General features: G+C 40.1%; 2 protein-coding genes and 1 long non-coding RNA gene across 11 annotated transcripts; all 3 read right to left on the bottom strand.

The window, feature by feature from the left end:
- Positions 1–24,803: 24,803 nt before the first annotated feature.
- C2H11orf87 (chromosome 2 C11orf87 homolog) lies at positions 24,804–52,208 on the bottom strand. Of its 8 annotated transcripts, none has more exons than XM_063148978.1 (4): positions 51,861–52,120; positions 50,981–51,105; positions 43,775–43,873; positions 24,804–30,633 (listed from the first exon to the last, which is right to left on the bottom strand). In XM_063148978.1, the coding sequence occupies exon 4, from the start codon at positions 30,483–30,485 to the stop codon at positions 30,009–30,011; it is 477 nt and encodes a 158-aa protein (XP_063005048.1). In that variant the 5' UTR covers positions 30,486–30,633; positions 43,775–43,873; positions 50,981–51,105; positions 51,861–52,120; the 3' UTR covers positions 24,804–30,008. The 8 variants fall into 8 exon arrangements, 3 of the variants coding, with proteins under 3 accessions (XP_063005048.1, XP_063005047.1, XP_063005046.1); XR_010026723.1 differs by lacking the exon at positions 24,804–30,633 and adding an exon at positions 38,909–43,118 and having other exon boundaries at positions 43,681–43,873; positions 51,861–52,208; XR_010026720.1 differs by lacking the exon at positions 24,804–30,633 and adding an exon at positions 38,909–43,118 and having other exon boundaries at positions 51,861–52,208.
- A 54,422-nt stretch (positions 52,209–106,630) lies between these two features.
- On the bottom strand, positions 106,631–131,330 carry LOC134415176 (uncharacterized). 2 transcript variants are annotated; one of them, XR_010026954.1, is made up of 3 exons: positions 131,181–131,330; positions 130,241–130,418; positions 106,631–106,997 (listed from the first exon to the last, which is right to left on the bottom strand). It is a non-coding gene; the product is annotated as an uncharacterized LOC134415176 (long non-coding RNA). The 2 variants fall into 2 exon arrangements; XR_010026953.1 differs by lacking the exon at positions 106,631–106,997 and adding an exon at positions 112,159–112,341.
- Positions 131,331–134,628: 3,298 nt separating this feature from the next.
- On the bottom strand, positions 134,629–287,983 carry DDX10 (DEAD-box helicase 10). Its single transcript, XM_063148975.1, has 18 exons — positions 287,798–287,983; positions 283,425–283,485; positions 283,059–283,189; positions 281,418–281,576; positions 280,842–280,962; positions 279,428–279,617; positions 277,278–277,404; positions 275,824–275,986; positions 274,485–274,569; positions 261,828–261,929; positions 255,048–255,135; positions 249,394–249,482; positions 241,038–241,503; positions 191,052–191,165; positions 188,666–188,827; positions 174,720–174,776; positions 145,442–145,575; positions 134,629–135,317 (listed from the first exon to the last, which is right to left on the bottom strand). Exons 1-18 carry the CDS (start codon positions 287,981–287,983, stop codon positions 135,128–135,130), a joined length of 2,625 nt encoding a protein of 874 aa, XP_063005045.1. The 3' UTR covers positions 134,629–135,127.
- Between the last annotated feature and the right edge of the window lie 375 nt (positions 287,984–288,358).

Below are 288,358 nucleotides of genomic sequence, written 5' to 3'. Positions count from 1 at the left end.
CATTCTGGGGATTTTGTATTTTGGTTTTTTTTCCTGCCTTCACTGAATCTTCTGAAAACCATTAAAAAATGCATGTACTTGTGTGCAGTGTGCTGTAAGTAATGTGAGCATTTTCTCTACACAAATTGAAAAAAACCCAGCCAGGGATGACATCTTTCTGGGATGTGCACTGCCACTCTCCATTCCAAGGACTTTGCAACAAACCTGCTGCTCAGAAAGGGGAATGGGTTTTTTTCAAGCCACTATACCACTTCCCTTTCATACCTGGCCCTACTGTGGGGCTAAGAATGATTCAAGAATGACCTTCACTTGTACCCAGCTGCTATGCAAAATTAATTGAACTACTTAAATTCAACTAGCTGTGCTTTCTCAAAGATCAGTAAAGTTCAAGAAACTGATAAAACCTCGGAAAAATATGCAATTATAATCTGGAATTAAACAGTGAACTCTAGACACAGAAATAAGAAAGAAGCAATTGAGATACTTATTCACTCTAAGAAGATATGCTGAAGACAGCAGCTGTTCATCTAAAGACAGTAAGGCCAGAATATCTTTTAATTCCTAAAGAGATTAAATAGGGAACTTGAATGTCTGAATATCAACTGAATAATTTGCATGTACTCACTCATGAAGTCACTGGTGCTGCCAGGTCAGTCTGGTGTGGAGCTCAGCATATGAAAATCTCATTAAATGCTGTTTGGGGATGGACAAGGCCTTCTGACCCAAAAGGTCCTGCTCCTTCATGAGGCTTGGTTATGTTCTCTACTATATTTGTTCTCCTCCTACTCTATCTTTTCCTTAGGAGACACAATGCACTTCAACACGGAGCTACCGAGTGCCAGAAGGCTTCTCCAGGAAGGTGCAGCATCCATTAGAAGCCTGTGCTAATTGCTACTCCCAGGCACCCTTTCCAGATCTGTAAAAGAAGCAAACTGGTCTCAAGACAATCCTGAGCATTTTACAGTCTCATGCAGTAAAGGGATAACAGAGAACAGTCATTGTGTTAAAACACAAATTCATCGTTTTGTAGGGTCAGTGGTATTTTATGGGACTTTTCATGCCAGGAACAATTTAAAGACAGCTACAGATTGCCATATTTATTCCTTACCATTTCCAAGTTTACGATCAATTGCCTCATCTTTTCAGACCAGCAGTGTTTGCCATATACATGAAAAAAAGGTGTACAGGGGCAGCCAGAACCCTTGATATGTATTTAGAGGCTGAGGGTGGGTCTGTTATAACTATGTGATGGAATTATTCATCACATAAAGTGAGTAAAGGTATACCTGACACGCAACCCTGATCTGCTGCCACATTTGTGCAAGGCAGTATAAACACACTGTAGCCATTGTCCTGACAATTTATATTAATAAGAGGAAATGTAGACCTTAAAAGCAAAGGGAGAATGAACACACAGAGCAATTGCTTTTTGGATATTTGGGCCTGATGCTTGCTGAATTAACTTCACCACTCCACAAGCTCTGCTATTTCCAGATGAATAAAGTCACTTCAGTGAGAGCAAAGAGATTTTAATTTCTGCTGAATAACTGTAATTTCTGGAGCTCACTTTGCAGACAATGTTTTGTGGCAAACAAAACTCACCTTTGCAAAAACATGTCTAGTCAAGTTGGGGGATGAGAAGCACAATCTGGGAGGCTTTCTCCATCCCTGTCTTCTTGCTGCCTCTCTGGGGAGACTCTGCCTCAATCCCTGCCATGTCTCAGTGTGGGTATCTTGGTGCAATGTTTTTGAGAGATAACGATACCAAGGTCGATTTTAGGAAGCCGAGAATCAAAACTATAGGATTTTGTGAATCCTGTGACATATTTCATCTCTGATTCAACTGTGTGGCTAATCCCAGTGAAGCCTCTGGAAGTCAGTATATACAGGCAGCTGTGATATACTGGGCACAGAGGTCCTGCATCTAACACACCCTCTAACAGAAATGCCCAGCTGAAATTTTGACAGGTGAGTCAAAATCTTGGAACTTCAGGCAAATAATGTGCATTAATCATGCATATTATTCATCTTTATCAATTGAATCAGCTAAAGGTGAGCTTGAAGCAGTCCTAAAATTAGTGGAGAAGGGAGGTAAAGTAAAGAAAATGTATTGATATTATTCTCCTGGTCATATAAATAAATAAAATAAGACTTGTGATCTTTTTTCTGTTTCTTAACATTCAGGCTGTACCCAAAATGCAGTTGCATCAAGGGTGGATTACCCTGACATGTTTTCCCAGCAGCATCACATGATAGAAAGAGAAGCTAGAAGGAATTGCAAAATGTTTGAGAGCAGGCTTAGAGGAAGAGCTGACTTTCCCAGACTGCTGATATCCAGCCATTCTAGAGCTGCTGACTACAAATTCCCCTGTTAAGCACAGCCCCTTGCGTTGTTACAGACTCCCCTGCTGACATTAGCAACTGTTATTTATTTATCTTTGCTGAGTTAACTTGTACATTTAAAAAGGAAAGGATCAACTAAAGTTAACTAATGAAGGCAGGATTTGCCCTAAATTAACAGATAAAAATTAGATCAACAAAACTTCACAAAAACAAACAAACAAACAAACAAAAACAAACAAACCAAAAAAAAAAAAAAAAAAAAAAAACCCCAAACACCTATTTTCCATGGAGATTTGGCTTTTAAGATTGTTACAGCTTAGTGTAGTGTCTGCTGCACAAACATCACAGCATTTTGTGTCGCATCATCCTTCAACACCAAGTGCAGCCTAAGGCTGCCATAAACTAGCATAAACTGGCATGACCAGCTATTCATTTCCTTGGTTCAATCATTTCAGTGGAGAATATAGGCTGTTCTGCTGGCATGAGGACCATTACCTTCAGTACAATCAAGGGTTACTTGGCTGTCCTCTGGGAGAACCCTGCTCCAGTGCTTATAGTAATTTAGAATCACATAAAGCAACCATTGTCATTGTCAGCCGAGCAGAGTGTTTTATAGGTCATTTTCCCAAAGTTAAGTGGCTTAAAATTGAAAAAAGAAAAAGTCCAAGATTGCCAAAATTAGTTGTTTGTACTGGGATGTAGCCCTGATGTCAAGAGTTACTAACAGGAGTGAGTTCCTGTTTCCTACTGGTGGAAATAAGGCTTTTCCATGACTCTGCTCTGGGATTGTACCAGACATTATCAGTAGGCCACCCACTGCTGAAAGTGGGGTTAATTCTTACTATTGAAAAGGCCTTAGGGAGTCCTTCTTTCATTGATTTCCTCTCTCTGGAAGTAAACCCCACTGCCTTTTATTCTGTTTAGAGAGAGAACACAAAAGGCAACACTCTGTCTTCTCCTCTACAACTGTATTTTCAATACTTGAAGACTGCTGTCATATCATCTCCTTGCATTTTCTTTTCTGGCATAAACTATAGCAATTCATTCATCTGTCATTCTTAGGCCATATCATTCAGAAGCCTTTTGCAATTCCTCCACATCTTTCTCAAAATACAGCTTCCCAAACTAAACACTATATCCATTCTGAATAGGAAGATTATTTCCAGGGTTCCCTTTTTATGTCCCAACCAAATGCTTGGTTTTCTTATAGTCATAGACCAAAAATATTGACTTGTGGTTATTTTATAAACCATGGTAAACCCCAAGTCCTTTTTTTTAGAAACAATCCATTTAATTTTTATGCAACAAATTAATCCTTTTTGAATAAAGACACTCCATCAGCTTTAAGAACTTTTCTCGGTTTTCTCCAAAAAATTCCAAATTCCACTTCCCATTTGCATGCACTTTCACAAGTCTTTGTCATAGGAGAGTTTAACAAGCACATTCTCCACCTCATCTTCCTATTAGTGTTTATCACAGATCTAGAACCCAGGACCAGTCTTCAAAGATCTTGCTCTCATCTTGGCAGCAAACCTCAGGTAGCAAAGTCTGAGAGCAATTGGCTGTAGCTCAGCTCTCCCTCTGGCTCTCCTCATTTATTTAACCCAAGTGCAAGGCCCTTGGGGAAAGGTTCATGACATGAACTTCTCAGTTTTGTGAATCTCCATGGTCACACTGTCTTCTTTTAAAAGGGTAACACTTCACACCATCCAAAACAACAAGGCCTCCATATAGTTGCACTCACACCAGGTTTATGGAACTATCCTTGCCATTTCTTTGTTGGTCCTACTCATATTTATTCCCACATTAATAGGCTGGCTTGAGCACAAGGCCTTCTATTTCATAAATGAACATAAAATCTATAGGACAGAGCCATGACAAAGAATAGCTCATTGCTGACATGCTCACTTTTTCAAACAGCAATTAAATCAGTTAGCTTATCTACCAAACCAATGATAAGCCTTGACACTTCCCCATGTGAGTGGCACCCTCACAGAATATTTAAATGTACACAGCTAGAATTATAACATCAGCATTAAGTTTGACTCAATATTATTAAACAGAATAAGGATAATCTCTGTGTCAGAAAATGTATAACTATGTATATACTAGACAGGATTCAATAAGAAATGTCAAATGAGAATAAGGAGATATTTTTCAATCCACGTCACTATCAAAATCACCTCACACTCCTATTTTCCTTCTCTCAGACACTGCCATGAACACAGGATGCTGCCCGAAGCCCAGGTGTTACCTGGGTGTCCAGGTGTGAATTTTCCATAAATGAATCTAGTTTTGGCTGTGTATTCCTGAAATACTTTTGGGAATAAAGCTGCACCAATATGGGTCATTTCCTGGCAGGGGAACTGGAGAAGAAGTTCAAGGAAACCAAAATGATCTGTGAGATGAGAGTTTGGTTTTCAGCACATGATGAACAGAAATGCCTTTGACCATTTCCCAAGATGGATCTCTCTCCAAACCACATGATCATTTTTATTGCTAAGAGTTCAGTGTATTAAACAGGAAACATCAACATTTTTTTTGTCAAGATCTGACAAATTCCCTCAGTTTGTTGGGGTTATTTTCTGTGCATTGCTTCCATACGAAATTAAAGAGTCATCTGCCTTGCCGCACTGGCTGTGGCACTCCAGCTGGACTTCAAGCTTTTTTATGCTATGTACCTATAAAACAAACTTGGCAGAGGGAACAGTGGGTTCTTCCAACACACACCTGCCTCAGGTCTCCTGAGCTGTGACATATGGCCTGTAGGTAATTGACTGCCTCACAAAATGATCCCATGCAAGCAACAACTTGGCCTTGAGTAGGCCCAAATTTTTTACCACTATTTCCAAAAGCTTGTGTAGGAAAATGGCATCTTTCCTATTTCAAAAAACAAACACGCCAGAGACACTTTCATCAGATGCTTTTAAATTTGCCATTCACAGTCAAACCCTGCTGCATTTGGGCAGAGGCTGGTTTTCCACATCAGGTGGCCATAAATGCTAGCTATAATTAAGAAAGATAGTGCAGGAACTCTGGCCTTGATTCATCACTTTGTGATCCATTTAATACCAGACAAATTTCATCAGCGTTCTACAATAACCTGCCAGGAATTAGTGATGGGTAATATTAATACTGCAAAGTGAAAACTGAGCCTTTTAAAATTAATCAGTAATCCATTCATGTGTTGCCAGAGCAGGGGGCAACCATAAAAATTTTAATAATAAGCCTAAATTTGAAAGATGCCCCATTGTTAAAATGCTAATGCAAGCACTGATTTTCCAAGTCCCCTTGGATTATTAAATTCCACAAGTTGATGACCAGGACAGAATCTGGTGGCAGGTTACAGCTCTGCTGGCTACTCCTACTGATGCATGTGCTGTGCAGTGGGCACACTCCCAAGGACCAGAGCAAAGACAATGTCCTGGTGGTGCATGGCCGAGCAGCCTCTGTGCAGCTTTTGCAGCGTGCTCAGCATGAGGTGCTGTGGGACATCACCCTGTGCCTCCACAGAACCACACTGTACCTCTGCTCTACACAGTTTGTTGCAAAACAAATATTTTCCAGCAGCTCAGTGCTAGGATTTGGTGTGTGACTTTGGGGTACTCTTCTCTAAGGTTATCTTTTTCTAACAGGAAACTGTTCATCTGCATCAGCTTCAGAACAAGTCTCATTCTTATTTTCAGAAGGTCTTGGGTTATTACTGTATGTATTACATGGACTACATGGCCTGTGGCAACACACAGATATTCTAAAGGGGGTGTAAGTTGAGGGCTTTGCTTAATAAACAAACCTTTACCCATAGCACAAAACTGATATGAAATGGCATAGTTCTCTTTTTCCTGGAACTATTTCATGTCTCCACAGCCCCAGCTGACACAGTGATGGGGAATGACCCTTCTTTACTCACTGCATCAATTTACTGTCACCACTTCTGTTGCTTTGTTATTTTCCCCTTAGCTGTTTGTCTTTCCTAGTCCTTTAGTTCACTCATGTGAAAGTACTGGGGCATTCATTCCAAAAGAGAAATGGAAAGCTGTAATCAAAATGAGTGGGATGTAATTTATCTATCACATAGATTGTCATCAGTGATTTTGTGCAAGGAATCCACAAAAAAAGAGCTTGTGCTGATACACACAGGTTTTTCAATTCTAAGACAGTAATGATTATTGGGTTTTGACCTCAATTTGGATTTTCATTTTCCTCTTGAGGAAAAAAGCCCTCTTCATTTTGTTTCCAACATACTCCCTGCCTTGTTCAAGAGGAGGATGGCTGAAAATGCAAATATGTTCAGTTTGCTTGTTCTTGAAGGTTTGATGTTAGAAAAAACTTGCTGATTAATGTTCTTCTTCTCCAAGTATTTTAGAAGAGTCTCACCTGCAATGCTAGAAAGCAGTGTCTGGAAAACTTTATAAGCCATAGAAAAGATTGGCTTCTAATGATGCAGAATGAGGCTTTTTTAGCTTTGTGAAGGACCACATGTGTTTGCCCTTCCTGAAACAAATTACTGCCTATGTCCTTTGATGCCACCTTTCTGGAAAAAAGATAGCTCAGCTGTGTAAGGAGGTCCTTGGTGTCAACAGAGATGGCTGATTGGCTTTCCCAAATGACCCTAATTTGCAGTTTTCTCCCCTCTTTCCACCTGAAAAATGCAACTGAGTGACAGGAATACTCACAAGCAAAACTGTGGCTCACATATATGGACATATAGATACATATATGGACGTCTATAAACATATACATATTTATTGCCAGGGGTTGATGAATCAAGGAGCTCAGTAGAGGTGAGGCTGCTGCAGCCCCATGTCCCCAGAATACACAGTCCCTGTATCAAGAAAATAGAAATAAGGAATGGAATTTAATGAGAAGTCAGGCCAGGCAGTGCTGACCAGGCGCAGGGCACAGCCAGACAAGAGTGCTGTCAGCCACTGTTCACACAGAAACAGCTACTTTTGCCTTCACCTTTGCACATTTGTTCCTGCCCAGACCACCTTGATCCTTGTCATTCCTCACCTCCCTGAACAGCCCATAAAAAGTCCTCTACCATCTCCTAATGTACTTCCTCAGCATCACACAGTGTGTGATACCCATCCCTCTGGCAGCGAGCCTGACAGTCTGAAGAGTGCTTTGGAGAGCCTCCTCCTTTGGCTGTTTATCAGCCCCTGGGGCTAAGAATTCCCTGTGGCAGCCTGGGAGGGCTCATAGCTCTCACTGGTTTACTGGGACTCCCTCCTCTGCCATTTTGCTCAAGGACACTCTAACACAGTGCACATCTATAGATTTACCTGCTTTTCCTGTAGGCTGCTGATGCCACTCAGATCATGGGCAGTACAGGAAGAGCAGTCAAGATCTTCCTAGTATCAGGAGAACTGAATAAAATTTGTAGTGAGAGAAGTCAACATTCTCTGGTTCTGCACCTCCTTTAGAAGCTTACCTAAACCAAATTTTCAGTTTTCAGTTAGTTATATGATAGCAAATAAACCTTAGCAACAGTAAGTTCACCTTCACTTTGCTTCACTTACCTTATGATGTGCTTATCTTCTTCTCTGAAATAAACTTTTAATTAGCAGAGTGACCTTGTCTAGGTCACTTCATCTCTCTGTGTTTCTCTTCTCTCTTTTGTTCAATTAAGACAATAAAACAATGCACCCACATGGGTATTGCAAAACTTAATTAACTGATGTGTGCGGGACGCTCAGAGCTTCTGCAAAGGCGAGCACTGTAAGCATAGAAAATTAATGTTAGGATGAGTGTTGCATAATAACCTGACACAGCATCTGTAAGTGAACAATTTTTAAAAAATCACTTCAGATTTTCTTATGCATTGAAATAAGTTCTGCTGCAGGGCCTTCAGTGTTAAGTGGCCAAAAGCATAAAAGAGGGGAGTAGCTCGCAGTCCCAGGTTAACTGCTCAATTAAACAGAATAGCTTGTAGTTGGACTTGGTCATCTTGAGGCTGTTTTCCATTCTAAATGAGTCTATGACAAGTTCCACTCAGTTTAATGCTTAGGATATGTATTCTCACCTAATATTCATCTAAACCTTCACATTCTTCTCAGCACTACTATTGGAACAGCAGGTGCAAATTGACCCTAAAATCTGAGCGAAACAGAGCATCAAACAACCTGGAAAGTTTTTTAAAACTGGTTTCTTTTACAAATCTGGTCAAGGTATAGGTGATGATCTAGGTACACCTATTAGATTTCCATTTCAGGAGTATCCCTGCCACAGCTTCTGTCAATGCACTTTGTTCTCAGTTCTTGTCTCATGCAAAGCTTGGGTGAAGCTCAGTAGGTGCAGACATAAGAAAGAAATTAAATACCACACCACTCAGAGAAAGAATGGAGTTCTACATAGTAAAATCAGAAAAATAGTGTGTGAAATTTCTGTGTTTTAAAATAAGTTCATTTTGTAGTTTACTAATGTGTTCTATATTATTTTTACAATATTTTAAATTATTTTAGCATGACTATCTAGCTGTGTAGTTGAGTAACTTCCTTGATTATGACCAAAAAATCACAACCAAGAAATGAAGTTCAGCTTTTCAACGTAAGGCATAGCAGATGCCAGGATTCTAGTGATGGTCCTTAGAAGCCAGGTGATGCACAGTTAATTTTTAGACAGTTACCAGGCAACAGTTGGGACTAACAGAAGGCCACGAACAACTCCTTAATTTTCTTTCCTGAATCTGAGCTGCTGGATTTATTTTTCAACTATTTTTCCAGCAGAGGTCTTAGCCATTGAAAAAAGATCATGCAGTACATTGGTTAGATTAGATAAGTGATTTTCTTTAGCAGGTCTAAGTACTCAATAAATCTGCTCCTTTGTAAGTATAATATAAAATTGCTCTTTCCATTTTCATGTGTTTAGAGCTAAGAAATTCTACCTGAAAGAAAGAAGTGAAGAAAAATCTCAGATCCATTCTGTGATATTGCAAAAAATATAAGCCTGCGATTTTGCTTTTTGTTTGGATTTTCTTTTACCTGTCATTTCTGTTTTGACAGGTTTCCCAAACTGCTGCTATCAACCTTTCTAATAATTAAACATTAAAAATTGAATGATGGTTTAACACACAATGAAACATTTAGCTATGCTACAGTTTTTCCTAATTCTCCCCCTTGCTTTCACCAACAAACAACTGAGTTTGATACGCTTACAAAAGAGAAAAAATTGCATGTTTGCCTGGAGTAGGAGAGAACTCAACTAGAGGATCAAGATGTACTTTCCTCTATTATTGTTCTATAGTAGCACTAATTTATCAAACTGTCTTTTACATGCCAAAAACCACACTTCACACTCCAAGTCATCCAGAGTCTGAGCCCAACATAGAGAAGAAAAAATTAAATAGGAACAAATGGAGTTTTCCTTCTATTTTTGCATTTCGTGATTTTAAAAAATGGTATTTCGTGCGACCTAATTGCTCTTGTGCTTTTAGTATATAATCATCATCACAATATCTGTCTCACAGCGCAGTCAACAACTGCAGCTCCTCACCTGACGAGGTTTCTATATCCAGCACTGTGATCTCATCTCTAAGAGGAACTGCACTAAACCACTGCCACAAAACAAGGTGAGCCCAGTGTTTCAGATGAAAGACAGGAAAATCTATATCATTTTTCCTCTTAAGGAAAATGGAAGATAGGAACAAGGAAAGGCTCTAACTTCCCTACGTCACATACTGTGTATTACCACTCTGCTACGTGCCACTGTCTGCAGGTCCTCAGTATTGTGAGTTTATTCCTACTATTATTTATGACTGTTACTGCACTGGCTTCTACACATAAGCTATCCTGTTCAATTGCAAACCCAGCGTGTTCAGCACTGCAGGAACACAAAATATCACGTTGTCAACTTGTGGGGTTGAGTCATTGCAAAGCACTTTGAGAGCCTGTACCTACCTCCCAGAGGTTCTTTTGAATGTTTCTGTCATTAGTGTCACTGTAAAGCATAACCCACTGTACGACGTGGGTTGCTTGAAAGGCTTGAGTGCTACAATGCACAGGAATTGGATGCTTTGCTAGGCATCTTATTCAAAGCTAAGCTGAGATGGTGCCTCTTACTCCAGTTTTCTGTAGCATCTGGCATTTTACAAACACTGATCAACTAGGCCTAACATTTCCCGTATATAGGGATGCATTAGTAAGCCCACAATGTGTGGGACAAAACTGAAATAAGCAGTGGTTGAAAAAACTATTTTACTGCCTGGAAGTCAACATCCATGAAGCTGATGGTGAGTCCTTGAAGATCAAGCTCTGGCTTGATAACTGGTTTGAGCTGACCTAAATCTGGGCTGTTATTTAAAGGGATAGCTCTACCTTCTGCTCTCTGGCCCCAGCCACATTTTCTCACTTGTGCCAACACAAGATCTTGTGTGGATGCGCAGAAGGTTGGTGCAGGTAATTTACCTAATTGAAAATACAGAAAAGAAACAACCGGGCAGATGGTTTAGTCACATCAAATGTACCATGGAACTGAACCCTCAGGTTCAATGCCCCTGCATTCTGCTTTGGAAGAGCTGCACTTGAGGTAGCTGGAGGAGAAAAAAAATGAAAGGACTCTTAGCTGTGCTGTGCCTGTTCAAAATGGGTTGGATGAGCAAAACCCTTTCTGTGCACAGAGTGCTTGGGCTATCCCTGCCGGAGTGGCCCAGAGCTCACACACAATCCACACTGGAGAGTTCCCTTGGGCACTCTCAGCAGGAGCACAGGCTCAAACTTGGCTAACAGCAGCAGTAAAGGGGGCACTGGTTGCATGTTGGAGTGGGGGACAGTGGGGGTAAGTAGCCCTCCATCTTGACTGGAATGGCAAAGAGACCCTTTTGTCTGCTCTGCTCTTCCTCCTGCTCTGTGAGATGGCAAAGTGCTCTCACTTCTGCTTCAGTCCATCAGCACTGAGGTGATATTCTGTCTTCCCTCCTCAAATAATCCATACTTCCTTTCACTCCCCACCTTCCTTTCTCTGGAACAAGTAATACAGGTGTTCACCTTTGCCACAAAGCTCCCCTAAGCTTCCACCACTTCACCCCTTCTTACCAAGGCCCCCCAAGCTTCTGTGCCTGGGGATGCTCAGCAGTCCCCAGCTCCAGACTGTATTTTTGAACTGCCAAACTCAGCCAGGGCAAATCCAGAGCATCTTCCAAATCCTTCTATCTGTGTTGACTTGAATGTGCTCAAAATGCTTGCCAACATTTTGTCTCAAACTCTGAATGGCCACCCAAGAATGGAAGGGCTTCAGCCCTCCCTACAAGTCACAAAGGAAAGATGACAACTTGAATAAAACTTCTGTGAAAAAAATTGCTTTGCCCTATTAAAGCAGATTTCAACTAATTGGAAACAATACACTGCAGGGTTTTTAAAATAGTTTAACCAAAATGTTCCCCTTTGGCTATGTTTATCATTGAAACACAGCCATTTTATGAAATAAAAAGACAGCACTTGCCCTGGTTTGCAGCCAATGTGCTGAAGGCTTCAGGAACAGTTTTATCATCATTTAAATAAAATGGCAATGCTGAACATTTTAAGAAAACAAAGGGGAACTATGTAGGACCCTTTTGGTAGATGAGTCCTCTGACCAGTTCACAAGATTTTTTATGCCCAAGCAGATCTGAACTAGTTGGTTGTTTCCTTTATTCTTATACTAGAAGGAAGGACAACAACTTGAGGGGGAAAAAATAGATGTCATCAATCTTCAAATTTTTTTCTTTTACTTGTATAGAATGGTAACAAATATATTTCATTTCTACCAGTCTTTTACACTCTATTGTGATAAGTATCTATTAGTTTTTGGAAGTGGTCATCTCTCTCTTCACAGTGCAGAGATGCAAAACGTCCTTCTTAGGACAGAGGCCAGATTCACCTTTCCTAAATTGTAACATTTACTTAAGTTGCCTCCCATCTGAGCCTGAATCATCCTTCTGATGGTTATCTCCTTCCAATAACTGCAAAGAAAACACAGGTCAAAAGCAATCAAAACAGGCATCTCACTGCAGCACTTCCTTAGGTAGGAGGCACCAATGTCTGTGGGTTCTCTCTTCAGGCTTTGTGCTCTTGTTTTTGTGTGCTTGTGTTAGGTAGACTAGACCTTGGAATCTGATGGCAAAATGGTAAAGTCTGAGTTGGGGAAATCATGAGAACCTAAGGGGTCTGGGAAATTATTTTCCAGCAGAAAAATGTTTTTTAAAATGTACTTGATGTTTATTCATCTTCAGAAGCCTTGGAAGGCATTCAGCATCACCTACACACTGGGAAAGGATCTTATTATTTTATTCTCAGTTTTAGCGCTGATCATTTGTGTGACCTTGGAGAGATAACTTCCCAATTCCATGTCCTGAGCCCCTGTTCACCTTTTAACTCTTCTGTCTGTTTAGATTATGAAGCTTCTGCTACAAGGATTACAGTGTTATATGATAATGAAATGTGACAAGACAAATCTGTGTCATGAAAACCAGGGTTCTTCAGAGGATATGCCCTTTGCCACGGCGCTTCCTCTAGAGAATGTAGACAGAGAGGGTTGGTTGGAAATGTTCTCAGCAGAAACAGAATAACAATTAGAAGGCATTCAAGAGTGAAAGCTCTCTGTGGCCCAAAGGTGACTTGGAGGCAAGGCAAGCTTTGGGTGAAGGTACTGCAGAGGATTAGGGGCATGTATTGCACAACATCTCATGTAGTCCCAATGGAACCTATGCTACAGGACTGGGAAGCAATGCATACCCACTGATTTGCAGAGAAAAAGTCAAAAAATAAGGACTTGTGAAGAGTGGCTCCATGAAGCCTTCAGATTCAGTTAATGCTTTTAGAGCCTACCCTGGGACACATTAAGAAACCACACACGCGCTCTGTGTGTGTCATGCACAGACTGAGGCAATACACCTGATCAGAGAAATTACATTTACATTAAGAGTCTCTACACCTGTAGCATTACCCATTAAAGCAACACAAATCTAACTTTCAGTCCAGTCCCCTGAAATCTGAATAGTCTTTGTGTCAATGATTTTGGAGACCTAAATGTCAGTCCCCACCCCTCATAATCTACAAAAGTGAGATGATGCCACCAGCTTTCCTTCCCCTCCAAAGCTGTGCAAAATCTATCACTTTTCTGGTGATCCAGACTTTGGAAATGCAGAAACTGAAATGAGAATTAATATTTAAACCCTTCCAGGCTACCAGGAGCTGTACTGATCCTAGACTACAATAGGAAAGTCTTACAGCTGTGTTGACCAGCTCTGACAAGAGCCTGTAACACTTTACCCTGAAATTGGTTTCAGTTCCCCAGGGACAATTCCGTAAAAGCTGAGTGCCGCTTGCAAACACGGACTGTTGCATTGTCCTTGAAAAAGTCCCATGGAAATACACCTCAAAACTTTATGAAGCACTACAGTTTGCTCACATTAATTTTTGAAAAATTTATGCATGGCATAAGCATGACCAAATGTGATGATATGTGATTGGTGATTAATGAACTGCTCACTAGTGAAAGACAGGTTCTTCATTCTGGTACAGCAGAAGTCAGGGACACAGGCTTGATGAGTTAATGATATTTCTTCCAGATGTATTTTCTATTACTGTTTGGTTATAATACTGTATCATATATGGAAAACTCATGCATACAGAAAAATTCCATGAGCATTCACCCTCATAACAGTTGTCCTTTTAAAACATTTTTTAAAGTGCCTGAACCAAGTTAACTTGTTTATCACTCAGATTTTAAATTTGGCAGTTAGTGTCATAATTTTACAGCTTGTCTACATGAATAAGTTAATTTCATAATCATCCAGAACAGTAGCTGCATTAACATTGCAGCACTGAAATTCAGCAACTTGAGTTCTTGTCTTTTAGATTAGGTTTCCTGTAAAAATGATCTAAAAATCTCCTTGAATATGTTTCCTCCATTAACTGCCCACAATTCAAAAAAGACAAGACAAAGTACTTGAATTTTAAACTGTCCAGTTAATTTAATAGAAAAGCATGCTATTTCCTATTAATATTCTACATGCCTACCTTCTCTAATAAGCAATCCAAAGCACTGCAGGGGCAGTTAGGAAGAAGAAACCTCGGTACAGTGGATCCTTTGAAATGAGCAGATTATTCTGACATGCTCAGATTTTACATGATGCACTTAAAAGCTTGTTTGTAAGAAGCTTTCGGCACAGTGCTCAGTGAAGCAGAAAAATTGTCATCAAAATTAGAGTAAAACAGTAGTATTTAGCATTACATAAGAAACCATTATTATTGCATCAGCTTCTGGTTTTAATTATAATGTCTTTGCTAGAAGAAGCTTGTTGGCCATTTGCTCAACCTACCTGCATTTCTTCCAATCCCCATCTCTACTGTAAGTACCTTCACCTCTCTCCCTCCCTCTTCTTTCAGGCACAGGATTTCATGGTGGCACAGATGCCACACGGCTAAAGCTTGCCCAAGTACTACAGCATGCAGCGATATGCAAGTCAAGGAGTGAACTTGAACTTTAACCTGTGAAAAGAGCAAGGTGTTCTCTGAAACTGTAATTATATAATTTTTTCCTAACATTGCTTGAATCACTAATTGCTGTGGATGACCAAATGAAGTAGTGAGGAACAAAGGAAACAGGATCAGGGTCAAAAAAAATATGGCCCTGACACACTGGGTCCCATCTCTTCAATCCCTTATAACCACACAGTAATTATCCAGGTCAAAAGCAAGTATCAAACTCCTCTCCATGGCACAGATCCCAGAGTACTCTCTACCACATAGTGAGCCTTAAACTGCAGTTACACAGAGGAGCAAGTATGTCACCAGTGACATAGAATAATTGGGGGTGGGGGGGAAGGGGAAAAATTTGCTTGTGGCTAAATAGAACTGCTAGTCAGGCTTTAACAGCTGTGCTGAGTAGAACAAGGACAAAGAACTCTGACAATGTGATGGTCTCACCTAGAAAAAAATTCCTCTCTGACCCCAATCTGGTAATCATTTTATTCACGAATGCAGGACACGGTATGCCAAAAGAATGCCACAGGAGATCAGTTCCCCTTGGACATAAATCCTGCTTATAGCTGTGATCAATGTCAAGTGCTTTAGAGAGAGACAAAAAGATTTTTTTAAAGCCCAAATATTCATCAAAGGAGAAACCTGGTGGTTCTTATGGAGTGCAGATAAGCATTAGAAGTTCTAACCTGGATTGATACAGCAGAAATGTATCACAAACACAGAGCCCACCAGCTCAGTTTCAGATCCCTCAGATGTCTCCAGAACCACTAGATCAGTAGAATATCTCCAGCAACCTCTCACAAACCTGAGAGTGTCCCTCATGTTTTACTTCATACCTGCCTTATGGGAACTGTGTTAATAATTAACATCTCTGTCTATGGTTACCAGCAGACACTTTGTAAGGGACAATCAATGCTTCACTTCAGCCCAGGTAAATAAAGCCCCCCACATTCTACCTACCTAGCATAACCCATTATCTCTCAGAAGAAGTTGCACTGAAAGGAGAGCAGGACTCATGCAAACAATAAAATACTCTGCTTGGATTTCCATTCCAGGTCAGAAAAGATGAAATTAATGCAAGCAAGATAAGGAACTATCAGTCAAAAAAAGCTGATAAAAAACCATCCCAGCACAGCATTAGACACAATAGTCATTTTTCTGGCTGGAGGGTTAATATTACAATAGACTGGGGAAGAATTTAAACTCAGCTGTCCAACATCTGAGGATTCTTTTCCACTGTTCAAGGCTGATGAATCTCTTCCAACATCTGAGGAGAATCCCATGTTTGTGAGTCCCAGGCACCAAAAAGTCATCAAGTCCCTGAGGATTTCTGCTTAGGCTAAATAGTTGATTTTACCTAGCTTTAAACTCGTCTTATTAACTGCAACTAAATAGCTTGGGAAATCTCTTCCAGCCCAACAGCTCTTACAGCACCCATTCTCCTGCCTGTCACCGTGCTGCCAGGTGACCAATGCTAAAACAAGAGTCCAAATAGAAAAGTACCAGAGCTCAAGGACTCAGTGGTGCTAGAGCTCCACAGCTGATTCAAGACCAGGGCAACAGTGGGTATAGAGGATTTGTAGGGAGGTGAATCTCAGAGATAAATGAGAAGTCTGGAAGCCCAAACTGGCCTTAAGCAGAATATCTGTACTTTTTCTTCACCCACACAAATGAGTCTTCTGGTACAGTACCAGATGTGCTGGCAGCTGGTTTCCAGCTAAAATATGCAGCAGCCAAAGTGAACTGACCAGAGACTTCAGTCCCCTGAGTTGTGAATGAACATCATCTGCATTCAGTTCACACTAAAATGTGCAGGTTTTTACATTTATTAGTGATTTACAGGCCAGTGTCACCATTACTCTGTGTCTTGGAGAACAACACATCATGTGTTTCTACATCCAAGTACAGAATAGTTTTGCCACTGTAGGTACCTCTGCAGCAGACATACAGCTTGTAAGCTGTGTCACTTGTGAGCAGTGACAAAATTGAGGTCACTCTCATTATAGAAAGGAATCTTTAAAAGAGCATATCACTGTCCCATGGATGATGACATTTACAAGTGTTTTGCTGTTTCTAGTGAGCAAAAATCATCACATATACTGGTAATATTGTAGTGGAAATACACTGCTGCTGGAAAAGCAAAATCCGAGACAACACAACCTCTTCCATGAGGCTAACAGCAATATGTCATCACACATGAGTTTCATGCCCAATAAATCCACTGGAAATTAAACACAGCTGACAGTATTTCAACAAGTGTTCTAATTCTCTCATAATCAAGCACATTAACAACACACCATATTCATTTTCTGTGGCTTCAGCTTCTCTGCCTTGCATATTAGAACAATTCAACACATCTGGGACGGAATTAATGTCACAAACAATTTCATACACTTAGAATGATCTTCTCACTTTGTGTTACATAGAAGACAGTTCTCAGAGCCAATGGTCAGTATCACAATAGCCAGGGGCTTGGCCACTTAGACCATGGGATTCACTTGGAGAAACCTGGTCCTGGGTGGGATCCATCTGTTGGAGAAGGGGAAGAGCCTCTTCAGTCATAGACTGGCCAAGTTGGTGAAGAAGGCTTTAAATCAAGGTTAGAGTTCCCTTGTAAACTAAGTTATTCTATGAATACTCTCTCCCTTGTTTCAGTCACCCTTAAAATTGAAAATAGTTTTTATTAATTATAGGCATATCCTCTGTGTTTATACAGCATCATTTTTGTGCCTGCTATATGTGAACATAATCACTACTCCATGGAGCTGATAGTTTAAATTGTGCAGATAGCAGACCACATCTTCATAAAATTATTATAGATATTAATAGGAAAAAAAGGCAGAGCAAGACAAAACCATGGGGAGTAAATACATCTGTTTTGCAATGGAATCTGGGATAGGATATGAGGCTATACAAGGCTAGAACTGCTCTTTTAATTAATAAATGTATCAGATGTAATACAGAATTGGGTGGGGGTGGAGTCAGTTTAACTAGATCAGATTCTGTGGAGATATATATAAAGCTACTTCCAGTAAAAGATCTGGACACTGCAACTTTTGAGCCTTGCCCCCTAGTGCATTAGTTAGGCTTCATCCGAGAAAGGATTTATGTGGGTAAAGCAGGAAATGTTTCCAAAGGCAGACCCAAATTCCCACACTGAGTTGCTGCTTAACCCTGGACAAACTGAGGAATCAAGGCGAGGCCTTATGTTTCCTAAGTACCCAGAGTTTGCTGCTCCTTCTTTCTTCCCATAGCCATGAGACACTATCAGTAGCTCAGAGTTTATCAGGAAAGCAAAGCCTGGAGGAAGTTTCCCCACCATTTTTGCTTCTATTGTTCATTTCACAACTTCCTTCCTACTTATCACTACACAAAGGCTTTGACTGCACAAAGGCTTTGACTCTCAGTAACTTCTACCTTTCCTCCAAAATGCAAGTGCTTTAGGAGTTTGAACCTGACCTGCACCCCTCAGGAGTTAGGAAGCAATTTCTGCATCCATCCATGAGGTTACCTGAGAGAGCAGATATTGCAAGAGTACTTAATGCCTTTCTTCAGGCTACTGAATTTCATTCCCATGAATTTATATATATTAACAAGTCACTTTTCTAGAGCAGGTGACCATTTTCCTCCAGTATGATGCTGGTTAATATATTTTTCTCTCTGTACAGCAAGCATGTAAATGAAGAATGCAGATTCCTTGGGCTCATACAATTGTCAGGACAATTGCATTTAAACGTCAGGCTGTACATGTACACATCCTGCTGCTCTGTGGCATTTCCAAGAGCACACAGAGAGTGCCACTAGAGGACTTTTTAGAACACTACTATCCTGTTTCTACCCAGTAATTTGTTAAGTTTGGTCTCTGATCTATTGAAATATTGTTTGTGAATCTCACAATATTTTTAGCTTATCACCAACCTTAATTGTAGTTTAAAACCCGGAGTTAATCCACTGATATTCTCTTTCCCGAAATTGCCTTCTTTGCACACTTCTTAACCTTTCAGCTGATCTCTTGAAATGAAGTATGCAGGTGAGGAGACTGAAGCACTTCTTGAGGCAGCCTGTGCCATTATGCAGCTAACAGCTCTTGTCAAGTGTATTGCAAGACTTCTGTCAGTCAAATGTGTGATGCAGTAGTGAAGGTGTGCTGTGAGAAAGCAAAGAGAAACCCTCACCTCTGGGAAATGCTAGGCTTATAACAAAAGTATGGAAATGGTTTTCTTTCAGTTGTCAGTTTCTGTGCAATATGTGTGCAAAATAAATATTTTCCTTCACAAAAAATATATATTTCATGGTGAAAAATTTATTTTGCAGATCAATAGATTGAAGCCTAAAGTGATAAAATCATCTTGTCCAATCTCCTGTAGAAATCCATCTCAGGAATGTCATTAACCAAAAATCTTTGCATCAACCTCATAACTTCTTTAAAAGTAATGACATTTCAGAGTAACAGCTTGAATGATAAGAATCTGCCACAGCTCAATTATCTCTGCTATCCATCTTATACAGCATCAGCTGCAGCACTGTCACATCAGGATATTCTATTCGATTCTGACCAATTAGCTCCCATGAAAAACATCTTTCCCATGAAGGATTGTGCACAAATCACCTGTCAGATTTTTCTTGGGTAAACAGAACAAATTGAGTTTTTTAGGTTCTCACTAGAAGGCATATTGTGTGCACTATCCTGTGGCTGTTTTGTGAATTATTTATCAACTGAAAAAAATATGCCAACTTGCTTCAGTACTTTGCCTTGTTACTATCTGCATAGCCTAGGAAACACTCATTGATAAGCATGAATGCTATTCTCTTTCTCTTAGGACAAATCAAAATGAAAATTCCTTCTGAGATGAGGCTTCAATTGTTTTGGTGCCACTTCCTTATACTCTTATAAATATCCACAAGTTTCAATAACAGAATATTTTCTTTTTACTAATACAAATGAAGCAGATAGGAAAGAACAAATAACCCCAAACTTTTATGAAAGCCTCATTAACTTGAAAGCTAAATGTTGGGCTTCAAGAAGAGTCATCAGACCAAAATCTGTATGAGAGAATTTGCATATGGATTATAAACATACATACACATACATCTATATCTAGCTATATCTTCATATAAACACAGAAAAAGGAGACCATATTTGCCCTCTGTCTTTGTATGCAGCTCTCTGAGGAGCTCTCTGATGGAGACATTTGAGCAGAGAAATATCTGGAGGCACAGCATAAGTTTTTTTTGTCGTTGTTTTTTCTTAAAGATATATTGGAGTAAGGGAGAAATGGTGAAGGGAGGGAAGGATAATACTGTAAAAATAGAGTGGGGGACTTTTTGTGAGGCAAAATTCGATAGTGACTACCAACATCTCATTTATTTCAGCTGACACCTTCTGAGTAGGTACATGGTTGCATATGTAACACTTCCTCATAGTTTCCCCCCAGGACACAGTTTTGTTTGCACTCCCAGTGCTGTGAATTTATAACTGAGGCATCATTTGGGTTATTGTATGTCATAGGAACTGTATTTTCACAGATGGCTCACCTTCCTTGCCAGATGTCTGTTTTTTACAGTGTCCTAATAACTACTGCATATGCTAACTTCATTCTGTATATTAGAAAATATTGCCTTTAAGGCACAAATCTTGCATTTTTCAGCTATTTTTGTTATTAATGAAAGAACTTACAAAAGCATGAACTGGATTCAGCACATGCAAGCTGGAAATTCCTGAAAAATGAATGCTTCTGAGCTACTGGACCAGAAGCACTAGAGGAGGCAGGCAGGAGACGTGAATTACTGGATTAAAATCCTGTTTATGACAGACTGTAGATAATTTTGCAGCTATATGCCTCCAGATCCCATTTTAGGCTTGGAAATCTATGATTCACCTTCTGAACAACTTTCACACAAACATCACAATTATCAAACAAACCCTTAATTTACTGCTTCAAAAGATTACAGTCTGGAAAACCAAAGGAAACAGACAATGCCTGGGGGGCTGAAGAAAGAGCATGTAAACAGCGCAGATGGGCTTCAGAGATATTGTTGAGCAGCACTGCCAAATCCAAACATTTCAAAACTCTGAGTCAGCCACCAAAAAAGTCTTGAAATTCACTTACAATTCACGAGATGTGAAAAATAACTTCTTTCACTAACGCCTGCATTACAGTGCAGGCATGCTCCCTGTCCAAGCGCTGTCAGCTGTCCTCCCCCAGCAGTTTTTGGGTCCATTGGCTAATATCAGCTGTGCTTGAGGGAGGAGCAGGGAGCTGAATGTTGGTGCCTCCTTAGAATATAGGTGGGCTGGGCTGGGGATCAAGGAGAGGAAGGCAAGGATAACTGGGCTTTGTTGGCACTGGCCACCTGTGCAGCTCAGTGCATCCCACCTGCAAGCCAGGCAGGTCAGGATGGGAGCTGTAGACCTTGTGTGGAACTGGACATACAGAGGAGCAAGGGGATATTTGGGGAAATATGAAGGGTCTCGTTCAAAAGGCAGAGGAAGAATGCAAGCCAATGCAGTTTTATACCACAGGGTATAAAGAAAGCTGAGGGCATTGTGGCAGTGAGGTGTGCCAGAGCCCAAGAGCCAGCTGGAGCTCCACGGCCACAGAAGGCTGTCAATATTTTAATCCCAGATGTCCATGACAGGGATCAAAGCACATGGTCTCATTAGCCCTTCCTCACACAACTGCTCTGAAAGGTTTAGTGCCCCTGCGCCCTTTTCAGGCTGTTGGGAGCCTCCTCCACAGCACACCCAGGGGCTGTTCCTGCCTTGTGGTTCACTAGCTCATTTGCCACACATTCCTGCAGCTGCACCAAAACTTGCTTCAGAATAGAATAAGTTAGTGAAGGTGAAGTGGCTTGGAAGATTGGTAGAAGAGGGCAGGGGACAGGGAGGCAAACGGAAACCTCCTCATGCTGAGATGTTATTGAGCCAAGGTACCATGACGTAAATCCTGGCAATATTCCTTAACAAATCTAACCAGCAAATTCTAACCCAGAAAAATCTTTGTTTCTGAAACTTGCGTTTTCCCCATGCCTTCTGTGATGGGAGGTGAGTGTTTTCTCTTCATTTTCCCAGTGACAGCTCATGCCATCACAAGTTCAGCAGCTCCATCAGCCTGAGGAAATCTGAATTCCTCCTCCTGGCCCCCCACTGCAACACTGGTGCACATCAGCAGAGAAGAAACACGGCTCTCTGGTAGTGAAGTCCCCAGGCTATGAGCACATAAAGATTTGTCAGCCTGGTGTCTTTCAGCAGCACACCTTTCTCACACAGATTACAGCATCCTGTTGCTTACTTTATTTTGACATATTTTGAGTTCCTGTTTTCCAGAGCATTCGAAACATTTTTTTTTTTTTAAGACAGAAAAGAGGCCTAATTGGAACATAGCAATCTCAAGAGCTTCTCTGGAAGCTGTAAAAAAATTTCACTTATAAAAGGCATTATGTACAGATCTGATACCAAGAGTTGTGTAATGCTGTTATGTTTTCTCACTTGCAAGCATAGGGGCTGAGGAATCTGCCCTTAGACCTGCAGTATGGCTACAGCGCTATGCAAACAGTCCTACTAACACCCGTCTGTCACACATCACCCACCTTTTCCACTCCTACACCAGGCTCATCCTCGTCCCTTTATCTCAGGGAGAACTGACCTCAGAGAAGCTCTGTCAGATAGGTAATGGCTCATAGTCAGCTCAGCTCCAGCAGCAGTACATAAATCTGAAATAACTCGAGCTGAGATGTTTGCTTCATTGTAGACAGGTAAAAAGTCGTGGCCATCTGAGGATTTAATAGGTATCTTGCCTTTAGTTTGGATGCAATCATGGTTTACAGATTTTTGCAGTGACCCCCTATGATCATCTGGACTGTTGTCCTCCTTTATACATCATGTTTATCAGATTGAACAAGCTCTGAGAAGTGTGCTGGATGTGAAGGCTCCCCTATGCTACTGCTGAGGCCTGTTCAAAGGATGATTTAATAGAAACTCTATTTCTGTAATGAAAACAAATAGACTTTAAAGGGTTTAACTGGAGTTCATAAACAAGTACGGGCTCACTGACAGCAGCAAAGTAAAAGGATATATCTAAAAGCATTCAAGACCACATGTAATAGGATGGTTTGTGATAATCTGATTTAGAAGAAGAAAATGTGGACTGAGTGGCTAGCCATTATTAGACATTCAGTTGATCTTGTCTGTCTCACAAGTTTTACATATGTTTGTATATTAATACTCATAATCATATCCTCTTCCTTATTTTGTCTCCTTTCTACAGTAACTGATGCTTTTCCTTACAGTAGTGGTCCTGTAAATGATAGAAAGATAGAAATTATAGATATAAAAGGATGATGATTTCTCAGCAGTTCCAGCCTGTGGAATTGGGTTGGCAGCTTAATCAGGAAATGTGATGCTGTTCCAATGCCAGTAGACTATGCTGGGAATTGTGCTGGTATTTCTCAGGCTATTTTGAAGTCTAGCATTTTCTCAAAAACTTTTGTCTTGCTGCAGAGTTGTTGGGCTGTGGGCAATCCAAATATGTGACAAGCTGGACCAAGATGACAGCAAAGTCCTACAGCATCTTTGCAGAAATCAAACCAGCTGATGACTTACAGTGAAGAACTTCCTAATGTCAGACATAGGCTAAGATTACCCATTAGGAGGAAGGCACAAGGTGGCCAACATAGCCTATCCCTAGTGGAAAGGGCAGACAGACAGTCTCTCTTGTGGAAAGTCAGAGAGCAAGAGGCAACAAAAGCAAAAGAAAAGTGATCAAAAGCGTGTCACATGTAGGTAATCCCATGTGATCCTTCACTGTATGGATGGTGAGTGAAAAAACAGGAGAAATTCATGTGACCTACAAATACTAAGTCAAGAGTCTGATGACACTGGCAAGGGACAGCCAGCCAGCAGAGACTGAGATCTGGTATTTTCTTGGGTGTAGTTGAGGCCCCACTGTATTCAAGGAGGTTGTGCCATGAATTCCATTAGTGATGGGTTCACTCCCAAGAATTATCTTTTCCTATATTCCTGTTACCTTAGTCAGCACTCTGTTTAAAACCATTCAAGGCTGCTTTCTGCAGTGAGAAGTGCCATGTGTGATGAAATGCTAAAATAAACATTAGTTTTCTTGGCTCTCCTCCACAATACGTATTCCACTTCAAATTAAAAATTAAATGGAGCCTCTCGGTGTGCCTGTTGGAGCATCTTGCCCAGCCATCCGTCCCCCAGCTGCGCAGCGTGCCACTAGCATCTCGCTGCCAAGTGTGAGCACTTGAACAATCCAAGCCAGGTGATTACAGCATAAAGACTCTTCTAATTTGTATTATGCTCTGAGTATTCTTTTATGTAGATGATGCTCAATTTATTCATTTCGGGGCTGTGTATTTGCAGGGTCCAACTCTGTTTAATAGATTAGTTACATTATTATATAAAGAGCTTGGAAGCCGAGAGCCTCACAATGTGAGTGACAGAGCCAGGAACAGAATTAAGGCACTCCTTTAGAATCCCAAATTCACCCCACAGCCCTTCCTGTTTTTACTGTATTATAGAGCTAATATTTTCACCTTAGAACCTACTATACTGGCTCCTTGTTTGCAGCACTCAAAATCCCCTGGGATACCGTTTGAAAAGTTTTAACCTGTACCTGGTCACTGAACTGTATAGTAAGGAAAGGTAAAACAATAAAACCAAAGCATGTGTTTTATGGAAGTTCTTTCTAAGATTTTAGATTAAAATTTTCCTTGATTGGAGGTGGTATGAGAAAGAGAGGTCAAAGAATTACTGTGAAACAACAACAAAAAGTCGACATGATTTCATTCTGCTATACAATGTCAAAATTCTTCCTGTTTATGTTATGTATTTTGCTGTATTTGCTTTAAAGTCTTTGTCCTCTTAGAAAAGTAAGATAATGAACAGATTATATTGCTCCATTTCAAGGAAGGAAACAACAAAGAAAAGCCAACTGGAACACCGGATTATATAAATAAAGGCAATCTTTACTGACAGGGTTCTGATCCAAATATTTATTTATTTCCTAACTCATACAAAATTGATGCTTGTAGAGGTATTAGGTTAAAAGGGTTGGAAAATTAATTCTTCTAATTATCCACCGAGAACATATAGTACTGATGAAGCAATGAAAACCTCTTTGACTTGAATAAGAAATACATTACACATAATTTACAGAAATAAGATCTAGTGTCATATAGAAAATGACATTTCAGAGCAACATTATCAGCAAGGACTTCGATACTTGTCTCTGCTGCGGCTGGAACAGGTCGCCCTTCACCCAGGTCCATCCAGTGGAAGGGGAGGCTTCCCTTCCACAATCCCGCACAGGAAAGCCAACTATTTCCATTGCCAGGCATTTCACCTGTTTGCTTGCCAGTCACCTCTCTCCTCAAGGCTCGTACACCATCCAGTTCTTGTAAGATCGTAGCACATTTTCTACACTAATGAGTTCAGCTGGATTCAGGCCAGAGACCTAGATGTAAAAGACTAAAACCAGAAGGAGGCTCTGTTCTACTAGAAATTTATTTTGCAATCAGATGGAAAACTTGGCTTAGGGGAAAAAATGTTGGATACCTGAAAGAGATGAGTAAGTCAATCCTGGATAAAAGTAGTACTAACTTTTATAATAAATGAAAGTGCTATGAAAGGTTTGTATATGTGTCATGCCAAATTCTACAGAGATGAGAAATGTAATTAAACAGTATCTAAGTTATTATAAATTTTGCTATTTACAGGAAAGAGGAAAAAGAATATTTCCTACATAATTTGTCATGGTTCCCTTCATATCTTGCATACTTATTAAAATGTAGGGTTTCAAGTACCCATAGAAAACATATGAACGTGCAGAGAGAATAACCACAAGAAAGGAAAAAAAGCAACCAAATTCTACAACTGGATTTAAAATAATTCAGTCCTGTATAAAGAGTCAAATCCTGTTCTTTTTTCCTCCCTATATTAAAGTTGCACTCATATTCATAACAACAGAAGAAAAAAAGCACAGTTGCTTCATAACACTGGACACGGCTTTCCAGAAACAAGATAGCAATTACTCAGAAATGCTATGGAAAACATTAATCACAGAGTAACTTGCTATTTACATTAAAGATGCAGCCTCTAAAATAAATTTTAAAATTAAAAAAAAGCGCTTTTTTTGTCATAGGACAGTTTTGTCAGTAACGTGAAGTCTCTGTTCTTTGCTTTCTGTCCAGCATTTCCTTTGAGATATATATCTATAAACTTACAGATATACATCTGAGAGAGATGTATCAAAAGTTAAAACATGTCTGGATGGAGAGCCCGGCAAATTTTATCTGAAGCTACATTTGCAGTAGACAAACCCCCAAAGAAAGAAATGCCGGAATGATATATTTGAATGAAATGACATTCCCTGTCCGCGATCCACGTAGGAACCGAAGCGCCTCGGTCCACAGAAGCAGAGCTAACAGGAGCAGTGCAGGTTCCCCAGTGCCACCAGGCAGTGGTTTCCATCCTGTGGAGACTGCTCAGGAGCAGAGCAGGGTCAGCAGTGGTGATGTGGAGAGCTGTCACCCTCCGTGTGGGCTACAGATGGGATCCCAGTCCCTCGGCAGTCGGCACAAGCCACTCCTGCTGATGCCAGCGGGAGCTGGATGAATCCCCAGGCAGCAGCGGGCTCTGAGGACAGGAGTGCAGCACGAGGCATCGCTGATGCTCCAATGCAGTCCCATCACGTTGCTCATCAGCTCTGCTCTCACGAGGCTCTACAAAAGGAGTCCCTGCTGTCGTGCTTCTTCCAGGGAACAACGGCTGAACTGGACAGGAACTATTGAGCCCCACAGCACTTCTTATTCTAACACATGCAGGATGCTAGTGGCCAACCAGCTCCAATTCAGAACCAGGAAAATCCAGCTGCAGGATTTGCCCCCTAACAGAGCAAAGACAGTCTGTGCTTCCATCAGTCGGCACTCAGCTGCCCAGTCGTCATTGTCACTCGTCGAAACCAGTGCAAATTCACAGGAAAAAGAACGTCCGCATTGAGAGGGTAAAAATCCTTCCTCATGTTCGAGAAAGGTACAAGCATTTACCCAGCATCTCTATCAAATATCGTAGAAAAGGTTACACAAAAATATTTAAATATATGGATACAGATACATAGATATTACACTTGCATAAAATATGTATATTCAAAACCCTTTGGGCAGTTTCACATTTAGCTGAAAATGTATGCTTTAGAAATATGAACAATTTTCTACTCTTTTCTAGTTTAAGTAGGAGGGGAAAGAAGCATCAGCCTTATTAATACTGAATGCTAAGTGCAGAAGTTTAGCTGTAGCTGTAGGGTTTTGAAGCAATTGATTTGACAGAACCTCCAAGCATAAACTCTGTTTTAAAAATCCACATCTATTCCCTAGATTGCTTATTGTTTCATGAAAATGAAAACCTACGTGTCCTGCTTGTATCAGCTAGATCTCCTGAGACCGTTCAATTAAACCTCATAAGCTTGCTATACCTCAAGATAGGGCTGTGTACTGGGAATATGCATGAACCTTATTGCAGTAATTCTGTGTGATAATAGGAATTTACAGCTTCTCATATCTTGTCTAATTTAACTTTAGAAATAAAAAACCTTAGATGACACCACAAGAAGCTCACAGTTCTGCAAAAATTAAAGTCAGTATGAAATTTTACTAATAGACCATATAATTTACACAGATTTACATAAATACAGAGATATTAAAATATTAAATCAAAGCTAATTAACAAAGGATAGAGTTTTACATGATAATATTTTAACTCTAGTCACACTTTCGCAACTACTTTCAGTGGCATGAGATTATATAAATAATACATACACCTGTATATCCATAATATATATATATATAAAGATATATATATCTATCTCTCCATCCTTCTTTTTTTCTTCAAAAATAGGGCAATTTTATAACTGCAATGAGATGTGACAAGCAGTACACTTCTGGGGAATTATTGCATGCCTTGAGTGCATAAGGCAGAAGGAAGAGTATCTGACTTCAGACACTAAAGAAGTGGAATCATCAACCAGAAACGCACTGGAGTGACTTGGAACATCTTATTGCTTTTATAAAACTCGAAATTATACACTGTTGGTTTGGGATGGGGCGGGGGGTGGTTTAAAGGCACAAAATAAAGGGGAAAGTAATACCTCTCTGTTTAGTGGAGATCAACGGTCAGGAAGCTCCATCAGAGCTCACTGAACACTCCTCATTGTCCTAAATCTATTCCCTGTGGTGCAATACTGTGCCGCAGTTGCATAAGGAGGTTAAACACAAAAGTTCACGCATCCTTTATTAGGGGGAAACAAAACAAAGCCAATTTCCTCGCCCAGCAACAACGAAGTAGCCATTATCAGCAAGAGCCAGCCGCAAACACCCCTCGCTCAGCGGCACACACGGCAGCTCTCCACACCAACCTCAGCAGGTGGAGCGGCTCCTTGGGCTCCCTGGTACAGCTCTTCCCTACAGCGATGGAGGCACGGATCCAAACTTAACAGCAATTTCCCATCACACCAGGAAAGATCAGGAAGCGAGAAAACTGGGTGACAGAAATACTGCCGTGAAATCTCTGCATTTTGGGGGTATTACAGGAGTATGGAGGACTTTTGCCATTCTCTTTCCCAGTTTTAAACTGGTTAACGACATTCACCCACAGATTACAGCTCCAGACCTCCTGGTCTACGTGTCTGGGATTTTTTCAGTCAGACATCCTGGCAGACAGAGCATGTCAGAGGAGAAATACAAAGAATACAGAATATTAAAAACTGTGGGCTATTACTATATCCTCAAATCACTTCAAATGATGGAACAGAAAGAAAAAAAAACAATAAATCCCTCGGGATCACTTTTTCTCTGCTGCAATTTTAAGATGTTAGTATGCACAGTAGAGGGCTGCCTCTGCTACCATATCACACTATATGTTACAAAGTTTGGATCTGGCATGCTGTTAAGGCACCTCCAAGTAATGGTCATTGATTTGATCACTAAGCAAAGACGCATTTTCTGTACACCACACTGCATCCTCCAACACACACAGCACCAGCAGCCACTCACACCCGCCAGCCAGAGACAACAAAACTCCCTATGCTTGCTAGGGATAAACTACACCACTTCACAGCAGCCACTTCAAAAATCTGCCAGGGTTTGGGAGTGGATGTTTTCAACTGCATTATTTGTTTCCCAAGAGAGGACATACGATAAAATTAAGTGTTGTCTGTCACTAATTGTCTACAAGATTAGGAGGGCTGAAAATACACATCAGCCTAAAAAACTAGAAGCAAGATCTGTACTGCTGCAGGATTCCTTGCTGGGAGACAAAGCTGTAAACGCAGGCATTCAGTGCAGGGTGCCTGGTGCAGAACTGGATTGTTTCAGGACCAACAGCAGGTACAAAGACAACCTCCCCCGGGAGGGCACAGGCAAGTTACTGCACCTTACCCCTCCCTCCCACACAGAACAGTACAGGGTTTGGGTTTCACGGGTCATGGCATGGGGAAGGGGATGCTTTTCAAGATGAAGGGAGCTGATGGGAGTGGAAAGCTCAGGCACCACTCTATGGAGACATCTGACTCCATCCTCCAGATTGTGAGCGGGTCACTCAGTGCTGCAGCTGGGGGCACAGGGCCGTGGGGTCGGAGGGTGCTTGCAGTTAAGCCCAACTAGGGGTGGCCATTTCTATATCAAGCAATATCCAGTTCTGGAAAGGAGTGAGAGGGGTGGGACAACGGCATAGAACCCAGCACAAAAGGAGAGACCACAGTGTACCATCAGTCTGCTCTGACAGAAGGGTCCCAAAGGCACCCACCAGACCTGCCTCTACCCCCACACCCCAACCCACACCATGTAACAATGACACAGGGCACAGTGGGAATCCCAAGCGCAGTGGGAAACCCAATTATCCCTGTACTTGGAGTAATAATGTCCAGAGAAAAGGGACCCCCTACCCCTGACCCTCTCGTGCAGGTGGATGACTTGATATTGAGTAGCTGTGTGCAGCTCCTTCTCCAGTAAAAAGATGCATCCTTTCCTCACACAGTCAATGAGAAATGCAATGTGATCTGTCATGCGCTTGGATCATGGGCTTGTTCATTCATCTGAATTAGCAATGTTTTCTTCTTCTTCGGGGACTAGAGTAATCACTCAGATATTTACAAACATCAATCAGAGGTTCGCGAGGTCTCCCCCAAACCATCATGACAAAATCACCGTCTGCAGGAGCCCCACGCCAGCTGTGTCCAAACAAGCCTGTGCTTGCTGAGAGCTGGGGGCTGCCGAGGGAGAGGAGCGCTGGATCTCTGAGTCCTGGGGGGCTCTTCCCAGTCGGCTGTCTCTTCCTTGGGGTGCCTCTCCCTGCACCACTGTCCCAGGGTGCTGGCTGCTGCTACTGCTGCTGCGGGCACAGTGGTCCCGTTCATACTCCTCCTGAGCCTTTTGCATTTTCCGCTTCTTCATCTTCCTCTTGTGGATGTGGAAGGTGGTGAGGGAGAGGAGGATCAGGCAGAAGATGAGGGTGACCAGGACAATTAAAACCACGGTGGATGAGAAGGACTGAAAGAGTTGACCCACTTGCGTGATGCAGGTGCTGCTGGTATTTAAGGTGGCAGATGTCCTGTTCAGAAGACAAGGCGGCAGCGACAGCCTCAACTCTTTGGAGAGCTTGGCACTCATTGAGGAGGCTACGGAAGATGAGGATCTTCCTCCCCACTCCGAAGACGTCTAAATCTCAGTCGGTGTCGGGCTGCTGGCGGGCGCTTGCTGGAAATGCCCGGGATGCTGCCGGCTCAGCCTCTCGCTCGCTCTGAAGTGCCCGAGCAGCCTGCAAGGGGAGCCGGACACATCAGCGCCCCGAGGCACCCACCCTGCGCAGCTCCCCCGCCCCAAACCCGGCTGCGGCAGCCTCCGCCCCGCTCCGAGCGGCCCCGGCTCCCAGCCGGGACGGGGCACCGCGCCGCCGCCCCGACCGCGCCGATCTTCGGCACCGCGGGCAGCTCCGCCCGGCCGCTCCCCCAACTAGTTGCGGCGGGAAAGGCAGCGAGGGAGCGGCGGCCGGGTGCCAGAGCCCCGCGCCGCGGCTGCTGCCGGAACCGAGCGGGTGCTGCCCCGCCGTGCCCGAGCCGCCGCCCGCCCCGGAGCCCGCCTTACCTGCGCGGCGAGGGAGCCGCGGGCGCTGGGGGCTGCGGCAGCGCGGAGTGAGCGCAGGAGCGGAGGCACCGCCGCTTCGGGGAGCGCCGCCCGCAGCCGCAGCCGCCCCGGCCGCTGACGTCAGGGCCCGGCCCGCCGGCCGCCGCCCCGCACGGCCCCTCACGGCGGCGGCACCGCCCGCGGCCACGGCCCGCCGCACCCCGCGGCCCCGGCCCGCCACCGCCGCCGCACCCCGCGCCCCGCACCGCCCGCAGCGCCCGCGGCCGCGCAACCCCCGCCCTCGCTGCCCACCTCCGCCGCCGCGCTGAGCGCGGCCCGCAGCCCCGTCCCCACAGCAGCCGGACGTACCGGTGCCAGCGGCACCGACTGCAGCCAGCCCCGCCGCCCCAGGCACGCAGACGCGCCGCGGCCAGAGCGCCCGCACCGAGGCACTCCCGGCGCCTTCAGCCCGCGGTGCCGTGTGCCCGGCCGCCAGCCACGCTCGCACCGCACCGCGCCCGGTGCCGAGCCCCCGCCCGTACCAACACCCCGTCCCTCCGCACCAGTCCTTGCTCGGGGAGGCTGGTGTCAATCTCTGGGAGCGAAGCTGTGCCAGGGACTCCTGGTGGGAATGTGTGTGAAAACTTGCCTTACCAAGGCTAAGTGCATCGCAGGCGCTTTAGTCAAGAACAAACAGGTATGGGCTGCCCGTTAATGCAGTTAAGCCAAAAAACAGATGATTTCTAAACATAAAAAATCTGTTATTTGAAAAGTTCTTTCAGAAGTGCTAACAGGGCAGAAAAAATAATTACCATTAGAATGGAGCTCTTCACATTTCCAAAAGGAATAAACTGATGTGGTAGTGTCTGGCAACATGGGACAAGATCTGATGGACAGGAGCTTCCATGTTATGTGCTCTGGACTAACCCCATGTGCTGGAAGGAGAGCTGCTATAAAGCTCTGGTGTAAGTTACAGCACTATAAGGAGAAACAGAAAACATCCATCCTTTCTAGTGGCTAAAAAGCCTGGAGGAAAATCTGTACAGGGTAAGCTGTGACATGAGTTGGAAAAATCTTCGGTAAAGAACAAAGATACGTTAGATCTGCTGACCCTGATAGCCAAGAACCTTTCACAAGGGTGGACAGAAGCTGACTAGCTGAGCATTTAAGCACTTTGCTGCTTCAAGGCAGATTTCTTTTGTACTGTCTTTTGTCTCTGATAAGTGAATGCACCACAGCTTGTGAAATTTGGGCAGGCCCAAATTAACTCTATTAACTCAGATTGTTCTGGAGAAAGATTTACACCACACAGAATTGACTACATTGAAGACGTACGCAGAAGAACTACATTGGAATTATCCCAACCACTTCCAACTTAATGCTTCCTCTAAAACCAGAGGAATAGGGGTTTCCATTACTCCTTCCCCTCCCCAGAATAGTACAGCTTGCTGCTGGAGAGGTGCTGCATGGAGAGGAAAGACATTCAGTCCAGTACTGAGAGACAAGCCCTTGCGCACTGCTTGTCTCACTCAGCTCCCTCAGGTGCACAGCTGGTGCCATTGCTAAAACTCCCCTGCCCATGCAGTGGGGTTGGACTCAGTGAGTGTTAAAAGTCCATTCCAGCCCAGATTATTATATGATTCTATGATTCTCAGCCCAGCATTCCTTGCACTGATGTTCAACCCCTCTCACACACACACATCCATACCCTCACTGGCTTTCTGCCTGTACTTTTTTTCTTCCTCCTTGCCTTCCTGCAATGTGCACATCTGAGGTCTGCATTGATCAGTGCTCTGTACTCGCTGCCTTACAGGAGAAAACAACCACCACAGGCTGAAACAGCACATCAATCCTCAGGCTATTCCCTCTTTCTTCCCACTATTCTTTCCAAAGCTGCAGCCGAATGGGGGACTGCAAAACAGGGTGAGGGGCATGGGAACCACTCATCATGGCCTGTGCCACTGGAGAATGCTTTGATCCTGCACAGAAGCAACCAAATTATAGAGCAGAAGTGCTGTGCTCCCTGACCAGGCTCCACTGAATACTTTAGCCTAAACTGAAAGTGGGAAAAGGATAGCATTTAATCTCAAAAACATGTGCAAGTTTGTTAAGGTGCAGTAGTTCATCTGAGACTGATGATTAGAAGTTGCTAGATGATAAGAAATAATTCATTTTTAAAAACCCAAACAACAGTATAAGAATGGCCTTTTGCTCAGAAAACAGTATTAGGAGATATAATAAATGTATGAAGATACCTTAGAATGTTAGCCCTGTTTATGGCAGAAATAACCAAATTAGGGATTGGATAAAGTTCAAAACCAAGAATTTACTAACTTGAGATGTGTTTATTGCAAAAGTGAATACCTAGGACTACTTATTTATTGCACTAGAATATATGACTATGTCTTCAGCATTTACATGGTGGGAGAGGCAACACAAAGCTACTGCAAGGTAAATTACCTTAAATAAATTAAAAATCCTTTGTGTATTCATTTTACCTGTTGTCCATTGCCTTCAATTATTCACATTATACCTTGCTCCTAGGATTAGAAAATAGTGAAAATATGTCTTGTGTATTAGTATCATAATTATTCCAAGGTTTTTCCTAAACTGTAGAGAGTGAAAAATGGATTCAGGGAGGGGACAGTAGTATAGACCTCAGCAAATGTTTAACTCCTTCCCTACTGTCCCAGCCCCTTCTTTGTGTGTTCATGTACAATTTTGCAATATTTATGCTTTAGATAAAATGAATGAAAAGCAGAGATTGTTCTTGCTCTTTCTGGCAACTAATTTTACAATGTTTAACAAGAGAGTCAGAAGAGAAGCATTGTAAACTAAAAGGGAAATAACACATACCTTGGTATTCTGGTTCACATTGGCTGTGAGCCAACCAAATGGAATACCCATGAGCAGAATACAGAAAGTTTCAGAAATTAGGGGGGAAAAATCTGTGTTGTTATTGTGCATTAGTCCTTTGCTCTGATTAACTATTATAATTATATTTAAATATATAAATAAAAATATAGATGATGCAGTCATGAAAAACCCTTACTTTATCTGGCATGAAAATAAAGGGCACAATATCTTCAAGAGTGCCCTCTTTCAAGAATAAATTGGTCATTAGTTATAGTGAATTCAAGCATACCTTATAAACAGTATGACATTTATGGGGATTAGGTTTCTGGCTCAAACAGGATTGGCCACTGTGTGATAGAGGACATTATATTAAGAGGATAGATTTTGAATTTTACAACAAGGTTTGTACTCATTAGAACCTTGATAACTCCCAGTTTTCTCTTGATTCCCATTGTTCAGAAGCAGACAGCATACATACTTCTAAATCCCACAAATGGACTTTCATACATGAATATTTTAGTCTATAATTAGAACAGTTGTTCTTGCAGATACTAATTCCTCAATCCCTGTATTACAAGGCCCTTTTTTCAGTAAGGCAGTTGCCTAATGAGATAACCTCTGTGAGCAGAGGCTGTTCATGTAAGTAAAGGTTTGATGGTTCAGGCCCTTGCCTATTAATGGCCCTTCTTGCAAAAAAATTTATTGTCCCACCAGTGTTTAAATTTAGCACTTGATTGCATGTAGAATAATGCATGATCCCCTTTTCACCAAGATTGATGTCATCATTTGCCTGCCAGACCGAGCACTCCATGAATGCCAATAACCCTGGCAATAATCTGCTATCTCCCCATGGGATTAAGGCCATCTGTGTGGAAGTCTTCCAGGACTTTACATACTCCCACTACAACAGGTGAAACCCAGTAATTTAAATATGGTTTGAAAACATAGGACTGTAGATAGAATGGATTTTACCACTGAAATAAAATAAATTTTTCTTTCATATGCACTGGTAGGTCAGTTAAGATCCTGCAAAGATGCTAGAGGTGTCCTTCAGAGATTCTGAGCTGGAATAGTTTTACTGTGGCTGACAATTCTGCTTCCCAGGCTACCCAGCCCAGAAACAGATATCCTTTTTCTTTCTTTCCCCCACACCTCTTGGAAGAAAGTAGTCTGGGTGATATGGGCTCACAATTTTTTCAGTTTCAGGAGATGATTCTTTATGAAGCTTAAGGAAAATTTTACATATTCATTTTCTATTCTTACTTTTGAAAAATATTCTTTTCTTGTTCTGGTAAAGAAGAAAACCTCCCACATGTGATGGTGAGAATTTAAAAAAGGGAAAAAAAAGAATGCATGTGATGCCGACCGAGGAATGTTACTGGGCTTTTGCAGAATTCACCAGGGTGTTAAATGGTTCTAGGAGTAGAACATAGATCCAGACTATGAAGAAATTAGTAGACAACCTTGAGCTTGCCTGACCAAATACACAGATCTAATTATAACATCAGAATTCTAGAGCTGCATGTGCGTACATCTACTAATGCAAAGTAGATCTGAGTAAATTTATTGCAAAGGGAGGAAAGAAGGACAATATTTTAACTGTAACTATGCACTAAAAATTCACTAAAATTTACTTTATTCATTAGCCAATAATTTTAGAACAGCAGGGTCAGAGTAATGACCTTCCACATTTAATATTTTTGCTTTTCTTAATAGTTCACAGAGTTTTCAGGGAATTTGGAGGAGCAGACTTTGAGTATATATTTAAATAGAGAGCATGGCTAGTGGTTGGTGAAACATCAGCTAACTGTAGCAGGTTATCCCATGGGCCAAAGGCAGAGCAGTCCTCACCGATGTTGGTGTGATCCATCTGTAAATGCACAGAGTGTGGAACAGCAACACCAAGAAAGGGACACTGAGGGTAACAGCCTGGCAGCTGCTGTCTGCAGACAGAAGGCTGGGAGTGAAGGGATTGAATTTGGGATTTTCAGCTCCAGGCAGCATGTCTCAGCCTGAGACAGGAGATTTTTCTTGTTCATTCCATGCACATAACAACCCTCCCTCTCCCCATAATATCCTGGCTTGGTTCCAGGGAGGAAATCTAAGAAAGCTGGGCCATTTACCTCTAGCTCTACTAGAAAAAAAATCCATCCTCAGTCAACTCCAGCTCACTGTGCTCTTCATCAGCAACACACATAGCTCAAATTTTGCCCAAGGCCTTTTATATATATATATATATATATATATAAATTTTTTTTGGTCAACTACTGTGTGATGAAGGAAGTTAGCAGCACTCATTATTATTCTGTTCTGCTGTTATCATCTCCTGGGCCCTGAACATCCAAGGGATCTTGGTTTTATCCCCACTTTTCCACTATTGCAATAGTAAAAAAATCTTGATACCAGCTGCTGGAAATGCATTTTTCTTGCATTTTCTTGCGTTGTTGCACAGCTGAAAGTCTTTGTGGATAGCCTTATTCTTTCAATTTTTCTGTCACCTTACTTGTAGCCCGGATTTTAACCACTTGTCTAACAAAATTTTGAATTAAGTTTAGAAATTTTATTTAAAAATAAAATTAATTTTTACTAGCTTTGTAGCACTTCAGCTTTTTTCTTCTGAGGCTGTAGTTTGAGGTGGGGAGTGAGAATATTAATTTTTTAATTAGAGTATCATCCCAAAACTTCATAAGCACAAAATTTCTTCATGTCCATACCTTCTAAACTAGGACCAGAAATGTGAAAGTCCTATTATATGAGGTGCTGTGCCCTGTAGTCAAATCCAGCCCAGGATACAAGCACCTGCTCATGGGAAGGGTAAAATTAAGTGTGTCATTAAGTGCCTGTTGGATTGGATGGAGCACCTTGCAGCAGCAGCCCCTCACAGGGACTTCTTTCCCTCCTTCCCAAAAACCCGTGTGTCAAACAGAGCTGCCCAAGCTGCAAGTGCCTCTCCCATGGCAGGAGCCCCCATCTCTGAGCTGCGTGATCACCTTGTGAAACAGAAAAGGCTCCGACACACAGATGAGCTCAAGGTTTCCCCTCCATTGTTCCTGGCATTTACCTGCTGCCATGCACAATGTGCTTGTGAATAATCCTTTTGTACAAAAATAGCATTGTTTCAGAAGTGCTTATTTTACCAGTGGTAATCAGCAAGAAAGCAGTTGTTTACTGAGATTTCATTTTAAACTTGCTTCCTTCACCACTGTGTTTATTAGACTCTGCTGGAGAACCATGTAATCTTTTATTACTGGGCTCTTCGGTTTTCTCTCTGTAGCTTTCTGCTAAGTTTTATTATACTCTTTGCCATGTCAAGTCTGAAATTAGACTGGAAACACATTGGGAAAGCAACTGAATGATCTGATTTTAATCAAGAGGTGCTCTGAGAGAACATAAAACTCTCTCCAAAATAAAATAAAGCCAACTGGAGCATCTGGAAATAAGGAGAAAATATCAATGCAATAAACACTCAACAAAGTTGGCCAGTTTTTTTAAAGCTCTACAGGAACATGTTTGGATGTAGTAATGTCCTTGCATGATAGCAGGAGGCTGATTAGCTGTTTTGTACTCCAAGAAAGTATTGAAACCATAACTTTTCTTTGTGTGCTTAGGTAAGACTATGCCAAGGAATCCTGTTTCCTACTTCTTCTGACCTTCACACTTCAGCAGTTAAAATTATGTCTCTAAATAATTGCTATGGTACAAATATTTTTCCTTGCCTTGAGGAGCCCAGGACCAAAACTTAGCTAATCTACCTCTCACCACCTTTGTGGGTCACACTGGAGAAGCATCAGTGTACAGAGGAAAAGCTTGGAAAGCAAAGGGAAAACTGAGTTGACAGATCAGGGAAGGCTGAATTTACAGGGTGGGCGAAATCTGGCAAAAATTAACGTTTTTATAGAAAAATGCGTTTTGTAGAACTAAGAAGTGCAGGTGGAACATAGGAGGCACAGCATAGAAGTGACAAGTATAAATAGCTATTATTTGAGGAGTAACGTATAAGTGAGAAGAGAGATTTCAAGAAATTGAAATTGCATAACTGAAAATTATACAACATAAAAATATAATTTGTCATTTCAGTCAGAGGCCTATGCAGACACAGTGCTATATGTGGTTTCAGCTGCTCTAGTTAGAGAAATATGTAATAATTCTTATAAGAATACACATTTGAAAATCCCATAAACTGTGATAGCATGAAAAAACAGAGAAATGTTAGAGTATTTCTCAGCTAGGCAGGTATCATCTGCCACTATCAATCCTATGTCTGTCATATTTACTCCACAAGTTTGAGGAAGAGGATATTTGCCACAAAGTGTGTTTTAAAGGGCATAAACTCTCAGGAACAGGCACCAGGAGAATGAGATGTCCTCCTAATGAGGGGAAATGTTGAGACACAGCAGAGATGGGATAAAAAGCTGTATTATGTGAAGTCCTTAGGGAAAGAATAAGAGGAGAAGGGAAGGGAAGGGAAGGGAAGGGAAGGGAAGGGAAGGGAAGGGAAGGGAAGGGAAGGGAAGGGAAGGGAAGGGAAGGGAAGGGAAGGGAAGGGAAGGGAAGGGAAGGGAAGGGAAGGGAAGGGAAGGGAAGGGAAGGGAAGGGAAGGGAAGGGAAGGGAAGGGAAGGGAAGGGAAGGGAAGGGAAGGGAAGGGAAGGGAAGGGAAGGGATAGGCTGTAACTTGTCTAATAAAGTGATTGGGAGACATGGAGATCTGCTTTATGAGCAAATGAATAGGTCATTAAAGAAGAATTAATAAAAGATCAGAGTGTAAAGTGCCGACATAGTGCAGAACAAATGCAGGGAATTGTAACCCTGTTAGTATAGAAAACTGTGAAACAAATTGCACAACTAGGTTCTCTTCTCTATGATTTTCAGTTGTATACAGACTGTGTACATGACTGCTGCATCCACAACACACAGCATTCAAATCACCTTGAAAGAGATCTTGTTTGCTGAAACCAACAGCATTTTTTGTTCCATAACTGGGACAAGTAGAATGGAGCAAAGTGGGCTTTGTACTTTTATTTGAGGGATCTATTCCCTTGGAAGGATATACCTTTAAGGCAGTATGTATTTCTATGATAATTCACCAAAACCAAGTTTTGCACCTGTAGACAAGCAGACCACTGACAGAAGATAAGACTTTTACAGTGTAGTTAAAGGAATGACAAAGATAGCCTGTTATTTAAAAGAAGAGGGAGGAGAAAAAGGAGAACAATAATGAACAAGGAAGAAAAAGGGCAATGCACTATTTCTAAACAATCATGTTGTAATATTGAGGGTCTTACACTTCTCTTAAGGGAGGACCGTGCTTTCACTTCTCAGAGTATCTTCAGTTTCTCACAGGACTGCACCTTGTGGTCTTCTGAATAACCACTCATGAAAATATTTAATTTTTTATTCTCTTTCTTAAGACATTTGATTACAGAGAAACAAAGGAGTGGGGTGCTGTCAGTGGGATGTTTTGAAGCTAAGCTATTGTTTGAGCCAATGCAATGATTAGATTGCATTTCCAGATTAAAACAGTTCTGGAAAAGGAGAAAATAAGGTTAACTGTCTAGTTTCAACTGAACACATTTGTGTATTTTATACCAACTAAAATGTTCTGACTAAAAAAAAATAGACAAGTGGCTTTAACTTAATTTAGTAATTGCATATGGTATTTTCACATTAGAAGAAAAGACTAATTAATAACAACTGTTGTTTAAAACCCAGCCACTTTACAAAAGTACATTTCTCCATAGATTTCCATCATGGTTTTTACTATGACTAGATTAGGACACAACATCAATACCTAAATACTTCATTGCTCAATAGACTAAGCTTCATTTGAGCTGTTCCAGTCTATTATTCAAATTGTATAATATTAAAATTTATTGATAGGTATTTAATTGGAAGATGACAGCATCTCTTATTAGCTACCTATACTGAGACCAACAGCTGAAAAATATCAGCATGAAAGCCATACAAACAAAAATCTTTGCTGAGATCTTACACTGAACAAAATCACTTCAACCCACAAATTACAATCATGTTAGTGAGTAATTAAAGCAAGGGACAAAGTCAGGACTACAATATTCTATTCCCAATTCAGCTACTGACTCACAGTGTGATTTGGCTCATTTACCACCTATAAAATGGAAGATGAGATAATGATAATGACAGGGATAATAATGCCTACATAAAAGAAGTGCTAGGAGTCTTAATGTTTGAAAAGAGTTTTGAGATAGGGCTGCTATATAAACAGAGATTATAATTAACAAGGGACTGCAAGCTTGCACGATTGGTACGTTCTTTGGGATTTCAGAAGCAAAGATAGGTGAACTCTGTATATCTGAGTCCTCTATTGTAGGAGCTTATTTGGGAAATTATGTTTCACAGCTGCCATTACACTGTATTGGAGCCAGGCTTTTAAGAGGTCCTAACTATTTGCCAGTCATTAACGCAAGAAACTTTAAAGGCAGTTCAAAATAATCTCATCACCGTGACTTCTGGCTCCAGCTTGTCGTATTGTATTCTCTTCTTAGTAGAGATGTGTTACAATGCATTTGTATGAAAGACAGGAGAACATGAGCAGATGAACCAGGAGAAAAGGTTCAGTGCCTTAGTGAATGCTGAGTGCCTGAGGCATAGGTGAGCTTGGAGGTTTTCTTATACTATAAATCCGTGCCACCAAAGTCCTGAAAATGGTCAAACACAACCCCAACAATCATTTTCCTGATCAGTTCAGACATCTGCTCTGGGCACAACAATATTCTTCTGTTGTTGAAAGCCTTTGAAAATAATGGGTTGCATTAGAGCAGAAACCTAGTAAAAATATGAAAAAGAAACTTCGGAAAGGTGAAGTCTCCCTTGCTGAAAGGCAAATCAAAAAATAGCTTTGGAAAGATAATATACTCAACAAAAGTTATAATAATAATGAGAAGCAGATGTATAGATTATAGAACTTTGTAGAGCACAGCACAGTATCACTCTGTAAAACAAGCCAAAGGCATCTGCAAAGGTACATTGGTCTCTTTTTCTTATATAATCAATTAGATGCTTTTAATAAACTAAATCAGCTAAGAAAAAGAACAGTCTGTAAGTAATCTTTGTGTGCAAACTAATTATTAGTGCAGAGGAGCAGCAAAAACGTCTTTTAATAGCTTGTTTTGTAGGAAAAAAATTGTACAGGACTAGATTTGTGTAAGGCTGGCAGACTGCAGGAACATGAAGAGATAATAAAGGGGTATTGTAGGTATACATTTTTCTGAAAGATATTCCAATGCATAACATTACCAATCCATTTCTATTTCACACCAAAACATGGAAATCTCTCAGACCTTCATGAAATTAAAAATCTTCTAAGTAAAGGCTATAAGAAAATGGTTTGGTTCTTCTCAGCTAGTTATGTTTTATTATCAATAATTGGGTTGCAATGTTAGAAGTCCCCATTGAGTCAATGTCATGATACTGAGGCATTAAAGAGGGATCATACTTTACGAGACCACAATCCTATTAAAGGTAACAACAAGGTAAAGTGATTTAGCTAAGGCCACAGAAAGGGTCAGTGGCAGAAGAAGAGCAGTCCCTGGACTCCAACATTTGCAATGTACATATGGAGCATAAAGACAATGCTTTCAGCTTAAATTGGTAGGCTACTGCAAACCTGAAGAGCTTAAAAAGCCGTAAATATCTTTCATTTAATCTAGCTGCCCTGCCATGTTAGCTTTCATTGCCCCACTTATCTCTGTTTGACCATGTCTCTAGTGCTGCATCATCCTTATTTCATATCTCCATTTTGTTATTTACCATTTCAGAGTTGAAGAACAGTTAGCTGGTGACAGGAATAACCACAGGGAAAACCCAAGAAAAGTTATGGGGAAGAAAGAACAGGATGGGCACAAAGCATGTCACTTAGTGTTGCAAGATTTCTTACTGCTGAAAGAGTTCACTTTGTGACAAAAAGTCCAAAAAATGCTCACATTTCTGTGGAAGCAGAAAAACATAGAATGCTGCAGTTTTCCTCTTAAAAAAGATTGAATAAATGATCATGTGTCACTGAGTAAGAAAGACTGGGAGGAAATTCATGAAGATTCTCTTCTGTAGCTGCCTTTTAGTCTTTTCTGAACATCTATCTGAAACACTCAGCACCATTTTCAGCAATAGCCTAGATACTGCTTGTGTGAGGGTTGTTTTTCTGTCCTTAATTGAGCAGAAAGTATGGTGCATCTCTGATTTGTTAGTCACATTACTGGGGAGCAGGATATTGGGAGAGAATTCTGAGGACAGCAAGCGGGATAAACCCAAACAGAACTGACATAAAACATGACATGTCAAACACAAACTTCTGTGGATGGAAAAGAGCCATTTGTGCTGTTGTACTAAACACAATGTTTACCAGGATTTTTGCCCATGGAACACTGAGAGGACCTCAAATCTACGTTGATAAAAGCTACAATTCCCTTATTTGTACCCTTATTTACAATGAGGGTTAACATCATTTGCTCCTCAGAACCCCTTTGAAGACTTTTGAAACACTTTTGTTTCTCTGCATTAAAATAACTTTGATGGGCATTGCTTGCAATAAGAAGGAAATTGTTTCTTCTCTTTCAGAAATGTTCCAAAACCACCAAGAAAAGCTGCAATGAAGGTTTTAGAGACTGTGGTTAGGCTGTGTCCAATGCTTGTTTCATGCTGTATTGATCCTGGCACTGCTCTTCTCAGCTTAGAAAATGGTAGATTTCCTATTTTTCAACCTCATTTTGCCATGACCCTCCTGAGGAAAGCTGAGTAGGAGGCACAGAAGTGTGTGTCAATGGAGAGTGTTCATTTGTGAGGGTGGCTGGGCAGCATCCAAATGAGCAATATTTTATGATATTTTATATATTTTACTTTAGATATTTTATAATATTTTAATTAAAAATAGTCAATATTTTATTTTTAAAAGCCTTACAGAAGATTCACTGCCTCTTCTTTCTCTCCAGACTGGTGCTCTCCTTTTGCCTTACCGCAGCTCAGTCATTAATACCTGTCTTGCTTTAAGCTTCATTCACTTTCTTCATATTTGTTTTCTTCAAGCTTCATTCACATTCTTTCTAGCATCCTCAGCAGGCAGCTGACCTGACTGCTTCCATTCTCTTTTTCAGTGTCAGTATCTCCAGGAGTTTCCAGGCCTTCTGTGATCCCAAGTCCCTGTAATGTGGATGGGAGAGCTTTGTAGGCTGGGTGTGTCATGTGTCCATCACTGGATCTCACACACACTTCAGTGGTAATCTCTCCATTCTGGAAATTTCGTATCTGAAGCCTAGGACACACTTCTTCAGATTTGGGCTGTAGAGAAATAAGGTCTGTGGTTTCAAGACAGTGGAGTCAGAAGGTGGGAAACACCAATCATGTAAATGGCATATATGCACTCAAGAGAATTTCTACAGCTGAACAATGCGTACATGGTATTTTATAATTGGTTTGGTGTAGGTGAAAGATGTCCTAAAGTTCAAGAAGAAGCACTGAAAGCATTGGCTACACAGCTTCAGATTCCCATGGTGACTGGCTGAAATACATTCTTGGCTGCTTGTCGGGTATCAATGCCAGCTGCCTGGGGGGCTGCTGAGCCTCCAGTGCTGCTCTTGCACTTTTAATTACCATTGCCACCACGGAAAAACTGTTTGGCATACTGCTGCCTAAGTGACTAAGGACTCCAAGAATGTTCACACATTTATTCTTCAAATCTAGCAACTTTCTTTATTGTGTGAAAACTAAAGCATTTCTCCTATTTTTATCTCTTTGCAAATGTGTCCTGGGGATCTATTCTGGCCTGGGTTTCTTCCCTCAGTGACCCCCTCTGGCTTCTGAGTCATTGCCCTGCAACAATATCAAGATTTCAAATGAGCAAATGAGCACAGTTCTCACCACCATATTCTGGTTTCTCCATCTTTGGTTTGCACTGCCTGCTCATCCCTCATATCCTACACATAAGGCAGATTTCTCAGCATCTTTGACTTACTTCCTTTATGGATGGCATTTCTCAGGTTGTCAGTTCCACATCGTCTCCAAATCTGCACATCTTGTTCTACATTTCCTTCTGTAGGATAACCGCTACCTCCTATAAATAGCAGAAACAGAGCAGCTCAACATATTGCCACTTGTCACTCTTATCCCACTGTCTCTCTCTACCCCTCTGTCCCATTTGCCATCTCTGGTTTCTGTTAGCAAACCAACTGAGCATTTCATCACCACCAGTGTTCCTTTGTTAACCTTACAGATTACTCTCTCAGTGGGCACTGAAAGCTATCCAGAAGTCCTTGTGAAGGATGCCCACATATTCACCCTGTTTCATTCCCATTTTCTTCGTTTGGGCAAGATGAGCCAACATGGCCAAATTTGAACTTCTTTTTTTCTGCCTATGCTGAAAGTCTCTAACTAAACTGTGCCTGTCTAAGTGTTCGATATTTGCCCCTCACCAGCTTTGCTGTGTCTTAGAACAAAAGCCAGAAAAAGGTTGTGCAGTTACCATTTCTTTTCTTTTGATCTTTTTTTTTTTTTTTTTTAGAAGCCAAAGTAGATATCTGTTCTCCAAGTGCAATAGGCTCAATCTTCAGCTGGCATCAGATCAATAGAGCTACACAGTTTTTAGCCCAGTAGAAGTTCTCTGTGTCTTCATCTTCTAGTACACCTATCACTGCATAATCTGAGATCTGTGAGCAGTTCATGTCACTTTAACAGGTACCACTTGTTACTGAGCACACACATGCTCACGGCTGAGCTGAAATCCAACAGGCACCAGCTTCAGTTCTGTGAAGGTGGTTTAAGTTAACACATTTTTCCTCTTACAGCCAGGAAGGGCTAAGAGCATGCACCCACACACTTGGGAAGCCTCAGCATATGAATGGTTATTTATTAAGAGGCAGGACCCAATCACTTTCAGTTAGTGCCTATATATAAGAAGCAAACTATTCTGTCTCTTCTATTTCCATTGGGAAGTTTAAGTGTACCAAAGTGCCCTCTTGGAGGTTTCTTTGACTCTGGCTGTGTTTCTTATCCTTCAGACTTTTACTACCCCAGGCTCCTTGAAGCACACATAGCAGACAGCATAAATCTTCTGTTCTGCTTTGCTTTAAATATGCTCCTCTCATAGTGCTTTCTCAGTAAAACCTTCTATTTTTGGGTACTGGAAGATACAAATGAACACCTCTCTCTGAAGTGTCAATGTCTATGCTTGACTGTGTTGCCGAGGTGACAGGAACAGGACAGGTTTGTTTCCTTTTCTGTCTGCAAATGTCAGAGATTCCACAGACAATTGTCTATAGTGGAACTGCACAACACCCCCACTGTGTGTCCATAAACACATCTACTTAGATTTTGTGGTTTCGCTTATTGTAGGTGAGCACTTTCTCTGTCCCAGTAAGAGAGAACAGGACAGCACAGAAGCCCTCCTTCTCTGCACCTGCTCCCCCAGCAAGTCTGGAGGAAACTGCTTGGGAAGCACTATGAGTGAACACATTTTGGATGCCCAGAGAATGTACTGGAAACAGGATCCTCCTCATGATGGAGAGGCAAGTCAGACCATACCCCACAGCAGAGTGAGGCAGGGGGACACTTTTTTTGGCCTCTCCAAATCTGACCTTGCGGGAGACAAGCTTGTTTTGATGCCTCTCACTGTGAGACCTGTCCACTCAGAGCAGAGCCTGGGCACCACCTCCAGACACAGCAGAGGGACAAATGGTTGAACAAGCAACGGCTCTGCTCAGCTCTGCATTTCCAGCAAGCTTAAGCTGTGGAGCACTTCATGTACACCCTGCTACAAGGATTTTCACCTTCCTTGTTCTGGTAGTAATGTTAACTCACCTGGTTAACTCTTGTCAATGTTCTGATAGTAATTTTACCAAAAACCTTTCATCCTTGTTCTAGTCACCAGCTAGAAAAAAATTCTCTATTAGATTTCAGAGGTTTTATGGGATTTACTAGGAAATACAATCATGTCAGGAGACCATGCTACCTTTCTTTCTCTAAAGATTTTTGGGATCTTCCCCTACACATGTACACATGTCATCTCAGTTATTTACATTTAAAACAACTTCTGGAGGCTCTGTATTAACTCACAGTCCTCTAGCTGTTTTCTTAATTGTTTGAATCAGTGTGGAGCCTGAAATATTTTTACCACTTTTGTTTTCACTTCTGAATACAATTTGGAAGTTATTTCCAAATGCTTGTTTTATAAGCTGCTGTTATACACTCATCTTAAAACATATCCTGTTTTATGCACTGTTGTTTATAACCTCTTTGGAAGCTGAAACTTCAATATATTTGCTGTATGTATTTCTTTGTGATGGTAAAATACATATTGTTTTATGATGCTAGGATTACTGACATCTGTTGGGCTCTAAGAAACTTAGCAAGATCAAAGGAAGAATCAGATTCTTATTTGCACAACAGGCATAGCCAGGGCTGCAGCAGTACATTAGCAGTATCTTAAATGTCATGTCTTAAAACAATCTAGCTTTCAGAGATTAGAATGATATCAAAAGTGTGGGCCACATAATCTGCCCACTGATAGCATTGATGTCTGAATCACACCTTCCCTGCTTTCGTGAGGATCCATCTAGTTTTCTCTCTGGAGAAAACAATACATGCAAAAGCACAGAAGTAGTGTGAGCAACTTCTGCTCTGGTTGCATTTGGCCCTCTACTTTGCAGCACAATCCACTTAGCTGCAAGTGGACAAATAGGGGCCAGAAAAAACTCCCAAGCAGACTTTCAGACTGAGGTAGGGTCTGGGTATGACTCTGTATTTCACCTGTAAGATTATTTTGCAAGGGTGTCTGTGGTTAATATGCACTATGGTAGCAAAGAGAGTTTATTTCTGATTTGGAAGGAGCCCTTAGAACTGCCAATTGATAATGCAAAGGAAATGTTATAGCCAGTTAGTTAACTTCCTCCTACCTTCGTTTCAACGCAGGGGAACATATCTGTGTTTGATCAGCCAAAAATTGCACACCCTGAGCTCAGATTCTGCTTTGATCTTCCTTTGATCATACACTTCCCAGGAAAAGAGAACTTGCTTGCATTTAGGGTTTGACTTCAGAACAAGGAAGCAGACACAATGAACAGGAGGCAGACAACACATTGTATTGATTCCAATTAGTAAGTAGTTCAGTTCAGATAAATATAAATATGCATGTATAAATGTGTGTATATATACACATGTATATATATATATATATGTGTATATATATACACAGATTTATGTGTAAGTGGAGATAAACATATATAATTGAAAGACCATGGACACAAAAAGGGATATTTTCTAATATTTTTGAAATCCAGTGTTCTACTGTGCTTTGGTTTACAGTCAGTGGTATATTTAGAGAATATTGTTGCAGTGTTTTCTTTCCTTGGTTGTATACCTCATCTTTCCCACATGAGGGTACAACTGAGCAAGATGTAAATTCACTTGTGGATGATCAACCATTATAATGTGAAGTAAAGCCATCCCCTTCTCCATCCTAAATGAAGCCACTGTTAAATGTGGCTTCTCAGCCTGGAGTTGTCAGAGAGCTCTGTAGTGGCCAACTGCATTTTTTGCAGTTATAGTTCTTATTTTATGGAGCACTCAAAAGAAAAAATAATTTAGGAATACAACAGTGTCTTCCTGGTTGGATGGTGAGGCAAATGAGAAGCCATGCTTCAGAGAACATCTGCCATGTCTAGAACCCAAACCAAAACACAATATATTCACAGGCACAGAGCCCCAGCAAAGCCCTTGTCCTTTCCCTGCTGCAGCTGGCACAGCTGTGGACGCCAATGCAAAGCTCTGCTTAGCACTGTGGAGCAAGAGCAGCAACACAATAGATCTCCAAGTTACTTATGCTGCAAGTCAGTGAATTTGTTAAAAACCTAGTGTTTCAAAGCAAACCTTGATTTTTCAGGTGAATACCCAGATGAGTCCATAACACCTCACACTAGGATTCTAGGACATGTAGCTCAGGATGAACTAGCTCTCCAGGCCTTCCAATATTTATTTCTCTTAGGAGAGGAGAAAGGTGTACTTCTTCATGCAATGAAGTTCAAACCAGTCGAGGGAGTCAACTGTGCCCCTTAGACAACTTCACCTCTCTACCTCAAGGCAACCTAACTTTACTTTCTTAAATGTCTGGCTAATATCTTACACCAGAAATGAGATTGTGTTTGCAGATACTTGGTAGTGGCCAAATGCACAGGACAGCACAGGGATGGAACGATGTGAGAATTGCTCTTGTGGAAATAAAACTCAAAGCATAATGTACCTTTCAAACTTAGACACAGCTGCAGAATTAGTCAAGAAGAGATTATGGGGCAATTCTAGCAGTGTTTAAATCATGTATACCCTGATCATCTTCTGATGCAGGCACATAGGCATAAGATAGTCACACTCTGGTAGCACATCCTTTGGGGACCTTTAATACTTCCTGACAAAAATCTATTGGCCATGTGAAACAGAAACAAAAAAAAATAAAACCCTAAGAAAACAAACATATGAAACAACTTATTCTTCCTGGATTCTCTTAAAGCTACTATAACATTCCTCATAAATTATCTTGCAAAATCTTGAGATTTAGAAGCAGCAGTGATGGCCACATTCCACCACATCTCCTGCACCATCAAGTGGTTAGAATCACACACCACAGGTGTGTGGAGGTGCTAAGAGGAGAAGGAGGCAGCTATGCCTTTATCTGTCCTCCTTCTGCCAATGCTGAACAGAAAAGCAAATGTGGCACTGTCTCAGCATTCATAAAAGAATGAAGAAAGTTCTTACTAATTACGATGATATACGTTTAGCTTCTAGTGCTGGAAAAAGACAAAAAAAACAATAGAAAAAGTCTTCTTAAGAAATAGTCACTTCATTTGCAGAGAATAATGCAATGATGAGCAATAAGACCCAGGATTTATAAAGAATAGATCTTGCCTGACAAAGACAATCCTTTTTTAAGGAATTACCAAATCGATGGGTGACTGGAAGACAATAAATGTAATACTCTTGGATTTAAGCCATTTTTTAAAACAATTGGTCTGATCATCCTCTGCCTCAAAGCCAGGCAGCTACACTGACATAAAACAGGAGAGCATGAGAATGGAAGATTGCCTCCAATGCTTCCCAAAATCATTCTTAAAAAGCTTGACTGAACTTGTATGTGAGAAAAAAATCTGATTTGGTCTGAAGTCTGAAAGGAAGGACCCAAACAAGGCTAACAGACAAAGAAAATAGCACCAGTTTATAGGGAGGGCATGTAAATGTTTAAGGATCGTGGTTTGGTTTTGCCTGGTGTAATACTTCCAGTAATCACAGAATTACAGAACAATCTGAGTTGGAATGAGGTAGAAAGAAGCATAAACAACATATTAATAATATTCATAGGTGTTATGCGAAATTGAGAAAAGACAAGAAAACCAGAGAGGCCAGCACCATGGGTCAGAGGGATTAATTAGTAACACAGGCCAAATTTAACAGAACGAGAATCACCTTGGAAAAATACCATAAAGGACAGGCACTAGAGAATGGAAAATTAGCTTGGAAGATGATTTCTATTAGAGGAAGGTTCTTTGATGATAGAAACATCATAAGGGCTAAGAGGATAAAACCCAGCAAGTTACTTTCAGGCGTCAGAGAAATACAGTAGTAGGAAAGGTCAGTGTAGCTTGTGCGTGTCTATGCAAAGATGCTGCAGCTGAGAGAAGCAAGAGTCATTCTCTGCAAGACTGAGGTGGAATGTGTGGGGAATATTGCTTCATTTCTAGGGAGATTTTCACAGACTACAGGGCTGTTTAAAGAACCACAGCACAAATAAGAGCATTGAGAGGAGCTGGTGCCCGAGGAGTGATTAAATTAGAAATGCATAGACTGAGCAGTGACCAGATATGTGACATTAACATTGAAAAGGTGCAATTAGCAAGCAAGAACAGAATAGAAATCGAGGCAGCAACAGGAACAAAAAGACAGCAAGAACAGGTTTGCAAGAGACCCAGAGGACTTTTCTCTCTTTACTGATTTTACAATAGGTGTAACAGACTTAACAGCTACACAGCCTGGGCTTGGCTAGAGATCCGTGCCAGGCTCAATGTGCTGAGTCTTCTTATTTCCCTCACTCTTTTAGTTGTACCTTGGGCTCAGTTCTCAGTGTCCTGCCTCTTGCTCTGATTGCCCTGGCTGTGTTCCCAATCAGGTCTCTCTTGGCATTGAACCAGATGTGCATATCCTTTGTTTGAGATACTATCCTATAACATGGAGGGCAGACACCTCACTCCCATCAGGACATATTTCCACAGGACCTGGTTCTTTCCTAGCAACATGGTACTTAGGATGGTTTCTGCATTGTTATTATTTTGAGATCTCAAGAGATTTGTCTGAATATTTCTCATGTAGTCCTAATTGAGATTGTCTCCAAGCCTATTCCCAGCACAAAAGAAGATGCAGAATTTGCAGGTAAAATTGTGTTCCTAATGAAATAAGGAATGAGAGTTTGGAGTGAGAAGAAAAGGGTGAAAGAGCAGAATTGTATTAAAATCTCTGAGAATATGCTGGGGTAAAGGAGGAATTGTCCATAAGGAGGCTGCCTATGGAGTGTTTGGCACAAGTCACTAAACATAAAGGCTGACACACTAGAGAACATGACCAAAGCATCTAGATGGAGCCAAGGTTAAAGCAGACATAGAGAATTTTCCAAAGGGTTAGGTCTATCATTGATAAGTCATGTAAAGAAAGATGAAGAAAATGCTTTCTGTTCATCCTAAAACACCCAAACATTGTCTTATCTTACTGCCTCTGTCTCAAGACACAACCTTTATGGTCACAGTACACATGAAAGGTCAAAGATTTCTGCTGCAAAACCACAAGAAGCTTCTCTTAAACATTTTTTCACTGGAAATAGCTCCCTACATCCACAATCCTCCTTTTATAGAATGAATTTTAATAGGTATCTTTTTTCTTTTGTTCCTCCTGACTGCTTCAGTTTTTTTGTGGCTTTGCCTCTGTTTTCATTTTCATGCTCTTTCCCTTCTACTGCATTATGAATTCTCATTTTACTTGCTGAAAGTTAGAGCTACTGTACATATATTTAGAATACATGGGGGTGTATGTGGATACAGATATTAATAGATACATAAGCATTACATAGCTCTCATTACTGTTCCAATATTATCAATTTTATTCACCATATGTCATGCTATGCAGTTCTCACCTTCACTAACTTTGTATGGCTGTTTGTACATGGTCCATTAAAAACACACACAAATATCCAGTATTTCAGTATTCAGGATACATTTTGGCTCATAGGCTTCTTGGCTCAAATGTGGTACAAAGAACCTGGTAATAAAAGAATATCAGACTAATGTGGCTGACATTTGCCCTGAAGAGGGAATTTTTTGATAACTAAAGCAGCATCAGCATAAAGCTGTTTTATCACATTTAAACAATGGGCAGAGACATCAGCATAGACAATCAGAAAACAGCTTACATCCTGTTCATCAAAGAGAATTCATGTTCATTTTCATTCCACAGCATTTGTCCTCATTTTTACATCATAAGGCCAAGGAAAAAAACCAGTCTAGTGCCATCCAGTACTTTATAAATCATAGCATTTGAATATTTTGTTCTATATGAATGGCTGATGTACCTAAAACTAGCACATCTTTTTGTATTTTAAAACTTCATTTTGCGTGAAGACACTGGACAGAACATGGCATACTGCCATAATAGGCAGGAACTGATGTTTTAAGAATTCAGCTCTGCAGGTAACAAGAAGTTAAAAAGCAGGAATAAATTCCCTTTTGATATCATTCAAAATCCCACAGCCAGATACTGTGTTTCATTTTGATCTCTATACACTGCACTTTCAGCTCCATTTTCTAAGGCATTATAATCATTCAGCCATTAATATTTCTCATCCCTTTCTAAACCTCACACCAGATAGAATCAGCCCCTGGGGAACATCTCCAGAAAGGGAGATGCTGTGGCAGCACAGAGCAAAGAGGTTTCCCCGGAGCACCATGCATGGTCCTGAAAGGAGGGAGGAACCAGCAGTTCCTAACCCACATCTTCCAGCAGCTGCATCCACGTACCTTGCTCTGCAGGATACAATCACAGCCATGTATCACCCCCATTAGGATCCAGACTGCATCTCTCTGATTGTCATGGAGACTGTTTCAAAGTCTTGCCGTGCTCCAGCAGCAGCAGCAGCAGCAGCAGCAGCAGAGGACAATAGCACTTGGTCTTAAATGGCTGAAAAGAAAGCAACAAAGCACAGTGTAAAAGGGAAGGACCTGTGGCTGAAATGGATGAGAGTACAGCAAGACACTCTTCTCACTGCTGCAGAGGGCTAGAGGTGTAGGTTAGGGCAACCTTCCAGGGGTGTATAGCTGTGCCTTCAAGATAAGCAGAGGAAGAGCATTCTCAAGGATAGCACATTTCTCCTCCTTCTTTCTCCCCCTCAAGCTAAGTTGCTGGGGTGTTTTAGATTAAATGTGCTAATTAGGAAACTATTTAGTTTACGAGGTCTTCTGCCTTTTCATTCCCGTGGGCACTGTAAACACACTGAGTTTTGGAGTAAGTGATATACAGTGTCTCGGAACGAGAGGCAGGCAGAGGCACAGGCAAGTGCAAGGAATTAATTGAGTTGGTAGTTTACCAGACCTGAGGCAAAGAAGTGATATTCAGAAGAGTGAGGCAGCAGTTTTGTGTCAAATAGCAAATTTGCTAAGAATTGCAATTTATGACCATCCATAAGCTATTTTTAAGTCAGGTCACTTCTCAGAAGAGACGGGAGTAAAAGGTACAACTGAGCAACATAAAATGCAAGCAAACATAAAATGCAAAATTCAAATGCAAAACCAACTGGGTTTAATCCCATCTCAGAAAAAAAAAATTTGTAAGATCAAACTGTCACTGTAAGTGTACTTAATAAAATAGAAGTATGAACCTCTGAGAAATTGTTTGGTGACATACCTGTTAAGATTTTCATATTACCAAAAAAAAAGGTCACAGAATTTCTCCAAGGACTGAGCAAAAGCATTATGGATAATTCTAACATTTTGATCTGAGTCAGTTCTTTGAAAATGGGAAGGACACTAGGACTCACAAAAGGGGAGTAAAAGGTTACACTGGAATCAGAGGAATAGTAGAGCTAAAGATGCTTCCACAAGCGTCTTCCACTGCACTTAGAGCAGACTTGATGTAAGAAGCAGATCTGCTGTGGAACAAACCAATACAGAGGAAAATCATGCTCAGAGTAAAAATGAAGTATTTTCCTTTGGAAAATGAAAAAGATGAGTCTAATCAGCATGTATGCAATCTCATGGTAATAAGCAAAGCAGGCTTCAAATCTCCTGGGAATATCCTAGGCAAAATTCTGCACCATGAAAACTTCACTGCTTGCTCTTACAAGGGTACAATTCTTTGGGGTGAGAAAATTCCTGTGACAGATCCTTTCTCAAGGACAACATGGAGGAACAGGAGCATGAGATAAAACAATTGCTAATGTCTGCCAAAAGAAAAAACCCGCAGAAATTATGAGAGTGACAACAGAGTGACATTTCTAAGAAAAATGTTCAGATCAAGGCACCCTGCACAAACCCAACAGCTTTTCCACCTTGCTTGGAAAAGCAGTTTACTGTGAGCAAAGTGAAAGGAAAAAAGCTGGAGAAAATTAATTTAGGTGTTATTTAGGAGTCTGGGAGCCACATGGGTTTAGGAGCTGTTTGGGGCGCTGGAACAGCCTGCAAAGCAATCCCTTTGCTCCCAGGGGCCATCAGAACTGGCAGGACACCACCCACACCAGCACAAGCGTTAGGTGATGATGCTGTACTGTGCCCGTGGAATTCTTAATTCAGCTGAGAGAGGGAATTCCCCCTAATGAACATACAGCTCGTGACTAAGGTGCACTGCCCTGAGCAGGAACACTCCAGCTGGTATCTGCAGACTTCTGCTGGTTGCAGGACTACTGTGTTTTATTTGCACACAGAGGAAGAGTGTGAAAATGTAGGTAAGAAGCAGTTCTGGGGTGCTGAATTTTGCTCTCTGCATTTTCCTTTCACTGTGCTAGGTCAAGCAGCTGAAAGTAGGTTGTCATGTTTGAAAATTCAAAAACTCACTTATTTACCACTCTGCTGTGCAGGTTTCCATCCCTGGGAGCAATGCCTGAGAGAGGACACTGCAGATGACAGAGTGAGATGGGCAGAAAAATACACTATGTGAGAGGGTCAGATTTTCCATGTGAGATATTTCATATAATTCTGAGGTAGATTTCACCTTGTGAGCCTCTTCCTAAGAGATCATTTTATATGTGTAGCAGAATATAAATTCCCCTAGTTTCTCTTGTATGTATGAGGTGCCCTGTAAAATTAATATCAGTTACACAGCAAATTGGCTTTACTATACTGTGCACAACCTTTTTTTAATGCAGTCAATTACCTGGCTTCATGTAGAGAAAATTAGCGATAGAATAATTTCCTCTGTCTGTCATGGACAGAATTATACTGTCATTTACATGTCAGGCACCTGTGGGGTGCCCAGGAATGCCGTGAAGCTTTCAGTGCCTGTCTGCTCCCAAGCTTTTTGACCCAAGCACAGAGCTGCAGCCATTTTGTTCAGGAATAACACACCTCCCACATGGTCACAGCCTTCATTAATGTGTAATTTATAATGTTTCAATAAAAATTATTAACTTTATTCTCTCTATTCATAAAGCGTAACTGCTCAGACAGAAGGAGATTATGTGAATAAACATTTTGGCACCTCTTCTTGGGGAAAGGGTAAGAGAATTGGGATTGTTCAGCCTGGAGAAGAGAAGGCTTTGGGGTAGCTTGATTTGCCCTTCCAGTGCCTGAAGAGAGGCTGAAGAGGCTCTTCAGTGCCTGAAGAGAAGAAAGATGGAGAGAGACTATTTCCAAGGGCACCTAGTGACAGGACAAGGAGGGTAGGTTTAGATTAGATATTAGGAAGAAATTCTTTACTGTGAGGGTGAGGGTGAGGGTGGTGGGGCACTGGAACAGGTTGTCCAGAGAAGCTGTGGATGCCTGGTCCCTGGAAGTATTCAAGGCCAAGCTGGTTGGAGCTCTGAGCAATGTCAGCTAGTGGAAGGTGTTGCTGTCCATGGCAGCAAGGTTGGAACGAGGTGATCTTTAAGGTCCCTTCCAATGCAAGCTATGCTATAATTCTATTAAATAAGAACTCTGAAGGGCAGCACAAGAGGGCTACTAGACATCAAACAAATCCATGTGAAGCAAATGTCATCAGCAAGATACTGAAAAAAAACAATATAAGCCGATCAAAATGAGATTTGCAGATAAGCAGTGTGATAATGTGATCAGATGCACAAAATACTGAGGATTTTATGGGTTTTGCCTTGAATTTTTCTGAGAAAATCAGTCAGCAAGAAATCAGTTTTCTTATGCATTAAAACCTGTATTTTTGCTGCCACCACCAAGTTCAAACCCCACTTAACTCTGAGATTTCCTCAGATGAGGATAATATATGTCACTCAGTCAAATCTCTAAGAAAAAAATCTTAGCTTTATCCCCAAAGAGAGCAGTTTAGAGCAAGTCCTCTCCTCTCCGGGAGCTTACACATAGTGGAGGTGCCTCTGCAGCCTGAGCCAGGTCTGTGCAAGGGCTGCCTGCTCCTGGAGTTCTGGTGTGCTTACAGTGGCAAACACACACATTCCAGGAGAGGGCGATGGCTGAATCAAGTGACAGGGATGCAGAAGGAGGTGCATTAATCTCCAGTGCAGAGAGATTCACAGACCATTGTTCCCAGAAATGGAAGAGCTTTTAGAACTTTTTCAGCACTGAAGGCAATGATAATTACATTCCTACCTCCAGCATGGCTTGGAAAGGGACTGATTCTCTGCTGTGCTGCCTTGGGGTAATACAACAAGAGCAAATAAACTTGAAGAATTCTGGTTTTCCTTTTTAGCATGCACCACACACACTGGCTGCACAGGACTCATAGTGGAAGGTCTGCTGTCTGGCTCAGGAATCAGTGTTTTGTCTCCATAAAATATCCATGGCAAGTAAATATCACTGTCCATGTGCAGCAGATGTGCAATGTGAAGGCTGGCATAGTCCCACTGTAGTCAGCAAGGCTGGAGAAGGAAAGCAGAAACCCTCTCGAGCCAGGCCAAGCTGGGCACTGCTGGGGACAGATGTTCCCTCCCCCTGCAGCCAGGCTGTCCCCAGCCTTTTCCCTTACCTGGCCACTGCTGTGGGGGTTGCACATTTCCACCTTGGCTCTGACAGATTGATGGCTGCTTGCTTTGGGTGAGCGGGTCTGGCAGAAGCTGACCTTAAGCAAAACTGAAGAGTTTGCAAAAGAGAAAAAGCAAACAGAAAAACTGCTTTGCAAATCACACACAATGACTTTTTTTCCTTTCTTTCTTTCTTTCTTTCTTTCTTTCTTTCTTTCTTTCTTTCTTTCTTTCTTTCTTTCTTTCTTTCTTTCTTTCTTTCTTTCTTTCTTTCTTTCTTTCTTTCTTTCTTTCTTTCTTTCTTTCTTTCTTTCTTTCTTTCTTTCTTTCTTTCTTTCTTTCTTTCTTTCTTTCTTTCTTTCTTTCTTTCTTCTTCCTTTTTTTTTAAGTTCTTGGCACATTTCACCCCTGTTACCTTTAATATTTTTAAAACCCAGAGCTTTTGCGATTTCGCTGCACACGCCAACTCTTCGCTTCTTCTCACAAATAAGCAGATTTATGATGAAACACAGCAGGTGTTAAAATGTTATGCACAATTAGTAATACTGGAAGCTTGTTTTCCACCATATTTCAAATCAATTGAGATACAGGGCAGGGCAGATTTCTAGGTTGTTAATAGCCTAGCTGCAGCACAAGGGGAAAAAATGTTATGATTGCTTCAGGTAGATTTTTTTTTTTTTTTAATTTGGTTTTGTAGTCTGATCATCAGTGAAAATAAGATGTGTGCTCTATGGTCTCTGTAACCTAATGCCATTAAATAAAGCACTGGAGCATGTTTTCATTATAAACTACTTTCAACTCTGGTCAGCTCTAGCTTGGAAATCACACAGAAAGTGAACTGAATGACAGAAAAACAACAAAAGGATTAGAGTTAAGGAAAGGTTTTAGGACTTTTTAATTTCTCTTGGGGAGAGATTAATAGTATCAGGACCTTCTGGGCAGCACTTCTGCTAGAGGCAACACATGGGAAGAGGCACTGCTGGTAGGCAGCCCACAGGCCACTTAGGATTTATTGCATAGGTCAAACCAAACTGTAAACACCAGGAGACTAATAGGGAGCAGCACTGGTGTCTTGGTGTTGATTAGATTAATTCCTAAGTATTTGGGCTGCTGTTTTGAACCAATTTTTTTCCTAAGGTGGAAGCCTGAAGAAAAAATTTTGAACACAGGGAAAAGGCATATGTACCAAAGCAAAAGAGGTGGTCACAAGGTATAAGCAGAGCACAGATACAGAGGCTGCAGGCTCCCTGGATACTCATTCTATATAATCAGGCAAGGGACTGTGTCCCAGAGCTGGAGCACTGCTGACAACCAGCTGGATCCTTCTCCCCACCACACAGCTGGCAGACATCCCCATCACACCTCCCAGGGACACAGCAAGCTGAGCCATGGCCTGGGCTGGGGAGCTCTAATGTACACACCTTGATGGGGGGTGGTGAACAGTTTAAAGCAAGAAAACAAAGTCCCTTGGTATAGTAGACATCCACCCAAAGTATGAAGCATTTTTTGGTAGTAAATATTTTCATGATGTTTGAACTGGTGCTGAAACTGGAAGGAACTGGCATTGCATGAGGGTGCTTAGATATGGATGACAACTAGTAGGGGTTTCTGGAGTTTCTGCTAGCCAGGAAAAATCCCTGGAATCTCCATCATCACCAGCATTTGAAGGTAGCCACTGGGGCACCACACTGCCACAAGGCCACGCTGTTTAGGAGCATCTCTTACATTTTCCCATTTGTGTTTAACACCACAGCAAAGAGGATTGATAGAGATGTGAAACATCTGTACAGCTCCCCAGCCCAAATGCATCACTGCTTCACTGAGCAGCAGGACTGGCCAGTGCCCAGGGAAGGGGCCAAACTCAGACAAAGCCAGATGCAAAGCTCTGATGGAACACCCAAACCTTGTACTTGAAAATATCAAATTAAAAGTTCAATCTTCTTTCTAAGCTTTCCTCCCAGTGCCTCTCTGGAAAAGCTCTCAGTCCATTGACAACTGTCACTTAATTTACTTCAGTGATTGCATTGATGTTCATTTCCAGCATTTGCAGCTTCTTGTGGCCATTGTTTGCTGCTGGCTTCACAGATTATTTTTTTTTCTCCCATTCATCTTTTTCCCTAGTTCCACTTCACAGTCGCAGTCTGGCAGGATTTGTCTTTTCCAGACTCTGCCTTCACTCCCATCTTGTTCTTTATTATTTCACACCATCACAAATCCTGCATTTGCATCTTGCAGGCAATGAGATTGTTATGGATAACTGGCTTTGCTGCTCCACAGGCAGAACTTCATTTAACTCTCTTTTCTCCTTTTGTTCTGCCATGCAGATGAGGTGGTTTTTAAGACTGTCCTTCTAGACTTTATGACTCTGAATAAGAAAACTCAAGTTTGAGTTTAGGATTACCACGGTGATGGCTTTTTTACTAACCCATTTGGATTCAGGTTATCCTGGCAATTTTTGTCACATTTTAGTAAACCTATGCTGATGTTAATTCCTGTTTTGCTGGGATATGTTTGGAAGTACAGCATCCATGGGGAAATAAGGAAAATAATGTCCTTTTGTAGCAGCAAAAAATGCACACTGGGATCTAGTTTTTAACAAATATGTTGCAGGGTAATCGAGCCATGGAGGCAGAAGTTTTGAGCTGAATTGTGACACAAATTGTATGGACAAGATTTTTCTCTTTATATCCTAAATATTGCACTTCAAATAGAGATGGTGCTGGCAGGATTATGATCTGGACTGTTAGCATTATCACACAGAAAACACCAGTATTATCACACTTCATATCACCTGATTTTTTCTTTACTGTGCCTCTCCTATATTCTGACAGCAGCAGGCCAAACATTTTAACATCCTCCTATTCAGTCAGCTGGGTTCATTTTACAAAAAGATTGGTTGATGCACTCTACAACTTCACACCAAAGATGTGTAGAAGCTCTAGCCACATGATGCCCAGCCTGAGGCCAGAAATAATTTGTCAGCTTTTTTATGCAGCACTTTTGTGGGTGCATGGAAATTCCCAGCTGATCCTCGGCTGTCTTATCCCTTATATCATCTGTACCCGTCCCATTCCCCCTTTGTCACACCCATCTCTGGAAAGCAATGCTCCAAGGAATGACAGTATCATCATACTGTCCATCAGATTTAATGTCCCCATACAGATGACTTACATTTGCATCTCCTCACATTATCTGAAACTGGTCTCAGGTGCCTGTTTCCCTCTGGCTTGTGCACCTTCTCCTCTATCCACTGCTGATAAAGTCAGCAAGCTTCCCCTCCTCACGCTGTGCCAGATGCAGTCACAGTTTACAAGCCTGCATTTACTCCAGAACAAAAAGACACTGTGGAATATTTTGAATTAGACACAAATATGCCTTTCCCTGGATGTTATTATCACCCTGAAGATATTTATCTTTGCCAATTACCTTTGTGTATTTTGCCCTTTGACTTAGGATGGTGGGGAAAAAAATCCTCTGGGGTGAAATGAAAATAAATTGAAATAGTTTACAGATTTTCCTTTAACAGAATCTTAACAAGATCTTGCTTTACAAAATTTCTAAAGAGTCTTTCCATTATTTGATAATTGCAATTATAGTATGGGGATTGATTAGTTGTAGAAAAATAATTATACACCCAATTAAAGCAAATTGAAATAGACTCAAAATGTTGGCACCTATTCCTGCTGTCGCCAGTAGTAAGAATTAATTTGACCAGGATGGTTATATTACAAAAATGCTTGACTTTAGATTAAAAAACAATGTAATTCATTTTTTGGCATGGCAACAATGAATTTTCTTGAAAGACTTAATTGTGGGGCAGTGCTGACTAGGCAAAAAGCAATATATGATATCTGATTGCAAAAATCAATAGTTAAAAATAAAACAGAATTGATAAATCCTCAGAAAGATCATTTGGCCCATTTGCATAGCTCAAAGATCTGCTGCTTAAATCTAGCAAGCAAGGCTGGACCCCAGGATGAAGCACACTTCTCCTCAGACCCCTGGAACAGGAAATATTTAATAAAAGGCATTGGCCCCCTTACAGAGCAGTAGTTTTATGCAGGTGTGGCTCAGGGCTGGCACAAGAGATGTACAGTGCATTACAATTTGAACAGGAAATGAATGGTCTGATCAAAGTGTGCAAGAATTAAAGAGAAAGGCGCCAAAGAAATGTCATTCAGACAACACACCCCCCAATTCCAGACTGCAGGAGTACAGTGTCTTAAATAGCAGCCCCTCTGACTGTGCCAAGGACCTTCTATCAATTATGTGCCGGACCAAAGGACAGGAAAAGCACAAAGGTAAAATCCTTGACCCTCTTCCTTCTTGCCTTCAGCCATTATAAAGTGTGATTCAATCTCATTGATATTCCCCATTGCAGATCACACTGGTGCTGGGGAACAGAGCGCTCTGGGCACAGCTTTCCCATCCTGCTGACACCCAGAAGCCACGCAGTGACAGGTGTCTCTGAGCTGCATGAGGTAAGTGACAAATACCCTTTTTAGAGCTGGTATCTTTCAAAAGAAATCAGCATAAACCCCACCACTGTAGTGCAATCCAAAACAAGCAACACTCTGACTGCAAGGCAGAAACAGCTTAAAATAAAGCAGTGGAGTAATATGCAGAGCTTGCCTGATGCAAACACCAGCAGTGGGCTTCACATGGAGAACCTAAACCCCTTCTCTCCTGCACAGAACCGTGTGGCAGCTGAAGCAGCTTTTTCCCCTTCCACCTTGCCATTTGCTACCAAACACCACTATTTGCTCCCACTCTTATCTTAATAAAGAAATTAAGAATAAGATCCCAGCTGCTACTTGCCTTTCACACCTCCAACCCTCCTTCCAAATAAGTATACACACACTTGAATCAAGGTTCCCTTTCTGTTAAACACCTTGGCAGAACTTAAAATACCCTGTTAGGAATATTCCTCTGGTTTGCATTCTTCTCCTTCCATTATCAGATACAGAATCATGTAGCAGCTCTGCTACATGTTCCAGTTCAATAAATTTTAAAGGACTTTGAGAGTAATGGGTGATTTGGCCCCAGTGACTTAACTAAACTACAGATGCATAAACAACAGCACTGACCAAAGTACCAACAAAACAAGTGTATAATCACTCCTTTCTACACTAAAACCAAATGTTATTTCAGTTCTGGTTTATCAGCAATTAAAATAAATTGTTAGAGAAATTAAAGAAGTATTCAAAGCTCCAATGTGTTGGCAGACTGATTGAAATATTTTATTAGTTCATCACAAGCGTGGCAAATAACACCTGCAAATTAGAGCTACTCTGGATTGCTAGGTGCCAGCAGAAAAAAAAATTGCAGAGATACATTAACTTATTAAAGTATGTTATTAAATGTCAAGGAGAATATAAAAAATGTTTAATTTGTTGAATAACTGTATTTGCTGAAGGGCATCAACATGATAACATTAGCACTTTACACAAAATTCGTCCTGCAATACAGTAGCTTTACCTCTAAAGCCTATTATAGCTCTATTCCCTAGGGCGGAGGCTGGAGAACTGCCATTTAATTGCCAGGGTTATAAATTAAAGGAGTGCTTGAGTCAGATGTCATCCAGAGCGAGCAGAGTGGGCAGGAGATGCTGACAAGAAGCTTCCCAGTGGCTCTTCCAGCACTCTGAACATAATTAATTCTGCTGATCTTTTATGTGCATCTGCATTTGCATTGTATTTAAATTAAATACAGCTGTGTGCACTGAGCTGGACAAAGCCTGGATAGCTAGGAAACTAAAAGCATGAAAGAAAAAGCAGCAATTCTTGTTTTTTGGCTATTGTTTAGCACATTACAGGGGAAATGTAAGTCTAACAGCTTACAGAGTGCTACAATTCCCCCAGGTGATAAGAATTATGTTACAACCCAAAGCAGGGAATAATTTCTAGGAAATACATGAAGACAGGATTGCCCAGCACATGGAAGTCAAAATCCTAATTGGCAGAAGCAAAATAGATCAAATTCCTTGCTAATGACAGAACTCATCCTGGAATGTCAGCTCTGTGTCTTGTATCTACAGGCAGGGAATAGTGGCAAGCTGAAGGCATTGGTTAGAGCCCATCAAATTCACCCACAGGAAAGAGTTTATTCATATTCAGCTGCCTGTTCCTATGATTTAAGCTGTTTGCTTGCATTTTTTTTTTCTATCAAAAAATAAAGGAAAAGAAGAGCACAGTGTTTTTTTCTATCAAAAAAAGGAAAAAAAGAGCACAGTATAGTCACCAGAGCCCCAGTTTTGTATTTACAGGTTGTACTCAGAGAGGCAGTGTTAATAAGCACAGTATTCCCGCTGCAGATGTCACCTCACCTTCCCCTTTTCACTTACACTCTTGTCATAACATGAGCATTTCTCCTTCTTTTTCCTGAAAGAAATAGTGTTTTAATCTAACAAAGTACTCAAATGGCAAGGTTAAGGACAAGGAAGTTAAGGAAGTCAAGGTTTGTCAGTGGTGACTGCTGAATGAGGCATCTGATTACAAGGCTGTTTGCTTCATTATGAAATCAAATGGTATAACAGCACCTAAGTCTGGAACCAAGGACATCTACCATTAACTTACTTCCATTTGTTTCCACACACTTCCACCTCTGTTGGGTGCTGGTGGTGCAGTTCACCAGAGGAGCTCTGTTCCAGCAAGGCTGAAGGTTCCCTCGGAGCTGGTTATTTTATGCTGAGTGCATCACCAGTGACAGCAATTTGCCATTTCTTTTCCACTGTGATAATTACAATTATATTTCTGAGAGTCAAATACAAGATTTAAGAGCTTCCTTCCATTCAAGTTCACCCAGGCCACTTGCAGAAAACAGCCATAAATCAACAATTTTTTTTGGAAAGCTGATGAGCAGTGACAAATTATATGGAAATATTTGAAATTCAGTATGGCTAGGGGAAAGCTGCCTCCACTTGCTACTAGGTTTGTGGGAATTGGATGCAAAATAAAAACTGAATATGCATAGATTAACATGTTCACAAACAAAATCTATAATATATTTTAAATTATCTGCATTGAAAAAAACAAAAACAAAAACAAACAAGCAAACCCTCAGTAATTAACCAAACTGACAGCTGGGCTACTGGAGACCAGGGGCAATGTCCTCCTTGGGCTGAAATATTCAAACCCTCAGATCCTGTCACAGGGACAGCTCCAGACATGGTTCTGGGATAGCCCATTTTGAGTACAATGGTGTAAAAGTCCTCACAGTGCCCAGGAGCTGTTGTTCCACGTGTGATGGTACATCTCTGGTCATGGGGGAAAAAATGCAGGTTTGCAAAAATAAAAATCAAGGACTTTCTGCGTAGCCAAGATTAAAAACTAAGGCCAGCAATGCTGATGCCTGCACTTCCTGATGGCCAGGGTAAGCTAGCACATGGCCAACTCTTCATTTCACCAATCCTAGGACAAAAAAAAGACCAAAACATCTCCCAATGTTCTCATAATCTTGTAAAGCTTGCCAGGGAAGGATTTGATCTTCTGTAGCAGAACATCCTAAGTGACCTTCAGTTCACTAATGGCAGGTCATTCTTGGCTCTGGTTGCTTCTTCAAAGAGTGCAATGTGATAATCAGTACAAAAATTTACTGAGAAATATAAGTTATTTCCAAATGTTGTGAACTAAATAACTCAGTAATTAAAAACAAGATACAAGCAAATACAATAATAGGCAAAGGGTAAAGGCTACAGTTTCAGTCAATAATTCAGAAACAGCAGTTTTATCTCTTTCAGAAATTAAACTAACCCAGAGAAACTAGGAAAATATGAGGGAGACCTGTCCTCCTTCATGAAAACCTTGCAGTATCACAAAATATGCAAAGATACTGAAAGCCTCATTTTTTCCATAACAACTAGAGGATATGAATTGTGGGAAATCAATGGTGCAGACAGTTAGAAAATTGAAGTTTCTGCACTGTGGCAGACAAAGAATCCTGGTTATATCAATCAAAGACAAAATCTAAGCACGAGGAAACCAGAAGGTGCTGAGGAAGCAAAGTTGCCAGAAGGATGTAACAGATGCTGAGTGGAGCAGCACCAGTTTGCAGAGTTACCAATGAGACAAGGAGATTTTGGGAAGTTTAGCCAAGATAGCACTGGTGCTTAGTTGTGGGTAAATGGAATTTGACTAGCAAGTGCTGATTAAAATTTTGATGTCAGCTTTGTTGCAGGAGCTGGCAAGGATCACTCAAGCAAGCCCTGAGCTTGTGAATTGCCAAGATACACTGTAGGATGCACACCCTACAGTCCCCCAGGCACCCAAACCAGGCTTCAGTAGTCCAGCCATAGCATTTCCCATAACTATAGGCACTGAGGTTGGAAGGGACTTTAAAGATCATCTATCTACAACTTCCCTGCTCTGACGGTGTTCACAGGGGTTCTTGGATGAGGGAAGAGACCAGGATCCGACTCCATGTTTCAGAAGGCTTGATTTAGTATTTTATGATATATATTACATTAAAACTGTACTAAAAGAATAGAAGAAAGGATTTCATCAGAAGGCTAGCCAAGAATAGAATAGGAAGGAATGATAACAAAGGTTTGTGGCTCAGCTCTCTGTCCGAGCCAGCTGGGCTGTGATTTGCCATTAATTAGAAACAACCACATGAGACCAATCACAGATGCACCTGTTGCATCCCACAGCAGCAGATAACCATTGCTTACATTTTGTTCCTGAGGCCTCTCAGCTTCTCAGGAGGAAAAATCCTAAGGAAAGGATTTTTCATAAAATGTGTCTGCGACACCCTGCATGTACAGGGGACATCTACCTCCCTCCAATCTGGCCTTGAACGCTTCCAGGGATGGGCATCCATGCCATCTGCTGAGCCCTTGCATATGTTTTGAGCAAACTCAGGGAAATTGCTCTGAATGGCTGCAAGCCAACATGCAATTTTGGTAGGCTCTGAAGCAGCCCTGATACATTCACCCGTGGTAGGAGAGGGTCTAACATGCTCTAAAGCCTGCCAGATGCATCTCAGCTCCATCAGCCCCTCCGAGGCCAAGAGGGAGGAGGCGGGAATCTGGAGGGGGCGGATGGCGCTGCTCTGCAGCCTCTGGCTCAGAGTCAGGGCAGCTGGCACATGGATGCAAACCAGCTGCTGTAGCATGAATGTATATGGATGCCTGCATATGAAGTGTGCACACGACTGGGATTTTGCTTAGAGGATGAAAGCTGTTTTGTTTCCCATTATGACAAAAGGTTCTTGTGCACACAAGATTCTTACTTTTCACCTGAGGTTCACCATTTATCCATTTAAAAACTTTGAGCTCTCTAGTCAGGCAATAGAAGCACTGTGGCATAACAGCTCAGTTAAACCATATGAATAATGAATTGTTGAGGTTTACCAGACATCAGCAGGTTCCTCCAGACTACCAACCACACATAAATACCAACCACACATAAATACCAACCACACTTGCAGAAATCCCTGCTGATTCAAAACTATTTTCAAATAGGAGCTGGCACATTCGTCAGATTTTATATTCCCAGTAAATAATTTATTCAGCTTCAGCATCTGGCAAACAACAGAAGAGAGTACTAAAAGTCAGCAAAAGGAAAAAGAACTGTGAAAAACTCTTTCTTTTTTTTTTTTTTTTCTTTCTTCTCTCTCTTTTTTTTTTTTTTTTTTTTTACTGGAAATAAGATGAAGCAACCAAAGAGACATTTGGTAGCCAAAAGATATTGTTGCTTGCTGAAAGGTATTTGATTAACCAGCAACGATTTGCAATTCTATAGCATTTCTCACAAAATAACCACCAGAGAGAATTTTAATGAGCTTCATCTCTGGGCTGGCCAGCAAACAAAAATGATGAACAGCTCAGTGATGTTTTATCAGTCAAAGGAAGGGATGCAGCTGGCAGAAGCAGGTTTAATTTCTGATTGAGAGAAATGACAGAGTTGAAACCTGAATTGATATTTTTACAGTGTTAGCTAGACAAGGTAACTCAGAGACTGCACTACTAAGTAAACTGTAGTCCATCCTCTATCTGTGCCCACTTTCTCTCTCTCCCATAAAAGTACAAAAGTACAAACCTGAAAGTACAAGTAAAAGTTGCTAACTTTTGCAGTAAAAGCATCCTGGGCAAATCACTGAGGAATGGGTTTTGCTGCTGTCCTTATTAGTCAGTTTGAACATTAACTGTGAAGGTTTTCAGAATTTTCCTTGGAACTGGAACAAGCCAGACCAGAAGGGGTTTAGAGGTCATCCAGCTCATCACGACGCACCAAGCAGCACTGGCTCTGTCTCTGCCTCTTGAAAGCCTCCAGTGATGGAGAAGTCCAGGCCCCACAGCAGCCTTCTCCAGAGTGCAGTGAGTCACATGAGTAGCAAATGCAGTCTAACTTTCAGTTAGATGTCCCTTGCTGGAATTTTAGGTAATTATTTCATCTTTGTAATGGATATGGATTACATTCGACTGCCATTAGTGCAGTTCTGACTTACATATTTGAAGATTATTTGGTCTCACTTCAGTAACTTCTCTAATTCCTTTTGTCCAACACAGTTCTTTCAGCCTTCCCTCGGAATTCATAGGTTTAGATTTCAGGCATTTTCTTGCTTTCCCTTGCCTTCTTTGCAGCTGCTCCACTCTGAACTTGTAGAATGGTACTTGAAGCAGGACAGATTGCTGTACCAGATATCTCAATGGAACTGAGCAAACTTTTTTTTCATATGGCCTATGGCACTCTGTTTATATGTCATTGTTTGGTGTGAGTTGTTTTCTTGTAGCTTCAACAATATATTTTTCCACTCATTTAAGTTTAAATTAATATTGATTGATTTATTGATTGATTGATTGCAGGAATGCAGCTTATCAGCATCCGACACAGCTTGCTTTTCCACAGGATTATTCTAATCTGTTTTTTAACAGAAAACCAGATGTGTACACCTAAGAATATATAGCCCAGCCTCCCTCCCTCAATGCACAAAGTGATATTATAAAACTTTCTTATCAGATACATCTCAGCTGGCATCATTAAAGGAACTCTTAAAGCACAGGCAATCAGAAGAACTGAAATATTCAGGTTAGTGAGTTGCAGAAATCTGCACGCATAAACCTCATGTACAAGAGCTACTGGAACACTGTTCACTGAAAGGGCTGGAAGTCTGCTTGGGGAATGGAAGATTCTGACTGGCCTAGAACTGGCAGCACAATACACTAATGAGTAAAAAATGGAACAAAAAAATTACAGATAATATGACAGTGAAATCATGTAAGCTGGTGAAAGAACAGGAGCCATCCTGCTTTTATTATCCTCTCAGTCCAGCTCAAAAATAGCAGAAATTACTATATGAAAATAGCCAGTAATTATTTTAAGTGAAAAAGTATGCATAGCCAATGTCCATTCCCTAAAATGGCAATTTTCAGACAAGGTAAAACAAAAAGTGAATGCACAGCGCATTTTCCAGGGTAGTAAAATTTTAGCTCAGTCAGCTTATTATAGACCTAAAAAAAAAAGCATTAGGCAATGCTCTTACACTTCCAGCTCTGTTCTGTAATAAATGTCTTCCTAGGGAAGTGTATTAGCGAATTCTGTCGTGTAATCCCAGCAAACAGCCCTGATGTGGATTTCTTGTGGAGGTGCTGGTGCAGCCCTGGCAGCGAGCTGCTGGTGCCCTCGAGGGCTGTTCGCTGTGGCACTGCCAGGGCACTGCAGGAAACACTTGCATCTCATTGTGCAGGGTGTAGTGAGTGATGCAGAGTAATGAGACATGACACTGAATAAATTAATGGAATGAGATACAGCAGCAAGAGTGGGACTGAGCCCTACAGACGAGACCTTTGTGTTGGTTAATCTGAACCTTTGATTTAATTAGATTTACGTGCAACGACAGCAGGGCATGAGGGCACAGTCAATCTCTGAGCTGCTTTCTGGGAGACACTGCTCTCCCAAGATGAAATAAAATAATGTAAAAAGGTCTTTTATGTAGGGCATGCAGCAAGTTTCTTTATTACACTTTTTATTACTATTTTATACACTGTTCCTAATAAGTACAGGGCCTCAATCTGGGAAACAGCAGAGGACAACCCTCTCTCTACCTTGGAAGCAAGCAAGAATATCCCCTTGATTTGTCAGAGATAGAGAAATAAAGATTTCACCCAATCATTATAGCGCCCAAAATACACACTGGCATGGGGTTCAAAAGAGTGACGAGCAGTTGCATCTGTGCATCAGCCAGTGCAGCCAGGCCCTGGCTGTGCCTGGGGACAGTGGGGACATTTGCTGCCCGTGCTTGGACCACAGGTGAGCAGCAGCTGCTAAAGGCAGCCTTTGCTACGCAGCAGGCTGAAGCACTCCTCTCTGGTGCTGTGCTTTGAGCCCACACCAGGCACTGAAAGCTCTCACACGGGGTCACACATTGCCCACCACACTTGAGCACCAGGCCAGGCACTGAACATCTGGCAACTATTCCTTATGTCCACTCCTTTTTCCTCACACGAGAATAAGGTGGCTATTGTGAATTGTGAATTTAACTACTGTTTAAAGAAAAGGTTTTAAATATTACTCTAAATCTTTGCAGTTTTGTGCAGAGCAAACAGACATCCCCACTGCACTGGTGGGAACTTGGAACAGCTCTGAGGCTGCCCCCACCTGGTACCTTCTGGAGCTGAAATTCAGCACTAAGTGGAGACTAAGCAGATGTGGTACCATGCCTGCAAAGCGATGGGTAAAAGTATATGCAAAAAACAATACAAGTTTATTACCATATCTTGTTGAAGTAATGTCAGAAATATATTTCTTAATTGATTTGGAAATCCAAGTCAAAAACCACACAATGACATTCTTGTTGATACAGGGTAGAAAAAGAGCTTCTCTTCTGCTAATGCTCCTTTGTGGTCCAGGTTGGACATTTTGCCAGCGTGCTCACCCATATTCCTCTGAGGAGTAGGTTTGTCTCTCTACTGAGATGACCCTGGCCAGCTCTAGGGGTGGAAGACAATGGGACTGAAGTCAGTGCACGAAAAAGAGGCTAAAATCCAACACTATTCAGTTAAAGAGATCCTGGAATTATAAGATGGGGGAAAAATCAAGAGGTCTTTGCCACCACTTGAGAGGTGTTTACATCCAGTGTGTATCTTCTTTCCTTACAGAGAAAGGGAGCATATGGTCTATATATTAATCCAAACAGATGTGGAGCATTTGGATCTGACATTTTAGTTTGGATCTCTTCTTCATTTGCTCCTTACAGTGCTCTTGAAACTACTGAGCTGAATCTGACAGGCTGGAATTTGGTCTTGCTAGTGGTGCATTTGATCCTTTCAGCTCATACCTTTCAAACCTTCACAGACAAATGCCTGCTCTCCCTCCCAAGACACCTTGCATGCAAGGTTTGTACCAAAGTGTAGTGCCTCTGGAGCATTTGAGCAGAACCTGTTTGCAGAAATGTGTCAGCAGGCAAGATTCACAGCTCCCACGTTACCCTGGTACAGCTGATTTCTGAACTGTGACACAGATTTCACATGAACCAACACATAAGAACACAACAGCCTTGGCCCCAGACCTTCCCAACCCAAAGCAGGGCAGGTGAATTGCTCTTTTAATCTTTTCTGTACACTCATCCCTACAGCAATCAAATATATTTTCTCCTTATTTTCTGAATTATCTTCAATTTATACAGAGTTTCTGCTCTTGCAGATCCCTGGGCTTTGTTATTTACTACTTAGCATGCCTAATGTTTTATTTCAGTTCATTGTTCTCTGCTCAAATTTCTAGTAGGTCTGGATCCCTTTGTAGCATTTATCTCCATTTATTCTCTGGTCTCAATAACACTGCTACTTTCATTGTCATGCAGCTTCCTCTCTCTTTAAGATCATTAAGGAAAATATTCAATGAAATTGGATCAAATAAAATCCCATAGAAGCTTCTCAATAATTTAATCCATTTTGATTCATTAGAGCACACATTTTTATATTCATATTATGCCATTATCTTCATAGCAAAGTTAATCCAAACTATTTTTTAACTACAAAAATCCAGAACATACTGCATAAAATTATTTAAATCCAAATATGTTGCAATTGTTCCTGATACATTAACTAATTTTACAACTGCTTAAAAGTAAAAGAGATTGTAAGACTTCTGCATTGTAAACCCGGGTAACTACTTGTTCATAGGTCTATTATTGTCTAAATGTTTCATGAAAGCAATTAAGTTCCCATTTTCTGCCAGGTCTGGTTTTATCACCAAACAGAGACATCTAATTAGCATAGAGCAAGACAGATTCAATAATTTAGAAGGAATGTCATAACAAATCTTCATCACCCAGATTGCTATACCACACCCCTCACCATGTCTCTGAGCACATCAGTAAAAGGATCTGTTCATTCACGTTTAAATCACAAAATGCAAATATGTCAGGATACTCATTGATGTTAATGTGAACTTGCAGCTCTGTAAAGAAAAATCACAGAATAAGCAAGTGCAGATAAAGCCTCTGCACAAGCCAGAACACTCAAGCACATGTGCAATAGTGTCATAAAAAACCAAGTACCTGCTGCAAATGACAAAAGCAAAAAAAGGAAGGAAAAATAATTAGAAACCTAATGGCAAACAAACTTAATCAACAGCCAACGTAGTGTTGCAGAACATATGGCTGAAGTCTTCATTTCAGGCAAAACTGGAAGCATTCAGGCACCCTGATGTATTCTGCACGTGCCCCTCACTCAGAGATGTTCCCTGCTGCACTTCACCTCAGGGCCTTCTCTGTCCAACTCACTTCAGCACCAGAGGCACCCCGTTTCTTTTGCTATGTGTGGCACCTCCCCACTGCCACACCAAGGTGGCGAGAGAAGTATCCACTCCAGGGGCATCTCCCCAGCCCTGCTGGGGCAAGAGAAGGGGAAACAGCAGCTGAGGCAGCACATGCTTGGGGTCTGAAAGTCTGGCTAGGGCAAAAGAGGGGAGGAGATGGAGAGAAATAACTTGTCATGGTAAGATAAATAACTTTGGTGTCAGAGAAATAACTTTTTACATGGTAATTAATATGTTCTGTTAAAGCAGTAATACATTCTGTTTATACACCATATAAAAATAGTTTCATATTTTTGTTTTAAAACAGTTGTGAGACTTGGCCAGACCAAACATTTCTGTCATTCCCCATAGATCTCCATACTTCCTTCTGGTCAAGACAGGAACTGTACATCAAAAGAGGATAAAAGTTCAAAAGCTAGCAGAGATCTTGGGAAGTTGGACAGGCATCCAGGATTGAGCAATTGAGGACTTCCGACAATATAAGAACAGGAGTTATCAGGAAGGGAAGGGATATGCATTCAGAGCCCTTTACCTTCCTGAAGATACTCTTCTCTGAAAATACATTTACCTAAACAACAAATACAATGCTTTTAGGATGTTATTTGGTCCCATAACTACTACTGTTGCCTATGATGAAAAAGAATTGCACATTTGAACGTAAGTTTGACCTAGTGAGGTGACCATGGGTTGATACACATATGACTGCAACTCTGGGAAAAGCTGGGGGAGAATTGCCTGGTTCTGTGGCCTGAAAGGAGAGAGCTGGAATAGGTGTGTCATGCATGACCATCAGATACAGTGCATTTGCCCTTTGCTTGACAGATATGACTGTTATGGGCCAGAGCATCCTAATAAATTAAACCAATGGGACCTTGTGATGGCCTAAAGCATCTGGAGTCACTTAACCTCAGCATTAACTTCAGCAGTCCAGCTGTACAGCAAAAATAGAGATGGCTCCATATAAGTAGATCTCCTGCAGCATTTTCACTACTGCCTGGGCTGTTCAAACACCAGCATGCCATAAAGTAGCATAAACCAGAAGAAGAGCCATGGGTACAAATCACTCTGTGGGTTCTTGCAGCTATAGGGTCCAGTACTGGGGACAGTGGGGACATTTTGCAGTAAACAAAATTAGCTAAACATTATCATCAGTAAATGAAGAGCCAAAATACCAGTGCAAGAGACACAGCTCATTACCCCTGTAAATTGCTGCTCCAGAAAAATATCACAGAGTAAGCATAAAAATAACTGATCATGGTTTTTCTGAGGACACTCACTTGTATTGCCCCAGCATAGAGGAAAAAAGGAAAAAAGCCCATCTATTTGCAAATCCTCCAAAACACTGCACAGAATGATCTTTACAGTACCTGACTTGCTTATGAGAGGAACCTAGCACATAAATTCCAGCTTCCTAGCTGGATTTAGGTAGCAACACTATTTAGGTCCAAGTGTATCAAGCAACAGTAGGAAAATAGATAAACCTTTTTTTTTCCATTTAGATATAGAGTTCTTTACTGTGCACTCTCAAAAAGAGAATACAAAACAGAGTACTGATTTGTCTACTGGTTTTTCAGCAACACGTGTTGTTGAAAAATGTGTCTGAGTCCAGTTGAGACAGAGATAATTTGACTGGTTTTCCTCTGTATTTTAGCACATCAGATTTGACAGGACAAGAGGAAATGGCCTCAAGGTATGCCGGGTAGGTTTAGATTAGGTATTGGAATTTTTTTTCATGGAAAGAGTTGTGAAGCATTGTAACAAACTTCCCAGGGAATTGGTGGAGTCTCCATCCCTGGAGGTGTTAAAGAAATGTGTGGATACAGCACTTGAGGCCATGGTTTAATAGTGAATATGGTGGTGGTGCTCAATTGATGACTGGACTTGATAGTCTTAAAGGTGTTTTCCAACATTAGCAATGCTATGTTTCTTAATTATGTTGGTGCCTAGATACAGAACTGAAAACTACTGAGGCAAATGTATGTTATTTTATTTTTCTATATCCAGCCTAATTTCAGAATTCTGGGCTAGTTGGGTTTATTTTCTCTAAAACCACCTAATCTCTGTAAGACCTCTGGTAATTTTTGAAGGAAGATTCCAAGATCTATTTCTTATTTCTATGTTTCCTTGCTTATCTGAAAACAAGAGACTTCTTAATGATCACAAAGTGCCCTCCCAGATCTAATGTAATAAAGACATCTCTCTTTCAGGAAAGGAGACACTTTTTCCTTTTCTCTTATCTAAATAGCCTCTCTAACATTTGTCTTTCTTGAGTATTAGCTGCTCACAGTTGTGTCTCTGTTCATTTCTCTCTCTAAACTCTGGTTAGGTATGCTCTCTATAGCTTGGTTGCCATTTCAATCACAGGGCCCAGTGGGCATGTTATGTCAATACAGTGATATTTGCAGTCTTCTCTATCTGTGTGTGTTTTATTGAACAATTTGATACCAATTGCACAAGTTAGGCCTCTGTGCCTTATGAATGTTTTATTCTCCATCACCCACCAAGTGACATAACTTTGGGATTACAAAATGAGCATGTACAGACATTTTTGCCTCTCTTTTGCATTTAATTTCTAGTTGAATAAAGAGGAGGAATAGTTCACTGACTACAGCAGTAAGAAAAGTGGTCTTTTGAGGGAGTTCCATTATTGGCACTGCCAAAGCAATTCTTTGGCTTTATCTGCCCTGCCCAAAAGCATATGACACAGAGGTCCTTGACTCACTGGTCCTTGATCAAGCTAATTCCTAAAGCAAACCTCCAGAGCTGGGCCAGAATAACAATCATCCTCTACTGCCAGACCTCTGTGGCTGCATGCTGTGCTGAGCACCTGAAGGTGTGGCTGAAGTGTCCTGACACACTTTCTCTGAGTGATTCCCATTCTCACGCAGGTCCTTATTCACAAGTAGGGAAACACATTTTTATTGTGATGGTGAACAAGCACCAGCACAGGCTGTCCAGGGAGGTGGTGGAGTCTCCATCCTTGAGAACGCACAAAAGCTAGATGACATGATCTTGGGCAACCAGCTTTAGGTGTCCCTGCTTGAACAGGGGGGTGTGACTAGATGACCTTTGGAGGTCCATTCAAGCCCAAACATTCTGTGATTCATTGAGGAGCCAAAAGTTTTCTGCTTTAGCATGAAGATAACTCCTCTCCAGGCTCTATGAGGTTGATGAACTAGGTCTCCATCAACTGTAACAGGAGTCTAGATACCTCCTGACACTGAGTCAGCAATGAATGTATACGTTCGAATCTGGAGCTGAAAGTCAACTCGTGTACCTCAGCTGTGTGTCACTGAGATGGTGACAATACATTGTCCCTTTCTGACAGAAGTGTTATTAGAGAAAAATGTTTAGCATTGGAAGAGCTGTATCACTGCTAAAGAAGCTCATGACTTTTACCTTACAATGACTATTAGCTGAAGTCCCATCATTTCTAACTAATTCTGAACAATCGAGGGTGAGCACGTCATCAAATAGACATATATGCAAGTTTTGGTGTGAGGTGGAACAGCAGTAATGCTACTTCCACAACATCATTTAGAAGGAGTTAAAAGAAGCTGAATCTTATCTAAAACCAGACAGAGTGTGACTAATGCAGACAAGTCACACTTGGGCCCTTAGCCAGGTGGAGTGAGTCTGTGGGAGGCTTCAAAATGCAGTTTAGTGAGCACTGGTATGCAGCCTGAGCAAGTCTTGTGTCAGGGAGTAAAGGAGTAAAGGAGTGCTATCTCCTTTCATTTTTTGCATCTGATGAAAGACAAGGCTTCTTCAAAGCTTAATATTGCTCTGTTAATTAACTCATATATGAACAGATGTTAACTGCTTCAGAAGTGCCAAATATTTGTTGTTATTCACTTCAGAGTCAGATGTGTCTAGATGCTTTTTTTCCCAGAGCAATGGGCAGGGTTTGAATGTTTGGAGGCGCAGCCATAACTGGCTTGAACTGAAGCTAACTGTGGTTAAATCTCCATACTGGGCTTCAAAAATTGTCCTCAAGGCAGGGCTGTATTCTGTCACATCTGTATTTATAGAAAAGACAAAGTGCTGCAGAATATGGACTGTAGCTAATTAATGCTGTCTCATTAATCTCACCTAGCTAAGAAAAGGGACTGGTTCCTATCCCATTTTCAAGTGGTCATAGAATCATAGAATGATTTAGCTTGGAAAAACCCTCTAAGATCACTGAGTACAACCATAAGTCTGATATTGCCTGGTGCAACATGTACACATCTTTTAAATGCCTCCAGGAATGTGACTCCATCACTTCCTTGAGCAGCCTATTTCGGTTCTTGACAACGTTTTCTATGGAGAAATTTTTCCTGATGTCCAATCTAAACCTGTCCTGGCCCAACTTCAAGTAATTTCGTCTCATCTTATTGCCTGGAAGAAGAGACCAATACCCACCCCCCAGCTGCACCCTCCTGTCAGGCAGCTGCAGAGAGTGCTGAGGGCCCCCTGAGCCTCCTTTTCTCCAGGCTGAACACCCCCAGCTCCCTCAGCTGCCCCTCACAGCACTTGTGCTCCAGACCCTTCCCCAGCTCCGCTGCCCTTCCCTGGACACGCTCCAGCCCCTCAATGTCTCTCTGGCACTGAGGGGCCCAGAACTGAGCACAGGATTGGAGCTGTGGCCTCAGCAGTGCTGGGTACAGGGGGACGGTCCCTGCCCTGCTCCTGCTGGCCACACCTGGCTGATCCAGGCTGTTGGCCTGCAGGAAAAGTCATCAAAAGGGGACTAAAGACACAGAGTTTGTAAGTCTGTGACTGATGTCAGCTGAAGCCCCAGAATCAAATGCAAGTCACAGAAAAAATGAAAATATAAAACTTACTGAATAGATAAAAGGAAGAAAACTTTCAAGCATCACACTAACAGGGCTGCATTTTGTAAATTGCTGTCAGTTTGGTCTGAAAGGATTAGGGCTGATTCCTCGCTTCAAGTGATGACAGTACCACAGAGCTACATTTTGTTGGATGATTTCTGAAAAAAACCTTTCCCTCTAATCAAGCACTGCTGTAAACAGCAGTCTCTGACCTACCATTTCTACAATTTGAATACAGATCTCCACATACACATCTGAAATGCCATGTGATATTTACCTAATTTCTCACTCTATTATAAAATGTTCTGCATGAAAAAAAAGAAGAGCATCTAAAAGAGCAAGCAGGCAGTAACCTGGCACAAAGTGATCTGCTACAGCTCTTCATCCCTTGACTTCTGGTTGTGCTGCTGAGGGACTAAATGTCAAATGTGATTTTTGATAAGCAACTACCCAAAGTGCCCTACAAAGTTTCTAATTCCAATGCAGAGAAGCTTTCAAATCAATGCAAGTCCTGCTGTTCCCCTCACACAGGCTCCATACCTGCAGCATGTGATAAACTAAGCAGCAGTAGATAGATGCATTGGGGTTGAGACCTGCAATTAAAACCTAGTTTCTTTAAAAAGTACAGTAGCTGTAACATCATGACATGAGCTGTGCCTCTTTCCAAAAGGGGAGATAAAAGCAGGTTCTAATTAAAGTCTCCTCTTTCTTAAGTATGCTGTATTACTCTGTGGTAGTTGCACTGCTCAGAGTCCAAAAGGAATACATGAATTCTGCCTAATAAAGTTTTCCCTTTGGATCTTTTTAAACTGTGTTTGGGCTTCTGAAAAACCCCACTTTGTAATTCAGGAACTGGCTGTGTGTGACTACTCTCTCCATATCTTTGCAAAACACTTGTGCACCTTCTGATGATCTGCACAGCCTGCAATAAATACAGAGGTGCACGAGGAACATCCCCAGGCCTAAAACACTATTGAACACACTTGAATATAAAGAATTTCCATTTACTCAGGAATTCAATAATATTTTTTTGATTTTCTTTTTTTTACTAGTTGATCCAACCAAGAAGACGAAAAAGAAAAGGAAAAATAAATCATTTCCCAAACATTTTCACAACACTACACAGATCACACTGAACTACATGTCAATTCCAGTAAGTAAAAAAGCTAATACTGCCTCTGACTCTCCTAACTCACAAACCAGCTGCCAAATTGATTCCCAGATTCTGGTCCAGATAGGGCACAAAAAAGAACCCTGACTAGTGGGGGGCCTATCAATTCCCAGTCAAGACTTTCCCTAATCTGCCATCAGTTTCAGAATATGATTGTTGTAATCCCAACTGCCAAAATGCTCTGGAAGTCCTAAAGCTGTGTCCAGAGATTTGCAAGTATTTTTTATCCTGCTGCAAAATGCAGAAGATAAATGACCCTTCTGAGCTCCTCCTAATAACATTTTCCCTCTGACCTTTAATCAGCAAAAGATGCTCAGCTTAATTCTCTTTTTTCCAATTGAAGAATCTGAGGTGTTTTTTGGGAATGTCACCCAGAAATGTATTTGAATCAGTATGGCCATATGCAAGATCCCAAGACAGTATTACATTTTTTTATGAAGCATCACATTAATGAAATCCTGAGAGACATCCTGTGTTACCTAAAACAGAGCACACTCCAGCCCTCCACAAGCCTAGGGAAGAGAAAGCTGTTTGGTGCTCAGTGTTTTTGATCACATCTGGACTAATAAAAGTCAAACTTTAACCTAAATTTTTGAGATTTGCTTCATGTTACAGTAGAACCAAAATGTAATAGCTACTAACTAAACCCCCAATACAAGTCAGTTCTTGCCCTTAGGCAAGAAGAAAAGTTCTCTTTTTAGAGAAACTTTGGAATTATTACCATATAACTATTGGCTGTGTGTGAAGCTGCTGGGAATCTGCTGCTGGAGGCAGAGGTCTCTGTCAGGAGCACGAGGCATTGAGTTGTGCTGGCTGCTGCTTTATTTCCCAGTAGAATTCAATCCTTAAACCTCTCTTTTGCCAAACACCTGCACATCCAAATGATCACTTTTATGTCATCTTTCCCCATTCCCTCAACAGCCACAGTTCCCTCAGCCTTGCCCTCCTAAACCTGAATGGAGCTGATTGGGGCACAAAATCCCCAGGTAAGCTTTATGAAAGAATAACAACACCACCAACAAGAACTCCTGATGGATGCCTGAAATAAACTGAAATGGCATCTCTCCTGACCTCTAATATTTTATATTTGTCATGTTGCTCCTGAACTTTCAATCCTAGAGTCAAATCCAGTCCTGATCACACAGCATAGGTATTGGACTTACCTGACTTAAGCTCTCAGAAAGAGCACTAACCATATGCTAGAGAGGCACATTCTGGTTCCACTTCACTGCTTTTTCAGAAATTGTTCTTCTAAATCACCTGGATCCTCCTGCTCCAGTGACTCCCCAGCCTTTCTGAACTTCCCATAGCTTATGGCGATCCAGCAATCCTTGCTGGACCCCACAGGGTGCAGCCAAACAAACTGTGAGGTATCACAGATGTATCAGCAGCCTGAAATAATCCTCTCCCACCTCTTTTGTCATCACCCAGACCAAACGCCCGAGGACCACAGATCTTGCTCTGGATCAGACTTTTCTTACTCAGGCTGACTATTTGTGCCAAAATTCTCCCCAGATGTCTCCAAGCCAATAATCGGAAATATCATCATTTTCTCACCTTATTCTTAAACTCAGAATCATTAGTTCTTCTGCAAACCTTACCCTAGCTGTTGGCAATCAGTCATCCCTGTTAAGCAGTGCCGGGAACTGTTCCCAACCACTGAATCACTTGGACTGTTAATTCATTACAGTGCTCCTTGAGACAATTTTGCTCCAGGTCATCTAGAAACTTCCCAAATATTCCCTGGTACAGGAAATAGCATGGCTAAGAAGTACAGCCAGCAACTGGCCACCCTGTGCTGGATGGGAATTTAATGCCATGGACATGGACCACCCCCTACTGGGACATGTTTCGGGCATGTTTCATTTCCTTACACAGACATAACCCCAGGATCTTCCACAGAAAATTAGATGAGATTCAAAAGTAAACATAATAGAAGCCATTTGTGGTAAAACAAAAGAGGGAGAAAATGTTGATGATGAGATCCTCACCAGAAATACCATCCCTTTCCCATCTACAAAGGCAGTTACCCAAGATCCCTCAGCATCATACTGTGAGAAGCAAGTTCACCACTAAGATGCAAACTATCTTAAATTGAAAATCAACACCTTGAACATCATCCAGAACCAAAGTGAAAGCCAGGAAGATTCAAAAGCATAAATGCTACCAAGTCCTCTGAGGAAAGCACAGCCAAGTTGGGAAGCAGCTGCTTCATTCTCCAGGCAGAGCACACTGCAAGGATTGAAACTCAAAGGGCACAGCCTGGATCGCTGCAGCATTGCCTGCATCTAAAAAAAAAATGTGACAGCTCTGTAGATAAGAACAGGTAGAAGAATGGATGGGGAGTGTTCAGGTCTACATCAAGAAGAACCAAGGACTCATCTTGCCTTCCATTTAGTGATTTTGGCTTTAATAGAGGATCTGACTCTCGGTTGTTGCCTCACTTACATAATTTGTTTTATATTTTTGTCCACAAGAAATTTTAATTTCATCTAATTTAGGCAAAGTATCAATATGATCACTCTTTCCCCATAGGGAAACCTGGCTTGTGGCTCTATCCCTTCCTCAAGGAAGAGGGGGATATGCCTCTTCCCAGCTTCAGGGTCAGAGCTCATGATGGATGAGTTGCTACAGTGATGGACAGTGGTCATTGTAGAGGTGTGAAAAGAGAGGGTGTCAGGGTGGGTCCCCAGATGCAGGGCTAGTAGGCCCTCAGCTTTGTGCTGCCGTGGCTGGGGGCTTAGCTGGCAAGCAGCAATTCTGCATCAACCCAGCAAACTCTGCAGCCATGGTCTCCTCATCATCCTGAACTGTAAACTATGTAAACTATAAACTATAACCCACATTGCCTCACTACCCAAAGAAACAAAATCAAACCTTTCTGCAGTATTCATGATGTCACTGTGGAACTCACCGGCACAGAACACTCTGAAGGCTGAAGGGTTGAGCAAGTTTGAGAATTCCAGGATGATCAGTCATTTGTGGCCACTAAACTCAGCAGTATGCATGGATGCATGGCACCTTGCCACACCATATGGACAGCACCATATCCAGAAAGTCCAAAACCAGAGTGCTGGGATCAGGGTGCTACTGGAGAGCAGTGATCATTCTTGCCTGCTTCTTCCAAGCATGCACTGCTGGCTCTTGGTGGAGACAGTGTCCTGGGCAAGATGGTCCTGAGGCAGCAAGGCCTTGCTTTGGTAACACCTGGGATGGGCCACTGTGTGCACAGAGAGGGCCTGGTACAAAGGAGGACTGACAAAACCCACAGGAAGAACTAAGAATTACAGAGTGTCATCCAAACATTTTTCCATGATTTGTTTGAGAAAGAGAGCAACCCTTTCTCTCCTTGACCATTTGAAAGGCATCCAGATGTCAGGTCCTTTGCTAAGTAGTAGCAAAACCAGTCAGTAGGTACAGCCAAGAAGCAGTTCAGAGATGGTCTTCCTCTTATTGGAGCTGGATGAATGTGCACTCACAAGATGCCATTTGCTGTGTGTTGCAACACTGCAACAAACTCAGTCCACTTTCCTGCTCCAAAGAGTAACTGATGAGGGCTATGGAACGGCCCAGGACTGTATAGGGCTTGAGTTTTCCCAGAGAGATAAACAGCTGGAAGGTGCTTCACAAATGAAATGCCCTTTGATTCCAGCCTCCTGACTGATAATCCTCTGCAAGTGCTTCTGCTCAACAGCCTGCTCTGCTGACTTGCTTGTGTGTTCCCCATGGGACACTCCAGAGACCTGCACGTGCCAGAGGGTCCTTCTGCATCCAGCTTACCCCAGCACAGGAAATATGGACACAGGGTGCCAGAGAGCACAGAGGTCTCACTTCAACTTTAGATAAATTCATATGGCTGATTATGACAGGACCAGAATTTGAGAAATGAAGAAGTATGCCTTGTCACAGGAGTAAGCTTGACACAGACCAGTGCTCACTAACAGTTAAAGATGATTACCCATCTAATTCCAGGGAACATCATATTTTATGACACCTAATTTTGACAATTACAGCAAGAAATGTAAAGAAAAGTCTGAAAGAAGAGGACCAGAATATTGCAGATAAAATGAAAAATTAATAATCCCTTTTACCAAATGGGCCCAGTTACTGCATGTTAACACTTCAGGCCCTGGTTTGATTTGCTGAAATTACATGCACTTAACCTCTTGTGATGCTCAAAGTATTTCATTAACTTCTTACTAACAAAGCATGACAAATTCATTTAAGTAGGGAAATTAAAAGAGGAAAGATCATGTCTGCATCTAAGCTGGACAGTCAGCAGCTTTCACCTAATCTCCTATTGCCAGGCCGTTTTCTAGTTCCCTTTTAACCCAAAGGGTGTAAAATAAAATTTTTCTCTAAATAAAATACTCTGCCAAGAAAAATACTTTCTAGTTACCTAAGCTTGCTTAAGCTGCCAGAGGACTGTGAGACACCTAGATCCAGTACCCACTGCTGTCAGTTTGTGACCTTTCCTTGACTTCAGGCAGGCTTCAGGCAGAAGGTAATGTTATTACTCAAAAAATATGAATCCTCTGGGGGGTAGAAAGGCTACAGAAAGTGTCTTGAAAAGATAACTGAAAGAGAACTGTGCAGGGCTCTATGAGCTCTGAGCTCTGGAGCATTTTCCCTTACATGTAAATAGTTTTTGAAGTGCATTTATCAGAATAAAAAAGCAGAATATCTGAAGGCTTTTGGAATCCTAAAGTCCCAGCTGCTTACAAACAAACAAAAGAAAGGAAAAAAAAAAAAAACAACCAGTCACCATTGTTTCAGTATTACCCTGTAAGAAGCAGAAACTTCCTTTTCACCCATGGTACCATCAGAATACATAACATCCCACCATTAAAACAAGGCTGATGATACCTTGCTAGGTTAATAACCAGAGCAGGAATGATGAAAATAGTCTCAGAAAAAAGCTAAAGATGGCAGACAGGCCTCTATTGTAGTTTGAGGAAACAGAAAATGATAGGGGACAAAAGTGTGTTTCCTGGGCATGGAAAAGGTCACTTTCATTAGAGCTGGCCATTAGCCACAAGTCCATCCAAATGTAAAATGTGGAGAATCCTTGAGGTCTGAGGGATAATCAAATTATTTTAAAAAGTACAGTAAGATAGGAAAAAAAATTCTCCTTATTAAGGTCTGCAGTTGGATCCCTAACTGAAGGAAAACAGGGACAGCTGGAGGGTAATAGCAGTCCTCTAAAAGACAAGAGATAAGGAACATTTGCTCTCAGGGACCTGAGTGAAAAAAGACCTGTCTGTGAATAGACATAAAATATTAATATTCCCATATCTAAGTTCCTCTAGACAGTGGAAGAAATAAAGAGCAAACCTTGAACAAACAAGAGTTTTGCAACAGATGTTCTGTGAAATTTAAAACCCGTATTTCACAGCATGTCATGATTCGCAGGATGCCTCTTCACTATTGCACTTCCCAAGAGGAAGCACAGCCCAGAGCCCTGGAGAATGTGACACCACCAGTCCCTGAGTAGAAGGGACTAGATTTCTGTGCACTGATTGTCTGCTGGTTGCCTGCTAGCTTGTTTTTGTTTCCCTGTGTCATTTAAATTCTGCCTGTAATCTGCATACATATTACAGTGAAGTGGCCAGATCAGCAGGGACCTCAGCAAGCCCCTGAACACACTTCCCAAAAAGGCTAATGCACCCCCTGACACTTTGCTGATGCACACTTTGCATGTGTGCCATGTTTTCTCATGGTGGCTATCTTCCCTTGGAGAGGAAAATAACTGGAACTTACAGCAATTTTAGCAACCAGATATATAAAGGAATAGAATAGATAGATATCTATAGATGTCTGCCACTGGCACCATACTGTATGAAACTGTTCCATAGCCACAACAAGCTTCATTTTGGAAGCAAGAGCTGTGTATTGTTTGGAAGGCTCTTCCTTGTCTGCTGCAATGATGAGGAGACACCTTTCCTACTTTGGCTTGAGTTTGCTCCTGGCCCACTGATATATCTTCTGTTCTCACATGATTTTGTCTGTTTTCAGAGTATCCTTGTTCTTCCCACCAGCATTTTCATAGACAGCAGCTGCATCACCTCTAGCCTCCATTTAGCTAAGCCAAACAACGAAGCTCCTTTATTTTTTTCTGATATGACAAGCTCTTCCTTCTCTTGTTACACACAGTAATTCTTCTCCTGACCTTTTCCAGTCCAAGGACAAAGACAGAGCTGCACAAGTGGTCCCAGACACACTCAGGAGAAGACCTTGCAATGAATCTTACCATCTCTCCACTGGAAATACAGGAATGTTCCCTTTTACATTCCTGCAGTACTGCTTGCATCACACTTGGATCAGTCAATACACCAAGAAGTTTCCCCTGGAAAACAAGCCCAATCCTCAGCTCACAGAACAGCTGGCTCAGGTGGCTCCTCCTTCCTGCAGTGCTGCCTGTTGACTCAAGCAGGACACACAGAGCAAAACCATTGTGTTTGAGGAATTAAGATGCAGCCTTAAAGCTAAACTTGATGGCTGGACATCAGGCCTGTGTTATCTACCTGCAGCAAAGTCCACACTGCCAAATTTTTCTGGTTCCTTTCTATTCAACCTGAGGTTTGATGTGCACTCAAATCTGCTGATGTTTCTCTCCCAGCATGAGCTACTGAGCTTTTTTGGAAATACTGACTAAATTTGGATCCACACCGGTGAAGATTTACATGCTAGGTGTGCTGGAAGATTTGCAGTGCGTTTGCTCTGACAGTAGAGAACAAAACCATGATAAAGTATTGATGTCTGGGTGAGCCTGTAAATATACCTAAAAGACACCAACATCCCAGCTGACGTGAGTCACTGCACATCCACAGACACTCCTCAGCACTTGCCTACAAGTTGGTGAAAGTTTTATAACAGTGCAGGTGTCCTTCCTTTTGCAGTGTGATGGAGAACCTAACAGAACTTGTTGGCAGAAGTTTGAGTCATCAAAGGTGTGGGGAAGACTGGAGCTTGGCTGCAGTGGGAATCAAGTGTTCCCTGTGCAGGAACACCGCATTTTCTGGTAGGAACAACAGGGCAGATGAACTGGAAGGGAGATGAGGCTCAGTGTCAGACATCCCATCAAACTCCCCATGCTGCCTGCAAAAACGTGCTGCAGTAAAGAGCTGCTGATCTTGCAGATGTGCAAAGCTCTTCCCAGACTATTTGAGAGGGGGCAAAAGCCACTGGTTTTGGCCAAGGGATGAATCTGAATGCATCAAAAGAACAAAGAAGAAAGGCCTGGTGTGTCTCAAGCACACTCAGCTGATGAATCCATCATCAAGAGCAAGGCTGGAGAATGCCTGGGACTGATCTGTGCCTGCATGAGGGTGAGTGAGGAGAGCAGCTCCCAAAAGGAACAGTGAGCCAGTCTCAGCAGCTCTCCAGCAGCTTTTCTTCACAGGGTTTGCAGCAACACCAAGCCAGCCTCAGGGGGCAGAGAATATTTCATCGGCAGGTACACAAAATGCTGTACAATAGACATCCCTGACATGTAAGACATTTTCTTGTTCTGAAAAGAGAAGTGCACAAGTGGCAATAAGGGAGCCAAAGCCAAATGATCAGCCAGGAGCAATTGTACTCATCAAACTTGTACTCATCATGAGAACTGGGAAGCAAGGGCTATAAGCAACCACTACCATGAAGAGGAAGCCTCAGATGCTGCATGCTCCCTGGGCATTGATCAATACTCAAGCATCTGGGCCTGAAGCTATTTATCATGGAAAAATTTATTTTACATCTTCAAAAACCTGTAAAATAAATTTATTTTACAGCCTCACAAAATTGTTCTAAAGTGCTTCTCTTTGCCTTCTATTTTCCCACAGATGATTCCATATAAATTATAGTAATTATGTATGGTGAAGAGAGTAATTTGCTATAACAATTGTGTGAAGTTTAATTGTTATCAGTTCTGTGAGGTTTCTGTCCTGTCCAATTGTCCACATAGTTTGAATGATCTCTACATCATGGAAGTGTGGATGTAGAGATTTTGCTCAAAGGATAAATTTTCTATATTCATTCAATTCAATTTGGCTTGGACCTTTGGAACCAAACTGAATTTTCTGAGGGAATTAGAAAGAAGAGGTGCTAGAAAATACTTTCTAGAGGCAGGCAACAATAGAGAGAAAGAACCTGTAGCTTATCCTCATAACATTCTCACATAACAGATAATCAATAAAGGTCAAAAATTCCACAGCCAATTTCTATCTTTAACAAAAATGACAGGAAAAGAAGAATTTTAGCTGAAATTTTGTTTCTAAGGTGTGCAAGACCACTTTCCAATACAACTTTCTGAAGCTGGAGTTAGAGATTTTCAGCAAGGCATTTGGAAAAAAACCTGAACCATTCATCTCCTATTGCAATGCATTAAATGGGACTCTAAAGAAAGATAAGAAAGGCTCAGTTTAAAGCTAAATTAAACATGTTTTGTATTTCTAAAACACCATCTTCAGGGCTCTCACCCCATTAAGTCACACCAGAACAGCAATGTTCCAATACATATGACTGATTTTGCTCAAGTTTCTACTGTGGCTAAGCCAGTTAAAATTGAGAAGATCTGTATGTTCTTATGCATTTGGGTTCCTCATTTCCTCTATATCCTTACAATCCCTTTTTTGTAATGTCATACAGATGTGAGTTCAGAGATCAACAAGTTCACTTCTCAGCATTCACTTGTTCCAAGGAAACAGAGACTGGAGGAAGCCAAATAGGATCTCTATATTCGAATGCTCCTCACTGAGGCCTGAAGGACCCCCACTTCGTGAAGATATTGCATTATAGCATTTATTTTTCAATGACTTCTAGCAGCTGTTTAAAAAAGGTTAGATTTCGCTGCCTTTTTTTTTCCTGCTGCTTGGAAAGTTGATAGCAAATGTGATTGCTGTGATGTACACATAATACCTTTTTACTTCAACTTTTCAGTTATTATGACAAGCATAAACCCAGCTATTATTGTGTGACCATGGCCTTTTGCAATAAATATTTCTTCTTTCTCTGTGGTGCTTAAATCTCCCCTTCATACACTGTATGCATTTTTTGATGGAACTTTCAGCCTCCCATGCAGGATTGGCACTCCAGGACCCCTCTCATCCCTGTGACCCCTCTCTGCACTCTGAATCACTCTAGCACAGATCAGCTGAGCTGGGAAAGAGGTCAGCTAGTCCAATCCCCTGCTCAAAGCAGGGTCACCTTGACTGGGTTACTGAGAACCATGCCTGGGCTGTTTGTGAATATCTCCAAGGCTGGAGACTCCACAACCTCTCTGGGAGACCTGTCTCAGTGCTCAGTCACTACCAAAGTAAAAAATGTTTCTTTTCACCTTTAGACGGAATTTCATGTGTCAGTTTGTGCCCATTGCCTCTTGTACCATCACTAGGACACCACTGAGAAAAGCCTGGGTCCATCTTCTTCACTCCTCTCATCATATATACATTGAATAATCCCCTTGAGCTTTCTCATCCTCCAGCTGAACAGTCCCAGTTCTCTCTGCCTGTCCCCATGTATCAGACACTCCGAGCATTTAACCATTTTCATGGCCCTTCAATAGACTTGCTCCAGCATGTCCAGTGTGTCTCTCTTGTACTGGGGAGCCCAGAACTGGACACAGCACTCCAGGTGTGCTCAGTTAAGGCTGAGCAGGAGGGAGGGATCAACACTTTGCTTAAAGCAAAGTGCCTAAAGCAAAGCAGCCTGGGATGCTGGAGCTCATGGAATACCTCATGGAATGGCACTTATGCTCTCCTACCAGCACTCCTGACAGCTGTAGCCTGGTTGAACAGCCTTTTCCCAGACACATAATTATGGGTACTTACAGCAACTTTGACCTGCCAATTCCTTCAGAAGCTTTTCCTCCTCTGTCATTTACAGCTGCTAAGATCCCAGTTTGTAATAAAGGTTTTGTTATTAGATAGCAAGTACCTGACCTTTCATTTTGTACTGTTAAATTTCAGTCCCTTTCAATTATTGCAGTCCTCAAGGTCACCCAGTTCTTTCTGAAGATGGTTTGAATATCTCACATTTGTCCAACACATAACCTTTCTCTTTGTAAGTTCTGATTACCTTTTAAAAGTCTCTGTAATTGGAAAGCCTCTGAAGTATTACATTCTTTATTCATTTTCCTGCCCTTTTAAAAACTTTTAGTATTTCTCCTTTATCATTCATCTTACCTGCAGTTATGCACCCTGGCAAAGCCCTCCATCATCCTCTGATATCAAGAGGACAGCTTGGAACCACCCATTAATTTTCCGTTCACTAAGAACAAGGTATATGCACCTTGCAGCAGGAATAGCCTAGGTAGGTACTGGAGGTACTTCCAAAATTACCAGCCTAGATCAAACCAAGCTTTCAGTCTGGGCTGTTAAACCCACTTAAGAATCATTCTTGTGCTTATGGTATAGTATAAGTTCAGAACTAAGGCAGGCAGCTGCTCCTTACATCTGAAATACTAGCATGGTTCTATCAGTGTAAGATGCAGCATTTAAGCTCATGCTGTGCTAGCCCGAGATATTCACTGAGCTACAAATGATGGCTGAGTGACTTCCTAAGGTCTTGCAAATAAATCAGAGTCCAAAGCCTCTATATACAGAATGGACAATGTTGTCTGCCATGGATATATTATTACTAATGGAATTGCAGCTGTGATTTCTTTACTTCATTTGAGAACCTCTTCAATTGATTTAGACATCAGTATGTAGGACATGTACAGGCCAAATTTTTAAAAAATTGAACATTCTTTAAAAAGTGCTGGTTAGATTATTTACCAAACTAAAAGACAATTCAAAAACTTTCAAGATCTTAATTATTTACAATTTAATTCTTAGCCTTGGGTAATAACATGACTAGATATTGGACAATATAAACACCATATATGCTCTTTGGGAATGGGGCCAAATGCAGGTACAATTGTTAAAAGCTATACATTAGAAATTGAGAGGAATGTGGCATAGCCTTGGTCTACATAGTTTGCATGTGAGTCTTAAAATACTGCAGTATAGTTTTGTCTCCTTAAAGATATTTGTAGCTCTGTGGTCAATATGGGAAAGTAATCTTTTGTGAAGCAGTTGATAGATATTTTTTTTTTCGCCAATTTTCCATCTTTAGGCTTATTTTTGAATAACTGAAAAGCCTTTAACTCAAAAACAGATTGAAGTAACAATGTATGAAAACACATTCAAGTTTTGAACAGTTATCAGTAGCCAGAAAGTAAATCAAGGCTTCTAAATTAAAATGGAAAGGTATTAACCTTGAGAACCTTTTTAGGGAAAAACAAAACAAAACAAAAAAAAACCAAAACAAAAAAAAAACCAACATCAAAACAGCATGAAGGTCACCATTTGCTTAGTTCTATAAAATCTGAATTTTAAGCACTTGGGAAATTTACAGTCTGTCCACACTGAAAACAGCTCTGTTTCTCCTGCATGAAAACCCATCACACTTTTCCTTTTAGGTTACATTTCTGATTTTACGAGTACTCAAAGAATAAAAGCAGAAGAAAGATGTGGCCCTGTTAATTGTTTTAGGAGGAACCCTACTCAATCAAGCAGCCTGTGAGCATTAAACACTATCAGCCATTAGCAGGTGGCCAGGGGGCAGATTAAGGGCTGGCTGGCAATTGTCCCTGCTCCACAGGGGCTGCCCACCAGAGACCCTCCATTAACTTCTGCACCAGGAGAAGTGATTAAACATGCAAGACGTGGTGGAATGAGGAGCAGGTGAAGCTGCTCTGGTGGCACAGCCAGGCAGCAGCGTGCAGCTTGCCCGAGGTGGGAGCAGAGAAAACACCCAGCCCGTCAGTGCTGGCGGAAGGAGGGTGCCACCAGAGAGCAAACTAGAGGTGGAGAGACTGAAGAGAGCATAGGAAACTAACTGAGGGAAAGCAAGGGAGGAAGGGTGCTCAGAGACTGTCCAGATCTGAGGGAAGATCTCCCTGGAAAGTCTGTAGAAAGGCCACTTTTGGGGAAAAAACAGCTAAAACAAACAAAACCAAGCCAACGGAGAAAGGAATAAATGAACTTGAAATTATCTGGTCACCTCTGTCGACACCCACACCTGCACTACACCAGCACCAGGAACATTGCAGATTGTCCCATTCTCAGCAAATACGAGGTATGGGAGGTTGGTTGCCAGAAAAGGGAAAAACAGGGTCTGACATTTACCTTGATATGTCATGAGATGAGAATGCACTTATGGTGTGCAGCTACCATCCACCGGCTGACACACACACACGATCACAAGTAATTTGTGGTGATCGTGTTTTTCAGAATTTTTTTCTTGGTACAGAATCATGGAATGGGTGAGGCAGGAGGAGGTAACAGTGGGGTTATCTGGTTCAATCTCCCTGTTCAAGCAAGGTCATCCTAAAGTACATTGCACAGATAGCATCTAAACATCTCTTGAATATCTTCAGTGAGGGAGACTCCACAACATCTCTGGGCAATCTGTTCCAGTGCTCGGTCACCTGCCCAATAGGGAATTTCCTCCTCATGTTCACCTGGAACTTCTGTGCATCAGTTTCTACCGATTCCCCCATGTCCTATTGCTTGGCACCACTGAGAAGAGCCTGGCTCCATCCCTTGGCACCCACCCTGTAAATACTTCCAGATATCGACGAGGTCCCCTCTCAGCCATCTCTTCTCAAGGCTGAGCAGGCCCAGCTCCCTCAGGTTTTCCTTATAAGAAAGATGCTCCAGTCCCTTCATCATCTTTGTAGCCCTCTGCTGGACCTGCTGCAGGAGCTCCATGTCTCTCTTGTCCTGAGGAGCCCAGAACTGGACGCAGCACTCCAGACATGCTGACAAGAGGTAAGGTCACCTGGTGATGTTCTAGCAGCTAGCAGCACAAAAAAGAAGCACAATAAAGCCTGGAAGCACTCATCCCAAACTGCAGACAGTGTGAGCTCGGAGCAGACTGCAACAGAGAGCAGTTCAATATGTAGAGAGCAGTCTTGGCCACCTTGTAGGAAATGAATGAATCAGGACAGGTCCAACTCATGTGAAAGTGACAAAAATATCAGCTCCCTGGAAGAGCTGAAAAAGGACACCAATGGGATAGCAATGTCAATGTGGAAGAGGCAGTCACCCTCACAGCAAATCTACTTTATCACAAAAACAGCACTTCAGTGACTAGTTCACAAAAAGCTGCTGAAGCAAAATTGTTCCAGTGGGGAACAAATCTAAACTAAACAAAGCAAATCATTCTTGGACCAAAGAGGAATAATTTTCATTTGACCCTGGAAGCCAGAGGTTTGATCAACATGTGCAAAACAATACAGTAATAATGACTGCAACAGGTATTAAGTCTCCTGGGAATATCCTTTGGTGAAGTCTGGCTCCTTTACCAGCAAGATTTCCATACATCATCTCATAGTTACCAAACACCATTAGAAAGGAAAAAGAAAAAGTGTCTGCTAACAGATTCTTTCTCACATAATGCTAAAGAGGAGGGAGAATTGAGAACAGAAACACATTATATTATAACAGTCAGCAAAATTCATGAGAGAAAGACAAAATTATGATACAAGTGAAACTTCTAAGAAAATAAGTGTCATCAGGCCAGTCTGCACAAGAACAACAAGCTGCCTGCCACGTTTATTAATTTGGGGGTATAAAAGCAGTTCTGCGTGAATAATGAGCATAGCTAAAATTCATTAATTGACTTCAGGAAAATTTAATTTTTAAGGAAACAATATACAGAAAAGATTATAAGGGGATTTTTATGCAAAAAACCTCAATCCAACAACAACAAAAGCCAACAATCAAAGAAAAAAAAAAAACCAAGAAAACATATACTTTTCTGGCCCTACATGAATTCAGGAAACAGGGCACATGTTTAGAATGTGCTGCATTTGTTTCAAAGTGCAAGGAGCTGCTGATAATTTGTGGTACTCCTCATGGAGTCTGGCAGAAATTGGCAACTGATTTGTTTGACCACAGCAAAGCTCTGTGCAATGATAGCTGATTATTACTGTCATTTTTACCAAGTAATTCAGCTAAGCTTCACATTTTCCAGCACAGTAGTGAATGACATAATACAATATTTGCCAAACTTCTGATGAGCTTGTTTTGAACACACCACAAGACACTTCCATGGCAGCAGAGGATCATGCTTCATACAGAGTTGTAATCTATATCAAATGTATGCATGCCTAAGCAAAATCAGATGTAAAAAGCCAAGAACAAGAGTCTCAAAAGTGCCAGTCACAGGCTTCAAAATCTTCACATGTGCATGTTGAAGAGAATTTTGAACTGTGTTCATCTTCAATGGAACCAGCTGAGCACAAAGCTGCAGTGGCTACAGCTCCTTTCAGTTTTCCAAGGACCAGTACTGTCCATCAGTAACATCAGAAACAATTAAATGTTGACTTCAGCTCCAAATTCCACTTCCACAGTCTTTCTGGACAATTTGAGCTTGGAGATCACCCAGCCAAACTCATATGCTGAAAATGTCATGCCTCCCCTCTGACCAGACACGTGTTAATCACAGAAAGCACTCTCTACCATCTCCCATTAACTGAACAGGTCAGTGAGAACAACTGCAATATTGATTGCACAAATTGAAAAAATCATATATCATAGAATGGCTTGGGTTGGAAGGAAACTTAAAGGTCATCTAATTCCAACCCCCCCTGCTGTGGACAGCAACACCTTCCACTAGACCACAGCATTCAGAGCCACATCCAGCCTGGCCTTGGATATTTCCAGAGACAGGGCATCCCAGCTTCTCTGGGCAACAGTTCCAGTGCCTCACCACCCTCACAGTAAAGAATTTCTTCCTAATACCTAATCTAAGCCTACCTTTTATTCAGTTTAAAGCCATTCCCCCTTGTCCTGTCACTACATGATCTTGTAAATAGCCTCTCACCATCTTTCTTGTAGCCTCCCCTCAGGTACTGGGAGGCCACAGTCTCCCTGAAGCCTTCTCTTCTGCAAATGAAGCTGCAAAGTTAAAACCAGTTTGAAGGATAGTATTTTAGCTACTATGTTATATGGTCTCATGGACTATGCTGTATCTCCTAAATTAATTTTGTATGAAGCTGATGTGTGTTGCAAGATGGTGTTTGCTCTTGAAATTTGGGTATATCAAGGCCAAAGTGAAGGCATAACAGTGAACAGGCTTAACAGCCAGCAGAGAGAAAACCCTCATTACCAGATGAGCATCCATGCAAGGACTGATCACCCCTTGATCAGGCCTTTCCCACAGCTCAGCATATCAGCATATTAATGCCAGGTAAGTATTACTGAGAAATGCTTAGCACAAGGAAAGTGCTGGCATTTGTCAGTGTTTCATTTATTTTCTTTAACAGAAGAAGCATCAGAAGTGAGTCATTTTCTACCCTACTCTGTACAAGGTGTGGTGTGAAAGCAGAGCGAGCAGCTTTCTTTATTTTGGTTACATAGCTATGAAAAGAGATTAGCTCAGTTGGTTAGAGCACCGTGTGATTGATGCAAAAGTTGTGGTTTGATCTCTGTTTGGGGGATTCACTAAAGTGTTGGACTCAATGATCACTGTAGGTCCCTTTCAACTCAATATTCTATCACTCTGTGTTTCTTGTAACGAGCCCCCAGTTCTTCCAGGACCATCAGGATCAAAATTGCTGTTGTTCTAAATATGTGAATAGAGACCAGAAAAGACAAAGAAAATTATAATTAAATATGGGCATAAGGCAATCTCTCAAAGCTCCCTGAAAGGGTACACTATCCCTACGTACATTTTGGCTACAAACCCAAGTGCAAACTCCACTGAGTTTGTACATCATGGATATATCATAGAATCATGGCCTGGTTTGAGTTGTATGGGACCTTTAAAGGTCCTCTAGTCCAGTCCCCCTGCAATGTGCAGGGACACCTTCCACTAGAAGGTTTCTCAGAGCCCTGTCCAACCTGACCTTGAATGTTTCCACCTCTCTGGGCAGTCTGTTCTAGTATTCCACCGCTCTCATTGTAAAAAAGTTTCTTCATAATATCTAGTCTGAATCTACCCTCCTTTAGTTTGAAACCCCTTGTCCTACCACTACAGGCCCAGCCAAAAAGCCTGTCCCCATCTTTCTGATAAGCCCCTTTAGGAACTGGAGGGCTGCTATGGGGCCTCCTCAGAGCTGTCTCTCCTCCAGCCTGAGCAGCCCCCACTCTCAGCCTGTCCTCACTGGAAAGATGCTCCAGCTCTCTGATCATTGCAGCTTCCTCTGGACTCACTCCAAGGGATCCACATCTTTCCTCTGCTGGTGCCCCAGAGCTGATGCAGCCCTGCAGTGGGCTCTGAGCAGAGCAGAGGGGCAGAATCCCCTCCCTGGCCCTGCTGCCCACCACTGGATGCAGCCCAGGACACATTTGGCTCTCTGGGCTGTGGGAGCACACTGACAGCTCATGGCCAGCTTTATCATGTCATCATTGCAGTACAGATTATCAGAGCCAAACCAGCTATTACAAGGATAATGGCACTATTTATTACTCGATGAAAAAATTAAAACACAAAAAAAGAAGAAAAAAGAAACAATTTTTTTTAAATACCTTCAAGTCACGCCAGAGCAGAGATAAGCTCTCACACATGCCTTAAAAAATGACCTCAAACAGTGCTCAGTTTCAAAAGCTAGGCCTTCTTTTAGCCTATAAACACAACAGCAAAAGCAGTAGAAGAAGGAGAACTGTACCAAGTGGCCCAAAGATGCTTAAGCCAAACCTCTGCAGAATTGCCAGCAGGGAGACTGTCTCAAAAAGAATCTCCTTGCTGAAGATGAATAGTGATAACTACAGGTATTTATCAGGCTAATCCTCTTTCAATAACTGAGCAGTGGGTGGGCATATATTTCATTAAAATGGCAAAGGCTTTCGCCTACCATAAACCAAAAATATAAACATGAATATGAAAGGCCATGAATTATGCACTCTGCTGTCTTTGATCATCAGGTAGGGAGGAGAGCTTTAAAAATTACATTCAGGAATCAGCTCCAGTTACCAGAACACCTCAACATCACAAGCATCACGTAGGAGTTGATCTCATACCTGATCAAAAGCTGATTTGTTGCCTGCCTTTACAGAAAATATTTGCAACATATCAAGCTATCTGTAAGATGTGCACATTTCTCAGTAATCAGCTACAAAGAATAGTTTATCCATACCTATAGAAAAAAACCCTCCAAAATAACAAGTAAGTTTTGGGTTAATAAAAGAAAAATTATTTTGCAGTCGCTGATTAAGAAATAAAGAGACAAAAAGACTACTGCCTGCTGGTAGTGATCTCAGTGCAGGAATCCTTCTGCCATACCTGAACCACCCACACAAAGCCATGCTGACCCTTGCTTGGATCCTCTTTTGTAAAGCAAAGAGTCATCTCTTGGGCCAACCATTGCTCTAGCACCATGCTATCAGGTTGGGGTTTTTTGTGCAGTCAACTCAGCCAGCACCAGGAGGCTTCTTCACTTCCCAGTGGAAACATGCCATTACACAGAGGGAGCTGTTGGTAAACGTGGAGGGAGGAGAAAACCAAGTGTCATATAGCCTCTCACTTTAGTCTTGTACCTGAAGACCCCTGATTCCCCTCATCACTCACCTGAGGTGTTCCCTGCATGCAGCCACAGGGTCCCAGGGGAATCCACTGTGTTGACACTGGTCACACAGCCACTGCCCACCTATCTTCTCTCTCAGCACTGCGAACCGTGGTGAGGGAGGCAGCCTGTGAGCTTCCAAGCACTAAAGCATCCTGCCAAATCTCCTGACTTCACCGGCAGCCACGGTCATTTACTCCATAATTCACTAAATGCATCAGGTGGGCAACAGGGCCATACATCAGCTCCAGCTGTCAGCTTCCTGCACTGATTGTCCCCAGCGAGCTGCCAGGCTCCTGTGCTCCTCCACACTGTGTCTGCAGGCTCCAGCACAGGGTCAGTCTCAGAGCTACACACGGGGGAACCATCAGTCACCTGGAAAGCAGCAGGGCTCTGACTTTCACACAGAGACAGGCAATTCCAGTGAGCCAGCAACACAGACACGGCAGCCTGTGCCCACATTATTTAGAGTTGAGAAGGGCCTGCCTGCCAGTCCTGGTGCTGGGCAGCAGCTGCCAGCTCCTCACTCACACATGGGGCTCTTTAGATGCAATATTTAGGTGTAGATGCAATGATGTAGATGTAGACCCAATGTTTTTCACCTTTATGAGCAGGCAAATCACTTTATATTTAAAGGTGAGAAATATCTTTTATTTTATAGCTCTGAGCTTTCCAGTGTTTTTCTTCTCTAGGACAGGAACCAGTGAGGGTTGAGGAGAACCAGAAGCTTGCCAGAGAGGCACTGTCCCACACAGCATTGCACCCCATGGAGGGGAAAGGCATCAGGCCTCACTGCCCAGCTCAGCTGCAGGACAGACATGGTGCAGGAGGAGCCAAAGAATGGGAATTGCAGGGAGAGCAGGCAGCAGCTGCAACAGGGCAAATCACACTGCTTCTTGCATGCTCTGTGCAGATGCCAGACACCACAGCTCTGCAGCTGACTGGATTCTGCCTGCGATGAACAAAAAAACCAAGTTTCCATGGGACTCTGCCAGGTCTTTTCCCAAATGATGCTCTGCCCTCTTCCCTCTCCAGACTTAGAAAAAGTGGATGCAGGCAGCCCTGAGCAGTGTGCTGGGTTTCAGATAGGAGAGGAAAGGAGGAATAACTGGGATGGCACATTTCAGGGACCTGGCTGACTACAGCTGTTGGAAAAGGAGGATTCATTCAGTTCATTCTTCTCCTTGTGGGAGTGCTGAGTCAGAGGGAGGCGTGGGGGCTGAGGGGATTTATGAGGGCTGTGCTTGCTGAGCTGGGAAGAGAGCAGCCAGAAATACAACGTGTGTACATGGAAACTGTGCACGGTGGAAGACATGACAATGACATTTGAAGTTACTAGTTGAAACAACCAAGAAGACAAAGGGTAAAAAATATCTTTTGTTAGTTATACTGTGAATAAACCACTCCCACTTCTCACACCCCAACAGCAGAGCCCCCAGGCCTTCCCTACAGCCCTCTGCCCCCTTCTGACAGGCTCTGCTCCCCAGCCCAGCCCTGCCTTTGCCCTGCCCTGTGAGAGCCCTGCAGCCCAAGCAATGCCTCAGGGGTCCCCGACCATGCTTCTACAAGAAAACATTTTCCAGAAGAAAGTTCTGTCATACATGTGTGTGGCAGGAAGGGAGGGAGGAAGAGGAAGATCTTCTTTGAAGCTGTGCTTGATGAAAGCACATGGAAGAGATGGAGGAGAAAACACCCCGTCAACTTCTCCTTCTTGCTATGTATGAACATGCCATCTGTCTCCACAGCCTAAGGAATGAGAGTAAGAAAACTGAGGGACAAAAAAGACAAATAGAGAAGATTCCAGAGCCTAAGAGCAGCACATTCAAGTGGATCAAGTGGGAATAATGGATTTTTAACATCTGGAAATTTTTTAGATCACAGAAAGGACACCATAAAATGTCAACAGGTTAGAGAAAATAGAAAACAGGATGAGAGGACTCACCCTATTTTTTACAATGAGAAAACTGTTCATATGGTCCAGTTTGAGCACTTTCTTCACCAGCAAACCGTAGAACCCAAAAATATAGATACATCGAAAACTGGCTGAATAAGTGCGGAAGAAAAATGTACGCAGGGGTTTTAATAAAAAATGTGCTATCTTTGGCTCTTTCTGTTTTTCAGCTACAGACTGCTGGATCTGGGGACTCAGGGAGATTAGGGAGAGTATCACTACATGTTTGACCTCTTCTGCTCTTGTCAGTGATCAATGTCAGATACAGGTCTTGGTCTGAACAGAGCTTGGCCTGATCTGGCCCAGGATCAGACAAGATCTTGGAAAATCCCCAGAAGATCAGACAAGATCTTGGAAAATCCAGTATGTTCCTCTTTCTCCTCTTTCTCCTCGTTTTTCTCTAACCAAGGTAACTTTCCACCAGAATATATTTGGAAGTGACAGATCAGTATGATGTCAATTTGGACAAAATGGCTGATTGATGTGCTTGTCAAATGCCAGGGGATTAACTCATTTGTGATAAATGTTAGGGAAACAACACAGGGTCTCAGATGAGAAAACCAGGTCATGGTTCCAGACACAGAGTACAGCAGCTCTGTGACTATTCCACATCCAAAAGCAGCTCAAAAGCAGAGCACCATAGAGGAAAGAACAGATGTGAAATGACAAAGAAACCCCACCAACATTTTTGCAAAAACTTCTGTTCAGAAGTGTGAGAAGAATGGGATGTAAAAGAGCCTCCACTTTCATAATGCTAACAAGCCAGTTCTCCAATGCATCTGCACTGGACTAAATACAGGGACTCTCTCTTTGAAATAATAAATTAGCTAATTAAAAAAAGGTTGGCTTCATCTGTTGTGATCTTTGCCCTGCTGCTCTGAAGGAGAAGCCAGCCTCATAAGGAAGCAGGCAGGGAACCTGCCACGTTCCCTCCAGGACACAGACAGTGTCTGCATTGGCATTACTGCCCTGATCCCACAGCCTCACGAGGGCTGCAGGGCCACAGGCAAGGTTTCACTGGGACAGAAAGCTGATCTGCCACTAATGATGTGAAACACAGCAACAAAGTTCAGTGCGCGACAGAGAAAAATTTCAATACATACTCCTCATCAGGAGCAAACAACACTATTAACTAAAAAGGAAGATATAACCCTTCTGCCCTTGACTGACAAAACTGCTGGATGTACCCCTAGGCAACCACTTGGATATTGTCTTTGGAGTTGTTAATTTCCACAGGAAAAATTAATTCTGTTTACTCCTTAAAAATGTCATTATAAGTGTTAATTTGTACATCTCCTGGGCTGTATTTTCATCTGCACATTGCACTGAAAAGTCTCTACAATAATGGCACAAGCCTAATGACAGGAGACTTTTAAATGAGGCAGCCCGCCATGGAATATAAACTTCCTTAGACTATTATTTCAATCCCACCAAGAAAATTGGTCTCTTAGGGGGAAATAGGCTTTTGCTGAAAAGAAGGTCCTGCAAGACCCGTGCTCCAAGGCCCAGAGCTGCTCCACAGGCACACGGCAGGTGGAAGGTGTTCTCTGTACCTCTCCCAGGGGCCATGACTTGCAGACAGCAGCTCTCTCCCTGCAGCACTCCACTGGCCTACCAGGAATTCCTCTGAGCCCCTTGCAAACAGTCACCAAACACTGACACACTGGTGAAGGAGTGAGCTGCAAAATCACTGCAAACTCAGATTCATTTAATTTAGTTCCACAGAAAAATTCAGCAAGGCTTTCTGTAGTCATCACAGGCTGAGACAACACATCTCAAGGTTCCTAAATAATGTATTAAAGGCAGAAGAGTTAGGTTCCCTTTAGTTTCTGTGGTTCTTTTGTCAGCATTTAACATTACTGATCACAGCCCATCTCTTTTCAGCCATGGAAGGTGCGTTGTAGGATTTTCCCACAGAAAGGATTGTGTCAAGTTGTTCCAGGACAGACAGCCAGGTGTTCTGCTAGGTGCTGTGGTGAGACCCTGCAGCAGAGACATCGTCCCCTGGTGTGGTGCCAGTTTGGGCCTCTGGGACATGAGGGGCTTTCAGCCTGACTGGAATGTTCTCCATGCCCTGCCTTTGTGCTCAAGGTGGGTTTCTGACAAACACTCACCAAGAAGTAGCAACTTCCTTGGGACTGGCCATCAGAAATAACTCAGGCAGCATTATGTGTTTTGACTCACTAGCCTGTACCCAGGTGTGGGTAGGAATATCTTTTTTTCCCCCTGGTCCCAGTCATATCTTGTTACACCAAAGCTGAGATCACTTACCTTAGTTCCAGTGCCAGCCACTGTGGCCTTATGTTTTCTGGTTTGCCTTCTCATTGGTCCTTTCACTTCAGCTCAACGTGAGCAGGGTAATTCCATTAGCTTTTTCCATAAGATGATGAATTTTCACACCACTGTAGCAACATCTAAGGAGTGTCCTTAACCAATCCTTACCCTCAAGAGAAATGGGTATCTTCTTGGACAGCTATGACCGTTCTTAATTTCTTCATGGGAAGCACAACCAACCCAAACTTGTGCAGACGTGACTGTCCTTCGTGGTTGTCACAACTAGAGTTTTGCCCCTTGGTAATGTCCTTCAGTGTACTGGCACTTTGGTTCTGAGAAGATTAACAGGGGTCATCGCCAGGCAGTGGCAACACAGAGGACAATAGCCGGCACAGAATCCAGAGACGGGTCTGTGGAGGTTGGGTCCACCCCATAACGTCAGTAAATCATTTTTCAGAACAGCAGTTTCTCCCTGGCCAACATCACTTCCTATTTATCATGACTTGCTCAGCCCAGAGGAACAGACAGCCACCTGGAGTCTCTTGGCTGTTGCTAGAGCTTATTACTGGATGCACATCAGAAACACTTTAATCTCCTCAAAAAACAAGACTTAGGATTAATGTGGTGTGGGTTTATTTTTAGGCTCCACTTTCCATAAAGGAGCCCTTGCCTGTAGTGACAGAAATTATGTAGAAATCCTTTTGGTTTCAGTGACCATATGTATGTGTGTAGCTGTGTTTTCAAAAAAAATCAGTTTAAAAACTCCTGGGGCTGATTGTTTTCTTGGAGGGTAATTTGTCCCTGCATAATTGCATCTTCTCCATGAATGGCAGCAGGTTGATGCAAGCAAGCCTTGCTGCCTCAAGGCTCTCGAGGCCCCAGCACTGTTGTCTCTGCAGGTCTATACATGCCAGGTTTTTCTGCACAGGCCTGTAGTAACACACAATTTATTGATCTGCAAATAGCTCATAAATTCAAATTACAACCATTGCAGTGGGAAAAAAAAAACAAAACCCATGAAGATCTCCTTAACTCCTGTGCTAAAAGAAAAGTCATGAACTTTAGAGAGAGGTACCTGCTGAAGCTTTCCTTCTTTTGTATTTGTTGACTATGACTTTCCATGCCATATTTCACCATGAGCGATGATGGCTGATTTATGAAAACTGCAGAGAAGTTTGAATATTTCCTTGCATTCCGAGCAGGTTCTGACACAGGCAGAATTTCTTGTTTTGCCAAGGAGGTAATGCCACAAATAACCAAACAGAACAGGGGGGGACTGGCCTTGTATTTGAGGGGTTGGGTAACCACAAAAATAATCAGCAACAAAAAACAAACAAAACAAAAACAAAAGCAAACAGAGAATGCCGGTGACATATTATCCTCTTTTCCTTCTTGGTAAGTTGCAAGAATATGCCATGTTGCTGAGCTGCCCAAATGCCTGTCAGTCACTGGCACAACACGATGGGCAAGCCAATAAATGAGTGATACTCAGGTGCCCAGCCAGTTGCCTGTAGTGCCTGTAGAGCATCTGCTCTGGGCTGTGCTGGTCCCCAGAGGTCTGTCCAGGACAGAGTCCCTGCTGTGGCCCTCAACCAGAAAAATGAATCTCTGGGCAGGAGATGGGGCATTGGCCAGGCAGACCTGAGGCTGTGGATGGGCTCCCATGGGCCATTACAAACCATATCACTTTGCAAAATGTGGCACAACACACTCCCTGTTTTTGCCTTTTCTAGCATACAGCAAGACATATAATAACAAAAACTAATTTCTCCTCCATTGCACAAATCCCCAATTTCTACACTGCACACTGATTGAGAGACTGAGCAAGCTTCATCCACCAGATATTAATGAGGCCTCATCATGTGTTGCTGCCATATTTCCAGGTGTTCCAGGAGGCCAGTGAAATACCAGAGCCTACAGAGAACAGAGTGTAAAAGGCACCATGACCCTGGTTTTCATCACTAGTATCACTTCACCATAAACTCAGCATTCCCCTTTAGAGAGCCAATGTTTTAACATCGATTTGCAATATTGACTTGTATTTATCCCGAAGGTCACAAAACAAATAAATCCAGGAAGATGGGTTGATACAGAGAGACAGTTAAGTTATCCTATTTGGAACCAGAGCAGAAACAGGAAAATCATTTTACTTTTATGTTGAAATAATATTTCTGTCACAGCCTGGTTAATACCACCCTTCTCCTTCCTGCTGCCAGGGCTCCCCTGGATGAAGAGTGGGGACCATTACTCCACCCTGCTCTTCAAGAAGCAAGCTGTAGATGTCCCAGTGGGGATCTGCCAGCCTTCCCTTCACAGGAAAATCCTACTTAATTGACAGGGAGTATGGGTCCATGAAAAAGGGCATAAATGTGGGAAAGGATCTGGGATTATTCTTGTCTGTGAGGTGGTAACATGCACCCTGCTTGTTAGAGGTTGTTAGAGCCTCTGACTCCCCTCTCATACTTTGCTCTGTGTCCCACACAGATCCTACTTATGCATCAAAGACAGCAAAAATAGTGGTCATGACCTACATCTCCCGTGCTCATGCTTTTTCTTCCTGTTCAATTCCTGTTTCCTTCCCTCCTGAGCAGCTGCCTCTAATTTTGTTCTCTGCTGCTCCCTGCATGTCCAGAGGCTCAGCTTCACTCTTACAACTGCATCTCTCCATTGTCTTCCAAAGCCTTTTCTTCTAGATCAGTTGTTAATCTAAATTGTCCATTCCAAAATGGTGGACTTGAAATCAGGGAGAGACAGGGAAAGAAAATGGGACTAAGAAAAAGAAAAGAAAGAAGGGGGTATGCACAAGACCTGAGGCTCATCACAGCTCCTTTCTGCCTATCTCTGTGTGCATGTTGCCTCCAGAGGCATTTGTTCTTTGCAAATGATGGTTTCATTTTTTTTGCATAAAGTGCTGTGCAGTATTATGGAATTATGGAATTAATAATGAATAATGCAATCTCTCACCTTCCCACTGGAATAAAATCATCATTTGATTTGTGAATAATTTACTTGAACTCCCACTAAAAGACTTCTGTCAGAGATGGAACATTTTTTTTTTTAATTATTAGTGGTTCTTGACATTAAAATAAATAAAACAGTAAGTTGAATTTCTAAATGACCTAGTGTTATTCAGAGACAAGTGCAGAGCAAGTTTTTTGATGAGGCTGGTAATCACAAATAAATTAATCAAATTTTCTTCTTATAAATTATAAACATTTTCTAGACAACACACCAGAAATATCTTAAATAAGAGCTTTAAGATCATAGAACAGCAGAGATTTCTTTTCCTTCTTTCTGACATTTCTTATATTGAAAAAGGCTACTTACCAAAGGATCCAGATTCATTCCATGATAAATGGAAGTTTCTATTTCATCTCAGCCAGTGTTGAATGAGATGCAGAGTCCTCATTCAGGCCACAGCAGCTGCAGCTGGACACCTCCGTGCCTTCCCTCTTCCTCCAGGCAAATTGCCAGGAATTTGCTGTTTGGACATGTGGTTTCTTTTTTCTCTTCTTTATCTTCTCTCAATAATAAAAATTTAAGTTGCAAATCTTACATGATCAAATTCTCAATACATTAAGCAAATCAGTTCAATCAGGTGACTTCCAGCTGGAAACAACAAAGGGGTGATAGAAAAGCCGCAAGTAACCAGAGATGTTTAGCAGAACAGTGTGACAATATGCTCTAATTTTGGTAAACTGAACAAGCAGTCTTGAAATTAATAATTAATAATAGTCTGAAATTAATAATGTTCATCAGGACAAATATATAAATTTATTCACATCAGAAAACTTTTTCCCAGATGCAGAAAGACTAATACTATTAAGAGATCTCCAGAAATTTACTGCCAAGCCCTATTAGTAGTGTTCTCATGAGGATGATGTTGAGATAGCAGGAAACAGCTACATAATCTGATCAGAGTTTTCATAAATTACCTGTTAAAAAAATACCTTTAAGTCTTCCCTGAACAGCAGAGGAAGGGCCACTTGCCTCGCTAGTTTTCATTCTCCTTTATCTTGTCCCAGAGTGCTATAAAATCCACAGTAATTAAGTTTAAGTACCTACAATCAAGGATCTTGAAGGAGGATATATGAGAGAGGATAAGCAGCCATAACTCTGGTGCCACCACTGCGGCAGTCACAGGCAAAGAGGAGCCAGGAAAGAGGGCACAGAGCTGTGGCAGAAGGAGGATGAATCTCCATCACTCCTCTGCACCCCTGCAAAGTGACCCCCAACACTGTGTCAGGCTCCAGGGGACTGATGCCAAGAGGGCAGGTTGTCAGCTTGAAGCTTGAGTCAGAGAGATGGCTTCTCCTGGAAAAGGCCAAAACAGCAGTTTGTCCAGAGTGTGATTCTCCAAAACCCTTGCATGATCTCCAAATCCCTTGGACACCTGTCAAACAACAAACACATGCAGCAAAACATGTCTGACCCATCTCCAGTTGTACAGAGCCTATTGCAAATAGAGCAAAGGGCTTTTCCTCCAAATACATGACAGCTCCTGGCTGAGCTGGAGTGGTAAGCCAAAACAAATCACTCAGGGATAAGAAGTGCAGTAAATACACCAACACTTGGCTCGCCTCACCAAGCACTCACAGGGAGAGGGGAAAGGTGAGGAGTGTGGTCCTCCTGTACACTGAATTCTTCTGGTTGCCCCTCTGCATAGATTTATGCAATTTTCATGTTCAAGGTCTTTCTTTTAACCCTCCAAAATGAATTGTGAAAATATGTACATGCTGTCCTCCTTCATTTTGTAGTCTCATTGTAGCCAAAAAAACATTTCAATTCAAAACCTACATCCAGCCAGGCAAGGGCTCCTAAAGGTTGGTTTGTTTTATTCTTCATGGGTCAAGCTCAGCCAGGAGACTTCTACAGATGTGGCTCAGGCAGGAGTCTGTGGTCCCTGCCAGGGGCTGATTTGACACCACCCACAACAGAGAGCTCTGATTCTCCTCATCTCCTGCCTTAGACCTGTCCCAGTCCAGTGCGCTTTGCTTTGGTCCACAAGGTTTTCCCCCCAAGCACAGCAGCCACATCTCTCCTCCTATACAGACTCCATGTGCCATCCACCACTCCACGGGATGCTGGCAGCTGCCCCTGGCCTACACCCCACCTGGGTTTCCCTGGATAAGGAATCCTCCTTCCCTGGCTAAGGAATTCTCTCTGCAGAGCTCCTCGGGGGCCCATGAGCTGCCTCTTCCTCTTCTGAGTTTGTTCTACGAGCAACCAAGAGGTTAAAAACTTTTCACCGATACGTGAAGAAGCAAACATCAGGGTGGGTGGGATAGCTGCAGAAATTTTTTCCCCCAGAGGGGAAAGCTTGTTTGGAAGGGTTTAAGCATTTCCTAAAATACCCAAGAGACTTCAAATATGACTTTCAAATCTTTATTAATCATATACTTTTCAAAGGTTTTCCAGAAATATGTAAAAGTACTTTTTCTCAGTGGTGATTTCTTCTCTGCAAAATCATAACAACATCACAAACCATTTCAACAGTCTGTTAGATTATTTTTTAAAGTAAAAAGTAAAGTTTTTCTTATGCTTATAACTTCAAAAGCAACAGTTTATACATCCAGAGAGACACAGCTTAAACTAACAACCAGGTACTAATGTGTAGTCAAGGCCCTGTAAAACCAGAGTATCATAGAAATTCAAGTGACAATATTACTGCATCAATCAAATATTAGTGCTAGTGACCCTCTTTTTCCCAGAGGGCTTGACACTTCACATCTGAAAAAGTTGATGGAAAGATCACGGGGATGAATCTGGAAATATATTTAAACTGTGGGAGAACAGCAATTTAAATTATGATAATATGACCTATTAAAGAAAGAAATTAAAATTTCCCAATTGATTATGTCAAAAGAAGCTCAATTCCACAAGGATTTGAAACACCCGTTATGTCTCAGTTTTGAAGAGGTGGAGAGAATATGGACATTTTTTTTCCCCTGACTATTCTCTGGCTATTTACAGAAGTGATCCTGTGGCTGTCAACATTCTCCCATTTTCAGACCCCTAAAAATTTACAGCAGAGTGTCCCATGAAAGAAAACACAAGCCTGCTCACAAGAGGCTTGCTTTACCTGTTTGCTTTCACAGATCTGTCAGAAACAGTTTGTGGGAATTGAGGCTTTAAGGAGCAGTGTCCAGCCCTGCTGAGGACAGACACTGCTTCGATGCTGAGGCCGCTTGCTGTCAGCTCCTGCCATGCCCAAAGTGTCACCTGTATTGGGATTTGCAGCCACATTCAGGCACAGGTCCTGGTGGGCCCCTGGGTGGGAGGAGAAGTTCGTCACCAGCAGATGAAATTAGCAGAATGCTTCACCCATATGAACAGCTAATGGCAGGATAAGGCAGCATGGGCTGCAAGGAAACTCTTACTATCTAAGGAAAGGACAAATGCAGCAAAAGGGAATGGACCTGCCTATGCTATAGCAGGAATGAACTGAAGGTCCATCCATACTGCCAGATTTTCTCCAGACACTCATTCAAGTTCCCATAGACCAGTGTATCTCTGGAGGGGGATGTCCAGCTGCCCTGTTCTTCGTGCTCTGCTCCTGACAGCTTGGCCCATCCTTGGCACCTCCTCTTTCCCTTCTCCCTCTGCTGATGGATGGAGCAAGGACAGCAGAGGCAACAGCCTCAGGGAGCCTCTTAATCTCACCTGAGGAATTTGTTCTACTTCATACATGCAGATAAATATTTCATTCTCTCCCTGGCACAAGGCAGCAGAGGCAAGGGGAAGGCAAGGGCCTGCCACGAGGGAATGGTGGGACTCAAGCCTTTCTTTCACCCGCTAATTCCACTCTCAGACAACACTGTGTCAGCTTGGCCCTTCTCCTCCCAAACTGCTAGTTGTTTTACATGCTGTCTTCATGAGTTTTTATACAAAGTCTAAGTTGTATTTACTTGTGAAATTCTAAAACTTCCATAATAGTCACAAACCAGAATTTTTAAATTCTGGCCAGCAAAGTCAAATCTTCTGCTGCAGGGACCAGGACAAGCAAAGGGATTTCATCACCATTGTTCTTATCCCTGATATTCGCCTTCCCTTTTTAGGATCACCTTATGCATTTATAGCAGCACAGCACCACTGAGGACAGTGCATATCATATTCTTCACATCATGCCAATTATTCTTCACCTCTCTTTACAAAGAACAGGTAGAAAGCAGAAGGCGTTACAATTCTTCTATCTTCACTTTCACAGCTTAATGAAATGGTTTGCATATTATAATTTTAAATGTCACATGATTATCTAAGCACTAGAAAACCAGAACTAGAACGTTCCATAGACATTAACAAGTAACAAATACATTAATGATTCAGACTAGGGAAAGTTGTTCAGAACTTGTCCTTTAACTGAATAAACATGTGTAGAAGGCATGGCCCTGCTGGAAAGAGTGTCTATTTCCATAGCACTGGATATCAGCTGTGTCCTGTGTGCCCCCAAATTAAAGAAATATATCCATTGGCATATGACTAGAAATTACAAGAGTAGGCCTGCGCTGCAGAAAAGAAAAGGGTTATGTAAAGAATTAGATCAGTATGACTCACCCTGAACATTGGGTTTGAAGAATGTTAATAGTAGTATTGAGTATAAAGCTGGCTGTTACAGTTAAGATTGCACTTGGAATTTCCATTATAAATCCTATTTTCGAGGGTTTATAACTTGGCTGTAGTATAAATTCAATCACAGCTGAAACTCAACATACAGAGTCTCATCATTGGAAGAAAAAGGTTTTTTACAGAAAAATCCTTCTGGTTGTTTAAGGTCAAGGGAAATAAAAAAAACAGTGGAATCATTAAGGGAGAGTTGACGCTTTTTCTGCCCTCCAGTAAATTACAAATGACCTCTGTATTTAAACTCAGGATTTCACTGGTCATTAATTCAGAATGGAAAATGCTATCTCTGTGTGTATGGAAATACAATTAATTAAAAACACTTGATCTGTTACCTTGAAATATCTACTAGGAGGCACATTCACCAACTTTCTCAAAGTTTCAGTAGAAGTTTTGACATTCAGAGTACCAAATTTCAATATTGGCATTAACTGAAGAGCTTCCATCAATTTCTGAGCCACTAATGATACCACATATCAAGCATGGAGCTGCCTCCAAGTACATTTGGCAAAGTCATCCTGTTGGCACCAGGATAGATCCCAGAGAGGCAGGCAAACAATCACAAGTTACCTCAGGTACATTCATGTGCCAAACTCTGGCTGCACCAGAAGCTTCTTGTGACCCACATCCTTTCTATGTAAGTTGATGTTGGGGTGTAACCTCAGCCAGGAACCAAGCCCCACTTGCTCCCCTACCAGCAGGATCAGGGAGAAGATCAATAGAGTAAAAGCAAGAAAACTCACAGGTTGAAATAATGACAGTTTAAAAGGGAAGGCAGAAGCCATGCATGCAAAGCAAAACAAAACAAGGGATTAATTCACCATTCCCTGTGGGCAGGCAGGTGTTCAGCCATCCTTAGGAGAGCAGGGAGCCATCACATCCAATGGTTACCTGAGAAGACAAACACCATAACTCCAATTGTTTCCCCCTTCCTCCTCCTTTCCCCCACTTTGCACACTGAGCATGATGTCAGATGGGCTGGAATGTCCTTTGGTCACTTGGGGTCACCTGTCCTGGCTGTGTCCCCTCCCAGCTTCCCAAGCACCCCCAGCCCCTGCCCAGCATGGCAGTGTAAAAGCAGAAAAGGCCCTGGCTCTGTGTGGGCCCTGCTCAGCAACAACAAAAACATCTCTGTGTTATCTGCCCCCTGCTCAGCACAAATCCAAACCACAGCCCCATATCAGCCACTGTGAAGGAAATTAACTCTACCCCAGCCAAAACCAGCAGGTTTGACAAGACCTGCCTGGGTGGATAAACAGTAATTTAAACATGGTCAGTGCCTCCTAGATGTGAAACAGCAGAATACATCCCAAGGGGGTCTCTTGCTCAAGCCACCACTTACCTGGCCTCTTAGTCCCTTCCCCTCCCCTCATTTAATGAAGGCCTTTAATAGTAAGCATTTAAGCCATTTGTCAACAGTGCATTTTCAGTTCCCTAAGCACACATTTTACTTTAGTTAAGAAAAGATCACTACTTCCACCAACTTCTGTAAGATAAACCTTTGAACTAGTCTTTCACTGGTCTGTTTCTGTCCACATTATATGCAAGGAAAAGTGCAGGAACCCATTAAAAACCAAAAAAGGTACCAGCTCAGGCCAACAGTGAGGAAAAACTCTGCCCAAAGAGGTGATATTAAATCAGAGAAGTCACTTGTGTGGAAGCGAGATCATGGAAGTATTTGGTCTTCCAAGCATTTCTAAAGAGTTGGGGGGCTTGGGAATGACAGTGCTGGCAAGGGCAGAGGGGTGGCACTGTGCTGCAGGATGTGGCACTGTGCAAGGAAGCCCAGGGCAGGTCTGGAGCAGGCTTCCCACCAGCCAGTGATTGCTGGGGCTCCCAGACAGCTCAGCAGCCCTGCCCTGTGGATGGGCTCACCACAAGCTGGTCCTGCTTGCAATGCAAAGTACTTCCATGTGCCACTGTACAAATGATCTATTTTGGAAAGAAAATAAAAAAGGAAAGTGTTCACATCGGCACCAGGCTTGCCTTAGGTGAGCTGCTCTCATTTCAGATCAAGCTGTTCAATCATTCCTTCTCAGGTCTTTAGTGTCAGTAGCAGTGGTTTGGAGGTTTTATAGCACTTTAATGGTGTTCTGTGCAGCCTAATTGGAAGCTTCTAATTGTTTCTAAATGGAAGGAGTTAATTGTATCTATGAAAATTTGATAGGGCTCTTGTCAGGTGTCCATCTAGATTGAAAGTATTCTCCCAAAGCTGCTGAGTTAATAAGTTCCTTAATTTCATTGAGTGAAGATTTCGTTTCATTACCTTTCCTCACTCACATCTTTCTAGACTTGTCAAAACAATTCCACCTGAACATCAGAGCACCTCAATGCTTCTCACACACAATTCCTACAAGGACCCTGATCGCAGGCCCTTGAGGCAGAATCTACAAACCTCCCCAACCGTGGCTCTGATCTTCAAATTCACAAGGTGCTCTCTTCCTGGATTTTCCCCTTCAGGTGAATGACTTGGCTGGTGAGCAATGCCTACCATTGTCCACAGGAACCACGGGGTTCAGGTGGTGGAAGTGGCTGCTTGGCCCCTGCAGGGACAGCCCCAGGATCTGGAATGTTTGGCATTTGGTGGGCTGCACCACAGCTCTGATTTTTCTCCCTGTTTGGAATGATTTCAAACCACTCGAAATATATTTGGTTGGGTCTTTCTTCCCCCTGCATTAAAAGAGTGTTAAGGAGTGTTCAGTGGGTTTTACAACATATGACAGCATGGCAGAGCCAGTGCTTCACTTCACCTCCTATTTGGTAAGCAGTATTTCTGCCCATACATCATGAAGCAGTGCAATAAAGCACAAGGGTCCCATCCTGCAACATCAGAGGAGTCTATCTGAGAGAAACTTAATGATCCCTTTAAAAAACTGGTGATGGGGAAGAAATATGAGGGGTAGTTTATGAGAAAATTGAGGAGCTCACTGCAAAACTTGTATTGCTGGCAATATAGTGAAGGACTGCAGTACTCTCTCCTTGCATTTGAGACAATAAATATAGACAAGCAGAAAATATTTTTCCTCAGAAAATAAAAATATTTTTCTCAGAAAATATTTTTACCTTGTGCCAGTAAAAGGTACTGGTTTTGTTGCCCCCTCAAAACACAGGAGTTGAGAGCTTTGCAGCTTTTCTAAAATTTAAGAATGGTATGTCAAGGTCAAATGTACAGTGCAACATTGACTTCAGAGCAAGGCAAAGAGGAGAGGGGAAAGCACAGATGCCAAGGACAAGTAAGAGCTTAAGAGCAGCAGGGACCAGGTTCAGAAAATAATCCAGAGACCTGATTACATTGGTTGGACCAAATTGTGGTTTCAACATTCAAGAGACAACACTGACAGCTGCCCTGGGGCTGGGGAGGTGGAAGAGTCTCCAGGATGAATGGAGAACAGGTGAAAAAATGGTTTTAGCCCAAAATCCAAGCACTCTGCAGTGGGAAAAAATGCATGTGAAATACATTGTTTAGGAATATAAACTCAATACCCTGACTCTTTACCAGGGACCATCACCAGCAGCAACAGTAGCACTGCCGAATGGAAGAAGAAAGGATTACGTTTGGGTCCTTACTTCTCTAGAAATACCTTCCTAAAGCCAAAGGAAAGGGACAAAGGAGGGGTCGGGTGTCATTTTACTCTGAAGGGAGATACAGGTAATAGTAAACAATTAATAAAATGTACAAGTAAGACTTTGCCAAGTGACAGCAAAGATAAGGCACTGGTCATCAGTAAGTAAGATAGATTCATGATCAAAACTGGGGTGAACTATTTCTGCTAATTTAGGATCACAGTCCATTATTCCTATAAGGTGAATCAAGGCCTGACAAATGCCTCATACACAACTGTTTTGACTCATTTAATAGCCCTCAAATAATACACAAGATATTATAAACAGAGAAGATCATTTGCTGAACAATCATGTCCCCACATCACAGAGATTCAAGTGACAGAGCAGAGAAGGACATCAGAGACACAGTCAAATGGACAGAAATGTCTTTATGGGTGTTTAGGAACAAAACTGCCTTATTTGCTTCAAACTCAAACTGGCACAAGCCCACTGCTGGGACTGGACTTCCTCCATCTTAAAATACAAGGGGAAATCTACAGGAAGCAAATGCATGCACTGAGCCACAGGGAGAGATGAGCATTGGGAATCTCCTAATGGTTTTCCAGACCAGGAAAGATGCAGCTCAGCAAAAAAGTAAGCATCAAAAGTAGCTCCAGCTTGGCACAGAGCCAAGAGGTACCATTGCCTGCAGTCGATGAAGCTGGGGAGCCACATGGAGGAGTGACAGCCAGTGCAAGAGCTGGTTTGCAACCTGTTGGGCCAGGGACATCCCGAGGTGCTGAGCTGGCAGACAGAAAACAGAGAAATGTCTGTGCTTGGGTAGAGGAACACTTCTACACCAAAGCATTCAAAAGGGAGGCCTTGCATATCCTCCTCAGAACCTTTGGCTTGGTACCATGTTTGATCACTTCCTTGCTGCTCCTCCTCTGGTCATGGAGCTGCTTGGTGACAAAGCAGGTTCCCAGTCCTCAGTGGGGTGAAAGAGTGTCATCTTCTGAACTGAGCCATGCACATCGTCCTTTTCAGATTAATTACGATGGCAATACGCGTGGAGTACAGTGCTGATCAACATAAACAACACTGCCAAAATAAAATAAAGAGCAATTCACTCAGTTCTTATTTTTTAAAGAAATCAGGAAACTGCTTCTTTTTAAGCTTGAATACTTTAATTGTATTGCAATTGTACAATAATTGATGCATTGTACAATTTTTGTAAGCAGAGACATTTATTTTTTAAAACTAACCAAAAAGATAGTTTCAAAGGACTTTAAAAACATATTGTTTTAAGGGTGAGTAGACAAAAATAACAATGTTGAAACTGTTTTACCTAAAACTTTGTGGAAGAAGTCAGCCATCTATTTAGGTAGTTGAAAAACAGAATATATTGCAATATTATGTTCCATCATTAATCTATCTGTGATAGAAGAGAAATGAAAAAGCATGTGACACCAGAAAAATAATATTATTTAAATCAATGGCTGCTATAGCACATAAATTGCCACTTCTGGTGGGCTGCCCCCACCATCTTTGCTTCCCTGTACAAATGCATGTGCCTTAATGATACACTGGATAAATGCCTTCATACAGAAACAGGAAATTTCCCCCATAATATTTAATTGCATAAGGATATTTTAAATGGAAAACATCACTATCCTTTTTCTATCTGTGAAAAATGTGAAGCTATTCCAAACAAGGGGAAGTAAAATTTAATTAAGCCTAATTCAGATGTGTTCCCCATCTCCCAGTGGAAAAGCCTTATCTACAAGTGCCCAGCTGCCAGGCTTGCTGAGAGGGGCATATTCAGGGCGGTTCATGTCAAGCAGACATTGCATTAATGTATAAAGCATTCACAAAGCCAAAACAGGAACCCAAATCTTTCAAGTGACAACACAAGTATCACTGGCATTCACTTGCGTGCTCTCTCATCCCATGAGTTTTTCATGCACAGGACAAAAATCCCTCATTGATGATGAAGATAAATAGACTGAATTTCATCAGACAAGGATAAGTTTGGCCTTGGTCCTCTGCAGAACAGAAAGAGCATCTCATCCCACATACTGGGTTGTAAAATAAAGTAAAAAATTGATCTCTTCTCCTTTTATTTTTGCAGTAGTAGCCTTCAGGAAAAGCTATCAACTGTAAATCCAGACTGATAAATGTGCTTCCCTTAGCTCTGAGAAAAGATCTAAGCCCCAGAGAAGGCAACAATTTAAAACATGTCCCCATCTGAAGGGACCTTTGTTAAGTGGCAAAGCTACTGCCTGTTCAGCATGCTGCCTCCTGCTCCTGCCCATCCATTCTTCCATCTCCCCCTGCACCTTGCAGAGAGGCAGGACCTGACCTGGGGCTCTGGAATGAGCTGCCAAGGCACAGCGAGTAAAACCACAAAACACACAAAAACATCATGGCACACAAGTCCTTTTTTGGACAGCGATTCCTGCCTCAAGGATCACACACACAGCACCTGAGAGCATCAGTCCCATGAGACCTGGGTGGAGCAGTCCAAGGGCACAGGACACCTCTGAGCAGCCAGCCTGCAGGGCACAGCTGGGCTCCTGCACTCTGTGCTTCATCCCCTGGGCTTCAGCTTCTATGCAGTGTGGCACTGATTCTTCAGTCAACAAACAGATCAGCATATCAGTCACAACACCAGGAAGGAACATTGGGAAAACTGAAAGAGAAAAATTCTTAATAGTCTCTCCTTAGTCACATGCCTTCTCAAAACTCACTGCCTTCTGCATCACCTCAAGATCTTAAGCCTGTAAAAGTGTAGGTATGTAACAGAACCACAGAGCCTTACCTACTTCTCACTGTAAAACTTGTCTTGTTTTTTTGTATTCTTTCTATGATGTGTAGTGCTCTCATCCCTCTTCACATGTCTAGAGTATAAGGTCTCTAGTACAGGCAATAGCTATTGTTTGTTTGTTTGCACTCTGAAGGGACTAGCACATTTTTGTTTCTTTATAAATAAATAACAGACAATGAACTTCACCTTACATATCCTAGCTTTGATAAAATTCCAGCTAACTTTACAAAGGCACTCTGCAGAGTAAGCATTACAGTGTCTGGACCCAAACATTAGTGAATGCACCAGTTTGACTAATGAATTTAAGCTGATTTTGTTCAAATTTATTCATTCAATTTCTGGTAACAAATCCTTAATTATTATTGTCTGTAGATTACTTTAGCATCCTCTTTCTTTCTATCTCTGGACATTCCGCAATAATCAAGAGCATTAAAAACATGCCAACTGGTTATTTCTAAGGCAGTACAAAAAATTGCTCACACTGAAAAGCTAGATTTATACAGAAATCATGAACATTTGCATTTATAGACAGAAAGCTTTGATCAATATTCAATACAAAAACTGTGAATACATTTTGTACCTTGTGTGAATTCCTGAAAGGCTGAAGGGTAAAAATCAGCTGATAGCCTCCTATGGAAGGCTTGTAGATTAAAGAGAGAACTTCACTGGGCACAATACTCATCAGACAGATTTTAAATTCATTTCACATAGCATCATTCCAACATTTAAGTGTTCATTTAGGACCTAACTGGGACAAAATGCACTCTTACATTGACTGAGAATCTCCCAGCTCCTTTAAGTTTATTTTGCTGTCTGTCCACTAAGGAGCTCTGTCTCTGACAGGTTCTATCATGTGTTTGTTCACTTGCATTCAGGGGTGATCTCTGCTTTCTCTTCATCCTGCCTGATCTGCTCTATTCAATTCAGCTGCAGCTGAGTGTCTCCAGCTGAGCCTGCTGCAGACCTCGCTCAAGAGCTGCAGATGTTCTCTAGATCTTCCTGGGATGCATTGACAGGAAATTCAGAAAAGTAGGACTCAAACTGGACCGTAGGATTGACCCTGCCCTGGCACAGCAGCCTCTGTCAATCCTGTACAAAGCTCTGCCCTGGAGCAGCACTGACTCAACCTCATCCAAAGAGCACAATAATATAACCCAACACAGTAACATAACCAGCCAAGTACAAACAATACAATGGAGCTAGTTGAAAATTTTGTTTGGTATTTTATGGCATTTTTTACCCAATTTATTTGTTCACCCTGCCAGAAGCTATAGGCGGCCTAAAGCCGTTGGAACAAGATGTTCAGGACACGATGTGTAAGGCAGGAGAACAAGAGCAATCTATTGCATATCTAAACCAGGACACATAATTCAGTGTAACATAGAGGAACAAGGGGAGACACATTTATAAGCAACCTGGGGATCTCCTTTGCAAAGCCCTTTCTGCATTTACTTTGCCTGCTAGCAGCATGTCACCCTTCCTGAGGGGCAGCCGTGCCTGTCCTGCCCCCTGAGTGCTCCGAGTGTGGAGCAGCATCATCCAGAGAGAGCTGGGGACCATCCCCCTTAGCATTCCCACCTCACATACCAGGCAGTGTCCCTGCAGCACCAGAGGCACAGGGGACACTGGAGCAGAGAGCAGGGATGCCTGTAGGAGGCAGGAGAAGGCTGGCCTGTGTCCTCCTGGGAAGGCTGAGGGATCTGATGAAGGCAATCACAACAGAACATCTGGTTGCACCAAAAGGGTGTAGTAGGAAAAACTGGAGTTGAGTTTATCTTGCATCCCCTACCCAGCAATTCAGGATAAGACCTTGAGCTTCACTTTGCTACTCTGTCTGAGCAGCACTTCTGACTTATCCAGAGGATTTGCCAACCCACAAAACGCATTGCACCTCACAGGAGAAACACAGCGGGACCTGGAAAGCACAAAGATGGGGTATAAAAACCAACTGCTCAGGGGACTAGTCTGCCACTCCTAATTCCTCAACCATTTTAAAGTCTTGGTGTGACACTGGAATGCAACCAAAGCTGCTCAGGTTACAACTGCCTTCATCCTCTTTCATAGCATTTCAATTAAATGCAGGTGTATTAAAGAAAAAGGGAGTGTGACATGGTTTTCAAAGGGCCCCTAATCTCACAGGAGTTATTGAAATTGAAAGGATATTTTGAGTCACCTCTCCTTGTTTGATTGCCTAATCAGATAGATGCTTTCATTGTCTCATTTGTGCCAACACTGAGATTGAACCTAAGAGTCACATCTCATAACTCCTAATTTTATCACATTAGGGCTCAAACAAGTTACAGCAGCCCAGACCCTTTCCAAATCATAGCCCCAGGACTCCTTTATGAGTTGGGTTAAAAAAGACCTTTGATACTTTCCTAATAGATGGCCTTCATTATTTACAGATTCCAGAATGACAAAAAAGATTCACTGCAGAGCTAAAGCAAGCTGACAGGCTACATTTGAGGTGCATTAATAGATGAGGAGACATTGCAGTACAATAGACTTTAAATACTTCTGCAGCTCTACTCTTCAATACATTTTTTAGCACATGGAGAATTTACCGTCCTCCTCTGCTGGAATTTTGGTCATAAGGGGGATATCTTCTGGTGCAGTTCCTTTTCCCATGTGCTCCAGACTTGGTCTAGTGTTGAGGTTTTTTAAAATAATAGAGATGGGGAAAACAAATTTAGTGAAATTGTCTTTTCTTCTGATAGCTAACAAGGCAAGAACAGCAGGGGCCTTGCAGGACTATTTTCTATTGAAACCCAGAGTGTCACATCCAGTCACAACCCACTGCTCTTTTGATATCACACAACATGCTGTCCAATGGACTGACAGCAAATACTGGTGTCCACAGGCCAGAGGACATTTTTCCTAATTTTTCTTTTTCCATCAGGCGTAAAATAAGCAAGGAAGCCACAGGCTGATTCCATGCTACCAAGGGTTACCCATCTCTCTGGTCATTGGCTATAATTAACTATAATTAACTGTGCAGTTATGCACTTCGCTGTTTTATGCTTCCTGGCAGACTAACATCATTTTATCTGGAGCAGAGGGTGCAAAGTGGGGAATTTAAGTGCAGGGCCTTTGACAAATAGTTGTCATCTCTTCCACATGCACAGTCTTTGGGATGTAGTAAATCCAGTTAAATGAACAGGCAACAGGTTTTCTCTCCATGTAAACCAGAGGATAAATGTAACCAATGCCATCTCTTCTGGTGCTTATGCGCCAAAGTTAGAGTTGGTAACCAAAAGCTGAAGAGGGATCTTTACTTCATTAGCACCAGGAAACCTCAGCCAAAGTGCATGTGCCCCATGTGAGCAAGGCACACCAAACAAACAAACAAACAAACTTCAGTCTTCCAGCATGCACAGCTTAGACAGCCTGGACAGGGAACAGAAGGTAGACTGGGACCAGAAGGTGGATGGCAAATACTTTCTATTTCATTACACCTCCATCAGATTCTCTGATTGCTCCTGTTGTGTTGATTTCTTGCTCATTAAACATGAAGGATACAATTTTCAAACATGTCCCTTTATCTGAGGTTCCCAAGTCCCATTTATAAATGGGATTTTTTAAATACTTGTGGCAGACAGCTGTTTGCCCAGGTCACTGAGACACTTTGAACATTTTTATCCAACACTTACTTAACCCAAGCGGTGCCACACTGACATAGCAGCCTCCCTCTGCTTCACCCTACCACTGGCCCTCAGGTTTTGATCAGAGAGGAGCAGGCTCAGCTGCACAGCACCACAAGTACCACCAGAGAAATCCAGCTCAGAGCTGCTAACCACAGAGGAGAGCATTCAAACCCTGCCTGGGGCCACAAGGGTGGGTGATAACCTGGGTCTGGAGGGCTGCAGCAAAACCAGAAATGGTGCTCAGACAGCTCAGGCTCTTGCTGACCTTCCCTTGGCTTACTGGAGCAGGGCTCCTTTCACCTGGGGAGAACCCTTCTCAGAAAATACCTCCTCTGAAATAGTCTTTGGCACTATTTTTCCTGGACACCTGGTTACTCCTGTTTATCCACCAGCACAGTAAGGAACTGTGTTAAGCCCCATTGCCTAACACATTTTTTGGTACAATACACTTATGGCCTTGCACCCTTGTCCTCTTTTAATGCCCAAAAAATATCAGGGCAGAGCACCAACAGAAAACACAAAGATCCTAGCAGGGCAAACAGAAGCTGGCAAGACACAAGCTGAATATCCCTAAAGTCCTTTTCCCTGCTTCTCTAGGAGAAACCAAGCAAACTCTTCCTCATCCATCCCCTCATCTGGAGAGCCAGGCAGCCTGGCTCTCCAGAACAGGTCACATTTACACCTGTGCAGTCATGCTCTAAAAACTTGGACACCACTGTGTCCAAAAAGTGGGGAAAGAAGCCCGTTAGGTCCTTGTGCATAAGGTCAGCTGTAGGAAGAAATGGTTAAGTGAACTACAGCCACCCTGTGGAGTACCTTTGATAATCAGGAGGGGATCTGCTCCTGGCAGCTCAGAGCTTGCACAGTGGTCCTCACTGTCACAGGCACATGAGAGAGAACAAGGGGACAAAAGTACACATAACCTCCATTTCCCATTGCTCCCCATGCCTCAGGAATCCTCAGAGAGCTGCCCTGCAGTGTGCTTTACAGGAATCAAAAGAGCTATCTCATTCTTAACCTACGTGCCACAGCTTGGATCTTGCATACATCATGGTGTTATCTGTCTCCTTGTGAAAGGACAGAGATAACATCCTCCTCCAGCTCATCAGCACCAGTGTGTCCCCAGATAAATTAACCACAGCAACCACTTTTGGTTTTCTCAAACAAATTAAGATTTTGTTCTTAAACTAGGCTAAAGGAAGAACATGTACAACATAGGGACAGAGAGATTATGGGCTTCATTCTCAGGCTGCTTATTGCTGCTCTGCTCCAATGTCATTTCAAAGGATTTTCTCTCAATTTCCAACAACATGACAGTGATCAGAATCTCAATGTGTCCCAGTTCTCCTCCTGGAGAAGGTCAATGAGTTTCTGTCTTAACCTCTGCTACACAAGAAAGAAGATGATGCTTCACTCCTGTGATGATGAATTGTTCCTTTAGAGTCATTCAGGGTTTGATCCTTAGAGTCAGAGCTGGCATTAATTTCCTCACATACAGAGCATGACCCTCACCCTTAGCTGTACAAACATGAGACCTCTATTTAGTAGAGACGATGCAGTGGTTAAATATTTGAAATTCCCTTCTAAATAAGGCTGCCTAAAGCAGCCATGCTTTCCTGTTAGTTCAATAGCATAAGGAAATGCTCCTGGGTTAAATGGACTGCTTTGTGTCACTAGGAACTAGATAAGTGAAATATTTATGGTGACTGCTGTCCTGGAGAGCTGAGGTCACTGCTCACTGCACTGTCCTGCTATTGTGAGGTGTTTTTCACCTCTCTATGTGTATCCTTTTGCCTGCTGCCTTTCCTTGAACAGTGAGGCTGGGCAATCTCCATCCTTGGAGATGTCTGAAACTCAACTGAGCTGAGCAACCTAACCTAACTGGAACCACTTCAAGAAGGGGATAGGACTTGCTGTTCTCCAGACACCCCTTTTAAATAATTTTGTGATTTGTTCACAAGCATGTGGAACAAGAGTTGCCAGTTCTTTAATTTGTCAATGCTCAGCTAACTGGCCATTTATTGACCCCAAAGTCAGGTAGTTTTCTTCCCCTGACTCAGTGTCATGGGTCTAAGAACAAAAAGGTAAATGAAAGAGTTTTTTCAGGGAAGATACGCTGCACAGTACATGAAGCAAACAATGCATACCAGTATTACTGACATTAGAAACAATAAGGCTCATAGAAGAAAGAAAATTATGGACTATGAAAATGGATTCCGTCTGCCAAACCCAATAATGTTGTTGGACACATTACCTGCAGTACTAGACACTGTTCCCAGTTTTGCCAAAAGGCAAATCCTCACCTGAGCCAGAGCACTAGGTCAGCACTGTGGAAAGTACCATGGGTCGATCAGTAAAGGGCAATCTTCCTCCAGGTGAGTGCTGAGCTACAAATGATGGAATGCTATGAGTCCTGCATTGTTGTTTCCACCTTTGCAGAGCTGTCCTGCGTGTCCTTGTACTCAGATTGATTCACCTCAGCTAACTTCAGATATCTAAATTTAGTCCCCACTTTGTCCAGGCTCTACCTGTACCAAATGGAGAGCGAAACACCTTCAAACTCCCTCAGTTTGGCTGAAGTTTCCCATTGATGGTGCCCACCTCTCACCCTTCACCCTCCTTATTTCTGCACTGGGTATGGAAGGTGTGTGCTCACCCTGCCCATTGTGCTGCAGCCCCCTGTTCTGGTCACTTCTTGGCCAGTTTCAGTCTGGCCCACAGAGGAGCCTTTGTCCTTGGCAGGACACAGCAGGCACACAGCCCTGCCATGACCACGAGCAGTGAGCAGCCCCACAGCACTGTCAGCTCTGGCAGCAGCAGCACAAACCCCCAGGAGAGGCACCAGGACACCCAGCAAGGGGAAGAGGCACACACCCAGCGTCCCACAGTTCCTGGGCCTGCACCCTTGTGCTGTAGAAGTGAGAGCTAGCTAAAGCTTTACTGGCAAAAGGACTGGTCTGATTCTATTTTATGTTCAATTACTTTGCTCTTAAAAAAAAAAAATTAAAAAATGCTGGAGTAGAACACATTTTGGTGTCCAGCCCGCTATGGTGCTGTGTCATAAATTCCCTGCACAGTACCAGAAATGTGGGATCTGCACTTTGAATAAATATTTAACACCTAAAATGGAGACTCCAACTTTGATCAGGGACCACACTTGGGAATAAATTGTCATTGCTTTTAAATTGCTGCAGTTTAGCTATAGCAGGTTATATACAGCAGTTATATAAAGCTATATACAAGGAACAGTTTCTATGCCACCACACCAGGAGCAGAGTATGAGTTATACAACACTTAAACTGAGACACTCTGTCCAAGAGAAACCATATTGCTCACTCTGGGATCTCATACTGGACATTTATATCCTGGGTAAGAAAATGGAAATGCATATTTTCATGGAAATACATATTTGTATTCTTATACCCTTATTCAAACAGAACATAAAAATGTACAAAGTATTTTTAAAGCCAAATTAGAATTGAATTGCCTTAACTGTTCTGTTTCTCTGAAAAACCCAAACATATCCATGATATTGAGGGGTTGCAGATATTCCAAATAATCTACTTCTTTTAATTGAGGATATGCCAAAGTAGCCATAGTGTCTGTTATTTAAAGAGCACTGGCAGCTGGTAATGAATACCAACATCATGGTCACTGACTCTGGTTCCTTTCATGACAGTAACTCCCCCAAAAAAGCTCCTTTCAAACTCTCTTACACATGTGTGAAAATAACCAGTGGGAGGGAGAAAACAAAACAATTGTGATGTTGCATCACAGCAACAGAGTCATGCATCACAGAACTCCTACCTGTATTGGCAGTCCTGCCTCCCAACCTGCCCCAGCACCATTTCTCCTGGAAAACTTCAAGGAGGAGAGAAAGAAATGAGTAAATATACTTCCCTTTCTCTCCTAACAGAAAACAGGCACTAACTGAGGGCACAGTGCTGGTTGGTCCTAGCAGCTCTGCAGGGACAGAAATCCCCCAAGACATTTCCAGCAAGGGAGATGGAGGCATGATTCAGTCACACCTGCCCCATTGCAGGGACAGAGCCCCACAGCACCCAAGGCCACCTCACTGGGACTGGCTGGGGCACCCTGCTCACCCCCAGGCTCTCCTCTGGCAGAGGCTTCCTTGAGTCCCACCAGCCAAGGAGGATGGAGCTGTTTGGGAGGGCCACTGGTGCCATATTCCAGCTCAGGAGCTACAAGCATTAAAAGGAGCCCCAGGTCCCAGAGGACTTTGGAAAGGCACTGAGAGCTCTGGCTGAGAAGCTGAAAAGCTTTTCATCCTCAGGCTGAAAAGGAGGAAACCCCCCAGGTTACCCACACCAGGAACTTGTCAAAGCTGGATGGCTGTAAGTCTGTGCTCATGGTAACATGGGAAGCCACTGGGAAAGGAATTATAGTATTGGCTTCATGAAGATTTACCAAAAGAGAGCATTGCCAGGATAAAACATAAATTCAGTTTCACAAACAAATTCCTTGCCCAGACAAACAGAACCAAAATCTTTCCTTAATGGCTTTTTGCTGTTGGGCAGAAACAGAAAATCTTTCTGTAAATACTGAGGAGATTCTCTCTCCTCTTGCAGCTGCTCAATTGTCAGAGTGATGAGATTACATGTGAGAGGGAGAAGAGGTTAAGTTTTAGCAGCAGCTAAGGAGCAATGTCTCAGGAGGATGCTGCAGCTACCTGTCAGAGTATGGGATTGATGCCAGTCATTGGTGATGTCCTGTGCAAGACAGTTCTGCTCTTTCAGACTCCCTCTCCAACAGTAACTCCTGGAAGCACAACTGGAATTTACCAAAATCAAGAGGGCTACAGCAGAAGCAACCCTGAAAGGAAGACAAGTTCAGCTCCTAGGAAGGTAACCAAGCTTGCAGGAGCCAGTGAGCACTTCCTTTGCTAAGAGATGCAGAAGATCACCCTGGGGGGAGCCAGAATTACCTGCTGCAGGTGAGCTGGCTGCAAACTGAGACACTCCTCCAGTGTCAGAGGCACCTGCAGGCTCTCCAGTCTGCTCCAGGGGCTGCTTGTCCCCAGCACAGGAGCAAGGCAGGATGGTACAAAATGGAATGAAGGAATCCCAGCACAGCTGGCGTGGTGCACAGCACCAGGGTGTCCCAGGGAGCAGAGGAAGCACAGGCTGTGGCCAGGATGCTGCTGGCAGCTGGGCAGAGGCAGCTGCTGCACAGGCAGAGCTCCAGCCACTGCAGACACTGACAGAGCTCTGCAGAGCACAGAGCTCATCCGAAGGCAGGTGGGGAGAAATAAGAACAGGAATCAATTACAGAAAAACAGACAGAGCTCATACCTGCCACAAATGAAAGAAAATTGGAAAACAGTCACAGCCTTCAGTAGTAATAAAAAGAAAATGGTTTGGTCTCTGGATGAGAGGATGAGAGCAGACCTTGCAGAAGCACACAAGGATGAGGCAGGGCTGCTTGACTTTGCTCTTTGCAGGAGAATGGACCTGCTGTGGGAAAAGCTCACCTGCAATTTTCAATGGAATCCTTTAACCTTGTCATGAAGAACACCTCCCCTCTAGAGAAATCAAATAAAAGCTCCAACATAATAAACTGAAAACACAGGGAATTCTTTGCCAGAGTCATCCAAAGCACTGGAGGAAATTTGGAAAGATAATTCTTCATATAGCAAATTGGGAGGCAGAGATATAAAAGATCAGACAGCGCACAATTAGTGTTTGGATCCATCTGATGAGATGCAGATATCTACACCTGAGCTAATCATCCCAGGTGGTGTGTGTGCTCACTGGTGAGTTTTCATGGCAACAGGTTCCTCCTGTCATTTCCTCTTTCCCTCTCTGTGAGCAGTGCAAAGCATATGCAGAGAGGAGATTACACATAGGAGTTATGGGGAAAAAATGGATGTTTTATTTTATAAGGTGAGAAACAAGATCATATCACTGTAAGATACCATGAGTGGAAGAGTTTAGGTTTCCTGATTCACTTGTACTTCTTTGTGGCACTTTAATAAACCCTTCTGCAGGGTTTCCAGACGAGGCTGCACATGGCACATGCACACACACGTGCCTGTGCTGGTTAGAGGGTGACTGACACTGAATAATTAAAGTGCTGCAGCCTCCCTCCAGACACTTCACTGCTGATAGATAGGCAGAGGTGTGTGTATGTGACAGAGCACAAAGGGATTACACACATCTAGGCCTTCACTCTTTCTGGTCTCGGCTCCTTGGCAGTCTCCTCAAGTAGTCTGTGTCTGTAGCCAAGTTTTAATCACTGTTAAATCACACCATATGACTTGTGCTTTGGAGCACTTTGTCAACATCAAAAATAAATATTATTCCCCCAAGGAATCCAGCTGGCCTCTAATTAGCTTTCAGAATATATCAATTAAAGTATAATGTGCTGTCCAGTGATGAAAGCCTCTGTCTCACCAGCTTCTGGAAGATCAATACAACTGTATTATATGAAATATCCACCAATTTATTTTCATGGCAAATGAATCAATATGGCAATTTTAATGAGACCAGTAATCAAATAAATATTATCAGTCCTGAAGAAGTCCCAAAACCGAACAACATCACTTGTATACATTCAAGCAATATTTTTCTTTCTGGTACTTATTATTGAAGAAAAATAACACTTGTCCTAGCAGCAGCAAAAGCACTAATGTTGATAATCACTGTTCTGAGCTGCAATCTATGCAATACATGGCAAAGCTATTTTTCTGAGAAACTCTCTCCCAGTGCTACTTTGGTGCCAAAAAGATCTGTTTGTAATATCGGGGGAAAAAGGAAAATGACAAAAGTCTGCATCTGCCCAAAACCCCTTTGCATCTGCCCCACTTCCCTCCAGGAGTAACCATACTTCTGATAAGAGACTGACTATTAAAGTTCACTTCTTTAGAATTCCATGTACTTCATGGCCATCTGAGCAGCATCTGAAACTCCTTGAAGCCAGGTTTGCAGCATTTGCACTTTGTTTTGAGGCTCACCTGGGTCTGTTCCAGATGTCTGTTCCTGTCAGAGCAGGCAGGAGCTCAGCACAGAAGGGCCTTGCTCTCAGAGTGACACTGTCCAGGATGTGCAATTAGGGATCAGCCAGGAGGTTGTTTCCCCATAAAAATATCTCACAGAAATGTTTCTACCACTAAAGGAAAATCCTGGAAAAATCTCTCATCAGCCCCAAAAATGGATCACGAGTCAGCTCAGCTAAACTGAGTCAAAACACTGCAGCAGCAAGTTGGCTGTGTCAGGGCCTGTTATCACCTGCTATGAAGTACTTGTCAAACCAAAAGAAAAGCTGAGACAACAGCAGATTTCTCATTTTTCTGGTAAGAACACATTTGCATTACTGCTAGCAATGAAGGATCATTAGTGTGAAGTGTTTGGATACATGCTGAGAAACAGCAGCAAGTGCACAGGCAGGGCAGTAACATCACAGATCACAGGAATCAGAGGGCTCCAGAGTGTGCAAATCCCAGCATCCGCTACAGGGCATTCCCTTCCCCATCTCTCCTTGCTCCCTGGTCATCTGTTATCCTGCCAATCTGTTTTGATTTCAGTCCCTTCATCTCCTGCATGGAAGGCTCCAGGTTTTTCCTAATGTTTCACATTAACATATTGAGCAGGAAAACCCATGTCTGGTCTAAACTGACACAGCTCCATTTGGGGTGATGATGGTAGACACCAGCTCCACTTCTGGATGGAGAAGAAACAACACAGAAGTCTCCTGGCCCAGGCAAATGGGGTTTATTCCTTTGTCAATCTTTTCAAATGCCTTTCTTTGCAGTCTGTTTCTCAGAGGTTGGAAATACCCCTCTGGGACATGGCCATCAGTGCCACCTGCCCTGCAACTTTCATCTAGGTGGAGAATGAGCCCAGAAACAGCCTGACTGGGTTCATGTTTCCTGTTTGGCAGAGCTCTCTTATGTTTAATAGATAAAAATTAAGAGCAGCAGCAGAATGGGGATAAGGATGAGTTTTTCACTTCTGAGCTCAGTTTTTTCAAAGGCAAAATCAATCCCTTGTCTCATTCCAAGAGTTTCTGCATCCTTGTCTTGCCAGGCACCACCTTCAATGATAAACCTCCTGTTTGCTCCAGGAGAGAAAGAAAAATTAACTTGGAGTGAGCTCAGGGTCTACAATCAACTCTAATGTAGGCTGCTGCTCCCTAGAGTAGCTTCAGAGCAAGGTCCTGCTATGAATATTTTCAGACCATGAGCTAATCTGCTTCAAAAACAAAGAAACTTTCTGTTTTCTCTCCTGAATATAAGGCACCTTTGAATAGGTTCTCATTTTTAACATTACAATGAGTTATAACCCCTTTGTGACTCCCTGTAATTATTTTTGCACTTGAATTGCATATGTATCAAGTGTAAGTTCCTGGAAGAGTAACAAATACAGAAACTGCTCCTAAACAAAAGGTACAGGCAGGTAAATTTAACCAGTCAACTTCACAATTGCATTTCCAAGGTACAGTCAACATATGCCAGAAAACAGCCAAGTACCTTTGCCTCATTTAAAAACCATTTTTGCACCAAATTCAGAAAATTACTTTGATGGGTCACCAGTAAGTGATGAGAAAGGAATCAATGGTGTCCCTAATGGTTTACAGGTTATTTTGGTCACTGGCCATATAGTGCTGAATTCTCGCAAGGCATTGAGACACGTCAAAGCATTTCAGCACACAGCTTGACCTGAGCACACCCACCTCCTAATTTGTTTTACACAGCAAATGGTTTCCTTCCCAATAGCCTTCAAACAGCCTATCACAACCTGCCTGCTGCTGCTGCTCAGATCAATATATTAAACTGAGAAGTGTTATTCAAGCAGAATTTGGTTTATAAAAATAAAATTCTTGTAATGAAAGCTGAAATCCTGCTCCCTCCTCCATCTGGGCCTTCCCACCATTGCTGATACAACTGAACCCCTGCCAAGAAAACAAAATCGGTTCCCCAAAGCTGCCCCCTAGACAGCCTCACTGGCTGTTTTTTCACTAACATTTCACTAAAATGTTTTGGCTAAATATAGATCCTTGAAGGCAGCTCAAACCAGTAAGTGCTGCTCCTCGTGAGCACAGGTGACAGGTCACAAGCTGGGAGATCATTTCTGTGGAGCTGGGGTCAAAAGTGAGGTCTTTTTTTCAGCAACATCAGCCCTGAGGCCACCTCTGCTCTTAACAAATCAGCAGGAATTTTATCACTGACCTTGAGGCACAGAAAGTACAGAGCATTTCAGAGGTGACCCAGTCCCTTTCAGATGCTCCAAGCTGTAGTTGAAGCACTATTTAAATACACAGAAAGTTCCCCCTTCATCCTGCAGGTTCAAACAAGGCCAGTAGGCTGATGCCAGCACTTCTCCAGGCATGATGTACCCAAGAGGGAATTACCAACAGACTCTCCCAAGGCAACACACCTGATGTCTTCTTTTGGAACAAAAGCCAAAGGCACCTGCAGGTTGTGCACCTAAAAGACCACAGCATAAAGACCCACGGTCTCTTCCCAGCTCTGTTGCTAGCTCAGCATTCACCACTTGGGGACAACAGCCCTGCCCATACCATCCTTAAAACCCTCAGCAGAGACACAGAGTGCACTGTCCTCAGCCACAGATGAATCCCAGATTGGCAAACAGCAGCTGAAACACCTATTTTTAATTGAAATGATTTGGCAATTCAAACACATTTCGTTAAGTGAAAACTTTCTCTTCTTTCTCCAAGTGAGTGGCTGCTCATTTCCACTCTCTGTAACCTTTCTAACACTGTGCATAACATCAGCCTCTTAAGGATGCAGGCCATTTTCTTGAGGCTTGTCCTACAGCATCCCTGTAGGACACCACTTGTCCGAGAGCACCTGTTGCACCAGGGGTACACTGTGGGGTTGCAAAATAAAACCAGCATGTTCTCTTAACAGTTCTCACAGCAGACCAGTGTCGCAGACATCTTTTCACTAAAAATCCTTTCTTAGGATTTTTTCCCTTCTGAGAAGCTGAGGCCTCGGAAACAAAGTGTAAGCAATGGTTATCTGCTGCTGTGGGATGCAACAGGTGCATCTGTGATTGGTCTCCTGTAGATGTTTGGATTTGGTGACCAGTCATGGCAGAGCTGGCTCTCTGTCCGAGCCAGCTGCCTTTGTTATTATTCTTTTTTATTCTATTCTTAGCTTATCTAGCCTTCTGAGGAAACCTTTCCTTCTATTCTTTTTAGTTAGTTGTAATGTAACATATATATCGTAAAATAATAAATCAAGCCTTCTGAACATGAAGTCAACATTCTCGTCTCTTCCCTTATCCAAGAACCCCTGTGAACACCGTCACAGACCAGAGATCACCCAAGGACAGTGGTGCTGCTGGAGGGGACACTGTGTTGGGGAGCACATCTGCTCCTCTGCTCATTAGCTGCTGCTTCACTGAGTCTTACACACTTTTCAGATGACATATGATGGGCAAGAGTGAGAGCTGGCAGTGGAGAGGTGACGAGTTTCTCACTTCAAGCGCACATGAACCATGATGAGCCTGCAAAGTTTTATGTTGTTATAAATTGAACACACAGATAACCAAGGCCACTCTCCACAGACAGCAAATTAACCCTTTGCAGACAGACCATGAGCTGCCTGGAGACTGATCGTGTCCTGAAGCATGCAAGGACTAAGGTGGGGGAAGATGTGCCTCTGGTGAAAGGAGAATTCACAGCCCTGGCCTGGGAGGCAGCAACCCCACATTTCAGAACAGGCCATCCTTGCACAGGCACACATATACAGGAGCACTGCAGAGGTTTGCAGCATCATCCTCTGCCCTGCACAGCTCCAGTCATCCTCAGAGTGAGCCCTCAGCCTGGCTTGGATGGTTGCACTAGGATGGGGACCCAGCACTTCCTCAGGGAACAAATCCAGACAGCGAGAGCAGCCAGGGCAGTGGCAAACATGCTGGGGAGGGTGGACAGGCAGCACCAGCCCCTCACTGCGGAGGACTACAGGCAAGTTTTTGGGCTGTCACTGAGCGGATATTTCCTGCACATTTCCAAATGTGCAGTAATGCTCAATAACACATATAAGATTAGAAAGTGGGGAGATAGGGGGCTGAGAAGAGGGGAGGATGTATTTTAGAAGACTTAGCATAGAGGATCAAACTCTGAGCTTTGCATTTCCCTAATAAAACACTCAGCATGTGATTTTGTGGCGCTGCTTGTTCCAGCAGAATCTGTGCCTGCTGCAGCCACATACATTAACTGAACACAGAATGAATGCTAACATCTCTGCAGAGCTAAATAGACAAGCTCATATTTTCACTTAGTGGAGAAAAACTGCCCCTCTTAATGCTTTATGACTTGAGTGACAGAAAGGAAATTTCAGTGTCTGTGCAGGCAGACAGGAATAGATGGGGAAAATAATGAATATTTACAATACAGAGGAGAGTATTTAGGTGAGCTATTGAATATTATCCAACAGAAATGTGAGTGGAATTGTTGTTAAATGTATAAAATCTTACATTACCACAGAAGGAGTTGGATTTTGAAAATTCAAAATAATTCTGAATAGCTAATTCAATGAAAGAGCTTTTGCAAATGGCATAGCTGGCCAATCACAGTCATCAGAAAACCAGAGAGGATTTGACTGAGTTCTGGAAAAGACTAAGTGACCATATTGGCACTGTTCACCATGGCAGCCCTGTGGGTAATTGCACAGCCTGTCCCATGGCTGCACCCACAGCTACAGCCCCCCAGAGCAGGCAATCCCTGACAGCCACAAGAGGAATGTCCCCATGGCCAAACCTATTCAAGCCATCTCTTAGGGGCCCAGTCATGTTCCTGCCGGTTGGAGACAGAGGCCACCTCCCACCCCAACCTCTCCCTGCTTCACCTTCCTCTCCTTGGGGTTTCCACTCTTTGTTCCCCCAGGGGTTGTGCCAGCCCTTGAGATTTCCCTGTGCTGTTTGTCTGTGTGCAGACCCCACAGTGCCGCCAACACCAGTGGGGGCATGTGCCTGTGCCATCCCTTGGCAGAGCAGTGCTGCTGCCAAGGTCCCACCACACTGGGACTGTGGAGCTGCTCAGAGCGGGGTGGCAGCAGGCTGAAGGTGGCCAAGATCTGCACTCCTTTGCTTCCGCATCAGAGATGTGGAAACTACAACCTCAGATGCTTGGCAGAAAAAAAAGAGAGCTGAATGCAGAATTTCACCCTCCCTTGATTCTATTTAGCAAGTTTATGGAGGAGAGCTGTTCTTTTAGCCAAGGGAATTCTGCATCACTAACAGATTGGCATTGTTTATGCTGAAATTGGGTGCTGAAGAAGCAAATCAGTTTGCAAAAAAATGTATCAGCATCTACAAGAAACAACAGAAAGAGTAAATGGGCTTAATTAGTCATTAGACAAGGAACTGGATTAGCGTGTTCTCACATATATTTAAGAAATACAAAGTGCACCCAGTGCACTTTATTCCTTGTGCTGGATAACTCATCTTTCTAAAGAGGACCCTTTGAACAGCTGTGTGGGTCAAGGACCATCTCTGCCAGCAGCCACGGGCACTGAGCAGATGCTGGACACGAGCTTAGCCTGAGGGAAGGCAGCAATGGAACTGTCCCCTGCACACCAAGCTTCCCCTGCACGCTGCTCCTTTGCAATCCACCTCACTGCCTCTCTGCCAGGCACTGCAACAAGAAAACAAATGATAGTTTTTTTTTAAAAAAGCTGTCAGTGAGAGGCTTGGAAAAAAGGCTCCTGGGCCAGCCCCTGACAGCTGCCATCCTCATGTCACCTCATCACTGCCTTACACTGTAGCACACAGGTTTGCCAAGGGACATCAGCCAGAGCACTGTGCTTCTGCCTGGGACTGCTTCTCCCTTGTGACAGGTGAGGAAAGGTTTTGGCAAGAGAACGCCAAAGCCAAGCCTGGTAGCTCCCCACAATGTTCTTTTGAATGTTATTTCCCTGATGGAGGATGGAGAGATTTACAAAGGTAAAGTAAAAAAATATATAAAGAGAAGTATCATCCTTTATCTCTCAGAGGACAAGAAGGGCTCATGTGCACTGCCCTGTGCATTCCAGACAGCGTCAGAGTGAAACAGGATGATGGCTGCTCACTGTAACCTCACTGCTAATTCAATATTCTGACTCTCAACCATGTCCCAGGTCTTCACAAACCAACAATCTCCATAGTCAGGACTACCGAGGACAAGCTTAGCAGCATCCATGCAGAAATTGTGCCATTTACCATGATCTGGGATTTGAGAGCAGGACATCTGGTTTCCCTTTGGAAACAGGGCCCATCTGCAAGATGACCTGCCATCATTTGAGTGTGTGATATTGAGTGGTAACACCAAATCATTTACTTAATTCCAAGCATCTCTTTGCTTTCTCTGCACACACTAATGAGCATTTCAGTCAAAAAAAATCAGGGTAGGCTTGCACAGACACTCTGGGTGTTTGATTAAAGAAAAAAAAACCTAAATTTTTGGGGAACAGATGCAGGGTAACACTCACATGGCAAATCACATCTCCCAGCTGGATGATTATTTGCTTTCTAGTGACACGTGTCTCCATTGCAAAGGTCCTTGTGGCAGCCTCGTCCCACCCATGAGGAGCTTTTATTGGCAAGCAGGGCACCAATTTGAGGCACTGGCACCTTTCTGAGTGCAACTGAGAGTGTACTGGAGTAGACTCTCCTCATTGCTAGGGAAAAGATTCACATTAGTATCTACTTTAAGAGGAAAAAGTCCTCTCAAAACCAAATTCCACAAAGGACTGGTAGCCTCTTCAAATAGATAAGAACTGTACTCAGGGAAATGGCATAAAAAGCCTGTGACCTGCTGAAGTGTGATTTGTTGAGACATTTGTGATGACTAGTAAGCTCAAATTAGTTCCTACGCCATACTCATTAGCTGTCACTGAGCTCATGGGATAAAAACAAGCTGCATTTCAGTACAATCAAATGCATTTGGTGGGAGGGATCACATGAGTATGGCCATTAACCATCCAGACTAGGGGAACTGTTTCACTTCTTCAGGAAGTGCAGCACAATGTATAAATGATGGACTTGCAAAAACTGAGCTATATTCAATATCACCTTAAATGTGATAAGCTCAAGCACATCAACATGCTTAGCAGCAACTTCAATTTATAGCAAGTTCAATTTACAGCTTGTACTTACACATTGCTTTTTTTGGTAGAAGCTTGGGTTTAGCATCAGAGGGACAAGCGGTGCATGAGAGAGAGGAGTCCTGTAGTCCCAGAGAGGCCACAGCCAGGAATATTATCTTCCTCCAGGATCCCATATGTGATTAGGAGAACAATGCTCATTGGTTTCTTCTTAACAGTTCTCAGTTTTTCTGAAATCTCAGCACAGCTACATCTCAGCACAAAAGGATTTCAAAAACTGCTCAACAAAACTAATTTAGTTTAATTAAACTTATCTACATTTTAGAGACAAAGCACATCTCAGACAATGTGCAAAACTTACAGATAGCATTGACCCAAGAGATTCCACTCCTGGGTAAAGCTGCTAGCTGATAGCCCAGTGTAATTTAAGCAATCATTTTTACATGACTGAATCTGATGAATAGTTTTCTTTGTGAAAAATGGCTTCTGGCCAGACATGGACAAAAATAGACAATGAACAAGGCATTCTTGGAACAGATCAACTTCTCTATCTGATTTAATCATAGCAATACCTCCTAACAGACCTGAAAAGAATGTTCCTCTGCATTAGGCTTTCTAATTCCTTGATGGTTTTGACTGACTGATTTGCCTTTGAAGTTGAGGGAGCATTTAATTATAAAAGTGTGCACTACTTTGTAATGAAATGTCCACATGGTATAAACTAATGCCTTGATAGCATTTTTTATGACTTACAAAAATTATGGCAATGCATTTTTCTGGCATCTACTTCCACCTTTAAAGATAAAATTTGCAGATCCTTCTGAGAATAAACCATGAATTTGCAAGGAGAACACTAAATTCAAAGGAGCTACAAACACCAGAAAAGAGAGCAGTATAACAAACAAATCTAATGAAATGTGGTCCAAAAGTGAAGGTAACAGTCTTTTCTCACTAGGACTGTTTATGGCAAATTGCATGTCTCTTGGAGTTACCTTAACTGTGTTCTGGATCTTGTAGCTTGAAGCAGGCTGGGTGCAAGGTTTGGCTCCACTCTGCACAGGGTCTCTATCAAATAAGCAACAGAAGTGGCTGGTGCACAAGTGTTGCTGTCCTTCAGCTGCCTGTCACAAGCCTTCTGCCCAATTCCCAAAATGAGCAGTGTAAGTAGTCATCTCTTTCAGGACAGAACCAGCCAGCTTATTTTAGACCTCAGGTTATTTGCCACAGGAAGGTTACAGCTGGGGCAGTGACCTGCAGCATAAAAGCAGCAGCACCCTGAGCCACAGTGGCCATTTCTGCAGCAGCTGCAGCCTAGCACAGCTCAGCACGCCTGCTCCAAGGCATACTCCATCTCTCACAGGATATAAGCATCAATCAGGTCAAACTAGAGAGCAGCACGATAAAGAAAAATACCCATTAGCAGCCTTTACTAAGAGACATTTTCTTCTTGTATTTAGTAGCAGTTTAGTCATATATATCCAGGATTACAGGAACCCACAGGGTCACTTCAGTATCTTCAGATCTTGTACTATGTTTTATAGCCTGAAATGAATGTTCTCTACCACAGCTCTCTGGTTTTTAATGTGTTGCTTCAGGCATTTCTCTCTCTTTATGAGGATGGCCAGACGGCAGGACACACCAATCAATGCTCCAGCTGAACTCAGTCAGCAGCAGAAGGAATTATTTTCTATTCCTATTCATATAATATTTAAAGAAAAATACCCATGTAAAATCTTTAATATTAATTTGCAATCCCTTATGATACAGCCTAAATTTCTTATACTCTTCACACAATTTAATGTGCAGCATCAATAAGGTTAAGGTCTTTACAAAGTGAACGCTGAACAGAAACTTCTATGATGCTGAGGTTAACACTGCCTTGCTATGACACACTTCATGTGCCTCATGAAAATACTGCAAGCTGGGGGTCTTCAGCAGCTAGCACATCTAGTGTCAGTCTATTTAACCCATCTAAAAAACCCAAACTCTTCAATGCTCTCCTGACTTTTACCTGACTTCCAGTTTTCATCCAAAGAGGCTTCAAACAAATTGCAATAAATTATCTGGCAAACAAAAGTCTTCATTATTTTGTACAAAACAAAGAGAAAAACTGATTCTGAATAAAAGCTGACCAAACTATGCCATTACATAAATGCCTAATGTATATCTTGAGAATTAGCTACATGTAATAGATCTTAATACTATACGCAGCTACAAATCAACACACTAGAACCATTCTAGCAGCAGAAGGAAATCAACCACTATTCATATAATACAAAAATGCAAACTGATCTGAAAATGCATTAATTAAAACAAGACTTCCTGCTTGGCAGTTTAAGAATGTCTCCTGGCCACTGGCTTTGGAAAATACTCAGCACCTTACTCAGACTCTGCCACCCCTCCTGAAGAAGTCTCCAAAGGGGATTTTCCATAGGCTGCAATTACAGGGGTGAAGAAGCCTGAAACCCACCCCAGCAAACATGCAGCACCTGAAGGTTACAATTCTGCTCAGATACCAAGTGGGAGGGTGCTCTTGGTAATCCACAAGTGATTTAGGAGGTGTAGATCAACTACATAAAGTTATCAAGGTAGCCTTTGGCTGTGATTTCCCCACTCCCACTTCTCCTGTGTAAGCTGGGACTTATATAATGCTCATGAAGTACAATCTTGCAAAAGGTTGTGATGCTACAGTGGCATGCCTGGGACCCGGAGAAAAGGAGATAGATGATGGGTGGCATGCCCAGCCAGTCCTGCTCCACCTGCCCATTAGCTCTGGACACACATGCCAGGTTTTTTGGCATCAGATGGAGAGGTCCCCAGGTGTGAATTGAAACAAGCTCCCTGGAAAATGTCCTTCAGCCTAGTCAGTCTGGCATTTGTTTTTTCTATTTGTGTTTTTTTCTTGGACCAAAAAAACACTGCTAAAAGCAGGGCTGATGAGGGGCCCCTTAAAGCAGATCTATAGCTCACAGGAATGATAACCCAGAACCACTGCTGCTTCCCAAAAATGCTGAATGTTGGATTTTTTGTCTTACCACTTCTATTATAGGCAACAGTTACCTGTTCTTACATACACTCGTGGCATGGAGCATCTGCCTTAAGCCCCTTCCCTCTTCTTTTTCACATGGCTTCATTCTTTATATGTACACCATACCCTCAAGGATGGACACATTTGAAGTAGATGGGCAAATTCATAAGGATTCAAGAAACACTGGCTCTATATCAAACAACACAAATACATTAGAAACTTCATTATACAGAAATACAAAAGTAAAAGCACTTGAAAAATTATTTTTATGCAGACAATTAAAAAATCATCACAAGATAAAAAGTGCACCACAATACTTCCAACATATATAATTTAAATTTTAGTCTTACTGTTTAGTAGGTAGGAACATCTCTGCCCCACTTCAGCATACAAATAAGAACATTCTAGTCAGAAACAGTAAGTATTTTGGTTTTTTACTTGCTTGCCTGAACAACAACTCATGCTCCTTAGAGCAAAGCTTTGATCTGAGAGACATCAGGTGATGTGCAAGACAACTGACCACCACCAAGTACACTACGGGTCCCTGAACATCTCCAGGAAGAACACACCACTGTATGTATTGTTGTCTCTACCTAAATCATCTTTGAGCAGCTTTTTGCTGGTGGAGCTCTCTGCACTGCAGTTTTCTGTCGTCCTCCACAGCTACAGGAGCAGGAGCTCTGCTATCCCAGCACAGACAGATATTTTGCTGAGGCTGCTCATTACATTCACTGCAGCCATTCACAGGATGGCACACAGGACACGTGCACCAGTCACAGCAGCACCACAGCAGATCCTTCTTCATTAACAGATTCATCAGTGATGCTGGTCCCACATCAAAGCATTTTCCAGGCCCACTGTGGCACTGTAGACTAAACAAACACTGTGCATCAGCTGCCAAGCAGGTCCCATCTTTCATGTTTAGCTGTTTGTGAAACTCAGTCATTTCTTCTCATTCCACATTGTCAGGAAGGAGCAGATGGCAGATGTGCTCTGCCTATAATATTGTTTTTATGATACCCTGCCTACTGGCAGAACAGTGGAAGAAACATTTGGAGGCAAGAATTTGCAGTATATTTTCAGTTTTGGGTAACTGAGCTAAAAGATAACAGAGTATAGGGAGAGGAGGAAAGGGTTGTACTGAACAGGTGATGATAGATTCCTATGATCAAAAAAGTGATATTGACAAAAAAGGAGTATTTAATATGCTCATATGGACATATGGAAAGACCAAACAGATACTACTATGTGACAATGTGTTCTCACTCACATGGGATTCAAAGACAAGACTCAGTTTTAGCTTCTAAATGTTGTTTTCTGAATTGCCTAACACCAGTGACAGAATCATAACAGAAGTGATACCTGAAGGATAAATATAAGCTTTCATAACAAAGCTGAAAGAGACAGTTAAGTTTACATCAAGGCTCTAGAAATTTTTATTAAAATATTCTTAAAATATGTGCCTTATACACAGAAGAAAGTACATACTTCATTTTTAAGTAATATGATCTGAGCTGCCAACAGCATTTCCTCCTTAAAATTTTAGTACACATATCTCTTCCAAAATAACAAACCTGGCATGGTCAAGAAAGGAACATCCTGTTTTAATTTAAAGCAAGATAAAAATAAGAGAAGGTAATTGTTTCAAAACTTGGAGACTTAAAATTATGAACAGGCTACTGCAAAATGACACCTGGGGATTTAGGTTGAAAAGTTCATTTAGAAAACCTTATAAACTAAACTAAATGTTGTCTATAACCTGTGAGCTAATCTAAGGCAATCCCATTGCACATGGAACTCATTTATCTACATTCACAGGGATCCAGCTGCCCAGATGCCAAATCCATTTTGTGTAAACTACTGACAAAATTGTGGAAATGTCCCAGAGAAGAAAACCTGCAGAAAAAATAATTAGTTGTGACTGTTGAGCAGATGCAGTACAAGCTCTTCATCCTCTGCCAGAGAAAGCCCAGTATCTAATGGCAAACAGGGGTCCTCCTCTTGGCTGAAATGCATCTTTTTTCTTTTCAGTGGCATTTCTTCTGCTGTGGCACTGTTGCTATAGCTTCTCTTCTTTCTTCCAGTCTTCTCCTCAAGTTCACTGCAGAAAAAAATCAATTAGTCTTTTTAACAACTGTGGTAATCAATATCATCATGTAATCTAACAATTCCTTTTAAACAAGGCAAATTTGTGTCAAGATAAGAGCAAACAAAATTACAATTCAAAAGGGTGAAGCAATGGAAGCTGATGAACTCTGAATGTCTAAATTAGAGCTGCTCTCAGACTGAGGTGGTGGTGGATGTTCTGCTGTCTTAATTGATTACAGTGTATCAGGATATTGCTATAAGTCTTATCTAATATTTGCTGCCTAATACAGCAACAGACAACTTGACAAAACTGATTTCATGATGTGTCAGTGGACCTTGACATGCATTCAAGATATTGCCTACAATAAATATGCACCAAAAATAAAAATATAAGAACTACCCTTTCACTGGCAAATCCTACACTTAATTTGATCACTCACTCTTTCCCCTTCTTTCAGACATTTCCCTTGGAAGCTACTAAACACCTCTTTGCCATGAGAGGAAGAGGAAAACCCAGGAATTTTCCCAGGTGAATTCCTATTTCTTCTGCTGTTTTTTAAAGACTTGAATGAACTGCCTTTTGCAGCATTCAATCTGGATGAAACAGCTGCCAATCTGTTTTATCACCCTGGCTTCTACCACATGGCTATGTGACAACAATGGGAGGAAAGACAGAGCTTTCATGTATCTTCATGTGTTTTTTGTCCAAAACATAAAAAAAATGCTATAAGTCTTTTTATCTAAGTTTAAAACAATCAAATAAAATCTATTCTAAGATATATCTGGGAACCAGATTATGGAGTGCTGGTTGTTGTATGCTGTAGGGTAGAATTCATACCCCAAAACTAGTAAAATGCAAACCTCCACACCCCAAATCATTCCATCCAAACAAACTAACTGGAACAAAACAGCATTCTAAGCTTTTTGTATTTGTATTTTTAAAAATATAACAAAAATTGAAATGGAACTTCAGAAACGGAGCTACGGCTTTTCTAAAAAAGTTGGTTAAATTCAGATTTTCAATTAAAATTTGTCAAATTTCTACTCAGAAAATTCAGCTTAATTAAAAAAACCATTTCAACAGGAATTTTATCATGTCCATAGTTTTTACAATGGCGTAAACGTAATGCTTGTGAACAGTTCCATTCAGAAATGCTGTTTAGACATTTAACAATTAGAAAGAGCAGTTACAATAAATAGCTCTAATTGAGGAATACTGTCCTTAGAATCAATGCAGCGAAGGAACCCAAAGCCCAATTCAACCCACCTTCAGCTGCCCACCTTATTTTTTCCCATTAATAGGGCTAGTTAACAGTCTGTGAAATGCTGGTTTCACCACTCACTAGAAACCAGCCTAATTCAAACATTAACCCCAACCATGGCAGTTCTCAGCAAGTTCCCAAATGCTCTCTGAGAGGAATCAGCAGCACAATGCAGCTTGTAATACACTGTGCTTTCTGGCTGCCCCTCCAGAGAGATGAAGGAATTGTTCCAAGAGATCTGATGGCCTTGTGCTGGTGGGCTGCACAGGTATGACCTGCCTCCCTCTCTCGTCCATCCCACTTTTCATAGAGGAACTGCGCCACTTCCTGCCCACTCAGAGCCCAGAGGAAGGAGGGAAATCCTATAAGGAACACCCTGTATTTCCACAATTTAGGCAAATGAAATACCCTACCTTTATATTGTTCTTCCTTGCCTACCCAAGAGAAAAGAAGAAAAGAGTGTGAAGAAGCATGGTCTAGTGAAAGGCGTCCTTGCCCACGGCAGGGACTGCTGGACCTGGATGATCCAGAAGGTCCCTTCCAACAGAAAACATTCAGTGATGATTCATGAATAGATGATGACAGCTCCAAATACTCATTCTTCCTGTAATTCACGGGATATAGCAACTTTGCTGGCTTTGAGCTGTCATTTGCATGGGGGTGGCTTTTCAGGGCTTGCTACCAACATTCTATTTCTTTTCTGAGGAAAGGAATATTTCTCTCATATTTTTCTCTGTAGTGCATAAGATATTCCATAAATGCTATACTGACAGGATATGAAAATATACTGAAGCATAAAGAATTCTCACTTTTCCAAGTGGACAGTGTGGGTCTGGGCTGGAGTTCCATGGTGTTCACTTTGATCAGGACAGACTGTAGGGGTTCACTTTAAAAGCTCAAGAAAGGCCTCATTAAGTTAAAGCATTTTAGCTTGTTTGCAAAAGAGCCAATTATTTCCAGTCTTTGAATGGACTCTGAAGCCCAGTTTGCATTCATAAATGACTAATGCTTCATCTAGGACATTAGTTAAAAACATCTTAGCAATTAAAACCCTGCAGAAACATCACAAGCTATGCATTTGTACCTACAAGCTATAAAACAGCAGACTTTAAACACCAAAAATTATAATCACTTCTGGAGTTTCAGAGACCTTAGGCATAGATATCTATAAGGTAAAACATTTAAATATAAAACACGTTCGGAAGGAACTGAACTGTGAGATTCCTCAGCTTTTTCCACAAACAAAAGCACATCAACACAATTATGAATAATTTTCATCATAAGTTTTGTAGGATGATTCTGCTGAGTCAAGCTGCTCCTTACTATTACTGAGGGATTGCGCAGCTTGATTAGCAGTGTAAACAGAAGATGCATCTACACACAGGCAAGTGTATTTTCAAAATAATTTGACCCCAGCTGGGCTGTGAACTGGAGAAGGGAATAAAGAGGAATGTATAACACAGGAAGCAGCAAAAGCAACAAGCAGTGATGAGAGCAAAATAGTTGTGTTTTCGTGATGCACAAAATGTAGACGCAAACCAGTATTTGTTAACAACAGCTTCAGCCGGTAAACAGAGATTCATGTGAAACGCATGAATAAGATGTTCTTAATTCTGAGATGCAGAAGAAAGACAGATTGACTGTCCACAGAATGATTTGGGTTGAAAGGGACCTTTGAAGAACAGCAAGTCCAACCCCCGTCCCTGTTCCTCCAGGATGGATTTTTACCAGCACTGGTTTGGGTGGTGTGAAGAGGGGCTCTGAAGTCAGAGTTGCAGCTTTTACAAGAGGTGATAGTGGCAATTTTAAAAGGGAGATGAAAAATGTGTGGCATCATGATGCTCAGAGATATCCTGTGCTCATTCAGGGTGTTTTTCCCTAGCTGTATGGACAGAAAGCTCTTTGGAGGAGTTGTAACAGGCAAAACTCTCAGCTTCACATGTGAAAGGACTCAGTGTGCAAAAGCAGCTATAAGGGAATAACTTCTGCACTTACTGTCAAATGAATTCCTCCTCAGTCTCCATTAACTGTAGGTCTGTCACCCTGTAGAGCCAGTCCTTTTATTGTTTCCATGGACATAAATGGCCCCTCATTCCTCACAAACACACAAACTGATGTACTACCAGCTAATGTTCACAAATTGCCAACAAAAGTTTTGCTAAGGTAAATTATTTTCTAGCAGAACAACTCAGTTAGAAAGCAATCCCCAATTCAGATCCAAACCAAGGTCAGTGCATCCTTTTGTCTTCTACTAATAACATTTCAAAAGTGGCATGTGCATCTGCCTTACAATTTCTTCCTTCTACCATCTGGTGAAATTAAGCTTTTCAGCTGCCTGAATAATCCATGCATTCTGACGCTGCCTGATGAAAGGATTTACTTTGTGTTTACACAGGTGAGGAGCTATCAATAGCCAACTTATCAACAGGCACAGTAATTTCTGTGGCCACCATTTGCTCAGCTGTAACACCTAAGTAAGATGCTATCATTTGGTGGAAAATATTTATTACTCAAATATTAAAGTACAGTTTATGAATCCTGTCCCTAAAACAAACACCAGTGTATCTGAATGGCATCTGGGAAACGGGATCTAACTATGACCCTGACAGCTATACACCAAGAAACTCAAATTTTAAATTACCACAAAATAAACTCACAAGTATGTTTTCAGGTAATACCAGGGAAAAATAGAAAGCTTTAATTGTTAGCATTTAACTCGCTTCTGGGCTTTAAGCAATGTCTTAACAAGCTGTAACATTTAGATTTTAAATGCTTGAGAATCAGCCATTTGAAATGTGCAGTCACACAGCCAAGTAGCTGTTGTTTAAACAACGTGATCCTGGCAAGATCTCTAGACAGGCTCTGCTTCACTTAACATTTATCAGAGGATGCTTTGGAGTGTAGGATTACCAGCATTCCTCTGGAAACAAACCACCCTCGCCACTGAACTACAGGCCATGAGTCAAGTTTCCAGGCTGCAACAAAGCACACAAGCTCTTTCCCAAAGAAATGTACAGGAATAATGAATGAATCTGCTAGTAAAATACAGTTCAGAAAAGTTAGGAATAATTTATCCTATAAATATTGGCATTTTGCTAATCAAACATGCTGTGCCCAAAACTTTTTCCATGTAATAAATTTTAATTCACAAGGCCATGGCAGCAATCCTAATGAAGATTAATTACTGCAGTCCCTTCCATAAAGCCCAGTGCAGCTTCTTCCTTACTTGCTGTCAGAATGCTACAGCACATAAAAATGGTAATTAAAATATATTGTGCTGTGTTACTTTCTAGATCTGGACAGGCTGGATGAATGGGCAGAGGCCACCTCTAGGAGTGGCCAGTGGCTTCTGCACTGGGGCCACAACAGCCCCAGGCAGTGCTGCAGGCTGGGGGCAGTGCCTGGGAAGCTGCCTGGTGGAAAAGGACCTGGGGGTGCTGGCAAACAGCAGCTGAACATGATCCAGAGTGTGCCCAGGTGGCCCAGAAGGCCGATGGCATCCTGGCCTGGCTCAGCCAGGTGTGGCCAGCAGGAGCAGGGCAGTGACCGTCCCCCTGTACCCAGCACTGCTGAGGCCACAGCTCCAATCCTGTGCTCAGTTCTGGGCCCCTCAGTGCCAGAGAGACATTGAGGGGCTGGAGCGTGTCCAGGGAAGGGCAGCGGAGCTGGGGAAGGGTCTGGAGCACAAGTGCTGTGAGGGGCAGCTGAGGGAGCTGGGGGTGTTCAGCCTGGAGAAAAGGAGGCTCAGGGGGCCCTCAGCACTCTCTGCAGCTGCCTGACAGGAGGGTGCAGCCAGGTGGAGATCAGTCTGTTCTCCCAGGTAACAAGTGATAGGGACATGAGGAAACAGCCTCAAATTACACCAGAAGAGGTTTAGATTGGATAACAGGAAATATTTCTTCACCAAAAGGCTTGCTGTCAAGTCCTGGAATGTTGTAGTGTGTTCTGTTAGTTTGTTTAATTGCTCCCCCATTTTCTGTATTGTTCCCCCCATTTTCTGTAATGGTTCTGCCCTCACCAGTTTTTCCCGCCATTGTATTGTCTATCATTTGGTTACCTTGGTTACTCCCGCCTCAGTTTATGTCAATCCTCTCTGTTATATAATTTCCCATCCCCTGGGTTTCCCTATATGTGAATTTGTTCTCCTCCCTGGGCCCAGTCAATCACTCCCCACTCCTCCTAGTTTCCCAGAATCTTCTGTGCTTAGGGAGACTTGGTTGGCTGTGGCTCCGGGGCCCCTCCTTTACATTGTTTCTATTGGGTTTTCTGTCATGCCCGTTATCCTAAGTCCACTCCCTCACCTTCCCCTATTGGTTCCTTTGTAAACCCCTCCCTGAGATCGCTCCTCCTTTATAACCCTGCTGCACCCTTTGTTCTTGGTCACTCGCTGGCAGACACGTTAGATTCAACACGTGGGTGTCTGTCGCTCCCTGGTTGACAGTAAATCTGACAAGTTCCCAGTGAGCGTCCGGACTCTTTACTCTCGTCAGCCAGCAGTGATTCCGTCCGCTGTGAGCACAGCCCGAAGCCTTCTGACGCCGAGGGGTGCTCACACATTTGCAGTTGGGTGTTGGCCACCCTCCTGCCCGCTGGACACCTGACTTTAAGGCCACACCTCGCTGCACTGGAACAGGTTGCCCAGGGAGGTGGTGAAGTCACCATTCCTGAAGGTTTTTAAAAAGACTTGTAGATGTGTCACTGGGGGACATGGTTTAGTGGGACTTGGCAGTGCTGGGTTAACAGTTTGATCTTAAAGGTCTTTCTCATCCTAAATGATTCTATGATTCCCTTACTGTCCATTCCACTGATATAAATCAAAACACCTCTAAAATTGAATATATAAGCCTCTATCAAGAGCAATTCAATATCTCAATGTCCAATTCTGCAGCTAATCAGAATGACCAAGGCTTTTAAATTGAGACCTTTTATAATGTCTCTCCTATGGTGCTTTTCTGGCCATCACAACATTAAGTTCTGGCCTTCACAAAGTCACAGATATGACCTGAATAATCCATTTTAGAAGGAGCACCGTGATTTGCTGATAAATCATCTCAAAAGACAATGTAATGTCAACCTCATCAAGAATGACCCAAAACTTAGCAGGTCAACATCAACATCCTGCTGAAAGAAGAAGCTGTAAGAAACTGCAATTTGCCCATAAACTTCATAAATATAGGAAGGCACACAGCAAAGTAGCATGGACTACTAACTTGCACAGTTGTCACCTGGTGACTGTCCATAAAGTCACAAACAAAACAGTACCAGAACTAAGATGTTTCCCCTCATGTCCAAGATCTTCTCCATGCTGATCTAGGAGTTAATGTGATCAGTTGCACCCATTAAAGAGTCAAAGAAGATAATTATGAGGTCAATCGGAACGTTGCTCTTCCTCAATACTTTTATTTAAAGAAGCTGAAGAATTAGAAATACCAAAACCTCAATCTGACTGCAAAATGAATATTTAAGAAATCCAGCTGCTTTTCTTTCGCCCTGTTCTATATTCTTAGATTTTTCACCACATTAACAATTTACATTTGATAGCCTTAAACCAAATATCATGAGTGTTGCTAGATATACAAAAATTAATCTCATATTACATGCTTGAAGTCATTAATTACTCTGCTTATAGAGGTATGGCCGGAAGGGAATTTTTATGCAAAGGCAAATTTAATTCATGATTTGTACAGCTTCCCCAGTTTAAAAAAATTCTGTGGGAGGACAGAGAGAAGATTTTGACTTCTGAAACCATGGACAGATAGTCTCTCTTTAAAGACTCTTGAAAGAAGACACTCTAGGTCTCATACTTACTATGAATTATCCCTTTTAGAAGCTTCCCCCCCCCCCGTTAAAGCAAGGAGCAGCTAGTGTAGCCCAACATATTTCTATTTTAATCCAACTTTTTGAGCAAAATCTCTGGATTTTGGAAATATAAAACAGCACAGAGTTGCACTTTCTTGTCTCAAAGCCCAATTTGACTGTCTGCTACTCTCAGCTGATTTGTTTTTGTTAAAATAGTTAGGTCAGTATTTCCCAGCCCCAAAAGCAACTCATCATACAACTCAATAGCAATTCTAAGAGACCTGCATGAGGCATGACTGTTGATTTAACACCCTCAAATTAATTTTCTTCACTGTATCTTGCTCTTTCTCAAAAGTCTTCTACAGGGTGCTCAGAGCACCTCACCATGTGGATATGTCTATCCACACTGAGCATGAAAGCTGACTTTGGAGCAGCTTTCAAACAGCTTTTCTATTTCTATGGGTGCCTCAGTGGGGTGTGTTGGAAGGCAGCACCATTGATGACTCTGGTGACGTGATGGATAATCCTGTGCTGGCCATGGCCTGCCCAGGGCGTATCAGTCATGTTGTTACAGGCTAAATGGATTTGGCCATGGTGCAGGCACAAGTACTGGCATGAGATTGTCCACAACTGCTGCAGCTTCACATGGTGCCAACTAAAGCTCTTCTGGGCAATGTCTCTGTATTTTGGTGCAGTAAGACAGGCCAGGACTGTTTCCAGTAAGCAGTGTTGATGAAACCACATTTCTTCAACGTGTGTAGTGGTCTGTTCTCCAGCTCCAAAGGCAGCTCTGATGCTCAGTGTAGGTATGTCTAGAGATACACTAAAGGAAACCTCCTTGGTTACCTTCAGTGTATGCTTTCTTTCGTAATCTACTCCACAGGAAGGGAAGATTATCAAGGACCTTGACTTTCTTTGAGTCCTTGCTCTCCTTAAGAGTGCATGACCTGACTCTAGGTGGGCCAGATCAGCCACTGATCCAACAAAAGTCTGCACTTACTACCACGGCCAAAAATCTGTCCATTTCTGTCAACTTTTATTCTTAAAGTGCAGCTAATCTTGAGTCTAGCTGACATTTTGAGGAAAGGATCAATACAAAACGTGATGTATGAATACATACTCCCCTCACACAAAGAAGGAGAGATTTACTGCTGCTCAGAAAAAGCAATGCTTTTCCCCATCCTTGTCAGTTCTACTGGCATTCACTGGTGAACAGGCTCCAAGGGACATGGCCACCAGCCTGTTAACTGAGGACTATCTAGTACTTAAATCCATGTCCCCCACCCAGTCCTGCATACTGACTCCACAACACACAGTGACACACATGGAAGGACAATCTAGCCCCAGGATTCACCCAATTCAGATGTGAAAAGCAAGAGCTTTATGAACTTAGACATCTATGCTCTCATTTAGGTGTCAAGATCATCCTTCTCAATCTGTTACGTGATACATTGTTTGTCAGAAAAACACAAGTGGCCTTCTTGTTGCAGTGAACCACACAGGATTTCACGTTGTATCCCTTTATCTTCCCACAGTATACTGGTATCAAGTACAGATCCTCATTCTCACCCTGTGGTTTCTTTTGCTACATGAAACAAATTCTTCTGCTTCATTCAATTATAAACACTGAATTGAATTAATTTAATTTATTATAATGCATTTACTTCTACTCAGAGTCCAGTTCACTTGACTCTTAAAAGAGTCTGAACAATACTGAACATAGAACTTATCAAGTTTTACCCTGCACAAATTTATTTAATACAGCACAGGGGCAAAGGGATCATGAAATCCTTAAATTACTTCAACATTTTTCCTTCCATCCAGAAAGAACCTGCAATGTGACAGAAGAGAAATGCATTTCTGAAACAGGACAGATGCACCACTGGCCAAGGCTGAGCCCATCAGTGATAGTGGAAGTGCCTCTGGGATAGCACAGTTAAGGAAAATAAACAGTGCAAAAGCAGCCAGGGAGAGCAGTGAGAACATGTGAGAGGAACAGCCCTGCAGACCCCCAGGTCAGTGCAGAAGGAGGGGCAGGAGGTGCCCCAGGTGCCAGAGCTGAGATTGCCCCACAGCCCATGGCACAGCCCATGGCACAGCCCATGGTGAGGCAGCTGTGCCCCTGCAGCCGCAGAAGGCTGTGATCCCTTGGGAAGCCCATACTGGAGCAGGCTCCTGGCAGGACCTGTGGCCCCGTGGAGAGAAGAGCCCAGGCTGGAGCACATTCACATTTGCTGGCAGGACTTGAGTCCACACTGGAGGAACCTGTTCCTGAAGGACTGTATGCCATGGAAGGGATCCACACTGGAATAGTTCACAAAGAATTGCAGCCTACAGGAAAGAGTTGAAGATGATTGTGGAAGAAGTCCCCTGTGAGAGAGACCCCCACATGGGAGCAGGAAAAGGATCCTCTCCTGAGGAGAAAGGAGTGGCAGAAAAAACATGTGATGAACTGACTGCAACCTCCTTCCCTCCATCCTTCTGTGCTGCTGAGGATGAGGATGTAGAAGAAATTTTAAGTTAATCCTGGGAAGAAGAGAGATGTGGAGAAAAGGTGTTTTAAGATTTGGGTTTATTTCTCATTACCCAACTGTTATGTGATTGGCAATAAATAAATTGATTTCTTCACAAGTCAAGTCTGCTTCACCCATGACAGTAGCTGGTGAGGAATCTGTCCTGGTGTTATCTCAACCCCTGAGCTGTTCACTACATTTCCTCTTCCCTGTCCAGCTGAGGAGGTCAGTGATAGAGTGGCTTTGGTGGGCGCTGGGCATCCAGAGAGGGTAAACCCACCACAGAAACACATGAAACTTCCAGGGTATTAGTCAAGTTTTTTGTATGTGAAACAGCCTCACCAAGATCCCTTCAATATGGACTCAAAAATCATTCTTATACAACTTCACAAAAGAAAATAATAGCCTTTAGCTCAGCTCTGTTCAGCACCTAACACACAAACTTTTATAAGACAAATACTAAATCCCATGAGAAAGAAGACTGTAAGACGAATTCCTAACATGTAAACAAAACAGTTAATAAAAAATATAATTTTAAAATTAACATGGAAGATGGTGCATACCTATAGCTGTCTTCACTTTCTGAATCCTGCTCTGCATCAGAGTCTTTGAATTTATCAGGATCTGGGAGAGTGCTTGGATCAAACTCTTCTTCACTTCCACTGTGATCAAGAAAGGCCACTGTTTCCTCTTCAGCCTGCGAGGTGACAAATGGAGAGTTACTAGACAAGCAAACAAGTCCACGTTACTTGTCATAACCCCTTTAATGTGGAGGCTGCAACAAAAACCACTGCCCCCAAATGCAGTCAAACACCACCAGGATCATAGCCAGGAAAGGAGAATCATTTCTGTCATCATCAGTGCTCTCTTCCAAGGCTGTTTTTTAAAGGTTGAAGAAACATTATTTAAAAAGGAAGCACAAGGATTTATGTTCAAATTCTACTTTCCAATATTGTAATCTTAAATCTACAAAATCTAGGAGAGATCTGGGCAGCAAGTAATCAACAGCCATCTGAGAGCAAGTGTCTAAGTAATATGCAGCTTTACTGTCCCTCAGAAACTGGAAAAGAGACACTCACAGGTGGGCACATAAATCACTGCTGTTAGGTGGATTTAATGAAATACTCTGATTTAAAACTCATCTGGGTGTCCTTGCAGCTAAAAACCAAAAAGCTGCTTAAGCTGAATTAACTGCTCTATGGGAGTTTCACCCATCCTCTGCAAGAGATCCATGTTCTACAGGCGTCTTCCCAGATCCCCTCATCCCTCCTCTCCAGGACTCAGCTTCCCTCTGTCCCCCAGCACATCTCAGATGGGTTGATGGCATTGGCAAGTTTCCCCAGGGTGCAGCAGTGCCTCACTAATTCCTTAACAAAGAGAGCACAGAAGATGCTGCTCCACAGAAGTCCTGGGTAATATAAAAAAAGCTGGCTAATTTTGCAGATACAGGTTCTGCTCCACTTAATCCTGAACTGATGGTACCACTTCTGTAAATTTTTGCTAGTAGGCACAAAGAACCAGATACACTGGAGGGCACATGCAATTGTATATGCACACAGAATTGCAGACAGCAAGCTTACAGGCATTTCTAAGCAACGTGAACCCGAGGTCCATGCATATTTATGCTGGAAAACAAAAATGAATTCCAAGAAATTATAATTAAAGACATTGCTACCTTTTGTTTATATATCTAATCAACATGCACACAGCTGAGTTTCTAAAACAGTACTCATTTAAATGATCTTTCATTCTATGAATAACTTCACATCATTATATATTTAAAGTTAATTTTTGTTTTGCTTTCTCACCATTTCTATCATCAAGTTTTTAAAGAACAGTCTTTATGTGGATGTACCTTCTTGCAATAAAAATAAACTTAAAAGTCAAACAGAAACCATACCAATGGTCTCTTTTATATCTGCATATACAGTGAGTGAAAGGCAATGAGCTGGTGAAGGGTAAGATTAGTCACCACTGCAAGAGTCCATTCTTGCTTGACTAGTGACACTTCTGCAGTGTACTGAAAGCAAGTAGAAGAAAGGGACAAAAGCCATATTTGCAATCTGGCAGAGGAAGGCAGAAGAAAAACCTAGTGAACACACACTTTGTTCTTCACTATTTTAAATACCAGTAAAAGTATATAATGTAGCTGGGTGTATAAAATTACTAAAAGCATTGTCAGATTCCAGCACTGTAAGCTTTCTAAGGTAACAAACACCAACAGAAAAGCATGTTGAGTCTTGGGAACTTCAGGTACCACTTCACAAGAAAGTTGGTTTTGGTTTTGCAGAGTTTTTGCTTACAAAAAAGTCTTCAAGCTCATCTCTTTGTACAATCTTACAGAGCATTACTAACTCCACAGAAAACTATTTTGAAGGTCACCTTTTTGCTAATGAATTTTCTCATTTGAAAATCGTTCTGCATTAAATTATAGCTTATTTTAATTTCTTACAACATTAAATATTTGCTCTTTACTTGTCCTTCCAATTGCACCTATTCTTTTGATATAGCTGGTGCATACCAATCTTATATTGAAAAGAAAAGAGAAAGAGAAGTAGCATTCAAAGCTCTTGTATGAAATAATGGATTTTTAATATGTATGCGTGACACCATGCAACAGAGTTCTGTACTACTAACATTTATTGGCAGTCATCTTTTAAAACTTGGGGCTGTTCATTAATATTCTCCATTATAACACACAGGCCAAACCCTCGCTTTAATTACACATTCATATTAATTTTGTCCAGCAGAAAATATGCAGAGAGGTGTTAAACATAATGCTTGCTACAGCAAAAGAAATAATTGGCAAAGATGCCTCTTTCACTCATCAGGAATCATGAGGCTGTATTTCTTGTAAGTATCACTGCTTACATATTCATTAAAATATTTCTAAGACCCTGAAAATGTTAAGAACCTGAGCAGGAACATTTATCATCCACAGCTGAACAACAGAAACTCATTATTTTTCCTCTCTCACTTCAAATTTATATCAGCCAGTCAAAAAGAAGAAATCTTGTGACTTCACATTATTCACCACAAGAGCTGGAGAAAAGAAGTAAAATCATAGTTCAAAATGACATGTGTAAAAGTTCTTCAGACACAACTAGGATGCAATTTACAGACTCAGGACTAGACTTGTCCTAAGGCAATCACCATCAAAAGAGTTTAGAAGAAGAGATTTTGATGGCCTGTACTTCATGTCTAAGGCTGGCTGCAACGTAACACCCACTCTGGAGTGTGTACTTATTGTGAAGCTCAGCTGTGGAAGGAAACTTGCCATGCTTGACATCAAAGACATCAAATCAGGCTGGCCAGGAGAACTGAATTCAGTGGCAATCATCTTTTGACTCAGCTCAGGGATGACAAGCACTCTCTCTTTGTACCACACCACGCCATGTATTTTGTAATTCTAGTTCCACAGAAACCTGCACAAAGACTTTCAGTTTAAACATGACACTGAGATGCAATCATTTTTGCATTCACACAGTCTCTCTCCGAAGAAGAGATTCTTCGTCTGCAAACTCAACATTTCAGAAAAATTCAGCAAAATTTCTGTGCTGGAAGTTTTGGAAACCTTGTTGCTGTCAACATTCCACATTGTACCAAGCCAACAATCACATTTGACCTTACTGCAGTCATTTTGAAAACATACACCCTTGTGACACAGACAGAACAGGCTCCTCTAGAGCTTTTGCCATGTTTATCAACAGAATACCTCCAATTCATCTTCTGTCTTTGTTACAAGATGTAATGACAACTTCCCCACCTCCTAAGGGGGCCCGAATGGCTGATGGAGCTCAGGTAAATGAGTTAGGCAGGCTAAGAGAAACTTAAAATTAGGAAACTGATGCACCCAAGACACTCAAGGGACTTGAATGTTCAAAAAAACCAGAATGATGTCTCATTTCTACCAAGCAATAGGCACTCAGGTGGCAAATATCGGACTATCATCAGAAGAAAAAAAAAAAAAGAAAGAAAAAAGGAGAACTGAAAAACACATCATGAAGACCTGTAGATAGAAAAATACTGTCTTTAGATTTCATTTCTAAAATACATATTTATTGTGGTATTAAATTTATATCTAATTTAAGAAGGTTTTTTTCCTAGTTTAGGAAGTTTTTCTCCCTCGAATTAAATTGTCTAGAGTTGCACTTTTGATGTTCAACACTTTAGGCAATTTATCAGTTTCTAGCTACCAGGTTGAGAGGGGAGAAATAATTGCTTAAGCACTATCAGTTCTGTGGATAGTACTTTACAAAGCACAGTGGGAGAATATTTCCAATTAGCTGGAAACAAAACTCTTAAGGTTTGTTTAGAATTTGATCACACTTGAGACCATTACACTTAATACTCTGTCCTTTTAGAGCTATGCCACCCTTTAGTTTTTGCTACTGTGCCTCTCCCAATAAGTGATGCCTGTGATTGTAGTGCCAAGAAAAGCGAAGTTCTAAACACTGCTAGGAGGTTACCCAACACAGGTACACAACTTTCAGAAGTTTAGCATATTATGGCTCATAAAACAGGATATTTAAAAATAAAGTATCTTGTAAGATCTGACAGCATTCCAAATCTTCTCAATTTTCTTCTTTTTGACAATTATCTTTTAGATGAAAACAGAAGTTGCTTTTGTATCATGTTTATGATGGAACCCATTAATACATACAGAGAGGTTTTATAGCACTTCCTTTAAAATGTATTACTGTGGATTCACCTGATCACCTCACAGGTTTGGGTTTTTTTCATAGCCTGTACCCCAGCCCATCACACTGTTCCCAGCTAATGAATGATTGCTCTGATACTTCATTATCTACATTGCCCCAGAGGAATACAGCTTTTCTGGCAGTTCAAAAATGAAATACAGCCTTTGATGTTGCTAGGGTGTTTGATCCAACAGTTGTTTTGAAGATCAAGACAAAAGCCTTAGCATAAACTGAAAACTGACTGGGAGCCAGAGGAGCAAACTACACATAGTCTGACAAACACAGAGCTGTCCAAGCTGTGCCAAAACTCACAGCTCCCCTCTTTACCATCTATGTGCATCCATGTTCCATGGCTCTGGCCAGATAGGCTGGTAGCCAAAAACTGGAGAAACCAAGGTTCCAGGTTAGTCAGCCAGACACAATCCTTGCACTAAGACAATCTCACTGATCTTTGATCTCTGGAATGAGTCAGTCATATTTCCTGGTTTTTACAACACTTCATAGAAATTGATTCTTGGTTTTCACTAGAAGAGACAGGTAACTCTTAGCTTCATCTTCAATCATTCACCATTCTTGATCACTACCAGTCACATCAAGGTTCAATTTCATGCAGTCATTTTTTATTTCTTTTAAGCCATCAGAGATCTCAAACAATACAATATGCCTTGTTTAGCCAGCAGAATCTTACTTTTACCAGTGCTCTCACATAATGCACATTGAGAATACTTAATTTTCTTTCTTGTCTTTCCTAAATGCCCCACATTTTATGGTCAGTGAATGGGTAAGCCTGTGTTCCAAACAAGCAGACATTGATGCATATATTCTGACATTCAAATTCCTGTGTAACTATAGCAAAGCGATTTGTGCTGGAAATGGCTCCTGCCACAAGCACAGTTCAGAAGCACTGAAAACACAAAACTCATAGAAATTGGTGAGAAGTTCTAAATCTACTCAGAGACCTTTTGTTTTAATGTATTTGGGTTTCAATTATAATGGATATGTCTCAAAACTAGACCTTACACTTCTCCTTTTCTAATTTGTTCTTCTATGACACATGTAGAATACTTATGGTAAAGACAAGTTTCTTCAAGTTGTTATTAGCCACAATTATCAACGTGATTTTAGCAATAGGGAAGACTAGTATCAGGATAAAACAACTAAACTGTTACCTTATATGTAATTAATGTTAAAGACATGAAAATACAATAGAAAAGAAACTAAGTTGCTAGGTAGGTAGCACTAGAAGCAAAATACACACTGAAATACATTACATTCTGGAAAGTAGCAGTGTTAAAAGAAATTACTGGAGTCTGAGAGAATTAGACATGCCAGAATACTAGTCCAAAAGTCTATGCCATGTCAAAAAAACCCCAAAAAACCAAAAAAAAACCCAACCAAACAAACAATGTTTTTGAACTTATATTCACAGCACATAACCCTTGGACTGTCTTTACAGTCCTCCTTTCTGTCCACTTTCAGGTTCACAGCAGTCATGGCTGTCAGCTCAAATACACAAAGCAAGTCTCCAAAGTAGCGTCTGTGCTCAAACATTTCAACACATCCGCCTTCTCCAGGGAATCTCAGCATATGTCCAGAGATGGCACCTACATGAGAGAATCTTCTCTGTATCACTTTCCAGCACTTCTGCACAAGCCTGGGGGAGCAGCAGCCCTGCTGTGACACAGCAGTGTCCCACCACCAGCACTGCTCACAGCAGAGACTGCAGGCAGGACCCACTCTTTGCTTAGTGATGGGTATTTTTCAAAAAGGAACAGATCAACAGCAGCACTGACATGAAATAATTAGAAAGGAAGCCTTTTAAGTCACGTAATTCTGTAAACTGGTTAGTTCTGCTCTTTTCTTGAAACAACTGATTTGTATTCAGTACACAACAAAGAGCCACACTGCCATTAAGCGTCTCTCCAACGACACCACTTTAATGCTTTCACTGTACTGCTGAAGTCACGTACTCTAAATGCTTGTACAAAATATGCATATAAAATAGCACACTTACAGGGAGAAAAATAGAAAACAAATTAATTCCAGGCAGCGAAAGTTATTTTAACTCCTTCTGGTGGTTTGACATGAACTGAGGAAAAGAAACAGAAGAGGCATCGCAGCTCATGGCACTGACTCAATTGCTTGCTGTGATAACAAAACCTGGTGTGCCTTTGTTCCAGACCTATGTGGCAGCTGCAACAGTTTCATATTTGTTCCAATTTCAAAACAACTAACAAGTAAATCAGAAAGCACTGGCTGATGCTGCAGAATTGCAGGGTCATTTATTATTAATCGCTTTTGTTGTTGTTGAATTCACCTTCTTAAGCCATGAATCTCTGTCTACAAAATTTTGCAAAAGAAAACTGCTGGCACCAAAAGTGTAAGCTCTATGTAGAAGCCACAAGAGAACAGATGAATCCAGACTGATGAATGACAAGGAAGCAAGCCTGGGCAAGATTTGAGCAATGGGCATGACACAGAGAGAGACCTGCCCTCTGGTATTTCTACAAGCATTTCTGCACAGGGGAACCTCAATGAAGAAATTGAAAAAGATTCTGAGGTAGACTGGCAGCCATCCATTAGCAGACAGAAAATTATAATATCTCCTGATAACAATTTTATCTACATGAAAAAGTATGACAGGTCTGTCTTAAAAATGACAAGTATGAAGAACATGAAAGATTTATATGAAGATTTATATTTATACCTTTTAGACCAACTAATTAAAAGAAACAAATTTTCAGGTCTAAAATAATGTAAAGCAACTTCAAAGCAAAAACTTCAACCCAAATAAGAATAATTGCTGAGTTAGTGTTACTCTAGGAATTGAGCAAAATGTCATAATATATGTGCAGCAGGCTTGGGGAACACTAGTACAGGGAGAACCTACAGGAGAACTTTCAGGAAGGAGAGAACACATTTGTCATCTGTGGTAAATGAAAAGACAAATGGAGAATTAGGAAGGATTTAGATAAGCACCAGAAAGTGACCATGGCAATGCTAAGATATAGGCTGAAGTGAGATAAAGTGGTCGTACACAGAGTGACTGTGAAAGAAGGCAGCAAAGAAGCTTGAACTTTTCTTTAGCATTGCCTAATCCATGAAATCCGTCAGCTAAGATTTTAATTTAGGCAGAAAGGTACAGCTGGAGTAGAAAAACTGAATTAAGACTCATGAGTACAGACACGAATTTGTATTTTTCTCCATAAGTAAGAGAAGGGAAAAAAAGCAAAAGGCTGTGCAAAACATCATCACAGAAAGAGAAAAGGAGACTGAATATTTTAAGATTTCCAGAAATTATAAAGGAGGAGCTACTAGAGAAGAGAGACACCAGAGTGTGGTCACATTTCCAAACCTTCTAAAACTGGAGTGGGTATGGAAAGGCCAAGTGAATGACCAACAAGTGAGAGGAAGGCTGATTAATGTTTGTTGAGTAGAACTGAAATGTGTACGTTGCAAATTAACAGAAGGGCATGAAGAAATGTGGCAGCTCAAAAAGTACAAAAGACCAGTGTGGAAATAGGAATCAAAGACAAACAGGGAAGAATTGTAAGGCAAAAGTGAGAAGGCCTAAGAGAGGAAAACTACAAAGAGAAGATCTGATGGAGATGACAGTGATGACAAATGGAGACAAAAGGGAGAGAAGAGCTGGCTAAATCTATTTTTAAAATGGAAGAGAGTAGGAAATGGGGAGACTAAGAAGGCATGAGAATGGCACAAGAGCTGATTGCATCTCTGCAAAGAATGTAGAAAAACAGCCAAGAGGAAGAAGTTCCAGGTATAGAGAAATTAAATCAATAGAACTAGAGAATGCATGGTGGAATACACAAAGGCACCTCTTCTCTTTACCAAAGCCATGAATGTTTCACTGAAGTATTCAGGAGTTTTCATGGGATCAAAAAATATGTAGGTAACAGTAATGAAATATATCAAGGCATGGTAAGGAACAGCAGCGCTTTGCCAATAACCCAGGAACTCTCTCAGCTTCAGAACTCTTCAGCCATAGAGGGGTAATGATCACAATTTGAAAATCACTCTACAGGTATGACTACAAATTTCCCTTAAAACCAACCAAAATATTTGACAGAGAGAAGGGAAGCAGGTCACCCTCATTTCATGGAAGCCATTATTTTTTCCACTTTTTCCACTGTTCTGTTTTCTATCAGTCTTTTAGGGCTTCTCATACAAATACAACAGCTTATTAAATGAATCTGATGAAGATGACTATCTTGTTCTCAGCAAAACCAAAATGTTTGGAACAATGCAGTGAGGGAAAAATTGAAAGCTGAGACAATTTTCCATCAAAAATCTGTGCCTAATTATATCCTATGCAATGGCTTGCTGAAGAACCTAAACTGTGCTCTCTCTCAAACAGTCCTTGGGTTTTGTACTGCTGCCAAAACGTTTTACCCTATTTCCAGTGACTGAGTAACAACTCTTGGATTCAGTAAGACATACAAGTGGTATACAAATACTCATCTACAGATGTAATTGAAATACTACAGACTTCTAACAGAATTTTTGCTGCTCCCTAGAAGTCCACACTTACAGCAAATCAGTCTCTAACTTGCTGCAAGCATTGAAGGCATCTATACAAATTTTAACCTATGAAATTGCAATTTGCAGCTCATGTAACTTATTACAACCTAGAGTTGTCATGTGCTAGCCTGTTCATTTCAACAACATCTAAAAAATCTTTATACTGCATAAATAAGGTACTATATCCATAACAACAGGATGCAGTACACTGTATGATTGATTACCTTGGCATTTAGCTCCTGTGGGGACAGCTTTTGTGAAACATGGCTCTCTCTAACTCCCTGAAAATTACCTTTTGGTAAAACTGTCTGAATGATCAAACTTAGGTACGGTTAGACATAATGTCATTAACATTGCACAGGCAGGTACAAACTTTCCCTCTTCACACTGTACTAAAGCAAGGCTATTTTACATCCATTTCTCAAGGAATCAGAGACAGCAACATCAGGGGAATCAATTTAAACTAGTGATTTGAATCACTAATTATAAACCCCATTAAAATCAGTAATTTTTAAATTCTCACAGTTCGTTTCACAAGTAATCACTGCTACTTTTTTTTTAATGCCATTATTCTGGGGCACAGTTGTTTTACACTGGACTTAACACAAAATGTGTACCACTATTTTATGCTAATAATTTAAATTCCTAGTTTTTCCTTTTGCATTAGAAAATGACAGAACAGCCATCACTTTTTCGCCAATTGATTATTACTCATTTTTTAATCACCGTTAGTGTCAAGCTGATTCCTATTCCATCTGAAATTGAAACTGATTCCAACCAGAATTTTAATTATTTTCTAAAATATGTATATTGTATGCATATTATTTAAAAGTTAATAATTAAATAGGACCACCTTAAATACAACACATACATGTAGGCAAAATTAAGTTGATCCAAGCAGATGCTGTATTGTAAGTTTAACATTTATGTCTACATTCTCTGCTGCTAGCAAAATTTACTACTTCTAAGCATCATATCTTATGAGATTTTGATACAGCTAAAAGACAAACCCAATTTACGTTCACCAGCTCAAAGAGGATGGTTAGAATGAACAAAGATGACCAGTTCCTCAAATCCTAATATGTTTTTCAACTTTTAATGACACCTTGAATTTAACTTACCAAATAAATAAAGTATTTCAGAATGAGAAAAGGATACAAGTTGAGATGAAACAGCAGTTAGTTTTCTCTGTTACTGACTGTTCTCTAAATCACATCTCTATCTGAAACTTAATCAGCAACTTGACTTCTTGAATAATTTTTTTGATTTTTCTAGCAAATTTTTTCATAGGTCATTCCTTAATATTTTCATTTTAGTCACCATTGTAAAGCTCTCAAAAATAAAAAATGTACCTAACAATTTAAAATATGTATTTTAATAACTCTTTTATTATCGAGTCAGTGATTTTTATCTGTCATGTTATTAATAAATATGTTTCTTTCTCCCACTCCCCCAAATATTTGCAACATATATAGAATATGTGAAGGAAATGAAAATAAGAAGGATAAATATTAATCTCTCTGATTTGAAAGTAGATCATAACATGCTTAGAAAGCTGTCAGGAAAAGTCATTTTAGCCTAACTCTACTGCCCATTCTGAACTCCAGTGCAAACAGCTCAACTGCTCTTCCAACCTTCTGGTGTTACACAATCTGTTTGCAATTACCATTTTCCAACCATCAGGAAGTACAGGGAACAGCAGCCACTGGCTGGAGTGTAGATACACTGCCACATATTGCTTTGCTGAGGTGTTCCACCTCTGACAAAAATCAGTGCTTAAACTTATTGTGCTTAGTATTTCCTGAACCGCCGAGTGGCCAGGCAGGGCTTCCCGTGGCCACGTTAATTCCTCCCTGAGACCCACCCTCAAGGATCAATTAGAGTCATTGCTCCTTAGTATTTCAGTATAGATGAAAATCTGAAGGGAGAAACCGTAACACACTCCAAAAAGAGAATTATATTCAAATGTTACTTTCTCCACTACTTCTGGTGGGTGATTTAGATTTGCGTAATCCTTCAATTCTTGACCTAATACAAAAGCCAATACTTTTTTTCCTTAGAAACATTTTGCATCTGTTATATTAGATAAAGACAATCAAACAAAAGAACTGTGACTTTTAAACTGATTTCAGAGACACTGCAGAATTTCTCCACTGAGAAATGGTGGGCCATAAGTGCCTGGTTCTCTTTGCACAGTCACACGTCTTTGCAAGGAGAACATTTTATTTTCAAAGGAGGATTTTTTTCTTTCTTCAGGACTACAAGTCTTTGCCACAGAGAAGTGTAGGATTTCAGCGTTATGGAGTCGCTAAAATTATTTCTGCCTCAGAAGAGCAACCTGATTATAAAATCCAATTATGATTTGATTGCATCCACAAACCTATCTCCTCACACATGTATCTTAAATGGCTTACGCTTCCTTTGTAAGTTCTTGCAAATTCACAAAATTTTGAGGATAAAATTTAATGATCTATTGAAAATAAATAAATAATTTGTTATATCACATTGTACTTGGCATACAACATTAGCACAGAGAACATTTGCTAGAGGTACTGTTAACTGAATATCCTTGTTACATTATGCATGACTTCCCAAAGCACTGAGTACATAATATCCATCATGAAATTCAGAATATATAACTAAATTTAGAAAGAAGTATATTCAGACCTATGATCAGCATTCTGACATCTCCAGTTATGAGTTTAATTAAAACTTGCTTTTGTATTAAGTCTATTTTTATTAAATAAGTACAGAATCCTGCTTTATACATTATGTATAAGTAAAAAAATTATTAAAAAGTAATTTGTAGATGCCTTTTCTTAAAGGCATAATTCAAATCACTCCTCTTCACAGTTGTGATGAAGAGGCACCACTGCTGAAGGCGATCAGTTTCTTTGAGAGCTTCAGCACCTTGCTGGCAATCCATTTTAGCAGCCCAAATACTGCTTCCAGTGACAACCAGCTGATAAATGAGTTCAATGGGTAACAGAGGGCACAGATTATTTGTAAATTTTGAAATATCTGAGACAGGCTGTGCTTCCAACCATTCTTTCTTTGAAAGCACCTTGGACAGAGGAGACCTGTGCTCTTCTGTTGCTTAAACGTTTCTAGCTGCACGCTAATTAAAATCAAATTTAAATAAATCACCCCTATTAAATGGTCTGTGATTTAAGACTCAAAAAATATGTTTACAATACAAGGATATTTTACTTTATCTTAGGAAATCTTAAGCCTTAGTCAGATACCACATGACCTAGTCAGGGGTGTCAGGGGTGTCAGGTTCAAGTTTCTCTGCTAGGAAGTCCACTGTGTCTCACTGAAGAGGCAGCTACAAGAATCAGCTGAAATATTATTTAATTTATAACCTTACAACACTCCAAGAAATATACTACAGAGCAGGTTTTTTATGATCACGTCATATAAGTAAAATAAATTAAAAACTGTTACAAGCATACAATTATTTTAGTGCAGTTATAATTAACAAAGCTGCCATAAGGGCACATGCAAAAAACAGCTTAATTTGTTAAAAATTTATTCAGGACATCATTTGGATGACTGGAGGCCAGAGCAACACCTTCAACTAAATGCATTTACATCAAGCCACCTGCTTAACAACTATGTTTTCTCTTTATTTCTATAAAGTGCTACCCTGAAGACTGATGGTTGTGCATTCTTTTCAACTGGAGTGGAATTTAAATAGGCAAGGAGACAACTACAGAGGAAATAAACTATTTCAAAGTGGTAGGTCTTTTAACATCAACATGAAATCACCTACCCGTATACAAAAATGATATCAGGATTAACCATTTCAGCTTTTTTCTTGTCTGATTTTATATATACAATTGGAAAAGTGAGAAATTAGAACACCTACTCCAATCATGATTTCAGGTAGTTGAGAATAAAGTACAGAATATATGACGCAACTGGTTGTATTTTTTAGTTAAACTCTGATACCACTGAAACACTGAGTATCACATCCAGAGCAAGAATATTTACAAGGAGTACCATGTCAGAAGTGTCACTGCATCAACATCATCTTTATCTTTTATTTTGTAGAAATAACTCAATTGCTTGAAACAAAATCTAGATAGTATCAAAATTCAACTGATGCAGGAATGGAAGGCACAGATGGGCACTCCATAACAACCTTGCTGCCACATGCTGGCACACTTAGCAAAACTTTACAAGGCAAAACCTCAAGATCCTGCCACAAGTACCAGAAAACACAACTATGAAACACCTCAGAAAGATTTTTCCTAGTTCTCATGAAAGCTAAGAATTTTTAGAGGGATATTTTCAGAGGATGCTGTTCCTCAAATTACAGAGCAAAACAAAAAGAAACCCTCAGTCCTCATGATTCACATGGAAAGACAGATATATAAAATATCTGGTGACAGGCTGAATCCTGAACCCAAGAGCAAAATGTACCCCTGAGGTATGTCTAAAAGATTTCTAAGTTCTCCTCAGCAATACATTCCAAGTTCAGTTCCAGAGGAAGCAGAAAGTCTCAAGCAAAATTCAACACTGGAATGTATCACTACTCTATTAATGTGAAGGATAAACAAATAACTTGCTTTTAACTTTAGTCATAACTTAATGACCTGATCACGGAAGTCAAACCAATGTATCTCATCCTGATTCTTTTAAATGCACTTTACTGATACAGGTTTTGACAGCCTCTCTAATCACATGGAAATACATGCCATTGGTATGAATCATTTTAATTACTTTTTAAGACCATTTTCAGCTAATAAATCAATACTGTTGTTCAGAGACAACTATTACTACTATTAAGCTACCTGAAAATATTTTTTGTACAAGAACATATAATACAAGAAGATTTTGATTTGGAAAAACCCCAGCCTGTTACTGTCCAAATTAATACTTTCTACTTCTTTTGGTAAAAAGAAAGTTTATCATCAGATATTAAAAAAAAAAAAAGTAAAACTACATTCAAGCTCTTCTTTCAAAAATGCATTTAAAAAGAGCTTCCATAAAGTCAAGGCCTTACCTTTAATAGTGTGTTAGGACAGAATTTTTCATTTTAAATAGCTTTCAAAGCTACAAGACAGGACAGATTAATAAACTTATAAAATAGATACACAATGGCCAAAAATTACAAAAAATTCCAGTTGTTCCTCAAACTACTAGATACTGCCTGATGACTATAAAGAATACTCCTGTGTAATCTATCCCACTGCCTTTTAAAAACCATTCCCAGAAAAGATGACTCATAAGGATGCCTCACAAACACTAAGAATGCATCAAAATTTCAAGTGGTCTGACTTCCCTGAAGAATTCCAAAGAATCCTCATCCAAAGGAAGAGTTCAGAACATTTCAGGCAAAACAGTAAAATATAAGTTACAGCCTCTATCCTCTCCTTCATATGTACTACAGAAGATGCCCTTCTGTATCCACATGTATCAAGGGACTTGAGATTTTTTCAAGCATTGCACCAGCATTTTCTACACCTTTGCAATTTGATTCTCCAAATGAGAGTAAAATCTATTACTGACCTTGAGTACCAAGTTTTTTCTATTTTGCTGGACTGACAGTGTGATAAGCAAACTTTACTGTCATAATTCAGGGAATAGTGCCATAAAAACACTGGCAGTCAATTAAGGAAAAGCTAAGATGGCTATACAGTATTCTAACTGGAAAGGTTAAAACATTTACAAAAACACTTCTTGCTTTTAAGAAGCCACCATAATCCATAGCTACACTTTTAATTGTAATCCATACACATCTGACAGTTTGTCTGGTTCATTGCCAAATAAGTGACAAAGCTGTTGAAATTCTGATGCCCTCAGTGTAATAATATGGCCTGAAAAACACCTTTGGAAATACCTCTCAACACGAAGGTGATGTTTCCAGCAAGAGATACAAAGAGCAGTAGAACCCTGACTTATCTACAGTTACTGGAATAAAAGTGTGTACCATCTTCACATCATGTATACACTGAAATTTTTTTTTAACTTTCTACTGTTTCTATTTTTAAAAGCCCTTCAGATAAGAGAGAGGAAGGACTGTCAAGCAGGCAAGCAACTAGCATGACAAAAGTGGGAAAATCTGCTCAAATCTCTGCTCCAGCCCCAAGTAAAAAAAAAAAAGTCTAAGGAGTTCACTCAATATGTGCCACTGCTCTTGCCTGCACATGTGAATGGAAGTAAATCCTGATTACTGACTGCTGTGAGGAAAAACACACTGAAAGATGACAAGGCACTTAGTACTAGTCACAAGGTCAGCAAAATTTAAAGAGTCTAACATACTGGACAAAAATTTATTAACTCGTCAAGATAGCATGCAAGGAAAAGCTTTCCAGAATTCAAAGCTAAATGGCAATTTAAAAATTCAGTCCACGAAGACTTAACACTATTTTAAATAACACTTGCATTCACCAGCAATGAGTGTTCTAGAAATACCTTCAGTTAGACTTATGGAAGACTCATTTGGTTTAGAAGCTCCTTACAGTAAGAAAGCTTTTCTAAAGCCAGCCTGGAAAATATGACTAGAGTTACAGAGGACATTTCCCGCTCCTTCACTAAGTTAGATGGTTGTTGGTATTGCAATAGAAGTAGTTTATCACCAGCTTTTGACACAATTTTCCAGCAGGCAACTTTTTATCTTTGCTTACAAATACCATACTTAAAGTACATGTATTTTAACTACAGTAAAGTCACATCTGTAGTGGTTGATGGACAAAGACTTCTGTGATGGCATTTTCAGCATTTTACAGCAGCCTAAAAGCAAAAGCAGACGGAAAATGTTCCATTGAATGGTGAGGGTAACAAATGAATAGCTCTAGCAGCTATAGATCTTACTGATGTTTCAAGCTACCAATTAAGAGCCAGGAAGAGAGCAAAAGGTTCTGCAAAAAAGCTACGTCGCTTTCTTTTATGGTGAAACACGTCAGGGCAAAAATATCAGGGCAAGTAGATCATTCTTTTTAATACTGTTTATGACACTATTTCATTCTAGTATTGAGCTTGTGACTCAAGTATCTGAAAAATGCTTGAGCTAAAAGTCTCTTTCTGAGGGCAGTACTACACTAAGACAACTTCAAACACGCTAAGCATCTTACTGCCAAAGATAATTTCAGACGTCAGTATGCAGAGGGACAAAGCAGAAGTCCTACTCAACACCACCACACAGCAGAAAAAACAAGCAAACAAAAAAGCCAAACTTGAAAATTGCAATTTCTCGCTGTATGTTTGAAACTATTCTCTTGTGCATATTCTGGAGACACTATTGCAAATAGCTGCAGTTTGCTTTGAGGTCTACACATATACACTAAGAAAAATTACAGAACTGACAAACAATTTATGTACAACACAGATTTTTCACTATGGCCAAATCATCTTTGTCTAACAGCACACATAATTAAAAAATACTCTTCTTTTTGGAATACTTCCAGACTTACTAGAAGATGTTTCTAGAAAAGCTGTTGATTCCCTATGGCTGGAAGTGTTCAAGGCAAGGGTGGATGGAGCTCTGAGCAACCTGGTCTAGTGGAAGGTGCCTCTGCCCATGGCAGTAGTGTTAGAACCAGATGATCTTTGAAGTCACTTCCGACCCAAACCATTCTTTCATTCCAGGAGACAGGGAAAGCCTAACTGCAACCAGGGAAAGCCTAACTGCCGCTACCTACTGAAGAAATACCTTGCTCTTCCTCCTGGGACCCTGCTGCTCAGGCTGTAGCCAGAAGACACCCAGAATGCATGAAACCAGAAGTCTATGGCAGCCATTTCTCACACACAATGAAAGTACAGTGTTTATGAGAATTGGTATTTTATCAGTACTATGATTAGTATTTTAACTTCAGGCTTAAAATGAGACAGGAAACAACAGAATGATCAGTAGGAGTCACTGTACTAGATTAGAGAAGGAACTAAAACTCACTATACAACTCAAGCTGGCTAGAAAGCTTACACGGTACTTTGCCTTTCTCTGGAAGTTACTAAAAGAGAACATCAACAAGGATTAAGTGAATCACTCTCCTAGTTTCTACTTGTCAATTAGAAATGCTTCAGCAGATCCATTCAGACCAAAGCTGCTTATCTTCTACCCCAGCCAGGGGCACTCGCAGTGCACCTGTAAAGTCCCTTTGATCTACCTCATTTCTCCAGAGGGACTTAGAGACCTGCTCCAAAACTGGCATACCATTCACAGTCTGGAAAAGGCTTCACTAGATATTATCCATAAGTGAGCAATGAGTTACTGAGTCAGCCATTATCTTTGTTCTGGCTATCAAGAAACAGAACTGAACAAGATTTTTCTGATTCCTCTTGCTAACATAAAAAGCTAAAAATTGGAAGCAGAAAGAGAATTCTTTAACACAGAAATCCATCCTTATATTCATAGATTTTAAGATGGAAAGCCTCTAGAATAATACAGGTCTCAGATGGCCACAAAATGATCCTTGCATTAAGTCAATACCTGCTTATTGAGACAGATCAGAGCCTTGGATTATAGAGTAATTTATCTATCTAATATTCTTTTAACCATTTTTTAACAGGTGCAGTGATATTTATACATCTTTTAGGCAGTTTTACAAAGGGATATCTTTCCAGAATTCTAGAATATTTTGATGCTACTGTGAATGCTCTTAGTGACAGAAAAAAATCCCCAAGCACTTCTATATATGGAGGCTGCATTAATCTTTTTAATGTTATGTTCCTACCAAGAAGTCTTCTAGGAGTTTAATTTACTCAGTGTCTGACACTCAAATGCAGTTAGCAATTTGTAAAATTACAGAATCTGTAAAAATCTGAAAACTATTTCAACTGAAGACTGGATTTGAAATGCAATGCCTAATGAATTACACAGGGAATTGTCTTTCAAATGCCTTTCAGAACAAACAATACAGGTTATTTTCTTTAGCACCTGAAAAACTAATCTCATCAATCTGTAGTAATGAATTAAGTACATCAACTCATTTTAAGCAGAGCAAATTAACAGAATTCATATTTTAGTTGGTGAATCAGGTATCTGCACTAATCTCTTGCTCTCTGTCTACATTTAGGTGTTTCCTGAATGTTTTCAGGATCATTGGCATTATTATGAGAACAGAGACATTAAAAAACAGTTCAGGATGAACTACAACAGGAAGTCACAATGATCCCTCACTGACTACCCAGAAAGTGCTTTCAAACCAGGCAGTCAGAGCAGTCCAGTCTCAGAAGAGCTTTTAATGAATAAACATGCATACAGTGAAGCCAGCGTCCTGCAAAGTACAGCTCCAAGCTTACTCCTCACCTGTATCCACACGGCAACTCTGAAAAAGGAAAAACAAATACAGGACCTGTCTTTCTGCCATGGTACAGACAAACTCTGCATTCACTGGCAACAGAGGGAACTGGATGGAATTCCCTCATAAATACATTCACTAGAAAATTCCTTTCTGTGATGCAATACTATGACATCAAAAGTCCTTTCACCAACTGCATCATATAGATGAATATGTCTGATAAACATCTAAGTAAACTACCTTCAAAGTTAATAAGTAATTTGTCTTCCTGTCTTGAGGCTGAAACAGTGATCTGGTCCTTCTGATCTGGTCATGGGATAAATCTGAACAGCCTGGCCACATCAACCGATTTTTAAGACATGCCAATTTTTTATACACTTCAAAACAAATTTTAAATCAATGTTTTTCAGCATGACACTTTTTGCTTTTCTGTGAACTTTGTCTGAGCCACAGTCTGACCTAACAAATACAGCAAACCTAACTGACAGAATTAAGCATAAATGTGTTGCTTGTAAGGTCAATCAGACAGCTTCACATCCTCTATTTTTACCTCTTCTAATTTTAGGTCTTTCTTTGCTTTACATCTGTCAGCTGGGTCCCTGTCTTGGGTTTGCACAGCAGGTTTTGGTAGCAGGGGGGAGCTACAGTGGTGGCTTCTGAGAGAAGCCAGCAGAAGCTCCCCCACTGTTCGACAGAGCCCATGCCAGCCAGCTCCAAGAAAGATCCACTACTGAACAAAATCAAGCCCATCAGCAATGTAGGCAGTGCCTCTGAGATAAAGGAAGGAAGAAAAACTGCACAGCTGCAGGTGAAGAGGGGTGAGCAAATGTGAGAAAAACAGCCCTGCAGACATGGATTCTCTAGTAAACTTTATCTGTAGGTCCCCCTCTTACCCATGACAACAGGACCTGTGGCCTCATGGAGAGAGGAGCCCACCCTGGAGCAGATTTGCTGGCAGGACTTGGGGCTCCATGGGGGATTCACACTGCAGTATCCTTTTCCTGAAGGACTACACCCCGTGGAAGGGACCCACATTGGAGCAGTTTGTGAGGAACTGTAGCTTGGGGAAGGACTCATGCTGGAGAAGTCCATGGAGGACTGTCTCCCCTGGGAGGAAACCCACGCTGGAGCAGGGCAAGAGGGTGAGGAGTCATTCTGCTAAGGAGGAAGGAGCAGCAGAGTCAATGTGTGATGAACTGACTACAACCACATTAACAGCTCATTCATCCTGCTTGGGGTAGAGAACTCAGGATTGAAGTTAAGCCCAGGAAGTTGGGAGGGGTGGGGAGAAGGTGTTTAAAGATGTTTTAATTTTCTCATTATCCTACTCTGATTTGGTTGGCTATGACTTGAATTAATTCATAAACAGAAAGCTTTAGTTTTATTCATAGAGTTATGCTGTACAGGTACCCAGGAAGGATGAATTTCATAAATTCTATGCATTTCTTAAGTTAGTAAATACCTTGAATAGTTATAATGACCCTTAGCACTACTTTTGTAGATATGTGGTCTGCTAGAATATTAGGTGATGGGAAATTAAAAATGCTAAAAACTTTTGGCATTTTTAACAGCAGGTGAATTAGCAAAGAAAATGGACTGAGATTGCCATTTATTATGAAACTTAATGATCTTTATGAGCTTTCACCTTAAACAGCCACTCATGTAAATGTACGCTTACTGTGACTGCAATTAATCACCTTCCTCTGTCCACCCAGAATTTTTCTTGCTGAAAATTTCAAAGCCTTGGCAGATTGTCCAAAAAGAATGAAGAGAGGAGAGTAATACACTTGTATAAACCAGGTCTAATCCTATTACATGCTGCTGACTGCCTTACTGACATATGCTCAACTTACCTTATTATCAGTCATAACAGTTTGCTTTGCAAAGCTGCTTATTAGAAAATTCTACTTATTTGTAAGTATTTTCCTTAAAGTAAGAGGAAGGATCAGTTGTCAATCTGCCAAAATTCCCACCATGGCAAACTGTGAGAAAGGAAGCAATTCCTTATACACACGCAGCTCCATCTGTAGGAACGCATCGACACTCTGTGCAAACCTGGGACCTGGGCACTGCAGAAGTGGTGACTCCATAAGAACACTCCAGGACCCCCACCACAGAGAAGACCAGAAGAAAAAGGGCCAGCAGGATGCTGCAGGACCCATATGGTGGTGGACTTTATTTCTACTTATCTCACATTTACTGTTAAATAAAATCTGTACTCTTGACTTTGGCATATGGTCTCATTTGCACCTTCATTTGGACAAGGCATCTTTTAAAACGTGAATCCTAGCAACAGCCCAGCAAAAGATTACCACTATATATTCATTTGAAAGAACATCAGAAAAATATGAAACCTTACCGTATGAAGAAAACAAAGCTAACAAAAAAGCCCCTCAAAACTTTTCTCTAAAAATACTGAGCACATTTCCTAAGGCTTTGCTACTAGATGATGCTATTATCTTTCTTCCTGTTCTTCCCGTTTTCTACTGCTCTTTCCCCACAGCAGAAATGACCAAATAGAAGCAATAGCAGCTTGAAGTTAGCTCCTTCAAAAGAAACAGAAAGCAGGATAAGGAAACAGCAAGAGACAAGAAACCTGTAAGGCCACAACAAATTTCATGGAAGAACAGAGGAAAAAACAAAACAAAACAATACAAAAAGGAAGCATTAGGCCTTAAAGAAAAGGAACATTGAGGGAACCAACACAGAAAGACCCAGGTCCTAATGGACCTATGTCCAAGATGAGCTTCATTTGGGGGAAGTATGGGCTTACCAGATTTCCCATGAGGTACTAAATAACCACATGTAAGTTACTAGCTTGGCATTTCTTATTAATAAACTGCTTGGTTTATCAATGCAGCTGATAGTGTGAAAGAACAGAAAACTTATTAAAATCTCTGCACACTGCAGTAAAACAAGGGATATTGCACTACTCCTGATCTAATATATTTGGCACAGGAGGACTGACAAAACACTAAATCTTTAAAAACTCTGGGAAAAAAATATATTTGAGAGAACAACCAAGAACTTTTTCTTTCTCTTTTAATGCTCACTTAACATTCAGCATAAAGCAACTGGAATCCTGGTGACTGCAGGACCCCAGAGCATTCTGAAAAAACAACCACCAGAAGAATTTTAAGATGTTGGTAACTGCAGCATTATCAGTCAGAATGCAGATAATGGTTTTCTGATTGCCCAAATCAATTTTCATCACTAGTAGCAATTACAACTGCTATAGCAGACTATGTACAATACTGCAAGTAACACATTCCAAGAATATAAACAGGGGGGGATGCTGAGAAAACAGAAGTGCTTAATTTAAAACTAAATACCACTGTGTGCTGCATGAAGATGTCATCAAAACACATCTGAAAGATTACCCCTGCTCATCAGCCAATTAACTCATTCTGAAGTTCACATCTGAGATATGGAACAAAGTAGAACTCCTGCATCTGAAGTCTACAATCTAAGAAAGTTTCAAACACACAAGGAAAGCTGCAAAGCAGCTCAGAGTACTACCAGAACAAACCAAGGTGCAAAATAAATAAATTAGAACTAACTGATATAGTTTACTTGTGAAATGCAATCACCTGCACAATGTTTTTTACGGATAGAATTGAGGACTGTGAATACACCTGGCTTTTCACAATGGAACAGGAAAAGACCTCTCAATCCAGAGAAAATATCTACTTCCCAAATAAAAGCTTTGTGTGAAGGCTGCTGAAAGCCTAAGATCATTATGTCTACCTTGGCTGGAGTTTCTCACTTTTTCAGGATTATGAGCAGAGGTGGAAAACAGGGTGAAGATCTCCAGAAGTCCAGTTCCAGGCAGTTCTTCTGTACTGTGTTGAATATGGCATTAAAGGACTGTGGTGAGCCAAAGGAAAGAAGAACTCCACACTGATATACAACATTTTGCTGCTCCACGCATGTATGGAACACAACAAATGAGCTTGGAGTAACAGCTTTAAATTTTGTGCTTTAGAGGGAAAGAAATTTCAAATACTGGTTACTAAACACTATTAAGGAGCAACATAGAGCAAATAAACAAATGAAGTATCATTACAATTAATTTCATGTAGTGGTCTATTTACTAAGAAGAAAACGCTCAAAGAAAGGTTTATAACATTTGAGAACAGCTTTTTTTTTTTTTTCTTCTTTTCATACTGGTGGATCTGCTGCTCCCGCACTGGCTATTGCCTCTTATTCCATGGCCAGAGTCATGGCGGGCCAAAACAATCTTCCATGTGCTGCTCAGAGAGAGACTATCGAGGAGGGTGTTAAATCAGTGAAGAAACTGAACAAGAAATTTTGGAAGCCAGGAAGAAATTGAGCCACTGTGCAAGGCTAGCAGAGCTCTTGAATTGCTCTCTCTGTGCTATACCACACTGCCATATGCAGGCAAACACCTGATGATGGAATCCTGCTCCTAACAGCCACAGAGACAGACAAAGAGTAAAAATGCAGCAGAGTGATATTCACCTGCTTTGCTCCGAAGAGAGGTGGATGTGAAGCAGCAAATCAAATAAAGATTCACTTATTTGCTGAGCCCCTTCCAAGAGCTTTGGTAGAACGGTGCCAAAGCATTCCTCAATTCTACAACTACCAAGAGTTATTTGTAACTATATGATACAAATAAATTATTACAAACCCATGTAAGTCATGAGGAAGAGCGAAAGGCATAATTACTCAGTTTGCAATTTTCATAGCCTAAACTTTCAATAAGAAAACATAAGTGTTTCTTTTCCCCGTCAAAGCGCCAATTTATTATTGATTCTGAAATCAATAAATTTGTGTAGTCTTTAACACATTGAAAGCTCTGAAGCTCAGCAGCTGTATCCAAAACCTCTGTTCCAATCAAACTTACACAGACATTCTAAAAACAAAAGGTTTTCCTGAAGAACAATGAATTTAACAGTGTAATATTGCTGGAGTCTACTGGAGAAATTTCATCAGTATTGTCCTAGAAATTTTCAACAATCATTTACAATCAAGTAAGACAATAATCTTTGTGCTCCCTAACATGCCAGAAATTCTGTTACTCTGCTCTTAAATATCCACATTACATATTTCATCAAAAGCTCCCCTGCAAGCCACCAATATTGGAAAAAAAATCCAAAAGTTTGAAGAAAAAAGAAGCTTCCTCTCTTCACCATAAATGTGCAAGTGAACACAAAACAAGAAATAAGGTATAGTTATAACAGAAATGGTAATGAAAGATGCACTTGTGTTGATCCACTGTGCATCAACCTCCTCCCAGCAGAGCTTCAGGGAATAAGAGAGTATTTGCAAGGTCCACAGTCCCACTACTATGCTTCTGTGCCAGGTCTATGAAGAAATCACCTCAGTGACTGGTAAAACATCAGCTTTTGGCATGTAGAGCAGCAAATTCTCATCACATACCACATATGATTAAAAATAACAGTTGTGAACATTATACTCACAAAATTCCAATTACTATAGCCATGGTCAATTAGCTTAAATTGTCAATCTGATAAATATGTTTGAAATCCTCAGTGTGCTGTTGGATGCAATGAAAAGGTTTACAGAAGCATGGGTAATTGGCAAATCAATCCATCAGAATTCTTACTTGTAACTTGTTCAGGGTCACAACATTGAAATATTGGTTTAATCGTATAAATTCTTAATTGCAGAAAAGACAGGACTTATTACAGCTTTACTTAAAGCAATTCAATCATTATATTAAATGGAATCAATGTTATTTTTAAAAAGCAAAACACAGGTAACATTTCCATACAGGCACATAATACCCATTTTCAAATATTAACTTAAAATATTGTAGAATATCTTGAATTTTAAAAATGTTTCAGCATACAAGTAGTTCAGAATCAGGAATTCATTTTCTATTTCCATGACTTGACTTTGAAATGAAATTCCTAAATTAGTATGTTAAGATGTTGATATCCCAAATTACTCTGTTTATTCACAGAGCTTCTCAAAGAAATTCAAAACACTCAAACCTTGCACTGAATAAATAAAGTTACTTACAGCTTTTGGATCTGCATCCAGAACATTAGAGTTAACAGACCAGAACTACTTCTAAACTAAGGTTAATGAGATTGTTTTAAGAGAGAAGTTTGACTTATTAAAAGGGATGAAACTGACACAGTAATTTCAGTTGTAAGCTCCTCACATTAAACATACTGCAAGTTTTTGTAGATGAACATGACCTAATTTTTTGCCATTCTTTGTGGTTTTCAGAATAAAAAATAATTATTGATGAAGAATAATGTCAAGACCTTCACAGTGATTATCAAACAGCAGTGACAAGACATAGCCTGTCCTGAGGCTACCCCAGGACAACACAACTCTCTCCTCCTTAAGAACAACAAACTCCACAAACTCCTCAACACTCTCCAGACCATCAGAATGATCTGGCCCTGAAACCCTGCTCCAGCTCCAGAAATCACAGGGAGCTAAAGCAATGCCTCCTCAACAGCATCCATGAGAGGGTCATGAGCAGCGACCAGAACAATTCATCTTCACTACTCACCACAAGTTATCCCATGATACTTTCACAAGAAGACTCGGTGGCCCCAGTGATCAAGGGGATTTGGGAACCTGGATTCACAGGAGAGACAGACCAAATCCCTCCTTCACTCCTCTAAACCTCCTTTCCACACTGAAATTACTGTTCACATTCACACTGAATCCAGTGTCTCCAGCCTGAGCACAAGCTATAGGCTAGATCTCAAGAAAAGGGAAATTCAAGGCAGAAGCAGAGGTGCTATAAACCCAGTAACTACAGGAATTATCCACAATGGATGAAGAATTTTCACAATATTCTGAAGTATATATTTCTATGAGTAGATTATCAGTCACACCTACTCAAGGGATTTGACTTCTCCCTTCCTGTTTAAATTTTCCCACATGGTGCAAAGATTTCTTGAGCTATATTTGGCAAGTGTATCTCAAATTCCATGGGAGGTGCTAGAGATTAAAACAAAATGGTGGGTTTAAGCATTTTTCTGGTTAAAATCTCAATAGAGTATGGGACAAGGCACAGAAAACAGAATGCTATATTGAGCATTCTGAGAGCAGCTAAACAGGTCTGTGCTTCAGGGGTGCAGCATTATAGCTTGCAGAGATGTGATATAGGCAGGTATCAATGCCTGAATCTGCCATATCTTTTGAGTATATGGCTCTTGCTCACCCACGTGTATTTTGTAGATGTGATCACAGCAGAAAGATTGTGACTCTGAAAAATCTTCAATTATACATACAGCATGTATTTTGCAAAATCTCATATGCAAGCACTAGTTCCTGTGGGAACAGCAAAATATATTGGGGAAAGAACAGGAGAGAAAGAGAGGAGAGAAGTTAAAGTATATTTATTATCCTGCTGTTGCTGTCGATCTTTTAATGTTCTGTAATTATTCAGCAATGATTCATTCCCGAGAAAAAGCACCCTTGACAACTGAGCTCTTGGATTTCTTCCACAAATCAGTTATCCAGCTGGGTAAGAATCCCCATCCTCAATTTTGTCCAGTGAAAATAGGAAAAAACATCTCAGTAAGGAAAATGTGTTCAAGCTTTATTTCTCTAAGTTTTCAGCAGGCTAATCCATTTTTCTTATGGACCTTGGATAAACAGCTTTTGCTCTGCTAGTCAGAGCTTTTTCAGGTTTTGTTTTGCTTTGGACACCAGCATGGCGTAACTGCTACAGGACTGCCAAAACCTGAATCAATGCACTGAACTGCCATGACTGAGCAAGTTTTACCTCCTGACACTGCTTACAGATGACATCCAAATTATTTCTAGCAGACAGCAATCAATGCCTTCTTTCAGGGACCACGTATCACTTCCTGCATGATGCTGGGAGCTGATAGCTGAGGATCACCTAGCACATCAGTGCTGGGCAGGGAACAGCACCTTCTCCTGATTCCTGCTCTGCTCTCCACCCTGAAGCACAGACCTGTTTAGCTGCTCCCAGAAAATTCCTTTCCTACAAAAACATTATTTTTTTTTTTAAGAAATCAAAATCTTTCTCACTTCACATAATGTTCAACACATCAGTAGTGCTCTAAGGCATCGGGGTAGCAAAAGACTAAAATCCCTAAAGGAGAAATGCAGTCCTGTTCAGCTTCATTGCAGCTAACAGTTGCTAGCAGGGCAAGGACCTTTAAATACTGGTTGAAACCTGAAAGTACTTTAAACAGATTAAGAAATCAGTATGTGTAAATTCTAGAAAAAAAAGTGGAAAGCCACAAGCACAGGGATGTCCTGCTTGAGCCAGGGGCTGGCTTCACCCAGCTCCTGTCCTGGGGCAGCTGTCACTGCCTGCTGCTCAGTGCTTTACTTCTTGCTCAAAAGACTACTTCTTACCTAATTTTCTCCAGACTCTCTTCAAGTAAACAGTATTGAAATCTCTCTTCAAGTAAACAGTATTGAAATTTGTTGGAGGGTTTGAGAACTATAATCTAATCAGTACTGAGTGAGGACAAAGTATCTGCTTCTTTTTATCTTAAAACATTTCATTTGTACATATCACATCAAATTCTCATAAAATGGGAGACAATTAAACATCTTAAGATCAAAAAAAAAAAAAAATCCAAAACCTTAAATTTCCAGTTTTTCTTCACTAAGAATATATCAGAAGACTTGTTTTACCTGTTTTCACAGTCTTTTGCATGACAATTTAATTAATGGTCATAAACACCTAGAAATACTTTCTCCAAAGCATCCTTTAAGAGTCTTCACTTCTTACTTAGTTTATTTATTGCATGGAGATTTATCCAAGGTGGAGTCAATAACACTGCAGCTACTTACTCATCTCATCTCCTGCTCAGGCACACTCAGCAGAGCGTGCCAGAATCTGGTTAGTCAATTCCAGTTGCAGCAAGCCTGGCCTGTCCCAGCATGACAAAGGCTGAGCAAAATCTTCCCTGCAATTGCTCCTGCAGCATCAGAGGAAAAGAGAGAACATCCTTCTCTCCTCTAATTTTTCCTCTCTTTTTTTTTTTTTTTTTCCCTAAATTCACAAAGAATTATTATTTAATACTAAGAATGGGAAAGTAAATTTCTGGTTTGGTCATGTCAGACCTGGCGAGCTGTGTATTAGTGAAAGATAGCAAAATAATACTTTGTAACCCAAGGAGTTTGTAACCCAAGGGAGACAATTAATAAAACAAACAAGAGGATAAAGCAGAAGGATGTGGAAAACAAATTATGGCCACAGCTGCTCTGAAGTGACTGGCTACTCATAATTGTTGATCTAGTCCTTTTCTCCAGCTGCTAAGCTGCATTAACACGGCTAAAAATACCTTTTCTACTTTTTTTGACTCTCCTTATTGCTTTCTCTTTCAAGAAAACATTACTAATTACCAAAGTAATAGTGTATTGCAGAGTAAGTGGGTCACAAGACATATTATGAAAGCTCTAGTGAAAATGTTAACATTTTCTGAACTCCTGACTTAGGGAGCATATATTTTCTAAACTGGTTTATGTTCCAATAGTTTCTGTGTTTTACCGTTTCTTCCTTCTTTATTCCCCTAGGTATCTTGTACAAGCTGCTTGAGTCATATCCCACACAGACTATGGAGAACTTTAACTACCATGGCCTCATGTCTAAGATCCTGAGAAGCAGGCAGTGTTCTTAATTAATTCCTCAGACACCCAGCAGACAGAAACTGGCACCTTTATCTACTGTCTGCTGCTCCCTTCCACTTCCAGGCATGAACAGTCCAGGTCCAAGCTGGCAGCCTTTCCCAGTGGAAGCATTTTCCCTGAAATGAGCCACACTGAAAATGACTGGACTTGGCTGCACAGAGTTCTGGCAAGAATAGCCTCCAAACAACAGAAAAATCCCAACAGTTTTCATCAAGGAGACACGTCAGCTCCTGAGGCTTGCACCTTATTGCAGAGAGTGAGCTAAGTGCTTCCAGAATAAAATGAAGTCAAAGCAATAGCAGCTTTACACAGCTGGTACCCTCAAGGAGAGCAGGTGCCAATCTCACACCAGACCAGCACTAGTAAATCAGCTTTCCAAATGCAAGTGCTGCACAGAAGAGAGGCAAGAGTGCATAAAATTGTGGGCTTGGGGCTAAGGCTCCACATTTAACCCAAACCATGCCCACGGGCACACAACCTCCCCACCACAAAAATCATTCCTCAACAGGGATCAACTTCATTCACTTTCCAATAGCACTGACAGATTCATTCGCTTGGCCAAGAACAGGATAGGAGATGTACATCAGCAAGCAGATAATTTTGAAAGAAATGGATTTCTTTCCACAGCTGCTGAATAATATTTTATTCCCTAAAAAGAGGCAAAATTAACAAGCAGTATTCATGAATGTGATACAGCCTGATTTGATCAATGTTTTCTCCCTTTATTAAGATGTTTGTTAATTATTCATTCCATAATTTTCCTAAAATGCTTGCTAAATGCATTAAAAAGTATGCATCTTTATACATTCAATTACAGGCAGAAAATTTCTATTGCTTGATTGGGGAGTCATGATGCCAACAGCTCTCATAGCTTGCCATCTTTGAAGGCAGAATCATACTTAAAACTGAGCCTAACTAGGCTTTTCATCTGAAACTGTAATTACTTTCCACTTCAGAGTTACACAATGGAGCATCTTCCTACACTTAAGCCTCCCAGAGCACAGCCAGCTTGCAAAAATCAGACAAAGAACATTATCGATTTTCTCAAGGGAGTAAGATACTTGCCGACTGTCAAGAAGAAACTGTAACTATCCATGTGTAGCAAAAGTAGATGCAGTGTCACACATCCCCACGTCCATATTCCAGAAATCACTGCAGCTGAATGAAACCTCGGTTTATTGTAATCCAAGCAACATGAAAAACTAGAACAGCCTCTAGGAAATTAGTAACATATACATGAAGAAAAGGATAAACAGGTTTTGTCTGGGGTAATGAGGGGAAGGAATGAATTTCCATGTAAATACTTGCTGTTTAAAAAGAAGTTTGGCAGAAAAAGGTTGGAGCGAGATTTGGTACACAAAAAAAATTAATCTGCCTACAAATCATAAATAGGACCCAAGTCAGAGAAAAAAATGGCATCAGTACTTCAGCTGAAATTGCTACTCATCTGATATACATCATGAAGAGGATGAAATTCCAAAGGGCTTCCACACGTTATGTATTTATACACACACAAACATATATATTCATGCTTTATCAGAATCCTTCTATACCAAGTTATTACAACCACATCAGAGGAAGGGAGTAAGAAAAGAGAAGCAAAGAGAAAATGCCTTTAAAGAGCAGTTAATCACAACACTGTTTATTAAAGAAAGCAATGAAATAATTTAAAAAGCATTTCAAACCTCAACCAGTAGTTTGATCAAAACAACAAAACCCCTTACCTGTGCATTCTTATTCCTGGCTTCTCTCCTTGCTGCTTTTTCCTTTAGCCTCTTCTCCTGAAATAAACAAGATGTACAGTTTTAAAGCAAACTTCTGCACTGTTTTTATTTTTCTTTAATATTTTAAGATTAATGTTGAGTCATCTAGGTATTTTTAATGTACGCATTAGACTGGTGGTATTCACCCCACATGTTATTGAAAACAATACATGAAAGATCTGAATGAAACACTATTTATTCTTCTTGCTCTTAAAGGAAATCACAAAACTACAAGAAGGATCGAAGCTCATATTTTACCAAGACTTACTACTCTTAAAGGAATAATGCAGCTGAGTAATTCAACAGAGCTAGTATTTGCCTGTAAAATAAGGTAGTTAAAATTATACTAAGAGATCCAATTTTTCTTATTTCTCAGTGACTTAAAATGAAATAAAATCCACTTAAACTAAAATGAAAACTTCCCTAACTTCAGAATTGCTTAAGTAACTGGGAAGTGAAAGCTAAAACATCTTCTGCCTTTCATATGTCCATTAGCAACAAACACTTTACAACAGCATTTGCTTAGTAATTGCATTGATTCAGAAACCATTACAAAGATCTCTTAACCAAAAAGTTTCTGCTACAGGAAAATTATCTAAATGCAGAAAAAACTCATCCAAAGCCTCCTGCTAGATCTGTCAGCATGCAGAAGTGCCCAAGATATTTAAATCAAATGACATTTATTGCTGCTTGTTTTGTTTATTATTACACCAACTAAGGTACTATCTCTATATTTATACTGTCAGGTCCTTGTAATTGAACATCCCTTAAATTCTTTATTTCATGAGGAAAAGACAGAAATGCAACTGAGGGCACATCCTCTAGAAAAGCACACAGCTCCCTCTTCTTATCTTAGTGATCCTGATGACATTGGTATTGAAACTCTTTTATGCTAGCTTAAAAATATTTCTGAAATACAACTCAGTTTCTCTGAGCAATACAGGCCACCCTGGCATCAGCACATTTAGAATCAAGTTCACATAAAAGGAGACATTAACATCAGTCCAGGGTCAGCACTTCAGCACAGAGAAGGCTGAATTGCAGTTCCATATCAGCTCACTCATGGGAGTAAGGAGAAAGCTACAGTTTCAGTAGTCCTGGTACCATTTCACCACAATGATGCTGCCAAAACATATTATTGTGTATGTATACCTATGTATTGTGTGATACATAGGTATCACACAAAGTTGTTCAGAAAAGCAGTGTTTGACTGCAGGCATGGGAAAAAGAGAACACAGCCACCAAGATTTTCAAAGCTGGTGTCTAAATTCAGGGCCTTTTGAGACATTTGCCAGGTATGTGCCATTTTCAAGTCTCCCAATTGCCCACACTATACAAGAGTTAGCTTATTTTCAAAATCCCTTTCTGTGTAAGTCAACCTCTTCTCTCCAAATCAAAATGAAACAATTCCCCAATGCTTTGTGCAAAGCTGTCTGACTCAAACAACTCAATACACTCAGGGTTACATACCAGGGCCTTTAATGCATGCTGTGAAACTGAAAAAAACAAAACAAAACCAAAAACAAAACAAACAAACAAAAAAAAAAACAAACAACAAACCCCCCCCCAAAAAACCAAAAAACAAACTACTGCAGACACATACTACATAGCTGTCTTATTATTTAGGTGTGTTAAAGTATAAAAAAATTATAATTAAAAAAAAGAAAAAAAAAAAGAGAGAGAGAGAGAGAAAAAAATTACATTTAAGGCCACATTATGGGACAACAAAAGCCACCAGGACTAAGTAATGTCTGCTCTACATGCAGTTCCTCCAATGAAGTAGTCCTATGCATCATGGTAATAACATGATCATCCATATTATGATTCCTTCTCTCCCAAGTCAATTTATATAAGTTTCTGATCCTTTTTACTTATGCTTTTCTAATTATTCACTTAAGTTTTCCACTTTCTCCACTCCACATAGTTTAGCTACACATTCTCCATTTGGGGTAACCATTGGGGTTCTCTCATTTTTCTGCTAAAATTGTGCTAATATTCAAACTTAACACCTAAAAAACAGAGAGAACATAGGTAGAAAGTAATACACCGTATGTTACAAAGCAGCTTTTGACTAGGACAGTTTAGAAAATTTTGGATAGAAAAATTCTGATGGAAAAATTCTATGGTGTATAAAATGTCAGTGTTTTAACTACAGCTACAGGCTTGAACAAATATAGCAGCAAAGTTCCTGCTCAAGGGATTTCTAACAGAGCCCTGAAAAGACAGCTATGAAAGCAGAAGACTGACATAAGGACACAGGAGAGGAGTACACAGGCAGCATTATAAACTCTAGTCTCCAAAGGACAGTGAAGACACAAAAAGATTCTAAAGTTAATAGGTCCAGAGACTAAAATAAGGTGCACAGGAGAAAAACAAGACAGAGAAGCAATCACCAGGAGATGCTGTCAAGACCTGCTTTTCTTTTTCCCAAGCAGGGGGCAGAAAAGCGTTGGATCTCTGCCAGTGAAAAACAAAAGCGGATTTCACAGAGCGTGCACGCATGCTGGCCCCGAGCTGGAGCTAGGAGTGCATTTCAGAAGCCAATGCCCTAATCAGGCTGCTTCTGCTGCTTGACACTAACACACTCTGAACAACACTGGCCATTCACAGGGTCACAACATCATTCCAACTGGAAAGAACATCAGGAAGTCAACTGGTTCAACAGAGTCGCCTCTGAGGTAAGGTCACGCTGCACAGGGCTTCATCCAGCCATGCCAAAATCCCAAGGCTGGAGACTGCACATCATCTCTGATCAGCCCATGCCACAGCCTGACTGCTCTCACACAGAAAAATTCCCCATAAATCCATGCTGAATCTCTTGTTTTACTTATGGCCATTGCCAGAGGTTTTGGTCCATTTAATTTGTGACATGTTAATTTACTAATCAGAACACTCACAATAAAAGCCATGTAGAAATTTCAGTGTATTCACAGATGTATTTACAAACAAGGTTCTACTCTGCCAAAAACATATAACTCACTATACATCTAATTTCCACAAACCCGCACTGGCTAGTATTGTATTCTTTTAATTTAGTTTCTCATTAATAGTATTATACAGCTCAGAGATCTTCTTGGCCAGCTTTTTTAATTTACTGCAAATTATCTTTTTTTCTTCACTCTTACAAAGCTACTTTAAAAGGATGGTGATAACCTCAGTAATCAAAGCGATGAAAATTTTTAGTCATCAACATGTAATATGGCTACATCACTTGGCTTTAAAGAAGAGTTGCAAACCTTCAAACTTTTTTGTACTAGAACTGACAACAGAAACAGCTCTGCCTAAAAGGAGCCCAAACCATGGATAAAGCTGTATCTAATATGTGGCAGAAATGCTCACTGCTCTTAACCATGAAGCTAAGAAGTCTGACACTGGCTTCTTTTCACATTTAATCTCCCCTTCCTTCTACTGTTGGGTTTGAAAACAAAAACTCATTTCTTTCTTAAAACTCCAAGACACTTAAATAAATATTCTAACATTTACATTCCACGTTCTCAACTTGAGACAAAAAAATAACTAACTGTAGCATGGCAGCTCTCTCCAGCTGGTGAGGTTAGGAATATGTGAAAGACATTCATAGAGAGCTTAAATCCCAAGTTTTTAGTTATAAAAAAAATTAAGTCAAACAATTTTCAGAGTTCTTTCCTCCCAGAGGAAATCCCCTCCTCCTTGGACTCTCTTCTTTCTACATTTAGGAGTTCATTTTACATTGTGCAAAGGGTTTACTGCAATATTAAAAAAAACAGTGTTTATTTTTGTTATTTCTATTATGAACAGCTTTGTTTCATAAAGTAATTTTTCTTTTAGCTTTTTTGAGGCGTAGAAAATTTGTACAATAAAAGTCGCCTTCTTTCTTTTAAAGAACTTATGCATAGGTCAGATTTACATTCAATAAATTCTTTTAGCTGGTGACAAGCTGCTGTTTTTCCACCCTAAAATTTCACTGACCTCTTACATTTCCTTACCTGAAGGGAAATAAAAGTTTCACTCAACAAAACTAATGCATATTATGGCATATTTAGCTCTGAGAGCATTAAAAAAGCCTGTGGCAAATCTATTTCCTTGAAAAATTTCATGCTCATCTGAGTCCTCTGAAGTCTTTTTATTTAAATACTCAAGAACTCCCTCAGGTTTTGATCCATCATTTTAACACTAGATTTTTAGTAACTATTCCTTTACATACTGATGCCATAATTTGGAGCTACCAACCCATTCTATTTAACAGCCGAGGTAATGGTCTACCAAGTTCTGGAATAAATCACTCCATTGCCTGGAAAAATCTGGCTGTGGTTTGCCAATCCATGTTGGTCAATGGTGGAACCTTGTCTTGGTATCCAACTATCTTTTGTTATTTTAGTGGGACACAGCTAAATTCAGTCAGTTGTGCTGCAGAAAACCCAGAGTTGTTCAAAAGTTCAGAGCAGTTCTCATACAGTGGCATTGCAATAGTCAAGAGCTGGTTTCCACCAAAATTTTGAAGCACAAATGTGCTTGAAAACTGACTTAATAAATGTGTTTCCCACAGTTTTCTTCTTCAAGATTTCACACCAAGCTTGAATTGTTTCCATGCTCATGGCTCATTGCTACATTTATATTGCTATGTAGCTTAATATTTCGCCTTACAGAAACTAGAAAACATCTACATGCAAGTAATTCTCCAGCTAACATTCCTAACAAACATTCCAAAACAAACTAACATTCCTAACTCAAACATTGAACTGAATAAATTTATCAGTATTTCTTTGAATACTATTTAAAAAAAAAAACCAAACTGGAAATAACTACAATTTTGGTAACTATTAAATAAATCTTAATACCTTCAGGAAAAAAAGCAAAACCATTGTCATTGTTTTGTGTTTGTTTTGTTGTGAGTTTTTTTTTTTTTTAATCTCAATGTTTGGTTTTAGAAACCTATTAAATAATCTCTTTAAACAACAAGCTATATAAACATAATGATGTAAGCCTCATCTGTAAAGCTGATGTTTATTTAAAGGCAGGAAAACTGAAACACCTGGTAATCACCAATTTAAGGCAACACAGAGCCATCAAATGCATGTGAAAAACAGCACATGGACAATCTTGATCATTAAACAAGCACTGGAAAAAGTCTTAGAGGCAGTGGGAAAAAGGTATTCTCATTAAAAAGAAGAAAACAGAAGCTGGCAGAAACTGACCCTTAAAAGGACATTATTGGAACAAAACCAACACAAGAAACCAGTGGACAAAGATCAAAATGATTCCTTTCCCAGTGAGTAGGTTTTAATGATAGGGAAGTTTTTCTAAAGCTTTTAAGTGAGTTGGTTTAAACATGTACATGGATGAGAGGCTGGCCATGAGCTGTCAGTGTGCTCCCACAGCCCAGAGAGCCAAACGTGTCCTGGGCTGCATCCAGTGGTGAGCAGCAGGGCCAGGGAGGGGATTCTGCCCCTCTGCTCTGCTCAGAGCCCACTGCAGGGCTGCATCAGCTCTGGGGCACCAGCACAGGGAGGACAGGGGCCTGCTGGAGTTGGTACAGAGGAGGTCAATGAAGGTGATCTGAGAGCTGGAAGACATTTCTTATGAAGACTGGCTGAGAGAGTTCAGAGTATTCAGCCTGGAGAAGACTCTGGTTAGACCTAAATGTGGCCTTCCAGTCAGTCAGCTGGAAAGCAACTTTTTACAATGGCATGTACTGGGCAGGACAAGGGGTAAAGGCTTTGAATTTAAAGATATTTAGATTAGTTTAGATTGAAGATTACAAAGAAATTGTTTACTGTGAGAGTGGTGGGACTGAACCTACACATACACAAACACATACAGTCAAGATAAAGGTAGAACTAATTCAAAATACAGCTACAACTGAATTACATGATGAATGAAGGTAGATAACTAACTAGTTAGGTAATGATTAAAAGTAATGTTTAAAGCTGTGAACTAAAATTTTAACAAGAAATCAATGGGAGTCACACTGCAAACCATGCTAGTATATTCCAGAGAAAAATAGAGGAAAGTTGGCAATGATGCCCTTCATCTCATTTTGTGGCTGCTTTAGCATTTGAAGGGATGATGCCAGTGGAAAATTCATTATCAATAGAGGTCACAGGTTCCTGAGTTGTCTTAATGCAGCCACCTATAAGGAAACACCCAGCTCAAACACCAGGAAAACCACAAAGCCCAGGGCTCCAAGCACACTGCAGCTGGAAAAGGCATGCCAAGGGGAACACAGAACTGCCACAACATGGCTGCCTCCACAGCTCTCTCCTTTGAGCCAGCCTTAGCCCAAGGCTGCTGTCACTGCTCTGCCAGGGTTAGGGTTCCTAACCACAAAGCCCAGGGCTTCTGAGAGAAGGCAGAGAAGCCCCTCAGGTATCTGTGCCAGCTCATGCAGACACCCAGCAGTACTAGGATCCTCAGCAAGCAAAGGGTGCCTCACAGAGCCTTACACACAGAGGTCGGCATTTTGGGCTGTTGTTCCAGTACATCCTTCAGCAGGACAACAAGCAGCCTGGCATGGAAGCTCCCCTAGAGCACTAGGGCTGGTAAAGGCCCACTTTAAGGTTGTGCCTGAACTACTTCAGCCTCCCCACAGCTGTGTCCTCCTGGCATTCATCTGACTAGCGTGTACACAAACCAGCTGGTTGGAGCCTGGTGCTAGGAATATCAAGGTTGTGGGATCAATTGCCATATGGGCCATTCACTTCAGAGCTGGATTCAATAGTCCTTGTGGACTCAGAATATTCTATGACCTGTGATCTCGTTTTCTTATTTTTCACATCAATAAGATGAGGTCAAGAACTCTGATTTTGCTGCAAGACTCTTAAAAACATCCATGGACACTTCAAGCTCTAAGTGTAGCCCATTCAGCTGTTGAAGTGAAAGATAAACAAGCAAGCCCTTGCCTCCACTGGCACCACAGGGAGACCAGATGGATGCTGCAACTAAGGCTGAAACAGGATGCTTGTCAACCCATTTCTCAGTGTCCATCCCCCTTATCTTAATAGCTGTGCATCTGGAGCATAACAACAGCACTGCCTGCACACAAAAGCTATGGAAGAGCTCAGACAGGCTTTCTAACAAAGTAATACTCCCTGATTTATTTTACACATCTTTCCATCTATACTCTTCCTTGCTGTTCAGCTGAGCACTCCTCTCAGCAGTAACCTCCTTCCCTTTATATTTTGCTCTTACACTGGCATATTCTTTACGTGAGAGAATTTTATCATTCTCACCCAGCACCACATTAAACCAACTGTACACATGGACAAATTCCACCTCAAAGTGCAGGACTGTTCAGGTGCTTTATTTAATAAAGAGCATAATCCTGCATGTCAATTTTTTTTACTCCTTCAGATTACTTCTCTGGAAATATGATGCAACTTTCTTTTAGAATTAATCTAATGACTGATTTCAAACTAAAAATGCTGTTTTTCATGGGATCATTTATCTTCAACCATAGTGAACAGCTTGTGTTATATAACATCTATTCTATAAAATAAAGAAAAAGCCCTGCGGAATCTTTTCCATTTCTTGAGCATGATATACGTTATTCAATGATTTATTACAACACACTACAACTTTTAGAATTATTTTATAAAACTATAAACCAAACATGTTTCAATCAAAACTACTCTGCCATCAACAGAAATCACTTGTAAAAGCAGAGAGGCAGAGCCTAGAGCTCCATTTGGAATGGGGCTGCCAAAGGAAGGAGTAAGTCCTAGGGACACATTGATGGTAGGAATACACTGAATGTAAAAGTGCAGTTTGCAATGACAGCCTGTTACAAATAAGAAAAAGACAAGAAGGAGAAAAAGTACTAAAGTGAATATGAAATACTCTAACCCTAATGAGCAGTGAGGCAGACAGTAGCAAAAGATGTGAACTCGTAAGTCACTGGCAGATGAGCACTTAAGGAACTGCACAAACACAATCTTGGGAAGATTCACACAAAAGTTTGTAACCGGTAAGACAAAGAGAAAACAGGTTATCTACATTTATCAGCCTCATGGGAAGGAGTAAATTTCAAATTGAGTATTTGAAAGGTACTATGAGACTGAGCAGAAAGACTAGCATGACGAAAAACCCAAGGTCAGTGACTACACAAGGGCCCTATGATGTAGGTATGAAATGGGACATATTTAGGATCCACTTTACTATTTAATGTGTTGGTGACTGCGCTTATCAATCAAAGGAGTGATGAGATCTTCTTAGTCCGGCTGGTGGCCACCACCCCTTATCAGTCAACAAGAAGAAATAAGCTTGTGCTGCCTGTGCTGTGCATGTTTATGTGAGTGCAGCCTCTCTTGTCTCTGTGGATATCCAGAGTGTGTCTTGTGTGTGTGTCCCTCTGTGCAATACACGTGCAGGGGGCTCGCTCTGCAGCCTGGAACAGCAGCAGGCTTCAGCAAAAACACCTGCAGATGAAACTGCCTGAGTTCAAACCCAAGGGATTTGGGCCCTTTACCAGTCTGTAATCTCCCATTTTCAAAAATGAATTTTAATCAGAATTCAATATACTCCCTGTGAAAATGAAAGCTATTTATTTTATTATAGTCTCTACCTAAGTCTGGTACAAAGAATTCTCTCTTTTAGCCTTTGAAACAGTTAATAGAGTAATAGTATTTGGGAGAGCAAACACACAAAGGGTGAAACATTGCAGTGTTTGCTCCTTATTAAAATTATGCACTATGGCACTAACAAATGCATTTAGGGCACAGGAGACAAACCGAAGAGAGGTATTCTGTTACAGTTTCTAAAATAATTCTCTATTTCCTACTGAACTAAGAACAGTATAAGCAAAACTTTGAGAACATACAGCCCTAAACATCAATTGGTACAAATCAAGATCATTTCAGTGGCACAAGGGCCACAAAACATCTCCAGATTCCATAGAGTAACATCAGTATCCCAGGAAGATTGTGCAAGGAATCTCAAAAATACAAAGGATATATTATATTTAAAATACAGACTTATGGTACAATGCAGTACCTTCTGAAAGATCCCCCGTCACCCGCAGTCTAACTGAGTCATCTCTCTATAAATATATTTGTTTTAGGTCTTCCAGGGAGGTACAGAAATACTGCATCTAGCAGTATCAGACCCCTGAAGTCTCAGCTTGATTTCTACTAATACTGCCCAAATAAAGTTGTATTTTAAAAAATATTCTAGCCTTCTTCTCACAGTGATCATTCAAAATTCACAGCCTATCTTACTGGTGGGAAAGAGAGGTAAGAAATAAGGCTCCTATTCATTTCTCCTTCATCGCCAACAGGCATTTTTCTGAGCTTGAGTTAGTACAGGGAAAAAGAGGTTATTAAGAAGTGAGATGAATCCCTCTCTGCCACTATTTTCCTCCTAACAACACTGCATTTTCAGTTGAAAACTTGAAAAATGGAGTGCCAAAACATGTTCTGAATAGTTTATTCACTTTTCCCCTTTATTGTTGTTTATAACATTATACACATTTCAAATGGCTTTCATTAAATAGCCATTAATGCAGAATTCTTTTCACATCATCTTGATCAGTGTTACTGTCCTTCCCTTGTGCTCAACCACTAAAACTTACTTTGCTTCCAATACTTCAGTAAACATTAATTACATTACAATTATACCTCAGATTTTTATTTACTTCTATCCATCTGATTTTCAGTTCTTCCATATTTGCAGAGCAAGGAGAGGATAATAAAATGTGAGACTCATGAAGAAAACCTAATTATAGTGTAGATGCTTTGCAAGTTGCCACAAGCCTTCAGGCGCTGCAACACACAACTCTTCTAATCCGAGCATCTCATGAATGCATCAAAACATCTTTCTGATCATACAGGAAACTGTGCTCATTTAAATTACATTCACAAATGGATTTAAAAGCAATGGCCTGTGGATACTTCTGAATAGTTTTGTTCTTCATCAGAAACAGTTTTGCAAGGAAAGTTCATAATAAGCTTATGTATCATGTTCCCTTAGAAAATAAAAAGCTATTTTAGAGATGTTTTGATTTTAAGAAGTAAACTTTTTTCCCAGAGACCTCTAATCTTCAAGATTATACTGCAGAAACCTTACGAAAGGATTCTCAATTGAAGATGACCTAAAAAAGTACAAGCTGAATGAAAACGCTGCTTTTTCTACATCTACTCATTATCTAAATCAAAACCTGAACCCACCTGTAGATAAAAAAAAACCCAGATCAAATAACTTCTGCATTTATAGCCTTCTGTAAATTGTTTTGTTATTATAAGTCACCATTTCAAACTCAATGTAGAGACCTATTAACACACATTCAGCTTGAGGGGACTTTATGATTATATGTAAATAACCAAGTATCGGACTGCTACATTTGATTAATTAGAAAGAAAATGCATTTGTCTCAAGTGGCCTGCTAATCTTAATAACTTTAATAGATTTAGCATGTTTCAAAACTTGATTTAAAGGGGAAAAAACAAATCAACTGCCACACACACAACACACACACGCACCAAGAAACTACTGCAGGTATCAGCTGCAGTAGGGAAGAAAAGGAATTAAGAAGAAGAAATATGAATTAAGATATATTTGAAACTTGATGTAAGTGAAGGAACAGAACAAAGTTAAGTTGATGAAAATGTTAACCAAAAGCAGAAAGGAAAGATTCAGCCATAGCTTTTTCAAAAAGCTAGGAAAAAGAGAGTTGTAGGAGAATTCAGCAGCCAAGTCAGAAAACCAAGAAACAAAGTTGTCACATCTGATATTGGAACATGTCAAATGGACAAAGATCTTCAGCAGTCTGCTTGCAGGAAGGAAATTTAAACAAAGATAGGAATTAAATAATTAGCATTACTGCAGAAAGGACAGGTCAGATAACAAAGTTCATGTTATGACATGATGTATTTTGGCTCAGAGTGAAGCACAGAGGATTTAAAAAGAAGCAATGACAGTCACAAGTGAAGGATTTAGGACTTTGTATAAAGGGTTCTGCTGAATGCCAGCAAAGGGATATATAAGATGGGATTAAAGTATGTGACTTTAAAAAGCTCCTCTTTCAATGACACAAGAAAGGACACTAAGACATACGCACTTACACAAAATCCAAAGTCATGAAAAAATGTCTCCTAGTCTTTTTACTGCTCTCACATCCTTTACTGGTAACACAGTTGAATATTCATCTTTTAGGTTTCACCCCCTCGCTCCAAATGAGGGCAAGAAATAACTTAGACCACTTGCCTGTCAGGCTTACATAAACAACCAAACTTTTAAACAGAAATTCAGACTCAACTAGTATCTGCTGCTGAGCAATTATCTTTTGGGAAGGGAAACCTTATGAGGTGGGAGAATTTTTAAATACCATTGGGAAGTCACTGTGCAAATGGCCATGTAGCTCGCTTTTATCGTGAGGCTCTTCAAATCTTCCCCTGGCATTCTTTCTTAATGAAGGATAAATGACTTGCCCATTAACAACACAATAAATTCCAAAAACATCAGTGAAAAAACAATGACTGAAATAGCTAAAATAATGTTTATCTATGACACTTACTTATGATTTCTGAATTATGCCACAGAACCTTCCCTACAGTGTGAATTTTAAAAATTGCACATTTTGTGGCAATGAAAAAATTGAGTAGTATCTTCTCTACCTAGTCAATATGTAGCTTCTTCATGAATCACTGGAAGAAGGAATCTTCTGATCACAGGACCAGTTAAAGTTGATCCAAAAAGAAGGAGGTATGCCTGTCTCTCCTTGGATGAGACAAAAGAGCGGGGCTTAGCATATTTTCCCTATAATAACTACTACAGCTGCTTCCTAAGCAGCAACAGTTGACTGTCAAGAATCCCAAACATAAATGGATGACTCAGTAATAAGAAAGAGCAAGAGAATCAATCTGTATGTCAGCCTTACCTTATATAACCTATATTAATTAATAGATGAAATGAATTGGTATCCTGAATGCCTTTTGTAGTGGGGAGAGAGATTCATCTTTACCCACAAAGGTTAGTGAGACACTGGAACAGCAAATGAAGTTCTACCAGAGAAACACCCATCACCTTCCTGCCCTTTCTTTGCAAGTTTCATCTTATTTAAAGTTGGATGTTATAATTCTAAACTGTTATAAGACTATTCAAAAAATTAAATGACAATCAGGTAACTGAATACTTAATTATGTACAGAGAATTTACATATGATGTATTTTTCACCTCAAACTGTGAAGTTTCAAATAAAAAAATCGGAACAATGTCAGATGTGTGTCAGTCATGCAGTGACTGAATGGCAGCCCTTAATACTAGACAATCATTTCACAGGATATCAAACAGAAGTCTTCTTTTTTTTCTTTTAATCTATTTCATCTATTTCCTTCTTTTATATACTATCATTTATTTTATTTCATTTCATAAGGGATGGAGCATGAAAAATACTCATGCACTAATCTGCAAGAAGCTTCATGTATGACACTTTCTATAATTAAAAAAAAACCCAATGACATTGATGTGGCCAGTCTGGTAATTTTGTCTGTCTCAGTTTTGAAAAGAGGCATTCTCTTTTCACAGTATCTCCACAGTTTAAGTATTTTTCTTCAATGCAGGGAAATACGTGGTTTGTTCCCCTCAGCACTATAACAATGAAGCTGTGCTAACAGACCAAGAGATTAAGTATTTTATCATTGAAGTTTGATGCCAAACCTACACTCAAACTCTATGAATCTGCTAGTGAATAAGAGATTGACTGCAAAGTCACAGAATCGGTCTCTCCTTCCCTGTTCATTAAGTGCATTCTTGAAATCTGATTGCATTGTTTTCTGTAAACGACTATTACTTCACTTAGAGCACAACAAACATGGTTTCTTTTCACCTCCTATCAACTGGAACCCTTTGCTAAAAATGATGCGAGTTTTTTTGTATTTGTCAAATGACTGCAACAGGACTAGAGGAGCAGACTCAAATTAAATGTGTGAAGTACACTTTGACATTAGCTAGGATACTTCATAGCCAAAACATGACTTGAAACTTTCACAAATTCCTTCCAAATTATTTTGTTCCAATTCAAACACTCACAAACACTGGAAGATCTTGCACTAACTACTTACAATCAGTGGAAAGTCAAACTAAATTAGGTCAGCATTTACAGAATAGGACAATAAAACAACACTTTCTAACACTTTGGAAATTTGAAGCTTTGAGTATAAATCAGGCCTTTAACAACACATAGTTGTGGAATCTTACAAGTATCCATTATCTGGAGAATGCCATACCCATCTCACAATCACTAACAGAATGACCCCTGAGCTCAAAGACACACCTGTGTTCTATATGACAGGTACACAGTAAGGTCAGACAACCCTGCTTTGGTCCATAACAAATAATAGAGAAGTAGGTGGAAAACTTGTGGTCTGCAACTTTTAAAGGTTTTTAAACACCAGAGAGAAGCCAGACTGCAGATACCGATTTTTTCAAGTCACAGCCAAAATCATATCATGTAGTTTGAATATTTCATTCAGTAAATTCTGATAGCCCCAAGCACACTAACACAAAAAGTTAACACTTTGGCCTAGCTGAAATGTGACACTAAATGTTGAGCAAATGGTAGTCTGAAGACATTTCAGAGATACTCTTTCACTGCCAGCAGGTTTTAGAGCATATATGCCTAATAATACTTTCTTTTGGTGAAACAAACCCTTCCAGTGAACACTGCTTAAAAAAAAAAAGATACTCCTACTAAATTTACCAAACTTTAAAGCTGTAAATAAAATTCCACTGTTACCAACACTTAATGCTGAATAAGGCTTTGTGCTATCCAGCTATAAAAAGTTTTCCTGTGAGCAGTGTAGTCCTGAAGAAAACTGAGGAACTTAAATGAACTTGTACTACATTTATTTCACAACGTATTTAAGTATTTTTCCTCATTGAGCAATCCACAGCGCAGTACTTCTGTACTTCAATAACTGAGGTAGAAATCAACTTACCCTATGTTTTTCCTTTACTTTCTTCCTATATTCTTCTTTGTCAAATTTGTCTTCTTCACGCAGGATTTCCTTGGCTTTATCTAAGTTGATACCACTGGCATCATCTTCCTCATCTGCTTGTGCCAAATTGGATTTCTGCACAGGTGGCCACTGCTGCACTAACTGAATTAGAGATGCCAGCAAGAAAAATAATGGTTAGAATAATTTTTTCTACATCACACTTTTGGTGTCTTAAATATTCCAATACATTATTTTTTCACACCAAATAAAGAAAGTCATCTGCAAAGGAAACAAATTAATAGACCTTATTTAACACCACATTCAGTTTAAAATTATTATTTTAAAGTAAGTGTCTTCATTAGCTCACATTATCGTTTAGTGAACTCACTTCAATCTCTTCCCTTATTTTGTCCTCTTTCCTGATTAGAACAAGTAATTTCTAATCCTGCTACTCATTTGGGGAGAAAAAACTACTTGCTCTCAAGAGAAAATGAGAGCAGAAAAAAATGTCAGTAAATCTAAACAGTACCTTTCATCTAAACAATCAACATTCCAACATATTAACCAAGACAAAAATTAGGCAAACCTTTATTCCAGAATACACAAAAAGAAAAACAAAAAAAAAAAAAAAAAAAACATGACTGCAGGTTCATGTTTTGAGGGAAGCAAGGAGAACAGACATGGAAGGGTTTTTTGATTATTGTACTAAGAGTATTGGAAATGTTTGATGACTCATGCTGATGAAATGTTTGATGGATGACACACTGAACACATCCAGCTTCCCCTAAATATCTGAAACTGAATTCAAGACAAAGACCATATATTCACCAAAAAATATCCCCATCTATCTTATGACCTAGCAGCTTATACCTCAGCATTTGAGCACACACCTTCAAGGGAAAGTCTTTGCAAAATCATTCTTGCTCATGGATTGGTAGAGTACTAACTCTTGAAAGGAAAGTACACGGCAGAAAATATAGAATGCTTTTCAGTACAAATGCAAAACCAACATTTAGGACTCCCTAATGCACACAGGCTGTTTATTTAATAGGTACAGATAAATCCAACCCATTGTTTCACATCCTTTTGTAAAATTGAGTTTGTGCAGTTGTATTTTCTAGAAAGATACATTTTTAGAGGACTATCAAAAAGAAGCATGCAGAATAGAACAGTAAAATTTCAATGCACAATTTTACACAGCTCAGGGAGAAAAAAAGCAAGAACAACATCCACAGATGCAAATTTTGTGTTTCCTTAAATGTCACCCCTTTCCTATTGTATTGCTTTTCAAACTACAATCTTTGTGATTGATTTCTCTCAATTCTTCCTCCTTTTTGCTTCATTGCATAGATACCTAAAACATTTGCATATGAATTTGAAGCTGACACAACAGTTTCTGAATATCTAAAAATATCTGACATTGTTTTCAGTCAATGGGGCAACCTCTAAAACCTTTTACATTCTGCCTAATGTTAGTAATTACGCATGTAGCTACACTCCCTTCACCTGCAATATAAAATGCTGCATTTTGTCAGAAAAAAAGCAAATTATATACTTGTAAATGTGACCTCTCTTTATGCCTTACTGAAATTATTATAATAAGGGGAAAAAACCCACCCTACTTTTATCTTACTGCTGGAAATTGAAAAAAACAACATGCACAGCATCTGAAGCTGTGAAATCACATTATAGAAAAGTTCATGGAATGTGGACATTTGCTAGTGAGGTTATTTCCACAGGGAAACCCTAGAGTGACCAGCATCCACAATAGTTCCTTTCAGTATAAAGTCAATAAATTTTTCTATTGCTCTACTAAAAGAACAAATCAAATAACTGGCAAATTTCCAAGCACTGCTACACCAGCACCAGTAGGCCAAAATTTGGTACTTCCTTAGCTTTTGTAACAAAACTTTTATTCTAGAAATAGTGAATACTGGGAAGAAAATCAGGGTCTTCTTTCAATTCCAGTACATTAACTCAAGACTTGGGGGAGATTTAGCAAACAGCTACAGGAAAATTGTTTTACATTTCTGTGAGAAAAAAAAATCCAAGCTCTTGATTCCACCTGAAATTGAAGATAATAGGCAGAAAAGAGATACAATTCTGTACATCCACTTACAGCTCTCATACAAGTATCTTATACATACAAAGATGAAAAGAGGTCAGTGCTCAACATTTCTCTTTTTCTCACTGGAACTGAATTCTAAATGGAAGCTGAACTCTTTTGCAAAAGGTAAGCCAGTTACAAATGCCACACATTTTTTAGCAGTGTGCCTATTTATACAGTTATAAAGTACATTTTTGACTTTATAGAAACTACAAATAGAATACAGAAATATAGAAACTTCAATTCAAAAAAAATACAATTACTTTTAAGTGATCTTACCTCTCCATCTTCAGTAAAAACTATTTTTGTATTAACTTTAAATTTCTTCTTCAAGATTTTTTTGGCTTCTTGGGTCTTAGTTGCTTTTTTCTTCATCTTTAATTTTGACGTGGTCTGCATAAAAGACAGTAAGGTTTCTTATGAGTTTTTTACTAGTCATAGAGTATATACTTCAAACTTTCTTAAAAGTAATCAGATGTATGAAAATTTAATTCCTAAAATATGAGTAAGAATCATTTCCAGTAAAAATCAGCCCGTAAACCTTGTCATAAAAGCACTTTAGGCAGGATGCATCATCAGAAATTCATTTACTCTAATAAAAATGTAGCATAAATTAAATCCTGCCAGCGCCAGGACACCTGGCTCATTCAAATCTCACTAACCTTTTAAGGACAAGGACACCAGATTCACCAACTTATGCTGTTAGCAAGCCTCATCAGACAAGAAATACAGTATAACTGACTTGAAGCCAGTAACTACAGCTGATCAGAGACCAATTTCTTCTCAGTTGTCATCACATTGTCCCAGGCACCACAGCAAACCAGTCTGAGCTATCTGTGTGTCAATGAATGCCACAAGTGCAAGAATACTGCTACTTCATAACTTTTGGCTCTTGCAGAACATCCAGGAGGTGTTTAGAATTAAATACCATTTAAATATCACAAAAGTTACTAGCATCATAAAAGAAAGTAGGGGGAAAATTGATGAAGACTCCAGAGCAACTAATGAATGAATCCACAGAAACAGTGAAATCCACAGATGGCCTATCTATGTTTCCCCAAGGCACTTTCCAAGTGGCAACATCAAGGAACTAAAGAATGTGGAGATTCACCACCCTCAACTCTTCTACCCAGAAATCTCCTTTTAAGAAAAAATGCTGACTGTGTTCTAACATCTACCAGGGCACAATACACTGAGGACATTTTAAGCAGAAACTGACATTACAAAATTATTTTATAGCAAAAATATTCTGAAGGAATATGTGGAGACTCCATAGGAGAAGGCCCACAACTCATTCATCATCCCATTAAGACTGCAATCTCTCCACTACTCAGAAGAAAAGTGCCTGAAAAACAGTCACTAAACTGCCTCAACTTCTAATAAATAACAGAAAGCAGTCAAAGCAACAAGAAAGAAAAAGAAAAAACTGAACTTTTTCTCACTTTCATTTTTTATTTTGGTCATTTTAATCAGTTTCCACGTTCTATACAAAATCTTCTATAAAAAGAAGCAAAAAAACATTAACTCAGAAAGTCACTGCCATTATGGTCAGCACACTAATGCAGTGAAATTTGAACTATAAAAGAGAAAAATTATAGTCCTTCTAACAGGAAAAATGGCTTGTGACAGCTACGCCCTGTAATATCAAGTAATGACCATATCTATTATAGAAAATAGTAACAGTAGCAGCACTTTTGTCCTCAGTATTGTCAAATGATTTTTGCTGCACTGTGCAGCTAGCACAGGTTAGGTACAGCTGTAACAGCTCAGAAAGCTGTGCTCATTACTGCTGCTTACCCTACAAACAAATGGTTTCAGAAGCTGCATTAGCACAAAACCCTTGCCTCAAAATACAAACTACTTAGTAGAACAACAGGAGCTGTCCAGAGGAAGAATTTAAAGAGAAATGTAATTCAAGGTGGTGGGACAATACTATTCGCTACCACAGCATTTTCTTTCAGCAGCTGCTTTTGGCTTTCGTTTTTTAATAAACAGTCCTTTACTTCTGCACTGCCAGTATTATTGGTACCAGTATAAAATGCTACTATAAAAAAAATTACTGTAAGATTGAAATTGGTACACCAGTATTTTGCAAAATTGTATTTAACTGTGAATTTCAGCTGTTTACATTTCTTAAAAAGGGTTTTCCCAGCTGAGGAGCACAAATATCCAATGAGTTGTCTTTACATGAACAACTAGGCAATGTTTCCAGTTGTACCTTGTTCCCCCCTCCTTCCTCTGAGTTTGATTCAGTCAAGTTGCATGGGAAAAACGGGATAATACAAAGTTTCCAAAGAAATAGAAGGAACAAGAGGAGAAAAGAAAAAAATGGGAAGCTAAATCCCCTCACTAAAGACTCAAAAAGCATAGTGTAGGATCAGTGGGTGAACCTGACAGATTTATAATATTCCTTGTGTAGCATTACACAAAGGAATCAAATTTTTTTAAAACTTACAGAAAAAAAAGCATGAGTATAAAACACTACACAAACTTTAGATAATTAAACTGTGGTTTTTATTAGGACACTGCATTGGGTTTGCATGGCCAGCTTTTGGTACCATGGAGGCTGCAAGGGTGGCTTCTGTGAGAAGCTGCCAGAAGCTTTCCCCATGTCCAGCAGGGTCAATGCCAGCTGGCTCCAAGATGAACGTGCTGCCAGCCAAGGGCCCACCAGAAGTGATGGCAAAGCCTCTGTGATGACATATTCAAGTAGAAGAAAAAGAAAGTCACTGCACGGATGTAACTGCAGCCAGAGGAGAGGGCAGTGAGAACTCGTGAGAGGAGCAGCCCTGCAGACACCAAGGGCAGGGCAGAAGGAGGGGCTGGAGGGGCTCCAGGCATTGAGCTGAGATTCCCCTGCATGGCACAGACCACGGGGAGGCAGCTGTGCCCCTGCAGCCCACAGAGCACCCACGGGATGCAGAAATCCTCCTGGAGCCCATGGAGGAGATCCACACCAGAGCAGGGGGATGCCTGACAGAGGGCTGTGACCCCACAGGAGGCCTGTGCTGGAACAGGCTCCTGGCAGGGACCTGCAGACCCGTGGAGAGAGGAGCCCACACTGGAGCAGGTTTCCTGGTAGGATTGTGACCCATGCTGGAGCAGCCTGCCCTTGAAGCACTGACCCACACTGCAGCAGTTCGCAGAGAACTGTTGCCCATGGGATGGATTCACTTTGGAGAACTCTCCCCCATGAGAAGGACCCCACACAGGAGCAAGGGAATGACTCCTTACCCTAAGCAGTGGCAGGAACACCATGTGATGAACTGACCACAAGCCCCATTCCCTGTCTCTCTGTGCCACTGGGGAGGAGGAGGTAGAGCTGAGAAGGAGGGGTAAAGGGAAGTTGTTTTAAAGGTCTGATATTACTACTCATTATCCTGCTCTGATTTTGTTAACAATAACTCTAATTAATATCTCTAATTTAAGTCTGTCTTGCCTGTGATGGCATTTGTTGGGTGATCTCTCCTGGTTCTTAACCCACGAACCGTTCGTTATATCTTCTCGTCCCTGTCCAGCTCTAAAAGGGCATGACAGAGAGGTTTTGGTGGGTGCAGGCATCCAGTCAGGGTCCACCACTATACTGGTAGTTCAGCTTTCTGAGTACACTACAAAGTTGATGGCTATCAAGGCTCCTTCAGCCTCAGAGACACTCCCCTGACTGACTCATAGTTTAAGACCAGATGGGTTCAGATATCAAAACATTTTATCACAGATGTAGGCACAATTTTCCAAACTACATGACTTCAGTATTCAGCAGTAGAAGAAGGGACCTTTGGTGTATTAGGGCAGTGGTTTCTGACATAGCTTCCCTGTTCCAAGGGGGAGAATACATAATCCAGGGTAAGAGTCAGGCTGATCAGCCACGGAGTGCATACAGTCCTGGGGCTACTGTGGGATCCCATACATGCTGCTTTGATTCCCTTCTGGGGATCTCTTTCACATTCTTCTGGAGTCCCTACATAATCCTAAAGTGTCCCTCTTGGGTCACTTAATCTTCTCCCTCCATGTGTCTCCAGTAGCATCTTTCAGAGGATCTATTCCCCACACTCTAAGAGCCTCTTGCCCTACTTCCTGCTACTTTATATTGAACATACCTATGGCCAGATGTTTTTCCAAGTGGCTTAAGTCTTGATGCAGGATGGGTTGTTTAAATACATCTGAGCTCATGGCCTCCTCAATGATCCATGACACCCTGTGACCCTCTCACCCAAATTTCTAATGCCACTGCCTGTCTTTGCTTTGACCTCACATTTGAAATACGAATTTCCCATCGAGCAGGAGTCTGATTAATCTACTTTAAACGTGCAACTGGATATGAGACCTCAGGCTTTCCTAATCTTCAGTGCTAACCCTTGGTTCCCTGTGTTTTCACGCCACTCTGCTTACTCATTTCCCATTTTCATCTTTTGGACTAGGAGATAGTTGAGCACGGACAAGCAGCACTGACATTCTCTAGGGCTTCATCTCTTTTCTTCACTAAGAGTTCACCACCAACTGCTGCAGGTTGCCAGAAGATCCCTGTCAGCTGTTAACCTGAAGTTCTGCAGAGAATACAAAGGCAGCAGGAGTCCTGACTCCTCTCTGCCCAGTGAACACTGGAACTGGGGTCACAGGCCGTGCAGGCAGAAGCATGATCACATCAGCAGATATAAGTGAACAGAGGGTTTCTGCTGACAACTAGACCCTGCTTCTAGTGCCAGAGCAAGCCACGGGCCTGGGCATATTAAAGTGAGCTGGGAGGGCACAGCTGTTGTCTACACTGATCTACATTGCAGATCCTGCCACAGTACATCCCTTTCTAAAGCTGAATTATTCCATCAGATAAGCCATTGATCCAAACAAAACAGCATGGGTGACCTGGGCTAAGGGTTTCATGATGCTGTTAAGATCCCAAAGGAATTCTGCATCTGAACTCCAGTTGCAAGCAGCAGTTTAAGCACCAGCTGGTGCACACACCCCTCTCTGTCAATGAGAAGAGGCTACCTGCTGCTCACCAGCAGGGACATTTTGCCCTATGCCCAATACAACAGGCCCTCAATCTCATCTTTTCTTCTATAAAAACGTGACAATAGTTAAACTTATCAAACAAAACCAGGGCAATAATTAGCCTCTTTAAAATGATATATAATACTTAAACATTATAAATTAAGAGTCACTCAAGTTTGTAAAAAAATCCGTAAAATGTAGGATCAGCTGCAAAATTGGGGGATTTTCTACTGTTACTAATCTAAAGCTGAAATTTCTTTTTCCTTTTGTACATGCCAGATGGTTTGCTGGGTTATTTAATGAGTAACAATAAAACCTAGCTCTTACAGGCACAGAAAATTCAAACATTTTGATATAGAATCAGGAACAATACAGCTAAAATGGAAGTTCTTTTCTCTTTTTTTCCAAAAAGGAGGGAGCTTTTGATTTCTGGCTTAAAACATCTGGTATTCTTAAGCTGAATCAACAACAAAAGGTTTTCTAAATGAAGATACTGACAAGTTTAAGAAATAAGATTAACTATTTTTCCAATTACAGTATTTTCCTGAAGAGACAGGGCACAGAAACACAGCCATCAGTAAATTTTGCTACTGTAGTATTTTTTCTTAGTAATACAATTTTTAAGTGAATAGATAGATTTGAGCATGTAATCCTCAGTAACTCAGGATCTAACAACAGTATCTTACCACAAGCAAGACAAAACACATGTACTTTGACCTTTGGAGTGTTTCTCATCATCAACCTAAAGTTACTTTGTTTCTAACTACCATTTTCTTTTTCATTTCACCTCAACACACCTTTGAAAGCAAGCACAGAACACTCACTAGAAAAGCTGCCTAAAGACCGGACTACATTATTGTGGCAGGCTAAAATATCAGTAGGAAAGAAAAAAGTTAGAATCAATTCTCCAGTCCCACAAGCTAAAGCAAGCATTACTGCATTTCTAGAGGGTTTGTGGGCTTTTCTTCTCCCTCCTGCTTGTATCATACAGTTCCTAGGAAGAATAGTGCCATACCTGGAAGTATTTTCCAGTCTCTCCCAACATTACCAAGAATTTAACAGCAACTGCCTCTGAGAAATAAAAATCAATGTGGGACTCAATTTCACAGACTTGTTTTGTATTTCTTGAAGAAACAAGAAAGGAGCAAGTACTATCACATCTGCAGTATCACCAAGTATGTCAGTCCCTCTGTCAAGCTACTGCGTTCAGACTTGGATGTCTATTGTATTTGCAGGGAATGCCCCAATGAAGGCAGGAATGATGCATCCGACTCCATCTTTTCAGAAGGCTAATTTATCACTTTATAATACTACATTTTATTAAAGAATACTATACTATACTAAAGAATACAGAAAGGATACTTACTGAATGCTAAAAAGATAATGATGAAAACTTGTGACTCTTTCCAGAGTCCCAGCACAGCTTGGCCATAATTGGCCAATGAGTCAAAACAACTCACACCAGAATATAATGAAACAATCACCTGTGGGTAAACAATCTCTAAATACAATCCACATGAGCAAAATACAGGAGAAGCAAATGAGATAAGAATGGTTTTCCTTTTCTCTGAGGCTTCTCAGCTTCCCAGGAGAAAAATCCTGGGTGAAGGAATCTTTTCAGAGAATGTGAATGCCACAGATGTCATTCCCCACAGAAGGCTTGCAGACTGAAGCTACCAAACCTTAGACAAAGAAAAGCACTGGGCTCCTCTTTGTGCCATGGAAAGCAGAGATGGTTTTCTGTGGTAGGCACCACAGAACTTTGAAAATACTAACTATCCTCCAGTCACTAATCTAAAGCAGCCTCACCATAAAGCCTTACCTCCCAAACCCATAAACTTCCCAAATTCTGACTACAAGGCTTTGATTACCTACAATGGAGGAGAGAGGAGTTTAGAGGGGAGAGAAGTTTTCACTTCTCCTGAAAAATATCTAAAATATCACAGAAGCAGCAGTGAGTTACAAACTTTACTCCTCACACATAATTGCTATGGATAAGACAGAAAACATCAAGAGAAGCAAAACAGTCAGACTCTGAAGTCCTGTCCATTTTACTTCAAGCACCTCTAAAATGCTAAACAACAAAAGCTTCCTATTGATAATACAATTTGATTCCTATTGAGTATAGAGGCTAAAATCCTAGGATGGGGTAGGATGGGGCATGACCACAAGGGGATGCAAGGATGCTGCTTCATGATCTGTGGTAGCTATAGCTAGGTAGTCTTCATTTTGATTTCCAGTCCACTTCTCTAAACAACAGCTATTTCTGTCCTTCCTAACTTCTGCTGACTGCTCATAAATCTTGGTCCACTTTGCACTGTTGTGAACATCAGAACAAGCCAAAGCCACTGAGAAGCAGCAGGGCAAAGCTGCTTCCACAAAAGAACTACCTCAATCTTCCCTAGGAAAACAAGCTTCTTTTGTTAGCCTGTGTTGTTGTTCTACTTTTTATGTAATACAGGTGTGACTAATTGTATTGTACAAGTGTGGCTTTGGTGAAGTATTCCAAGTTTTTACTTTTTAATTAAACGTTAAAAACTAGGAAGCTTAAGTTCACAGACACTATCCAAACAACTTGCACAGCATTGGTAGAAGTCAATGAGGACAGCTTTTATCACAGCAGTTGTGAAAATCTGGAAATAGGTAGACATACTCAAAAGAAAAAACAACACTCCTTTACATGTTTTCTATTTGCTTCTCTATGAATTCTTATAGCATAGTAATCAAGCATGAAGATCAACATGATCTTCAATTTTTCAAGGGGTGGCTTAAATTAAAAGGCTGGACTGATGTGGGTCTTGTTGGTTTGGGGTGGTTTTTTTTCAGGGTGTTAGTATGTGTGTGTGTCTTACTTTGGCTTTTTTCAGCTAGTATCATGCGAGATTTCAAGCAAGATGCTAAAAAAGCTGAAGTTATTGGTTGGTTATTCTTTACATAATACCACAGTTTGATCAGGGAAATTCTAGACAGCTAAATTACCTAGTACATCTATTAATTATTTCCTTTCTAAATCTAGTGACATAATGTTGATTTTATAAAGAGACCATTTATTTAGGAGAGAAAAACTTACATCAACAACTGCATATGGCTTTTACAGTAACAGTTACAAAGGAAAGACCCAGGTCGGTATTCAAAAGAAAAACAGCACTCTTAGCACAAAGAATAGCCTAGACATGAAGTATTTCAAAATCACAGCAACAGGAGAAACAAAAGTCATGTAGATAACAAAACATTCTAATAACCACTATTCAGTATAGCTTACTGCATGTCATGACTTAACCTCAGCCAGCAACAAACCACAACGCAGCCACTCACTAACTCCCCCTACATCAGCATGGGGGAGAAAATCAAGATGTATAGAAATGAAAAAGCTCCTGGGTTGAGATAAAGACAACTTAATAGCTAAAGCAAAGGCTAAGCATGCAAGCAAAGCAAACAAAAGAATTCCTTCACCAACTCCCATGGGAAGGCAGGTGTTCAGCCATCTCCAGGTGAGCAGGGCTCCACAATGCCTTATGGTGACTTGGGAAGATGAACACCATCGCTCCGAACGTCCCAACCCCTTCCTTCTTCTTCCCCCAGCTTTATATGCTGTGCATGATGCCAGAAGGTCTGGAATGTCCCTTGGATCAGCTGGGGCCAGCTGCCTGAGCTGTGCCCCCTCCAACTCCTCCTGCAGCCTCAGTGTCCTCACTGGAGGGTGGGGTAAGGAGCAGAAAAGCCTTGGCTTGGTGAAAGCCCTGCTTAGCAGCAATGAAAACATCCCTGTGTTATTGACAATTTCCAGCTCAAATCCAAACCACAGCCCCATACTCAGTATTATGAAGAAAATAAACTCTATCCCAGCCAAAACCTGCACATCACATTACAGACAAAGACCACCAGCAGCTCATCACACTACTGTGTCCCAGTTAAAACTGCCTTTCAGAACAAAGAAAGAGACACAGATGAAATAAGGCACAGCAAAGGCAGACCTGTACTATGGCAACCACACTCTTACACGATGGCTTTGATTACTGTTAGCACAAGAGACTACATCTGAATCTGAGTTTCACTACAGTTCTGAGTTTAGGTGCAAGGGTTGGGTGACAATTGATTTCTTATTACATAATATACTACTATTCTCCAAAACAGATTAAATTAAGCCAGGAAAGTTGAAAATAACTAAATTTAAGATTAAAATTTCAGCGTTCAACATAAAATGCAGGAGGTAGGGTCAGAAAACTTTGCCACTTGCTAGAACAACTGGAATATTCTGCAATATATTTACATTATGACCTTTGCACTGTTTTTAGACAGGAATTTGCTATAATTCCTTCTATTTTAAAAAGGTGTTTATTTAGGAGATTGTTTTTACTTGTATATAGACTATGACAGCAGAAAAGAAGGAGAAACGGGCACCAGTAAATGGGTCCCTGTCCATTATTTATCTCTAACCACAGACAAGAGCCAAGCTTAACTAGAGAAATCTTTATTAAATAGTTCTCCAGTGATTAATCTTACTCCCATTTCTGATACCACATAGCAGCATTTCTCTAGAATACTTCTAAAACACAGAAAACAACTAAAATAATCTCCCACTGAATTGTTACACTTTTCCTAGGGATGAATGCATACTCCATGTGATACAGGACTCTTCATCTCAGCAGCTGGTATCAAGACTTAAAAATGGGAGTTTTGGCAAAGGATAAACAGAGATGGAGGATAAAGTTTCTTTAACAAGTAGGTAAAAAGAGAAAATATTCAGAAAAATATGTTAATATTGCAACACTTATCATAACTGACTGAACTTATTTTGTCAATTATGACTTAAAATCATAACTACGTATACAATGGTAAAGACAAAACATTTTCAACAAAAAAATATTTTTTTTAGGATATTGGGGATTCCATCAGTAGGTCTGTATTTCCAACTATGAATTTAGATGAGAGAAAGGATTTTTTTTTCCATGCCCTCCCATATCTCTGCATTCATTTTAAGAACTTTAATTCTCCTTTAACCATTTCCTCTCATTTCTTTACAGGTACTTTAGAAATGCCTGGTTACTGTTCTTAATCCTGGAATACAATTCCTGCATCCTCACAGCAGCATTTAACAGCAACAAAATTTAAACCAAATAATGAAAATGTATTTTTAAGTGAATTTTCATCCCTAAATTCATGAGAAAACTTTCACACTTTCATGTTCTATACTGAATAATAGAATGTTAATGTTTTACCCTGATATAAAATCCCAGAATACCAGAAGGAACCATGAATGAGCAGCATTGCACAATCAATTTTTCATGCTTTTTTTCCCCTCTATCTTACCCTCTCCCTCTGCTTTTTTCTTTTCATTTTTATATTACGTATTTCCAACTCCTCCACAGAACTGGAAATGCCTTGGTGAAGAGCCAAGCCCCCCCCACCCCAGCCCACAAAACAAACATTTGATTTACAGATTATAAATTATGTAATTGTAAACACAACTCTATCTGTATATCCCAACAAACAGTTTTTGTCATTTATCTGCAAAACCACTGCAGCTCATTTTCCTAATCTTTAAGTATAAGACTATTATACAAGAAATATAGGCAAGAAAAAACCCTCTGCATTTTTTGTTATATGATCTAACACAAAAAAATCCACTTCTTGAGAAATTTGTGAGTTATAAAATAATTAGGTAATATCTCACTGTGAAAGATATCTCTAATGCACTGGAACACAGAACTTTTCAGTATAGTTATTGCGTTAGGCTGAAAATCTCTATTATCTGGGAGCATAGGCAGCAACAACATCCCCTTCTAAAGCATTAGCCCTTTAGCAACACATGGCCATCACTTCTCATGCAGCTTATTTAAGTGAGCTTTAATAGAGAACACAGCACCATTCACATATTTCTAGGCAAAAACTAAATTAAGTTATAATCACGTATGCATGACTAAATGAAGATAAAGACATTCCAGAATACTGTAATTCAAAATCAAACACATTAACACAGCTTTGTTAATATTCAGCATCTGGGTTGGTAGAAAAATGTATCTCCAAAGAAACTTGTATAAGTCAAAATATTCTAATAACTCAGACTGCCTCGGACTGTAGAAATCAAAGAAGTATATAATAATGATGAATCCCATTAGTAACTGCAGTGCCAGATCAAGGCACAAAATGCCTTCATTCCACTCCTCTCTGCCATTATAAGCTATGCACCCTAACAACAAAATCTTCTTTTGACAAAATCCAAACTGAGCACACCAATTCTCCAGGACCTCTACAGCCAAGAGAAGTAGACACGACATCAGTGAACAAGCAAATCCCGTTATTTTGTTGACTGCTATTTACCCTCCAGAGCTTCCATTTTTGCAAGCAAGGAAAAGCTATCATGAAGATGCTATTTCCATTACAACTTGGCAAACTAGGAGAGCATGATCATGTATTTGATATTGGACAAAATTACAAATTACTTCAAACCTAGGCATCTCCTGTCTGTCATTTCAAAAAAAACCCTTCTATCAAACAAAACCACACTCAATCCAAACCCCATACCATGCTAAGGTGGAGTTGAGGAGCTGAGAAAATTGCACTTTCTTTGCAACTTTTGTTCTATTATAGATCTCCAACAACGATGATGTTGACATATTTTTTAAGTTTTCAGCAGGTGAAAGATTCTGCTTATTCATCCCCCATCAATCTTCCACATGAAAGGCCCACACTCAAAATGGGAGTGAGGGAAGACAAGTAGGAAGGGAAAGGGAAGGCTGCCCTTCCCTTAAAGATGAAAGGAATCCTTAAGTCCTGAGGTGTGCTGAGTACATACATATGTTCTGGACATTATAAATTTTGAGAGAAGGAGCAATTTTCAGCAAAACTAAAAGTCCACACTTAATATCTTACTGCAAGACAGTTAAATTGAAATATTCTGAGAAACGTAATCACGGGATGATAGAGCCAGAAGGCAATGCTAAGCTGACATTTAATGAACTGATTAATTTGGGGTTTTTTTAGTTAAATAAAGATCGTTGCGTTTAATGTGACTATTTTCTAGGAGTTAGGACACAGTTATTCTTAGGAAAAATAGGAAAAAAATACTTTTCTGCATAATCATTAAGGCAGCCAAGGCTGAAATAAATGTCAAAACATAGATAAAATTATGACTTAAAAATACTCTGCAGAAGAAAGTTAGATCAAAAGGTGGGATGAGAAGACCAAACTTTCCTGCTGTTTTTCTCTAAGGCTGAATGTATTTTATTGTGTGTGATAAGCATGACCTTTCTTTCTCCCCAGAAAGCCACAGGCCTGGCCCCAGGAACACAGCAGCAGTCAAGGCTGAAGCTTCTCAAAACATTTTGTTTGCTACATTCTCCTGATCTGTCATCAGAAAGTAACAAAAACTTTACTTTGCAGAGAAATATATTATCTCAACTCCCTCTCTCCCTCCTTTTGAACAAGCTAAAACCACAGCCTATGTCCATTTAATTGCCACCACAAAAATATTCTCCCCAGGCTCTGACCACAAATAGCAAAGACTGCAGATGTTTTGATAAAAAACCCTGAGTTTTGTTTATTTGACCAGTGTGTACTTTTCAGCAGTAATTAGTGTGATAACCACCACTGTCCTTAAGAGAGCTTTATTTCCTCTTCTGATTGACCCACATGGCACATCCTCCTTCCCTTCCCCTTCCCAGGTGTCTGAAGGTGATGCTCCTCTCAGTGCACAGGAGCAGACACAGTGAAGCCCTTCCCCTGCCTCCACCCAGACACAGCAATACTACAGAGAGCAAGAAGATGCTTGGTGGTCTGAGAGGGTTTATCTTTGACACAAGGCTTGGTTGAATTTTGCTCCCAAACGAGGAGAGCAGAGCCCAAGTGCACCAGGGCCTCCTCAGTAAGGCCCCAGAAACACACCAGAGCACTGGAGGAAAGAACAAGAGATCAGCTGAGGGAGCTGCTCACGGCTGCCAAGAGACCTGAGAAGAACAGAGCTGGCTTCTCTCAACCAAATGTCAATCAAGGATAACCTGAACAGACAGAAGCTCTTCATAAATAAAGGCAGATGCAGATACCACAATAATAACCAGGAAAGATATTTCACATCTATTATTTCTCTTCTTTAAAAAAGGTTGAGTATTTTGACTTCTTTTTCCATGTATTCAATACAGACTTAAAATTCTGCCACAAGTGGTCCTGCAGTTCTTTTACACAACTCCACAGCTGCCCTTTGCTGGTCATTGCCCAAAGAGAAAAGCTGGTGCTCCAAGGATGTAGAACTGGCAGAAAGCTGGCAATTCGACTAGAAGGGCAAAGACAACTGAGCTTCCAGCAAAGATGATATGAAAACTGTCCATACATTTGGAAGGGAAAAAAAAAAAAATTTCCCCCCAATTCAGGCATTAAATGATTAGGTAATCCCCATTAACAGAGTATCTTCTAGCAGTTGTGGTTTTTTGTTTTTCTTTTTTCTTTTAATGAATCTTTCTTACTGGATGTAACAGTTGATTTAGAATTGAAAATAGCAAAACTTAGAAGAAACTGTGAAGGGCAAGGAAATCGGGCTATGACAGGCCCTCAGACTGAACTCAAAAGGATGCAAAGCAGAAAAGCAATTCTTAGAGGAATGATGGATTACAAAAATGAAATGGAAATTGGAATAAGAAATAACCTACAGCACAAGAATGCCAAAGGCACATTTTCAAAAATATGTTTCTTGACTCTTTAGACAAAGGCAATATAACAGGGGTAACCAATCTAACTTTCTGTGGAACATTTAAAAGAATTCAGGCTAAAAAGTAGTAACTAAAGTTTAAAAAATGGTCAAAGAGAGTTAAGAGAGGTGAAGGATTAGAACTGCTACAGTGACTACAATGATCTGTGTTGAAAGACAAATTATTGAGGTGCTACTGATTCTCCTCAGTCATGTCCATGGTTCCTGCTCTGTGTGCACCCTTAGTTTCTCAGGCCAAGTCAAGATCAATTAGTTTATGACAGTTGTTCTGAAAGTGGAACAAACATCTGTCATTAATAATACACAATGTCTTAAAGCTTATGGCGGTCAATTAATTGCACTCTAACACTGAATCTTTCCTCCTGAGCTGCATGTACAACTTTGCTACAAGCTTTTAGGAAAACTTATGTTCTGGTTATCCTATCTGAGCCATAATACTCATATTTTAAAGATCCGTGGAAGAAAGTCAAGTTGAAATCAAATTAGTAGTTATTTCTAGAGAAACACACTGAGCCTTAGAGATGTTCAGAAATTAACATAATCTACTTGTTATAGTTATTTCATCATTGTAAATTAACTTTGTATGACATTACATACTCTTCTTCTCCCTTAAATTTAACTGCACTGGTTTTGAATAAATGTGGATTTTATATTCTGCATAGACAGAAAAACAAGTCTGCAGGGATAACATGTGAAAAAATGCCTTGTTAGCTATTCACCAAAATAGTTTAGGCCTAGACATTTCTTGTGCTTACTGAAAATCCATAAAAATTTTACAATGAAGTTTCACAAACCAAAGTCAATGGAAATGCATCACTGATTTTAGCAAAAAATGCTCTGAACCCACCAAAGGGAAGACACGTGGCAGTGATCAGTCATCCCTGCCTCTTCCTCGTTCTAACACCAAGGCCAGCACTGCAGGAAAGCTGCATTAAAGCACAAGCAAAGAGAGTTGGAATGGCATTATGACTGGAGCTCCAAGCACCAGAACATTCACAAGAAAAGGTTCAACAGCTGGAGATGGAAGATATTTCTGCCATCCAAAGAGATGTCTCGATTCCTCCCACTGAGAGCACAGCAAATTGTTGTGAAGCCTGTTGCAGGACACGCCGTGCTCCAAGGTCAAGAGCTGGACCAATCCAATCCAAGTAATAGGAACTGAACAACACATTCCCATTCCTGAAGCATTTTCATGAGCACTGACAAATAAACTACAATTTGTTCATTTTCAGGCTTAATTCCCATCCTTGCAATTCACACAACATGGTCTCCTGAGAAATTTCCCTAAATTAAGAAATCTCTGTTGAAAGATTATCTCTTGGCTGGACTTCACTTCTGTACCACCAAAGACTTATCTCATTTGAGCATTAGCTAAACTCCTGGGCACACACACAGATTGCTACATTGCCTGAAGTGAAGAAGTAAGCTGGAGCCACCAGGCACACCAAAGAAAACAGCCTGAAGGCAGCAATGTAGGGGGGACACAGCAGCTTATGTTAGCACAACTGGGCCACTGCAATGAAGTCCTGAGCCCCACCCTAGTCTGCCCTACGCTCATTCTCACTCCAGCAAGGTGGAAAACCTCACCTTGCTCACCTGGAACAACTTCACATACACTACTCCACCAAACTGGTGTTGCAAAAATACAAGAGGTTGTAAAAGTAAATTTAAATGGACAAAAGAAAAGGAAGAAAAAAATGTGTTTAGGACTACGAATCTGTCGTCACTACTAAAAAAAAATACAGGGTAGCTGCTGACAGGTCTCCGTTAAAAATAATTTTAGATAGCTAGCTTAAGAAATAAGAGAAACATTCATCTCTTTCAAAAAACAGTGTCTGAAGCAGTTTCAGAGAATGCATGGGTCATGTGTGGCAGATGACATTTATTCAGTTAAGAACAAACTGCCTGAAAGTCGATATTTCTAGGATGGTGAGAAATATTTCCCATTTTAACTGCAAGTGTTTTCACTTTGTGCCAAGAGCCACCCAGTGACCACAGCTGGAAGAAACCCAAATGCTGCTTCACTGCCAGAATGTCAAGGCAGCTGGAGACAGTTTCAACAGCAAAAGTTAGGAAGAGCAAGAAAACCAAGAATAGTAGATTGACTGCCAGTGTGGAAACTGGATTTCAAACATGTGCATTCACACTGACACATCTTATTCTAGATTAAACAAAAACATCCTCTTAAAACCTTTCAGCAGAAAAAAGATTCTACATAAAAAACACTACTGAGTGGGAAGATAACCATGTACTTCACATTGCCAGTGATCTTTTTCTATCCAAAACAGTAATCCAATATGGAACCAAATGACAGAGCAATTTCAATCCCTTTTCTGCAGAGCAAGTATTTTCTCAAACTCTGTAACAGTGATAATGTAATAGAATATGGTTGTTGCAGACAAACCAGTTTGTAAGAACACACAAATTTACCACTCAATTTAAAACTACAAAGTACAATACTTTGAGATTATGCCTTTTTTCCTATGCATTTCTTGCACAGATTGATTTCCAAGATGATGGAAGTTCATATATAGATATATATAGATATATATGTAAGTAATTTTTCCTACTAAATAGACAAACAGATGTCATCCCTTTGTATTGCTGCATTTGATTGCATTGTATTGTTGCATTTGATTTTTCTCAAAAGAGAGAAGATACTGAGATGACTTACTCATAACTATGGTAGGGGGAAAACTTCTGAAATGCTTTTACAAGCACTTTTTACAACGCTTCCATGCTTGAACAATACAGCTTTTTTATGCTGCAGTAACTTTTTATCATGCATTCAATAGGTTTTATTCCTGTAGCCATTTACAGAAATGTGGGTAAGATTCTTTTTATCTACCATCTTCAACTGCTCTGAGGAAAAAACATAAAAAAGCATATCCAAGTTTAGGCTAACACAGACAGGCAGAATATGAGAGACCATATGGATAAAATGTCTTCTGCTTCAGTCTAGTGTGGAACTCTCTTATGCTTAGTCTAACATGGAGCTTTTTTTACAGTAAGGGTTATTTGACTGATTTACTTACAAGTGAAAAAAAGCAGCTAAGGGTATTTAGTGGTCAATAACCAGAAGAAGACAAGAAGCCTGATAAGAAGTTCACATTACACTGAAACAGCCAGCTTCTTCCAAGGACATAACCATAATACATTTTCTATCAGTTTAGCAGCTTGCAGAAGAGAACTGCCATAATTTATTATCTTATTTATCTACTTTGTTGTTTAGAACATCAGTAGGTTTCAGTATTTAGTAGTGCTATGGGAAAAATAATGAGTCAGCTATGGGCCATCAGTGCAAAGAGATCAATATCTTAGCTAGGATAAAACTGGAATGTTTAACCTACTAAACAGAGACAGTCCAGCAGCAAATATTTCTTCTTAATAAATTTTATACTGACATGTAATACATGCAAAGCAAAGTATTAATATTCAAAGCCATCTGCTTATTTATTTACACTACTCTAATAAAATCCACTCTCACTGCTTAAAATAGAATATATGCAACAAAAAAGTCATACTTTTTTTTTTTTAATCACCCAGTAGGCTGCTTTTTAAAAATAGAAGGAAATATTTCTTATCCTCCTGGGAAAAAAAATAATAACAAAAATGGGAGGAGATATTTCCCATTAAAAGCATCTTGACTTTGAATATTCCAATTGAAAATGTGAGCACACTTCCCAGAGCACAAATAAACTCCTTTTCAAGGAACATTTGCTTGGCCAAGCTTTACTTCATATTTTCATGGACTGCGCACTTTCAAGGACTGTGGTCCAGACAGATTCCATTTTTTAATCTTCTTGAAATTCAGGGCTCTAAGTCCTTCACTTGCAAAATTGTAGCACTCAGTTATTGAAAGGAGCCACCATGAGGTTTTTTTCTGGTATGTGATTTACAAAAATCATCACAAGGAGGTTCAAGTTCTGTAAGGATAGTATGATTTTCAACTGTTTGGGTGGTTTGAGAAATAAACTCAATTTTAATGGGAAACAGACATGAGACTTTCAAACCTTTTGAAAATCTTATCTGGAAAACAACTACATTTCTAAAAAGACAGGAAATAGAAGGAAATAAAATTATTATTTTTCTTCCAAAGGTGAACTTGCAAAACAAAATCCTACTTAGAATTTTAAGACCTGCAATACAGAACTATTTTCATTATTACAACGTTCCAGCTTCAGGTCCCACTGCTCCTCCAGCTATAAACAATTCTTACTGACATAAGCCAAGACAAAACCACCACTCACTCCACATAACCCAGCAGTCACTGTTCCATGTTAGTTTTCAGCTGCAAAGGAGCTGTTTTCACTATGAAGATACTGCTACAATGCAGTACAAATATCAACAGGGCAAACATATTACAAAGGTCTTCTTCCTCCAAACAGTCTATGGAGCAAGGAGCAGGAATTCTGCAGAGAGCAGAGCTCTACTTTACAGACTTGAGTTCTTTTCTTAACTAAGTGCAGAAGTTAAGAAAAGAGACTCTCAAACAAAGCCAACAGGAAGAGCAGAGAAGCATGCAAGGAAACAAAGGAAAACTATTTTTTCCTTACTACTTCTGCAAACCAAGGGGGTGATTTTAAGCAGGAGGTAAAACATCAGGGACTTTGAATCAACTCCTGAAATCAGTGAATCCTAGAATCACAAAATAGTTTGAGTTGGAAGGACCTTAAAGGTTATCTAGTCCAATCTGCCTGAAATTAGCAGGAGCCTTCCACTACATCAGGTTGCTCAGAGCCCCATCCAAGCCTGACCTTCAAAGCTTACAGGGATAAGGCATCTATCAAGTCTCCAGGCAACCTATTTGAGAGTTTTACCACATTCATTGTAAAGATGTTCTTCTTTGTGTTTAATCTAAAGCATTATCTTCATTCTGCACTACAGGAGTAACCTTGGATGACTGGCCTACACAAGCAAAAACTGTAATTACCCCTATGGTCAGTCTTACCCACCCTTCAAGATGTGCTCTATCAGTTTTCATCTGGATTTCCTCAATATGCACCAGCTCCTTGTTAAACACTCTCTTCCCATGCCCTCTCCTAGTGTATCCTCACCACAAAAATGTGGTGTGATGCTGGACTGCAACACCAGCTGTATTTCAAACAGCAGAACTTACCAGCATCAGTCTTTCCACACAACTACCTTGATTCCTTACTATTTTTGTACCTTTCAGATTCAAAATCAAGCATTCCTTAGGTGAATTTATTCAAGTTAGCCTACCAGGGCTTAAAGGATGATTTAGGCAAGAAAAACTAAACACTGGAAAGATTTAAAACAAACTCAAATAAATACTGCAATTTGGACAAAACTTGGGAACACTACATATAAGAGAAAAGTGCTCTTGTTTATGTCCCTCCATTACAAGAATGGAAAAAATATTACTTGAGTATTACTAGCGATCAACACTCACTGATACCCCCTTATCAACTGTAATTCCAGGAAGATCCCAAGCATCCACAAATCAGGGTGTGGAACATATATGAAAGCTAAGGAACAATTTTCTGTCACAATAATAATAATAATAATAATAATAATAATAATAATAATAATAATAATAATAATAATAATAATAATAATGATGATGATGATGATGATGATGATGATGATGTTTACCAACCAACACTGAACCAAATGACACAGTCCTATATATATGGACATGCACTGCTACATCTTTAAGGCAAAATGAAAAAATAGTGCACTACAACAAAAAATGGTATAACAAAATTTCTCTCTGTAGCTGGGCAGATGGTAAATGGCAACTGCAGCTTATTACAACCCCCATAACTGTCTTCATCACCTTGTGTTTCCCCATCTGTCTTTTGTGCCCACCTGTTTTCTCACCTTAAACCAGCAGCTCAGCTACAGTATATATGCAGTAAGTTAAATGCCTAGTGCAACAAAGTCCCAGCTTTTAATTAGAGATTTTATAATCTATGCTAAACAAAATATAGATCACATTTAATCAGGACTGTGCATAGACCATTTAAAATGTACATTATTAACATCCACAAATCATGTTTTATATATTCTTCTAAATTTAGTTAGTAACAGAAATAGGTATTTAGTGCTCCCTTGCCTTCAAATGGAAGTCTTTTACATTAAATTGTAGAAGAGGAACTACAAGATAGACTATTGCTTTCATTATTTTGCCTCTTCACTTTCTTCAACACCACTTAGCGTTCAGTTTGCCTCATTCCATAAACATCAGGGATTAGTGCTCGTTCACAGAACTCAGGAACCAGTAACTTGAATGTATTTTGGACCTGAAATGTTTCACTACATTCTACTGGACTCAGCCCAAAGTATGTGTGGACAGAAGATTCCCTTAACTCATAAGATACAAAAATCTCCAATGCTACAGTAATGGAAGGCCCAGTGAAGCATGAGGGGTTTATTTTTATCCTGTTGCTTCCTCCTTGTCAGTGCTGCAATTAGAGTAAGTGCTCATCGCCCACAGTTTCTCCACCGTTATTTGGCAGTAGCTGCGGTCGGTCTGCAGAGAAAATTCTCATTTACTGTGCCACTGGGTGAGCCCACCTGTAAAGCAGCACATCTCCTTTGTGTCCCAACCTCCTTTACTGTTTACAAGCCCTCACTAGCTGTGTCCTGGATGCTGTGCTATATGAGAAAACACAACATCAAATACTGAACCTTTACCTCCAGATCAGACATTGCCTTATTGCTGAGCCATTACCAAATCACTCTGCTAAAATATCACTCTAAATTAGTGAAATACATGGCTAAGACAGATGAAAGCAAGCAATAAATCTCATAGAAAGCATTTGATCAGTTGTTTTAATAAGCAGTTTAAAAAGAAACTGCAAGCTTTAAGCCTTTATATCAGTCTTTTTTTTCAAATGCAAACTGCTCACCTCTCACTGAGGCAGTCAATGCTGAAAAATCCATTACTGTCTTTGCCTGTACATCATTTAATGAAATTTGAGATAGTGGGACTATTTATTCTAATACCTTAGATTTCCTTCAAATTATATCTGTAAAGCCATTTTCATTCCGACTGCAAATTTAATATCCTATTATTCCCCTTCTCTGTAAATTTCTGTTAGAGCAATAAATACTTTAGAAATACCAAAGCTTAAAAATTCTAGGATATTGTTTCTTCTGGAGCCTCCAGCGATGTATTTCCTAAATAAATAGATATTTTAATGAAGTTTTTCATTGACCCAAAATGTTTCTGAAAAATAATATATTCATGAAGACAGAAATGCAAATTTCAGCAAATGGAGATTACATAACACAGTAAATAAAAAGCATAGCAGACAAATAGCAACTTCTGAGAATAAAAGCCAGCTGAAAAAAAAAACCTAAAAAGCATTAATCTAAACAAGCATATTCTGAAATTTCTTTTCGTTCTCTAAAAATCAATTTACCCCAAAACATGCATTTGCTTGTTTGCTGCTTCTATATATACTACTTGTGGTGTTATTATTTCTCAGACTCATGACTTTTAAATTTCTTTTAAGCAGGAGTTTACCCCACTGAAACAGGTAAAAGATACAAAGTGATAGGAGAGATGAAAAATTTAAAAAAAAAACTCAATTTAATAGAGTCCAATCAGAAAGGGAAGAAAATTAAGATGTAGCACGACAGAGCAGTACAGCAGCTCAGAAGATATCAAACCAACTTCCATAGGCAGGATATGTGGCAAGAAGAGAAAAAAGAACAGGAAAAAATCCTCTTTTTTCAAAGGCAACACAGCAGTACAGAGCTAAACTGTAACACAACCTTTACTGAAAGACTTTCCAGTTTTACATACAGGAAGGTTGTTTAAAAAAACAAAGCTAGGCTGGGGGTAAACAAATGGGCAAACAAACATGAGAAGCACCTAAAAGGTTAAAGGCACATCAATCAAGACAGAAATACAGAGTATAAGGAGACACACCAGAGGAGATAAACAGAAAGTTAAATATTTCTTCATTCATTTCCCACACAGAGATTCATGATCTGTTAAAAGCAGATTTGAATGTCTGTGTGTACCACCAATTATGAAGATGCTTGCTTGTTTATAGCCACCACAATGGTTGTTTCTCACGGTTTTATTTGCATAGCCTGACAAAACAGAAAACAGGTCTATGAGAGCAAATAAACTTTTTCATGAGTAAATAATAAACAAAACCAGCCCAAAATTCCTAGAAAATTTGGGATAAAGTATATTATGCTATTTCACAGCCATGTGAAATAAAAATTGATTCATTTATCACAAGAACTAAGATATTATCATTTTCCTACTGAATGTTCTTTTCTTGTTACTTGGGGGGTTTTTTTGCTATCCTTGGCCATTAATGATCAATAATGCCTGATATTACACAGACCTGAAAAAAATCTCATTTTCTGCTCCCCAGGTGCTACCGAAAGCTCAAAGGAAAAGCAAGGCATACTCCTGTTGAAATATGCTAAAGAAATAAGACCCAAATAAAAACTGAATCAAAATCTATAAGTTTGCACTTTAGGAAAGCAGATTATTGGGAATTGCACAAAATTAAATATGGCCTGAAGTCCCTGGATGTGGCATTCCATCCTCTCCATTCTCTCTGGACCTATGTACACTTCCCAAATGTGGATTAGTAGTGTCACAAACTCCAGCACCTCCTGCCTGGGATACTCTGAGCATGAAAAATTCAAGCCCCAAAAGGGCTGGCTGAGAAATTAAGCAAGCGGAGATCAGCTGGAGGACAGGTTGGCTTCATTAGAGAAGATGGTTTAACAGCAAGCGTGAAATTCTCAAAAATATAAATCTAAGCAAAACCAAGCCTGTAGAACTATAGAGATTCCTGAATAAATAACCATTACAAGACAACTTACCAGGAACCCTGTAAGTAGCCAAAACAGGGATCCAAGTGAGAAAATAACAACACACAAGTCAGCTAATAGGACTGAAATCACACTGATTCCTATAACTGCACATACAGTAAAAACAGTAACAGCGGAGTTGTTATGCAGGTAGAATATAGGATTACAGAATATCAGGATGTGCTTTCAAAACAATACAGTATAGTCACATACAGAGCCAGGAAAAATAAGAGCAACCATCACCAGCTGACTCAGTGGGATGAAAGGATCTGAAACAACATTTGGTGGAAACAAACAAAAAACATAAAAAGACAAAACAGGACAAGATTCAGCATGGGTAGACCAAAGATGCCAGGCCAAACCCATACTCTTTAGCTATCAAAGAAATTGTTTGAAGAACAGAAATGCATAAAATACTTTTGTTCAATAAAGCTTTTGATATCACGCCACACAGAAAATCCCTATTTACATTGAAGAGACACTGGTGCAATTTAGCCACGAGTCATCTAGCTGTACTGAAGATAGCACAGAGGTGTTACTGCAAGCTTAAGAGCAGGACTATAGAGGAGGTTACACAACCCTTAAGCACAGCCTAAAAAGGCTTGTAGGTGGCACAAGCAAATGACAGCATAAGCAGCCTATGATTGAACCTCCTGAATCAACACCAGCAGTTCCACTGCATTATTTGAGACTCCCTAAATATAATGTAAGAGAAAAAAAAAAAAAAGCCAAAATTCATCTGTGGAAAGGTATGGAAACCTGGAGGGATGAATGAACTGCTGATAAAATGAAGTCCTACAAGCTTGTTTGTAGTAGAAAAGCACAAAAAAAGTGGGAAATTGTACAAGGTGAGGAGCTGAACCTGCCTGGCAGGATGATGCCCATCTTCAGGCTTTCACCTGGGGATTATCTCCCTCCAGGTAGGATTACTTGCCTCTAGTCATGCTCAGTGAATTCCTGCCAAGAGACTCTGCCCAGCCCAGTTTTTCCTGGCACAGCCCAGCACCCTCTTGCAGCTGCTTCCCTAAGAGGAGTCAGCATCTGCATCCCATTGCCCACCACCCACATCCATCACTTTGGCAACTGAAATATTAGTCGTGGCACTACTCTTCAAAATTCTTCAAATTACTTGCTTTTGCACAAAGACTGTGTTATAACTCTATTTGACGAGGAACAAGATCAGAGAGGCAGCAGCAGCTGCAAAGACCAGGAAAAACCATTATAGGATGAAAAACTGCAGTATAAGAGGGCAGACCCCCTTAAACACTGATAAAGCGTTAATTTATATAAAGAGTGAAAGACACTTTTCACAGTGGGTTGTTAACAGGAACTGCCAAAAATTTCAGTAAAGACTTGTAACGCTCCACACATTCCCAAGAAATTTTGAAGCAGGGGTGAATAACTGGGTTAGAAAAATCTGTCAACAACAAACTTACTGAGAACAGTCACAGTGATACTGAACTTGAAAACAGAATGATGTACTGAATAACAGAAAACACAAATTAATGCAGAAAAAATGGCTATGTGGCACTATTCACACACTAATGAACTTTACCTACATCACTCCTTAAAGATCTCAAATTACTGTGCATAAATTTTCAAACATGAGCTAACCATGCAATCAAAAAGGAAAATAAATCAAGAACAAAACAAAAAACTAACCAATATTTTTATTCATTATACACTGCATTCTGATAGCTACATCTGCTCCAATCATCTTGCCTCAGAGACATGGACACTTTGCAAGAGATACAAAATAAAGCAATACAGATAATCAGAAGTATGGAGCAACTTAAGTACAGAGCAACCATAAACAAATCCTATATATTAAACAGACCACAGGGATCAGGGTAAGATTATAAATCCTCTAAAAACTTTCCCTCACACAATTTAGAATCGAACAATATGCCTCTAAATTTTAAAAAGTAAATAAGAAATTTCTGTTATTTAGATTTAAAAATAAAGCCTGCATGGGAACAGGTAGGTATAATTTACACATAAAATAAAAAACAATTATGTTGTAAAGCAGAAAAAAAGAGATTATGTTGATTCTATATGGAAACATAGAAACCTGAATCCTGAAAGCTGAGTTCATTCCAAGACTGTATTCCTAAAAAATTTCCAAGATGATAAAACTATTTTACATTGCAACAGCCCTTAACAAATATGCTGCAAATCCATGAACTTCAACCCAAACACAGGAAGGAGTTGAAAGAAGTGACATGAAGGAAAAAAGTTCGAAGGACTGTTTAGTGATAAGAAGACAGAATTCGGTGTGACCTTCCAGAGCAGAAATAACAGCTATATTCAGGAAGAGAGATAAGGATGTGAAGACTTGACAGACCCAGTATTGTTTCAACACAGATCTGATACTAGAATCTTCTTGCCTCCTAGCTGAACTCTAGAAATAAACTCTTTTTGTACAGTAAATTTAATTTGTAGACCTATTAAATTCAAACTATGCTATTTCCAAAACTGCACCAGATAGCTATTAATATTTGGAATGTTGTGTTGCTGTCCAGAACCAGAGATTTGATTTCTCCCTTCCCTTCAGTGGTGTACCTATATTTCAAGAAGGAGAGAAGTGACATCCTGGAAAACCTGTGGCAGAATTTAGTGGTAAAGAAGACCTTAAAGAGCTCTCCAGATTCTTATTACTGCAATTGTTGTACTGTCTGGAACTACTGGCTGCAGAAACTCTTCCTGCTTTTTTCCCAATCACCAGCAATGACAAATAGTCCTGCATAAAAGATCAAATGTTTGACCCAACTGGATAGTTTTATTTGAGCCTAACAAATCCTCAAGATACTGAAAACCAACTGTTTAGCTCTCAGAATCCCATTACTGGCCAAGCCTGCAGATCATTGCCATTTGGCTGATACCACCAGACAGTGTCAGCTACACTCTTGCAAAGTCACACACACAGCTGGAGAAGTATAATCATTTCATATTGCTGTGGATGCTTAAATTCCATTAAATACACTGGTGTGGACTGTTCAAAGTTAACTGTATATTGTAAGCCCCACTTCTTGATGCACTGATTGCTGCTGGGCATGCTGTGAAGTAATTTTTCATTTGTGATCCCAGTCTTTTGTTTTAAGAGCCTTGAAGAACAGAATCTCATCTGAATATTTAATAGGAGCTTTGGGTATTCAAATTATATATTTGAAGAACTCATAAGCAAATTAGAGCAAACAATTATAAAATCCTTGTCTCCTTTAAAGCATAAGTCACTTTTCAGTAGCATCTCAAGATCAAAAATGAGAACTGTATTACTAACTGCATGAACGTGCAGTGAAAAGACAGTGATTTGTAAGAGAGAACAGTATGCTCAGAAGACACTATATCCCACTGCCTGAAGTCACCTCATAAGGCAAGGACTAATGAAGAAATTGCCCCAAAGCCTGTCTAAGCACAGTGCACTCCTTTGTTTGCAGGGAAAGGAAGACAACCTGGTCCCAGGGAATGCAGTTACAACTTAGAGCTGAGCAGGACAACATTCAGAGTTGGTTTCAGTGCAAGAAAGACATTTTCAAGCCTACACTGCCCATCAGTGATACTGGGACATCCCTCCATCCTGAATGCCTTCCTTAATCACTGGTTACAGACTGTAAGTGAATGGAACTACTGACACACAAACTGTTCACTGTAAGTATGTGCACGCATGTTTGTGGGCATCCATCCATATACACATACTCCTCTAACTGATACTCTGCTAAGAATGAAGGAAATTGGTGTGGTACATCATGGCATTTTGCACTGAATAAACATCAGTGATAAAAAGTAAAAAGAAGAGAGGACAAAACCAAAAAAATATGTACTAAAAAAGTAGGACCGAAAGTAAACCAAAAAATAGACCATCAGCATTACAGAGTGTGTCTGATCATTCCTACCTATTATGTTTTGGTGGGCACACTACAGCAGTCTCACAGCACATGAAATGGGTTCAATTTGGATGAAACAAGACTTTCAGATGCCTTCAGGAGTACACCTTACATGCTCCCACTGCCTACGGGCAGGACTAGACTGGATCAGCCCCAGCATCAAACCCCACAGGAGTGTGCTGTAAACATGGGGCTCACTCTGCAGATCCACCCTTACTGCATTACACTGCTTCCTCTGCACCCACAGACACAGATTTTTCTGTTCTTCCACTCTACCAGCAAGATCTAAGACAACAGATTTCACAGATTTTTAATGTCTTGCCAGTTCATACGTCCCCACTTGTCCCCTCACAGTGCCAGCTTGGTATACAGTCTTCGGCAGAACGCAGCCCGCCTACGCGCTGTCACATATGGGAGAAAGTGTTAACATAGTGATCTATATTTTAGTGGAAACAATCATTTAAGGGCTGGAGACCACTGAAAGCATCACACAGTATTTGCTAGCCAAATTCATGCACACATCAAAAAAAGCCTTGCAACCTGCTGACAAAGTTTATTCTTCCAACTGCAACGCTAGTTCCCACGAAACTAATCCATAATAACTTAGCTCATCACAAAATCCACCCCACACACATGACTCCTGAAGTATCTGATATTGGATACCAAATAAAATAGAATCAGAGGATTTTGCAGAACCAAAGACAATATACTAGAGATAGAACTTATTCATACATCAGTAGGCTGCCCAGGCTGTCATGCAGTGTCCCCGTCTGGAGACATGAGACATTCCAAACCCACCTGGATGTGTTCCTGTGTAACCTGCGCTAGATGACCCTGCCTTGCCAGAGGGATTGAACTAGATGATCTCCAGAGTCTCTTCCAACCCTGACAATTCCATGATAAAACACATGGGTGTTACTGGGGTGCCCTACAAGAAAGTTTGGTTAATTCTAGTTGTATCACTATAAACCTATGTTAAGACACGACCTTATTAGATCTCAATTAAGCAGGTTCCTGACACACTAGATAATTCCCAAGAAAACAAAGCAATCCTGGAATAGGTGCAGAGCAAGCATGAATGCTCCAAAATGGTCTTACGGACTGGATGTTTAAAGATGACATTTTTCCTAATACAAAGTGAGATGAGCACTTCAGATTATTAAAATTCCTGGTGTGTTTTTTATAGGCACAGTGTGCTTTGTCAGACTCCTACTCTTCCATTTATATTTTGCCTATATAAAACATGTCATATAGTCAGAAAAAATAATTCAAATTGAATATTCTGAAGCTTAATCGGATTACACATGAGCATTCTGTAATGGAGAACAGCCAGGCAAGCACTGGCCTCCAGAATCTGTTTATACAATCAATATCTCAGAAAGATCCCTTAGCTTTCATAATGTGTGTGTGTATATATACATATATATGTATATATGTATGTATATATGTATGTATATATGTATGTATATATGTATGTATATATGTATGTATATATGTATGTATATATGTATGTATATATGTATGTATATATGTATGTATATATGTATGTATATATGTATGTATATATGTATGTATATGAAATACACGCATGTATGGATTTCAGTACTAATCATCTCCTCTTGACAAACAGCAAGAAGATAAAGAACCCATTTTTCTTTTAAATTCATTAAAAGCTCCAGACTGAAGAGGGGAAACCAAGAATGTATATCAGAAGGTCCACAGTTTTTCCTTCAGCTTATAGTCTTTTTAAATATCACTAATTTCCATTCAAAACTATTTCCTTGTAAAGAAAGCTCATTTTCATCTAATGAAGAAAATATAATAACTAGCTTTAAGTTTCATTTTGTACAGTTAAACTTCCAAACATTTAATTTAATTTCAGCTAGGTTTTCAATATTTATGAGTGGAAAAGGTCCCCAATTAAACACATTATACTGCTCAGGCAGCAACTTGCTTACAGTGACACAGGTTCAGGGGATGCAAGCTAGTATTTGTTTTCATTTATGCAAAAGATTTTCCTGCTATTTCTTAAATAGATACAGCTAAAGGCAATTTAAATAAACTGTTCCATTCATGTCTCTAGGTTCATTACTGGGGAGAGGAGAAGGTTTAAAAATGAGAATGGTATTTTAAGACAGTAGTTCTTGGTCTGCCATTAACTTAAGGGTCTGGGAATTTCTCTAAGGACCCACCCTGGCTCGACCATTTACATTCTATTAAAATAGGCACCATTTACAGGAACAGAAATTTCACTAGGTGCTCTGAAAACACAATCAAACCTGTGCGATTCTACCATAGCTCTAAGTATCTCTCTGCAACACTGAAGTACCACTTGAAAAACTCCTCAGAACAAATGCAGCAGCACTTAAAAAGCACAATTTGCCTTCGAAGTTAAGTACAGCATAAGGCTCTTGACTTGGTTTGTTGACTCAACGCAGAGACAGGTAAGTGTTCTCCAGAATCAACACAGCACTGACCCAGCAAAATGCTTTGTTCTAATTGTTCTGTGGAGTAAAGGAAATCGAAGCAGACTAAGTTACACTGTTTAACATCAACAAAGGGAAGACTCATCATAAGCACAATGAAAAATGTCTTCAGCCCCATATTTTAATGGTATACCATTCCTTCAAGTAAATCAGTAGGCAAAATTAACCTCACAGATTTATCATTAGTACTTCAGGTTTTCCCAACCACCCTTCTACTGTCATGTTTGTCACTTTACAGAATAAGCAAATCATTCCAGCTTGGTCCTGAAATCCATGCAATCTCAGGAAATCCTAAGAAAATCTCATTTTTTAAAAAAGTACATTTGCACAAAAATATTTCAAAGCACTGTATTAACAAAGAATAAAGTATGTACAGGTATGAAGACTCTTAGAAAGTGTCAACATTTACCTTACAGATCCTTTTAATTAACCATCTTCAAAACAACTTTGAAATTTAACTACTCCTATCCTTCCTGAACCTCTTTGAAAGAGCAGAAGTAATTTATTTTGGTGTTTCCATTGAAAAATACAACATTTTCTACTCTATTTTAGGGGCAGTCCAATAATTCTGAAGGCTTTAGTGAGATTTGTTTTTTTAATATACTCACCACTTGCCCCCCATGTCCTGAAAACAGCACAGTGGGGAAATGACAACCTAAATAATCAAAACTCTGATTCCTAACTTTTAAGCCTACAATCTCAACTCCAGCATTTGCACCTACATCTAAACCAGTATGCCCAGCTGTCTGCACCAGTTTGAACTTCTACTAGAAACTGGACACTAAGTCAAGAAAAAAAGAGCAGCTCTGTAATCCTAAAACCCAGCCCAGAGCCCTTTTGAAAACAGCACCAATATTTGCTTTTTCCCTGCATCCCTGCAATAGACGGGATGAAGGAGTAAACAACTCCAGAGCAAGGAGTGTGTGAGGCTTGCTCAATTTTTCTTGTCATACCCTAATGACAGGGGACAGCGGTGTCTCAGCTCAGGACAGTCTGAGGTTGGCTGTGCTGCCTGCCGTGTTCATGCCACAATTATGTATACAGCCCTTCAGTCATCAGCTCCAGAGTTTTTGCCAAGTGTAACCATATGGTTTTTGGCTTATCAAAGTGTCCTGCTTCATCCTGAAGTGCCAGACCAGAAATCAGAAGCTGACTGTCAAGCATGTGAGGCATCCAGCACTGATGGCTGTGCTGCAGCCTGGAGTCATTCCACTGAACAGAAGACACCGGGGTGCATTCATAACATTTTTGGATACTCCTGAAGTTCCTCAGTGTACATGCCTGTCCATAAGGAGTATTACCAATCTGCCACATAACCTCAACAAAAAAGAGTCAGGAAGGACTTCAAAAGATAATCTGGTCCAACCTCTTCTCATGGGAAAAGAAGCCAAGATGAGATTATCTAGCACACTGTTCAAACACCTCTTGAAAATATCCAGCTGTGGTGGACATTGTTCCAGGGATTGCTTGACCACCAAAGTGACTGCTCTCAAAATACTTTTAAAAAGATTTTACCTTGATACTGTACAGCCCTGAAAACTCCAGCAGAGATCATGCAAATGCCTAAAAGAATGACAGCCTTTGTCCCAACAATGCTTCCATTTAAGACAGCAGGCAAACCTTTGCTAGGCTGGCAGACTGGCAGAGTCGAGAGCTCCTCCTGCTGCAAGAATTTCCATGCTGAAACCAAAGCAGTCTCAAATGACAAACTACAATCCTATTGACTGCACTGCAACATCTAATCAAAGCTGCCAGCTTCACTGGCACGGAACTGAAAACCTGCTGCAACAATAACCTGATCTGCTAATTCTAGGCATAAAAGCACCACATTTTTAAACCAGAAAGTACTCAACAAATATACATTGTACTTGCTAAAGATTTCTGTGACCCTTATGCAAATATTTCACAATGCGTGGAAAGACCAAAGAGAACTGTAGTTTGAGCCATTATCACAAAGTCAATATCTACTACTACTGTTCCATAATACAAAAGAGCTTTCACTAACTTAAGTTTCAAGAAATAGTCAAAAGTTTAAAAAGTTATGCACATTTGCAGGCTGATAAGCACATAAAATATATCATGGAATACATCAATAAAACTACCCCAAATGCCGAGTTCTAATTTTCCATTTGCCATTTTAATTACATAGCATTAATAAAATAATAGTCTCAAACCCTAGGAACACAATCCAGTGTTGACTTTGAATAACACTGTCTATTCTGCAAATTAAAATCTGCTTTTTAAGCTATGACAAATATTTTTTCAGAATAATGAAGAGGCTTAATACAGTACAAATCTTCTCTCCTTTCTTCTCTAGACCTCACTTTTCTGCACCAATCAACGTTTTTAAAAACTACTTGTACCAAAAATGCTTTTACACATTTGTGTAAAGAGAGAACAAAAATTGAACATTTGTTCCTGAAACATCCTAGACAACACTGGAGCTGTATTTGGAGCACACATTGCCATTTCCATTATCTGGGATACACTCATTTTACATCTCAGAACAAAGAGGGAGGATTTTGATATACTTATTCCGTACCTGTGGTTATCAATAAGTAATTTTTACTTCTGGGAGACAGAATCACACAAATTTTGGCCAACCATACCATAATGTCACCCTCTTGAACGGTACAGTAACACAATGTGAGGACTTGTATAGGGAAAACCTAAATGTTATAAAAATTTAAAGAAAAGTTAACTTTTATCTTTTCATACACTTTTACCAAATCAAGTTACTCTGCAAGTTCCTTTTTAAATAGACAGCATACAGAACCTTTCTATTTTACAAGGATGATGTAGTGAACTTTTTCAATTTGCCACTTCAAGAAACATCACAGACCACAAAAACATTTTTTCCTCTTCACAAATTTGAGTGGCTCCAATAAATGTTTGTTGTGAAACAGATTTAAACAAGCCAGTGCAAATAACATATGTTCAATTTCACTGTGATTCATTTTGTCTCATTTCATGCAGAAAAACAAGCATCTGTATACTTTTAGCTTAAAACAGACAGTCACATGGAATTTATACTGAGCTCATTAATCTCTTTCTGCCTGCATTTAAATCTCTGAAATTACCTTATTCTTCAAACAACTGTACTGGTCTAGCTTGATTTTCACATTCACTCCATACAACATATAAGACTGGGCACTCACTGCTCACAGAAGGACTCACATTTTTCTGTACCTTCCTGACCCTGCTGTGGCACAGCCACAAACCATTCCACCTTCTCCTTTCACTGGAATCCTTCTTAGTATCTAATTTTTAAATGGATCAACTGTCAGCACTGAAAACAGCATTAGAAATTACTGTTATTCCCCTTGAGAATACCACTTAATAGGCTTATGCAAATTATGTAACTTTTATTTACTGCCCTAGACAAACCTAAAGGGAACAGGTTGTCAGTAGCAGCTTTGTTCCCCAGTCACATGTTCAGCCCACTCATCAGGGATGGCTGAGTGCTGCACTTAGATTGTCATTCAAGAAATAATAAAGGATCTCTTGGGACACATTGCCAAGACAAGTATACTCATGGAGTCTTCATAAACTACAAAATTACAAACTCCATTATTTCCTAAAATCTGAACAAGCAAAGTGCTTTAAAACCGTGGTTTATTTGAAGTACATCTTCACATTCAAGTGAATGCAAGGAAATGCACCCATAGCTGCTTCAAGCTGGCTGCTACCACAGCCATTGAGGAGCACTTCTGAAGTGAGAATAATCACACTTTTGGTATTGCTGTATTTAGATATCACCTTTAAACTTTCCTGTTTCAGATACAAGTACCAATTCTATTTCAAAACCATGAGAGACAGGTCAAATGAGCTGAACAAGGCTAAAATGCAAGTTCATGCACCAAGAATAAACACCTCCTGAGAAAGTCCTGAGTCCTTTTTGGGCAGTTGACACTGTTTAGAGAGAGAGAGAGAGAGGAGCTTTCAGATTTCAAGCTACTCACATACGAGCATACTTTAAGTGCTAAACATTCTAGCAAAAGTCAGTGCACATGCAGCACTTTAATGTTGGCCTCAACATTAAAGCATGTAAGCTCAGACTGGTTTTCCAATTTCTGAGCATTCCAGTCACCAAGACCAAGGTATTATTTTTATTTGCTATATAAGTACTGCAGCCTTTGTCACAGAGCTGATTTATGAACCTGATTTATAGAACCATAGAATCATTTAGGTTGGAAAAGATCTTGAACATCAAGTACAACCATTAACCCAGTGCTGGCAGGTCCACCACTAAACCATGTCCCCAGGTGCCACATTGAGATGTCTTCTAAATAACCTCCAGGGACAGCAACTCCACCATTTCCTGGAGCAGCCTGTTCCAATGCTTAGAAATCCTTTCCAGGAAGAATTTTTTCCTAATATCTAAACTTAACCTCCACTGGTGCCATTTGAGGCCACTGTCTCTTGTCCATGGGCAGGACATCTTTCACTAGACCAGGTTGCTCAGAGCCTCCCTCAGCACAGCCTTGAACACATCCAGGGATGGGGCAGCCACAACTTCTCTGGAAAACCTCTTCTATTGGCCCACCACCTTGATGGTGCAGATTTTTTCTCCTAATATCTAGTTTAAACCTACCCTCTTTTCAGTTTGAATCTATTCTCCCTTGTCCTGTCACTACGTACTCTTTTAAATAGTCTCTCTCCAGCTTTCCTGTAGGCCCCCTTTAGTTACTAGAAGCCCACAGTTAGGGCACCCCATGCCTTCTTTTCTCCAAGCTGAGCAAACCCAGTTCTCTCAGCCTTTCCTCACAGGAAAGGTGCTTCATCCCTCTAATCATCTGTGAATGCACACAGAGAAATAACCATCCAAGCATAAGCACATACATTAAATACTTTGCAAAAGGGCCAGAAGGATTTGCTGACCTGCTCTAGGCCTCTAACACTGCTTAAAGGAAATTTTCTCTCCTTCTCAAGCAGTTATCTTTTTTCACCTCTGTGTCTACCCAAAATATTGCATCCATCTTAACCCGTGTATCACAATGCCTTTAAAAATACTGAAAAGAAGTAATAACCCCTTTTGTAGCTTCAAAAACTGAACAGTTCATCTCCCAAAAAACCACACTTATTCAATGCAGCTCCTGGATGCACTCAGTTTGCCAACACCTCTGTGGAGAGTAAGGGATGCTGCTGTTGTCTCAGTGTTTCCTCATTCTGTGCTGAATAACCATTTAAAAAAAATATTTTATGCACTTTCCCCCCCAACCCCAGACATTATCAAAAATTGTCTCTACAGCTGTCTACAACTTGTCACTTTGCCTACAGCAGTCATCTGTCACATGCAGGTCTGGGACAGCTGGCACATTACTCTGACTACACAGCTGGGATTAGCAACACTTCTTGATTTGAAGCTCAAGAGGGAGTTCTTGGATAGGGTTTTGTTGTTGTTGTTGCTTGTTTGAAGATTCTTTCAACTAAAGTTTTAAGTGCTTTCATCAACAACCCATCTATTAGAACAACCTAATTAGTCTAGACCCAGTATTTAGAAGTGATGCCTGCTGTGTATGCAGCTAGCCACCAAAGCTTTCCAATACAAGCACAACCCATTCAGATCTTAGAATTCATATATTCATTAACAATTTGGGGGGTTGCCAACTCAATATTAAAAGTGACAGATGCTCATAAAGTAATGTCTAACAACTGCAACAGCTTTCTGATAAAGCAGAAAGTAGGTTTTCACTGCCTTAACTGCCATTAGCATACAGAAAAAGGTGAAGTATTAACAATTCACACATTTTAAATTAGCTCATGTGCCCAAAGTACTAAAGAATTCTAACTGCCACTGGTAAGCTCCCATTCTGTTTGAGTATCAGTGTGGTTCTATCTTCTCTCTTCAAGTCTATTATCCCTACATACATTTTCTTATATTATTACTGTATATGCCTTTTGGTTATCAATACCTTCTCTGAAATTGGCCTTGAACAAAACAGAACTAAAAAACTCTAATCCCTTCCCTCCCTGTGAGTAATTAGAGCTAATGCTTAGCAACAGGTAGGTGACTTCTGCTGCTCCTGGTACACAGTGGGGATCTGCAGAAGTTCCAGCTACTAACCATAACCACATACACTGAAGGAAATCATGTTGGTTGAATGGCCCAAAAGGGATGAGTTGGATTTCTTTCAGCCTGGCTACTCACTACTAAATACAGCCATATCCTCCATGTCTCAATGTGCACCTGAAGGTAAGGTGGACTGCTTGTGTTACAGTAATTTCTGCAGAGTGATTCAGGAGCTCCTACCACTGTTCAGAACAAATAGGAAACCTTTGCATTCAGCCTTGCTTATGTGTAAAAATGAGCTCAATATGGTATCAACTCTCTCTCTTTCCTGAAAAGCTGACAACAAACATTCAGACTAAATACAAGACTGGCAAAATCCACAGATTTATCTTTCTGCACAAAGAAGACTGGTGAGAAATTCTCTCTCCCATGTCAGCTAATTCCTGCGTTTGTGAAAGAGTCAGCAATAAAAAAGCAACATAAAGGCAGTATGAGAGAAGGGAACACAAAGTGAGGCCCAGCTCGTGCACAAAAATAGGTTTATTCTACAACCACCAACAAGAGCAGTTTAGGGCTGTCTGTTAGCCTCCGTCTGAACATAGGAGAACAGCAGAAGTTTGTCCAAGGACAGTGAATCTCAGTCATAAGTCACTGATTCAGGCAAGAGAGAAAGATTTCAGAGAACTCCAGAGATAAAGCATAAAGCTTTTCCTTCTTATATACAAAAATAGTAAATAAAAAAGGTAAGTTTAAAAAGCCTGAATGCACTGTTCAAACTCCCATTATAGATTACCATGAGACCTAAGCTTTCACCTCCAACAGTTTTGTCATTTTGCAAATGCAAAAACCCAGCCCACAAATACCAGACATTAAAGTACACAGAACTGCTCAATGAATTTTAAGTAACCTATGTGTAAACAAAAAAAAATTTTTACACAGCATAGAAATTAAGCTCATAGAATTTTCTCAGAGTAAACAAACCAAATAGAGGAAAACAAACAAGTTACAGCTTTTTAGTTAGAAATAACCTGGTTTCTCCCATCACCTTAAATGTCCTTCACCACTATATAAACTCTCATGACTGAAGAACTTGAGTCACCATACATTAGTATCATCGTGCTCTAAACAAGTCACCCCTACCTTAACAACTGGTTTGTTCTTATGCTGAGCCACCTCATTAAACATTCTCAAGGTAAACCCTGGCCAGTGACATCTCTAAAGGCAGTATTGAGATCTCAGAGCTTCGCAACTCTTTCCAAATGTATATACAGCTTCCAGCAACATATGGCACTTTTTGTGTGAATCACAAATGCCTGCCCACCACATGTCAGAGAGGATGGAATTCTAAGGAAATTGATGAAAAGGGTAAGAGAATTAAGAATATGAAGTTTGGGTTCACTCCTGAAACAGATTTAGTAGTTGTGGCTTTCAGAAATTAAATACTCACTGTTTCACTGATTTTGTGGCAACATTTTTAGCCTAGTGTGCTGCTTTTGACTGGAGGAGAATTATTTTTTTCCACAGTAGGTAGTATGGGGTTATTTTTTGGATTTGTACTGGAAAGTGTTGGCAACACAGGGATGTTTTAGTTACTGCTGAGCACAGTTTGCAGAGAGGTAAGGCCTTTCCTGCCTCTCACCCCACCCCACCAGTGAGTGGGTTGGGAGTGCACAAGGAGCTGGGAGCGGAAACAGCCAGGACAGCTGACCCCAAGTGACCAAGGACATATCCCAAACCAGACAGCATCATGTTCAGTACATAAAGCTGAGGGACCAAGAAGGAAGCATGTGCAGCAATGGTCTTTGTCTTCCTAAGTCACTGGTGTGCATTATGGAGCCCTGCTCTCCTGGAGATGGCTGAACACCTGCCTGCCCCTGGGGAGTGGTAAATTAATTCTTTGGTTTGCTTTACTTGCAAGCACAGCTTTTGTTTTGCCTGTTAAGCTATCTTCCATCTCAACACAGGTGGTTTTTTCACTTTAACTCTTCTGATTCTCTCCCCAGTTCTACTGAAGAGGAGTGGGCAAATGGCTATGAGGTGTTTAATTGCCAGCTGGGGTTAAACCATAAAATCAGTAACTCAGTTTTAAAAGTTAGAATGGTTAATACAAGTATTAACCTCCCAAATATGTACTGAACATCCACATGAATTTATATTTAATCTTGCTAATAATACTTTAATGTAGATTTGAGCCTTCCTGCTGAAAAAATGTGAACAAATTTAGTTGGGAATATGTCTTTTAGAAGCACTGCATTGCTCGGATGATTAACTGAAAACAAGAGCTAATGATTCTTTAGCTGTAAAATCTTTAGACACAGTTATATGTGCAGAAAAACTGGATTTGCTAATTCTTTTTAATTTCACCTAGCTGCCTTATTATCTTCAGACTTGAGAGAGAGGAAGCAGCAGTACAAGCACTATTCCTCCACTTTAAATGCTTAACTCCTTGCCATTAATGCCCCTTTATCTCACTGAGTGTGTACCTTCAGAGTTACCACACAATCCATCCGGAATTAGGTAACAAAGTCACCCCTTCAGGAGAGAAGGAATGCTGCAGCATTTTGCTCCTGCAAAAAGCTAAAGCAGCAGACAGAGATGAGACACGGGGAAGCAGAGATGTCTCCTGTCAGGGTAGCTCGACGCCTTCAGTGCCAGAGGGCAAGCTCCAGTTCCAGCCCTCAGAGCCTGAGCCCCTGGCAAAGCCCCAGCGCTGCCCACTGAGCCTCTCACTGCAGCAGGAGCCTGCAGCCAGCACAGCACAGCCCTGCAGCCCAGCTCCCTCCTCTCCCACCACCTCTGCATCAGCTTGGGAGCCAGCCTCTCACACCAGCAGGAAACATGCCCTTTTCTAGATCCCCTCCTGAGCTCTAGATAGGCAGAAAGTCATAACATAAAATCTCTTCCAATGTACTTCCCATCCTTTCTTCAAGAAAATATCTGAGGAACTGCCTGGCTCTAGATATGACAGTCCAGAAGTTCCAACACTAGAGAATATAATGCGAGGCAAAGGAAATCAGAGATGCCTGAACCCACCCACAGACAAGGAATTCATCAAGCTGAAGACCCATGGGAGCAGGACAAGTGCCATCATTTTCAACTACATCCATTACCTCCCATCCCAACAGCAGCCCAGTGTGGATACCATGACCACAGCCCTATCCATTTCAGAGACCACAGCACTCATGCTGCACTAAGTTGCGCATGTAACAACAGAACGATCTGAAATACCTTCTAACTATTATTTCACTAAGAAAAGAAAAAAATGAAAACAACATGCCATCATTTACGTTTCAATGAGATGCTCGTGCTTGATAAAAAACTCAGGCTAAAATTACATTCCAATTCTCTGATGTTTCTTCACTAAAAGAATTTAATGTTTCTCATACCACTATTTACCAGTTAGTCTCTTTTGGATTTACCCAGTAAATATTCCATTATAACCGTCTTGGTTTTAATCACTAGCAGCTATTCTACATTACATCACTAGATGTTTTAAAAGGGCATTGTTGGTTGTAAGTGCTTCAAAAGTGTTCACAGGAAAAATAAAATATGAATTTATTTTTCCAAGAGAAAAAGAAGATTAGCAGTAACAGAGAAATTTCAAGATTGATTATCTTCAATGACCCACTGAAAAATTAATCTGCACTAAAAAGAGTAAAATACTTCTTGAAAATGTAGAGAAGTCAAAGTAATTTATGTTTTAAATTTCCCATGTTAAAAAGGGATTGTGAAAGTAGAGCCACAAGAACAAAACTGGTTAATGAAAACATAACATTTCCTTTGCTTACAGCACATGCTGATCTTACAACCAGAGATAAAAAATACCTGCAGATGTGATACATTAAATTCTTCTCCTTTTTTTAAGGCTTTCCTTGTTAAGATAATTATAATACTTGAACCAGCAAGGAGCAGAAATGTGACTCAAGTTCACTCAGTCAAAACATAGATCTTCAACTCCCACACCGCCCTTTCCACACCTAAGGAACTATGGGAGGCCATCCAAATTACTTTTGCTAACATTCAGCAACAAATTGTCCATAAACTAAAAGCTGCCTTAATTTGCATTTGCACACTGCATTTTCAATTTATATCATGTCATTCACCTCCTCCATAACATTATCACATTTTCTTCTCACATTCTTCTCTGTGCTAAAATAAAGTCTCTCTTGTAAGGCCAAAGGAGTATTTGCTAGAATATTCTCCACTGCTGTCCTCTTATTATGTCCCCTGTTGTCTTTTTTCTTCAATCCCATACCCACCTCTTCAGTACAACACGAACATATGAGTTAAACCACTGAGAAAAGTTACTAGTTGTGGCAGATTTTACATCTCTTCAGAACTAAAAAGGATGCCTTTTGAAAGGTATACTTATGCAAAATTCAAGTTTTGCATTCAATACAGGAGTGATTGAGTAATACAACATGGTTATAATACCCAGGAAAGTCAGATCAGATGACCACTTCCCTTTACATCTATAAAATGCAACTACTATAGCACTAAAATCTGTAGAAAAATAAACCACATATCAGTAGAATAGTCAGTATTCCAAACTGTGGTCGTGAGTAACACACAAACACATATGCAAATATTACTGCAAAAGGGGTGGTAGGGTGGTATAAGTTTTTATGAAACATGAAGTTAAGAGAGACAGAAACCTGCAGACAGTATCCTGTGGGGTCCTCAAGGGTCAGGTTCTGAAGATGCTTCACGGCTTTGTCACGCCCATACACAACTACTGCCTTTCAGCTCAGGTTTCTCACCTTATTCTCCTTTCTCCCTTCAATCCCCTCTTGACCCAATAGCTTCTGTGACAGATACTTACAAAGCCTTCCCTCACAATGTGCCTCTATCTTCAAACACTGTTTCTAAACTGATGTAAAACCTACATGTGCTAGAAACTCCCACGCAGAATGTGTTCCAAAGCTGGAGATGAGTATTTCTTGTCAATCCACTGATCAAAACACACACAAAATTTTAACTTTAGTTTGCAATTATGCTTCCCATCTATATGTCAAGTGTGTCTCAAATTTGAACCTGAATTGGAAACCTCAAGAAACAGGACATGACAAAACACAGTGAAGACTCGTCTTGCAAATACAGTACTCATCTGTGAGCCAGGACACGTAAACTTTCATGAAACTCCTTGGAAGTTGCTTTCTTCACACGAAGCAGACATCACAGGAAATGACAGCAACAGTTCACACCGAGTTCTTTAGCAGAAATGATGTGATTCCAGGTCAGCAGGCTATTCTCAAAATACACAATGATGAACTACTGATTTCTGCAAGCCCACAGTGAGTTCTTGTGGTTGGAATATAACAGAATCCAGGAAAACATGTGCTTATTGCTTTACAAGCATGTAAATAGCTATGGTTGAAGTACATTTTGGTATTCAGTGCATCTCAATGCAAACAAGCCTCAGATGCAACTGTCAATACACATTTTAGTACTAACAGCTTGTTCTTCTCTTCCCTTCCATTAAAAAACAAACAAAAAAAAACAAGCAAAAAAAAAACCCGCACAAAAAAACACTTGGGAATAACATTGGGATTTTGGGATTTGTGCCCTCACCAGAAGGACCCCTGCTTTGCATTAGTGCAATCTGAAGTATCCAAATGCAAGAATATCACCCACAAGTACAGACACCAAAAATCAGACTAGAATTTTATGTATTTACAGCAGAGGAACAGTTACTGCAAAAACAGTATTTTTCCCAGAAATAAGAGGTATATGCACCTACATGTATATGCATACAAACCTGTGGAGAAACAAACACATACTGTCATTTTATGCTCTGCAAGATGTGGTTTTTGTTGCAAAGCTGCTGGAAAGCTGCTACCACACAGCTGGTGTTTCGTAATTCTCCCACTCTTACTCAGGTAAGAGTCAACAAAAATAAAACATCAACTAATACTAATTTTGCTCAGTGTGGAGATTACGGAAACAAGAAAGGCACCTTCAGCAACTCCAGTTTAAAATGAATGGTGTCGTTATTAGCTACTCTATTAAATGGGTATAGTCTTGTGTTCCCCTCCCTGAGAACTCACAGCAAGATTTGCATTGCACAAGTACCTCAAACACACTCCTCTTCTACTCTGCTAGCAAGAAAAACCAATTTCAAAAACCACAATACTAGTGGTTTCATGGCTTGACATTGGCTTTTTTCTCCAGTGGCCCACATGCACAGCAAGAAGCACAGACAACATTACCACAGAAAATTACCATAAAAAACAGTTTTAAAAAATGCTTTGTGGTCTTGGTCACACAGGGGACCCATCTGAGGGAAATCATACTGCCATTTAGCTCCTCAAAAAGCTTCATGTGTCATTTTGTTTTCCCACTCAAGGTCACCCATCTTGGCTTTTTGAGGGATTTACTAATGCACCTCATGTTCTTGAGGCCTGTTTGCCAGCCATCTCTCTTTGCAAGCACAACCCTGTTACTTCACAGAGGTCCATACAGAACATATGGGCCATAAGGAGCAGGCAAAGCAGCTTATCTTGATACACTGAGCATCAGCTAGATGAAGATTTCTAGCAAGAGGAACAAGCACACATGTAGCTCAGGCAAAGGAGAGAAACCACTCTGCACTGAAATATATGGAAAACTACCAGAGGAACAGTGTGATAATGAAGAATGAGAAGACCTCTAAGACTTCCCCACCAGGCTAGCCCGAAGAGATTTATACTTAATTAGTTTTTTTACTGAAATAAAGTTAAAGGGTGCAGTCTTAATTGGTTTAATTTCCTTTCACTCATTCAAAGTAATGCTCCTTTGAGAGAATTTTATCCCCAGAGCATGCAGGTACTGCTTTATCCAAGATGGAGAGCAAAGAGACCAGGCTGTAAAAAGTGAGAGACTCCATCCCAATTGGGATGCCAACAGTACAATTCCTCACAGCTGGGACAAACCACAGCCTCATGGAAACATGGAATATCTGCTCCATGCAACTAAGCAGAATTCCTAGCTCCTGGTCAGTCAGTCAGCAGGTGCTATTCCAAAAGAGCATACACATTTTTCCTTTTTAAAATAGCCATTAAATTACAACCTTCAAAATGTCAGTGATAGTGTAATGAATTACCCCAGGACTCACTTTGGTTAATAGCTGATGAATCATCACCCACAAATTTTATTTTCAAATTATCAAACGATTCCATCTGAAAACTACACAGCTCAGACACAAATTCAGAAATGTGCCTCAAAGTATTGTTTAAAATGTGCATGGGTAGTTTGTTAAGCAATGCTTACAGTAGCAGATGTCTGTATCAGAGAAGCCACTCTACAATAAAGAATAATTCTCAAAATTCTAACTTTGCTGACTAATATAGTTAGAAGACTCCAGATACATACTGGATAGCTGGTCTGCATTTTTACAATTTCAGAAAGCATCATTCCTTTAAAAATTAGTGTTGTATAATTTTTAGTAGTATTTAATAATTTTAGCATTCAACTTCCAGAAAACTTATCCAAAATTATGTCATAGTTATAAACATTTCCAATGGCATTGATCAACAACCATTCAGGGACTAATGATTTTAAAGAAAACTGTGACATTTTAATAGTTTACAAATCCTACATATTTAGAGAATACTGGTCAAAACTAGGCAGATTTAATGCAGAGTATTTTGCTCATTCACCCTTATCTATGAAACTGCTGCAATATATTAAACAAGGCTACAAATCAGTGATAAAGAACAAATAAAACTGAAGATATTAGTGCAGGCTTGAGTAACCTACTAGAAGTATTAAATTAGTAATTAGTAAGATTTTAGTGAAATATTTCAAGTCATACAAGTCATACTCTAATATTTCTTGATATAAAAGACCATGCAACTCTCTCATTCATTTCAGGTCTATTCAACTGAGAGATAAAGCACACACCTCATTTCAGCCTGAATTTGCACCAGATGCTGAAACCTGAGCACGCAAATAATAGCCCAGCCTGCTCAGAGCACTCTGCACTGCATGAATCATCAACAACCTGAAAAGATTACAGAATAACATAAATTCCTGACTTGGAAGGGACACCCTCAAGGATCAGAATCCAGCTCCTGGCCCTGCACAGGACCATACCCAAGAGTCACACCATGCACCCGAGAGTGCTGTCCAAATGCTTCTGGGACTCTGCCAGGCTGGTCCTGTGGCCACTCCGTGGGGAGCCTGTTCCAGTGCCCAAACACCCTCTGGGTGAGGAACCTTCCCCCAAAAACCAAATTAAACCTCCCCTGAGACAGATTCAGGCCATTCACTGCTCACCACAGAGAACAGATCAGTGCCTGCCCCTCCTCAATCCCCCACAAGGAAGCTGCAGATGCAACGGGGCCTCATCTCAGTCTCCATGGGCTGAACACACCAAGTGATTTCAACTGCTCCTCAAGTGACTTCTCCTCAAGGCCCTTCACCTTTGTTGCCCTCCTTTGGACACTCTCCCATAGTTTAATGTCTTTTTTATGTGGTGGCACCCAGAACTGCCCCCAGCACTGGAGGTGAGGCTGCCCCAGCCCAGGGCAGAGCAGGACAATCCCCTCCCTTGCCCAGCTGGCCGTGCTGTGCCTGATGCTCCCAGGCCAGGGTTGGCCCTCCTGGCTGCCAGGGCACTGCTGGCTCATGTCCAACTTGGCACAGACCAGGACCCCCAGGTCCCTTTGTGTGGCACTGCTCTGCAGCATCTCATTCCCCAGGGCTGCCCCATCCCAGGTGCAGAATCCAGAGCTTTCCCTTGTGGAACATTATTGCCCAGCCCTCTCATTTGTTGAGGTCTCTCTACGTGGCCTCTCTGCCTTGGAGGGAGTCAGCAGCTCCTTCCAGTTTTATACCATCTGGGAACTTGCTTAGTATACCTTCCATCCAGGTTCAAAATTCAGATTGTCACACACAAATTTCGAACCACTTCTGTGAAGTCAGCCACAGAAACACGCTGCCAAACAGCCTCCTCTCCTTAGGGCAGTAAGTGATGTGGTGCTTCAGCAGGTCCCACAGAGGCAAGGCAGCTTGTGAGGCTGCTTCAGGTGGCACATGGAATGAAGGGGTTTAACTCACGGTTTCAGTAGCTGAAACAAAGAGGTGGCACTGCCTGGTTCAGAACTGTGCTACAGTGGCTACTAACTTGTCAACATCCCTTGATCTAGATGGCAAGCAGTACATTTCAGCCAGCTGGAAAAGCCACTGACTTCTGAACAAGTCCCACCAGACCTGGGAAAGCCTATCCTGCCTCAAATCAGACTCCTCAAAGCAGGTTTCCTACTCATCTACCATCCTTCTAGTCCTGATTCCTACCTACAAGAGTAACAAATGCCAAGACGACAGATTGTGGGCATCCAAAGTACCATTATTCACAGAGGTTCAAAAGCACCCCAACACATTAAATTCTCCACAGAAGCAAAGGCCAGCACATCAGAATTATGTACTCCATAACCTATGATACAGGAAGCTAGTATCTGTGACAGGGGCAGATATATCAAATACAATTTATAAATATTCATAAAAGCCCCATATTCTTATCCAGGTTTTCAACATGATTCAAGTATTTAGGATGACAGTCTTGAACATATATCCTTAAAGGTTTATATAGCATCCATTTATTTCAAATACACCATTTACCAGTAATTCCAAGACTTCTAATTGTAGATTTTTAAAATTGACCTAAACATCACAGGGATTAGCACAAATTAGCACCTGGAGTGCTGTCTTATAGGTATAAGAAATCTAAAAACTTACAAGGATTTTTTTATAAACTACAGAAGTTCTTAGTAAGCTGGTAAAAATGCAATTGAAATAGAAATCTTTAGAGGGACATTTGAAGATGCATGTGGAGCCAACAGAAGAGTGCTAAAGCAGCTAACCTGAGAAAGCAATGAAAAAAGTCTAAACCAATGACTGATCTACAGAGCTGGAGCTCATGTAGGTAATGGGTGTTTACAAGGCACTGCCTGAAAAGCCTCTGCTGCACAGTTTAATCTAGCAAGCAAGTCACGAGTGTTCTACACAAAAATTATAGTGTCAGGAGAATGAATTATTCCACAAATCAAAAAAGAGAAGTTGTCCAAGAAGACAAGTAAATGGCTTTGCTCTGTCCTTTTTGTAGCTCACAGAAGGAGTCCTGATTAACAGGACTTTTAAAAACTACATAAAATGTAAAACTGGATATCATAAACGTACTTAAAAAAACAAGTCTTAGTTGTATTGAAGTTACTGAAATTGCTTTGAAAGAAAATGTGATTTCTTTAAAATTTTCTATGCAGTTCACAGAATGTGTTCTGTGATGACTGCTCTGCATAAAGAGGCTTGAGGTACCATCAGCAGGTTTCATCTCCATTCATGGGTGATAACTTTTGCTAATACTGGAATCTTGAAGCATTCTGGCTAATATATAAATGTAGGCCTAGTTCACTTGTATGCAAATATTTTGTTCTTCATATAAAATATTACTTGCTGCAATTCAACTAGAAATATATTAGCACTCTGTTACTGGGCTGAGAACCTAAAGCACTTACATTCTTCAGGAAGGAGACTTTATGGTATGTAATGCATCACACTACTGACTTCTATTTAACTTACAAATAAGTAACTTCTCTATTTTCTCTGCCAGACTGCTCACTTTGCAACATGTCTCCAAGGAATTATGCTCTCTTCAGAGCCAGCAGGCTGCCCGGAGCAGCTTTCTTCTCTTGGACACAACACACCGCTACAGCAGGAGCAAAGCAGGCTACCCCTAAGGGAAATGCCACTGCCAGAGCCAGCCAGCTTGTTTCCTTGCTTCTTCCACCCTTTGGGTATTCTTTACCTTGCTGTCCCCTGACAAGCTTCAAGGAGACAAAGTCAACTGCTTAAAATATATTAATATGAAAGCATAAGAATGATAGCTAGTAAGGGTGGTGAGAAGAATGAGATGTTTCATGTCAAAAAAAGGCAGTATATAAACATAAGAGTGGTGAAAAGCTCTCTCATAACAGGTAACAGGAGGAAAGAAATCCCATTCAGAGAGAAAAGACAGTGTAAGAGAAGCAATCTAGACAAATCACATCTCCAAATTTCGGTGGAGTGTAACAGGCTTCCTTCTCAACATCACAGAAGAAAATTCCAGGGGACTATGTCCTCATTTTGGTGCATATTACATGATGTTTCCCTGATTATGTCGTATGCAAAGTCCACATTACAAGGAGCTACCACTCTCTGTTTCTTGGTACAGACTCACCCATCATTGTAGTTAGGGAGATTTACCTTTGTCTCATTCTTTCCTGCTGTTATCAATATGTAAATATCCAGGTCATGATATGGCAGTTTATAGTGTCTGCTTCATGTGTTTGAGAGGTTAAGAAAATTTCACTGAATGTAAGAATAATGGATTGCAAGGCAAGCCAGATAGCTTAGACAGAATCACAGCACATAAAATAATTTCCTTCCATAGCCACAGCATTCAAACAGCATGCTCTTCAAGAGCCAGACTAACTCCAAGGAAACTGCAAGTACTATTCAAGACAGCCCCCTGTATGCTTTTGCTTGTTACAGTGTTCCAAGCAGCAATTGTTGAATACACCTGAGAAGTTTTAGGAGTCCATAAAACAAGGGATGGGGAAGCAGGGAGGAAGCCAGAGCAATTCTAAGAATTCAGTAATGTTTCCTCACTAAAACAGAAAATTCAAGAGCAGACGAGAAGTCTGACAGTATGTAATATGTTTGACAAGTTGACTAAAATTAAAGTATAAACAAAACCAATAAAAATATTATAGGTTTAATCTTAGTTCTCAAAATAAATAACGATAGAAGTTGAACAAGTAGAGCCTTTGAATTGCCAAATGCAAAAAGCAATTTCATAAAATTACCATTAGAAACAAAGTTTGTAACCAGGGAGTACTTATGGTCTTTGCAACATCAATACTGCTAATACTGTTAAATGCACTTTAAAAAAATAATTTCCATAATGTTAACACAACAGCTAAATACTGCCTATCTGCTAATGGCTCTATGCATATAGATGACCTTCTTTTTATGCATAAGAACACTGTACTTGTCTAAATAAGTCCCATGAGTTAGACCACCAGCTAAAAATCTTGACATATCAAAGTAAAATTCATAAATAGAGCAGTCAGTGACTATCTCTTTAAAAAATGAGCTAGGAAGCTCACAACAAAATTGCAATATCTGCCAAGGTCTTTCAACTTATCCAAGGTTTCTCCTTTTATACAGCAATGCAGAAAACAGATTTTTCTTTTATATGTGTTATCACAAAATGACAGAGACAAAGTACACATGCAGCCAAGGGACACACACCAAGAAAGGGAAAAAGTGAAATTGAGCCACAAGTCACACTGTTAGAAGGATTAACACTGGATGTGTCACACTTCACACCATAACCTCTTCTACAGTTAGGCTGGGTATCGTGTACATTCATCAAAAAAAACCTGTTCTACGAAAATCCCATAAATTCCCTTCAAATCCATCATCAGTTTAAATAACCCCTGCTCTTTTTCACCAGTTCATTTCCCTTGGTACAAAGATGGATGAGCCAACCCCACTTGCAAACAAAGGTCAGGGCTCTACATCAGAGCCAGCCTAACACTTCCCCTTGCTCCTTCTGCCATTGGAGGGACTAGGGTAGAGACAAGGATGAGGAAGCAATGGTGTCTCTAACAACAGCAATTCAAAAACTGAAACTAAACCTAATGTTTCCATTTGCAAAAAATGTCCTGGTGCTCAATAATCACAGCAGGACTGCTTTGGAACTGCTTTTAGGATGAGAAGCCCAAAGCAGGAATAGTGAAATTGCACAATCAATTATAGACATTAAAAGCATAAATGCAAACTGAATTTAGTCTTTGTGGGCATATTCACAAACCCCAAATTAGATAACCACATGCCAGGGTTTGCAAAGGACTCCTATCTTATTTAGCACACAGAACAGATTTTCCAAAAAATCCTCCTAACTAATGCAGCTGACTATACACTCTATGTTCATAGTCCTAGACACTCTGCAGCCTTTCCTAGTACTAATTAATGCAGCAAACTGGTTCCTGAGTCCTTCCTAGAAGGACACTGCAACACACAGCACCAGGAAAACTGCATTCACACTGCTGAGTGCATCTCACACCCCAGAATGCTAATGCTTTAAATATTAACTGATCTGTCTTAATGCAATAATAACCACTTCAGAACTTCTATCCAAGAAATAAAGAAATGGAAAATGGAAAAAAAATAAAAGCTTTTGCACATTATCAATTTCATCTTAACATTGAGAAAATGAGGTGCTGAGTTATGTCAAATAAAAAATGCACAATGCCCAAGAATTTAATGTAATTTCTACTATTTTGCATTTCTATAACAAAACCTTAAAAGTTAATATGGTTAGTGACAGAAACCTTTATTCTCTTTTTCTTACTAAAAATAGAATCCTTACATTTAAAGCATTCCATAATTTATCAATAATTTTCACAGTGTCATATGATAATAAACCCTACACTACTGCATGCCTTGATCAAGTTAAGCCGAGTATGCTCTGCATTTTGACTTTCTAAAAGCCACGTATTTCACTACTATAGGCATTTCTGCAGGAGTTTATTTAAATATAATTTAAGTTTTGAATGACACATATCTTGAAACTTTCAGTTTGTTTTTTTATTCTCAGCTGCTTAGAAGAGAAACTTAGTATTTTCTTATTATGCCCCCATGTACCAGAGGTGTTAGGTGGTACAAAGTCTTCTGCACTTGCACACCAATCATGAACTACTAACCCTTACAGAAGTTAATCCACATTTATCACAGAAAATAATGTCTGAGTTACCTGAACATAAACTAACCTATGAATGTTTCATGCTGGAAAACTCTTAAAAGGTTAGCCAGTGTGGTTACAAATTACTTTCTAAATCACCTACACTTTTCATAACATTTCTTCTGTTCATTCTTCTACCTCAAACTTTCACCTTTTACCACTTCCTCAACAAAACCTTGCAACATATTAAAAACAGCATGAAATTACTTGTGTATTTCAGCATGCAAAATTGTAGAAGCAATAAGAAAGCCGTGAGATGATCATTCTTTAAATAAGGCACAGATGTTTTACTCCTCTTTGCTTTTAAAACACAAGGCTCTTTTCCACATAAAACTGAAGTTGATTAATAAATATAAGCTACTGCCAGGCAGTGGCCATGCCTGGGCTGAACCACTCAGGCTGAGAATACCAGGGACAGAAAGTTAACTCTGTTTCCACAGTTCTCAGATGCGACTGCAACCTGTGCCAGCCTCCTCACCGTGGAGAGGAGAGTGCAGGCAGCAGTCAGATCACTGTGCAACTGCTCATCTGTGACAATGACAGCTGATAAAACTAGTTCATATTTCACTACATACCAAAGGAAAGATGCTGCTTATTAATGCAGCTAGTAGGATGACTAGCTTCAAGGTCATGGTAAGTGCCCTGTGGTAAGTAATAGTCCAGAAAAAGAAAGATTTAAAATACCAGTTCGAAAAAAAAAAGCACTTTGCTTAACAGGAGGTTGCCCTTGAATGCATCTAAGTGCAGAAGAAAACCATGCCAAACCAGATGGTTATTTTGCTTGTATCTTTTTACTACAGAAATACAGTTGCTAGTAAAGGATACATCAAAAAAAAAAAAAAAAAAAAAGAAATTCCAATATGCACATACCAAATCTGCTCTACAGAAATTACAAAAAAAATTTTAAAAAGCCCCAAAACTCCCCTTCCTGTAACACTGTATTTAAAGACTAAAAGAAATATTTCTCAGAATACCAAGGACAAAGGAAATCAAAATTATAAAGCTATGCACCAAGGAAATGAAAGATTTACATGAATACTTTCCATAAACCTTTATAACCATGCCTCACAAGAAACGTGCTCTTCCCCTCTCTCTTTGATACTGGCTCAATTCTAATAGGAATGGTCCTGTTGAAAGTAAAAGTCATTGTTTGAAGGTTACATTCTTATAAAGATCTTTCTGCTATGATTTCTTTTGGGAAGTGGCTCATTGTGTTTTGCAATTTAGTTCCCAGTGCTATAAACCGTGGTTCAGCATCAAAATTATGACTCAAAGTGGCAGCTATTTAGAGAGGTACAAGCAAATTAGGAAAGGATAAGAATTACAACTGTCACAATTTCCCAGGTTTTCGAGTCACATTACTCATAAATTTAAGTGAGTACAAGGATATTTGTTATGCAGGTAAAACTGTGCTAACAGCATAAAATGATAACAGCTCAGTCACACCACTGATCCTCTGGGAGTATTTATGACCTCTGATACATATGCACACCACGTCTGACTTCAAACAAGTATTCTGCTAAGAGCAGAATTTCCTCTTTTCCTCTCCTCCTTCCTTGGAGCAAGTCCAATAAAAATGATTAAGATTCACAAGCCTTACTGTAAAGCACACTTACCGGTGCTGGATTCTCTTTAGCTTCCACACCAAAAACATCCCGTTGTTTCACTGTCAGCAAATCAAGACCTTCAGTATCATCCTCGTCATCATCATCATCATCTTCAAAGAACTGCATGGACTCTGAGTTTGGTCCCCTATTAGGTACATCTTCTTTTTCCTCCTCCTCAGACACTTCTTTCAATTCATCCTCAGACTCACCACTCTCCTCAGCACTTCCACTGGAAACAGAACATTCCTCAGCTTCTTTTCTCCTCTGCTTCTCCTTTGTTTTGTTAACTGATGTTTTTCCACTGAAATTAGTTGCACATTTCTCCACTGTTTCCTCATTTAGCAAGGTGAGGGCATTCTCATTTTGCACTGTCTCCTCCAATGGGTCTGTCCCATTGGCTGCCTCGTTTGCACACAGCTGCTTCTGAACTCTTTGAAGGAATCTCACACGAGGTGCCATTGCAAGACCAAGTGACCTAAAACATGGAATGAACCAAATAAATTTAAAAGGCAGATACACAAAATTTGACTAAATTAGAAGCTCTCATTGATGGCTCAAGTGATTCAATTTCAATTATGATTCATATTGATACATTTGATCAGCACATTTAGAAATGTCTAAAATACAAGTGAACATTGGAAGAGGAGGCAAGATGAAATAACTGAGACCTCTCAAAAACAATTGCAAGCCTCCCAGGAAGGAAAGCAAACAAAGAACCTGGTAAGTTGCAGATAAGAGCCAATTAACTATCTATGATTCACAGTAAAACATGGTGGAAGAAACACCAGTGTAATTTGGTATTGAAAATACATGGATTACATGTCAAGGACTGAGATAACACTGATCTGTCAAGTGTCCTTCACTACTGGAAGTACACCCAGAACATTATTCCCCTGACCTCACAGTGACTGAGAGCAGCAGAACAAACATGGTATGGATGAATGACTAACTGCAGAAAAAGCTAGGGGAGAGACATTTCTCCCTTAAAGGCAATTTCATCTGCTTCCACCTCTCTACAGCAAGGCTTTACCTGCATGGCATACATAACTAACAGTGCCAGCAAAGCTATTATTTTACCCAGTTATGCATGACAATTCAAAGTTATACTAATAAGCATTACACGAAGGGGCAAAAATTGCAGAAAAAGCAAAAATCCTGTCTAGCAAAAAAAGTGGAGAGCACTGCATGGGAACGGATACCTTGACTCCAACAGCCCATATGACTTCACTGTTATTATACCTGACCCTGTCAATTCCAAATGAAAAAAAAAAAAAAAACAACAAACAAACAAAAAAAAAAACCAACAAAAAAACAAACAAACTGCTTTCAGAGTTCATGAGCCATCTCATTAGGTGAATAAAAAATGTGAGGAGACACTGGTACTGGTGCAAGGAACACAGAGAGAACCCATGACACAGAACTGAAAGTAGTACCTGGTGCTTGTACATACACTTAACAAAGGAATAAAGGATTTAACCAAATACAGTGACTACAGGCACCCACACCTGAAAAAGACCAGCCTCTTTCAGCTCAAAACATGCACAGCTATACACCAGCTTTCCTCTCAATGCTGTTCAAGTAGATAGCATAATTTATTATTTTCACTACATAGCCTCTGAAAGGAACCCAAGTTATAGCACAGGAGAAATATCTAATCCATACTATGCAGCAGAAATGTCATAATAAACAGTTGATTAAGCACCCAAAGATACTGCAGAGCAGCAAGAGTGCACTGTAGGCTCTGGACAGCCTTGAACTTTTAATGGTAGCCAATGGGAAAGGCTAATCAAAAGGAGTGCCCTGCTTAAACAAAAAAACCCAATTGTAATCACACCTGTGCTTAAACAGGGCACTTTTGGTACCAGCCACAGGTTAAAAACAGACACAAACCCGAACAGCAATCCACAATGTTAGAAAAAAGAACAAATATTCCAACAAATAAAGTTTCTTTTTAATGTTAAAATTTTGGTTTAATGTTTCTGATAATTCAGTACTGTTCTACATGCAATTAACAGCAATAACAAAGCAAATAGAATTTTATTTTAAAATATCAAAGGAAGTTTTCATCCAACGTATTTTGCACATTTACTGACAGTGCAGAGGGTAACTCAACACCGTTGGGAACTGAAATTGGAGCAACTAGAGATCTTAAACTTGTTTTACTGTTTGACAGTAAACACTAATTACCTTTGCAATGAAATGATGTGTTAAAGTTTGGCCTATTGACTAACTGTAATGGAAATAACCAAACAGCAGATGTAATGCTTCACTGCAGCAGCTGGAAGCCATTCAAACCTGGAATTGGGCCTTAACACCAGGCACAGTAAAACACACATCAAGAGATTGCTGCATTCAATCTCTTCAGCAAGGAGATCGAAGTTGCAAAAATCAAATCATTTAAAAGACAAATGCTTTTTTGCTTTTCCAGATTTCACATTATTCTACATAAAGTATTGCTGTCAAGTGTTGACATAGCAATGCAAGCAGCAATACTGTATGGCAACTACACAATCAGTCCTCACTTCTCTTTCTCAAGCAGACAGGCACAAGGTATACAGGGTTGAAAACTCTGATTTTATCAGAGCTTTTCTTCTACACCTCCAGAGCCAGCATCAAAGATTAGGAATACACATGCATAGAAAAGTCTGACAAGGTGAAAAACTATTCTCTGTTCAGCAAAAGTTACAAAACAGAAAGAGCAGCCCACAATGTGGACAAGACTTCACATCACAGATCTTTTTTTCATTCAAGTATGAAATTTCACTTGCCAGACTGCTGTACTGCACTGATGTCTTACTTTAATAATTGAATAAAATTAATTGTCAGTCTTGGCAATTTTTTCTTCACTGCTTATCAAGCCTACCAAAAAAAGACTAGTGCTATCAGAATTCAAATTACTTCCAAAAGAATACAGACCTCAGGCAGAAGAGAGAGAAAAGGTCACATTTATTTGGTAAGACAGTAATAGTAGATAAGCTTAGAAAAAGTGTATTAAATAATCCCCCAATACTTTTAATTACATAACTTCTCAAAGAAATATCAGTGTTTTGGTCCATTACTGCCTCTTTTTCATAGTGTATTCCAAATGGAGAAAAATCTCGGACAAACAGTGTGGACATTTTACTACTGCTAAAAGCTTCCCCATATTTTAAGATTTGACAGTTTCTTTTGAAACTATTTCTTAATTATTCACCAAATCTATAGTTCAGTCATACTGAAACAACTCAATGTATGAACCAGCCTTTCTTTTCATAAACTACAAAGGGCATTATTAGTTCTCAATAATTCATTAGATGCCACTCAGATCATAATCCTACTATGACTGAAGTTGCAAATATTTTTTTACTTTAGTGCAACCATTTCACACACTCATCTGGAATAAGAGATGTGCAGGACTTTCTGATGAAGACAGACAAAAAGCAGGTAAGTTATTTAGTGAGATTTCATAAATCCTAACAGACAACACTAAACACACACTAACACCACAGTGTAGTCTTCAGGCTATGGTAGCCTTTAAATGGCAACAACAATTCAGCTGACAAAACAAACAATCCTGTTTTGTATTTTGGTGTGAAATGCAATGACTTCTTAAGAGCAAGCTCTTCTAGAAAGACATTTGAAATCAGTTTCTAAAGACAATACTGAAACCAAGGGAGTGTTTCATTGCTATAAATCAAAGTACAGCTGACAGTTCTATGGGTTCAGTTCCTCAGCTGAAACCAAGGTGGCTAGACATCAGCATTCCCTAACACTGATTAGGGAATGCATAGAAGTAACTACACAAATGACCTATAATGCTCAAGTACCTTTGTTAATTTAGTAGCAAGTTCACAAGGACTTTCAGGAAATAAATTAAAAGAGTAAAACTGCAAAGAAGTAACACTGTATGACTTTAAGGAGAATACCACTTTTGTTTCCAGTGAATACTGAAGATCAAGCGTCAATTAACCTTTTTCTTAATGAATTTAAATGAATGGTGTAACGGACATAAAATACTGTCTCTTCTAAGGCTTGTGAGCTGTGCTTATGCAAAGACCAGGAGTGTGTTTATATTAACATGCTAACTTTGCCTCTACTGGGATAAGAGAAAAACTTGACATCTCTCAACCTTTTAGAAAGACCAAATCTTAGACACTCAAAGCAATATCTATCTTTGCAAAAAACAAATGTAAGACCAGTAAAATTTTTAAATTTTAAGTTTGAAAAATGCTCCTAATTTGCTCCTAGAAGATTACTAGTCCTTTTTACAACATGAGCCAGCTGTAAACGGCTTCAGAACAATTTTACACAAGTTACTGATTTAGCCTGATATTAACTTAGCACATTTACTAAATATAGACATATTCCATTAGTGAACTACTTCAGAATGATGTGAACACATAGAAACACAGCACGGAGATTACTTTTACTGTGGTACAGGTTCAGACAAAGACCTAAAATAGGTTGGAAAAGGTTAAATACTCCCAGAAGCTATTTCAAGAGAAGAAATATGTATTACTTGCCTAGCAATACATGCTACATCCACATTTAACATTTAAAATAGAGGATGAGCAACCATTTGAAAACAGGACACATCGACTGAAAAGACACAAATCTGAACTAACAGGCTATCCAGATGGTCTGATTAACAACCAAAATGAACAGAGAAATTCTGTTTGCTGTGCTATTTACTTTACCAGCCAGCTTTATTCCTCTCCATCAAGGAGTTCAAATGCCTGGCACTCTATTAATAATAAGGAGGATCAAACTATTCAAGACCTCATGGGTCAGGACCAAAGAGAAGGAAATCAAATAGGATGTCATGGTTGCAACCTAATAATTCAGAAGACCAAGATGTAGTTCTTCCTTACCAAAGGAAAAGGAACCTCCACATTGCAGTTCCAAACCCTGGTGGTGCTCCTTGGTACCTGAGCCACCCTGACACCTGCTCAGAGGGCAACACAGCAGAGCACAAGCAACAAGGTTTTCTAGAGTCCCTTTCTCCAAGTTAGCTGGCTTAGCCAACTCTGACAGGCACTCTACTGGAACTGCTACTCATGCATATGCAAGCACATTCACTTCCAAGGTGAGTGAAGGTCAATAGCCAGCTTGGCTGCAGAATGAGGGAAGATAGCTCAAGATCCTAGAAGAAATGAGGATGATGACTAAGAGAATAATGACCCTGGACTTAGAAAGAGAAGACTGCAGCTTCTTCAGAAAGCTGTAGGCAAAAGTTTACAGAAGCAGTTAAGGAAGCTCAGGAAGGGACAGCTGGATCTCAGGTGTTTGAGGGGGAGCTCAATGAGGAACACCAAAACTCTGCAAATGACTGGAGGAAATGCTGGGGTCTGTATGAGCAATAGCATACAAGGCTGACATTAACCAGGTAACAGCATGAGAAATACTGAGTCTGGTTACAGGTGCATGAAGACTGGAAACACAAGGCGAAAAGTAATCAGGAGCTTTCTTTTTAGTTAGGAGATTAACATGTAGAAAAGTAAGTATAAGGAGAGCCAGAAGTAGGGCCAAGAACCAACAAAGAGATGACAAGACATGCAAAGACCGCTATGGGCACTGTCTGAGGATGAGACAGACAGCTGTGAGCAAGGTAACAAATAAAACCTTCTGCTCTGACCATGCAGTAAGGGTCAGGCCAGGGGTGGTGATTAGAGTGCAGTGGGTGTTTTCCCTGGTTAGTGAAAGGACAGACAGATGTGGACAGATGGATCTGCTATCACCCATTTCAGTCCTGACAGCACCTGCAGCTACCTACTGCTTTTTAATACTGATCTGCAAGCAATACTTGCAAGAACTATCTAGATACTAAGGAGTGTGTATTTGACATTTTCCCAATAATCTGGCTTCAACTTGTTTTATTTATTCTCTATGTACCAATACAGGGAGAAACAGGAAAATTTGCTGCATTTCTCCTGAAAGACATAACTACAGTCACAAAGGAAATAACCTTCCCTGGCAGCCCCTTAGAACTGTGACTAATCTGTCCATCCAGCACACTCACTTGATAAGATCTGCCCTGGTGAACAATGTACAGATATATGTATGTGTTAGCACCTAGCAACATAAAGTGCCTGAGAAAGAAAATATTTCAAAACACTGCCTCCTCTCCAGGAGACCAGACTATGTAATTATTCCTTTTCACCCTGTTGTTTGTTTACATTTTCTTATGCTTTCAAAGCTGTCCTTTGCAATCAAAAGACAAATTTCTCTTTTTAATGCAAGCATTGAGCTTCTCCTTCATCAGACTTAAAGGCTGCCTATGTTAACGCAAGACCTACACAAGTCTTCCTCCAGCAAATTATTCTTGATAGCAATTTATAATGAGAGAACACTGGAGAGAATAGTAATGCACCTTAGCTTAAAGGTGATCAATGGCTAGAATAGATGTGTGTGCATGTGTGTGCATACATTTTTTATATATTTTGTTTTATATATCTTATATATATATATATATATATATATATATATATATGATCTTATATAACATATAAAAATGAAAAATACTTGCTTTTCTGCAGACTCAATCAACAGAGCTTAAGAGAATCTCAGTGCACAGACATGCAAAGCAGGAGAGCAATGGGGAATGTGGGCAACAGCCTGCAATGCAAACCTGACAGGGGCATTAAGCAGCCTATTTTCTCTGCAGGATTTTTAGTGGAGCAACATCTATCAAGCTCGCAGTAAATCTCCACAGAAAGGCTTAAGTACTTTCAGAAAATGCACACAAGGTAAAGGGAAGAAAGGATTTTCATTTCAGGTTTTGCCATAAGTTTGTGTGCAGAATGGAAACCAAGGTTGGTTCTGGATGCAAAATTCAAACATACCAGACTTTGAGGGACTTTCATATAAATGAAGATGGCTGATCCATGTATCAGTCGCTGTGCACTGAAGTGCAGGGTGTATTTTAGTTAGACTAGCAGTCTGGAGAGTGGGGAAGAATAGTGCCAACAAACTAGAAGAGAATCTCCAAATTATCTCCCAGATTTATTACCTTCTGACTTTTTGATTATACTGCCACATATTTCACAGCCTTGACTAAACCTCTCCTACTCTCTCCAAACAACTGACTGGTTTCTTGCATTTTATTACAGGAATGACATTAGTAGCTTTCCAAAGCTGAGGCTCAGAATTATTTTGAGGAAGGTCCAAATCTGGGCACACAGACCTGAGAAGAACAGAACTGCAGACTACTCCGTCTACAGATACTAGATGGCAAACCATGCTGAAATCCAGAAAGAGGCACTAGGATTCTGAAAATTCAACATTATCACCATCTGCTAGTCTGTTTCTAACACTGGCTGAGTTTGCGTGGTTATCCCTCTTAGCCCTCATTTTCTGCAACTATTCCTTACATTCATAGCACAGTAAGACCTACAACAGATTTTAAAGATGCTGACAAACCACACAAGAGAATGGTCAGGCATTGCATGTAGCAAAGAATTTTGAGCTTATGCTAGTTCTCGTTTTTCAAAAGTCTCAGTCCATGAAGTTAAAAAACATCTTTTCTAATAGGCTTATGTATCTTAAAAAGCATAATCATGTTAATGACAGCACAGCACAGAAAGACCAGGTGTTCCAGAGTCTAGTAATTTGTCACATTTTAGTTCATTATACCATGTGCTGGCAAATTAGCCTTCTCTGTATGAAATCCCACACACATCAAATTAATTTACTGTGAACCTTTGAACACCTTGCTGCTCCCTTACGACTACCCTGTGTCCCCATGAGATTTCAAAAAATTCACATCTTAAAACAATTTCAAGGGGCTGTCATCTGTACAGTCAACCTGTCAAAATTAATTTCCCTCCCATACAAAATATGGAATGATTCACATACGTGTACAAAAATAGACATAGCAAAATAGATGCTATTCAGTCTAGTGCAGATGCTTCATCTTTACCAAACACACTGAATCTTCTGAAAAGTAATTGATGGCCAAAGAGAAATGTCCGAATTATACTCAAAATGAGACTCCAATACATAGTCTTTAGATAGCTCCAATTTCTTTTTAAATAATACACTTTACAGGCTGGTATTTAGCTATGAGGCTGAAGGGCAAATCTGGGGAGGGAAAAAACACCAAAACATTATTCTCTATCCTTTTACTTCAGAAGTTATGTCTTCTAGTATATATAGCAAATGTACCTTCTGCCCTAAGTTATTTCTCTGTACAGCATATATTGCCTTTACACATAATTTCCATTTAGAATGCTCTTGAAAATATGCAAAAGCTCAGCATGAATATGAAACTAAATACACTAGAAGACTAGAAGTCCAATTCTGTGTGTTAACACAATCAAAACAGCTATTTAAAGACTGTAAAACATCTCACTATACAGCTTTCATATTTTAAGTTGACCATACTTACAGAGCATATTCTGCTAGAGGCAATTTGAAAACATCAAATACTTCCTTGTTCTTCATTAAGTACACTGAACGCAAGTAGGATACAAAACACTGAAAGAAAAATGGAAGTATTCAACAAAAAAAGACATCATTCAATTACCAACACAAGAAACAAACATTATATTGTTGCTCTAAACACAAAATAGAATTTTACTATTAGGTAGTCTAACATAGATTTCAGACAGAAATTTTAAATTACTCATCAGACAAAAATTTATCATTATTACAGAAGTGATGCAACTTCAAGTGCTCATATATTTCATTACATTCACATTGGCTGAATTGACTGAATTTCCCAAGAGTATGTCATGTTGTATTTTCCTAGAAAGAAAATATGACAGATTAGTCAGAAGGAAACATCACTGATTCAATTTGATTTTTTTTCTCCTAGCTTTTCTGAATGTTGTTATGCTATTCCGATATCTAAATTATGTGGAACTTCAAACAGACTTTGTTGCTATCAATCTGAGCTGTCCTGACTTAATCTTAGCCATGAGCAGGAAGTTACTTAACTCAATATAGCTGCCCTTCACTGTGATCTAAGATGATTCATATTACCTTGCATTTACCATCAGCTCATCACATGCACACAGTCAATGAATGCAACTCAGCTGACCAAGACAAATTCACTATACAACACCTACTAAGACCAATCCAAGGTTGAAGTCTCAATTAATCATAGACTTTCTCCAAAAAAACTGGAAGCACTACACAGGAGAATAACTTAATCTTACATTGCATCTTCCCAAAAGGAAAGATTCTTCTTCTTCTCATGCTTCTTTTACATAGTCTAGTTCTACCTAGCAGCAGCAGCATAAATACTGGAATAATTCAAGTATCAGAAGAGATCCTTGGATTTCTGTTGTTCATAACCTTATTTTTGACACATGTCAAAACTCCTACCATGAGGTTTAAACCATCAAACACTAATAACAACAGCAAGTTAAGCTCACAGAATTACATTCAAGCATCCTATAATCACACCCTTGTTCTGTTATGTACAGGCACCTATTGGAGAAAACTACTGTATTAATAATTCACGTGGAATTTTTAAAAAAATCCATTTCTTGTTAACCTCAGATAGAGGAACAAACACCCAAAAGTCAGGAGCATTGATGTCTTATGGGGATTCTTTAAATGCTTGCAAGAGAAAAAACACTTTAAAAGGTAAAATGAAACATAAGACAGTAAATTAAGCAATGTTATAAACTCATTCTTTTCTTCTGAGTAAACAGAAATAAAAACTATTGATTAAGGTATGTAGACCTAAATAAAATATGATTAAAGGTGTGTAGAGCTAAGAGATATACTTTGCAAGCTGCCCATTAATTCACTATGAAAGTAAATTTTCATTTGCTTGTTTTTCCTAATGCTGAGGGCTTTCTGGGTAAAGCTTCCTTCCTGATTATGTCTTTCAATTAATTTTAGCTGTGGAAAGTGTGAGTTCAATTCATTCAGCTGCTACCAAGATTGAGATGTGGAATACTTACATCAAACACTTCTTTGCTCACATTGAATTATTAATCATTTTACAAAGGTAATTAGAATGTTTAGGAAAAGGCTTCAAATTTGACAGATCTCATTAATCTACTGCTGTCTAGCAAGTGACAAAAATCAATGAAAGCCTCTTTTTTCTCTGCAGTGACAGATGAAAAAAAAGTAGATTAAAAAATAAGTATCCTTCATGTGAATCTAAGATTTGCAGATCTGAATATCTACATGAGTCACTACTTGCTACAGGGCTGAAATCTCATTACGTGTTGGATAACTGATAAAACCATCCACTTACCTTACCAGCATGTGTTTCGTACACGTGGTCTAGAAATTAACAAACTATAAAGGGCAGAAAGAACACGCCTTTTGCATGCTTTTCAAGCCCCACAATAACTAAGAATGAAAGACCAAACAAATGCATAGAAGAGCTGTTCTACTTTACAAGAAGAGAACTCAAGCCATTTGCTTTATTTAATTTGATTTCAGTGTGTTGACTTCAACCTCTGTCTAAAACTCAGTCATCTCAGTTGGATTTTATTCAGTTGTCCTGAGACTTCCTCAGCCTGCACACACACACTGGAGCTGAGGGAGAACAAGTTTACGCAGTCTGAACTTTTTCCCTGCTATTTTACAATTGCTGTTGTCCCCTGCCACATCTGCTGTTCGATATCACTTTCAAGGCTTTTTTTTAAATAACTGAACACTGCAAAAATACTATATGCAGTAATTTCTATGGAAAATGTTATGGTTGGGGCATCATTAACATATTACAGTTATACTACAGCAGTAGCTACATGTCTCCAAAAGCAGCAGAAATGATTGTACAAGTACTGGAAACACAGAAGAAAAATGTACCATGCTCTAGGAATTTACTACCTCTAAATTTTGATTTATTGATCTATTTCCTGGATAACTGTTGTAAGTATTAAAATGCACACAATTCAACTGATGTGCTGTTTGGACAGTAATTCAAAAGTAACAGGGTGTGGCTGGAATCTCAGGCTGTAACACCCTCCACATCGCTCTGGGTGTCATGAAGAATTTAATGGACAGACATCACTTCAGTGCCACAATAACATTCGACTAGCAAGAAAAAAAGATTCTTTTTTTAAACTGTTTTCCAGAACTGGCTAAACTGACATATTAAATATTACAATTACAAGAAATGCCAACAGGCAGCATCAGTCCATGAGAAGAACTGCAAAGGTTTCAAAGCCCTGATCTGATTTAAACCATCTTTCCAAGCAATAGCAGGGGAGCCATGTCCTACTAAATGAACCATGAAGTTTGTTGAAGCAATTAGTAATCAAGAACTTTCTATTTTCAAAAAAAATGAAGGCACCTTGAAGCAAATCAACAAGCTTAGAGGACACAATAAGTTAGGCTTCATGCCCTCATCACATGATGGTAGACTACAATCCTATCTGAACTTCTGTGCACAGACGTGCGGTTTCACTGCTATCTCATCCACTCAGGTTGGGAATTTATTTCGTACACTACAAATGTCAAGAACTTGGCAGCTTGCAACAGACAGGCTAGACAAAGTAACACACCCATGCCTCTGAGAAATCTAGCATTTCAGATAAGGATCCAAGGTCAGGATTTCATTTGCATGCATTTCATTGTTTTATTCACATTAACATGAAAGACTACTTGGGCACATTTGCATAGTATGTCTGAACATTCATAGTTAAACCTGATTAAGGAGGGACACTTCTGTGATAAATCACTTGTCCATACTTCAAGCTTTTCAAAAATTGAATGTATTTACAGCTTGCCTGCAAGAATAACACTTCTCTGCTATCCATAAATTAAAAACTGCAACAAAAATAGCCTCAAATGGTAATTAGATGGCAATTAAAATTTTTCCAAACGAATTTAAGTTTGTATCTGCAATACTGACAGACAGCCCATGTTTCATTTTATTCTTGAGCTATTTTGAAATTTTATCACTCCTCTGCTCAATTCAGAATGATCCTTCTCTGCCTTTTAAGCGATCTTAAAAAGCCAAAGGCAGAAACAGAGGTTTGTTGGTGTTTTCATTCCAAGTAAAATGATGCTGGATTACTCCTACTCTCATCCTCCCCCAGCCAGCTGCTCTGTCACTTCTGACATAAATTGGTGTAGCTGCAACTTCCCGTGGCAGCTGGAGATGAATGTGACACCAGTGCCTCTGGTTTGTGCAGCAAGGATGAAGCTTACACTGACATTCCCCACTGCTTCAAGTAATGCTTTATGCACTACAAAAACCTGGAATACCTAAACGCCAAAAATAGTTTTTAAAAGCATTCCCTTGGAACATTGCCTTAGACATTTTATTCACAAAGCTCACACTGAGCTCCTCAGGCACTTTGATTTAAATCTCCTTGTTTAGAGAAGTAAGAATGGCATTCCTCTGACTCACTAGGTGTCCCTACTGCAGGCCTCCAAGATAGGTCACATCACACATCCTACCTTTGCAGCACAAATAAAAAAAACATTCATCCATCCATCCCAAAGGGGTTTTAAGGTATCTGTGCCAGAAGGCATTATAGAAGTGCTTATTCCACCCTATCAGCTATAAAAGAAAGTTCAGGCAGACTAACTCACAGAGGACATCTAAAGCTAGGTGAGATGAATCTCAAGAGTTTTAAATATTTCAATTTGACTCATTTTACATCCCAGTTCAACAGAAAGCTTGAAACTCTTGGTTTCTCTAAGCTTTCACAATCCTCTTCTCATTTTACCCTACCACTCAGGTTTACCAGTATAGCTTCAAGTGTCATTAGTATCCACACTAGCTCATAAAAATAAAAAGTTATTAACACTAATCCAGAATCTCTGCAATCATGTATTTCTCAGGCTTTGGCATTTCTGGGTTTCTCACCATGTGGTCTTTGGTGGTACTCTTTCAATTCGACCTATATATATAAGAAAAAATGGCGTGAAAGATTTGCCTATTATCCTTCCAACTGTGTTTTCCTGCATCTCAAACTGAGCTTTTAATTTTGTATAGTTTTGAAGAGACTTGATACAACTACAGAATTCACAGGCTAATGATATACACAATTCAAAAACAAAACAAAACCCCAACAAACCAACGTGTTGCAGTGTTTCAATAAAAAAGTAGCAAGCTATATTACAAAGAGTTCATGGCCTAAAAATATTACAAAACCAAGGAAGGGTCAGCAAACATGTTTAGTGATGGCAAGAGGCAGTGCAATTTCCAAAAATGTTTCACAGGCTACCTTTCACAGAAAGTATCTTTTACAACCAAGCTCATTCTCATCCAGGCACCTACTTAGTTATTTGAAGGGTCCCTACCGTCCCCAAACCTGATAAACACGTGGTGATAAGCACATATTGTCAGTCCATGAAGTCTCCCAGCATTAACCAGCACAGTAAAGAAATCCCATTCACATAATTCTCCATCTTACCCAGAAGAGCTATTCTAATCTATTTTGCTGATCATTTAAATCTAAACAAAAGTTAAAATGCTTTATTCAATGCATTCAATTTTACCCTGAGAAAGGACAAATTGTCACATATATTCAGGATATATGACAAATAAAAATTGATCAAGGTGGGCATGTTGAGGCCTACATGGTTTCATATCTCCAGCTTTTCAAGTCAAGTAATGCGATCTGCTATTTTCAAGACACCTTTTTTATTAGTAGCATTATTTTGACATTTTTTGTACCATCTTTCCAAGAAACTCGAAGTAGTTGAAGTTGAGAAGAAACTTCAGAGACCATCTAGTGCAAGCACCTGCTCAAACCAAGGTCAGCTAGACAGGCTACTCAGGAAGGAACCCAGTTTTTAATAACCAGCATTTGGAGATTGCACACCCTTGCTGTTCTAGTGTTCAGCCATTCTCACAAGAAAGGCTATTTATGGGTTTAAATTGAGCTTTTTGTACAGAAATTTGTGCCTGTTGCCTCCTCTTCTGTCACTGGACATCACTCAGAAGACTCTGGTTCTCTCTAAATTATGTTTCTCTCCTAATACAAGTGCTCAATTATCTCTGGTGGCTCTTCAGTTCCAATCACTGCTCCTAGGGCATGTCTGAGCTGCTCAGTTATTCCAACTGCAGTTCCACTCAACCAACATGCCCCAAGAATTACAGTGCAGCAGATGACTTACCCTTTGAGCTTTCTCTTTCAACTCCTGATCTTGAGCTAAGAATGCTTGCAGCCTCTTTTGAATATCTGTAAGTTTTTCAGGATTAATTCTAATTTAAAGAAAAAGAAAAACAAAAAAAGAAAAAAAAACAAGCTTTAATTATTAGAAGATTTCAGAATAAGCACCTGTTAGGTTCTCAGGAGCATCTTCACATCTTTTGCATTGTTTTAATATGCACAGAGCTATTACCACTGAAATAACAGAGAATGGAACCATATTATGAAGATTACACTCCTCAAACAAATAATGCAGAAAAGACAAATGGCAGCTGTTTTATTTAGACAGCTTTCAGAGAAGGTAGTGAAACTACAGAGCAAAGTAGAAATCAGTAGAAAAGAACTTCTTGATTTTATAAAAATACTGCAAAAATACAGAAACAGCATAATGAATTATAGTACTACCTTATACTGAAATAAAAGTCTTCATAAGGAAAATGTCAGCATTTTTAAAAGCTTAAATAAGATTCATTGTGCCAGGAATACTGAAATTTAAGTACTTCATAGAAGAAATAGCCAGGTGAGCAATAATAAAGGACATTGAGATTAAACAGATTTAAGAGCTTCTCAAGTAAATAAAGAATATTGACTGCACTATAGAAATTGCCATTAAACCTACTAAAAAGATATCTGGTCCTCTCCCAGATTCTGAATTTTTAAATTTATTCCAGTGATACCTACATTATTGCAGATTTATTTGCCCAGATCTCATCTACTTTTGAGCTGCTACTGCCACCCCAGTGTATCATAAAACCTAGCAAACATGGTGGGAGGTTATTCTTACTAAATATGAAAACAGATATCAAGCTTCATTCCCTTACAATTTCAATTTCTTCACTCTGTTCAGATACAGCCAGGGGAAAACTACAGTGTACAGAAGCACTATTAGTTACAGTTTTAGTGAAAGACCAAACAACATGAGTTCCAGTTTCCACATAACACATAATTTGCTCTAAAAATGTAAAAGCATAAGACAGAAGAAAAGAAGCGTGAAAAATTGAGTGGGGGACAAACTGACCAACAAATCTTTGAAATATAATGGTACAAAAAGTAAAGAAGGGATAGCATGAGTTATAAAAAAATTAATATGAACACCAGTAGTAAGACAGTCCAGAAAAGTGTTGGATTGCTGCTAAGTTATAGGAAAGCTATTAAGAGATGACCTCAAAGTCCTAAAATTAGCCAGTGCCTTTTTTCCTTGTCTTCACTCCAAGTGGCAGCTGCAATCAGTCAGCTAACAACAGCTACAGCACAGTGCAAGCTCACACCAGAATCACAAATCATGGGAGACCAAGTACTCTGATAAATCAGCTGGGTCAGAAGAAATTTGCTCCATAGCAACTAGAGAAAGTAAAAGCACTTGGAGTCACAGTTGTATCTAATCTTAACAACTCATCAAGATGAAGGAAAAAAAAATCCTATCTAAAAGGCCACGTAAATACAGTGCTCATACTCAAAGGGGGCAAAAAGGAAGTTAAACAATTAACTTTTTCTTGATACCAAAAAAAACTAATTTGTAAGGACCTAAAGAAAATAAGCAAATACACAACAGCTAACACAGCTTAGTCAGAAGCAAAATATGATTCATCAGTTTGATTATCTTCCATAGCAGCATTAGCAGGTTTTAAGAATGGGAAAGAAACAGTAGATGTCATGTTTGCTTTCAGGAAAGCATCTGGCAGTGGTACATTCTCATAAAATAGGGAAATATGGTCTATGTGAAATCTTAAAGTAATGAAAAAATGGCCTTGGAGCACTTCTCAAACAGTTGCTGAGACTGCAAACTACTTCCTGCTGCCACTGTCAGACTCAAAATGCTTATGAAGTTTCAATTTTCACCTGGACATGCTATTACTCATTATTTTCTATGACTTGATTATTGTAGGAATATGATTCATTATTCATAAGAGACTATGTGTCATTGAGGCTCCAAGCATAATAGACAACAATTCGAGACAAAATACAGCCACATTTTGTAGACTGAATCTAAATTCTGAGTAATTTGATTGAAATATGCAAGAAAAGGATTTGAAAAAGCCGAAAACTGCAAAAACAAGAACAGGACATTCCACATTTAAAAGAATGGCCAGATAATGTGGTATAAATCTAAGCAATGTCAACTAAGAACATGGTACCCCAGACACATTTTGAGCTTATGTGTTTGTTAATGAATGAGCAAATTTGCAGCACTGACTACCGAAAAAACAGGAGCAGTACTGAATTCTCTCTTCTCCAACACTGTATCATGACAGTCATCCACTGTCATCTTCCTCTCATCCTGAGATTCAAAAACTGAGAAAGCTGGCCACTGTTAAATTGGATTTTAGCTGTATGTTATTTCCTTCTGAACAAATAAAACTCTTTACAATAAAGTCTATACATGTGACTATTAGGAGAAGCAAACCTAAAAGCTAAACACTGAAATTAGTTATCATAATTTATAAGCTTGCCTAAATGGCAAGAACCAATGAGCTAAAACCAACTATGCAAAGGCTAGAAGGGGGTTTTATAACATGGTCTGCCATTTTAAGTAGGCTGGTTATTTCTTACTCTGTGATCACATATCTTACCTTTAAGGAGTAGTACAACTTTCTGAAGCTAGTTTTGCCTACCAGTTGCATAAATGGCCACGCTTGACTATGCCATGATGTAAACATGAACCCAGCTTTCCTGGCCTTATGTATTGATCAGACAGCAAATTTTCTGGTTGATACATATTTTGATTTCCTCTAATTTTCTCTGGTTTATATACTAGGATACAAGCACTGTTTTAACTAGGCATTGTCCTTCCCCCATTCTACTCCAAAATAGTATTTAAGCAAAAAAGATGAACCACCTAAAAGACCCTGCTGCCCTGCTGCAGCAGAACAGTTTCCAGATTTCCATCCAGCTTCCAGGCAGCAGCAGCAGGTTTTGCTCTGTGCTCTCAGTGTGAATGTGGCTCCCTGTGGCTCCAACTAGACATCCTGAAGGCTGGAGGGAGGGGGAAGGGCTGGCACCTAAGGAAGGCTCACCCAGCAGATCACACACCGGTGTAGAACCACACTCAATAGTGACACCACTCTTACAGTAACTATGGCAACTGGGAGGCAGCCAGTTTTAACAGATCCCCTATATTGATACCACCAACGTGTGGGATACACATCCAAATATTATCCACTGTGAGAAAGAAAAAAGAAAGGAAAAAAGGTGTTTTGTTGTTGTTTTTGCTTTTTTCCTCAAAAAATATCTTTTTTGCCATAAAATTAAAGAAAGCAATACTACATCATGGCTATCTACATACTTGCACTTCCTTTGGTAAAATTTTCTAGACACAAAATCTGTCATGGGAACCCCTGAGGAAGCCGCTCTTATCTTTTTACCCAACAAAGTTAGATGCAACAAAGTAACCTCAAATACTACCAAAAATAATTTAAATTTACAGCTTGCATGGTAAACTTGGAGATTACAGACTCCTTTAAAAAATGTACAAACTAATACTTTCAGAGTACCTTTTTGCCATATTTAAATGCTCTAAGCTATTGTATTTATTACTGCATATTTTGCATTTTCTCTTGCTCTTTTTGAATAATGAAGAAGTTATGTACTGTTAAAAGCACTATCTGTAAATTGGCAGCTTGTGCTAATTACAAGGGACTAGTTTACTGAAAACCTCTACTGGCAGCTTAGACCTAACATTGAAAATTAAGGAAAGAGCTTAAACCCCAGTCCTTTGAACAGGTATCAAGGAAAGTTCTTCCCTTCTCTACGTTCAAATTGTAGAACTGTTTTAAAAGGTCTGTCTAGATGAAACAAAACAACATCAAAAATAGTTTGCAAATCAAAAAATACAAAATAAGAAAAAAACAGCATTCTTATGACCACTGTACCAGAACACAGGTCAATAAGAACAGCCAAACAAACACTTGAATATACAACGTTTGTACAACGTTTTAGAAACAAGCTTTTGAAAAAAAGCTTTCAGAATGAATTTCAGCAACTTGAACATTAAACTCTGTTGGCAATGAGCAGTGCTCATTATCTTCTAATTCCCAAGTTAGAATTCTTAAGAATCTATAATTAGGCGAATAAGCACAAACAACAGGAGAAGACTTCACCACAAGACCTGGAACATGATCCACGGGTTCATGCAACTTCTTAAACAATTTATAAACTGACAAAACACACTGGCCTTATATTAATTGGGAAACTGGCTGGAAGCAAATGGCATGAGAAAATCTGTAGTTAAAAACTTCTAGAATTTAACTGGTTTGCAATCCACAAGTAATTACAAGAATAACTTTTTAAGGATTTTAGTTAGCCTTTTACAAGGACAATGCTACAAATTTTAAATCATAATACATTAAGCAGACAATTCTAAGTGAAAGCATTCCCCTTCATTTTAATGTTATAAATTCTATTAAAGTTTATTTTGCAGATTGAAAATCTGGATATTGGGGCAGGATGTTAAAATATGTTATCAATCAAAACCCTTGACTTTTCTAATAATGATTCCAATTAAGAATATTTCTTGAACGCATTTATAATACGTATGTCCTAGTGGCTTGGTACAAGAAGGAGTTTCTGGGGTATTATTAAAAAAAAAAATAAAGCAGCAGAGTTTTCCATCAAAGTAACACCAGATTAACAACAATATGTTAAGAGATGCAACCATTAATGTCTCTCTAGAGACTCACCTAGCTTGGATTATAAATATAATGTGCATTTATTGGGGGTGACATATTTGCCCTATTAAAATTGGACTATTATCCCTGTACAAAAACATGGATTTCTATTTACATGGATAAACACAGCCTAAAGAGGTTATTTTACCACTTCCTTTGATAAGCTGTTCAAACAATTAGCACCATTACTTACGAAGTTAAAAGCTTAGCTGACAAAGAAACGGGAAAGGAGAAATATTTATAATGTGTATGAGATCAGACATCTATTTACTGAATATAAAAGAAAGATAAATTACTTCAATAACTACCATTTTAAGATGGAAAAAGATGAATTTTGGAAAGAGAAAATTTACTGCAGTGGTTATACAACAGATCCTTTTAAAGCACTATGATGCTTAATGGAAAAGAAAATGCCAGACTTCAGTTGCTTTACCGATATTATCCACATTCAGTTGGTGAGGTTTTGTTTGGGTTGTCACTGAGTAGTTGTTGGACTGCATTATAGTCCTTATTTCACTGTTTTAGCAAAAATTGTTTATGTTTGAAGTTGGTCCACATCCTGCATGGATTTGATAAGTGTTTAACGAGAAAAGGCAGATTTATTTCACCAGCTGCTGGGTACTCAGTTTGTTACACAGAAATAGTAGTCACAGGTACAGTTCAGAAGAGCCTTTGAAATGGCATATCCTATACAACAAAAATACTTTTAAAAGTAAAATTAAACTTTAAATCCAGAAAGTACTCTGTGCATTGTTTCTGTTCTCTGGAGAAATGTTCACCTGTAAATTTTGAGCAAACCTGAAGATTAAGCAATGAGGTGAAAATAACCACCTAAGGTTTCACCCTAATTTGATTTCTTCTCAAAAACAATTGTTCTACATAGAAATTCAGTATAGGTAATTCCCTTCTTTGCTTAGACATCTGTATCTTCACATGCAAACCACAGCTTTTCAAGGTAAAACAAGCCTAGCTTTGCTCATATCCACTCATACAGAAACTGACATTTTCTACCTTGTCATCCTTCTCTGATTTCTTTTATCTCTGCTGTACAATTTTTGGCATGGTGTGACCTGAACTTTTTAAGTGTTAAAAATGGAGTCAGGCTGATATCACATTTTCTGGCTTGTTTTCAATTCTTCCATATTTCCTTCACATTCTCTTTTCTCTCTTAATTCAACATCAGACCGACAGGCTCAGAAAACAGTAAACCCGTTCCTACCTATAGCTGCTAAATAAGAAAGTACCATCAATTTTTTAGTGGTGGTCTTTTCTTCTAATATTTTTACAGTTAGGATTTTTGTGTTTCCCACATATCCATTACTCTGCATTTAACAGAAAATGGAAACATGCCTTTTTATTTTCACCTGGTATTGTTATATGCTTCTGCAACTGCTTCAAAGGCAGTTCTATTTGTACAGATAGCATAGCTCCTTAGAGGCTTTCCTTGGAACCCTCTTTTTAGTATGTAAAATTACCATCTTTCACTTCCTGTCCTTCAACTAACTGATTCAGAAAGGTCATGACAAGTTGAAGAAAAAGTCCAGAACTAAAGAAAAAACAGATAAGAGAAACAAAAATGATAACAGCAATAAAAACATACAGGGACGGATTAAAGAAATTGTAATTGTTTAATCTGCAAAAGAGAAAGAGAGCATTATCATGTTCAATTACATAAAAAGAAGCTGCAGAGAGTAAGAGAATACATCACTTTCCATATATTCTTGGCACAAGGCAAAAGAAATATTTCATTTAAATTACTTACAAGTCTTATCAGACACTTGAAGAAAAAATGTTAATGGTAGTAACTGTTGAGTATGGATGAGGTCTCTTTGGGAAACTGTGAATATATTAATTGGCATCTGATAAGAATGATTTGTGCAGCTCATCATGCCTTTGGGAACAGCAATAAAATAGGTAACCTCTCAAGGTCTTTTCCTTCTACAACACTACCAAAACTAATTCATTTCCCTGATTTGTCCAGCTTCAGGCAATTAAAGCACTTTATCAAGATTGTCATAGACTCATCAAGATTACTCTTGCAGAAAGAAGGTTGAATAACAGGCAGGGCATTAGCCACTTACTTGATTTCACTGATAGGTACTTTCCTCTGTGCCAGCTGTTCCACCATCCCTTTTTCTTCAGAAGGAAGCAATACCAACAAAGCTTCACCACCTTCTTTGTACCTGATCAAAAGGGAAAAAAAAAAGAAATCTCAAGCAAACATGAAAAAATTAGTTTTTGCTGATGTTTTCAAGCGCCAATGAAAATTTACATTTGATTCCTTATAAACAGTCCAAAGAATGAACAAAACTTCTCACTTAACAAAGGGAAAAGAAGAGGCAAACCAGTTAAGTGACTTGCCAATATCCCTACTTGAGCTGATTTTAAAACTATGCCTGGAGTTCTGAATATCTGGGGCTAAGACATGGGTTCAGACCAGTGACTCTTTTCCTCCTTTGGCTTGAAATATTAGTGGCAAACAAACAGCACTTGATCAAAGCGTCCTTTAACTACAGGACTAGAAAATCCAGCTACTTGCATTCAGCATTTGCCAGGTAAGGTTTCAATAGGTAATCAAATAGGTAAGGTTTGATTTTGAGAAGAAATCAAATAGGTAAGGTTTAACACTTGGTAAAAACTGATTCTCTTTGCATATCCTGCAAGCCAAAGACAGGGAAAGGTTACAAAAGAATAAATGCCTTGGTCTCAAATAACAACCTCTTTTTACATGTTCAGTAAAGGTTAAGAGGTCACAGTGACATCAAGGAAAGAAAAGTATAAAAACAGGAGCTCTTTCATTTATAGAAGCAGTTTCCAGATGTAATAGAAAAGATACAATCAGACTGATCCCATAAGAATGTATCTAGCATTCACTCTTCAGTGCACTTAACAGCTGTACCAAATGTAGATGAGCTGGTAATTACTCAAGATACATGGTTAGCAAAGACATTTAAAAATCAGCTACTTTATGATTAAAGCATCTTCTTGAGCACTTTCTCTTTGGGCAAGAAAATAACAGTTCCTGCTTTTGGCACATTTACTGACTTCAGGACATTGATGTAGAAAAAAGTACCCTATAGCATTAGCAAGCAAACAGCACAGTGGGTTTAGGATCTCCTGAAGAAGTGGGTGGTGATGAGCTTGCAGGCACCAAGTCGCTATCCACTGTAGCATTGTATACACTGTCTCCTTGTTTATATTTACAAATACTTCTTAAGAGTGCAGATTGATAAGAAAATACTGCACAGTCCCTCATTACAAAAACAAAATTCCAACTGAATTTCAGAAATATGCCAGAATTGGACAGAATTCAACTCATCACCAACTGATGAGAGCAATGTGCAGGACAAAGCAAAACAAAACTGGTAAGTTGCTCTGTGGAGCAGCTTTAAAATCCCTTCTTTAGGGAGGCCAGGGAGCACAGAAGGATATTCTCAGGCACATCAAACATGAATCATACCATTAAAACTGATAAAAATCATTTCTAGTGGAATACAGGGAGCCCACATTTCTCCAAGGATAAACAGTTATCATTTGGCAAAAAACAGTACTGCAGAATTGTTTGAAAACTATAAACACTATCTGTCACAGCACAGTAAGCAACGCAAGTAGAAACAAAATCTGCAGTTAAAACAGTCTGACAGCTTTTATTACAGCTTTCTGCTTTCATTTGATGAATTTGAAAAATCACAACAAAATACTCTTGGATGCCTGGGATTTTTTTTCTTCAATGTATGTATGATAGGTTTGGATACCAACTTCTCAAGATCATCTACAAGTGTCTAGTAAATGTTTACATCATGAAATTTTAAACTTTCCATTCTAGATTTTAAAATTTTACATGGAAATAAAATTGATATGAGAGAAGAATCTCAGTTACATGCCAACATCATGTAAATTTACTGACTATAAATTGATTGATAAGAGTACTTTGGTACTGTACAAAAACTATAATGATTTAAATCCATTTCATTAGTAGACCTACAATGTTATCAATACAAAAAATATCAGCTTGTACAATCTATCAAAAAAAGAGTTCTAAAGCAATACATATGTTTGTCTTAATTTATTATCTTTACCAAGCATGTTGTCCCAACTGACCAAACATCCCATGGAATGTCTGCACCCTTTATACAATAACTAAGGTGGGGAAGAACTTGCTTACATGGACCAAGTGCACCTTTTACAGAAGTTCTATATATTTCAACCTAACCCAATTACAAATTACATACCTACAAGGTGGGTACCTGTTGGACACTGCCACTATCTGAACAAGCAATGAAATGCTGGAAAGCCACTGAACCTTAGAGGACTTTGTATTTTATTGTAAAAACTGATGATCATACTACCAAGACCCCCAATTACTCATCAAAAGAACCTGAGCGCTCAGAGCACTGCTGGAAAGAAGGATGAAAATATTCTCTTGTATCTATCAGACAGGAAGACAAAGATAATATTGCTGCCAATACCAGTCTCACCAATTTAGAGTACAGAATAATGCAGATCTACTTTTCTCTCCAAAGCAGATGGTATGAAAGGACAGGACTCCAACAAGAGCTACGTGAATGATCTGGTATCTGCAAAAAATGTCTCTTAAATCTCTTAACAGTCTTTGTCATTTGTCAAGAAAAGTCTTGATTGCACTGTATAAACATAGAAATGATGTTTTCAGATTCTTTAAAGTTAGCCAAAGCCATGGATTTGTGTAGTTTTGCTGCTCGTGGTATTTCTTATTCCAGAGTGCCTGACTTGGCATTATTAAATCGTTTCTTAATCATATCTCTTTTATTCAGTGTGCAAAACACTGTGAAAGGCCAGCGTCATAGAAATTAAGAAGAAATACTCAAAGGGCAGAGAGGGCAGATATCCTCTCTACAAGCCACAAAACAAAATCTACAATGATACAGTACAGGAAAAACCATTCTATGCTTGTTTTGTTTTATAGCTTTCCAGCAGTATCCAAGTATGATCCTCTCTGAAACAGGATCCAGGATCAGATAAACCTTCACTGTGACCCTTAAAAATTGATTTTGTGTTATTAGTGCTAAACTCTTTGTATGCTGAGTCAGTAGTTGCTTCATAAAGTACAAATCCTAAAGGCACATTCCATAGGTAATTCGCCAAAAAAGCCAAGCACCACATCTGGTATTTATGGACACCAACTATTTCAATGTTTACATTAAGTCTTGCAAAGCCTTTATGTAGACAAAGTAGTAGCACAGATAAGTAAACAAACAACCACATGAAAATATAGATCTGGAAAAGAGAGGTTTTCAAGCACCTCTACTTTATCATATTTTTCCACCTACTAAGGAGGGGAAAAAAAAGCAACACAGAAATATTTCTCAGAGCTAAATCTTCAGAAATTCTAAAGGACTGAAAGACATCTAGTAACTACTGATGCAGTGCAATCCTCTCCCATACATGTTTTGGAAACATTCTCTTTTAAATGCTAATAGTTTAAAAATATTTGAAGTTAAGGAGGAACAGTCTTTGCCCTTTATACCATAATCGTGACTTAATTAAAACAAACAGTTTAATAACAACACTGTTCTTCAGAGCTAAACACACAAAAATGAAAACATCACAGAACTGATAGAGCTAAAACCCAAAGGATCTTAAATACTACCTGGGAAGGTTTTTATCTGCTTAGTGGACATTCAGTTAAAGAAAGCAAAATGCAGCCTATAAAAAAGGAGGGCAGAGTATTATCTTATTTCTCAAAAAACCCCAACCTCATAATGTGCTAATCAGAAATATATTGTGTTAAAGATCATCGCAACAAGAGAGGCTTCAGTGGAAAACTGAACTTCTCCAAAGTGTTCCCTCTGCATATTTCATACTAAAAGCTTCCATACTGGCAGACTTAGGAAAGGACAAGCTACTAAAAAGTGGCATAAACAGTAACAAGAACAGTTAGACCTGCTTAAAATTTGTTTCCATTACAATGCCTAGAACAGGAAAAGAACACCTCTTATTATCCTACAGGAATAAAGTTCTCCACTAAAGCAAACAAAGGAAAATCTCTGTAATTATTTTCAGCACACAAACAAAATGCTTAAACCTTTACAGATGATAAAGCAATGAAGAAAAAACCTTGGTTACTGTAAGTTCTTCAGCAGGACTACTTCTGCAGATGAGAGAATATTAGAAGTTCTCTCTGTTCTTGCCAACTGCAGCCTTCAAGTTGTCCATCATCACCAAAACCAAACATCTGTCCTAAAATGCTAATTTACTCTGGTGATTTATTATCCAATAAGTATGCACTTTGACTCTGCTGAAGAAAAGTAAATTAAAAACTTGAAAGTAATCAAACTTTCTTGGACTGTGTAATAATTGATGACATCCTGTCATCTCTTCAAGGTGATCAAGAAACCAGAGAAGGGACTCATCTTTGCACTGTGATCTTAACAGTCTCTAAGGGTATATGATTTATTCCAAGTCCATGGAAAATTGCATCTTATTTGCAGAAAGTCTTTGGAGGAAAAAAAAAAAATCACTTCTAGTTCATATCTGCTTTGTTTTCTAGAGTCTACTGACTTCAATATGTTTGAAAAAGGCAAACAACTTCTCTGCAACTCAATTACGACTTGCAAGCAGGAAGCTGTGAACATCATCATTAGTGCTATAAAGCAAAGGGTTATATTTACAGTGACTGCAGATGAGAAAAAGAAAGATGCCTACAATCAAGAGCAAGTGCCAAAGGCAGACAAAAAGGAAGTGGGATAAATTACTTCAACAATGTGGTAGTGGCTAATTACCAGTAGAGAAAAATGGTTTTAAAATGTTCACAACACCATTTCCTTAGCAAAGAAACAGAAAGTGTTGCCAAATAGCTTCACTTGATTAAAAAAAAAAAAAAAAAAAAAAAACACTAAAATTAAGAGGATAGTTTATGCACCATGACAGAATCTATCTTAAACTTCTAAAATCACCCTGAGCCAACAGCTGGTATCAAACATGAAGAAACAGAATGGCAATAGTCCAGTGAAGACAGGACGAGGAAAAAACAGTTTTCATGCAGGATAAATAGACACTCAATTCTTGCCTTATTTTAACCTATCTTAACCCATCCTTGATCAGATCCAGTCCACAGCTGCATATACCCCTAGGCAATACCATTAAAGCAAACATTACCATTATCACAAAGGCAGTAAATGATAGCAATACTGATTGTTAATCAATTCCACCTGGCCAGGCAGCTAGACTTGAACTTGTTGAAACCACATTCAGAGTACTTCTACATCCTCGCCATGACCATTGTAACATGCAGTTCAGTCAAATGCACCACATATTAATTGTCAGTGACATATGAGCTGTGGTTGTAACAGAATAAAACAGGAATGGGAACCATCTCATGATGCTCATCAGGCACCAGTGCTCTGCTGGAAAAGCAAATATCCAGTAGGAAAAAAGTTATGGAAAGGGAACTGTAAAGATAAGGTGCATAGACATGCAGACATTATAGAAAATGTTATACAGGTTGTCTCCAACAGATGTATTACAACATGTTTCCCTAACGTTTGTATTTCAGAAGACATAAGTTGATGCCAAATTTCCAGGGTTAAAGGCAGTATTTCTGCTTTGCTTGGCAAGAAAAAATCATCTATTTTAAAAACTGGCAAAGGAGGAAACAGAGGATGAGATAATCATAAAATTTGGGGGAGGAGGGTTACAGATATAAAGATACTTGCATAACAGTTTGTTGATTTGGAGTATTTCCCATTAAAGAAAATGGAATATACAGGAAATGATTGTTTTTGAAGATATTTGCCACACCTGAACATGCAGGAAAAATAAGTGTAATTGTTTTATACTCTGGACATCACACATTTACCACCCTACTCAAAAACAAGTATTTTTTGGGATTTTTTATTTAATCTGTAACTTGAATAGGACTTTACCAGGTTGACTAGGTTAAAGATCTAATTTTAGCCTAACTGGGCCAGCATGGATAGCATCAACATATGCTGTCATTTTATCTGTCAAAAGATATAAAAGGAAGTAAGGTATCATTGCAAAGCTTGTGAGCTTAAATCAAAGCCCATTTCCAAAAGTATCACATTCCAAGCCAACAATCCACCTTTGGATACCTTTAGCATTGCAGAAACTCTCCACAGTAAACCTTTTCAGAGAAAGGAAATTGGGCACTAGGGATGCCAGATAACTGCTCAACTGTCTCATTCTCACCCAGATCAAATCTGCTAGAGATTTACCAGAAGCGAGTAAGAGACTGCTCTTCTCAAAACACTACAGTCAGTAAGTTAAGCATTTAGAATAGCATCGAAACCAACCCCAATAAAGGTGCCTGATTTTGCATGTGCATGATGATATACTCTAATTATATATTTTCACACTTCCTCTAATGGACCCTTTGTTTATCATACATACTTGCAAAACTATAAATAAAAAACTATTGAATAATTATTTCCACTGTGAAGCCAAGTTACTCACTATATAAGGCAATCATTTATTCACTACACGCCATTCATACCCCTCTCAGAACAGAAATAATCTGGACAACTTGATTTTGCAAAAATAATGCTCTTTAAATCTTTGCATATCATTTTAGTTTCAATAAAGAATCAAGAACAAGACGATTTCATAATGCAGAAAAACTGGTGAGCAAAATACAAAAAGCAGCACAGACTCCTTTTCTCTAGCAAAGATCTGCCTCTGCAAAGACTGAAAGAAACAGCAGTGAATTATTAGCAAATAACCTAATAATCATGCTTAATATGAGACAGATTAGGAAAAAAGTTAAAGTGAGTCAAGTTATACTATTTCTATGTAATTTATATTTAATTTTGAAACTGTTTTCAATTTTTTTTAAAACAACTACAGAAGTGAAGGAAAAAGCATTCAATTGAAGCAGGCATTTGTTTGTGTTGCACTTTTTGTATAATGGAACAATGTAAGACATCTATAAAAACATATCCAAAAAATATCAGAATGGATAGTTTTATTCTGAGCAGATCTGTTTCAATCTGATACACATAACAAATAAATATGTTCACCCACACACTATCCTTTAACAAAGAGAAACTAAAATCCAAATCTACCCCCAAGGGCTTCTACAGAAACACAGTAATTCATATTTTGTTTTAAAACTCAACCATTAAATCTGACTACAGAAGCTACTATATCTAAACAAATATTTCTTAAACAAAGTAACAGTTTTAGGTCTCCAAAACCAGGCTCAATTCAGGCAAAACTTTATTTCCAATCATAATACATTTTGGGCCTTGTGACATAATGAGGACTGGGGAAATCTAAGCTTCAAATCAAGAAAACAGTATTTTTCCAGGCAGGAATAGGAACAGGCCATTTATTGTAACTTCTACACTGCCAGGTTTCTTTCATAATACAGATTTGCTGTTTTTTTAAATGACAAATGAGCACAGAAAATAAATGCGTACTGGAATTTCTATCTCATCTACATGATCAATGGCCTCTTCCTGTAATATGCATTTCTGCTTAAAACAACAAATCTTAAATAAGAGATCTGTGCACACTGCAATCTGAAACTGTGCTGTACCATCTACAGCAAGTCCTACCAAAGCAGCCCAATAAAAGTTACAGGAGACCAGAAAGTGTCCTGACTATCCACAGTTCACCCAATGCAGCAGACAGCCAGTGCTCACTGCTAAGCTCACAATTCACCCAGGAAAAGAAGCTTCTTCCCATGGGTTGTGAACAATCTGACATTCCACAGAGCATTTAAACAACAAAATGTGAAGTGGCTTTCCTTTATTCTTTTGCTTTACATCACTTCTATTCGCCATTGAATACACTGTAGTTCAGTATCCCCAAAAAATTATCAGTAAATTTGGCTATGAAGTCAGAGATTAACTGATTCAGTTGATATTTTCTTTTCCACTGACCATTTAATGCCCTTTTTCTGTCTGAAAAGTAGCCAAGTTCAGAGAACATAGATGGTTCTACTCTCACCACAGAACCACAGCCCCCTCCATTCAGTCACACTGGGTGAGTGACTCTCCTTGCCAGTCTTGGTCACAAGAAATAATGGACAAGAATCATCATTGGTTCTTGTGGCTCACCAATCTTATCAAGTTTGTCTTAGAATAAACTGATTTCAAAAGGCCTTGGGAGGTTGTTGACTGCTCCAGCCTACACTGGAAGCAATCCATTACCCACAGCAGCTGTGTCTACTCTGCTGAGTTAAAATACATGTGCTTATTTATTTTGTTATTCCTACAAACAGCACAGCTTCCTGTCAGCAGGTAATAACCTTGGCCACTTAATCGTTCAGTGCACAGGAACATTCCTACCTTTCCATTAGGAAGCGAATTCTAGCAGATAACACAGTGCCAGTCAGTACAACTGCAGCATCAGAGGCCACTGTCAAGAATGTAGCTAGGATACAGTGTTTAATTTTAGAGAAGTTAATAAAGTGAATTCCAAGTTAAATGTGGTGTCAACAATATCTTGTGACCTCCACTGGCAGCTATTTTTACTTGACTTGAGTTAGAATGATGACTTGACTGCAATGTGAGAGGGTCTTAATATAGTATATATTTTTAAACAACATTCAAAGTGCTTCAGTGGGTCTTAGAAAAATAATCAAAACAAGGAGTTGTCACCTTGGCTGTCCAGATTATTCAGGACCCAAGACACATATCCCTGAAATTTTTCCCAATTAAAAAGAAAAATAAAAATCAAGCTTCCACCATTGAAAAAGATACTATTAAGTCACTTGCATTTTTAAATGCCTTATTGTCACATTACTCTTAAGGCTTATTAGTCTCACTCTCACACATATAATGTGTGAAATGAATTACTTAAGGAAAGTCCCAATGAGCATAAATGAGCTTCAAAGCTTATAACTGCATGACAGAGTAAGATCATCCTATCACCTGCCCCTTTCACACCTGTCCTTAATTTGACAGGTGTGTGTGTTCTCCAGTACTCACAAAGCATCAAAATACACATTCTTCTTAAGAGACTTTAGTCACACCTCTTTCAGTCTAATCATCATACCAGCCACCACAAAAATGGCAGGTAACAGAGTATGCTGCTTTGGGAAGATGGAATTTAATTACTCCATTTGTTTTCAGAAATATAATTTACTAGAAGAAAAGAAGCATGCCTGTATGCACACTGTTTATTGACAACAACAGAATTACAATTACTTTCCTAAGTCAGTATAAGCACCTAAGAAAGCTAACCAACTAGGCTGGATTAAATACCATCAAAAGTCTGAACCAGTGAGACCTAAACCCTATATAGCTCCAGACATATCACAGATAAAAACTGCAAAACATAAATACTTATTCTGTTGAACATTCCAGCGCCAATGCCTTTAAAAAGACTCATGACATGAAAATCACTTAATTCAAGCAGCAGTAGTAGCTTCTGAAGCAAAAAAAAAAAAAAAAAAAAAAAAAAAAAAAATTAAACATTAAGTGGAGGGATGAATGCAATGCCAGGAAAGAAAGAAATTAATTACTGAGACTTGCCAGGATATAGGTACATCCAAACTTGAAGGCAGTTATGCATGAACAAAAAGACAAAATAAACTTTTTGCTGTCTTGTCTCACAAATGCAATCATGACTGGAAGACAAATATCTCTAGAGACTTTTTTCATGCCATACAACTTAGACATTACGTTTGGAAAAACAGTTGGGGGAAAAAATGAGCATCAGGGTGCTTCAAAAATTATTATTATCTTCTGCTGTCCCCTAGTGGCACTGTAACTTCTTTCACAAAATTCATCAAAGAATACTTTCAACTGTAGGCTTCACAGGTTACAGAATACAAGGCATCAACAGAAATTAAAAGCCAGAAGAAATTAGTTTTGCAGGCAATTGCTACAAGCAGCTTTTATTTAGAGTTTTTGAAACTAAATCCCAGAGGAAACACTGTAATCTAGTGTTTTAAACCACTGACTTTTCTAAGACACCGTGCAGCAAAAATAACACCAAAAGTATTTACTGGACTGCCCATGACATTGTCGGTATTTTAGAAAGTCAGTGAACTATTTAAGACTTTGAAAGCAACTGGAAGAAACAGCTTCTAGTCAGTCTAATTGTAGCATACCTTTCAAGTTTATTAAAAAAAAACCCACCCAACATATGTAAATTCTACTATAAAGCAAAAGCATTACTGGATTACACCCAGATTTTCTTGATCTTACTTAACCATAAATCAAAAATGCAGGAGTTGCAACTTATGTTCTTCAGTGGGGTAAAATGCAAATGAAATGTTTCTTAGGAAACACACTGGCCTTATCCACTTTAAAATAAACTGCTACCTCTTGTCTTAGATCAAGCTTTGCCAAATTGTAAGATGTATGTGGGAACACATCCATGATTGTTAGTCAAAGGTTTTCCAGCCCCTTCCCCAACATATTTTCTCTCCCTTCATATTTACTTTCATATCACAAAATAATTTGACTTCAAAAGTAAACACTATTTGGCATCCCAGTTTTAATTACAGTTTAACACAGCCCTTTAATTAGATTAGATTTTTAATTTAGCTTTCATTCTATGCAATTATATTCTCATAACCCATGAAAATTTGTAATTATCTCTAACCCCATTAATGAGGACTACTAAATTGCAGTTCAGTTCATCTTTATCAGGTTTCTAGAAGAAACACAAGCTTCTCATATGAACTGTAGCTATTGAAAACAAATGAAGCTTCCTACTCAACACTCAGATTTCAATGAGAAGTACATTCTCAATTACCCACATCAAAAACTGCATTAGCATATTTACTTATTGCACAGCACTTACTTAAAATTATTAGACATGTCCCTTGTTTTATTTTCAAAGATTTATTTCATGCTATAAAGTTTCCTAAACAAATTTCCTTCAAGGACTGTTTTACCTTAAGGATGGAGACAGCCTGTATGTTTCTTCAAAATGAATGCCCAGTATAGGCAGAACCTGCTGATCCTTGTTTGAGATTAGGAAACAGAAAATACCCACGAACATGAAGCTTTTCCTACAGAAAAGCTTTTTTTTTTTACTGTCAGTCAACACCCTCCAGCTCACACAACTTACCAGGTGTACCCTCAATTTCTCAGTAAGGTCTCCCTACTGAAAGATTGGCATAGAAGGAAAAGTAATCTACAGCCCAGTACGGCATCCAGCACAGTCCACAGTCCCTGAGACAGACACTCTGCCCCAGTTTTCTGTCTAAATCTGTCCCTGGAGCAATCACAGAAGGCTGCACTTAAGAGGCCACTGAAGACAGACCTTTAAGGTTGCCAGGCTAAAGTCCTCTCAGAGGACATTTGAATAAAAGCACTATAACAAAGAGGAGTTGTTTGGCTTTGCACCTCTTTAGAGCTTCTTCCCCGTGCTAAACTTGATTAAAATTGCTCTTCTCAGCTCCTAATGAGAATAGGGAAAAGGCCTGAGGATTCCAACTCCGGGAAGGTGCTTTAACTGAGTGACATGGTTCAGAAAGAGTTCAACCAGTATCCTAAACCCTGCCAATTAAACAGTCCCAAATACATTGTTTTCCTTCCATGATGACAGCATGCCATAAAGACAAAATTACAAGCCTTCTATGGAAGCCACACAGGATTAAAAAAAAAAAAAGAAAGAGAAAAAAATTTAACACAACTCTAACCAAGTCCATACGCTTTTTCCTCAATTGGTATGCATTAGATTACATCTAAATTTTAAATTAGCAAAATAGCTACGTGTTTTATCTAACTATATACAACACTCACTGACTTTAAATTACTTTGAAAAAAAACTGTCAATGAACAAAAATTCATCATTCCCTTCTACCACAGCACAGAAGATCAGAAAACTGAGAGCAGAGAGACTGAATGGGGCAGAAATGCTGCCAATTACAATGAAAACATGGCTAAAACATCTACACTTAGAAGGAGTGCTGAAAGTGCATCGGCATGGTACAGTCACCAAAACGTACAGCCTTCTAATCTAGGAATACAGATCTCAAATTCTTATAGTGTTGAAATCCTACTCTAAGCAACTACTCTGTCATTAGGTTTGACAACTGCCTATATTGCAAGCTCTACTACAAACAAATTAAATTAGAGACAAGGCCTTGCATTTCATCCTTCAGATAATTGCATGAGGTTTTTGATCTCCTGAATTATATGCAGTAACAGCTTCTGTTTCACTTAAAAATCTACTTCAGAGATGAAGGACCTGGTTTACAACAGTGTATCTGGGTAACTCCCATCAAAAAAGCTTAGCCAGAAATATTTTAACTAAAGCTATGCTTAAGTATATAATTCCACAAAAGACTTAGAAAATTAAAAATTTAACCTGTAATTAACATTTGATTCTTTCCTCTCAAGTTAAAATAAGGAAGAAATAGTTACATTCTTTTGAAGAGTCTTCACAAAGAAATTGGATCCACAGTGTAAAACACTATTTATCTGTAAATGTCAGTAGCAAAAGAAGCTTTTCCACTCACATACACACTAAACTCATCCTTTGAGGCAATCCTGCCAAGGGAAAAAGGTTTTCTATTTCCTCCAATAATTATTCCTAATCAGATGGAACAATCAGGGATATTTTTGTCTGCTGTAAGAAGTCTCTGAAGCTCACTAAGAAATTATTAAGTTAAATCATTACTCCTAACTAATCAAAAGGGTCTCTTAGTGATAACAGCCTTTTTCTTTCTAATTTATATCTTAATTTTGTTCAAGTAAGTCTTTAGCCAGTGATCTGTCCCTACAGAGATCTTGCTTTAAACATTAAAATACTCATGAAAAGTGAAAACAAACCTGGCTGTTCTTCCCACTCTGTGGATATATGTGTTTGCATCTTCTGGACAATCAAACTGAATGACCCAATTCACTGCTGGAAAATCTGTGTAAAGAAAAAAATACAAGTAATTTCACTGGACTCAAACCCTCCTATGCAAGAGCATTAATTCCTGTAAGAACCACCACCTGGACCCATTTACAGACATTAGTGCAACCTCTGAAATGTTGCATGCATTAGCATGCATAAACAATCATTCTCTTCATCAAAGAAAGTTAAATTAATTGTGTGTTCATTTCCCAAATTATGACAGTGCAATGAATGGAAGATAATTTCACACTTGACAAGAATAGACATGTTTTGTATCACACAGATGATAAAACACCCTATGGTTAACAATTATATAACAATATCTGACCCACTTTTAATCCTCACTGTTAATATGCTACACCGCTGGGGTCTGAAGTTAGCTGTGGTGAGACTGCATCACTTCAGCTGTCACACACAGAAATACAACAGCCCCTCTTAAAGCTGAGAGGAGGTGACCAAGCCTGACAAAAGTCAGCCTTGACTGTGAATGGTATTAATAATAAGCATTTTCCAACCACTGCACTTCACTCGGCAGCATGCTCTGCACTGAAACCAAATCTGCAGCTACACAGTATTCCAGAATTATACCCACACTAAACCAAACTAACCATACCCAAATTAGATAGGCATTGGTGAGATTTCAGCAGTATGGAAGGTATGAGTACCAGTTTCATTCCTGACTTCAGTTTTCAAAACACCTTCTTTCTTTTTGTAACACAGTGACTAAACCTCACATTTTGGACAACAGAGTTTGCTATCTCAAAGAATGACTGGACTCTTGAAAAGTCTTGTGTTATACTTAAATGCCTCCAAGAACTAAAAGAAAAAAATTGTTTTACCCTCATTTATTTTTCTGTCTCCTTATCAATACAGTCCTACAATGCCACTCATCTATCAGACATTAAATTTTCAGGTTTCCATTTCCACATATCAGTAGGTTAGCAATTTTTCATACACTTTGAAATAACCCACAGGATACAAGCATATCAGAAATACTTAAAACTGCTGGAATCTTGCCTTACAAGTAAAAAAATACATCATTGACATACCACTGTTTACCTACCACATGTTTCTCTTGGATAAACAGAAAATACAAGAACAGACAAAAAGGGTCACTTCAGTAAAGAAACAGCAGAACTCTAAGAAGCATCTCTATTTTGAGCTCCTAAGCAAACTACAGCTTCATTTTTCAAAAACTGGGTCAGTCTTCAGAGTATAAAGTCTGATAAAGCCTCAACAGGTTTAGCTGCTGCTCCTGTGGGTACCTACCCAGGCCACGAGCTGCGATATCTGTAGCGAAAAGCACTGCTGCCTTCTTCCGAACAAAACAAGTGTAGACTTCCATTCTCTTCATCTGCTGCTGCTTGCCATGGAGTGCCAGGACAGGAAGACCAGGCTGAAGCTTACAGAATACTCTGAACAGATACTGAACCTACCCAACAAATCAAGGGGGCAAAGGATTACCATGCACTGTTAAACAAGTTAAGATCATATACAGTGTATATAGCAACTGAAACTGTACATCAAATTAAATAAACTTTTCTCCACATCAGAGAAAAAAGATGTTGAGATCTTGTTACACAACCAGGTACTAAAAGATGAAAGCAATTGGGGCAAAAGACCGCCAGGCCTTTTGATGGCATTTCCTAAAGGAAACCAGAGTAGGTTAACAGCAAGAACAACCTGGGACGTGAGTACTTAGGCTGTTTGCAAAGGAACACAGTCCATCTGAAAAGTCCATGGGAAGCACTTCTTTTAGACAGTACTGGAGGGGTGCTGTGTTTTATACTGCAACTTAAATATCAGTCTACAGTCTCAGTTTACTATTTCAAGTTTCAACATGTTCTCTAATAAAATCAGCCTGTTTACTCTTACCTACAGTACCCATGATGCAGCACTGTTTTACAGCAGGCAGCTACCTAGCATCTTTTTAAGAAAGTAGTTAAATAAATTGTGTATACTGCAGAACAGCTGCAGCTCCAAAAATTTCTGTACAACTAAGCCAACCACTTCAGTGCCACCAGTCAACTGCAGAACAACAAAAATATCACCACCTCTTGCACAGGTGAAAGAACTGCAATGAATATTTACTAGGCCATTGGAAAATGGTCCATTATTGTAAAATACTAGCCTTGTATTACATTAGTAAGCAATACCTGCACTGTAAAATACTTGATACATGCAGTAGTTATAGGTACAAATACCTGTGCCAAACAAACACATGCAAATAGCTTCAACAGAATGGTCCCAGGACACTTATAAAGCAGGTATTTGAAGGATTACTTGCTATGTAAGAAAAACCTTTGCCAGTGCTACTTCACAATCACACCTTCTCAAACAGGCCCATTTAAAAGCTTGTAAGGAAAGCAAGTAAAATTACTGCAATACTTTGTAATCTAACTATGAAGCATGTCAAAAGACAGAACTGAAATAGCTGGGCCTTACTGACATTAACTTTTAGCATTCATTTTGAACAGCAGACCACAAAAGTGGCTGAGAACACTCAGGTCTCCAGAACCTTCCTACACTGAGCCTGGGTCACTGAATTGCCTTGAAGCCAGGTCCTGAATGACACACAGCAGCAGGTGATGTTTTGCTCCTCCAATTTCCTGTAGCAAATTAGCCCACAATCTCACCTCTCTAATGCATCAATACCTATATGAATATGTTCATTTTATCAGTTTTTAAATTCTGGGACAGAAGGAGGAAGAGAAAAAACATACCTCTTTACAGCTGGCAAAAAACACAATGGTCTTCTTTTTCAAATGAGTTCTCAGGAAAGAGTATAACATGTTTACTTTTTGCTGAAGCTCACAGACAACATAGTTCTGATCCAAAGTTGCAGGGGTACTAAAGAAGGAGAAAAAAAAAAAACATATCAAAAAAGTTCATTTAGATAAATCACAGAAATGTCTCACCTTTCATTTAAGCCAAGAGTGTCTTATACATACTCAGAAAAAGAAGAAAAGAAAAGGAATCAGGCTGGAAAGCTCTCCCACTTTGAGAAACAAGTCTTATCAGCTTCATTTGAAAGCTACATCAATTCCCTTATTAAAAGCCAGTGGGGAAGGAAATATGACTTTTGACGTTACTTCTAAATTCATTTACTTCCAGCAAGGCAAACTTTCCATGTCTAAGCAGCGACATTCAAATTGCCTTGACTTAAAATGCAGTTTTGTCTATTAGTCCTATTAAAGCATCATTTCTGCTCAAGGCAATGTCAAAGCAGAGTCTAATCACGCACAAAAAGAGAGCACTGATGTACTTTTACTGATTACACTGAGATGCAAAGTGACTTTCTAAAGCTCTGAATTGTCATCTGAACTCACATTTCTGTTCTTAAAAGCAAAAATAAAAAAAAAAGAAAAATTATTTGGGATATTTGCCCTTGAAACACATCTAAATGCTGATCTCCCTTGACTTCACCGTAAACAGACTGTGGGTATTCAAAATTACCTTTCTAAGGTGGTCACTTGGGAGGATGAAATTAGAAGAGACTCCTCCAGTTTTTATTCTGCTATTTAATTTGAATTACGCCACAGCACTTTTTGCTTTCTACGTCTTTCAGAGGAAATTGCTTTTATAAGGCAATAACCTAAGACAGTAAACTCTAAAACAAATTAATACTTACCTTTCTTTTAATTTGGTTTGTTATCTAATTGCATTCTCCCAAATATTTAAAAAAATTAAATGTACTTTAAAATAGACTTCACTGAACATGGGAGATCTGTGAAATAGATAGTCGCCAAAATGAAGACTGCATACAAGGCTTGTACATTCTCTTCTGATAAGAAGGTATTAGCCATACTTGTTTTTCTGGCAATCATGTTTATTTAAGATGCCTTTGATAGTATTACTGATTTAAAAAAAGGTATTTGAAGTACAATACAAAGATAATCAAACAGTAAAAACTTCTTCAAAATTCAATTGCATGGTTCTGCCATGCATTTTCCTGATGGTTTCTTGTTTGCCCCCAGGAAAACCATTTTTATCTCTGTGCTTCACCTTTCTCCTGCATCTTACATATGGAAATACGTGCGTATTTCAGAGAAGAGCAGAAAAAGAATCATCCATGCTCATAAGTAATTTGACACTCGATCGAGCCCACAGAAATGCAAAATAACATTCTTCATTTGGATTTCAAAAGAAAATTATGCGCCAAAAAGCAACATTCATTTAGTGATACGTTACATTTTTTGAGCATGGCACACCATATACTTCACTTCCAGCAAGAACCTCCCATCCGACTCCTAACTGTAAGGCAGGACAAATCTATTTTGTGCACACAGGGCCAGAGCCCTGAACATGCATAGAAAACACAGCACATCAGGAAGCCACAGGAGTTACCACACGTCAACTAACAGCAAATGCTTTCTTTTGGGCACCTAATACTGAATACACAAGCAAGACTGCCATTCTGCACTTTCCCAAGAGGAAAGCACATCCTTGGAAAGCCAGATTTACAAATGGCACACAGACAAACTATCTGTGGTGGTTTTGCACAGTAAGCACCCACATGCGGGAGGCAAAGATGCTGAACAGCAGAAAAGGAGTTACTCAGAACTGAGTGCGGCTAGACGCAGCACTCTGGCTATAATCCACTCTGCAGTTTCCTCCTGAGCAAAAGAATTTTCCTGACTGGGAAGTTGCCTGAGGAGTCAAGACAAGCACAGGTTCAGCCTCCCTGCAGTGATTCAGTCAGAACTAGTCCCCCCTGGATATATCTTGCTTTCAGGAAGGCACACAGCAGGATCAGACACCGATCCAGTGACGGACGCACAATGCTACCTCTGATTCAGAGAACTGTCAGAGCAGCAGTTAAATAGGATCACTATCTAACCCTCCCCAGGGTGAAAAAAAAATCCCAACATACCTGAATTTGGCTTTCTCATGAACCCAAACATATTCTGGATCTTTCAGACTCAGCCGTGCAAGATCCTTCACAGATTTTGTTTGTGTTGCAGAAAAAAGCAAGGTCTGGCGTTTCTTAGGTAGATTTTCTATGATTGCATTCATTGTATCAGCAAACCCCATGTCTAGAATTCTGTCAGCTTCATCAAGAACTGGATTGAAAGATAAATTTGACAAAAAACTGGGTTTAGATTTATTTATTTTAAAAAAATCTACATTAAATCCATGTAGCACAAAATTCTCTCTGTACTTAAAATGCAGAGATTAAATTAACTACTGTACATGACAGGAATTTCTTTAGATATCCCTGTACTTCATAAAACATGTTTTTAAAAATACCTGCAACAGAAATCATAGCATTTCCCATAATCTATGCACTACAGCCCTCAGTTTCACATGTAGAAGGAAAAAGATCAGCATCTCAAGTGAAGAGTTTGGCAATTTGCAAACAGACTCTCTGGCCTTTTACTGAAATAAAAGCACAGAACGTAAAACAATGTTGTAGTATTTGTGACAGAGGAAAACACTCTCCTGTACCTAAGCTGAATTTACCATTGAAATATAGGGTATAGCACAGAGACAAAGCTTTAAAAGAGCCTACATTTAATGCAATTCTTGTCTGTCATGAATTGTACTAAGTGTAGCAAGCATAATTTCACATTTTATCAGCTTCATTAGCTTCTAAATTGCTTTTAAGTTCCTCAAGCTATGCTGATTATGCAGTTCTTAGAAGCTGGCAAACCTTTTCATTACACTGAAAATTTTTGTTCAGGCTGGAAAGATGAAAACAAATAATGGTAACAATCCAAACAAAAGAATAAAAGGAGCGGAAATCTGTCTTAAAACACAAAGAAAATGTTTTCTAGAACTGGTCCAAAATACACACACTGCAATGGATATCCTATATAGCTAGTCAATTATCATGTCAGGAAAGACACAAGAGCCACACCCAGAAAGGTAAGTTTAGCATTAGTAAAGACAAATGTAAAAGATTATATGGGGCACTACATTGGGGTTTGGGTTCCTTACTAAATCTCCTGCTTCTTTTCATCCTAGGGATGGCATGCTCATCAACTGCTTCAGATAGAGTACACACAAGAAAGGGATTTTGCTGTTTTCTAATTTAATCTGAACACGTGCAAGTTTAAATGCCATTTCATCTACATAACATGACAAGAATAAACTTTTTATGCAAAGAGTACACACAAGAAAGGGATTTTGCTGTTTTCTAATTTAATCTGAACACGTGCAAGTTTAAATGCTATTTCATCTACATAACATGACAAGAATAAACTTTTTATGCAAAGAAGTGCTGCATACAATTATGAGCTGTTACAATATATTCCTGAGTACTTTCAAGTACTTAAAAAACTTACTCAACATTTGCAGATCAGATGCATAGAAATACGATGTTTCATCCATGTGCTGTAAAAGCCGTCCTGGAGTGCAAATCAGCATATTTATGTGGTGGATTCTTTCAGACTCCTCTTTCAGATCCTGAAATAGAGTTAATCCATCTTAGCTCTAGTTGCTCAGACTAGAAGTCCAGTACCAGAAACAGTTAGGCCAGTTTAACCTATTAACAGCTCTTAGAAAGAATAGCCAAGGAGCAGCTTTCCCCTTCCCACAGATATGCCACCATCTCTTCAGCGTGTTCACATCTGTGGCTTGAGGAAAAGGTATTTCAGAGTAATCTAAATTAAGAGGATAGTCCTGGAAGACTTAGCAGGAAGGTCCATCCAGCCATGGACACTGCAAAGACTTTAAATATGCCTCAAAAGGCTTCAGAAAAGACACAGAATACACACAAGAAAATAGTGGGTCACTGATGGGTTCCCATTAACCACTCTCCTCCTTGACTTTCCAAGCCCAGGGTTTCCTTCCTTAACTAGCACTTAATGCAGCACTCAACTATGCTTCCACACAGCAAACCCCAAGAGAGGGACACACACCTTTCCTCCAATGATAAGGCCAGCTGAGAACTCATGATTCTTCCCCACTTTGCGCAGAACCTTGAAGGTTTGATAGGCCAGCTCCCGGGTAGGCGAGATGATCAGCACCCCCAGGCCATCGGCTGAAGTCCACTGCTGCCGATAGAGGAGCTCCAAAGCCTGAAAGAAGTGACCATGTTATCACCACAAAAATCTCACAAGGAAAATGTGCAATAAGTTGGTATCAAAGTGTAATTTAAAAAAAATAGACAAAGCCACATTAATTAAAATAATGATATGAAGAAACATCAGTGCACACTTTACATGGCTGATGATATATAAATTCTAACTAATGGTAATGACACTTGCTGTTAAGCAAAATTCTCCAGTACCAACCTAAGACAGACAGCAATGAGTGGAAAATCATAAACACTTCACTGCACAATTAATCCTACTCTGCTAAATTACGCCATTTATATGATAATAGGAATCAGTACAGAAAAACATGAGAAAATCCTCTGCTCATAAGGTTTTGTGGGAACCAGGGGTACACTGAGCACCTGGAAGAACACTAATTATTGAAGCTTTAATTCTGGCTTATAGACTTGAAGCAGTCTATCCACACATTACATACAGAACGTTTAAGGTATGAATATCTGAAGCCTTCTGAAATACAGAGAGCTGGTAAGCATACCTGCACAATGAATTTTTTCCACTCTTCAGCTCCTCTCTTAGCCCTCTTCTCTAAAACTGTTTTAAAATAAGGTTTGTAAAACTAAGTACATCTACTCTTATATTAAATAGTAATCTCACTTGTTTCTTAAATTCACAAGACTGGTGAAGCCACCTACATTTTTTTTATTCTCTACTAATAAGATTTTTTTTTTAAAGCAGCATAAATCTTCTTTACTAGAGAGGGTATTCAAAGCATCTACTACTGTTCTCACAGTAATAGGCTCCAAAGAAATTTAAGCTTACAAAAATGCAAGTAATGTTCAACAGAGTAACTCCATAAAAAAAAATTCTCCCCTTTGGGGTTTGTATCTGCTTATATGTGCACTTTAAGTACATGTCTCAACTGAAGAAATGAAATGCAGATCATGATGCTTTGAGTAAAACTGTCAGACATGAACATCCATTACAGGGATTTTCATCCCACTTTTCTGCTTGCCCCTAGAATTGATTTCCAAGGAGTTGACAGGAAGTCCACAATCACTAAGGTTAACTTTGTTATGTAAGGTCCAAATTGTAACATTTTAAAGGAGTGAAAGCCAGTCATTAAAAAATCTAAGGAACTGAAAATCCACCATTCTGTTACATACAGCTAGCTTTAAAATGCCAGAAAAATCGGACAGTAGAGTTGCACCAGGAAAGCATTCCTGAGAGAACAACCAAGCACTTTCTAGATCACACAGGGTCTACTAATGTAAGGATCAAAATGAAACTTGTAAGTCGCAGAATATTCCTGGCACAAAAAATACACTTCTTTCAGAAGCTCAAGCAGCTTTATTCAATTCCTAAGTATCTTGGCTTTCCTGAAACAGATCAGTTGGATTTTAACTTTTCTCCTTTTCTCTCAGGATCTACTAATGTAAACTGACTGACATCAGTATTTCAGAGATAATGTGGTTTGATAGAAATAGAAGGATGTAAATCACTTACTGGAACAATAAAAGCCAACGTTTTGCCCGATCCAGTCTTCGCAGCTCCAAGTACATCCTTCCCTTGTAAAGCCAAACCTATGGTCTGCCTCTGAATCTCTGTTACCACACGATACTGAGATTCCTGCAGTCCTGGTATTTGCAGGATGGGAAGAGAGAGGGTGGGAGGGGAAGAGAAACAAAAAAAGAAGAAAGAAAAAAAGCTATTCAATTTTGTCTGGTCCACAACTGCATTGCTCTGCTTAGAAAATGCTGTGCATGGCAATACTTACCTAAAACTTAGTTTATCTGCATCTGAACATTTTTTTTTTCATTAAACTATGTCTTTTACTTATATTATTTTTCTAAAGAAAAGTTCTATACTCACCTTTTAGGGTTTTCTTTGACAATGGAAAATCTGAAAATCTTTGGATTTCACTTGCATTTATCTGAAACAAAATAATTTTAATCAATGCTTACAATCCAACCATAAGAGAGGAACTGAATAGCATTCTACAAGTTGGTCTTAACATTTTGTTCAGTATGACCTGATTCAAGTTAGCTAGTCAGGCAATCTATACTAGTTTGACCTAATCTAAACCACAGATTTACCATAAACTATTCAGTAAGTAATTATATACTTGAATAATGCAGGTTAATGGCACAATTTAAAGCTCAGACATTATGAAACCATTGAGAAATTTAGACTGAAGAGGACCTCAGGAGGTCCTTGGTCTACACCTTACTAGAACCCAGATGTCCTTTTCAGATCCTAGCAGGGATTTGCTTGGGATTATATCTCATCCTCACTGCAGCGTGTATTTGGGTACTCAGAGCTGCAGCAATATTACATCTACCTGACTGACAAGAGTTCACTTATGTCCTGAAGCTCACCAGATTCACCAGCCTCTAGCACTCTGTGTACTTAATTTTTTAGACCTGTCCTACAGGGTTAAAAAAAATACTAAAAAAGTAGTTGATTGTCCTGGCACCTACTAACTTAATTCTCTGTATGCACCCACCCATATGTGAGAGCTGTTAATTATACACACACACACAGCCCCCAGTAAAAAGTGTTTGAGTCCACGAGTTTGCTCAATGATTTACAAAGATGAGGTGTCAAGAAGAGCTGTTGGAAAAAATGCAGTATTTTCAAGGCTGTTCTAGCAGATGTGAACCGCTCTCACTGGCAAATTTCACAACTAATAGTAGCAGGACAAAAAAAACCCACAAAACTCAAGAAAAATTAGAGACTACTGAATTAATAAAGCCTGAAAAAGAAGCCAGACTACACAGCTTTGAATGCATACTGACTAAAATCCAAGAACTGAGATTTCTAAATGTCAAACTTGGAGCTTACAACTCATGCATTTCTAATAGGTATTGTTTATCTCTAACAAAGTGCTGAACAGAAGTCTCCCAAGCCAGCGACCAAGCAAAATAGTCTTCTGACCCTCCTGACATCTTGTGTTAACAATTCCAGAAAAGGTTTCAGATAAAGAGCTACTGAGCTGTCACATCAGCCTTGTATCTCCTTGAAGCAGCAAGCATTTTACAGGCTCTGCCTGTTATGGAAAACTGAGAGGTTGTAGCTGTTTAAAGCATCTAAATCACAACAGCACTCTTTTCAGCCTAAGTCTCTCCAGTAAAATCAAGACAAGTAACTTAACACATGAATTTAATCTCTATAAATAAAAGATAAAAACGGGTAAAAAGTTATAATGCTCTTATTAAAACCTGGTTTTGACACATTTCAAGGCAAAGCACTAGCAAGATAGATTTCAAGCTTTCACTGTGTCCTAACAGAGCAACTAAACTTTTGCCAAACATCATTTTGGAGGAGGCAAAAAATCCTACCAGAATCACCATAAAAAAGGTCTTTTTTTGACTTTCATAAATTGGAATTCTTGACAAACACTTTCAAATTCAGTTGATAATTCCCAGTCTTACTATTCTGCATGCTAAATATTTACAACTCAGTGATGTATACAGTTTCTGGTTCATTTCAGCCAAGAGACTCTCTGCATAGAAGAACAGTAGGCCTACAGGAGGGAAAAGCATTTTGCTAACATCAAAAAAGAATTCACGCAATCGATTATGTGCAGCTAAAGGGATAGATTTTAACAGGTTTGTGATACATCAAATAGGTTATTGCAGCAATCTGAAATTGTTCCAAATAATTGAAGTATGTCAGTAATCAATTTCTTTTTAACTTTAGATGACTCAGTAAGAACAGATGTATTAACCAAAAAAGAAGACAAATATTGTTCCACTCTTCTACCCTCAACTTCTGCAAATCAATTTAAAAATCATTACAAGCGTAAGCCTAGCTCCTTCAAGGATGTCCAAGGGAAAAAAGTGAGAACAGTATTGAAAATGCAAGAAATGTTGGGAAAGGCCACGTCACAAAGCTTCTTGTATTATTTCTCTGCCCTGCATATTTCCAGGAGCTGAATAATGTTACGTTGTAGCACCCTTGAACTCTGAAGGTACTGATTTATTTTGAAGTCATGTCCAAATAGAAGGCATAAGGACTGATGTCTAAGGTAGACCTTCTGATAATCCTATTCCACATCTACATGCACCAGTGGAAAACACCACCAACTTCTACTTTTTTAGTTTGTTTCCTCGTCCAAAGTTACTACCTCTGCTCATCTGCTGGGAAGCTGTAACCAGAGCTCTCTCCAATCCCCTCCATATGAGAGCAGCCAGCTCATTTCAAATATTTCAAATATTTCAAATATTCAGCTATTCTGATCTAACTTGACTAATTTGACACCAAGCAGACTAGAAAGCATTTTTCACAAACAGCTCCCCAGCACATCAGTTAGGCCATTAATGCTTTTCATGAGCACAACAGTTTGGAATAGACCAGGTCCATCAATAGCCTGACAGTCAGGCAACAAAGTTACTGAATCAACAGAAAGCAACTCATCTATGAACATAAAACACAGAAAATGGTCCCATGATATGGACACACTGAAACTAAATTTCACATTTTCCATCTATGCTTGCCATGCTTGCCATCACATGTCAACAACTGGAAAAAAATCCAGTAACAAAGTATAGTGGCTGGGTCTTCATTATTAATTTTGTCTTGTTTATGCACTGCAGTCATTCTCACACATGAAATCATGGTCAAGCTGGATCATCTTGCATCCACCAACCATTCTACCACTATTCCATGCACATATAAATCTAACCCATGCACAGCCTGTGTGCCAGAGACCCCAGCCACTGTTCTTCACAGAGGAGCTCACCCAAAAGCAGGCTGCTTCCCTTGTCCCTAAGGGATCTGCATCATGCAGAACTCTCTGCAGACCGCTGATGATCCAAGCACATGGCACTTCTTCACAATTCTCACGCCTACTTTAACCAGATCCAGGGTAACGTGGAAGAAACACTGGAGACCCAGTGGAAAACCTTATCAGGGACCAGAAAAGACTATTTGAAGGACTGAAGACAGAAAGTTAGAAGTTCACAGGCAAGAGAATTCTGGAGCAAAAGGACAGCAAAGCCCCAGCAGAGGTGAGACCAAGAGCCCCCAGAACTATCCTAACACAAGCACACATTTACTCTTTCTTAATTCTGATGAAAACATGCCTGAACATTGCCAGCCTCTTTTCTTCAACACTCCAAAAATACACACAAACACGACCTTCCACTATCCAACCCCAACCTATGCTGCCCCAAGCTGCACAATGAAGCAGAACTATCACCCATGCCCAGAAACAGATGCACATGCAGCAGTCTCTTTAGTGACACAGAAACATCCATAGACATTCACATAGCCAAGGCTAGGAGTAGAGGAACACACCATTTGTTTTCAAATAGCAAAGCAAATGATCCAGTGAAGCTCAAGAATATTAACTTGCTGAATTTTAACTAACGGAGTTAACATGACCTCTTTATGGTAACAGATGTGTTTCTTCTACATCTCTTGTCATTACTTTCTGCTCAATCAAGTTACAACCACCAAAAAGTCATTACCACCCGCTGTGCCGAGTGCTGCATAACCAAGCACAACTGCCCTGCAAACTCAGCAAAAGCTGGCAGGAGGCAGAGCAGCGCCACGGGCAGCACACATCTAACCCGGTATTCACAATTACAGCGCTTTCCACCCATCAGTGTGATCGGTGACTATCCAAAGCTGACTATCTCCCGCAGGAATTCAAGGGACTCTGAGAAACAAAACCAACACCACTCACTTCAGGTCTCGCATTCAAACACCTATTTCCTGGCTTGAGGCTAAACATCACATTCATTCATACTGATGGTTTGCCCGCCGTGCGTCTTCTACGGAGACAAACGTGCGCTATCTCCAACACGGAGATATCCACGTTGCATGGCGAGAAGGGCCAAGCGCCCCGGGTTACAACCTGCCCCAGCCTCCTCCTCCTCGCTACCCTTTTAACCACAAACTCCCCCGTCCGAGGGTCCCACTGCCCCCAGCTCCACAGCCCGTACAGTCAGCTCCACCAAAACCCCTGAGCTGAGGCTGCCGGTCCCTGCTCCTCTGCTTGGGGATAAGAACAGAGCTCCATCCCGACCTCGTGACAGTGAGAGCCCGCCGCCCACCGCAGAGCAGTGCCACCCAGCACACCTCCTACCTACGGGCACCTCCAACACCCCTGCGACCATGGACCTACAGACACCATCCCTCCTCCTCCTCCCGGTTCTGTCCACACACACGCCACACGAGGAAGGAGCCGCTGTTTCACAGACCGCCCCGCACAGCCCCGGCTCCCGGCCCGGCCGTACCTCGGGGTAGCGCTGCACCAGGCGGCCGATGTTCTCCCGCTCCACCTGCCACTCGGGCCGCTTCCTCTCCTTGCGCTGCAGCCGCAGCCTCTTCGTCCGCCGGGTGTATTTCTTCTTCCAGCGCTCGAAGCTGCGCACGGGGTCCATGGCGGCCGCCGCGGCCCCGCCGCCGCCGGGCCGGCCCATGCTGCCCCTCCGCCCCGCGTGGGTCGCGCACGCCGGGCCGGGCGCAGCCGGAGCGCGTCACTCCCGGGGCGGCGCCGCCGGCAGGCACCGCCCCGGCCCGGCCTCCGCCAGGGTGGGAAGTGTGGAACCCAAAGAAGGACTTGGTGCCGGAGCAATGAAATTACTGCAAATTACTGAAAGAGAAAAAGAAAATAAAGCCTTAATAGAAAAGGGGTATGTGTTGAGTGCTGGCATAAATTTTGTCCGCAGCAATGTGATGGTGTGGAGGAATCACAAAATCATAGAATGGATTTGCTTGAAAAGGACCTTAAAGATTATCCAGTTGCAGCCTCTCTGCCGTGGATAGGGACACCGTTCGCTACACCAGGTAGTTCA

This window comes from Melospiza melodia, chromosome 2 (genome assembly GCF_035770615.1).
Source record: "Melospiza melodia melodia isolate bMelMel2 chromosome 2, bMelMel2.pri, whole genome shotgun sequence".
Taxonomy (NCBI): domain Eukaryota; kingdom Metazoa; phylum Chordata; class Aves; order Passeriformes; family Passerellidae; genus Melospiza; species Melospiza melodia.
Note: the sequence above shows the minus strand (reverse complement) of the source record. Positions and strands in the feature narration are given on the sequence as shown.

What these genes read in the sequence shown, in the direction of transcription:
- C2H11orf87 (XM_063148978.1), bottom strand. Translation starts at nt 30,485, where the DNA reads ATGAGTGCCAAGCTCTCCAAAGAGTTGAGGCTGTCGCTGCCGCCTTGT.
- DDX10 (XM_063148975.1), bottom strand. Translation starts at nt 287,983, where the DNA reads ATGGGCCGGCCCGGCGGCGGCGGGGCCGCGGCGGCCGCCATGGACCCC. An exon ending in CGTTGGCTTTTATTGTTCCA is followed by an intron (nt 281,577 to 283,058) that starts GTAAGTGATTTA and finishes CACTTCTTTCAG; the next exon opens with GCTTTGGAGCTCCTCTATCG. An exon ending in TATCGCAGCTCGTGGCCTGG is followed by an intron (nt 274,570 to 275,823) that starts GTAGGTACCCAC and finishes TTCTTTACACAG; the next exon opens with ATTTTCCAGCAGTGAATTGG.